Source organism: Zonotrichia leucophrys, chromosome 1 (assembly GCF_028769735.1).
Source record: "Zonotrichia leucophrys gambelii isolate GWCS_2022_RI chromosome 1, RI_Zleu_2.0, whole genome shotgun sequence".
Classification (NCBI taxonomy): Eukaryota; Metazoa; Chordata; class Aves; order Passeriformes; family Passerellidae; genus Zonotrichia; species Zonotrichia leucophrys.
Window position 1 is genome coordinate 35,451,332 of NC_088169.1, and position 261,848 is coordinate 35,713,179.

The window sequence follows — 261,848 nt, forward strand, 5'->3', positions numbered from 1 at the left end:
TCTAATGGCCATAAAGAACGTGTGGTTCTTAGCCAAGTTTGTCTGTCTGAATAGACTGTTGACATTGGCATTTTCTGGACATTCTGCCTACTGGCTGGAATTGAATTGAATTTTAGTTCTAATTATTATTCAGTAAATGAAAGAGGGAGGTTTTTGTTTGGGTCTTTTTCCCCTGCTGAGGCTTCTGTAGAAATTAAATCTGCTGTTATGCATAGACCATCATAAGGTATATTTCTTACTTTATATTCTTGACCTCTATCTCTCTCCTACCCTCTTCTGAGGATTAGCATAAAATTTCATTGATGCGTTGGCTTTCTGCTGATCTTTCCCATAGGGACAAGCTTCCTGAATAAAACTTCTGAAAATACAAGCAGAATTGGTTTCCTTTCAGGGATTAATGACAATTCTAAAAAGACCAATAATAAATTCTTTTAGGTTGCTTAGCTGCACTAGAGCATATCTGAACCACAGACTAACTCCAGGCTACCACTTTCTGCTGAATAATTTTATATGAAAGCTATTTTAAATGTGACCTACAGTATCCCAAAGTACCCCAGGCTCATCTGTTTTTATATTATAAACATCCTGTTTCTTGAAGACAACGTAGTTATGCAACTTTTGAACAAGGATGAAAAAAAAGGTTAGGCAAACAAACTACAAATGGAGCTCTTGTGTCACTGGAGGAAACCTCACACAGAAAAGGTAGACCTGATCATGTCAAATGCCAGGCACTTATTTACATGCACGTTGTAAGGACTAAAATTTGGCAGTGGTAGGAATTGGAAGTGCTGTCTTCTCTCCTCAAATCTGCCTTTAATATGCAGTATTCTCCAAATAGAATATTTTAGCATATTTCTAGCCTCAAGAAAATTTTAAAGGGGAACTTGGGTATTCACTGCAAATTATTTCCTGACACTGCAAAGGTCTAGGATGTTTTTGGCACCAAAGTACTGCTATGCTACCCTGTGATTTGCCATTTCCCCCTTGGTAATTCATAGTGACAGACTTTTAAACAGAATTACATCCCCCTAAGCAGTTTCCTGTTCTCTAGTAATGGGCAGGACAGCACAAACAATAAGGAAATATGACTGGAATACAAACATGACTGTCCTTGTTTGGCATCCATACAGAGGGAGGTGTTCAGCTGTTTTTCCATCAATGGAAGAACCCCCTGTGCCCTCCATGCATTTTATTTTTGAGTCAAAATCAGTGTGTTTGGGAGCATGCATGAAGAGGGAAAAAAGTTTAGAAAAGAAACCCTGAATAGACCACTGTTTCTCAAAGGCTGAAGGTTGTTATTCTCATGAGATCAGACCTTTAAGGCAGCTCAGCTCTTTCACAAACCTATTGTTGCTATGCCAGAATGCTCTCATTGTGGATACGTACTTTATCCAGTCTCCTCATCCCTTATGTCTGCGCTATGAGCTCATAATTGAGAGGCAATATAGCAGCACACCTTTTTAAAGAGCTTCAGAATAGAATGCATAACTGCCACACATGGCTGAAATAGAGCAAAAAGCCTTTTTGAGCATTGATCTTTCTGTGGGGAAAGAAGGAACCATTGTCTTTTATGCAAAGAATAGCTAACACATAACCTGGAACGTGCCATAGTTATCTTCCTCCAAAATCAGTATGTCTATAGGGAAGATAACTGAATATCTTTATGTCATTTACATATACAAACACTTTTAATGGCTTTTAGGAGGGAATAAAAGGATAAGTGTGCAGATATCTAGAATCCCCTGTGGGGCATTCACAGACATTTACTATTAAAGAACCAATGCTTGTTTTGTGTTATTTTGTATGTATCTTCCCCATCTTTTACCCCCATAAAAACATAAAATAGTATCACAGTGACACATTATGAACTGGTTGAGCTTCATTCACTTCCATCTACTTCCATGATAGGATTTACTGTTATTAATTGATAAAGCAGGTCTGATTCTAGCCTGAAATCTTTTTTTTCCACTTCCTCATCTAGAATGAAACAGTTTTTCCATGATGCCAGCCAACTATCTGAGACAGCAGTGAAAACTGCAAGAGAGAATTCATAATTAGCCTCTGTGGCTCTATTGCCAACAACCTTTTAATCATCAGAGATTCTTTCTGAAGAAATAGGTTTTTTCCCCTTGTTGCAGAAGAGGAAGGATCTGATTCTGCTCATAAAATTAATAAGACTCTATGTCACTTATTTTCCTTTTTCTTGCATTTTTTCCATCCTGCAGCACAAGACTCAAATGTGAACTTATGTTCAGACACACACACCCTATGGATTGCATTGCAATGTTATGGAAAGGTCACAGAGGGAAGAAAGGAACAGGATTGGATCAACTGGCACTGAAGGACCTTCCATGAGAAAAAAAAATAACAGAAATCTCTTACATAGAGCTCTGGTTTTGGATGGAAAACATGGAAGTCAGCCTCCCAGGCCCCAGTCTGATCAATGACCCTGGTGTCTCATGGTCAATTTTGAGGCTCTTGGTCCTCCAAAGCTGAACCCAGGCCTCTGAATAAGTCTCTGTTATGGTCGAAATTTGTTCCCTTACAAAGGGAATTAAAAGGGAGGGTTTTTTTTGAGTCAGGAGCTGTCTAATAGTTTGCATTAATGAACCTTTGGGCCTCATTTTCCAGGTACCTTATTCAGCTCAGGATTGGAATGACTCTACTACAGATATGCAGCCCAGAAGACTGCCATAAATATTAGATGCTGTTAACCTTCACACTGCTAGATTTCTGTGGTGGTTGAAGTGCAAGGGTAATCTTTTTTTTTTTTTGTTTTAGATCCTGGACACTACCGTCTCACCTTGACTACAGGTTAGGCAGGAGAGATCTCCTGTCATATGATTAACAAAATGTTTAAGAACCATGCACTATATTTTGATTTGGTTTAGCATACTTTTCCCCTCCTTGCTCCAGACTTATTGGCCAATTGAAGATGACTGGACCCCAAGCCATATTTTTCCTGACCCACAGGACTCCTCCCCTCCCTGGAGGAGAATCAAGGTGCTCTGCAGAGACATGTGGACCTCATAGTGTTGGTGACCCCTTCCAAGGGGAAAGGATCTCTACAAGCTACCTGGTCCAGCTCTCTGCTCAAAGCAGAGCAATTCTGGCTCAAGGAAACCTTGTTTGGCTTAGTCAGTCCCCGGCTAAGGTACCTCCAAGCCACTCTGAGCAGTCTGGTACCTCCAGAAAACCCCACACTTCCTGGCCCTGTTGTGTCACATTCATATTTTCTGAAAAATCCCTTCACTCAGGATTTTTCTCCTGGGAAGCTGAGAACCTCAGAGGAAAAGGAAAACAATAATTATCTCATTTGCTTCTCCTGTGTTTTGCTCCTTTGGAATGTGTTTGGACATTGTTTACCAGCAGGGGATTGTTTCATTGGTTTCATGTGAATTGTTTTTACTTAATGGCTAATCAGTGCCAAGCTGTGTAGGGACTCTGGAGAGAGTCATGAGTTTTTATTTAGTATCTTTTTAGCCTTCTGTCTGTATCTTTTATATATTCTTTAGCATAGTTTAGTACAGCATTTTTTAATAAAATATAGTATCATAAAATAATAAATTTGCCTTTTGAGAACATGGAATCAGATTCATCATTCCTTCTTTTGTCTGGGGGTAACACAAATACAATCCTGTTGAGTTACCCCAGTTCTGTTCTGAGCCTGTCTCCTTGGCAGGAACACCCAGAAGGAGATTCATCCAGCCTAAAAGCTGGGTATCTGACCTGGACCTCAGAAGGCTTCAGTATGCCACAAAGAAGTAGGTGCTTTTAAAAGTGAATTGTGTGCCACTTTTCTCCTCTTATTATAGAGCTTGCAGCCTATTTAACTCCTCAGAGAAAAGCTCCTTTCTCAGGCTCAGGGGTTTCAACCTAAGCCAAACGAAAAGAAAACACCAAGCTGGCTTGAGAGCACAGTGTGGGCAGAGACATAATTAAAGCTAGCTGAGGAACTTTTAAGCTATTTTGGTGAAGTAATGTGGCAGCAAATTGTGGGAGAGGATCTCAGGATTACCATTCTGAACTAGAATTGAAATTTGGGAAAAAGACCCACCTAACCCAGCACTGAGCTGTAGTTTGTTTCACTATTTTTAGTTAACTGTCTGTTAGTAACTGAAGCTTCACTTTTTCTTTCCATTTCAGAAGCACAGATTGAATGTTTGTTTCAGTTCCCTATTTCTGATTTTATGCTAAAATCGGGGCAGTAATTTAAAAGTGCATGAAGAAAACAGAATATGTGAAAATTTTCTTCCAAAACAAACAGGACATCAGGAACAATTAGAGCTTCTCATTCTCTTGCAATGAAACAGTGATAAGCAAAAGGTGTTGCTCTACAGGCAGCAATGTCTGAAGCAATCTTTCAAGACAAACAGAAAGTTTCTATTTGTTTACTCTGTTTTCTTCAAAGTGCTTAGCTGGGATTACATTCTCTTTTCTTCTTCAGCTGCCTTCTCCACAATGTCTTTTATCCCTGGCAGTTTACCTTTTCCTTCATAGATTGCATCATCCATATTTCTTTATCTCGCCCTTTCTTAGAAATTGCTGTCCAACCTCTTGTTTTGTTCCTCAGCCAGCATACTTATGTTTTGCTTTTGTTTTCTGCTCAGCCTTTTCCCACTTTCCTATTGCAATTTGCCCTTGGTGAGCTCCAGTTACCTAACACAGCCAGACAAGATCTCCCTCTGGGGAACTGCAGACTCCTCTCAGTCTCCACTGGCTCTGTGGTGAGCAATGGAGTTACTGGAGTTCAGAGGCTGGTTTCACTAAGACCCTGGAATTTAAAAGCAAACTGGATGAAGGGAAGTAATATTTCTTGTCATACAGACTTTTTGAAGTTTAATCCCTTCATTCTACTATTTTTCACTTGTATCCTCCGGCTTTCTCCAGATTTTTTCCTCCAACAGTTCCTACATCCCTTTAAAAAATGCCTGCACAGACAGCAAAGCCCTTCTCAAACTTGGATTGGTTTGAACACTTCATATCTGAACATAAAACCTTCTTTTTTTGAAACATTTCTCTTTCAGAGCTTCATCTCTGGCCCTGCAGCAATATTGGGGCACCACAGGAGAGCAAAGCCTCAGAACTCTGCTGCAGTTCCCACACTGCAAAAGTAACTTGGATGCAGTAAGAGCATCTCCTGGTCTTTCTGCATTCACATATAATTCAGATACATAAATGAAGCCTTTAAGTAAAAATCATGCTCTATTTTTCCTTCTTTTAAATGCCATCTATTTTGCCTACTGTTGGGAATGACCCAAACTCCCATGTGTTAGTCCATTTTTGAGCTGCAAATCTCTGCCCTTTATGCCAACAGAATGTCTTTTTATCCTACTCCCACTCATAGCAAAAGTTTAAAAGGGCAAGGCTCTACCAAAAAGTTAGAATCTCAGCTGAACTCATATATCTATGCTGACAAACAAGCATCACTCACTACCCTCATCCTTGCACACCTGCAGAAGATGAGCAGGGACACCAGAGCACCATGCCAGCCCCAGCTTCCCAGAGTCCCTGCTGGCAGCACAGTGTGCTCAGTGCTATCTGCACCTCATCAGTCATCTCTGAGGACATTATACCAAGACAATAACCTATGTGGGAAGTGTGGGAGGGGAAGAGGCATTTCTATATAAAATTAGCCAACAAAAAATTCTCAGAACTGTATGACTGAAGTCAGTAGGAAAGCTGAAGGAGTTTAACCACAGGAGGTTTCCCAATTTCTTGGAATAGAGAGCACCAGGCTTTCACAACATCCCATAGGGTTTCTGAGGACCTTCTAGTTCCAAAAGAATCACCTGTGATGTGATCAGTATGTGTCAAAACCTGTATTATGTAGGCATGGATTTAAAGCACTCAAATCAGGATGTGAATTCAAGAGCAGCTAAATCCAAATTTTATCAGACCCTACTCCCACCACCATTCCCTCCCTCTCCTCCTGCCATGAGAAGGCTAATTCAGACACTTACTTAACTGTTTATGTGTTGTTTACAGGTATGAGGACTACAAAGTCACCACAGAGAAAGACTAGACACTCTGGTCAAGAGCACCATGTAATGTGCTGGAGACCAAGCTCCCTTGGAAAGAGGAATCTCCAAAGTAAAAATAGGGAATTCTTCTGTTCCCTAACTGTTCTTGGATCCTGAGTTACAGCACAAGCCTCTAATGTGGTTTAAAGGCAGAGTCTTATTGCTTTCTGAATTTCTAATAGGAGCTTTGTTAATCTCTTCTTTACGTTGCAATTCTAGTCAGTGCAAGGAATCTTTGCTAGTGGAAGGCTTGCCCAGGGCTGTCATTCCTAAAAATCCTTCAACGGTTTTCACAAGTAACCAGCATTCACCAGAATGCAAATTGCTCTCCAGAAAGTGTGATGTTAAGTATGTCCAAGAATTTAGATTTGCAAGAAGCCACTCATGCTCAGGCCCGCTGCAGTGTATTTAGCCACCTCTGCTCTAATGGGGCTCCAGGTTTAAAAATACTTAAACTTCTTTAGTTCCCCTAATGCTGTTAAAACTCTTCCTGGGAAAAAACTCCAGATCATAAGAAAATTTCTACTGCTCAGGCTTATTTATCTATCACTGAATTATTGCTCTTTGTGCCAACACCCCTGTCTTTTAACTTACATATTCCTTTTCCCCAGGGTGTATACAGATGAGAGCTAGAGTTTCTCTGCAGAGAAACAGGCACTGGGCTGCTCCAAAGGGACATTCCTGTACCCAGCTGGGATATGTTTAGACACCTACCATCCAGGTCTCACCTGACACAGATGCTGTTTTTAATGACTTTTTGGAGGGAAGAGGGAAGGAGAATACACAGAGAAAGAGTGTAATGGCCATCCCTTGAAACAGTTTGGCTTTTGTATTATTTTAATATTTTTTGCCAGGGATGTTTCTTTTGGGTTTGATTGCTCCCTGCATCTCCTGCAGTCCCTTTTCATGTTCTGAACAGGATTTTGGATGCCCAGGGTAGGCAGATACCCTTCAGCCCCCTACCAGCCCTGCACTACTTTTCTCCCAGCAAGAAAAATGATATGGCTGCTCTAGCACTATGCTCCAGTGAAAACAAACCAAACAACCAAAACCTCTAAAACGACAGGGATGAACACCTTAATATCAAAATATCCCACAAAAAAAAAAAAAAAAAAATCCTGCTCAGGACTTGCCTAAATTTAGGAGCAGTCTAACTCATTAGAAGCCTTCCTGTCTCACCTGGGATTCCCTCAGGCACCCAGAAATCTGCTCATGTGCCTGACAAGGACCTTCCCCATCTTGATAGTTGAGAGCTCCTATATGAACTCTTTTACCAAGGAATTAAGCTAATCCATGCTTAAATCTTCTACAGTCTGAACTATATTCTGAGCTCTTCCAAGTTTTTCTTGGATGCCCGCAGCAAGCACTAGGACTGTTTTGCTCATAAATTACCAAGCTCAACACCTTCTCAGTGCTAGGGGAGTGAGCTCCCCCTCTTTCCTTGCTCTTCCAATTAATCTCCCTCTTTCCAGGAGCACACACAAACAGCAAAGGATTGGGTGCTCTGGGCAGGTGGGCTCCTCTTTCACAGCCAGTGCTGAAGTTCTGCCAGGCTGTGGAACAACACAAAAATGGGAGAAAAGCAATGCAAAGTCTGAAGCTCTGCAGCCTCCCAAACATGCACTCACCTGCAGCAGGGAGGTGCCAGCCCTGCTGTTTCCTGTTGTCTGGAGCATCATCTCAGCCCACATTTATTTTAAGCTTGTGTTTACTTTCATTGTTACTAAGAGAATTCGCACACTATCTCACCCACATCTCACCCCTCCAGACTCACCAATTTTTTCTAACATCTACAGAGCAGTTTTCTTAATTTTTTTTTCCTCTCCAGCAACATTCAGGCCACTTAAATCCCATAAAAACTAGTCCTGCATCTTGGTTACCTCTGCACAACTATCTCCATTCCCCAGGATTGAAAGCTCTTGTTTCCTTTTGCCAAGAAGATTTCTTCAGGCCCATAGCTGTCACTAAAGCTTTTCCACTGATTAACATAATGAAGTTAAACTAAGAGCAATTAGTCTCAAGATCAGTAATTGCATTTTTTTAGACCCATAGAAGGCTTTATGAGCTGCAAGCCTGATTGTTTCTCCCCACAGCCACACCAGCTGGTCTGGAGAACGATGTGTGCTTCATCTCACTCCTGTTTGTGATCCCGACAGCCACAGTGCAGGCTCATCTCAAACACACAATTTTTAACTGTGTTTCATGACTTGATGTGCATTCTTGGGGTGGTGGATGGAAGAGATGGCAAGAGGCAGCTATTATTTTGCCTGGCAGAGAGCAGGTGGAAAGCAGGCCAGCTGCAGGTAGTCAGGGTGGAAAGCTGCTGCTGTGCCATTTTAGAATTGGCAATTTGCAATCGGGAGAGACATTTTTCTATCCTGCCAGCTGGAGGCTCTTGGCAATGTGGTTATGTTTTTAGAAAGCAAACAAATCAATCTTTCTTAGTTTTCCCCAGAGTTTTGGATTTTACCTCCTGAGATTTGATCTAAAGCTTTTTATCACATCTGACTAACAAAAGACTTATTAAAAATGAAAGAGGACACAAGAAAAATAGGAGGAAGTACAACTGTTCATCTGTATTCAGCAAATCAATTGCTTTGAACATATGAAAACCAAGTGGTTCTGAATTTATTTTCCATTCATGAAATAAACCATTTCACGCTGGCATAATATGGTTACCACTCCAGTTTAAGTCCCTGTAAAGAAGTGCAGTGTTTGAGTTCTTTTGTAGTACTGTACATAAAAATTCTGTGCCTCTTGTCTTTAGCAAGCTTTGATGTATGGTTTGAACTTATGGTGTATGACTATTTGTTCAGCAATAGAGCACCGGTTTTGGTTTTCTATTTTTAAAATGTATTTTAATGTCTGCATTGTTTTTCTCTGGAGATTATGCAGACAATGATTTTCTGATTGAAACAGATTGACCTAAAGGGCTTAAAGTTTAAACTTATCTTTTGTTTAGCATTTTTATTTATAAAAAAACTTTCAAACATGGAGACCATTTGTCTTGCTCTTTATTTCAGAGAAAAGTCAGCCCCATAACTTGTATTGTGTATTCTACCTACTGAGGTGTGATTTTAAACCCTTTTTGTCACCTGTCCCACATTTGTAGCTCAACACACTGTAGCACCAAGTCAGTAAAGCACATGCAGAAATTTGAGCATATGCTTAAAAGGAATTGGCTTATTAGAATATGCTCAAGCACATGTTTTTTATACTAATGTGCTTTATAAGTGCAATGTCCCAAAACATCTACTCTCAGGGCAATTAGGTCATGTATGTGTATGGAACTTCATGGAAAGGAAAAAATTACAAAATCAGTCTAACCTATTTCCCAGATCTTTTCATTGGCTTTACAAGAATGAAGGATAGAAAGGTATTTGTAGGATCAAAACATTGATAAAACTGTTTTGCACATATTCAAGGTCAAAAGCTGTTGTTTGGATAACTGTGTTGCTGTCTCCAGATCTCAAAGCTTTTGAAAAAGAATTGTATAATTCTGCATGAATTTGCCACTGAATTAAGGAGTTACAAACACCCAGCGTTTGACCCTTCCAGCTGTACTGAAAACAGCAGCCACTTCATACTACCAGCTATGGTGAAACAAAGGTGAAGAAGCACAGAAGTTAAGACTCATTTTAAGAAAAGGTAAGTCATACCCTTAGCAGATGGGACCAAATTTTCTAATTCTTCTGACCCTGAGAGCTACTCTTCAAGAACATAATCAAACATGGGATATAGAATCACGGAATCACTTAGGTTGGATGAACCTAAACCACTAAACCATGTTCCTGTGTGCCACATCTACAAGTCTTTTAAATATCTCCAGCAATGAGGACACAGCCTGGGCAGCATGTTCCAATGTTTGACAATTCTTTCCAAAAAGATTTTTTTTTCTGATATCCAACCTGGAAAAATCCCAGTGAATACATCAATTATATGAAATACTTAATCTGATTAAGATTTGGATAACTGCTCTTTTATTTTTGCTCTTCTCCAGTGGAAGAAAATTGCTACTAATTTCCTTCTGTTTTCATGCAGCCTTCAAACATGAAACAACTGAAGGAAGAGAAGATGAAAAATCAAGCCTATATTTTGTGTCCTCCTTTCTGGATCTTCATGGACCCCAGCAGTTAGATGTGGAAGAAGACTTTGAATCCTCTCCTATAGTTTAAGTCATCATTGTCAAAAGGAAAATCTCTTCTAAGTACAATTGCTAAAGATACAGAATTTAATTTTCAAAGTAGAATGAAGGACGTGCCTTTCACCAAAGGCCTTTTCTCTGAGCTTTTTTAAGAAAGAGTTTCATTGCAAAATGCTGCACGATCTAAAATATGAGGAACACAGTCATATTGATCTAGGTCACTTCAAACTTGAGTAAAACTTGGAAGATTGAGTATTTTGAGATTTGAATAATACCATGGTCTTTTCAATATTATCTTCAGGAAATACCTGCATCTTGGGTTTTTATTCAGACACAGGATGAGTATTGTACTTTTCAGTATTTCAGACAATGAGCTGGTGGTAAAATGGTTTCTGCTCTGCAAGAAGATGGGTAATAAACACAGCAGCAATTGTGGATCAAGTAAATGTGGTATGAAATGTGGTTTAGAGTTCCATAAAGCAGATGGTAATGCTTCTTCTCATAATAAGCAGAGAAGCTGTGAATTTGCAGCTTGAATGCAATGTCCAGGAATAAGACCCAGCAGGGCAAGAGGGAGTTACAATACTGCAATCACAACTGCTCTGCCAAGTGACTTTTTAGAACAAAACTTGTTTCCATCAGCTCTAGGAGAAGCCCAAACCTTTACAGAGGGCCATAAGGAGAAATCACATATGAGAGGAAAACAGAGGTTAGGAAAAAAAGAAAGAGGTTAGGAAAAAAAAAAAAGAGAAAAATCTCTGAGAGCCTAATCTGCTTTTCTAAATCACTGTTAGAGCCAGTGTGTGTAGCCAAGTTGCTGAAGCTCCAGCACTGTACTGAAGTACTGTGTAATTGCTGGGGGATCTCTTTGCTTCAGAGGGGCAGAGCAATATGCATTTATCCTGCTAGTTCTGTCTGGGATGAGAGAGAAACATCTTCTGGGAGATTCTGTCAGGGTGATAAATAACAGAAATAATTTCTAAAACAAAGGAAATTACTGAAATTTGTTATGTTCCAGATGAAGCAAGTCACTGTGCACTGTTTTATCTATGACTTCAGCTGCTGAACTAGGGCATGGTTTTATGATGTCAGTGCTCTGACTCTCAGTCCCTGTTGCATCTCCTGACTCAACAGCTCCAGAATTTTCTCAAGCACTCTTCAGTGCAGATTTAGGGCTTTAATGGTAGAAATAAATCACAATAAAAGAAGCATTTAGAGTTCTATTAGATCATGCATCTTGAAACAAATCAAGTGGGCTTTATTTACAGGATAAGATTTTATGTGTCTGAAAAAAGGCTTATAGAATGTCCAAATCTGAGTTCCTTTATGATGCTTCAGGGAAGGAGGTCCATAAGGTCTTGGGGCATAGGAACAGAAAAAAATAAGCTGACTAGTGAGGCTATATTACCAGTATATATCAAAACGAGCTGCTAAAATCTCAAAAGCAGGAGGAAAGTTGAAAAATCAGATAAGATTCACAAAGAGACAAGAAGATGGTTGCAAGATGTAAAACATGACTTCCAATGAAAGATTCAAAGATCAAACTAGTTTATCAAAAATATGCCAAGAGATGCCTTCTTCACTGCCTGTCCATCTGCACCAGGATCAGAAGATGGGTTCTTCAGCCCAGCAGATAACTACATCAAATAGCTGGGAGCTGAAAAGCTACTCTGATTCAAAAGTGAAATAAAGCTCATTTTTTAAGCTGAAAAAATTCTGTGGCTGAAAAGAATATATTTAAGGTGCTCTGTTTCACTGGAAAATTTTAAACTTGGGCTGATAACTATCTAGAAGAGATGATCCAGCCATTTCAAATCAGGGTTAGATGATCTTTGTTGTGCAGAAGATTAAACTTACTGTAAATTAGCTATGGTGCATTTTGAGCTAAGAAACTGTGGGGGGGAAGATGAAGAAAGGCAAAAAAAAAATAAAAAGAAAAAAGAAAGAAGAAAGAAAAAAGAAAAAAAGAAAAACTTTATTCTCAGGTAGTTTTAGTGCATGGAGAGCTAGCTGAGTCAACAAGAGCTCACATGAGTCCTATGAGGAGTGGCTGAGGGAGCTGGAGTTGTTTAACCTGGAGGAAAGGAGGCTTAGGGGTGACTTTATCACTCCCTATAACCACCTGAAAGGAGGCTGTAGCCAGGTGAGGGTTAGTCTCTTCTCCCAGGCAACCAACAGGAGAAGAGGACACAGTCCTTGGCTGTGCCAGGGAAGGGTTAGGTTGAACACAGTGAACAAGTTCTTCACAAGAAAGGGTGATTAGATGTTGGACTGGGCTGCTCAGGGAGGAGGTGCAGTCGCTGTCCCTGGAGGTGCTGAAGAAAAGATTGGATGTGGCACTCAGTGCCATGGTCTGTTTGACAGGGTGGTGTTTGGTTATAGGTTGGATTTGATGATCTCAAAGGTCTTTCCCAACCTAATTGATTCTGTGATTCTACAATGTACAGGTACTGGACATTTACCTTAGGCTACAAGTCTGTTTTTCCTCTCTGGGCCTGGGATATGGCATCATGGCTCATTTCCCACTCCAATAGCAGACAGAGGAGTTATCCCATAGGAGTATTGTACTCACTGACCACAGATGGAGCCTAACTCATAGGCTCAGACCATCTATCCTGCTTTTGGATGACTTTAAGTGAGATAAATGCTACTCTCTCTTCTCAATACACCATAACAGTGGAATTTTTAGGTTGAACTTTTTTAGACTAATTTCTTTAAGACAAAGAGAGGGTTTTAATATATTAAAATAATATAGCAGAAACATGAATTATCCTTCACTCCAGAGATAATGTTCTGAGGCATTATCAAATTTAAATGATACAAGGTTTTTATAGCTTCTTGTGCTATTAAGTTACATTTCTTCCTACAGTGATTCTGGGATGTCTCATTAACTTCAGCAGAGCTGTGCAATGTAGTTAAGAGAAAAGTTCTGTGCAAATGTTTTACATTAACTTCCTTGAGCATGGTCTTAGTTTCCTTGTAAAGAACTGACATTGTCTTCAATGAAAGCTTTCCCTGAGGATAAAAAAGGAAGCAGGATTTGGCCCTTAGCTATCCTGTGCATCGTAAAAGGAATTTATTCTTTTCCTTCAGTGTTGTTAAAAAAGCCTGAGATCACACATCTTCAATATATGCAGATCAATGTGGACTAAATAATCAGTTCCATAAATGTGAGCAAGCTGAAATAAATTTTGTTTCTACTTTCAAAACAGGGAAGTGATAAATGAAATTGATCTGCTTGTTTGCAAACAGTGATGTTACTTGAGCTAATTTTGAGAGTTCAGGCAATGCCAAGATAGAGGGGAAGGAAATGTTTGTTGATCTCTGTTCTTTGGTAAGGACATAAGGCAGCTTATCATCTTAATGTGTCTTGCATTCTGACTGCAAAGAGGTGACCAGGTTCAATACCATTCAAAACCTGCCATAGCCTGTTTTTTTTGCTCTTTTTATTTTTTTACTTTTTCCTTTCCGAAATTAGGAAACATTGTACTTTAAAGTGACAGTTTGTCAATCTAGACAGTTTGTCTAAATAAGTGAGTCAGTGCTACATTTTGTCTCTTCTTGATTGCATGTGTGAAAGGAATTCTTGGCTAAGGTCCATTTCCAAAGGGAGAACCGCCAACAAGGGTTGGTAAGTATGGAAACCAATAACTATATGTATTTGGAAACAGCACTCTTGGCCACTGGTCTGTTTTCTTCCTGTTACTCTCCTTCAGTGTTGCCACAGTAGATTGCCAAAGCATAGTACATTTGTTTTAAAAAGGAATAAAATTACCTTCAAAGAATTGTTTGTGGCTTACCCATCTTGCCTGGCCTGATGTTGTACAATATATGTTTTGCTCTGGCTTCCGCAGTTATTGCAGATGGGTCAGTATACTCAGCTTCACCCTCTTAAAATCATGGTAGTTTTATCTTATCTATGGCAGACTTCATGCGAACTTCACTGGAATCTGATTTTTGTCTTTCCATGGTGGCAGCTGAAGCGGAAACCGTGTCATAGAACGAGCAAGGGCAGCCTGACACCGAAACTGAACAAGAGCCTGTATGTAGAAAATTTATTTAGGATGAACATTTAAATATCTCCCATGTGCTGTTATATTTAGAGTTAACACTACTGTGCATTTGGAAGAGGCAGCAGCAAACCTGATGCTAAATATCAACATCCTTTGTTTCTACAATATCAATCCTCACTGTGTACTAAAGTAACTGATAGTTGTGTAAAGAGTCAACTATGAAGTCTAAATATTTATAAAATATCATTTCAGATGTGTGGCTGGTGGCTCCATATCTAGCTCCTAAAGTCAGTATTGAACTGGAAGCAAGAATGTAGCTACTTTATTATGTGCAAATAACAGTGTATTCACACACAAATTATAGCACTTACCTTTTCAGTTTATAAATAATTTTGCCACAGTTAACAAAGTAGTTAATTATTGAGGAAATTATAATTTTTTTCTAATAACCTTAGAGCGCTTTTTTCAGCAAGTTATTTATTTCCTGTACAAGTTCATTGTTTAAAAAACATTGCCTTACCCAATTCCTGGACAACTATATTCATTCTCATAAGATCCATTCATTCCTGTAAGATCTATATGTATTTGAACTATTCTTCATAGCAGGAGTCATCTTTTTTGGTCCCTATTTAGAGATTTTTTTTTTTACTTTTAAATTTATAACCCTTTTTTAAGAGAAAAAAAATTTGTTTGACATTGTTTCACTCTGCTATCAAAGGCAGTAGGCTCAGATCACCTTGGTACTTAGTGGATGCTTCTATTTATCTCAGACTTGAACTCGTCAATAGATTTTGTGTGCCTTTTTGTGACAAGGTAGAGGGACTTTGATTTCTGAACTAAGTATTAGCCTGGGAGGAATACTGGCAAGGAAATATCCATTGTAGAAATTGTGAGCAATGGGTCACTCTCACACTAATCAAAATAAGTGCTGTCATTGTGGACGTGAGGCAGAATCTAAGTATGGCTTCCCTGTGAGTGACCTACATTTTTAGGAGCCTGCCTGGCCTATTTGCCAGGTGTCCTTTCAGAGGCATCTTTTAATTATCTTCAGATATCAGATCTACATGTTCCGATATGAAATCACTCTCAGAGAGGATCTGCTTTCATGCTGGAAGGTTAATTTGTTTACTTTCAATTTACCAAGTGTTGGGGCTTGTTTAGCCTTTCTTTGCAAGGTTAAAGAGCTCTCAGGTATTTTTTCTATACCTATGTATGTACTACTCAGCCACACATTCAGTGGTGAAACACAGCCTTGTCCAGATCTCTGGAAATCCCATGACTTTAAAATATGAAATTAAATCAGCTCTAACCATTTATCTGTGCAAAAGTAAAATCATTGTCATCTTTTTACATGTTTCATGTATTTTTTTCCCTAGATAGATATGTTAAGAACTATTTTGGATTTTTGCAGCAGTATCATGAGTGATTATTCTCATTCACCCTTGAAGTACTTTTATAACAACACTGGGTTTTGCCCCAGATAAGCTCACGTGTGACACTGCAAAGCTGACACAGTTTTCTGCTTTTAGTTCCTGAGATAACAGTTTTGCAACTAGCTCAACTGTATTTTCATGAACTGCAATGCTCTAGAAATCCCTGGCCTTAGGATGCTTTTTCTTCCCCTCACTCAGCCAGATCTGTGTTCTCGGTTCTCACAAACCATGTTTTCAGTGTTTAAACAGATTTCATTGCACTGAGGCAGTTAATAAATTAGTTCAGATTACACTGAAAGTATGAGTCTTTACTCTTTTTGTTAATTCACTAATCCCTATGCCACTTGAAACTGGTTGGGCAAATATTGTGGAGCTTCGAGAGAGTTAAAACTGATGATAATCTCATCCCATCTAGTTTGAGTAATCCTGGACACGCTGTTAGCAGCAATGATGTTCCATGGGAATGCTATGGCAACATCAAAATGTTGGCTGTCTAGCAGGCTTACTGCATCCTGTGCATGATCCATGAATAAACAGAGGAATTTAGTTCCTGGAGTGTCAGTCTGGCACATTTCACAAGCACTACATTCACTTACCAAAAAAAAGTCAGCCAGTCATACAGAGAAAGTCCTATAGTGACTGAGTGATAAATCTCCTGCTGCTAACCCTTGTATGTACCAACTCTAAGAAGCTAAAAATAGATCATCCATGGCTTAATTCAGACAGGAAATATGCTCTCCCTCAATTTTTTTATTGTTTTTGTTCCCAGATGCTCTTCTTTGGTCATACTATTTTTTTTTTCGTCAGTGCATGTTCTTCCTAGATTCTGGAGAGACAAGAATGCTTACTTTCTCTTAGATGTGATCTTTCTCTGAACCAAAGGCTGCAGATAAGGTCACTTGGAGTGAAGTACTAAGTTTGAGCTAAAAAGCCCAAAAGGGATATTAGTCCAGGGTTCAGTGCATAGGAACATGTTCCTACTGTTTTAGTCTGCTGCAAATGAGAGCACAAAACTGTGTTTGCGCTTGGTTCTGTCATGCAGTGATCTCCAGCTCCCCAAAATGAATATAAGCTTTATGCCCAGCTAATAGTCCCTTTCCCTGTGTATCTTAAAAAAAAGGAAATGCAAGGACATTTACAGGATTATGTGGCTTTTTTAGATGGCATCTAAAATCAACAAGATGGGAGTAGGGTAGACCTTACTCCATTAACAATGAGACCTCGAGCTCTCTAGACACAGATCTCATGCTTGGAAAGACTCAGTGAGAAGACATCAAAGAATCACAGAATGGTTTGGGTCAGAATGGACATTAAAGATCATCTGTTTCCAACTCCCCCGCCTTGGGCAGAGCTATCTTCCACTAGACAAAGCCCCATCCATCCTGATCTTGAAAACTTCCATGGACAGGACACCCACAGTTAGTGTGGACAACTGTTCCAGTGTTTCAGCACCCTGACAGTGAAATATTTTTTCCTAATGTCTAACCTAAATCTTCTCTCTTTCAGTTTGGAACCATTGCCCCTCATTCTATCACTACACTGCCCAAGCCCCTCCCCATCTTTCCTGTATGCCCCTGTAAGTACCCTAAGGCTGCTGTAAGGTCTGCCCAGACACTTCCAGATGGTTTTGTGCGACGTAAAATCTTGACTGAAACTGTCCAGGGAAGTTTCTCTGCAAATTATTCTCATGGTTTGCCAAACCATTCCCATTAAAATATTTCTATCTTCAATCTAGTTTTTTTTTCCTTCTAGTTGTTTGAGCTTGTATAAATTCAAACTATCTTTGTACTGCCCAATGTCTGTTTAGGTTTTTACTCCATGAATGTGAACATCATTCTTAAAGATTCTCTGTGGTAGACATAGGTGGAGTTCCCTGAACTGTACACAACTGAAGTGTGTTCAGAATTAATAGCATCTGAACCAGCTGCTATCTCACTGAGTGGGGAAACCCAAGTGTTTGCTAAAAATAGCTTCATAAAATACATCAGTTCCACACTCAGAGACAGTCAAATAAAATTTAGAATAAAACAGTTGCTAGGAAATTTCAGGAAAGACATACACAACTAATGGGAAAATACCCTCTTGCTCCTATGAAAGTCGGATGAGTAGGCAGGGGCTATTCTTAAAAATGGCAAAGACATAGTTTAGGGAAGGTGCGTTGTACATCTCCAGAGACAGGAAAAAGTGAGCTGGCATGAATTGCTGTCTCTTCCAAACCATGAACTCTAGTTCTGAAACTAATATGAGCTAGGATCAAAACCAAAAAAAGAAGGTGATCCTCCATGCAACAGTACATGAGTGACTCTCCTTGTCAAAGAAAATGAATGAAACTGCAGATGCAGCATTACAGGGGTTCAGGAGAAAAGGGGACAAGTAAATCTCAGCCCACTGACAAGACAATAGGCTGGCTGCATCCTCTACCAAAGCCAGTGTTGCCATGATGATGTTTGATCCCTTCCTCACCTTTGTAGGAGAGATGAACTTAAACTGGAAACAAGTGAATTCAGTATCCTGTTTGAAGAAGACCTTGTTTATTTACTTTTTGTTGTTGTTCTGACCTTCAGTTAATACCTTTGGATAAAAGCTGACATATAAAACTGACTTTAAGACAGAAACAACATCATGATCATGAATGCCAAATTTCTGCATTGGAACAAGCTGATGAAAGTGTCTTAAAGATTAATGAAGCTTACAGAAATAAAGCTGGAACTTTTAAAACTGATTTAAAATAGTAACTTATATGTACAAAGGTGGTTTAAGTTCAAAAAACTCCCAGCACAACATGCTCAAGCACTATTTTTGTTGAACAAAACAATGAAAACTCATCTCTGCACATGTTTAAAGATTGTATTTTAATCACGGACTGAAACAGAATGACTTACAAAACTGATGGTTAGATTTAAGACCAACCACTACACCTTTCTGTGGGAATATTCCCCCCACACCCTATCAGATTAGGGATTCAGTGAAGAACAGAGCTGTTCACGTTTGCCTTTGGGACTGAAGAGTGATTTCCAGGATGATGACTGATGCTGCAAGAATTCACCTAGAGATGCTTTTCAATGCATTTCATTTACCCAGCAGAAAGTGGCTTCTTCTACTGAAGCCTGCCGGCTTCATCAGAAATCCCAACCATCTTGCAGCTTTCTGTCCAGAGCCTTCTCTGCAGCTCCTCGTCATATGCCACGTCAGCCGATTTTGTCCTTTCCTCGTTGTAGAGGTAGCAGCCACCAGCTCCTTCCATCTCGGGTGATACTGCTGCATAGATGGTTGTAGAGGCTCCTTCCTCTGGGCTCTGCAGAAATGAAAATACCCAAATCCAAGTGAGGCAGGTACAGCAGAAAAATTATATTACCACCATAGGACCTTGTCAGTGACAAACATCTTCCCTAATTTTGCTTTACACTTCTGGTTCTTATGCAAGCCCAAAGCTTGTAATAATAAGAAAGTCATTTATTCAATTGGCAGAGTCCATTTCTTCAATAGAGATATTTTAAAATAGCTTAAAGTCAGAACAGATATATGGAAAATTCCAGTCTATTTTTTCAAGAGTTAGTCAGATGGAGCATACAAAATAATTGATTTAGCTTTCACAGTTAGAGCTAATAAACCCAAAAGCAAGCACAAATATTAAAATCCTAGTTTAATTATTCATTTTGCAAGGATGAAAGGGTCTGTGCTTTGCCTTAAGAAGATGAAGGCTATGCTGTACATGCTATGTGTTCATTGTAACAACAATTGTGACATGAGCAAAGGATCATGGAAACCATGACAGCAAATTAAGATTCTGCAGTTCAGTCCAAGCAGGCAGGTAAATGAAGGAACTGCATTTTAGACACAGCATAGTTATCAGGGTTCTGCTCTGTCATAAAGCAAAATGGTGAATGATCTATAATGTCTGATATACCATGAGTATTAAATGAAAATTAATAAGTGAACAGCTTAGAGTGATAACTCCTTTCATCCTGAGTATATGCAAAAATGTTACATTCTGCATTCAGAAGAATCACATAGCTACCACTCAAATTATTTCTGTGGCATTTTTATTCTAATTAAAGGAAATATTTAAAACATAACATTTGATATGCTTTGCCTTTATCAGTGATATAATTATGATCAATGCCTACTAGATAATAATGTATAATTTTGCAATCCTTGCAGTCATTATCTGAGGCATTAACAGTAGTGATGCTGCTCAGAGCTTTGTCTGCAGCACCTGACAGGATGCCTTTTCCTGGAGAACTCACTTGATGAATGAGACAGTAGTGAATAGGTTACTCATTGCCTTATAAAAACTAATAAATCTAAGAAAGTGGAAGCTTTTTGTTATGTTTGGTTTTTTTAAGAAAATTATTGTACTATAATATTCTGTCTAAAGTCACTTAAAAATGCTCATTTACCTTGGTTTAGTACTTTACTGCTATTTCACCCTTCTTTATTCTATGGAAAATAGTGCTTATTCATACTCACTACATTATGTAAATAACATAAAAGGCCTGCACAATTCTTTGCTCATAGTGTGGCTAATATAATGATCAACTATGAACAGCAGTATAAAATATCTTGATATTGTAAAGTAGCAGAACTATGAATATGAGCATTCCTATTTTTATATAACTTTTTCTGGATGACAGAGAATAACTGGAAGGTTTTCTACGTACTCTTGCGCTCTACTTAACAAAAGTCGTGACACAGATAAACCATTACTTCATGTGATGGTTCACTGGACTTTATGTTCCTGCATTTAACAGCTCTCCAGCACAAACAGGCATAAATGTCAATATCATGACTCCCAAATCTTAATGACAACAGCTCAACACTAAAATGTTGTAGAAAAATTGCCTGTGGGTGGAATTTGTGTGATTATGTTCTTGTGAGCAGGGCTCTCTACCATGTCAGAGACTGGTCTGTATGGATATTGTTATAGAATCAGAAATACCAGGCTGCCTCTGCTGATTCAATGGTAAGGTTCTCCCAGGATATGCAGAATTTCCCAAGATTTTTACTTTTGATGATATGGCAGTTAAGTTCCCAACCAGAGGAGATCTATACCAAGAGGGTGGTAAACATTGTTGCTGACTTCCTAGAGAGGTGGGTGGTGTATGCCAAGCCTGTCAGTGGCATTAGAACAGGCATTTCAATAATGCCTTTAAGAATGTGCTTTGTCATTTGGTCAGTCATGAACTGGTCACTGCTGTTGCAGGTCCTTTTAACTGAAACAGTCTATTCTCTTCTATTCAAAATAATATCAAATATTTTAAATAAAAGTTATGCACTGGTTGAAAGTGCTTACACAACCACACTGTGACTTATAGGCACAGCAACACTGACCATCCATTAAAGTCAGCTTGAGTAACTTTTCATATTATTTATTTTGCTCTTCCCATCCACCATATGTAATATGCTGAATTGAAAGGTCTATGCTAAATTCCTATTTAGCTTCTACCACCTGATGCTAGAAACAATTATCTAAACATACAAAGAATAAACCCAACTTCACTATATTAAGGAATTAGCCATCATTTGAAGCATTCAAGGCCAGGTTGGATGCAGCTCTGAGCAGCCTGGCCTAGTGGGAGACCTCTCTTCCTATGGCAGGAGGGTTGGAAATAGCTGGACTTTAAAGTGCCTTCCAACCCAGGCCATTCTATGATTTTAGGATTCTAGATATTATGGAAATATAATAAGGAAAACAAGTTTTTCAGTACAACAGAGAGTGAGATGCTTGTGTGTGACTAATGAATTGTCATATTCTATCTTCTGAGTGCTTAATTAATGATGAAAGTTTTATTTTCCCTTTCTCTATAATCTCTTCATTGTTTTGACATGTTTTCTGTTTTAGTGAAAGTAAAAATGAAATCCTGCATCAGGAGTGCCCTGACTTTCCTGCTGGGAGTTTGACCTTTTTGCTTTGAGAGGCTGAAGTAAAGAACATGCTGTGATTCTTTCTCTGGATCTTGTCCATGCCTACTATGACACAACTGCACATCCACACACGCAGTTGAGATTCTTTCTGGGAAAGTGTTGGGTCTACTACACACCCAAAAATCAACTGCAACAAAGAAAGACACACAGACACATGCAGACATCCTGTCTGTGCCCCAGTGCCTGAGGACCTCTCAGGAAGGATGGAGCTAGCAACAGGCTGCAACCACTGGAGCAATTAATGGGTATCTGGACAAGGATCAGGATGAATTGTTCCAGCAGTGGCAGACTTACTCCTGGTTGCCAACCTTCCTTTGAAGAGCTTTTCCATAGCTTTTCTTTTACCACATGATAGGCCATCAAAAGATGAGGAGAAACCACAAAGCCCTTGGAAAAGAAAAGGGCCACAAACAGGAGACTACTGCCAAAGCAACACATCTGACCCACCCTTTGATGCCAGTGGCTCTCTAGGAAGGAGAGCCCCTGATAAAAGACCAGAGAAATCATCAGCCAATGCACAAATATCTTGACCTATAAAACCTCAGGATATTTGTCATGATGCTCTATACAAACATACAATGAAATAAACCCAACTACACTACATTAAGGGATTAGCCGTCCCTTGAAGTGCTCAAGGCCAGGTTGGATAAAGCTCTAAGCAACCTGGACTAGTGGAAGATGTCTCTTTCCATGGCAGGGGGTTTGAACTAGGTGGACTTTAAAGTCTCTTCCATGAAATATTATACCAAGAGTTCCAGGCAGACACGAGGTAATAGCAAGTATAATTCTAATCACAGGGGAGGATTTTCTACACGTTGCCAGTGTAAAAAAGTCTTAAAAAACAATAAAAGAATGATATTTGTATGCACAGAATCAGTTACATCTTGTTCATTAATTGACTGGACTTGTCCTAAGAGAAAGGGTATGCCTATAAATTGCACAATGATTCTTCACTCTTCAGTTGCCAACTTATTGGTGTTGAATTTTTTTAAATTGGATTTTTGTTTAAAAACTATTATATTATTAGTATCCAAGGAACTGTAATTAATGCCTTTGTAATATACAAGTAAAACTGATTTCTGCTTAACTTCTTCCTAATGAAATTCTGAACCTGTACTTCCCTTTTCTTGTTATAGTATTGATCACAATTTTTACTTTCTTTTTCAATTACCTTTATGTTTGTCTTCAATAGTAAATAAAGGTCTGATTTAAGGTACATCTTTGCTTGTTAGATGTATAAGTTGTGGAAGGAGAAAAAAGAGAGCCTGTGACCAGCTTACTTAAGCAAAATGTAGCCTACATACATAAAATGACATTATTTTTACACTATCTATTCCCAAAGAAAAAGCCTTTTTCTTTTTACAGAAGCTCTGATATTTCTTTCTTTTCTTAAATATTCATCAATTATAACTCATTGACAAAGAATAATAGTCCCTCAGTATGAAATGGCATATTCTGTTCTAGAAAAAGTGGGACAAGTGCTAAGAGGGTTTGTATTTTAGTTTTGCTTTTTTTAGGACTTGCTAGTTCATGCACTTCGATTAGTCCAATTTTAGGGACCATATAATTTTGTCAATATTAAATGCTAATTCTTGCAAAATGTGCTAGCTGACAACAGTCAGTTCCTACAGCCATGTCACCATGAAAAGTTACATCCTTTCCATTTGTCTAAAAGAGGGAATAACAGCTTAACTCTTTAGAAATCATGTGTCTCCATCAGTTTTGTGTGATGGTTTTGAGTATCATGATAATCCAGGTACTCATTCACTTCCACCTTCACCTGAATTCATAGCTCAGAGTCCTGGGTAGCCAGTGTGTTATGCTTATCAGAAGCCACAGAAAACTGGACAGGACAAAGTTTAATAAGCTCCTATAATTCCTCCTCTGTAATCCCTTCATTTTCTCAGTACCACTTGCAGCAGCTACCAGCAAACAGTGACAACTGTTCTATGTGTCTTAAACAGTGACAACTTGAATGGACAGCTTGCATATTCTTGTATTTGTACTGGCTAAGAGAGTTGGCCATGTGATTGAAAGAGCAGCAGTGATACAAGCCATGGTATCAGGGGATTTATGACTTTGGGATAGCTTCTCCTCATCCCGCTCAATCAGAAAATTGTACTTGATTTGTATTTCATGAATTCAGGATTCTGCCATCTCAAGAGATTATATGAGAGAAGGTTGGGTGAAGAGGACAGAGATGCTGACAGAATTACTCACTGACATCACAGTTGAGTTTTGAGAGACCTGAACAAGGGGTCAGAGAGATGTGCACACAGGACTGCCTGGTAAGCTGAAAGATTACTTAATGCTGAGAAAAAAATTGTTAAAACACCTTTATCCCTACAATTTGTGCTGCAGAATACATCAAGTATTGATGGAATAACCCTAATCAGCAACATTAGGTAGACTGCTGCAGGAACTTTCATCAAAAGTGAGCTTATAACACACTAGCTCATGTACCATTCATTAAATCATGCACATTTCAGTTCATGTGAAAAATCTACTCATAAGCTGATGAGTTAAATGAGCTTGCTGATTTTTTTTATTTGGTTTTCTTTTTGCCACAGGTGTTTGCTCTGCGGCTTCACTTTTTTAAAAGAGTGAGTTCCATCAGGCCTTTCCTGGAGTGGGTAACAAATTCCCTGGTTCCAGCTGGGAAAACTCAGAAAGCACTGAACAGGCCATCTTCTGGGCATCAGTACTCAGACACTTTTGCCTGTGTTCCTTCACCTTTGTCGATGATCATTATTCTAGTAATATTTTTAAAATGCTGGTATATTACTGACTTACTTCTGTACTGAAAAAATCTGTATGTGGAGAGTTTCCTTCTTTTTCTGTCTTCCTTCAGGAAAGACAATATTCATCTGTGATACCGGAGGAGTCCTATGCATATACACTGTAGGGATTAGCAACAACAATGAGAACATGAAATTGCTCTTACTTGGTACAGCAAAGTCTTTCATCTACCTGGTGGCAGCTAGTGGAGGGGTGACACCCTCAATGCACTGCTTGACTCTCAACAACAAAGGCAAACACAAAACATTGAATAGTTTGAAAAATTTCAGAAACAGAGGAGCTGGGATTGTGTTCCCATGAATATTAAAGCAAACAAGCTTGTGAGAAGCATATTACCTGTGTTCTGGGATGCACTGACTACTATGATCAGTGAACCACTGAATCATTTGAAAGCCAGGTGTCTTGGGAAGACACCAGGTTACTTTCTGGTGCAAGAGTCCAAGGTGAAATAACAACAGCTGCTGTAGAGCCACAGCCTCCAGGTGAGCACAGGGGCTGTGTGTGTTCAGTGTGCATTGTGTAACTTGCACTGTCTAGACCTCCTAATGTGATTGCTGCTTTGAAAATTCCAGACAAAAAGTAATCCATTGAAATCCTGAGTACGAAAACAAAGGCTAGAAAGGAAACCATGACGCAGGTGTACGGACGTGTTCAGCCACCTTTGATCAATCAGGCTGCAGCAGCTGGCTTTATGTCCTGGTGGCACCAGGGGCCAGGACCAACTCTCAGGTCCCTAGGAAGCCAAAGCTGCCAGACAAGTGTGGCAGCACAGCTCTTCAGCAATCTCTGCCTTTACTAAAAAACCTGGTTTCCATCTGTGCTCTCTCTTTCCTTCTATTCTTTATATGTAGCTTGCTATTATGCTATTTATATCCAATTTCTGCCTTGATAATAGACTAGAAAGAGATATTTTATTGAATATAGCTCTCCCTAGATACCCAGTCAGCACAAGCAAATTAATTTCTCTTCAATCCCCAACTTGTGACAAGGAGAATTCTTTAATAAATTCACTCCATAATAAAATTCTTCAGATTTTGTCTTTGAAAGAAATAGCAGAAATGGTTCAGTTAAAGCATTAAGCATTTCTCCTGACAATGTTGTGGCCACAGAGAAATAGTTTCTCAATCAAGTTATAAATATATAATAAAAGATGAAACTCTGATGAATTAGGAACACAAAGCAATTTTCACACTAAAAATGAATCAAAATTTGGAAGGAAAGGAGCTTTTATAATCTGAATAATTCATGACTATTCAGGGAAAAAGAGAAGTTTTCCCTGAGCACAAACATACTGAAAGAGCAGAAGCAGAGACAGCTGGCAAACAGACACAGAGAATAGCAAATCCCAAATCTCCTCTTCACTTGAAAGCAAATTCTCTGGAAAGACCTTAAAAAAATTCAGGTACACGGAGAGACTGGAAAGTTTCATCTTATCTTCAGATCAGCCCCTGCATGGGTGGCTGGGATGCTTTTAGATAAGGCAAGCTATGAAAGAAAGGAACTGTCCTGGAAAGCCTGTCAGGGTCAGCCTGTTGCTCAGAGAACCCAAGGAGCAGGCACGTGCCCAGATCCAAACGCCTCGTTTCCCATTAATCTTTTGATGGAATTGGCTGCAGAAGGGTTTAATTGCTTTTGTGTCAGAGATATGCCTTCTGAGAAATCTGTTTTGTTGAAAAATGGCCAAATAGCTCTGCTCTGAAGCCAGGGGGTGAGTCTGGTTGCAGATTCAGAACATGAGCAAAGTTTCACTGGCATGACTCTGAGCCCTCTTCTTCTACAGCAGCTACTTCAGGCTAAGCAGGTATGCTGCTTTGGGCTGGGGCAGAATTAATTTTCTTCACAGTGGCTGGTATAGGGCTGTGCTTTGGATTTGTGCTGAACACAGAGTTGATAATATAGAGATATTTCTGTTATTGCTGAGCAGGGCTTACAAAGAGCCAAGGCATTTTCTGCTTTTTATTGCCATGCTGGCAAGGAACTTGAGGGTGTGTGGTTGGGAGGAGTCACAGGTGGGACAGGTGATCCCAAGTGACCATAGAGGTATTCCAAACAAGATGACATCATGTTCAGGATAAAAAGTGGAAGGAAAATGATGGGGGGATAGTTGGAGTGATAGCGTTTATCTTCCCAAGTCACCATGATGTGTGATGGGGCTCTGCTTTCCTGGAGATGGCTGTCTGCCCATGGGAAACAGAGAATCAATTCCTTGTTTTCCTTTGCCTGTGTGCACAGCTTTTGCTTTCCCTATTAAATTGTTTCTATCTCAACCCACTAAATATATACCTCTTACCCCTTCTATTCTCTCCCCAGTCCCGCTGGTTAGGATGAGTGAGCTGCTGCATGGGGCTTGGTTGCTGGCTGGTGTTAAATCACAACAACAGGACATCATGAGTCATGTCAAATAACATGAGATACTTGTGTTTTCAGGCAGCTGAGTGAAGCTCCTCTTGGCTGGCCAGCTTTCTGGCCTACACTGAAGAAATCTCTATTGTTTTCAAGGCAGCTACAACAGTGAACTCACTTGTATGTATTATAAATAATAATAAGTACAAATATTATAAATAAAAATATATTAAAATAATAAAATTATATTTGTATCTTAATTTCAAACTGAAAGTTTCTCAGGTTAGAAATGCAATATAATGTTGGTGATGTGAGCAGGATTGTTTGAGGATTCATACTTTGCATTTTCTAAGATATTGAATAGAGCACTAAAAGAACAATGTTCACTTTTAAGCAATTTTGAATAGTAACAAGAGCTCAACTTTACACGACTGAATTTGAGCAGGGACTTGAAACTTTGGGTCAGAGTCATTAATCATGACTGAGTCCTTTATTCATTTTGTCAAGTGCATTGAGGAATATTACTTTGCCTGCAGGCTGATCCCTAAGCTTGCTCTGCAGCAGACAGCAATGTCTTCAAAGCCAGAACTGAGATATCACTGCAGCCACTGAAATCACTTCACACTTGTTACCTCACTCAGCTCAGTAACTGTATGCAAAATTTGACAGATAGGAGCCTGCTGCCCCAGGCATTGCATAAACATCCAACCAGAGACATTCCCTTGCTGGAACATCCATTCTCTAGGAAATAAGGCAGGTAATAATAGGCAGAGAGAGATGAAAAAGTATGTGTACTTCACAAAATACTGAAGCCTGTTCTGTGAGTACAACACTCTGCCTGGTTAATGAGCTCTCTGGAAACCAGGTGATATCCTGCAGCTACCTATTGCTGAGGATGCCTGGGTTAAATCACTGGGAATTGTCCTGAATCCTCACATAATCTGGAATTTTCTGCAACACTTCCATTCAGAGACCCATAAGATATTTATTGAAGCAAATGCACAGGTCAGAGGAGATAAGGAAAGAATGAGTCTCTGAAATCCTCATCCTGATGCCTCGTGCACTAGGCTGTAACTCCTGTGTTTGTACAGGAAAATGCATCATTTAGTGTTTACTTCCAGCTTAAATTTTCAATGCCTTATCTTACACAATTACAGCCTTAGATTCTTGAATTCTTTTAAAGAAGATAGATCTTGGCAAGCAAAACAACACAGCAAAGCCCACAAAGAAATATTTGTGTCTGAAGTGGTAGCTGCCTTTTTAGCAGCCCTAGAGAATAGGAGACACAGCAAGGCTCAAGGTGCTGAAGATGATGCTCCTGAGTGCATTTACCTCTGAACAATTTATTGCTGCCTGCTCATGCAAAGTAAAATATCTTTGCTGGCTTTTGGTAAAACCATAAGACTTCAGGAATAATATATATGGTAACTTCTGACTTGTAGCCACCTACCATCATCTCTACTTTTTTACTTACTGTTTAATATTTGACAAGTCACATATCTTTTTTTCCCTTGTTAGGAAATAGAAACTGAAACATCTCCCACTTCACAACTTTCTCATAATGACTGTTATTTATTTTTTAATTATTATAAAAACTCAGGATGGGCATGGAACTCCTAAATATTTAAAAGAAAACCACAATATAGAAAGCCTTTAGGAACTATGATGAGATCAAAAAGCAAAAAGACTGTACAGAACACAGACAAAATGAAATAACCCAAAATTACATAAGCCAGCAGCTATTTCACAGCCTCTTTGTTTTAAATTGCTCCAACCCCCATTTGCACCCCAAACAGCAGCAGGACTGTTTCCAGCTGTGGGCTCAGCCAGGTGGAGGAGGGCTGGGAGAGGGTGGCTGCTCCGTTTTCTACCTTTCCTACTGGAAGCACCTCCTGAAAACAGACAGTGGAGATGTGACAGTGCAATCCTTTCCTGGATCACCAGGTAAGCCAAGCAGAGAACACTCCTTCCCCAGGACTCAGGCACTGCCAAAGATGAGGACCAGAACTAGTGAGGTGCACAAACTAACTCAAAATGACTACAGGGTGCTACATCTATGCATTAATAGCAAGCAAGATGAAAATGTGTCTGGGAAGATGGGAGAGATGAAAGCAAAAGTACACTTTCCCCCAAATGTATTAGCTGTACATTGCAGCGGCAAGCTAGCTGGGCTGTAATATGTCCTGCTGATGGGTCTGCTCCACACAAAGCTCCTGCATGGAAAAAGACCTTCACCTTGCAGTGCTTATCCTCACCCTGGGTCTCAGCCTTTGTCTCCTTGTCCCTGAGCTGCTGGGGAAAAAAGGAGTTTAAAGCAGGTCACCAAATACCATTGCTGCAGCTCAATCCCAGCTGGCAATTAAACCACTTACTCCCCTCCCATGCCCCAGTGGGGTGGGGAAGAGAGTCAGGAAAAGATCAAATCCATGATTGCTCACTACCAACTGACTGAAGCCCCCTGAGCAGCAATCCATGCTCCTGGCCAGCTCTCCTCAGTTAAACACTGAGCATGGTGCTCTGTGCTATGGAATATCTCTTAGGCCAGGCTGGGTCAGCTGTCCTGGCCACGCCACCCCACAGCTTCTCAGCTTCTTGTGCATCTTCTCCCTGGCAGAGCACAGCAAACTGAGAAGGCCTTGGCCTAGGGTAAGGACCACTTAGGGACAGCTACAACATCAGTGTGTTATCAACATTATTCTCATACTGAATTCAAAACTGCACCAGCTGCTAAGAAAAAAATTAATTCCATCTCAACCCAAACCAGAACAACCATTTAGCAATGTCCATGTCCCAGCTGGTCTGAGTTTCTGGTTTGTATAGAGTTATTGTGCTTAAATTATAGTTTCACAGTATTCCCCAGACTGAGAAGAGAAAGTCCAAACTGGAGGACAGATAAAAGTGGTGGTGAGGGAAGGAATCCTATTCTGGAAATTTGTTTCACATAATTCCAGTTGCTGGCAATTTCATCATTTAATCTTGAATGATAAACCAAAAAGATATAAACAAGAGGGTTAATTTACATCTGTCCCTAGTAACATAGCAAAAGATGGAAAACAAGAAGACCAGACTCATTTTCTACAGTTATTTTAGTGGAAGACTAGAATTAGGTAGAACTCCTAGAGTGGCTCAGATTTTCTGAACATATACTTTTAAAAGATAGTTTAAATAAGTAATTTCAGATTTTATATCTTCAATTTTGCCCAATAAGCTCAGGGCTTTTCTATTTAAGAAATAAAACCCTTGAAAAATTACAGTTCTCTTCATTATAATTAAACTCTCTTTTATCAGGAAGCAGTTTGTAAAAATAAATAATTTAAAACAAATATAATCTTGTAAACAGAACTACTACTTCCCATTTTCCATCACAATGTTATCAGATTGCTAAAGTTGTGAAATGATGGATAGATTCAGAAACGATACCATTATGGAGCTGTCTATATAGCTTATCCTTTGTTACCCAAGAGAAGTTCTAAGTTTAGAAGCAAAGGCAACATTCAGTTGCAAATTGACATATCTGAATGCTCATTAACCCAACAGAATCAACTTGTTTTTAACAAAACAACTAAAAATGCAAATGTAAAGGATGACTGAATCTGATTATTCAAATCAAGTTTTTCTTGTGTAGACTGAAAGTGAATTTAAGCTCTGTAACTTAAATCCTTTTGTTCAAGTCAATCAACCCCAGGGCTCTTCACTATCTGCAAAGGAATCTATTGATGCCTTAAATTCAGAAGAGACCCAAAGAACATGTATAATTTTAGACAGGCAGAGTGCCATTGATTTTAATGAGATTAGTCTCTAAAACTATTTCAGATAAGATTTGAGGCATCATGTCTTTAATTGTAGAGCTACAGAGAGAAGACATGCAGACCCTCAGCCACACAAATGATTCCCAAGGTTTGAAACGGAAGCAAAATCTTTCATCTTGAAAACAATTACTCAAGAGTTTAAGCTCATCACCTTTAATCAGCTAAATGGTCTGAAAGAAGGGCAGGCTGGTACTCATTGTGCAGAGGGGACTATAGGCCTATGGAGAGGTGATACAGCTATTCATTTGCAGAGGCTCTGAAGGAAAAAAAAAGCATCAGTTCTTGCCAGTGGAACAGATAAAGGAAAGCATGAAATGGCATGTACTTGTTACATGTAATTGTTAACTACTGGTAAGTAGGAAGACACAGATCTACTATACACTGAAGCTGTCAAGCTTAATTCCTAGGCTTATTTCTAAAGGTTTTTTGTAAATCTTCATTAAGGTAGCAGATGGAGTAAAAAAAATAAATTGTGACTCCATAGCAAAAGCCAGGATTGAATTTGGTGACAGATGTGGTCCTTGCCATGTTCTTGTTTCCTTTTCCAGATGACAGAAGTCACAGCAGAGGCACCACATGGCTGCACAGGTGAGGTGGCCTGCCCCATTCCTGTGTGAATGACTACACTGATTGTCCCAGCTTTTGTTGGAGGAAGAATTGGTTCAAATTCCAAAAATGAGATCTGTTATAAATGATCAAATCTCATTAACTGAAACAGAACAATGAAAAACTGGAAAGGAGAAAACCATTTAATCCCTTTCACACCAAACATATTTCTCCAATAAGCTATTAAAAAAAGAAGAAAAACCCTAACAAAAAAAGGGGTTGTGAGGCATGAATGTTAAAAATCCCAACAATATTTCTGAAAGTTTTCTTATTCCTTTTATTTCGTCTTTAGGTAGTTCCTGAACACAAATTTCTGAGAGTTTCTGACTGGGGTTTTGATACTGGAGTAATTCAGGGTTTACATAGCCATGGGCCAGAGGCTTGCTCTTGCAGAACTATTGGCACACAAAATAGCAAGAATTAACCTTTTCTTTTCATTAAGCTCCCCAGGAGAGCTCCTGTTGCACTGGAATTCATAGGGCTGTTTGACATAAAGTTCAGAGAAGTTGTTTAGAATGGGAAACAAATACTGTGAGGTTTTGTTGTTTGATGAATACATTTTACTGATTCATCTGGTGCTGAAATAATTCACTTTATTTATGAAGCTCAGCATTGAACTGTGCTCTTTGGTAGTGTCATTTTGCTACACACATCCTTTGGCCCTGATAGTTCAATCAATGAGCCCCCCTACCCCAGCTCGCTCTCTCACCTGAGGTGATACTCTGCAAGCAGCAAAGCTCCAGATGAATAAACTTCTGCTTCCCAGGAAAAATTCCAGCTGAATCAATGCAGAACTGTGCTAAGGTTTAAGCAACTGCTTTTAACTCATAAAAGCACAGGCTGAGGTCTGAGCAGAGCTCAAGCACCAGTGCTGGGTGCTATCCCAGCCCTCCCCTCTGCCTCTCCTGCCTGCACAGCCGCTTGTTTAAAATTCTGCTCTTCACCTGCAAGTCTGCACAGCTCTGCAGCCACCTATTGTTATTTAACATGTACTTCACAGTGGAATTGAATTGTTCCAATCAAGATTAGGTTCTGTTTCTCTATGTGGTATGCAAAGCATGTCTGCAGACAAAACTTTTATCCATTTCTCCACCTGCCTTTTCACTGTGCCCAACAATAATCACACTGACCGTCCCAGTGCTTTTTCATTCCCTTCTCTTCATGAATTCCTAAATGCCTCTTGCCAGGCCCTCACTCCAAACTCACTGACTGTGGCTGCTCCATCAGTGTGCCCCTTGCCCCACTGGCTCAGATCCCTTTCTGCAGCCCATATGCCATGTGGAGGAGGAAGGGGCTCAGGGTAGGAGGGTTTCCCAGTGCAGCACCAACACTTGCCTTCCTCACATCGCCCATCCAAGTCACTGAGCCCCTTCAGAATGCAAAAAGGGGTAAAAAGCAGACTTCAGAGCATGAGGTCTTGGGGTGAATGGTATTTGCAATCTGTGGTGCAAAAAAAGGAGCAAGCTCAAGCCTTGTTGCAGCAGAAAAAGGAGAGGAAAATACTAGGTGAAACCTTGTCAGTACATTGACCCAGCCAAATCTGACAATTCAGGAGAAATGGGTGGGTCCACAAGCAGGGCCAAAGCCCTAGAGCAGGTCAGACAGCAAGGCTCCTCTCTGAAGCAAAAGAGGGCTGTGAGAGGATGTTACCCTGCCGGATGTGTGGGGCTGCAGTAGAGAGTCAGGAGCGAGGCCAGTCCTCACCATCAGCATCGGCCACAATCCCTTCTGCTGCTTGGCCCTTGCCAGGGCATGGGCACTGCTGCAGCTGGGGTACAAGCTGCAAAGCTCTCTTTCACTCTGCAAATCTGCTGAGATGAAGCGGCCATAAGGGTGCCACAGTTAAAAAGCAAGGGTTTCCAAGCAGTGAAATTTTAATATAAAAATAATCTAAATGGCTGGGTTTTATCAATTGCATCAATTCCTTAGTGTCCAAAACATAACTGACCTTTGCTTTTAAATCTGTGTTCAATAAAAGATTGATTGTGAACTGATTGTGAACTTTGCAAAGTCTGTAACACGGTTCAGGGAAAAATACATTTAATTTCCCTAATAGCTGCTGACAGTCTGTGAAACAAATAGTTTTAATTATTTTCTCCTTGGTGAATTTCAGACCTCATCATTTAATCAAAAAGTAGCACATTACCACCAATTGAGATTAAATGGAAAGACATACAGTAGGCAAAATAGGAAATTACATTAGCACTAACCAGTGACAAATATGTCCTTCTTATTGCACTCTTGTCCTGATACAGCAGAACATTTACAATGCCCTGATAAAAAAAAAAAAAAAAACCTTTAAAAACCCAAATGAGCATTTTAGATTTTTCCCATTTATCCTGAGACTTAGGACTACTGAAAATACCCATGTGGTCTCTACAATAACAAAATATATATATTTTAAAGAGTCATTTCACTTGTTGATGAACAATATACAGATTTTACACATTGATGTAAAGTAAATGTTACTCTTTTTTTTTTTTACTGGCACTACTGATGCACTACTGAAAATAACTACAGAGCTAATCAATAGGTAATGACTGTATTTCACAAGTAATGCTCTGTTCAGAGGAAAAAAATTACTGCAATTCACAAACAATTATTGACACCATGAAGCACATGAATCAATGCCCACTAGAGATCTGCACATTATTTAAAATTTCTTCAGCAATATTTGTCTTTGTTCCTTAGTCCCAGTGTAATTTTTCCTGCCTGTTATACTGTGAATATATTAAAGGTTAGTGTGAATATATTGATGACAACTAGAATAAAATGTAAAAGCTAGACTCCTGATGGATAAATCCAACTATTAGCAGTGGTGTGACTGTTACCAGAGCACTGTAGCCATGGGATTCCATCCAGAGCTCTTTCTTGCATAAGACATTTTTTGTCACAGAATGATCAAGACCTCACCTCTTAAAGGTCCAGTATAACTCTGCTGGAACTCAATCTTTTCTAAGTCTTCCCTGTTGCTCTTTCTGCCTGCCTGCTGAGAGCAAGTGGAAGGACAGGAGGTGGCCAGAGCTGGAGATGGTGTGCCTCAGGCTTATTGAAGTGTCCCAAGGAGAAGATTTATCACTGGCTCTCACAGGGAGCCATTGAATTCCTATTGGCCTAATTCTCTAATTATAGCCATTTGCCTTGTTTTTATTGTTATCTCTGTGTAGAGCAAGGGAAAATCATGAAACAGTTCAAAGTACAAATCTGAATTCCCATTTGTTAGCACAGGGGAGAGAAGAACACATCTGTTCTTCACTTGTATAAACAAATATCTGAGATGTACAGGGCAGTGAAGAAGATGATTACCACCGGTTTTCACATTTTTCTTTTTGATTCACATGTGGCTTGAGACATGGCTGGTTTACAGCCTAATATGATACTCCTTTACTTGAGGTTTTAACTGCAAATCAATTCTGCTTAGCCCAGAACAAACATCTGGTCCTTGCTTAGGAAATGAATTGAAACAACATCATGCCTGCCATCGGAGCACAGCTACTCAAACATCTGACAACAGTTACCAGCAGCACCTGATAGGAGGGACAGATTTTCAAAAGAACAAATGCCCAGCTGTGAGTAGAAACATATCTGGGTGTTTGCTACAGTTCTGCATAAGAAAACAGCAATCATTTTTAATTACTAACATAATAAAATGAGGAAAAGCACTTTGCCTCTTGAAAAATCAGGGAGATTCCTCTCCTAGTCTAAATTAATATTAAGAAGAATTTACAGATATTTTCAGATGACCACAGCAGAAAAAAAGCACGTGAAACAACAAACATAACCACAAGGAGAAATACAGAGAGAAAATAGTGCTAAGTACACATCTTTACATAACATGTTTCTCTAAGGGAAAATAGATACCTGAGCCAAGTCTGTTCTTTAACTCCTTCTCTGAAAATATAAACTCATTTCCAAAGAGCTCACCCAGGGTGTTTTTTTCCTTTTATTTAGGCAAGTATGAGAAATCATAAAATAAGATTGAAAATTGTCTCAGCATACACCTCATTTGCAAGTAGTAGACAGCTGCTCAATCTCGTAAAGCTTACTTTTGTGTTGAAAAGGAAATAAAATCTAGACAGAACTCAGGCTGGAGCTAGCTGCTGCTACATTGAATAAGTGCAAATATAACTATTTTAAAACTATAAACGATGAAGAAGGCTCAATGAAATGGAGATGAGAGCATAGCCCAGAATATATTCACATAATTTAAAAACAAACATTAAAAATGTATTTATGGGGTGATGAGCAGGAAAGGAGCTGCTCTTCCAAAGCTCTGAGCATACAGCCCTGCTGGGGCCTGGTTTTCCAGTTTAATTTAGAGAAAAGGTTACAGTCATCGATCTGATTCCACGAGTTGTCAGAAGAGCCAGCCCCACGCATTTCATCATTAAGAAGCCCCACTGGAGAGGAGTTTGAAGCATTTGCAATGGAGGTTAACTGAGCACTTCCCAGCTGCTCTGTAGCTCTGCCCTTTATTCTAATTCCAAAAGTATATTAACTGTAGGACAATTGCAGATGTTCTCATCCATAACCTACAGTGACAATAACAAACAGCAGATCAAATTTAAAGGATCTTGCAGTCTCCCAAAATATTCAGCACTTTGCATTTTGTTAGAGTTATCACCTACCTTCCCTAAAAATTCTTGGATACTGCAGATGAGTAAGGTTAAGAGTAGAAGAATATTATTGAAAACTACTTAGTAATATCTGTTTAACTTGTAAACCTACAGTAGGTTACATTTTTGGTTAGTATATGATTAAAAAGGAAATTGCATTTTAATAACATAATTTTGTATATTAAAAAGTTCTATACTTGAAAGTAAGCAATATTTTAACATGAAAATTATCTAATCTCCACAAATTTAAGCAAAGGGACTCCAAAACATGAGAGGTACTCAGTCTCCTGAATTTTAGGTACATCTATTTTTCTGTGATAAAGGCACTAAGAAGCCATATTAATACTTGCAAAATTCTGTTAATAAATACCTACTGTCATCCAAAGTTTTACAGAAATACTAGCTGATAGTGAAAACATGTAAATACATGAAATAAAATTATATGCCCTTGCTTAACAAATTTACCTTCCATCTACCACATAAAAATAAAGATTTTTTTATTCAAGAAAGATACTTACATAAAGAAATGCCTAGTAGTACAAATGACCCAGAAATATGGTGTTTACCACAGAAACTATGGAGTGCTTAGTAATTCCTTGAAGTGGAAAAACCACATGCATCTCAGTGACATGATTCATTGACAGATATTTCCATCATAAATATAACAGAAACCCTCCAGGCCGCTGACAGCAATGAAAGGTGAGCGAGAGATTACTGAAATACAGCTAAATTGCAGGTACCTTGAGACCTATGTTTCAGTTCACCACACCATTTATTTCTTGACAGTTCAAATTTTCTGTATAATCCAAAGGATTTATTTTCAAATCTAGACAGTCATTTATATCAGGGGGAAACTTTTACTCAGTCTTTTGGAGCACTGACACATTTCAGCTCTCACAACAGATCCATGACCTGTAGTCTGCAGCAAGTCAATTGCTCTAATTTGAAAGACCCACTCAAGAAAGATCAAGCACTCAGTTTTGACCTCCCTATAATATCGCATCAGGGTTTAAATTAAAAGGGACAAAAAATGAGAAAACAAATTTAAAAAAAATATTTTTTTTTAATTTTAAAACATGTAGCTTGGCTAGGTTGGTTATCTCTACAGCTCCATTTGCAATTTATCTTGGGTCCTTTTTTTTAAGAGCATGCAGAGATATTTTGACCAGGAAAATCAAAGATCTCATTTTCACTGAAGGCTCCTCAGGCTGATCCATAGCTGTCATCTTCCCTTTTTCTTCTCTAACCAAAAGCAAGGACGAGACTGTTGGACAGTTCAACACAGCTCATGAGCAAACTGCAAGAACTACTGTCAAGAAAGGCAAGGATAGAGGTGAGTGCAAGAAATGGTGCATATTCACCAAAGGTTTTCCTAAAGATGAATTGGCTAGGTACTCAACAAGTTCAAAATCACAATGGACATTTCTTGGAAAATCTTCACTTTTGTACTTTTACACTGGATTAATATTTTCTTCTCAGCATGGGAGCAAACCAGGTAAACCTGGGGAAAAAAACCCCAGGATTCTAAATACAAAAAGGATTCAGAAGCAACAATCCAGCGTGGGACATCTCTGATCTAATTTTGCAGATAACCTATCAGCTGATCTTCTCCAAAACCAATTTGTACTCCATCATAAAAACAACACTCTTCTTATAGCTGCCACACTGAGGAAGCCATTCCCAGAGTATAATTCCAAATATTAGAAACAAGTTTCTTCTTTTTGCTTATTTCTTTCTCAGTTTCTCAAAGTAAATACTTATCCACTTTACTTTCATTCATTCTTGTCTTGAGTAAATTGTTTACCTAAAAGCTTTCTTACTCCTGTTTGATTAAAATTTGAAAAAAATTTCCAAGAGTTTCTACAGAGTCAAACTGAATCCACCTCACCAAAGGTGTGTTGTCTTTATGGTAAGAGTGACAGTGCTGGTGCCAACCTTGAGCAGGATGGTATCTGCTCACATCTATAAAGCCTAATGGCTGCAAATTCTTTCTTTCCAGCCAGGAGAGCGTGTGACAGATTGTCCATCAAGTGTACAAGAGCTGCTTCTGAGCACTGGAGGTACTTTATAATTCCCTTGCCTCCTCTGCATAAACCACTGTGTAGATGACAAATCCAGGTAACTGAGTACAAATGCATTTCATATTTTATCACTTTTTCAAAAAGCTGGAAATAATGACACCAGCAACCTGCCTTTAACCTAGAACTATAACAAATGGGTCAAAGCTCTCATGGGAGAAGTTGTACAGCCAAGATATTAGGTTTTAGATATATTTTGCAGTGAAAATAGTGCTTGAGGCTTTCCTTACAATAATGAGAAAAAACCACACTAAAATGAAAACTGAGAATTAGGTGTATATAAAATAATATTAACGGGGTAATTAAAAAAAAAAAGACAGTTGCAAAATGCCCTGCTTCCTTTCTTTCAGATCTTCTTGAATGGATTTCAAGCAACATCAGCTGAACATAGTAATATAAACATTTGAAGTACTTACTACCTCTGGAGATTTGCAGGCTCTCTAAAGAGATTAGGGTTCAGTGTATCTGTGCCAGCCTTAATCCACTTCCCGAGATAACAGGCATATAAAATAGGACACATGCGCCACAAACCTAAACCAGGCAAGAAAAATAAAAGGCCAGCCCCAGATCAAGGAGAACCTCTAAGGAGCAGGATCAGACATGTCTTACACGCTTTACAAAAGAACAGTACTCCACACAGAGGATATGAAATCAAATCAGATAATCCTTGGTAGAAGAATATGCAGTAAGATTCAGACTTGGATGCTTTTGTGTTCAGATCTTATTTACTTCTTTAGCAGGTCCTCATCAGCTACACTTGTATAAAGCCACTGATGATGCGCCACAAACTTCATGGTGATGGAAGTCATCATTTCATGCGCAAAGGAAAATGGGGACCTAAGCTCTTGTTGCTGGTTGTGATGCATGAGAGTTGTGATAACTGAACTCCTCTCTGAAAAAGCTACCAGGCTACATTCACAGCTTGGGCAGTCGTAAAAACAGCCTTTGTAACTGGACAATGTACAGCCCTGACAGAAAAAAAGCAAGTATACAGCTCCACAGTGTCCTTCCTACATAATTTTTAGAATCAAAGTTTGGGTTGGAAGGGATCTTAAAGATCACCTACTTCCAACACAACTTCCATGGGCCAGGACACCTTCCACTATCCCAGGTTGCTCAGAGCACTATTCAGCCTGGCCTTGAACACTTCCAGGAATGGGGCATCCACAGCCTCTCTGGGCAACCTGTTCCAGCACATCACCACCCTCACAGCAAAGAATTTTTTCCAAACATCCAATCTAGCTGTACTCTTTCAGCTTGAAGCCATTTCCCCTTGTCCTGTCACTACATGTGCTTGTAAAAAAAAAGTCTGTCTGTCTTTCTTGTAAGCTTGCCTCCAATACTGGAACGCCAGAGCTAGGTCACCACAAAGATTTCTCTTTTCCAGGCTGAACTATCCTAATTGTCTTTGCCTTTCCTTGTAGGTGACATGCTCCATCCATTTAATCTTCCTGGTGTCCCTCCTCTGAGCTTGCTCCAACAGCTCAATGCACTTCCTGTGCTGGGGAGCCCAGAGCTGGATGCAGCACTCCAGGTGGGAGGAACCCAAATGTACTCACAGTCTGTATAAGCTTATTTTCAACACTCTGAGCTCCAAAAACAACAAGACAGCTTTTCTCTTTCTACATTTTTAATCATCTTAGGATAGTATATGACAAGTGACAGACTGTAGAAGACTGAATTTTGCATCTTAAGCTTGGCAGGCAGCAATACTGAGTAAGTCTCTTCCTGAGACATAGCCAGCCTCAGCAAACTGCTGCTGGCTGCAGGGATGTGACATGGCTGGGCTGGGGCTCTCAGTGCCTCTTGCAGCAAAGCCCTGGGAAAACAGGCCTGCCAGGGCACCAACTCTGGCCCCTGCTATTGATTCAAAAGGTAACAGATAAACTAAATTGAGTAGAATATTGTAAGTAAGTTAAGCTTGTAAGTTGGTGGTGGCTAGCTCCAAGACTTTGATGACTAACTAGGAGACATGGGGAGCAACTCAGTTTTCCAGACTGTGCCTGAGCCTAGGACCAGCAGCAGCACCTCCTTCCCATTTCAGTGAAAGAAAAGTAGGTCAGCACAATGAGCCAAATAAATACCACTATAAATCCCATCTCTGATAAGCTGTCCAAGTTCGTTCTTGTTTTATTGCACATTGCTCTGGTTTCATCCAAATCCTCTTCTGCATATATTCTGTATTTCCTGCAGAGTGCCTGGTCTGTGGCAATGTAACTCTGTGGTTACTTCCCCTTTCCCCCACACTGGGATGGCACCACACAGATGTAGTCAATTTTCCCTGAAGAGACTCACAGACACAATTTAAACAGAACGTTTAAATATGTAATAATGTCCACAAACCACTAGCTCTTGAGAGATTGAATTAATGGTGTGTTTGTGCCACATCTAGGATCAGGTTCCTTCTAGAAAAAATGGGGACTAGAGGCACTAAACCAAAGTCCCTTCTTGTGTTTACCTATTAAAATCCACCAAATCCCAAGTATTTAGCTCAGAACATAATGAGAACAAAAAGAACCTCTACATCACATAATACCTCAGTAGTCTTTCTACAATGCAACCCAGAAGTTTGTGGCTTGCAATCATAATCATTATAGCCATTACCAAAGCCAGAGCTACTCATGTGACTTCTGAACTAAAAGTTTTCATAGCTCACAAATTGGGTGGCAGATGATCCTATTTTATTTTAAAAAAGTGTGTTTACTGTTTGCAGTTCATCCTCAAAGAGAAGATGGTACCTGCTTCCCATGGCTCTCCCTTGTTACAAACATTAGGCTACTATAAATCTCACAGGGAGTACACACAACTGCTGTATTGCATTACACATAACTACCCATGTAAATGCATGGCGATATCTGTGTGATAAACTGTGGAGGCACACCATGAATTGTAAACACTTATGAGAAATGCATTTCATAAGTAACTGGGATTTCCTCACCCAGGGCTGCTGTAGTGAAGGCACACAATAGATTATAAACATATATGAGAAATACATTTCATAAGTAACTGGAATTTCCTCATCTCTAGCTGCCCACGAGCACATTTCCCACTTATACGGAAAATGGTCTAACAGCGGAGAGCTGCCATGTGAAAACCAGATTGATAGCAGATTATTTGTGCCCCAGATCTAAGAACAAACCTTTACAGTTCCTATTCTCTCCTCTGCACATCCAAAATCCTACCACCTTCAGTTCATTAAAAAAAAAAAAACAACCTAGAAAATTAACATTATGCACTTTGGAAAATATTCATCTTAACCAGCTTTATACAGCACAGATATCTACAGGTGAACTAGTCACCAGAGGAGCCCTTTGTCATTCACAGGGATAAACTGCCACTTGACGGACTTAATTCAGCTGTCCAGCTATAGATATTTATTTTAGGATAAGGCAGGTCCTGTAGCAGTGACCACGAGGAAACCACACCTCTCATGCTGGCATTTATATTGCAGAGATTTATGAAGCATGAGACCTGTCAGAGGTGACTTCCAGTCATAAATGCCACAGACCTCTAAAAAGGGGATTTTTTCTGCTTCTTGGTAGAACATGACACTTTATGTCAACCTTTGAAAACTCAGGAAAACCACCAAAAATTGTGTCTGTGTTGTTCATGGAAGAATTTCCTTATTTCACATTGAAACTTTTTCAGTCTCCTTCAATGACTGCTAACTTACAGACTGTCATATTCAAACAGGGGGAAAGGAGGACCTGCAGATCTCCAACATCTCCTAAAATTATATTTCTGTAGTGGATAGGGTCTTTAGGTAATAGGACTCTTCAATACAAATTTATTTTTTAGGGACACATAACTCACAAATAGCAAACCAATGAGGAATTTAGATAGACCATATACATATATATGATTATGTAAATATATTAATATATATAGAAAATATACCTGAATATGCACTCCCCGCTTACTCTTCTGCATATTTTTATTTTAATTCCAAACTGCTGCTCACTCAAAAGCTAATTTGGAGGGTTCTCCAAGGGAAGCCAGTGCTCTTTCTCCTTAACACTGTTTTCCAACTCATTCACATTGAAGACAGAAACTGCCTGCAACTCCTGTTCCTACCCTTGCTGAATGGGTCATTTCACTGAGGCTGGGGTTGCATTCTCTCTCTTTTGTTCTTTCTCAGAGAGACAGACTGAAGAGAAAGAGTAGTGGCTGCCAGTGGGTTCAAGTTTCCAAGTACAGTTATACTCCATGACAATTTTAAGCACATAGTGATTGACTTAGTACTTCTCTGATGCATGAGGAAGAATTACAGTAGTGTGATATTATAACCCATAATTTAAAAGATTGTGCTAATGTTCCAGTGGAAATTTCAAGATTCTCTAATTTCCCAATCTTTCAGGCTCTTTTTTGAGACCTTTACTTCAGAGACGTCAAGGAGACTTTCTTTTAAACTGAGAGGAATTGGTCCAGAGTCCCTGATATGTGTTTGATCCACAGGAAAATTATCCTCCTTTTTTGTGTTTTTTCCATTTTCATCAAGTCTGACTGGGAATAGATTACCACACAAAGGTATTAATCAAATACTTAGGAAAGTACTGCAAGGAATAGATTGATGGATGGAAAATGTCTTTCCTAACTAACTCTGTGGTTTCTGAATATGAAACCAGTTACAGATTACAGGATGCTAGGTTCTGATGTGCTAACAGTGGTTAGGCTCATATATTTTCACAATTTCTTAACTGTTTACTTACTCTCACCCCAGTAAAGCAATGGAGGGACTATTTTTCCCACTCTCTTGGATACAAATTTAAATGCTTTCACATAAATAATCTTCCTGGGCTGTCAGGTTAAATCAGCAATCCTCTAACACACCAGAGTTAAGGATAAACCCTCTCTTACACAGTAAGACACACAGCTTCTGAAATTTCAGTTGCTTACTGAAATGTCCAAAACAATTTCACACAGTGCAAGCATGGGTTTTCACATAGTGCACAGTGTAGTTCTAACCTGTTTCCCTTTAGACCATTTCCTGGGCTAAAAAGGGTGAATCCTGTAGGCAATATTAGACATAGAGACAGTTTTCCTGAACAATTTTGAGAGAGGGAAAACAATCTTCCCATTTCACACTGTGAGAAGGAAAAAGAAAAAGAAAAGAAAAAGAAAAGAAAGGATGCTTATTTTAATTAAACAACTAAAACTGCAGGACAGGATGTGAGATGTATCTCTGTGCACACTACTTCGTTTTTGCTTGCTCCATGCCTGTGTTTCATCCTGTTACAACTGGCGCCCTTCAAGAGGAAGCTTGGGTGTGGTTTGGGCATAAATCACAGCAGCAGCTGCTCCACATAAGTTATAAACAAGAACTTCAACATCCTTGACTTCCTGTGATGAACTGTGACATAATCCCACCCATTTTGTGCTGTCCTCTACAGCAATCTATACACTCATTTGTGTGCCATGCACTGGGGCAAGCAACACAAATCCTTCATTTTCCTGCCATCAAAACAACCTGTCACAACGTGTCCCTTCAAATAAATATTTTAACCACTTAGCCCTCAGAAAACATGCAGAAAAATAGTGATATCTTGGGATGCAGTGGGGGGCACAGGTTCAGTGGAGACCAGGGTCCAATGCTATTTATGTGTGCACTGAGGGCCAGTCTGCCTTAGAGGGTCTGATCTGACTGGGAGCAGGCACACAGGGCTCTGTGTTCAGAGGGCTCTGTGCTCACAGTTGCAATAAATAAAGCAGCCAAGCTCCATCCACATATCCCATAACAGGCAGGACCTGGATACTTAATCAAGTCTAGGAGTTCACATCCAAGAAAAAAACCCAGATCATCAGGATTTGGGAATTAAACAGTGGATTATTTACTAACCTTCTCAGGATGGTTCCCTCATCTTTCCCTCTAGAATCATTCTATGGCTGTACAAATAATAAAATACTTAATAGATAGAAAAAAAATACCTATGGCTCTGAAAGCTCAAATCCCTGTACCAATGTGTAAAAATTGTATCTGCTGAAAGACCAGTGTTACTGGATTCAAGCAGACTGTTTTCTTCTCTATGTTTTTGACCAGAAAAACCTTTTGTAAAAATTAACTGCAAATTATACGTTTCTGCAAGTTTTCATTTTTGTGAGAAAGGCCCAGATTAGCTTTATGTGAGGACCACACACTCTCATGCACAGAAAATGTTGATGCTGATGAATTGCTGCTTTCAGCTGTGGGATTTAATTACTCTCATTCTCTTACAGCTGGTGTTATTGTGCGGTGATGTGTTTGTCTTCTGACACCTGGGGGGTAGGATGAAATAAATTTACTATATTCACAGTGCCAAAGGGACAGTTTGAATAAGAAATGCTGCAATAAGACCTGCATGACTATGTCCTCTGGCATGAATGATGAATCCAGGTCCTTTAGATCTTGTTTTCTAGACTTGCTTACTGACTGGAAGCATTTTTAAAAAAATGTTATAGGAAAGTCGCACTAATGTTAAGCCTATTTTGACAAGGTGAAGGGAAAGAATTAGTTTATACTGACTGATATCTATCTAGCCCATGTTCCTGAAGCCTTTCCCTTCATTTTTACAGGCTGGCAGGGTCACTAATCCTACTCATTTTCAGTTTGTCAGTCAATAATCACTTATCTGGCACTATGTCTTTGGAAATGACAGCTGAGACAGGATCTGATGCAAAGCCTTCCTTCCACAATGCCTTCCTAAATACCAATCTGAGCTGGCTGAAAGGACCAAATACTCTGTATCTGGTAATGACATGTTCACCAAGCTTGTCATAAACAAGGTTTTGGGGAATTTTACAACACTGCTATCTGTCAAATGTCTCCACTTTGATGCCATAATGAAGTCATACGAAGCAGAACAGTCCCTGTTATCGGACATTAATGAGAGTCAACTTTTTTGTTTTGCTCTAGGCATTTTAATTGTATCACAAGCAGAGACCATCTGGTTTAAGAATGAATATTCAGGATCTGCTGCAGATGCAGAAATACTTGGGAAGGAAATGGTACTTCCTGGTTTCCAGCCTGCATGGTGCCCAATGCTAAAGCCGGTGTGTTGCACACTTAGTTAAACTGCAGTTTGATGCTCAATTAATGACTTTTCAAGTTATTACTATCTCATTAATTAGTTAGTGTTTATTATTATTGGACTTTATCTCTTCAAAAAGATGATGAATTTATGTTACTAAAGGGTGACATACTTCATTGCATTCCGCAGAAGACTCTGTCAGCTCATCATGCTTTATTTACCGAAAGGTCATAGGGATAGAAATATATTTTTTTGAGTAATAAACATATTTTGTCTCTTGTGTGACAGGTCCAGTCCATGTATGAAAAATACAGAGAAAACATTTGAAAAGTGAAAATTTAGAGTACCACAGCAGACAATAACTTTTTCTGAGAAAGAATTGAGCTGAGAAAGAATGAAAATGTTACTTCTAAAGGGCAGACACCAATTTCACAAACTTTATGACTGTAACCAGAACCTTTAGTTTGTTCTATCTTATTTCTACAGCAATGCCTTTCACTGCAACCTGTGGGGGCAAAAAACACTAAACTGATTTGGCCAAGACTTTTCTGAGCCATATATAAAGTCTAGAAGATAATGCTTTGCAATTTTAAGAAAAGCAAGGTGTTAATACTTTGACTAACTTATGCATATGTATCATGGCCTATTTACAAGACTGCAAGTCTATTAATTTAAGTACCTAAATATCTTGAGGCAGCTCCAAGGCGGATACTGAGCCTTGTCTCTGCCACACTTTTGAGCTGCCTCCAACATGAGCAGCCCAGGGAAGGTGGGGGCCAGGCTGCAGTCCCTAAGAGGTATTTGACTTGAACATGACTGGCACCAGTGCTGACAGAAATGCATTGAAAAGTGGTGGGGGCTCTGGCAGTTTGTTTGGAATTAAATCAAACAAGATGTTGACTCTCTCCTGAGGGAACGCGATGTGATGCATTTCCTCACTGCAGCTCTCTGGGCTGGGCTGGCTCTCAAGAGTGCCATGTTGCAGTGAGTGAAGCAATTTCCAGCACACATTTAGAACCCACTCTGGAAAACTTCAGGGTGACAATAGTTAGTTAAGTCAATATGATTAAAGAGCTATCACCTAATTTTCACTGCATTACTTCCATAATCCTAGAAGGAAGATTCATATAAGTGCTCAGGAAAAAAATTCCAGGGGAGAATAAAATCCATACTACCAACAATCAGCTAATATTACCAGAAAACTGAATTTTCTTGTATTTTCTTTCTTACTTTTCTCAGGGGAAATTTACCCCAATGCACAAGACCAACACAAGTCTCACACAGGCTTGAATGTTGAATGCTACAGCCCTCAGTGGAGCACTGTTAAAATTGCCAGGCAGGCTTTCAATGTGAGATTGCTGTGCAGCTAAACATCTCCTTGTGATGCCAATCAGGGCGCTCCTCTGGGCTGAAGTGCTCCCAAACACACAAATATATCCTAAGCAATAAGCAAAGAGTAGATGTTGGAGCTCAGAGGTCCAAGGGAGGATGGGAAGAGAGAAAATAAGAATTTCCCTCTCCTCTGGCTTTTGGGAAAAACACATTGAGTGTTAGACAAAAAATGTGAAAATCTCAACCTCAATAACTGAAGCATTCAGATATCCAAAGCTGAGGTTATTCTGGCTCAGAAAGCAATTGATACATTTGCTTTTCAGGCAGTAAGGGCATTGCTCTTCCATACAGATCAGTATGTCTGTCTGACACCTATTTCAAGGCAGAATTTCTTTTGAGCAGTATCACATCCAAAGAAGAAAGAAATGATCAGGAACTGTCAGTGGCAGGGCTGTTAGAGTTGTAAGCATGGGAATCCCTCTTGTGATAAATCATTTTAAATGTTCAATAACATCCAATTCAGTGTCTAAACATCACCAGTATAATACAAAAGTGTCTCCTGGGCACGTAAATAAAACTGGGAGGGATTGAGAACTGCAAAAAACAAGAGACTTGAAACTCACTCTCAGATGCAAGAATTTTGTCTCTCCAGAAGAAATTCTAAGCACAACCTAAAAATCTACATGAAACTTTTATATTAGGAAGGTGAAGTAAGTCCAATGAAAAAACACTGCCACTCAAGACTGATATTTAAAATGGCAATCACAAGAGGGAAAACAGGTTTAATGGACATGGTTTGGCAAAGCTGCAGTCTGCTTCTTTAAGAATGCATTACAGATTATGAGCATTCTTATTACAATTTTATTGCAATATTCAAGGTGCACTCAGAAGAATCTATTTTTTTAAATATGGGTTTATTTGTTTGCATCTTATTTTACAGTCACTCTTTCAGCCTCCAGTTCATTTCTAAAATGAAAGCAACTGATATTTCCATATCAAAGTTTAAAATTAATTTGCTTTGTGGAACATGCTCCTTGATGTAAAATACTTCATTTTAATTAGGACATTTAATTTTCTCTAATGGAATCAGGTTCCATTTACTTAATCCAAAACTACTTTCTGAAAGAGCTATAAGCAGTACATTCGCTCAGCACAAGCCCTTCAAAGGCCTGTGTGCATGAGGAGATTTCACCTACACAGCTAAACTGATTTCAGCTTAATCTACTTACACCCCTACAAAACATTGCCCATAACTGAATCTGCCCCACTTCTGGATCCATTTTATTAAACAACTTTTTGTTTCCTAGTGCAGATCAGGATTGGATAATAAAAAATCAAGTACCATTACAAGTAGGTGTTAGAGTGAAAAAGCTAATTAAAAATTGTCCCACCTCACTGAGCACAAGTGTCTGGACCTCACATCCTGGAGCACAGCCACCTCCCACTGCCACTTTTGTACAGCTTTCTTCTTCCCTTTGCCCTCCTCTCTGTAACGTGTTGTGTACATGTAGACCATGCCAGATCATGTCTGCTTCTCTTTAAGAGAATGAACAAGTCATTTCTGAGGAACACTTTGCATATTCTGGCTCCATGTAAGGGTGATGTCCTGCCCCCGTGCACGCACAGAAGTACGTGGATAGATCAGAGCAGAGATTACCAGTGCACAGGCAAGGACTGTGAAAGGCATTTCCTTTCCCTACTGTGGCAGCTTGCTCCCTCCTTTTAAAATAAATGTTTGTTTGCTGGAAAGCCTGTCTTTATTGATTTTGTACATCTCATCAGCACAGAGAAATGAAATAAATACCATACACTATTATAAACTCTGGAACACCTTCAGCTCCAGGCCAGCTGCAGATTTCACAATGCAGGGGCACAGCAACAAAATTATTTTAAAATGGAATACCTTGAAAAATAGCCAGGCTGTCATCCATTTGACCACTTTCACAACCCAAAAGACATGCTGGTAGAGCTCAGTATTCACTACTCCGGGGTCTACTACATTAGCAGTCACATGGCTTCCATTTGCAGTCAGAAGATGCTGTAGTCGATAGGTAAATAACACGAGGGCAAGTTTGCTTTGGGCATAGGCTCCATGGGGTGAATACGAACATCTGTACACAGGAGAGAAACACAGAGGGAGATGCATGTAAAAATAACCAGAAGGAGAACAGAATTGCACAAACATCAAATATACCACATTTTGCAATATCCAGATATACAGAGTCGTCAGAAGAAACAGCTTATCACTGGCAGGCGTGTTGTTTACTCAAGTTCTGGTGATTATTCCATCAGACACAAGTCTTATTTATAGCAGGGAAAAATATTAAAATAAAATTACACAATACCTGCCAGAATCTCTCTGTCAAACTCTTTAAACAAGAAATGCTGAGGCATCAACCTCTAGGCCATCATCACCTGGAGGCCCTTAAACTTCTCTCCCCTCTTTCACTCTGCTCTTTCCAAACATACACACCCCATTCCCTGTTAAATTCATGACTGATCATACTACTTCTTGTTGCTATTATTATTTTTACTTCATCAGAACCTACTAGTTGAAGGCTCCTGTGCTGGGAGCAGTACAGATGAGTAAGGTACTCATTGCAGCTGCCCTGGTCACACACCAGATTGTGCACAGCTAAGAGATGGATAGAAAGATAGAGCAAGGAGAGCAGCTGTAACCACAGTTTACAGGCCTTATATAGCCTTTGAAGCAGAGATGGCTGACAGGGTCTGTGCCAAGGAGGTATGACAAAGGCACACAAATTCCAGGAGTTACAGCAAAACATTACCTGTTGAGACTCCTGTGCACCTCTCTCATCTGGATGTCAAATGTGCCTTTCTTTCAAGTCAGGCTTTCTAGGAACTTCTGAGCTGAGTTTCATTGCATGCACGCAATGAAAGTACTATTTTTTTCTTTTTTTTTTTTAATAAGCAGACTATTTTCAGGCAAATTAGCAGGTATGTCACTTAAAATGCTCTTCCTGACTGAGGCCTCAGCACCACTTCCACAAATTTCTATGCCATAACAATTTACTCCTGTAATTACCCCAGCCTCTCATCAAATCTTTTTGTGCTAAGCAGAACCAAAGGGAAATGGTGGCATTACAGACAGCTCAGAGGCAAAGCAGGCAGGAGCCTAAAGCAGCACGCTCCTGGGAGCAGTGGAAGCACTCCAGCCCATCCACTTTGTCTCTGCTAAAGCCTGGGGAAGTGATGCTGCAGCTGCTCCCCATGTGGAATCAGGGGTTAGGTCCATGCAGCAGCAGAACCTTAACCTGTTGGTGAAAGGTGATAGAGGAGCACCCACCCAGGAACAGAACTCTCTTTCCTCATTCCTTCCTTTCCCCCAGATGTTGTCCTATCTCTGTGGTGGCCACAGCTACAGCTCCATCCTCTACACCTTCACCCTAAATGCAAGAAATGTCCACACTAGGGATGCCCTTACTCTGCAGGAAAGCCTGCCTGTGATTTCTGTGGCTGTTACTACCTGCAAGGTTTTTTTTATTTTGAATGAATACCAAACATATGAATTCATTTTTTTATCTTATTCTTGTTGAATATCATATTTATAATATCCTGTGCACTTCATCACAGAAAGCCCTGGATGTTAAGAATCAGCCTGACTCTCTACAGAGATATAAGGATACTGAAGCAATTTTACTGTCCATGTTATCTGCAAGAACTCAGAAACTTGGAGTCACCACAGTAAATAATACAGCTTAGCCACAGGAAGGAAAAGACAACAACAGACAACAACACTGAGACTCCAGTGCATATCTTTTTTTTTTTTTTCCCGTCTCTTTTTATGTACAAGCAAATCACAAGCAGTCTACAAAACCATGGTATGAACTGAGGACCAAAAAGGACAGCTGATCACAGGTGGCCCTTGCACCAACCAACTGCCTCAGCTGTACCGTGCTGCATAACATATCTTCATTATCATATGGATTTCACCTGCACCTTTGGGCAAAATGGGCTATTTAAAGAGTAAAGAACAATCACTGCATGAATATGAAAGTGACTTGGTATTAGTCAGGAAATTGCAGTTACATTTTAAATTCAGTAACGTCCATGCTCTGATCTGAGACGCTCAAAATGTCACCTTATGCTTCATGCATATTCCAAACCCTTTAACTTGAAGGACCAGATCCTCAGCTGCTACAAGCTTCTCCTGTGCACAGCCACGTGGGGCAGAGCTCACACTACCCATGGGAAGCAGCCTTCATCCCGAGCCGCCTCCGGCAGCCAGCTGGCAGCTGCCCCTGGCACTGCTCCATCAGCGCCACCATTCCCCACTGAACGCAAGCTGGGGCACGGGACGGGCTCCCGAGCTGAACCAGAGCCATCTTGTCTGGCAGGTGGCTCACAGGGAAGCAGAGCTGGGGACTACTCTGACTTGTTCTGCCTGGGTCTAGTTGGGCCTTTGGTAATCTTCAGATGCCAGGCAGGAGGATGCTGAATGCTCCCCATGACTCCCCATTCCCACATTTTCTGTGAACGCTGTTTTGACTTACCTTGTGGCAATGAAGCATGAACTACAAGGGCTGGATCCTCCAAAGAGTTATATTTTGCACAGGTATGTATGTCAGAGAAACATGAGTGCTGAGAAGATATAAAAGCTACCCAATCAATGAAGAAGCCTGTTATATCACAGTGCAGAGATGCAAATGATCTGCAAGGCAGCCAGGAATCAGACTTCAATAAAATAATATAGATATGAAGAATATAAAATTAGATACACAGAGCAAAAACTTTTGGCAGAGGCCCTGCAACGATTAGCTTTTCTCTTCCCAATTTCTGTGTGTGTGTTTTTTGCTTTCCAGGAATCTGACACCAATGGACTGCATAAGACAGAGCAATAACACAACACAGAACTGCTGAGGATTTCTGTTGAACAACTGTTTTTTGTCAGACCCCATTTTTTTAGAATCACATTGTTTAAATGCCTCATTGAAAAAATAAATCAACACTGGTTATTTGACTTCATTACATCCAGTGCTGACTTCATGTATCAGAAAAATAGGCACCTGAACTTACACCACGATTCTGTCTCCTAAGTACACACATGTAGAATCACAGAAGGCTTTGGGTTGGAAGTTTAAAGATCACCTAATTCCTCTAACCTACCACCGGAAGAGACACCTTTCCACTAGACAAGATTTCTCAAAGTCCCGTCCAGCCTGGCTTTGAATGGATGGGGCATCCACTGTCTCTGGACAACCCATTTCTGTGCCTCACCATCCCCATCATAAAAATTTCTTTCTTTTGTCCAGTCTAAATCTACCCTGTTTTAGCTTAAAACCATAAAATGTATGCTCTTGCGCATGGAATTATCTGGCTTTAATGCCTATGCATCTAAATCTAGCCTCTCTTGGCACTTTATGGTCTGTATGCACATTTTTTACAATGAATAAAAATATAATTGCATACTAAGTAAAATAATATTGATGTCATTAATTTCCATATTTTCTGAAGGTTCACAAGTGCACAACTCACTAAATGAAAAGTACAGAAGGAGTTAAGGCAGGCAGAATTTAATTTGCTGCTTTGAAATCTCTCCAAGAGAGCACCAGTACACAAAACCTTCTTCTTCCTTTAAAAATAATCTTTTATGGATTTTATACTGATGAATAAAGGGTCAGGTTAAAGCAGGTTCTGCATTTTGTGTCCAAATACTCTTTTACAAAATTCTTACTTCTGGCTTAAGATTTTTTGCAATATAAGCTACAGGTTTGACTTGCTACTGTAATAATTCAGGAGGAGAAAAGAAAGGGATTGTTTTGAATTTTTGCAAGAAGAAAATATGTAGGTATTCCATTCTAGATGAGTGCCTTGAGGTTTGCTGATTATCTTTTTCTTCTTCTTTTTTTTTTTTTTATTTTTTTCTTTTTTTCCACCAGAAGCTGATTAGCTGATTTTTGCTACTTATCTCTATGGTGCCGTCTCCAGCAGCAGTCTCCCTATGGAATGTATTTTCAAAAAGTAATGAGAAGCCAAATTTCAAACTGGAGCCTGCAGTGGCTAATTAGGTGTTTAAATATGGACTCAGCTGCTATCCCAGTTTGAAAACTGAAATAATGTTTAGCACATCTCTTGGCAGTCTTACTTGTTTCTCCTCAGGCTGGCTTCAGTTTTCTACAGAGGTCTCCCGCTTAAATCAGATGATCCCATGTTTAGTAAAGAGCATTAAGTGAGGTCAGGGTACCCACTGAGCAACAGGGGAAGCTGTGGTGCCCAGCACAGATCACTCCCTTCACCCTCCTGTGCATGGGGCTCTCTTGCTGCTCTCAGCTTTGCCATCCTCACTGAGGGCTCCTTTTGTGTTCTGCACACACCTAACAGACAACATGGACTCACGGACAGCACTCTGTACCCCACCACAGCTTTCAGCAAAAGGCTCAGAGGACCTGTGACCATCCTGGCTGGCACACAGATCAGTTCAAGCCAGCCAGTGCCAGCCCTGATGGTTTCCTGATGTGAACCTTTCACAATTGTCTTGCACATCATTCTCCTCTCACCCATCACCGCTCTCCAATCCCTGGGTGTTAATTTACCTGCAGGGCAGAGTGCACCAGGATCAAACTGCAGAGAGCCCAGCTGCTATGTGCTCCATTAAAAGACAAGTGATGCAAAACGTGGCTGACATGCTGGGCTTTTTAATGAAAGGCCACACAAAATTTCAATATATGCCTTAGGATGAATCAGGGAATTAAGCAAAACATAGGCTGTATTAAAATGACTAAAGCTTCCTAATGATTTATGTATTAATCTTGCAATACATCATTACCATTGCTTAGTCAAGACTATAAAAGTCTATTATTAAACACTCATGAAGTTTTCACAGTCTTAAATTTTCTTTCTTCAGGGAATGCAACACAAGATTTTTCAAGTTTTGATAGATTTTGCAGCTTATTTTGAAGCAGCCAGAGAAAATATTGGAAAATAAACATGTCTTTACTTTTATATTAAACAGTTTCTTTCTCTTCTCTTATGAAAAAGCTTGAATCCTAAACATTGTTTATTAGATTAAAGCAGGCTTCCTGGCAGTACTACATATATTTATCCTGTGAACACATTTTCTGAGTCTCATTAATTGTGATTTTTCTCTCAACAAAAACCAACCAACCAAATAAACAAACAAAACACACACACACAAAAAAAAAAAAAACCCACAAAAAAACCCCCCAAAAACCTGCCAAACAGAAATCTCAAATCTAAGGTGCTAACTTATCTAGTTTTGAGATGTTGCTGCAGTTATGTTTTGCACAGCAGCTGTCCTGTTACCAACTACTACTATAGGCTATTTCACAGTCACTCACCTCATGTACGTGACTGAACATTTTGTGTGACCCTGAGCAACTCCTCATGTACTTCTTCATGTACATTTCTTCAATGTATGTGATGTATAACCTTAAAAAATCAATTTTGACAGTATACATACAACAGTTAAGGTGGCTGAAGCAGAAACCTTGAGTGAATAAGGAATGCAGTGTTAGGGACTCCTGAAGAGCCCTCACAACCCTGTGATGAACTTGCTCAAAAGGAAGGCCACCAGAACAATACATGAAATTAGTGGTTCTACATGAGGTAAAAAGCAAATCCTTCATGTCCTAATTTGTGGCATGGGGGTTACTTAAGTGGTCAAAGGCCAGTGGCAGAGCAATCCATCTTGCCTTTCATTCCTCTTCCTGCAGTGGGCTCTTCAGTTCCACATGTTGCTCACACACAACTCTGGACAAAGCCAGGATTTGGCTGGCATCTTTCAACTGTAGGAAAATAACATTTTTCTTCCTAAAATTAGAATATAAGGATAAAAGCCCAGAGCTGGGAAATGCTCTCTCTCTCTCTAACAGGTAAAATGTTGGTGATGGTCTCAATAACTGATATCTCAGAAGATCAGTGACTCCTGCCTTGTGCTTAACCCTCAATGCAGTAGAGGCCACAAGCTGGAAGCTGGGTGGTGTTTCGGTTTTTGTTTCTTTTCTAAAGCCATGTTTCCCAGCTTCCAGCACTTCACTGTATAAATACATAGCTTTCAGTGACTAGCCCCTTCTAATAGCCTTTAGGAAATGCAGAGGGAACAAAAATTAACTTACTGTCTCTTGAGGACTACATTTAGTAAAGAAACATAGAACGTCTCTATTTTAAAATCATTTATGAAAGGCAAAATAAGCCAGAGCTTATCATCCAGGGTGTTACTGTCATCCAGATGGAATCAGAGCATCATTTTTCATTTGGCTGATCCCTACTCCTAATGGCAGGAGGTGAGATGCTGAGAGCTATTCTGATCTGCTGAGATTGGCTGTGTGCAGCTCAGTAGCTGTTGCTCAGCACAGCTCTCAAATGCATATAACATGAACTCAAAGGCTGGTCTTCTCAAAGTCTCACCAGTACCTTTAAAAAGTCAAAATTTTCTGTTTGTGTACAGTTGGTGTTAATTTCAGATATTTTGGATTGTTTTAAATATCAATGTCAAATTCAAGTTATAATTACTGTAACTATTCTTCTAGGAAATATATAACTTTATTTAGAATTATATAAATTGCCACTTTTCTACAGTCAGTGCATTTGCTGCAGTGTTAAGTATGTGCTAACAGCTGAAGAATCATTTTATCGTAATAGTATCCCTTTATTCAATTAAAAATGAATAAGTAAATATATAAAAGGAAGAAAGGGTTTGCATTGCTTTACCTAAGAAAAAGATCACAGCTTCAAGACCTGCATTCTGGGTCTTCATGACCCTTTTGAGGGATGGGGAAAAAACAAGGACACCTCTCTTTTCATACTATCTCTTGTGTAATCTGAATCTCAGGTTATTGAAGATTGTCACACATCTTGTAAGATTATCTACAGGATTATAAATCCTATAGAGGTACTCTCCACCCACTTGTGGAGAGCTTCCTACCTCTTCTGCAATAGACCTTTTGAGTTGAAAAAACTAATGGGGGGTTTTAAGGTTTCTTTGATTCCGCCAGAATGAACATAGGACCACAAAATCCCCAGCAATAATTTGAACAAGCTAAGATATTCTTTAAAAGCATCTTGAAACTGGTGTGGACTTTTGCAGATGAGTTGCAAGTTCTGAGCTTCTCATTCTGGGACACAAAAGGAACTGTAGGGTCTGAACAAGCAAAATGAGGTGCTGCCATTTCAGATCCAGCACAGTGCATCTACTGTGGTTGGCAGATTTACAGTAAAATATGTTGGTGTACATGCAAAGATAATTTAAGGTTTAATTGTGGTGGGCTCAACCCACTGCATAGCCTTTGATTTAAGGAAGGGCTGAATGTGTTCTGCAAGAGAAAATATTAACCACGCTGAAGGACTGGTCTGTCTTACCAGAGGAAGTGCAAAATGATTTTTTCTTTGAGATATCTGTAACTACTGTGCAGAAAATGCTATGCCATCAATCTTTGTTTACAGAAATAACAAAAAAATTAGCAAGTTCTGGCACAACACACTTTTGAAAATCAATAAAAGTTTCTGCTTGTTGAAACAATTTAACAACTTCTGCTTTTTAGAAGTTTTCTTATGTAGTGAGAATAGGAACATCACAGCTTCAATCTGAGTGATAAAAGTGACTAACTCCCCAGTTAAGTTATGAGTTAAGACAAGGAACAAACTCATTAAAAAGTCAGTTATTTGTTAAAAGACATCACAAGAAGCCTTCTCTTCAGCTGGAAGACCTTCCTAGGTTAAAGAAGAGATACAGCTGAATGCCAGCAAGTACCAGAGGAATTAAAATGTGGAAGTATTCTGCATCCACAAAATGAGTCACAGTCCAGACACAGCATAAAAGGCTTTTGCTCTTGTGAGACTGCACATCAACAGCATCACTCATCCACTGTCAGAAATCAGGTGGGATTTAAATAAGCTTTAAATATGAAAGGGGCCTATGAAGGGGGAGGGTCTTATCTGAGGAACATAAAAATGCCAACTTGAGCAAAACACAAAAACCAAGAAAGGAGTAAGATACAAAGCAGTCTTCAGCCAGCATTGCAAAGTGGTTATTTCTAAGCACTGTAAAGGACAGTGTCAGCAACCACTTTCTGCACCATTTGGCCTTAGAGCTGAGTTTTGGGGTTCACTTTATAAATTTCACAACACTGTGTGACCCTGGAATACTGTAAACAGGGATCTGTAATAGAAAACCAAGCATTTCATAAGAAGGGGCATGGCATGGCCTGGGACCAGAATGCCTAAGACCTCTTACACTTGCAGACATGCTAGAACCTAGTGAAATCTGGCAGGTTTAGCTTTCCAGGAAATGACAAGATGCTTCATGTCCTGAAAAACCAACACAGTCACAGAGCTGCCCTGCCCCAGCCCTCACTGTAAAAAGAATGTAAAGAAACTGCTGCTTTGACAGATTGATTGATTGATTTTTTTGTGGCAATTCAGGCGCTGAACATGCCCACTGCTCCTTTAACATCACTGTTAAAAGCTCTTGAGCTTCTCCTGAAGTTTCTGTGAGCCACAGTGCTCCTCAGTCTCTGTCCCTCTTGGAAAGCTGAGATTTTGCTGTGTACAGCCCCTCTCCACCTCTCATGGCATGAAAGGCTGGGCTACCACAGAATGAGAACAGAGGAAATGCAGCAACAAAGCTACAACTGTATCAAACATTCTGGCAGTATTAAAATTCCTGGGGGCTAAAATATTTTATGTTTATAGAGGTTCATTTTACTTAGAAAGCAGAGTTTTCACAACACATTTTTTATCAAAAGCTTGATTTAATCAAAAGACCAATTTTTTTTCACAGGTGTGGGTTTCAACTGCTTGGTCTGCTTTTAAACAGATCAAGTTCTCCTTCTCTAAACAAAGAGGTTTAGGATGAGGAATAGAGAAAAGGTTAAGAGCTAAATCACAGAGGCAGAAATCTGTCTTCAGCTCCCTGCACAATACCTCCTAATCCTTAATGCTTGTGGCAAGACATGGAATGCATGGCTATGAAGAACCAGGAAGAAAGCAGGGCTGAACCTGGAGGGGGTTTCTGGAAGGTGAGCTGGTAATTTTGACCATTTCTCTTAAGACATTATTCCAGGGATTTACAGGCATGTAAATACAGCCTTCCTGCTGCTAAGCAGCCCAAAGGGCAACTCACTGACAAGATACAGGGAGGATGGTGGTAGTTAGGATGGTGGTAGTTAAGGCTTGAGAGAAATGCTTAAAACATGGGAATATTCACCGTGTTTTGGACCAGAACTCCAAACTTCTAAGGTTCATTCAGCCTTCATGAGTCTTTTTGCTGGCAGAAAGGTGTTAAACTAATCCTCCCCTATCAAGGGCAACAAGCTCTCTCTCTTGCTCCCAGTTCTCCAATCCCTTTTGCCCCCTCTATCACATGAATGCAGTACATTAACTTTAAATTACCATAGAGCTGTCTTGCCTCTCTGGAAAACAGTGCATCTGTGACAGTCACTGTCCTGAGTGCCACATAGAGCTGCCATGGTGCAGGGACAGGCTGGGCAGCAGGAGCACCCATATCTCACATACTTCCCAGAATGCTGCTGTTTTGAACCAGTGCAGAAACACCATGTCCTATTAAACCAGTAACCATTATTAACAATCCTTTGTGAAGAACTATAACTTTTAGACAAAAAGGAATTTAACATTGTGACAACAAAGTAGCTACACTTAATATCCCCAAATACATGTAAGTCTGACATTACCTTTGTGGTATCAGTGTTACACTCTGTTATTTGATTCAGAAGTCCATCAACCCTAAAAGCATTTTGATTAGACAGAATGGAAATACATTGATGAATGTAAAATGAAAGCTTTCTGAAGTTGGCATCCTGACTTAAATATTTCTTTGTCATTGGTTGCAGGAACAGATAAGAATAGATAAAACACTTGATGCATTTGAGCTAGAATTCTGTCTTTTGAATTGATAAATTGCTCTGCTGATACAGTAGCCCATTTATTTTTTAAATTAACTTATAGAATTTGAGATCTGTGCCTTCCCCAGAACACTCATTTTCCAGGCCAATCAATTTTTGCAATTAATGCTAATTGCTGCAAACACAAGGGATCATTTTGCAAAGCAGCAAATCCTTTTGCATTTATACAGAAAGTATTTGGCAAAGAAGGACTTATGTGCATGGAGTAAGCATTTAAATACTTATCATCTAACTCTATACAGGAAAACTAGATAACCTGCTGCAGGAAGGACATGTCTAAATGCATGAAGCACTGTACTGCAGTTGGCATTTGCTCCTGTGAAGGCAACATGATTTATCTTGCAAATAGAACCAGAATTTGCAACTGAAGACATCATGCAGAAGCTGCTTAAACAGCTGAACTCGAACAGAACCATATATTCCATGAGTAAAATAAAACCTATGATAATAAATATCTATCTAATGATCTAGAACAATCTTTTAGGATTACTATTTCTGTATTTTTCCCAGCATTTTATTGAACAACAGTCCAGTGATACAGCTCTTTATATGTTATTATGAAAGACTTCTGTACTGGCTAAATTTGATTTACAAAAAAGGGGTAATAATGAAAATCTCTCCTACTTCCTTTTACAAATTTTCCTTTATTATATAAAAAAATAGAAATATAACCAACAGTGCTATGCTACTACTATGAAGCTGCTACAACAGATTCATGTTTATTTTTGCTTGAATTTAAAATGGTATAATTCCAGTTCTTCCAATCAGAGAGAATTAAGAAACTTTAAGTGACAGATCAACGATGAAAAGTCACTGAAGGAACTAATTGGGTGTTTAAAAAATAGAAGCCTTTAATTGGAAAAAATTGTTGACTCATCAAACCATTCTTAGTAAAAAACCAATATATTTTACACAAATATCCAGCTTAAAAAAAAAAAAAGAGAGAGAAAAAAAGAAAAAGTAATTTGAAACTGATGGAGATACCTGAAAAGGATAGTTTAGAAATAAAAGATTGGGAGTTTCAATGTTATTGTCATACTTGAAAATATGAATATCAAAATACTCATAGGGATAATTAGGAATAATTTAAAAAATTATTTCAGAACACTAAAATCAAATGTTTTGGTTTCAAAAATGGATAAACATTTTCCAAAAGTAATTCAATATCTTAACTTTTAGTTGCTGTTCATGGAAAATATTTTCCAAAATTTCAGTAATGCTGATAGAAAAAAATCCTTAACTTTCTACCCAAACTTAATACTAAATTTTTAACCAACAAAGGTCATATACATGGAAGAAGGACATCCCTCATCCAAGAACAGGAGATCTCCAGACAATTTGCTTGGCAGATTTTCCCATCAGTACCTAACCCTTCTTGTTAGAGTTCTTTGTTCTCTGCCTAACAGAGGAGATGAACTGGAGCTGCCTGGTCTCTCCACAATCTTCCTAGGTCTAAGGCAGAGCTGTTTATCCTATTTTACACCAGCTAGGACACACATGTGGCAGCTGGGAATTCTGCAATTCTTTTCATTCAACTTCTATTGTCTCTGACATGATTCATGCACTAGGGCTACAGGGGAAAATACAGAAATTATATCTAATATATTATATTCAGCTTGGAGAGTTTCAAAAAAAATCAGCTCCTTCTGCAGTTGGAGAGCAGAGGAAAGGGAGCAGGAAAGTGTGACTAACTGTTCTTGAATATACAAGAGATGTGAACCAGAAAAGGAGCTGTGTTGCTGTGGCTGGGGAGTTCATAGAGCTGTGATTCACAGCATTACAGGGCCCATTTGGTATGCAAAAAGAGAGGATGATGAAAGGAATAGTTAGTCATGGAGAAAAAGCTAGACAGAACACACAAAGATGCTAACCCCTGGGAAAGGAGCATATTCAAGTGTGATCCACTGCCTGAGAAAGAGAATGGTCTTTTTTTCTTTATTTTCCCCAAAATACCTTCTTGTTTTGGTAGGTAGAGCACTCAAAGGAGTGTCCTACACCTCAGCCTTGAAAGAGCACTATGAACTCAAGCCTACCTCAATCCAAGTGGAAGGTACACTATTCTTCAAGCTTTTGCTAAAACCAGACAGCCGTGTTCTCTCATGACCATGCTTCTTTGCTCCTCTCAATTTACAAAGTATTATTAAAGGCAGGCAAAAGAGGAAAGAAGGCCATGCTGGCCATGCTGCTGGAGCACACAGCACACAATTCCTCTGCATGGAATTGCTGAAATCACCCCTGTGAAAATGCTTGCAGATAGGTTGTGTTTCTCTTAAACTTTCACCTCCCTGAAAACAGTCGTGTTCAAAGTAGGGATGAAGGGGAATGATTTGCCTCAGGGATCCCCTTGCCGGCTCATGTGATTGCTGTTGAAAATGGTCTGGATCTAAAAGACCACAAAGATGTTTGATGTTCCTCATATATATCCTTCAGCAAAAGAGCTGGGAGAACAGTCAGTGCTCTTGTGCGTGTGCGTTTGCATTTCCAATAACACACATGAAACAAGCTGTGCCCTGCCTGCTTGGAACAAGCTCTATCCTGCCTTGATGTGCCCATGCCACATCTCCTCCACTGCTCCGTGTGTGTGTGTGTGTGAAGAGGAGAGGCAGGAAGGGGGAGAAATGGCATTCATAGGGAAGAGATAGGAGAGGGGCTAGGGGAAAAGATGCAAGGAAGATAAATGGAGAGGAGGAGATAAATTGGTGGGTAGAAATAAGACAGCCTCAAAGAAAAAAAAAAGACATAGGGAGGGAAAAGGCAATTTAATCAAAAAATACTCAAAAGACACAGATGAATAAGCAGGCAAGCATGAAGAAAGAGACCACGAAGGAAGGAAAATAATGCAAAATGCAAAAAGACAAAATTAAATTATCCATCCTATTGAAAAGAGCTAACCAGGGCAACATGGGATAAATCAGGCTGGAAAAACAGCAGGAAAAAAACTAAAAAGGAAGCATGGGGGACAGTAACGCCAGCTTCATTTGACACTGTTCATGGGACAGGCCTTCCAACTATTATTTGTTCTGCAGTTGCCCAGTGGTCTCTGATATGGATGATGGCTGGTTTCAGATCAGGTCTCTCAGCAGCAAGTACAAGCAACGAGGAGAAATGGGTGGGAGAAGGATTCCACACAAAAGTCTGTGGTAAAGCAGAGAACTGAACCTCAGTTTAGTATCTACTTAAAGGCAAGACAATTCTTTTGCTCTTCCTTCTCTGCCATGCTTGATGGATGAATCCCTGCTCCAATACTGTCACTCACCTCTAGTCAGGACATTAGCCCTACTAGCACCTAGGAATAATGGGACAAGAGGACGATAAACATTTCAGCCTGCTGCCAGCAGTCATTTCCCCAGCACAGAGTACATCCCCTTTTCACCAATAATGACTCCAGATGGTTTTTGCTGCTTTCCTGCTAGGTTAGGACTACCAGCCAACCTGGGAACATACACCCAAATTGTAAAATTAATTATGGCCAACTGGCACAACTCAAAATAAAGAAGGAAAAAAAAAAAGTAGAGAATTTTTAGAATGATTTCCCATTCACACAAGCAGGAAAAATGAGATATGGCATCACCAGGAAACTGTTCACCGTGGGTGTCTTTACCACATGCATTAAATCTGCTGAATGTTGCTCTGAATCACACGGCATCTCCAGGGCCCCATGGAGTAGGCAATGCCTTGCTCTGATACCCCCTAGCAATGCTCCTGCTAAACCCCCCTGCTCATGCTCTAGGGACATACTCAAACACACAAGTGATCTCACTGGTTTTTGCAGCACTGATTATGATGATGTCAAACTGTTTGCCTGAGTGGGGGCTTATTGGCAATTAGGCTAAAAAAAAAAACAACCCAGGAGCATCTTTTTACACCTGAACCAAGGAAAGGTTTGGACTGAATTTACAGCCCACTCTGGGTTTCACCAGAGTGCATATGTGCAGGCACCACTGCTACCTCTGAATGATTCAGAGCATCTGTGTGGGAACAAGCAGGCAAAACCAGTCAATAGTCTGTCATCTTTTATGGCCCTCCTTACATCAATAATGTTGAAAGGTAAAGGACACAAAAGCTGCAGGTAAATCTCACTGGTATATTATTATTCTTTATGTCAGATTGGTCATGTTCTTGCTCAATCATAACTTTCCAAACTGAAACATTTCTGGTTCCTTTAAAATATGAGTTAATAATGACAAATTAAAGATAGGGATGATCCTAAATTAAAGAGGCACAGTACAAGGCCGTGCTATAATCAAGGAAACTACTGTTATCTAGAGACACAGAACAGTCATATTTAATTCTGCATTCTACACTTTAGTCCAAAGAAATACTAATCCCCTTAGCCCCCTTGCATGGTGCCATCCAGCACATGGCCATCAGAAACAATGACTACACACATCAAGTGAAGAGTAAGGGTAATTTCCTGTGGTTGTTTTACAAGCAAGAGATTAAATTCTGACTACCCTGCAGAGGTTTTAACAATGGCTTGTAATAAAACTGATGCCATAATATGTAATCAGAAGTTTGACATGCCTAATGCAGCATACATATGTAAAAGGTCTGCAGTGGAAACAGCCCAGCCCTGTAATTTCAGTCTTTGTTCAGAAATGAAACCTTGGGCAAGGTACCTCTGATCACCTGCTGAAGTCTCTGTCAAAGGATGGGGACAGATTTCCATGGAAATGACACAGACTGGCTCCATGCAGGCAGGCAGAAGCTCTCCGGAGCCCAGGAGAAGGCAGGCTCTGCTTGAGCCTGTTAGTAGGCACGTCATTGCCACGCATGACTGCATGGGGACATTTTCAAATTTATCTCAGTTATCTGCCTGTTTCTCTGCTTACTAAACCACCCCATGTGGTTCCTGTATGACATCAGAGGCATTGACCACACTATTTGATGCTAGAAATATCCCACAGACATTCATCCACAGTTTCCCTAAATGAAAGCAGGAGGTCAGAAGTCATGCATGCATTTAAGCCCATTTTACTATATTAAAAACTCAGGGTGGGTTTGGGTTAGGGTTTGGGTCTCCATGAGCTCTTGGGGAAGCACACCGTCACGAGCCAGGGTGCAGCAGTGGATGGCCAGGCTGATGTGTGACAGGGCAGGGACCGCAGGGCTGGGACAGGACAGGCAGGGTGACACAGCCTGGGGCCGTGGGTGGCTGGGGGATGATGGAGAAGGGCTGTGATGGGGCGAGACTGGGATGTCAGAGCGGAGCGGGACAAGGAGAGGCCCGGAGGCAGAGGGAGCTGCGGGCAGGGCAGGAGCAGCAGAGGGCCGGCACTGCAGCTGTGCCAGGCAGCTGGGCAGCAAGGGCGAGCTGCCCCCGCAGCCCCGGCAGCATCCCTGCTCGATGCAGCCACAGGCGGCTGTCTGAGCTCATCTGAGGGCTCCGTGCAGGCATCCTCTCGGGGACGAGCTCTGTTAGCATCCATCCAAGCCATTTCAAAACATCCCGGCTACGGAGCATCCCTCCCTGGCTAGGTAGCGGCGAGTCCAGGCACCGCACGCACCACGAGCATCACCGCAGAATAAGCATCAGAAAGCAAAGTGAGGTTTGCCAAGTCCAAAATAAAAGAGGCCATTCAGAATTTATAAATTGTTGGTACCTTTGGCTCAAGGCTGCAAGCTTTGATCAAATGTTAAATATATTAAGCAAGTGTTTGAGAAGTACCATAAATTTTGTTTCAAAAAAAAAAGGCAACAAAACCCCATCTCATAGTCAGTAACAATTCTTCATAGTCAGTAACAATTCTCTTGTATTTTAATCTGCACAGGATTACTACAGATCAATGAATACCAAAAAGGGGTAGGTACCTGCTTTGTAAGTCGCTTAGGTGCAATTTGCCTACATAATGGGTGGCTGATGAGACAGTGATGATCCTAGCGCTGTGACTGTGCGTTCCTGATTGCTTCAGCGTATCCAAGAGGAGGTTAGTCAACAGGAAGTGTCCCAAGTAGTTCAAGCCGAAGTGCTCCTCAAACCCATCCTCCGTCTTCCTTTCAGGGACCAGCATCACCCCAGCTGAAGGAAAAAGTAGAGGTAAAACCTGTTGATTTATTTCAGAGGAGAAGCAATCTAGAAGGAGCACGGGTCTCCTGCTGCAGAGGGGAAACACAGCATTCAGAGCAGTGAGTGACTGGTGATGGCATGTAAAGTCGACACTGACTGATTCGTGACAAGAAAAATGTCTGAACCCTCACTTTGGTTTCTTTATCCGGATAACATGCTGATTGACTCTCTCTCTCTCCCTCCCTGCAGGACTGAGAGTCCATTTGTGAAAAGTGTTTTCAAGAGGTGGGAGCTGGGCAATCCCAACAACATTCCCCCCATCAAAGCTCTGAGCAGTGGAGACAAGACCAGGCTAGGCAGCAGACCTGCTCTCCCAGACAGCTTTCTCCTGCTCCCGGCTGGAGTTGAAAGCTCTGGTGAGTCTACATCTGAAATCTGCAACTTCTCTTTCACTGGTGTGGCTGAGAACAGATGTAGTAAATTTACCCAATATGTCTTAATTACCATGCTTACAAGCAGCTGCATATTGAAATTAGGTTTTCAATGCTTATTTTGGCAATATTTTTGCATAAATTTCCACAAACCACAATTTTCAAACTCAGTGTCTAAAATAAGTATCCACATCCCCATCATGCAATGTTGATTTCAGCATCTTGCAGAGAATTCTGAGCTCATGCATAAATTATATCATTTACTGAGGCTGTGTGAGGGATAGTTACCCTGCTCAGTCATAACATTAAGTGGAATGCTATAAATTTTTCTTATTTTGTTAAAATTTAATTACTGTACAAGTGGACATGGCCTTTGTCATTTGAATGTAGATGGACATAACTCATGGAGGATGCTTCTGTCTAACACCCATAAATATGATACAGCAGAAAGGCCACTCCTGCACACAACACATGACAGAGCGTCAGCTTAATCCTCATGCTACTTCATGTGCCCACTAAAAAGACTTCAACATCCCATTTCCTGATGTTAGCCTGACCTGATGATAGCACACTAAATTACCATTTTAAATTGCACGTGCTGTGCATCTACATCACTTGTTTTGGGGGTTCCTGCCACCTGACATTCCTGCTTTGTTGCTGTCTCTTAGGCAGAAAGAGAGATATTTTTGGAATCTTTTTTAGTATGGCAAACAGCCATAGGGTTTTCACCTGTGGCTTCCTGCCATTTAATATAACAACTGGAGAAGCAGTGGGAGGGGAAGAAACTCAAGAAGGCCACAGAGAAAACAAAATGTTTGGATGGAACACAGCATACTTGCAAATGGAGAACTTAAGACTGGACATGAGCGATGCTGACCAGTGGCACAGTGAAAGAAACACAACACAAATTATATTATGAGGCTCCACAAAAGCTTTGATTAGCATCTCCCTATGTGATTTACTGCTGTAAACTGTGTATAATCACATCTGTAAGTGGCTGGGACTGAGAACTGCCATGAAGGTTATAGACAGATGCAAATGATAGACAAGCCCAGCTGTGACTTTTTCTTGTTTTCTGGGAAGAAGGAAAGGATGGGAATGGCTTGGGGATGAAACAAACCCCAGGCTCCCAGACTAAGTCACAGCCTGCTACAGTGCAAGTTTCAGCACAGACAGAGATCAGCATGAGCTGTATGAGGGCACATGGAAACATTGCTGCATCTCTGACACCAGGCCTAGTACAAGGAAATTGATTGCATATCTCTGAGGCCATCCTGCCCTCCAATGCTCTGACACTTGGAAAAGGTGAAAGGCAGCAATTTGCCACAGTTCTGTTTGCAGCAACATTGGTAAAATACAAACCCAAGAAAAGCAGTTGATATAAAAGAGCCCCAGCAAGCAAGGCTGATGTGCACGGCAAATGCTGCTTCTGCATCTGCTGGGATTGCTGCAGGGCTCGGTACAGGACCCCTCCATGCACAGACACACTTCTGTTGGTTGAGTCAGATGGAGGGATGGAGAAATTTGTCCTGTGTGTTGGGCAGAAGTGTGTTGGACAGCTGCTGCACCGTGAGCAGCAGGCAGGCTCAGGGAGCTGCCGTTGCTCACGTTAGCCCTGAGGATGCCTGTGCCTCTGCAACCTCACCCTCGACCTCCAGAGAGGCACAGGATTTCAACAACACAGAGAGGCTTTGCCCTCCACTCCAATTAGTCTCCACCATCTGTGCTGTGCATCCTAGAAGCAAAAAAAAAATAGATCTGAGCTCAGGTCGGGAGACAGAAAAAGTTTTCATTTACGCAATGCACAACCATAAAGATACACGCTCCCCAATATTCTTTTGCTCATTCTTCAAGAGCATCCCCTGAGTAGAAATTCTGGTCAAGTCCTTGAGCAGGCACAATCACCCCTGCCTCAATCTGATTCTATTACAATTCCCTTTCTGTCTTCTACAGCTGCTCAAATAATGTTAAGCCGAAACACCTTTGAAAGACTTTTTCTGTTTTTTAAAGGCTCCCATCTTTCAGGTAGTTCATATCAAGGCTGTCAAAAAATCTTGCCCTGAAGTCTGAGGGCAGTTTCTCTTATTTGAGGAAAAGACATTTTTAATTTACTAAAAGTGAGCATACAAAGGAATACCCAACAGGCAAGTGAACCTGTCTCCTTCCTTAACAAAAGAGAGAACCTTGTAAGTGTAGCAGCAAGCTCTCTTTCTTAAATTATTAACTACCTAACATTCAGTAGATACTAAAAGTGGCATGCTATTGATTTTCTCTTATCCAGAAACATCATCAGCTTTACTTAAGGGTCCCAAATGCTAACTCAAAAATGAAAGCTGGTTCTACTTTAATTCTTTGAATTAATCCAATACTACTTGAAACGTTAACAAATGCCTTGTCTTTTCATTGTAAACTAATAATGACTTTGTTTTTTCTTCCAATATTGAATCCAAACAACTCAGTATCTTTCTGATTTTAATTATCAACAGTCAGCCTTATAATTTTTTTCAGAGTGTATGTGAAATTTGAAGAGGCAGCACACAAATCATTAATGCCAAACACCTCAGATCTGATATAACCTTCTTATATGTTTTTCCTCTTGATTTAACTGCATTGTCTCCAGAAGATTCAGTTTTAAAATATCACTGATAACATCATGGCATAAGAAAATGAATTAATAAGTAAACTGAACATAAGCTTCTTCTTTGTAATTTATTAGCTGTTGCTGAAATATTCCAGCAAAAAGACTGATAGTATGGGAATAAAAAAAATGACTAAACAAAACATGGATGTGTGATTTTGCAGAGGTAGTAATAAATTAGAATAAGGAAAATACTTTTCTGCAAAACTATGCTGAACAACTGTTCTTATAGATAGAGCAATACATTCCAGTGTGCTGCAGTTCTGCATTTATTGTCATATGTTCAAAATATACACAATTTTAATTCACTTTAATGCATGGCAAAAAATATATTCTTTTTTAATTCTATAACTAGGGAATCAATAAACATTTCTCACTCAATGAATGAATACACTTCAAGAGAGCTGTCTTTGTAAGGAATTTATGATGAATTTCTATAAAAGTTTGTAATGAAACTCTTAGTTTCTGATCCATCTTATGTAATTTAAAGAACAAAATGGATCTGACACTGCATGCAGCATAACAAAAATTTTTATGATAGTTATAAATATTGTAGGCCAGACATACCCCATTTTTATTGAATTATACAGGAGAATTAGCACTATGCCTGCTCGTACTGCAGATGATGACAAATACTGCTCTAACTCCCATACCTCCCACTGCAAAGGCATCCTCCATCTCCATTATAAAATGTGTTTTAAGAGCTGTAAAATTACAAGTATTTCACTCATCTGGATTTTTTTACAGTGAGCTGTTTGGAGGTTTTTAAAGTCAGTTCTCTCAAACTCACTACAAAAGAAAAATTTAAAATCTCTTTTTCACATACAGAACAAAATGTCTGCTTTCCCAGCCAGGCCCACAGAAGAGGGTTTGGAGGCAAAACCCCCTCAGACAAGTTCTTTTATCTCCAGACAGCCAAAGGCTGGGCAGATAAAGCAATAGGTCAGCCACAAACATACATAACACCTTCACAGCAGGAGGGGAACCTTTATAATCACATTTACCCAATTCTTGCTATTTACTAGGAAGGGATACATACTGTAACAAACATGTTTCCAAGGGGAAAAATGAGGAGACAGTTACTTGCAGTAAAAGCACAAAGCCCTTCCTCCATACAGGCTTTGCACTGTCTTGGCTAATGCCTTTAGCAGCATTTCCAGCCCCACGAGTGCAGCCACACAGGGAAACCCACCCCCACTTCACAGAACCTCAAAACTGCTCTGTTCTGCACGCCCATGCAACAAAACACCTCTGGGTGTACCTGCATGTAAAATGCATGGCCCACCTCTCACCTGAACAGGAGAACCATACAGCAGCATGCCCTGGCCAGGCTGCCTGCAGCAGATTGCTTGCTCCACCTTGTTCCATTGGGCTGTGCAATCCCAGAGTATGCCTGCCCTGTGCATCTCTCCTGGCTAGTGAGTGCTGCCCTGGTTTTTTAAGTTTTTCTAAGCCTTCTGTTGTTTACATTCTTGTGACAAACTTTCTCACTCACTTTATGTAAATAACTTATTGGTTTGCATTCTTTTATGGAGGAGGAGAAATTTGCTGGACTGTTGGTTTGTCCAGTGTCATTGGAGAAGTGGCACTGTCATCCTCCAACCCACTGTCACTTTTGGACTATAAATGTTGGAGTCAGAAACTAAAAGCCCTCTTTTTTACCTTGGGAGAGCTGTGTGTCTGCATCCTGTTATTTCGTGTCCTACAGTAGCTAGTGAGCAACAAGAACATGCAATGCCTTTAGTGTAAGAACTGCCCCCAGAAGTGCTTACTGGAGGCACAGCTGTGCCCACATGACTGCTTCTTACAGGTGCTGCTTCTTCCTGCCTTGTCTGGGCTGAAGAGCAGTGAATTTACAGCACTGCTCTAAAAGCTGCGACATGGCTACTTATAGGGGGATAGAACATAAATAAATACAGGTAGTATGGAAAGTAATCTTACCCCTAAAGACTTGCAGCTGGGTTAATAATTAAGGATTAGGAGCCAGCCTGACTGTAACAGGCCACAGCTGTAGCCAATAAGATGAAGAGTGTTATAAAAGGATGGATTGGTTGGTTGAGAAGAACTGGAGTCAGCTGGCTGTTGTGAAGATGAGTCAGTGCTTAGAGGAGCTGCCTACAAGAATCATCAAGGAGATGTTAAACTCTAGCAGTATAGAACCCTTGCAATGCACTGATAATAGAACTTCTGCAATATAATGACAACAGAAAATTCAAATGTTTTGCAATCAAGGTTTCTGTCCATCCTGATGCTTCCCAGCCGACTGTCCTGTTCCTCCCACCCATGAACTTTTCACAGTCTATTTTTCATGGGGCAGAAACTTGTCTCAGAGTCCATGGAAGACTGAGACCACCAGTCTGGACAGTGGAGAGACTGGAGGGGCCTGAAATGAGACCTAGTGTCCATCTCCACCAAGCTCAGAGGCAGGCAGGAGGAGCAGATGGGATGCTGGTGCCCAGTCTCAGTGCTAGTGCATTTGCCTGCACACAGCATCACCCACCACAGCTCAGGGCTGTGATTTGGGCAGAAAGACCTGCTCAGGATTGACTTGGGACATGCTTGGAATAGGCAAAATATTTGGAGAGGAACTTGTAAAAGGTGGCTCACAAAGTGCAGTGCTTAGCAGGCTTCTGCCTGGATCCATCAGGGGAATATTCCATATGTAACAAAAGATGAAGCCAGCACTGAGACAAAGGCAAGATCTTGTCTGCATTCAATTCCACACTGTATGATAACACCACAGCCTTTATGAAAAGCTTTGCCATAATTTCTGACATAAAAAAAAAGCTCCTAAGATGTTTGTCTTATCATTCTTGGAAACAGATAAACTGCTTTATCTGGCATTACAAAATAAAATAAAGAAAAAAAACAAAGCCAGCCTAAGGCAAATAATTGGCATGGAAACTCGTAGCCCAAACACTAAAAGTTTGGCAAAGTAGTGAGGAATTGAAAACTGAGTAATGTCTGCTGTTGGTGCTCCCAGACCCGCCTAATGTTCACAAGGGAGACGTGCACTGTATTGGCTGTGCCAAAGACAAAGCAATGTATCTTTCCAGAAAAAATAGATTCTTAGTTTCCCACTACGTTAAAGAAAATAAAAAACTGCAGACAATCCACATTCAGGGACTGTGAGAACAACAACAAAATCTTGGTAGATTCAGAACATGACCAAACCAGCTGTAATACATCCATAAGAACGGATTCACATTCTGAATCAGGGGTCACACTGCTACAAGTGCACACAGCACAAGCTGGTTCCTTGGAAAATGTGTCAGTTTAAAAAAGTAAATACATTCCATAATCAAGGTTTTGATTTTACACAAAAATAAATAATTCCTAATCAGGTCTGGTTCAAATAACCCTGCGTTTCCTAAAAACATGCTCAGTAACTGTTTGGTTATTTGAGCTGACACAATGGTGAGTTAGCCCACTCACAATCAGAAAATAGGAAAGTCAGTCACAGCTTTCTAATTCAATAGGATATTCTCTCAGAAGTAAAATATTTCAGTTTGCATTTTGTATAAAGAATATTTTTACCTAAAATCTACAAAAAGATTAAGTAAAAATAAAACATGGCTCACTCCTGCCTTTCAGAAAAGCCAATGGCAAATGTTCCACACACTTAAGTAGAACTGGTTGGGTTTTCTAATCCATCAATAGCTGAATTTTGTATCTGTCTGCCACTGATAAAATGTTCACTTTCAAGACATAAAAGCAAATGGGTCAAAAACCTGCAGCATGCGGAGCCTCAGATATTTCACCCTTCAAAAAGTGTTTGATATCACAGACAGAAAAAAAAAAGCTTTGGAAATTATCAGAAAGAGAAAGATAATATCAAACAAAAGTCAGGATTTTCATGAATGAAATCCTTACTCTTTGAAAGCCAGAAGAGTCTAAGGTTACCCCTCTAACTTATTAGTTCTTCCAATAAATAATAAACCTTTTCTATTAAATTTGACATCTTCTTATAAGGTACATATAATTCTGGCAGACAGAAGTGCTATCCAAGTATAATAAAATCTCCAGCTGATGACTGCTGCTAAAAGTCCATATGCCAGATAAACGTGGGCATTGCACAACCCTCACTTGCTGTGGGTGAGCCAGGCTGGATACTGCCAGAGGTGTCATGGTGCTCTGACACACGTGCCCAGACAAGTTACAATACCCCAGGCATCTAATACCTGGGAAGAGCAGTGTGTGAGCAGCCAGCCAGCCTCCCCACAGCCAAAAGATCAGAGGAGATGGCATCTGTCATGCACTGAACTTCATAAAAAATATGGCTCTGGGAGCTTCTCATTTTAGAATGTGTTAATACTGTATGCTAAGGTCCTTATGAATCTTCCAGTTTTTTCCCACCACACATAGAAGATCCATTGTAGGTCAAACTCTCCACCACCGCAAATTAGGTTTTTCCAGGTAAAATATTTTTTCCAGGTAAAACCATTCCCAAAGGCCCAACTCTCCCATGATGTCTAGTACTTATCATCCATTACATACAGGTAAGGGCTATTTATTCTTCTGCTCATCCCCTTCTGTCTTTGTCCCTATCCCTCTGACCCTTTTCTATCACAGCTTTGCTTGGGTATTGCTCTAATTCGTCTTCGAGGAAGGATAAAGATGAAACATGATGTTGTCAGTAAGACACTGGAAGAACTTTATTGAGATATCATATCCTGAGTTCACCACAGCTTTCCTGTGTGGCTGCAAGAGAAGAATTAATTTCAATGAAATCCAAGTTTTACTGGAGTAACAGCAACCCTCCTCACGAACTTTCCCTCAAGGCCTTCTCCAGTGAATTTCCACATCTCTCTTTCCTTTTCATCAGAACAGCCAGTGTAGCCTGCAGCTGCTACAGGTAAGAAAGCTGGTTCTTACCTAATCCAGTGGGACAGAATCTTTCGTAGATCTCACTGTGATAATTTCAAAAAATTTAACTATTAGTAAATTCATCTTATAAATATGACCTGTGAGTAGGTAAGTATGTATAAAATTGTTTGCATTTGATACATGTCCCTGTTCCCAGCCATTGAATTTCACTTTTCTTCTGAAGATCTGATCCTGCAAATACTCAAATGCAAGATAATTTAATATGTGATCAACCATGACAGCATCTATGGGTGTATTCAAAGGACTTCATGGCTGGATTGTGTATATGTAACACAAGGAAATTACATATATTTCACATACTCCGCTACTGATACAGCTTTAATGTGCTCTAGGAACTGAAGAGGTAAGCTTATACAGACTTATCCATTCTATCAAGAGACTGATAATTTCTCAGATGATCCACAAAGTACCAAATATGATCATCTGAATTAGCTAGCAGTTCAGGAATATTGATTTTAAATTGGCCTGGATAGGCTTCAACCTGAAATACATTAACTGTAATCTGCCTGCAATAGGCTACTAATAACCTGAAATCTCTAAGTTGGCATTTCATTGTTAATGAGCTAGACAGTGCATGTTTGGCATGCAGAAGTATCCTGGTGTCCCTAAATATCTTGTGATTTTTGTGTTGGTCTGTTGGATCATTAGGTACTGTAAACAACATACAAGCAAACACATTAACTACAATGTGGTAAGAAACAGTTCTAGCACACAGAGAAAATTACTTCCTTCAAGGCTAGGGAAAACCATCTCTGGCATGAAACAGTGACTGCTGGTCATGGAATTTTACAAAGTGTTTTAATATCTGTCCCTTTTTCAACCACAAGGAGACAGAAGACTTTCTAACGCATTTTAACAGCAATGCCATTTTTAGGAATATATTAAATAATTAACACTAGTGTACATGCTGTAATTTGCTAAATGCTTTTCAGCTGTACAGAGACAGAGTTCTTTCCAAAACAAAACTAAAAATTATCACCCAAATGCTAATTAGCAGAGTAGAAGACACATTCTTCTGACCTTCTGTCAGATAAAGCTTTCTTCACTGCTTGTGCTGCATCCCTCTTTCTGTGGCTTACAGTTCAACCATTTAGCTTACTTCTTGTTTTCTACAGAAAATGAATTTGTTTTCTATGTCATAGCATTTTTCTCTTTCTAGCACAAGCACATTGTATTTAAAAAAAATTATATAATACTCTATTTGCATTTTTAATATGTTTTGTTTATTTTAAAAACCAAGAGCTGATTCTGCACATTACTGATGCAGAAAGCATAGTAATGGAAAAACAAGCCTTTATTTGTCAGCTGAAATAATGCGTGCATTCAACCAAATTTTTCCTTTTAAATTAGAAATTAGAAAGTTAAATGTACATGCTAAAATAAGCTAAAACAAAAAGAGGAGGTGACTAGTGCACTAATCTCCATTTAGTTGGATACCTAAACTTCACATGATTATTGTGGGACCTGGATGTTAAGGTCTAGGAGAATACTTTGAAACTCAGGATTTTAGTATTAATTTAATTTCCAGCTGAATCCTTGAGTTAGGTAAGGGATAGAGAGCAAGTGGTGAAGAGATATATTTTTTAAAAAAATCACCAATGATCTTACAAACTGCTGAATTTCATAACAGTCTTAGGTCAGACATGTAGTCTTGATTATTATTTAGCAATTCACATGTAAATGTGTAATTTACACATGAAATTCACATGAATTCACAGTAATTCACATGAAATCCCTTATCTTCAATAATGCTTTAATGTTAATTTCATAGCTTGCATTCTTGTAAAGTGTTGGAACTTTTATCAAGTCATCTTCAAATGTTTGGCCTTTTGACAGGTTTGCACAAGTCTTCAGTGAATATCATACACCTTCACATAGATACAGGATATATATCCATGGAGATAATAGATGGAAAGTTCACTAACATATGCACATTATTATATCAATCAGTTTAAAAGATTTTGATTTAAGCGATTAAATAATACTAGTATGTAATGCAACAATCTCAATATAACAGTTCTTGCATTTTTACACTAAATGTAACAGAAGACTGCAGCCCTGATAATAAAATGCTTGGTCCTATGAAGACAGAAATAAAAAATTTTACTAGCTTGCTGATAGTTTGATTCAGAAGACATGGGATGCATACAAAATCTGTTTTTCAAAACCCATGGGAAAGGCATTGGAACAGGCAACTGAGATGAGGCTTCTGAGAGAGTAGTGCTTCCAGCTCTGCAGCCCGTGGTGGACTGAATCGTCCTCCTTAGTGCATTGAAACAAAAAAAAGTAAAAAGATAGAAGGGAAAGGGAAAGAGAAAAGCCAACCAGATAGCCCAAAGGTCAGCACTTGTCTTGATTGTGCTCAGTGCTGGTGGTTTTTGCATCAGGCCACTTCTCCTCCATTGGGTTTGTCCATTTTCCTCTTATGTAGCAAGGAAACATTTGGGCTTTCACTATGAAACAAAAGTTACTGGTGAAACTGTACTTTCACTAGTAAAAAAACTAAATGCTACAGATTATTTACAAAAGCAAATAAAAAGGACCTTAAAAAAAAGGAAGAAAAAATATGTGGGAAGGAGCATTCAGAAGTGGAGTCATTGCCAGGCAATGGCCAGAGACTAACCTAATTCTCTGGAATTCTTTACCCGTGCTTTGGATGTGATTCTGTTAAGGCAAAAAAATGACTTGAACCATTCATTTCATTGTAGATTCTAAAAGGATTTTATCAAACAACAGATTTCTCCTGCCAACTGTATTTGGCAAAAAGGCATAAGTGAAATCAAATGGCTTTCTTGCAAATTACAAATACACAGACTGAAGCAGAATAAATTTTAGTTTCAAACTCCTTTCTTAAAAGAAATTTTGGGCCTACACTCTTTGGTCTTGTAACATATTAAGAACAATAAGAGATTAATTTTAATACAACTTCGTTTCTTGGATAAGAAGACACATTTAATTTTCATCCAAGCCAATTCAGCAGCAGCTAGGGCAGAAAAAAATCCTGTATTCCAGAGGACTGCCCAGTTTCTTCAGCCTCATCATTTCTCCCCCAACTGGCCTCCAAGCCCCAGCTAACAATGCTGGCTTTGCTCATGGTGCAGACTAGTGCAGGGCAGGGAATGCCTGATGGGTACATAGAATTAAAAACCCCTTTTCCCATAAAATGCTGTTTTTTCAAATAGTGTTGTTCCCATCTGTGTAACAGTTTTCATTCTGCGTGTTTAAAAGTAAATCTGGAAAGACTTTGTAACTAGGTTTAAATACTCACTAATTAACTACAACTAGGCTTATATATCCACCTCTAATTATTGCATGATTAAAATAATAATGGTAGGCTTTTTGGACTAATCAAAGAGAAATGAATGTTTAACTGAACATTTCACAAATGTTTCATATCAATCAGCAAATAAAAAACACTTGAATTTTTATTACAGTATTTACTTGTGTTACTGAGAGCTCTTTAAGGCACCAATGAATACAACAAACACATTTATTTACAGCACATTTGCTCTCACTAGGATGGAAGTGTGCACAGGGAAACAGAAAGTGTTCTCTGGGATGTCTTAATATAAAAATATGTAAATAATTGGGAAAACAAGAACAGCAGCATATCACAGCAGCAAACTTCTAAAAGAAACCTAAATAGTTGCTGGTGGGTTTTTCCCCTATTTAAATAGACAGGTGAAAATTCCCCTTTAGGACAGTGCATGCAGAGCATCCATGGTTTCTGGAAGAAAATTGCTTTACAGGCTGGCTTCCAAAAATACTGTGGCTATAATAAAAAATTATATAGCAAGTATGTGAATAACAAAACTGAAATCCCTAAAAATAATTAGATTCATTTGATAATTGCATGAATGCAAGATAAATATTGTCCTTCTAATTTGTGCTCTGACCACTGAAGAAGCAGTTTTATGAACAGCTTTCCAGTAGCATCTGGATCTATGCAGTGACTTCTCTGAAGTTGCTGGATAATTTGTCAGATTACATTTCAGGTGGATTAAACCCCCAGCCCAGATCACCAGTCACCCACAGTAAACAAGTGTTTATACAGGGAAAAACCTCAGGGGAGAGAAAGTAAATAAAGGTGAAAAGACAGGTTTTCTACTGGCGTAAAGTACAGCACGACTTTCCTTTCTTATTTTTCTTAGAGATGCTCAAATTCCTGTATAATTGCATTCTTTTTAATGCTAGAGAGCTAAAAAATCACAGCAAAGGAACCAGACTTGCAATAACAACATGAGCAGGTGTGGCTCAGTGTTCAGACTCCTCACCTAACAATCTCTCCAAAAAATGCAATTTAACTCTAGAAAGACATACCAGTTAATGCAGCCTCATGGTAACCTGCTGTATGGTTCAGATAATCTATTTGAAATCTGAAGTGATAGATAAAACCTCAGTTTGTCACATCTTCCCCTACAGGTGTGTGAAGAAAAAACCAGAACTCACCATTATTCACCAGGACATGGAGTGGACAATTCTTTGCTCTAAACTGCTGCACAAATCGCCGTATAGACTTCATGGAAGCCAAATCACAGTATAAAAACTCCACTAAGAGAGAAGAGGAGATAAAAACAGAGTTAAGTCACTTACAATGATATAAAAACACATAGACATCAACAAGGACTTCTGTGATAATGTCACTAGTAGAATAAAAGTTTTAAAAAGAAAACAGACTTTTCAAAATCCTGGGTGAAGCTGGTCTCAGGTTCTTTCTTTCTCCTTCTTCCCTACATTTCTATTTTTAAACTACTGATTCTTCACAGAGCAAATATGGGAAAAGTGGCTGCCAGGAGGGGAAGGAGGGCATCAAATGAAGTAAATATGCACCAGTCCTACTGTTCTTACTACTGCTAGCATTTAAGAAGAGGAGCTACAGTGCTGCAGCACTGAGATGATCAGGATATGGCAGCTGGAAATCAAACAGGGAAAGGAGAAGGCACATCAGACACTGCAAAGTTTCCCTGTGCTTCTGATACAAATATGCTGTCTTTTGTTTTTTCCCCAAGATTATCTGCTAAGTACCTGTTGTTGGAATAGTTTATAAATGCTTTATTGCCAGTAGGAGAGATGAGCAGCAGCACACCCTGAACACAGCAACTCCACTGATCACTACAAGCAAACAGAACATCATAAATAATGCTCTGGCTCCTATAGGCATCCAGGGACATTTGGTATCCTGGGAACAACAACCAGCCATGAAAATACCTTGTAAATGTGGGTAAGAGTTGTGCTGGCCCTTGGCTTTGGCAATGGCAGTGTGATTTGAGAGGAACAGAGCTCACACAAATATTTTGGGGGGCATCCTGCCTGTGCTGCTGATGTCACTCCAAGGGCAGGGTGGCAGGGGGCTGGAAATCCAACAACCAACAAGACTTCTCAAGGGGCAGGGTGTCAGTCTCAAAATACATTTGGTACCAGTATGTCTGTATTGCTAAGAAAACACGCATCAAACAGGAGTCTGTCTTTTTGTCCAAAGCATTACTCAGCCATTGACCTGCACTAAAATGCTAGAAAATTAATTAGTCAAAATAAAAAAATATTACTTAAATCCACAGCAGCTTTAAACCCATCAGGTCTTAAAATTCTTCCACTGCAATTTTTCAGTTTTCAACCCCGGGCTCTCACAGCACTGCCTCATTGATTGCCTTGCCTTGCATGAAGCCATGGCCAGTGTTATGAAGTGAAAAGAAGCACTGCCCCCTGCCAACAGCAGTAGCTGTCCCCACACAAACAATCCAAATTCTTTAGAAGCTCTGCAAAGGGAAAAAGAAAGAAAGTTATGACCTTGTCCGACTGTTTTAGCCTTTAAAAAAAGTATATTTTGCATGCCAGGCTTTTGGCTTGTTTCAGCATTAGCTGTACTTTAAGGAAGAGAATATGATGCTCTGCCACAGATATTGGTCTCTCTTCTGGTTTCCTACTTGTCACTGTGGCAGCCCAAGTCAGCCAACTGTTGTCAACTCCACCCTGCCAAGACACTGGGGCTCTGAGGTGGATTTGTTTGAACCTCCTCCATAAAGTGACTTTTCTGAGGAAGACCAAAAGGTGTTTCAAATTGAGAAAATCAAACAATACTGAGCAACCTTCCATGGCTAGGTCCATCAGAGAGAAAGGCAAAGGCAGTACAAACCATCTCCCCTAGTTCAATGTGTCCTTGCAAGGTGAGCCCTTACTGTCCTGTTTCGTTTCAGAGAGCTCCCAGATTTCCCAAGCTGTGGCAACCTCTGCACAGATGCTGTCTCCAGGATGGTTTTGGCCACCACATCAGAGGACTGGGGTTTCAGAGGCTCACCATGTTTTCCCCCTCCCTGCTGCCCTTCCTCCTCCTGGCCCCAGGGCTGCTGCCCTGTGCTCCACAGAAGGAGCAGTCACCCCCTTCCTTGCGCATGGGTTCCCCCACCTCCTCTTATGAAAGAATCAGCCTTTGAAAGAAGGGGAAATTAAAGAGATACAGTTCTTCAAAAATGCCTTTTAGATAGGAGGATTAAACTATTGGATAAATAGGCTCCAGTGCAGGCTGTAATACAAGACCTTTCTTCTTACTCTCTTCCCTGGTCAATCAGAGATGTTCATCCTCTCCCTACCAAGGCTCTGAGCTATAATGCCTCTTTACAGCATGTCACTACAGTAAGAGATTAGGAAAGCCTGCAGGCACAACAACGAGATAAATAAAAAAAGATATTCACAACTGTTATTTAATTTCTTTCCAGGAGAACAGTTTCTTTAGTTCCCTTAATACGAAGCTCCAATAATCCTTATCTATTTGGAACCTAGACAGTATTAGTCCTCTGAAATTGTTGTAGTAATGTGTATAAATTATTCAGTGGTCATTTTCACTAAACAAATAAACAAGCAAGAATTCTTTGATTCCACTTATAAGATAGTGTAAATACATTTTTTTTCAAAGTGGCTCCAAAGTAATACCATTTCAACAACACTGTCCCATGAATAGAAGTGGACAATTTCTTGATCTCTCTGTAGACTTTTAGGCGCTCAGCAATTTTCTTTAATTTCACTGAAGCCTTGCACCTGGAGATGGTAAGGAAATGTAGAAGTTTTTTAACTTCTGTCAGTGTTGCTCAGGCCATTCCTCCTGTGGCCTAGCTGCTGTATAAAACCACATGAATGGCACTGTAATTGCTCAGATATCCAAAACCTGGTCATAATAAATTATTAATAATTAGTGCAACAATGAGTGGAGTGAAGACCTAGATGAAGATTTATGCTGACTCTGCTGTTGTTCTACTTCATTATGCAGCTCATCAAGGAAAGAGATTAGCAAAATCATGACCTTCTTCTTAGGAGGCAGTCACACTGCCAATGGAGGAGTCCCTTTCAATACAACGATATTTATCCTGATAAAGGAGGCATTAGGTCTTTATCAGTCATGGTATTTTGTGGCACAGTGCAGGCTCCAACCACTTTTCCATCACCAGTATGGACTCTGACAACATTATTGACTCTATTGACACTAGATATGCAAGAAAAGCAGACCTCTGAGGACATCCACTAAGCTAAATTTTAATCTCTTTCCTTATCTGGCCTTGCACTGCCAACAAGAATGGTGGTTAGAAAATGTGTGCCAAGAGAGTGCTTTTTTGCCTGACCAATGCAGTCTGATCCTTCCTGATAATTAACTTTTTGCTGCAGCTGTCTGATCTCCCCTCCCTTAATTTTCCAGTTCTGCACAACAAATGCTGTCCTTCATTATGACTGTACAGTGCCCAGACTAATGGCACACTAGGCTAAGGCTATCATTACTAAACTTATTTACTTGCCTCCTTGGGAAGCATGTCATCATATTTGGCATTTGTAAAGCACGTGCCATCAAAAGATCAGAACATGCTTCGGAAAGGAAACAAACAAGCAAACAAACAAACCAGTCCCCAAACTTTTCTCTCTGCTCACAGGGCCAGAGTCCTTGTTGGTGCTGATCCTTTGCCAGGGAGGCGGATCCGCTGGCACGGCACCACGCGGACCGAGGCGCCGTTCCCCTCGAGAAACTGTGCCAAAATGTGCTCCCAGCCATGTGCTGACTCACAGGCAGGGCTTTGAGCAGAAATTCAAGTTTCTTCTCCATCCCATAGTGATTTTTTTCTATCAGTGTACTGGAGAATTACAAATTGAGAAGCTAAGAAAAACGGTAAGTTTTTAGACTATTTTGAAGCTTGCGCAAATATACTAAGCACAACAATTTTTTCGATGCCTTAGTTAATAAAGACCAGGGTTTTAATAATGTGAGCAAATGACCAAACTGGATTGTGAACTAGGAATTTAGCTAGAATTATTTCAGGGAAGCAAGAATGCCAATATTTATCCATATAGGATAGGTATGAGCAAAAAGATGTGCATTAACAGCGAGAAAACTGAAACATGCCAAAATTCTTGTCTTTTACCACAATAGTGGCCTTTCTGCTTTAGAATTTAATAATCTAATAACTTTTCAAAACGACCTATTATTTTAATTTTCTGTATGCTATTAAGTACAAAAATAGAGAGTAGAAGATACAAACATAATAAGCTACACACAGAATATCTGCAGCTAATGCTACTGAAATACTCAGATTTCTAACTCTACCCCATTTTATCTCTCCTTTTCCTGAATTACTTGCTTTCAGGTACTTCTGTAGTGACAGACATGCCCATATTTCTTCCTTCACACATGCTGGATGTGTCCCATGTTCTTATCTAAATAATTTTTCCAATGAAAGTAAGTACATCCATAATTGTCAGACACTGGCTAAAATTTTCACTCTTAAAAATATTTTTCTATTCTTTTATTGTAATTTGATGACTCAGTTGTCAGAGAGTTATTAGCAAATGAAATACAGAAGGAGCAAAATTTCCCAAAAGACAGCCAGAATTATTTATGCTATTAACCACATATGAATAGATATATATATGATGGTGCTACAATTGCTGCTTTCCTTAATTGCCTTCTTTCAAAAGTATCTGCCTGGTGCAGCAACTTTTCAGCCACAGGGAATCAGAACCACAATGTTTTCTGGCTGCACCTCACGAGGCACATAGAGACCCCACAAAGCCACGCTGGCTGCCACGTGTGACACTGCAAAGCACATGTGCAATGCTTGCTCCTGCATTTTACTCCCCTTGCTTGCTTGGTCATGGTCACTAAAAGGAGAGAGCTTGAATGGGTGGCATCTCCTGGAGAGCTTTGACACCCTGAGCTCCATGAAATCCAGGAGGAGGCCCAGCGTTAGGAAAGCCTGACACAGCCCCTGAGTGCTCACACTCCCTGGAGCTTCCCCTTCAGGGCCAACTTCTCCATTTCTGTCCTCCTGCTTCTTCACAGTATTACCACACCTTTCTTCACATCCAGAGTTCCCTCCTTTGCTTTCCACACCAGCACAGCTGACTGTGACTGCACATTTCCTCTGTGTCTGTATCACAGAGCATAAAAAGCATGAAATGGGAATTTCAGTCTGGTATGGAAGGAAAATTCAGAAATAACAAAGAATGGACAGATATTTCAGTGAATGACTGTAACTTCTGAAATGTTTACTGATCAGCTGAACAAAGGAAAATGCAATGTTATGATTCCCTCAATGACTACACCACTTAGGCATGGTTTAGATCAGATTAAGATGAGATCAGGCCACCTACTAACTACCATTTTTTATGTATTCAGCTCTAACTCACCATGTTGAAATTTTTATGGACAGCTACAGCTCTGCTTCAGCAGAAATAATAAGTCAAAGTCTACTTGGTTTTAGTACTTATGCCACAGCAGCTTTCTATCATGCTTTCAATGTCTTTGTGTTAAAAAAACATGCAGGGGATACATTCTAAGGAAAGTTGTGAGTCTGCCCAGAACTGCAGGGAGCTGAGTCCTTTGAAAGATTTGCTTTGCCTGTTCCTACTTGCCACCCATCTATCCGGTGTCTGAAGACAGCAGAAGGAAGAGTTACTTCTTCAGCAAGGAACAAGGAATGCTTCCTAGACAAAATAATAAAAAATGGCGTTCAGTAGTTAGGTATTCATCTTCAAAAAAAGCATCTCACAGGTACATCACATTCTGGTTTCTGTTTCTCCACAGAGGAATTATACTTTGGCATCTGCACAGCAGCAAAACAAAATGCTGTCCTGCTCATAAACAACTGAGAAGCTGAAAAAACTGAAACAACATGATTCTGAGAGTCTGGACAGTGCCATGGGGATGTTTATCAAAAAGGACCCTTGATGAGTCAAAAACCTTCCATCTGCTACCTGCTGCACTGCAGAGCTAGGGAAACTCTGTCAGCAAGGTGGCAGGTGAAAATGAAGAGGAGAAAAACTCAGGAAAGAAAGAGCATGAGCTGTGAGGAGAAGAAGACATAAAGCAGTACTGACTGGAGTCTACTTGCCTTTTTTCATCACTCTGTCTTTACTGCGAGTGGAAAGTGCAAAAGTGGTTCTACACTGCTGACACAAACTTGTGGTTTATCATTCTGCCGCTGGGCATGTGCAGCAGCACACACAGTCCCCTTCTACAAAACATAACTCCCATTAACAGAACTTTCCTACATTGTCTGGGACTCACACAAGGGCTGTGATGCAAGTTCTGCCCAGACATGCATGATGACAGAGCACTGCATGCTATTCAGGACCATAAAATGCTTACTGTAAAAGGACTTCTCAGTAAACAAAACCAAACAAAATCCTTCAGGTAAGCAAGGCATGCACCAACCAACTGCATATTGAGCACAACAAGAGGCAGCCAACGTAAATGCAGCAAGCACGGTGTCTCCTGATTATGCCATGTTCCTGCCTTCATGCACTTGATGACCTCCATGGCCTCTACACCACAAGCTCTATATAATCTCCTCCATTCTATGTTAGCAGCCAAGATTCACAAGGGTGAAACGTTAAATTGATTAGCACACAGAAAATCCTAGTATGTGCAATCCTACCCATGACATTGGTCGACGCTTAATTCCAGTTGTGGTTATGGTGACAATTTGCAGAATTTTGGCTCCTAATCCTTCAAATTACTATAAACATGTGACCTTGGACCAATGCCTGCTGGGCATTTTATAAGTTCTCCCCAGTATTATTCTCTGTATTTTATTAGCCTGAATAATTTTGTGGCCCTTTATCAGACCACTGATCTTTCACAGACTATTAACAGAAATAATAAAGCATGGGTAACTCTAGAGCAGCTTTATTGCTCAAGCTACACTTGTGATATACCACTGAAGAAGAAGACAAATTGAAGATATCCATCTGTCAAAGTGTGTGAGTGCAGTGGCACAGATCAAAATAGTGAGCATATTTAAAGATATACCATTTGGGTACTTTTTATATTAGAAGATACACTCCCAATTTAAGGCAGCCTAGTTTGTCTACAGCCTTTCAGCAGGCAAGCAAGAGCACCCAAATTCAGCTGCTTCTTCTCTGAGTCATCCATTCTAGCACCTCTAACTTTAAAGGCAGTATAAAGAGATGAACTTCCTGTGCCTAATGTCAGCCTTTGTAAACAGCCTCCCTGTGTCATCCTCCTGCCACTTCAGGCAAACAAGAGCTCTGCATCAGTCTTACAGCATAAAGAGAAATAACATTAGGCAAAAATTAGAAATTATTTCCTTTTCTTCTTCATGAAAGTTTGAACTTTTTCTGCTCAAAGAGCTACTATAAAATAAAAGCACTTTGTGTTGCCATTTCTTAACCACAGAGCTTTGCTCCATTCTACTAAGATAAACGGGAGAAAACATCTTCGTCTGGGAGCTGTTTTCTTTCTCAGAGGTGGAAGAGTAAAATAAAGAAAGGAATTTGCTTTCACAAACTGAACAGTCAGCCTTAGCTACTTCCAGCTTCCACAAGAGAGTGTGTGTCCTAGTACAGTGACCCTTTAAATTGTCACAGTCAAGAAACACCCCAGTAGCTCTTGTGGACTGGTTAATCAAAATGGACAAAATTTAAGGGAAAGAGCAATGTTCCAGTTCCATCACTACCAGCTGCTCCCATTACTGCTAAAATGCCAGCTCATCACAGGACATATCCCTGAACAGCCTCACAAAGCACATTGCCAGAGTAAAATATATCTGCTTCACGGGGACAGAAGAGCTCATAATGATGTTCTGAAGATTCACCATATATGGACAGAAGATAAGATGGTTTAGAATACCTTCTTTACTATTATTGCCCTTTGATTCTCTATACTTTTAGACATATTTTCATCTTGCTCCCTGGTGAACAGATTTTTATATTAAATTTCATTGCTGTAATTTGTGAATTGTAGATATGGGGTTTTTTTTCTTCTCAGGTGGCATTTACTTCTTGGAATGGCTTAATTCTACACTGTGACTTCTATCTCATTTAAAACCTAAAAATACATGGCACATATGTGATGCACACAGCACATTGTCCTCCATTGACTCTGTCGGGACTGAAACTCAAGTGAAGAGCTTTCTGGATGTAATACAGAGTCAAGCTGTTAATGAAGATAAAAGTCAGCAAGGCTTATACAAGATGACAAAAAGAGAATGTACTTCAGCGAAAGCTAGGAGCATGATTCTTCCTAGAGATTATGCTGAGTCCTCAACTGACTTAAACTGGTGTAGTTTTGCCAAGTATACGGAGCTGTCATTTGTTTCCAGTTTCTCAGCTCTGGGTTTGCACTTTCCCAATCTTAGGTTGCAAAGCTTTAAAGTAAAAATATCAAGTCACTTGTACAGGGATGCACACAAGTATATGAAAGAAAGATGGCAAAAAAAGGGCAGAGACATTTTGCCGGTAGTCTTTTCCTTCAGAATATTTTATTAAATGAGTATTCTGACTAAAACAAGCACCAGCACTCATCTTGAGCTGTTTCTGTCTCAACTTGCAGATTTTTTTTCTACATGAACAGCTTACTTTTCACAAGAAATTTAAATTTATTTATTTATTTATTCAAAACGTTTTCTCCAAGCTAGCCAAACCCTACCAAATTCAGTCCAGCTTCAAATTAGATACCTTGCTCATATCTGTATACCCTAAATCTTGCTTTCCTCAACCTCCCTAATTTATTTAACTTTTAGTGTTAAAGAAGCCCTCATATTCCCAATGTGAGGGAGAATTAACATGAGCTTCTATGAAAAACAGGCTGTTCAGAAAGTGAGGGGTTTACTAAAACAGGGCCTTAATTGCAGACACTCATAGAGCCATAACATTTGTAGAACTGACTTTTTGTTTTAGTTGCTACAATAACAAACCTCCAAATCCAATAAGACTGCTTTTGGACTGCATCATTAGCGCTGTTGATACCCCAGTTCCCACAGTAGGACTGAGCTGGGCCACTTGGTCATTGTTGGTTCAGGTCTGGCTTCTGTCATGGATGTAATTGTCAAGAGATGTGAAATGTCTTGTCACCTTCAGTCCTGTAAATTTTACCTGCCTTTCTAGATTTAAGTATCAAATGTTTCAGACAAAATTCAGAATGCAACCAGCATGTCCTATTCTGTCATGCAGGAGTTTCTTTCCATAAGCCAATAACAAGTAAATACTTGGAGATCTAACATAAATCACTTCTAGTAGGACATTTGTTAGTCTGTCTAGATATTTCATAGATAACATCAAATTTTGATTCCTGGCCAGACGTTAATACCAGAGAATCATTATGCGATGGCAAAACAGATCTCCCATTGGCTACATTTCCCGAAAAGAACATACATTTTCTGAGAATATTTGCTTACCTTTCCAAAACCAGGAAAATAAAAAGCTCTGGTGTGAAGAAGCATGTTTGTAATAAGCTTCGGTATTACCGCAAAAACACCTCAGCAAATATTCTGCTTCACACCTTCTGAGGTACCACTGAGAGGCTGATAATGTCTCTGCTTTGTAGTACTTCAAGGATAGAAACCTTGCAGGGTCCAAGAAAATAAAAAGAAGGGAATAATATTTCCAAGCTCCAGGCAAGAACAACTTGGAGTTGTCAAAAACACAACATCTAGACATGAGAACTATCCATAAAACATACTTTGACAAAGACTACCTTCCTTTTTCCCAGAGGTTTTCTGCTTTTCTCTCTCATGCCAGTCCTAGTGCTCATGAGGCAAGCTTGAGGGGCTCTCGGATCCAGCTTCAATCCATTTTATTTTCTTTTTTTTTTTTCTCTTTATTTGGAGATACTCTTTGCATGGATAATCAAGTCACTGCTCCCCTGTGGCAGCAGAGGAAGCAAATGTGGCAGAAAGCAAAAGGAGCAGGTAGCAGGGGTGAGGGAACGGCAGAAGGCCCTTCAGATTTAGGGTCAGGTTGATCACAGCTCGCCTGGTTGCAGCCAGTGGGGTGTCTGCTCTCCCCTCACACCCTCACCCCACCTCATCCCACCCACACAGGTCTGCTGGTGCAGCTGCCTCTCCTGGGTCATCCCAGCCTGTCCCTGGGACGGTACCTGGGCTATGGAAAGGGAATATCAATAACTTTGCAGAGCAACGCTGTCATCCTTTCCCACTCCTCCAAAAATCAAGATACACAGATTTATTTTTTCTTTTTCTTCTGATCTGACATGAGACTTTTCTCTTTCATGCTTAAGCAAGCTTAGGTCTGTAGAGGGCTTCTAAGATATGATTCATCTGACCTGTTTCACAAATCTAGCTTAAGATGAGATGAATCATGTCTTACAACTGTTTATTCCTCTCCACAGACTGCAAAAGAAGCTTGGGGACACTGACTCAGATTAAAACCTCTGCATTACAAACCTCAAAAGTTACTTGATTGCAATCCTAGTGTTCAGTTTCAACTGCTAATGAACAAACAGAAAGGAGGTGAAAAAATCAGAGAGCAGGGAATGTGTGCAAATGACTCAGTGTTATTCACCATACTCGAGCTTTGGGAAAAAAAAGAGTGAGAACTTCGAGAAGAATCTTGCCAAAGGCTCACAGATAGCTGTAACACAAAGAAAATTTGTGCTGGAAAAAGATAAGAAGTCTTGCAGGGTGTGTTTAAATTCCTCTCTTATTGTGAATGCCTCTGAAATAACTGTGACTTCACAACAGAAAATTTGAAATACTGTTGCACACTCTAATTCACAAACACATCCCAAGAGTCAAAGACAACAAAGATAATTGTAGTGGCTGGTTTTGGTGAAATTGTGTATGTACATGCATGTAACTGAGATTGAGCTTAACCAAACTGCAAGACATATAATTTTTACAATAATGACATTATAGCTATGCATCCCAGGTGGGAACTGGCAGCTTTGCTGCTACTCTATAAATCACACACCTCTCACAGCTACTAATCTGCTGCAGAGATCTTTCAGGCTAGCAAAGTGACAGGAAAAAGAAGTGCAGAAGAATAAAATGCTAAGAATAGAACCAGTCTCTTGATTGCTGCTTCACAAGCTGCCCTGTACACTGGATCCCACCTCCTTTTTCTTTTTACTTCTATACAAATAAGTATTTCTTATATTTTTTGTGAATGCATTAATATAAAAAAGGCTTTAGTTTTTGGTTTTTTTTTTTTTCTTTGAGATGGGTTCATCTTTAGGAAACTAGATCTCTAGATCTCACTCCTCACCCCATTCTGCTTTGTTGCTTTGTTATTCTTCTCATCTCACTTCCCTTGCTGATCCTCCAGAACTTTTAACATGATCACTCTAATGTGCAGTCCCTACTCAGTAATGGGGCTTTAAAGCAATTATCTTTCATAGCACTTCACTGCTAATGCTGACCTGGAATTTCAGGCAATGTCAGCCAGAGCTGCTGAGCAAGGAGCCACAGGGTTCTTCTCCTCCATCTCAATGCTCAGTGCTCCTGGTATTTTCATTCTTCTTGAAGACAAACTCACTTTTAGACATCAGTATATTTCTTTCCTTTATAAATATGCATCCTATGTATTGTTCAGTATTGGCTCATGCTGATAAGTACTTTCATTAGACAAGTTGTGAAAATTCTTCCTATTTGTTAGAAAAAATAACCCTGGGAAGGCTATGTCTGACTGGAAAAGATATACTCTTTTGGGAACTATTTAGGAAAGAAACAGATACTTTTATCTGCCTACAACCCCCTTTCTTAAAAAAAAAAAAAAAAAAAAAAAAACAATAACAAAACAAAGCAAAAAAACCCTATTTTCTAAAGGTGCATCTTGGGGGAGGTACCAGGTGAACAAAACCAGGATACTGAAGTCTTTCTCCTATTCAAAAATCCAACTTATGCATGACAGTCTTTTTCCACTGCCCTTTACACCAGCTTTAGGGAAAGAACTACCTGTACAGGTAAGTCTTGGCATTCCCATTCAGTCTCTGGACTCTATGGAGATACTTCATTAGCTAAACTATTTTTTAAAAGATGATGGTGAGACAGTTCTCCGGGTCTGAATTTCTCACCTTCGGGAAGGACACAAGGTATGGATCAACATGTCACTTGTACCACAGTGAAGGCAGCCAAGCCTGCTGAATTGGAGAAAAGAGATGTATAGCACAGTTAGACACGTAAAAAGTGCATGAATCTATTTCTATGCACACCTGCTCTCTCCTTAGTGGGGAGGAGATCAGCATCAGAATGGTCTGTCTTTGAAAAGGCAAAGTCACAGCACTGTTATTTCCCTTTGGTGCACACCCTTCAGGGAAAAGCCTTTAAGAGAGGTGAGGGATAAAATGGATTCTCATTAGTCTGCTTATTCCCAAGTATAACTCAATACAGTTAAAATGGATTTTCCCCCATTCTCTAACCTAAGAAAAATAAATGCAGAAAAACAAACCTCTTTTAAATTTTGCATCCTCTACAGGGAATTAATAATGTATGAAATTATTCTTCCTACGCTTTCTGATGTATTATTGGCATTTACTTAATGAAAAAGCTAGAAATTCTCCTCACCATAGACTACTATTCCTAATTCAGTGAAAACTGTGATCCTGACACTATGATAAATTAGAGATCTGCACCTGGCAGGATACTGGATGTGAGAACATAAAGGTTTTGGATTTCTGCATATTGATAAGCTAGCATTTTTGGGGAAGATTACCCCACACACACTTATTGGGAAAAAAATCAGGTAATAACATTTATTCGTTTGAGCATAAGATTCTAGCAGACAACCTTTAACAGCAGGTCTGGATCTGAATGGTACTGTTTGAACACATTTTGAATTGCTGCAGAGCTCCAGATTAATAGTGCTGCAAGATCAAAAGTCTGTGATGCAAAATTTTAGTGTTGCAAGTCATAACATAAAACCCACACTGCCTGCTTTTAGCAGATTCTCATCCACCAAAGTGCCTTCATCAGCCTGTGTTTATGGTTCAGCTCTACACCTGTAAAAGGCTGAATTTGGCCTCAGATGCCACAGAAAGCATCGTACAGCCCACCCTGGTGCTGGGAAGGGTGGTGGGTCTCCTTCCTGCCCTCCCTTTCCTGTCCAGGAAAGAGCAGAGCAGATGAACTGATGCCCACCTGGGAAAGCTTGTCAGCTCTTCCTGGGAAAAAAGGGAATGGGGCTGCTGTGAGACCTGGACACAGCCTGGGCATCACTTGTGCTTCCTCTGGTTACTTCATAGGAGTGACACAGATTCCCTCAGCTGTTATTTTGGGGGACCAAAGTAAATTTGGTTAGCCATGTATAAAGCTCTGGAACAGCACATTTCTAATAGGTAGGTAGAGTGCTAATTTAATGGTAAATTATATATTTGGGTTAGCAGCTTGGCTGCTTTGTTGTTTGGTTCTTTCAGACAACTTGGATGGCAGCCATCAGCTCTCTGTGATTTATCTCTATTTAATTTTTCCACTTTTTCAGACCTTTGGCTGTTGGTAATTCAATTTCTGGCAAGTGCAGACCTTCACTCCCTATTATAAGTTACACCCCAAGGCAGACATACTGCCATCTGTACTGCAACAGTGGTGGTAGCTTGTGGATGCAGGGAGGGCAAATGTCCAGATGCCACTTGGGCTCTGAAATAGCTTTAATATACAAATTGCTGTTTGTATTAGAAATATGATCTAAATCCAAATATGAGCCCCTCAAAAACATTAGAGTACTCTCCCAAGGGATCACTCCCCTCTGTACCCCACTTTTATGTTTTGTTTGTCCCAACAGCTTTCATGGATGAGGAAAACTAAGTATTTCTTTTGCTCAGCCTCCAAAACCATCAAAGGAGGAACTAATCCCCATCCAGTCATCCTTCATACACACTCACTTCACTTCTCACATCTTCACTGATCCTCTCCTCCCAATCTCCATGCTCTCCAGAAAAAAAATCTTCTTTTGGGAGATTTGAGCTTACAGCAAATTATCAGCTGCTGCTTTCCTGAGAAATATATCTTGTTCCCAGGTACTGGCAGCAGCTCTCCACAGGTGGCAGGCACAGAACAGTGCCACAAGGTGCTGATGCATTTAAGAGCAGGTGGACATCATCCCCTGTCCAGCAAGCCTGAAAACAATACTAGCCTTGGCCTGAATTAAAATGGGATAATCATATTATAGACATTAATTATCTCAAAATCTTTATAAAAGGCTCAAAATGACATCACCTTCTGGGAGGTGGGAAGACAATTCAGGAATGCCCAGATCAGCACCAGTGTGGTCCACCTTTCTGCCCTCCTGTGTGACACAGGGCCTGACCCCACACTCACTCACTCCTGAGTCAAACATATAATTTCTCAATGAGCTATGGCACAGCTTGATGAGGTACTAGCAAGAAACAAGGATGCTGCTACTTCTCCATGAGATGGTTATCCTGAGATGTAGAAAGCCCATGTGACCATGGTTACATCTTCCTGGCCTCTGAGGAAAAAGGGAGACTGCAGTGCTTATCCTGCATGATAACCAATGGGGTGGAGAGCTGCTCATGACACCAATGGAGAATTGCTTTGGTTCTTTTTATGTCTCCTTGGAAAAATATTTCGATGTACAAACTGGCATCTCCTAAGCAGAAATCCACCTGATATTATCCAGGCAGAGTTTCAGCTGTCTCTATCCAAATGCTTCTTTATATAATGATAATGCATCTTTAAACTTCCTGAACTCCACAGTGAGAATGTGAAAATTTCATTTGCTCCTTGTTGATAGGCACAGCTTTCTATAATACACATGCAAACAGCCTGTGTGGGTGACAGCCCACCATACTCAGCCTTCAGTTCTGTTTTAGGGCTACCTTCTCAAAGAGAACAGGTGAAGAGGAAAGATCTCTAACACCCATCCTCTGATAAACTGTTCTGAAAGTCATGACAAAAAAGGTATATCTATCATAAGTATTTCCTATTTAAAATGAAAACTCCATTCTTATTCTCTAAAGATGTCTTTGCTGTTGCCTCAGCAAAGTTAATGAAAAAGAAAGGGAAGCTCGAGTCAGAGAGAACTGAGAACAACTTAAAGACATTTGGGGAACGTGGAATTAAATTCTGCTGGAGGGTAATATTCACTTTCCACATAATTTTGTTTTTGTGGAATAAAAGACTTGTTACAGCTTGGCAATGCTTTTTGAGATCTAAATTTCTAATAGAAAACAAACCTTTTAAGATGCTTGACTTGTGTCGTTCCAAGTTATTACATTCTTTAGCTCTAGTCAAGATGGTTTGGATATTTTAACATCTATTTTATTAACATAAGCAGAAGTTGCATTGTGTCTGCATAAGATGTGACTCAAAGCAATGATTTTTTATTATTTTAATGTAAGAGTGTTTTCAAAAATGTATCAAGAAACCTGTGAAAGCAATTTGTACTTTAGCAAGGATTTTTTTAAAAATTAAGAAATTAAGAAGAAAAATGTTTTAAATAGATACTGTACTCAATATCACTCTACTTACACAAGCAGCAGGTAAAGCACCAATATTGTCCAAACTTATCACATTTGCACTTTAAGAAGACTTCCAAACACTCACAAAGTGAAGCATGGACTGCAGAGCCTCAAAAGACGCAGCTCTAGCAAAGCTACTAGTCATGGAAAACCTTAACCTAAGTATTCGGGTGAGCTAGCAAAGATTAATGTGCAATATGGTTTATATACTTGGAACATCACAAGATTAGAAGAACAATAGAAAAAGGTGAGATTTCTTTCTACAAATAGCGAGAATCCTGTAGACCCTTGCTGCAGTCACAGTTTAGTGGGATCCCTTTGAAGCCAAAGGATAAGCTATCCTGTGTGAGAACATCAAAGTAGTCAAATAATGACACATTGGTGTGGCAAAAGCTATGGCTTTCCCTTATCTGTTCCCAGCTCTGCATTTCTGCAGGGCAGTGTGGAGAGCATACCAATGTGCACAGGGATGGCCCAACAGATACGAGTGCTCGTCCGTGAGGATAACAAATGGTGCAATTATCAGAGTCACAACAAAGTGTGGAACTGAAAAATTACTAATTCAGCGTATATATCACATTATCCAATCTACCTGAAAAGAATGCAGTGGGAAAAACTTTTATGAATTCTGAAAAAGTGTTAAAAATTCATCAGACCATGGAAAAGACATCTCCCTAACCTATGAGCCGTTTCCTGGCCACTTACCGCATTTATTCCAGCAGTCTGTGGGGTGGATCCATTAAAATGTAACATTAGCTAGGGAAGATATTCCCTGTTTTCTGAATGTTTGAGCGTTCCTTGAACCCAAGATTTTGAGCAGCTTTGTAAGCAAAAGTGACAGTGTTTATCAGGGAGGGTAAAATATAGGAAAATAATTATATACACTTGTCGTTAATTATTTCACTGTTGAAATGCAAAAATCGATCTAAGAAAAATAATTATTAAGAACTTTTAAGAATGAAAATACAATGATGATTTTCTAAATTAATTTAACAGTTGGCTTACTTTAATTAGTGATAAATTGTTTATTGCAAGTTTCTTTAATCATCTTCTATTTACACATGGGAGCCCAAATCTTGGTTGAGTTATAGAAATCACTGTAATAATAAACAATGCAAGATATTATCTAATCCTTATGGGTTTGTGTTTGTTTGTGGAAGAGACAGCATTATTATTATTTTTGTCTTACTTTAATAAGTTATGTGTAGACCACCTATTTTAATTTAAAGGTAGGGAGCATGGAGTGAGTAGACCTTTTCTAATCATGGGCATATCCACATGTACTGTGTCATATCCCATCAAAAACTCATCAACTTCTACTTGAAATACATATTTTCTTGCAGTATTATGGGAAGCCTAAGTCATAATTTCACTTATCCAGCTGATGGGAAAATAACTTCTAACCTTCTAACCTTCATGGCTAGTTTACACCTCATTGGTTTCGTAAATTGCCTTTTGCTATGAATCTGCTTCTACTGGTTTCATTATTTGTCCTAGTGACATATCCATGGGCAGCAAGAGCATCTTCTCTCACATTTAATTATTTTTGGACAAAACCAGCCAAGTTCACTTAGTTCTCTTTTGTTACAGCAAATTGTGTTTACCTCAGAAAGTCTGCTCCATTTCTGTTTGAGTCCATTTTACTGAACTTGAAGAGCAGGACAGTACTTTCTATTTTAGATGGATTGCAATAGAAGTTGAAAATTTACTAATTTCCTTTGGGTGCACACCACCAAATACATCTTAGGATCATTTGTCTTCTCCAGAGGTCTATATGAAAGTCTAAACTGCTTCAGACAAGGCTTCTCTTTGTCACCTTTAGTCATCCTCGTAATATTGAACACACAGATGTCCTCCTTTTCCTCAGCTATTTTTAGCAAATGAGCTTCGAGTTTATAGCTAAAATCTTATTTTATGTTACAGCTCAGGGAAGACTTTTAATACCAGACAGACAAAAAAATCATCCCAGTATTAATATTTTGCAGCTTATTAGCACAGCATACTACAGCATACTTCTGCTGAATTTCATTGCACACACAGAGCTTCATTTGAGATGATTAAAATTTAATATCAAGACATTCAACTAAGCTATGCTGGAAAATCTGCTATTAAAATTCGTTTAAGTTTCATTACACCAATCCATGGAAAAATCAGCTATGACAGGCTCAGGAAAGTTCACATTTAAATAATGCTCTTTATATCCATACAGGGCACATAGAAAAAAGTCTGCACCAAATACCACAACAACTTTTTAACACACTACACCTTTGCTCAATCTTTGGGGGTGTATGGGAAGAAAAATGGGAGAGCAGAAGAAAGGACAGTGCTTCGAGGTAAAGGTTTCTGATCTCATTGAATGGAAAAACACCAGATAAAACATGTCAAGAATGCAAACAAAAATGAAGACTGTTTCCACAGCGTCTAATAATCTGTAGTAATATGAATAATAAAACCGCAGGAGTTACTTTGGCTTGAAATTTTTGTTGGAAGGAGATAAATTAAACAGCAAAGTTTTGAAGTACTTTTTTTCTCAAACATATCTGGTGACCATGAGGAACTGTTAGAAAAGATAAGCATGAAGATGGTTGGAGTTTGGGGTATTATTTTTTTTTGCCTGGACTTATGGCAATAGAGGTTTCTTTCTTTGATATTTTTGGTTTTGTTGTAATTGTTGTTGCTTTGGTTGGGTGTTTTGAGGAGGCAGATGTTTGTTTGTCGGTTTTTCTTCTATTTTTTAAATGGTAATAATTTATTTTAAAACTTTTTTCCAGTTTTATCAACAGTACTTAGTTCTTGGAGAGCTGAGTCTCCATTTTTGACTGGTATTCTAATCCGAGGAATCAAAGTCCTCTAGACACACTGTCCAATCACAATCAGCAGACCTGCAGCTGGTCTGGCTTGGGTGAGTTCCTGGCAAGCAAACTCCAGTTCTGGAACTACATGGCCATAAGAATAAACTTTACTTTCCTGGTGACAAACTTTAATATTTTTGATGATTCCCTCACTCCTGTTTGATAAACCATATTAACACAAATAATATTCCCTCACTCTTGTTTGATAAACCATATTAACACAAATAATATTGATTTTTTACATATTTTTGTACTCCCTTTTTCATTACTGTACATTGTCTTGCCAATGTGAATGTCCAATCACAATTTCCATCATATCTCTTTTGATCCATGACTTTTTTTTTCTAATATCAAATCATATCTCTCTTTACCACGTTCTTAGTTATAACAGGAGAGGGAATCGGTGATTCAAAGCTTTTTTTCATTATTCCTTCATATTTTGCACCTGCTGCAGAAGGAATTGTTTTTTCCCAGTGTGGACATAGCTCTTGCACTTGTGCTCTGTGCAGGCTGTGGTGGGTAATTGAAATCCATCTGCTCATGAGGGATCGCTACATCCAAACCAACAACTCTTTATCTTGGCTCCTGCTTCCTGCAGCTCCCTGTGGGGTCAGATCTCCCTCTTTTGGCCCAGTTCTCTGTCCTGTTATTTAAACATACACCTCACTGCCCAGGCCTTCTCCAGCACAGACCAGACCTGGGGGATCCCACAGCAATCAGCGGCACATCAAAGAGTTCATCTTCGTTCCACCAGACCTGTGATCGGGGCCAAGACAGAAAAGCTTTCTCTAACCGTACCCCCTCAAAGCTTGTGAACCCAACCCTTAAATCTCACCGGATTCACTACACACCAGTGCTGCCACTTGTGAACATATTCTTACTCTGGCCCCATGTGCATGGATTAGAAAATGCATGGCATGTTCAGGCACATGAACGCAAATAGGTTGCATGTGACCTTTGTTTTCTATTTTTCTCTTAATGAAATTCCATTATGTTGGAAAGAATTTTAATGAAATGCATGCAAGAAACAAGCAGAAATTGTTTTTAAATTAGATTTAATTATACATTAACTGCGAGTCTTGTATGCAATGACCTGATACAGTACTTAACATGTTTATCATTAGAAATTTAATGATAAAAACAACCAAGAAATGCTTTTGGTTCCTCTAACAGTTGGATAAAAGCATAATTTAATTGGCTTATTAATGGGTAGAAAGTCAGAGGGATTCAGGAATGTGACTCTCTGCCTAGAGGATTAGAATAAACAACTATGACAAGAAAACAAAAATGTTTATATTTCCACTTTCTCAGATGATAACTTTTAGCAGTTATATAGGATATGAGTACTAAGAAAGTAAATTACTTCCCCAGTGTTACATTTGTCAAAGTTATCTCAAAGAGTGGTAGCTGGAGATGTTTTGTGAAGTTCCTGTTTGCTGCAAAAGTCTCTGTCCAAATATAATAATCATCCATGAGAGACTGCATTCTTTGCACATTCTACTTCTACAGTGATGCTGAAAAATGAAACTGATTTACCTGCTTATCTATTCCAGCTTTTGTTCTTTTGCTAAGAATCCATTGACCCATGTAACTATTTTCTTATTCACCTCATAACAGCTTTCTCAGAGAGTTGGTGAGCTCATTAATTTAAAGAAAAGCTATTTTGATCTAAGACTAGACAACATGAAAAATTCATCTCTTCTGGAAATTCTTTATTTCATTTATTTTGTTTTATCAGCCTTGTTATTAAACTCGATTTCTCATTTGACCTTATCTTTCTTTAACTGAGGGACATGCATCCAATGATACTGTCCCTGCTCAAATTCTTTAATCTACTTCTAGTCTTCATAGGAACCCACACCTTACACAATCACTGTGATAACCATCCAAAATGTTGTATTACAACTAGCTGTTTTTCAGCTCTCCCTAACATATTCTTAGTTGCTTTTGTTGTGCCTTTTATTTTTCCCATTGCTGCTAACAGCCCTTTAGTTTTAGTACCTTTTGCATTTTTTCTCTTAAAATTTATGACAAGGGATTTTGCTATTCCAAGGAAAATCTACACGGTCAGGCAGAAACTCAACACAGATTTTTTGCCTGGGGTGTAAACTGGCAGGATGCAAGCTGGCTCTGATCTGGAATTTGATGTAGAGTTGTGCATAAGCAAATAAACTTGGCCAATAGTTGCCTCCAACACCTAATTTTCCCTTTAAGGCACTTTCTACAGTTCTTCAGTAATTTCCTTATGTGTGCGTATGCATACATGTATGTATGTACACACATACATACTTTGTTGCAGCAAGTCTGGTTTTTGAAGTATGATTTCAGGGACTTAAAGTGCTTCTCTTTGCTTTGATTTTGCACAGCACTTCACAGAGTAAGCATTCTTGACATCTTAATCTTAGGGTCTTATATTTGCGGTCCACTGTTGGTTTAGGAAAAAAGAGATTGATGCATACAATTATCAGGAGCACACAGAAAATTATTTAAGGCAAATTTTTGACTTGCCTACTTTTGTGTGGACTATGGGCTATCCCAATTTATTAAGGCTAACAGTGCAATTACTCTAATGCAAAGCAAGTAATTTAACAGGTATATCATTTGAGGGGTGGGATTTTATTCTTTCTTTTCCAGGCCAAACTGTAATTCTGGGCATGGGAGCCACCCCACTCTGCACCCAGAAACCAACCACTTCCAATGAAACAGCAGCAGAGAATACTTTCTAGCCAGCATTTTGCATCAACACTGCTCATGCAGCTGAGAAGCAGCTGGCCAGATCTTAATTGAGCTTTTCCAAGTAATGGACCTCAGCATGGGATCAAGCACAAAGAAGATATGAAGCAACTGAAAAGGAGAGGAGGTGACAGACATTCAAATGGTAAATGAAGCTGCAGTAGCTGCTGTGGGCAGGTGTCTCAGAGATCTGCAGCAAATTTCAGTCTGGAATGCCTGCTGGATGATGCCTCCTTCCCACCTGGCCTCCTGAGGTTACCAACAGCCCCTCTGGAATGTTTTCTCCCCGTGGCGGTTCCCGCACCTGTACCAGGGATGGCGGCTGCACGCTGGGGCTGGAGCACCCACAGCTCTGCTCCCCACTGTGCTGCCCACTGGGGCTGCATCCTGGGGTGCCCGTGGGGCAAGCACCCTCCTGCTGCTGCAAAGAACCCCTTGCTCCTTGTGCCAGCAGCTACCAAACATGTTGACAGTCTCCTTCACCCTTAGGACACCCAAACCATGGAAGACTGATGGAGGCTGCAGTGCAATTCAATCTCAACTCATTTTTAAAACACTATCCTGTGATGAAACAGTGCAAGTAACTCATCTTCCAGGAAAAAAAATCCTCATTAGATGAAAAATACATGGAAACAGCTACAAAAAATATGTCAGAGCTGTACTGCAGTGTTTCAGTATCATTTGCCTCATACTCATTACTGAAATTCCCAAGACTTGCCATGATATGCTGATAGGCTACAGCTGTAATACTTGAAGCTGTTGTTAAGAATTCAAAACATGACAATCAGAACAGTTCTCTTTATATACAATTTGAACATTCATTTGCTCATTCATTGCAAAATTAGGTAGTAGAAGCAACCAGAAGCTGGGAAAGCAGCCAAGCAATAAAATTGATTGATTGCCCAAACACATAAAAATCATATCCCCAGCTTTCAAACAATCTCTCAAAAGCAGAAGATCAGCTCTTCAACATTACCAAACAACCTGGTTAGACAGGATGGCAAAGCTGCTGTTACATGGAAGACAAAGTTTGTCTGTGAGGAGTAGCTTACACAATTACTGGTTGCTCAAAATAGTGTGCATGTCCATAAGTCTATCTCTTTTTAAATGAATTACCAGAAATTATTCAGAAATTTCATTTTTCTTTATTCCTCAATTACATAGATATACAGCTATGTGTTGAGGGAAAACATACCAGTCACATCACCTATGGGTTTTTTCTGAAAAGGTGCACTCATTTTACTTTTCAGCTGCTTCTTTCATAAGGCTACAGACCACTTCCCCACAACACATCAGTTTTCTTTTGTTCATACATTACAATCAGAGTGGATCAGTCCTTACAACCAAAGGGTCCAGATTTCAAATTATATCCATCGCTTCTGGACTGCCACATCATTCTCTTAAAGTCAACATTGTCCAAACCAAGTGTTAAACAAACATTTATAGTATGAATTGGGTATAAACTGCAGAAATGAAAGCAAGTTCGGTGTATTCACAGGCAGATTTTTCAGTGAAAGGCTGGTATATAACAACCTCTAGTTGTCATCAGAAGAATGAGAAGAACTATTTAAAACTAAGCAAATAATTCAACTAAGGGTATTTTAATTAAGCAAATTAACTGTTTTTCATAGAAAGAAATCCCAATAGGAAATCTGAATTCAGCCTTGGAGAAGGTGCTGAATACAACCCCCTGTGTTCTAGTCAAAGTCATCCCAAAAACTGTTTCTGATCCTCACTAACTGAATCAAGGCCACAGCTGTGCATTCAAAATCCACATGGGTTTTTGTTATTATGATGTGTGACAGCCTTAGTCAACATGAAGGATCAGAATTCATGGCACAGAGCATTCAGAAGGATTCAGTGTCTTGCCCTGGCAGAAGCTATTGAAAATCCAAGCCTTTTCAGGCTCTGATCAAGGGAAAAAATTACTGCTGACAGGTACAAAAACTTGTTGAAATACTTTTCATACGTGAAGTTGCTTATGAGACAAAAATCTAGCAAATATATGGCAATAAATATCTTCAAAGACTTTTGCAAATATTAACTAAGGAAAATTAATTTCACTAAAATTTCTACTTGACTCTTAAGTGGTTGGTTAAACAAAACAGCCAAACAAACCTACCTGCATGCTTAAACTAGAGCTTTGGAAACAGATTTGATTCACATTAATTACTAAAAATAATAAAGCATCATGAATTTTACCTACATATATTTAATGGACATTACTCAGCAATCTCTGAGCTGTAAGAGTTGCAATAGTCTTTTTGGTTTTTAAATTGTGGTTCAGTTTTCCATATCATTGTAATTACTGCAGCTGCACTGTTGCCAGCAAAATCCTAGACTCAAGCTCTTGTCTATGACAGCACATCTAAGTAATCACCATGGAATACTAGGCTGAACTCAAACAGGTTTCTTTTTATGAGCTATATACATGAGCAAAAGCTAGAGCATGTTTAAACAAAGCAAATCAATTCAAGTAAAGCCTCCCTACCTAATAGATTCACACAGCTTATTAAGAAGAGCAAACATTAAGAACACCCATCTTCTAAATGAGAGAAATAAGGCCTTGGTTGTCCTATCCAGGCAGGGCAGGGCATAGCCCCAGTTTCAGGATGTCTCAGTGCTCAGAGAAGCAAACCCATTATGAAATAAGTTTACTGTGGACTTTTCACTCCTTTGTTCATTGTTTGTTGCCCTACTTTGCTACCTAGCAGAGCTGTTTTGGTTAGCTGATGACTCCTGACTGGACACGTCACCTTTGCAGGACAGCAGGAGTCATGGCTAAAGTGACTTCTTATTCAGCTGGGCTTTTCAAGTGACAGGACAGCTTCTTCCACTTCCCCTTCTAGAAAATCCCCAAGTACTTCAGAAAATTGTAAGGTGTAAACAAATACTGGCTCTAAAGAAATATTTAGAGTAATATTCTTAGTCAGTGGAAACTACCAGCATCATTTCCTATAACGAAAACTCTCCCTTTCACATATTTTATTCCATCCCTAGTAAAAATTGAAGAAATTGCCAATATAAGTTGGTCAACAACTGTGTCATCCTTGGACTGTGACACCTCAGGTGCTACAAGCTTTTTCCACTGACATGTCCATTCTGGGACACCACTGTAATGGCTCTAGTTAGTCTGTGAATTAGCCATTGCCACGCTAGGGCTGTGAGCGATGAATGCCACAATACAAACATTCTTTCCAAAAGGTACTCAGACACACACATTTGGAGGCAACAGCTCCAAACCAAGAAACTCTACTCTCCTTAGATTATACCATACTTGGGTAGGAAGGTAGCCAGAGTATTACAAATTACATCTTTGAGAAGACATAGTTGGTCTGATTTTCCTTGTATTTTTCCCCACCAGTTGTATGGACAGCACAGGCAATAGAAGTGTGAAAAAAGGCTATTATTTTTATTTGTAGCACTTAGCAACTCCTTAGCCATGGTGAATTTGTCCAGATTAGTGACTAGAATGAAAAGGACTGGAGGGCTCAAAAGCTCCAGAACAGGAATTGATTAGCTGAGAATCTCTTATCAGAGGCACTGGGCATGGGTCTGTGGTTCATATACACAGACACAAATCACATTCAGAAATTGACTGCTTAGTTCATTATGTAAATTTTTACATCTAATTACAAAATACATGCTAAGGAGTGCTTCATATTCCAAGGCATTTTGATCTCTATGAAAATTATTAAATACAGAATTGGTAACTAGATTAATCATTTAATAAAAATTTTAAAAGGAAAATGTAGGAAAATGAAAATAATTACTATACAACACTGACTTCATGCAGAATTAATTCAGAATTTCAAATGGAAAATCCAGTTTGATTGGAGGTTTTCCTGTTTATCATATTTTTAAAACTGTCTATCTGACATCATCATTTACTTTGCACAGTACATCTTGCAGTCATTTCTATTCTCTCTCTGGTTGCATAGCCTCTCTGACCAAACAACCTGAAAATACATGGTTGCTTATGAAGAGAATTCAAATCGATAAAATGCTAATATAAGTGGTATTGAATGGCGTTAGAAAGCCACCAACATTACAGAGCAGATAAAATTAGCATTCTTCTACAACATTAATACTCCCTCACAGAATGCAGCTCAGAGCACACGCCTTTCCCTATCTTTTATTCAAATTAACTCCTGGCTTTTCCTTGTTTTGTGGCTTTATAGTAATGCAGAATTATGATGGAACACTCAGTTGCTGCCCATGTACTATTACTCACAGGAGTCCCAAACCCCACCAGGCAACCAAAATATACATTGAATAAATAATGTGGTATATGCCACATGAATATCGGGTTCTGTCATGAAATTAAATATTTTAATACTTTCTTTTGATTTCTTCTCCCCTCATCAGTCAGAAGTTACTCTCATGAGCTGCAGATACTCCAAGTTTTATGGTTAGAGCAGTATTTCCTCATTATCTACTACATATAATACATGGATAGGGCCTGAAAAATGAACTTTTCATACACAAGGATTGAATTCTGCAACAAGCTGCAGAGATGCCATGTATTAGCTAAGGCACAAACCCAGGTTACACTTGTTTTATTGAAACAGAGACATGTCACACCATGGCACCACAAAACTTACAATTCAAGCATTTCAATACAGCATTTAATCACAGCTGTTAACACTTGACAAGAAGAGCCCTGTTTTTCCTTGATACATGTTTTCCTCTAGACCTTCAACTTTGAGATTTGAACAGAAAAGAAGCTTTTTCCTCACTGACAGAAGTATACATGGATAAGCTCAGCGCCATCTTGACATGTTTCTTTTAGCTGGACTTATTTTTCCTATCTTGACTTACATTTCTTCTTCAGACAGAAAATTCTATGCAATTGCATTTATGATTCTATGTAATAGCAGGACCATTAAAGAAAGACAGGTTCACAGGCCAGAGGAATCCATCTGTTTCCAGATATTTCATATAAAACATCATCTTCCCTCTGGTGAAAATATGAAAGCTGCAATATCACAGTCTGTCTTAGGTGTTTCCGAGGTGGGATCTCCTCTACAATTCTATCTGTAGTGGGTTCTTTCAGAATAATTATTTCAATATGCTACAGTTAATGTATGATACCTGAAATGCAAATCCCACATCTCTGGCATACTAAAATTTCTTCCATGACATAAAATTCAAGCTCTCACTGAAAATTTATGGTGTTACAATGATGCTTTATGGTGGGAAAAAAAAAAAAAACAAACCAAACAAAAGCCCTAACTGAAAAGCTCTGCATTATAATTTTTCATTCTTTTATAAATTTTCACTGACATCAAGTGAGATGCTCTCTTTGTACTGAGCATCCATGAATAAGCTGGGAAGTAGCCTGCTTGATCACAAGTATTTACAAAGCAAATCTCAAACTGTTCCAGCAGTCCTGCAGTGATGCATGTGGAGCCTGATATTCTTTGTGCTGAAGTCAGATACATTTACATCAGTGGGAGGCTTTAGAGAAACAAACTGGAAAAAGGGAGGATAATGATCAAGACCGTTGAAGTCCTAGGGGAAGCTGAGCACATTGACCCAGACTAAGGCTAGGTAACACACCATGATGTAAGAAACTGGGGCTTATAGGAGCAGGAGATCAAGCAGGAAAATGGAAGAACAGATAAATGAAGGGAATTATCAGAAGAATGTACATCACAAAAGGTGAAAATAGAGGCATATATGACCAATAACTTGGGAAAAAATCCATCATGGTCATGGTCAGCAATTTAGATTAGCTTGAGGCAAGATAAGGCATAAGACTTGGAGATGAAATTATTGACATCTTGAGCAGGGGGAAAAAACACCAAGAGAACTTTCTGTATTGCCCTATTTCTAAGCAGAATCGAGGAGGATCAAACTCACGATCCTTCTTACTCCCTTAGGTGTCATATGAAGCTTATACAATACTTGTAAATTTTTTAGACCTGAATGTAGCCAAATCAGAAACAATCTGGTACAAAAAAAAAAAAAAAAAAAAAAAAAAAAAAAAAAAAAAAAAAGAGATAATTTGAAAGAGCTTCTGCAATAAAGCCTCCTGCTCCTGCTGAAAAACATGAAACAGAACATAGAAAAACACTTAGCAGATAATGTTTCTGCAGGTTTACAATAGTATGTTTCAGAGAAGTCAGGATACTTTGCCACTCTATCATGTCAGTCAGTCTGTGAGGCTGAGAATGAGCCATCTGACCAACTGGAAGCACAACAAAGGACCAGCAGGAAGTTTACTGGCAACAACAGAAGATTAAAGGAGATGAACAATTGCATTGAGTGTCTGCTTCAGAATTGCAACTGGAGAAGGAGTACTGCTGGGGAAAAAGAGACCAGAGGAAAAACAGAAGGATTCTATTCTGGACTAGCAAGGGCAGAAAACAAGAATGCACTCAGACTAATCTCCCATTAGGGTGTCCCAGGACAGGTCGACTGTGCATAGTTTCATCAAAAGAAGACTTCAACACTGACCAATACATAGAATTTCCTTTAGGAAGGGAGAATAAAAGTATCTTTGAGATACAGGGAAAAGCATTAATAACTTCAATGAGAATTATATATATTGACACCCTGCTTGCAATGTCCTTTGGAGAGCTGTTAATATGAGGGGTCTCTAGGAAGATGAAAATTCTGATTAGGAAGCATCAAGATGAGCTATATTTATGCAGAAGTAGCTATGAGAAGCCATATAGGTATAGGCTGTATGATGCTCCCCTCCAAAGTAAGGCACAAGATATAAATCAGTGACTATAATGAAGAAACACATACACTATCTTTAGATTTACTATAAATGACAGGGGAATCACTTCCGTTGGTACTGAAAATTCTATTGGCTCATAGCTACTTTTGCATGCCATATCTGCATTTTCCCAGAGCTCTGAGCTGGGTTCTGCATTGTGTCTGCAAGGAAAATCAATAACTTCTGAAAAGAGCAATGGGAAGGGTTCTCTGTATCTATAACAACCACCTTCATTTTAGCTGCAGGTAATGTTCAGAGGAAAAAACACAGAAGTGATTAGATCATTTAGAGAAAGTGCATTTGCCCCACTTGATGAAATCTGTTTTCTGGATTTTGCCCAAAAGGGAAAAAACGATGGCTTAGTCGATGATGTTTCTAGAACAAACTGTTTTGAGTTTATTAATATCCTTGACAGTACCGGAGAGTGAAATTATTGGAAAATTATATTTGAAACATTACCTTGAAGTTTTAAGCATATGTTCCAATAAACTGAGTTGAATTAATTCAGCTCTCTAGGTATTATTGACTCAGAGTAAGGATACTAAAGTTTAATCAGAATTGTGCTTCTTTTTAAACTATACTACTTTCACAAAACATACACTGTAGTTTAAAGGAAAACTGTACATTTGTTATGATTGCATTAATGTTAGGCAGAGTTACATCACATTACAAAAAGGATTTAGTTAAAATTAATGTACAGCAAAACTACTAAAGAAAATTCACCAGCACAGATGATCTTAAAAATATATAGTGAGGTAACTCTTCTTTGTAGATAATACAGTATATTGTATTTATACTTCTACTGAAAATTTGCTCCTGCTTCTCTCATCTGTCATTAACATTAAATCAATATACTCACATGGACTTAATGAAGAAAAAAGGACCAAAAGTACTATTCAACCAGTACGGACACTTGACAGTATGTCATTTTTAAGAGAGATCAGATTTCCTGAATTAATGTTTCTCCTCTCATCTTCTACAAGAATGTTATTGTCATAAATGCAGAGTATTGAAGGACATAGGCAACCTTAATCTAATAGAGTATTAGGAATATTGCATATTTATTAGTTGAATAATTTAGTTATGTAACAGGAATAATGCACAGATAGGCCATCCTTTGGATCCACAGACCTTGTACACAATACATGCAAGATTTCTCCAAGGCTGAATTTTGCAGGCTCTGTGTATTAACAGAATAAAAGAAGGGGGAAAAAAAGAAGCTAGAGGCATTTGAAAAGCATGACAGCTCAGAGAAATCATCTGCATACCATCTATATGACACAGCTAGAATAAGTCCAGTAGTGTTCACCCAGCTGCAGCCTAAGGGATCTGTCATGCAGCCAGCTGCTGCTGCTATTTGACATCTGGGATCTGTAACTGGCATTGAAAAGCAAAAAGGAAAAAGAAAAAAAAAATTAAAAAAGGGGGGAAAAAGAACTGAAGAGTTATGTGAGGTTAACAATAACAAAAACAAAATTCCCTATCTCTTCCAGCACTAAAGGCTTTTCTAAAGAAAGAAGTAAATTTTGTTGCCGCAGATGGAGCCTCCGTGTCCTGCATGCATACAGTGCACAAATGAAAGGTCAAACAATGCCTGGCAAATGAGTGAAATGAGTGTATCACAATGAAACTTTAGAGAAACACACTCATGCTGCAAAGAGCATCTCTGTGTGCCCATATCTGACCAGAAGTTTTGTTACTTACAGCTCCACTTGCAAAGATTACCACTGCTAATTCGTACCGTGGGGCTGAGAACTCCTGGTTAAGTCTGACTCAGTGGTCTCAAGCATTATGCCAAGGGTATCCAATTCTCCACACACAGAAAACCTTAGCCTGATTTCCCCTGCCTGCTTAATGGTGCTTACTGGGCATAGAGAGAAGCTCAGTCAGTGAAGTGAATTCCCTGAGAATCGGCAGAGCTGGGGAAGAAAAAAACCATCCTGCCAAAGAAATGCCCCTTGCAAAAAGCCTGGATCCTCCCACCACACCAGGGACCAGGTGCACAGCATCCATGGGGTACTGCAGATGTGTGTGCTCTGGGTTTCAGTGTTTTGAAAATCTCTATGAAAGACAACAAAACTGTCAGTCAGTACTTCCAGATTACTGCACAAGCTGCAGACAGCTTCCCTGTCTGTGGCCTGAGCATTTCATCAAAGGTTACTCTCTCTGTCTGAAGAGCTTCTCATCCTCATATGACCCCCTCTTCCACTCATGACTGAGAGCACTTGATATACACGTGATTCAGATATGCCTACATGAAATCCCAAAAGCTTTACTAAGTGTAATTTTACAGAAGCAAATTGCCTGCTTCTCTGAGCTGGATCAGCAATGTTCCCCCTGCCAACTCCCAGTGCTAGTCAAGCTTTGAACTGCTGCAGTGACTCTCTGAGAGAGAGACCTCACTAGCAGAGATCATGGGTGGAAGAAAAGACTTCTGTGCCCCTGCACGTGTTTCTGTGGCAGTTTCTATATTTACATCCTTAGGGAACTAACTCTGGGCCAGATTTTGTCACTCCTATTCACAGTGAAGAGTATCCTACTGCACAAATAGTCCCAAAGGGGTATACTGAGGCAATTTGGATCATGTTGAAGTGCTCTTTCCACTGTGAGAGCTTTATTTTTCTGTCTGGCTTAAAGATGGCTTCAGCTGAGCCATTCTTAGCATTCATGGTGGTGGCAGCCTGTGACCTTTATGTGGGAAGGAGCATATCTGCCAAGGGTCCTCTGCTCATGGAAGGGGCAGATGATACTGCTTTGAGCTTGGAGCATCTGCATGAAATAGGGAATGAGAAAGGTAAGGCACATCTGCATTACACTGATGCTACTCACAGGCACCTCACCAGCAAGTACAGCACTGTGCAAATCTCTGCAGAACAGACAAAACATTTCACATTACACTGAAGACTTGGCCTTTGCTCTTGGCATCACACAACTTGCAGCATCGTGCTAGCCTGGAAATTACAATTTTGTAAACTATGGAACTGACAGCTGTACCAAACATGTATAGATGTTGATACTGAGTACACGTACTAGAAGTGTGCTTCTCTGTGAGGCTTGGATGCTAGAGCTGTGGCCATCACACCAGCAGTCTTGCACAGAGGTTACAGCTTCTTCCTGAGGCAGTAAGGAAAATCCCACTGCATGAAGCAAATGCACAAACATGCATAAGGTATGACTAGGCATATTCATAGATAACAGATAGATTAATAAATCAGCCACAATAGTAACTCCTAATATTTTTGTATTTTCCTTTCAGCATACCTACATTTCTCTGAAATCTTACATAGCAAAGTATCTCATTGATGAATAGCTACTATTTGACACTATTGTAAACAAGGGAATGCCCTGACACAGGCAGGAATGATGCATCTGACTCCATGTTCTCAGAAGGCTAATTTATTACTTTATTACACTGTATTATATTAAAGAATACTACACTATATTATACTAAAGAATATAGAAAGGATACTTACTGAATGCTAAAAAGATAATAATAATGAAAACTTGTGACTCTTTCCAGAGTCCCAACACAGCCCAATTGACCAATGAGTCAAAACAACTCACCGGAGTCCAATGAGGCAATCACATGTGGGTAAACAATCTCCAAACGCATTCCAGACAAGCACAACACACGAGAAGCACATGAGATAAGAATTGTTTTCCTTTTCTTTGAGGCCTCTCAGCTTCCCAGGAGAAAAATCCTGGGTGAAGGGATTTTTTCAGAGAATGTAAATGCCACATGACACAACTAGAAGGCAGTTTGGATGCTTAGAGATTTTACTGTGTCTCTAGCTTAAACAACAAGACCCAGGCAGAGGAACTGAAATAGGGAAAAATATCAGTTGCTTATGCTTGGCCTTAACCATCAAATAAAATTTTGAAGCCCCAATGCAAATTTTAACTCACAGATCATGTACCCTGGCACATTTACACTAACCAAAATCATAAAGAAAATTTCACCACTGGCTCAATGCAGAAGACCCATGGGGACCTAGAACTGTTCACCAGAAACACAGAGAAGTATATAAAAATGCACTGTGTAATTCCAGGATACTCAGGAACAAAAATCTCTGAACACAGTGATGTATTCCTGTTACAAAGATTTATAACTGACTAAGCTATTGAAAAATTCTGATGCATCTTTATCTAAACAATTTACTCCATAAATTACACATTATTTCATGCCCTTTACTGTTTCATTCAGTGATTCAAGTTCTCCCTGGCCCCCAAAGTAAAACAAAAACTAGAGAGAGAACAAACTCTTAGCATTGCAAAGGTTAAGCCTTCCCTTCTGTGCCTGTGATCAATAATGGTTGTGCTCTGACTGTGTTTAGGTTGGCCTCAAATCCTGGCTGACACATATTGAGTCTGTACAAATTTCATCCAGGTTGAAGGATAAGGGACTGGGAGAGACCTGGCATGCAAAACACAGAAACTGTAGAAAAGGAAAACTCTGTGGGTTCAGGGGTGCAGAAAAAATCTGCTAGGTTGGTTTTGGGTGAGGGCAGGGGCTGGCTGGTAAACATAACCTTGGACCAAGTTCTGGCCTTTCCTTTGTGGGTCCTCAAACACTCCAGCCCAACAGGCTAAATGGATCACACTAGATCAATGCCTTCAGAAGAATAAGGAGGACGAGCTAAGTAGATTTTCCTTTGTCAAGGGTTACCCACGTCTAATGGCTTTGCTGGACTGAGGCCAACTGCCCCAGCCTACATCTCCTTTGAGTTTGTCTGGAAGTGGTAGGTGTATTATTTGCTAAATTACTCTTCCTTATCTCATATGAAAAAACCAGCATATAAATTTTCCTCCGAAGATACACAAACTGTTTTGTAGCAGATTGAAATACTTATATATATATATATATATATAACTACCTGGGAGCCTTTATTCTGTTCTTTCACTAATTCCAACAAACCCTTTTCCTCCCTGTAAAGGATTGAATTATGCATGGCAGCAAAGGTTCAGAAAGAAAGGAGGGGATCAGTTAAATAGAGTTGCCTGGATGTCAGCTGTCCACCTCCATCTAGCCATTTAGGCTGCTGTCCTTAGCTGTCTAAGGTGCAGGAAATCATAGTTTAGGTGTGCCAGTCTCTCTGCTGTTAGTAGTGAAGGTGTTTGGTAAAGAACTTGAAGGATTCAAGTTCTCAAATGGCTGAGGCTGGTGAGAAGTTCCGTAGGGCCAGAGAACACAGCACAGGACCACAAGAGACCAAGTTGAAGCTCCCAAAATCATCCTCACCAGCAGCACCAATTGTTGGTTTCTTTATTGCTTCATGGCCTGCCTAAGGGCACTCCAGTTCCCCAGGAGGAGTCCAGGTGAGTTTTGTGCTACAATCAACAGCAGCAAATGTGCACAATCCACAGTGACACTGCTGCTTCTTACCCAGTGGGGCTGCTGAAACTGAGCAGGAGGAGGGCTTGTCCAGCCCTTCCCACAGCACTTCCCATCAGCTCCCAGGCACTGGTGGTTTAGACACACTTACTGCCCAAGCTATGCCTCAGAGACACTTCAGCAAGTGAGAAGACCACAAGTTACTCAAGACAGTCCACAAACACTTTCTCAGACACTGAGTTTAAGCAACAGCATGGATGAGGTTAGACAGACTGACCAGAGCATGCCCAGCATTAGCTATGCCGAAGAACTGTTCCTAAAGAGGATATCATGCTGAGTAATGAAAGGCCTTGCTTCTTTTGTGGAATAAAAAGTTCATGAAGTATGCCTGAGTTCCTTCCTTACCTCTCCTGAGTTCCTTCCATCTTATCTTACAAAGGTGTCTGCTGCTACATGAATGAGGAAAGAGATACATGCTTGCTGTCTCCTGACATCTTCAGAAAAATATACCTAAAAGCCATATCTGGAAGAACTTGTTTGTACCAGATGAGGTCTTTACACTGGATGAAACTGAGGTTTTGATTCAGCAGGATGGATGAGATGCCCCATAGAAACCTCTAGGATATATATCTCCCTCTAAACCCACATTGTTAGCTCTTGAAATCTCCAACTCTTATAATACTGAAATATGATTTTATCCCTTGATCTCTTTGATCAGAAACTCAAGAATCTCAGTGTTTCATACAAGATACATTCACCATATTCTACCCTACCCCCTGTGGAATATTCAAAAAAACCCCACCAATATTCCTAATGGTTTTGACTTAATGGCCACTTCCAATTCAAGTAATTTAGTGAGAGCATGTTGTGCTGTACCCTGGTTATCCAGAAGTAAGTAGATTTCCATAGTTTCCATATTTCCTCTCTGGAAAAACAAAGGTGACAGTCAGCACTGATATGTGCCACTGTCTTACCCTGATACGGGATGCAGATGCCACTAGTCAGAAGCCCCTTTCTGGTCATTTAGTTTACACATAGCTCTTCAGGAGCAATTGGGGCCAGATTATATTTCTCAGCCTCAGAAATCCATGTGGCTATATCATCCAAAATCATGACATGGGTAGGTACTGTATAACAGGCACCTTAACTGAGCCTATTACAGTCTCAACATTCTTAAACAGGTCCAAGGCTCTTTGATCTGGGAGATGAAAGAATAACATGATTCAAAAATGTAAGTTAGGCACTTCAAAAAGCTAAAGTTAGGCCTGGCAACAGCAGGCAATTTTTTAATAACAGTAACTAATAAGCACTTCACACTGCACGTGATATATTCTTCCTAAGTTGCATCACATGTAGCCTTGGGACATATTTTTCTTCCCATAAAGATCTGAGAAAAGGTCTGCTGACCATCTTATCTTACATCTCACTGGATTCTACTTTTTTGGTACATTGCATGTTTTTTTTTTTTTTCCTTAAATAACCTTGAGACTTAATAGTTTGCTTATAGCATACATGAAAATTGAAATGAACATTTCATATCATGCATTTATTATAAAACTATTTCACTGACACAACTGCATTTTTTCTCATGCTTTGCTGGTACCCACGTTTTCCCTCCTGCACAGCAAAAATAGATAAACCCCCACTTCTATCTATTTTAACATCTCCCAGCTTCTGTGGGATCTATCACAACTGCACACTTTGAAAGACTTTACTCAGAAACTGCATTTGAGCTAAAAACCAAACCATTATTTAGGTAAGCATCTGCACTTTTCCCTCTGTTACTAGAGGGACAATACATAAGGAAATAGACGTTCTAAAGCATTCTAAGGCCTCTTATTTCCCATTTCCTCCAGACCCCTGCCCATCAAAGTCTTTCTGCAAGTCTGAAGGAAAGAAGTCAGGGAAGAATACTATGGGGCAATGTTTCTATGGGATCTCCACAAAAACATTGTATGTTTGTTCTGGAGCTCCACCACAAAGAATTGTTCAAACATGGCAAAGATGATTAATATGCTGCAACATCTTAGGCAAGGAAAGCTTATCCTACAGGTGACTCAAGGAGTCCAGGTGGAAGGCTGGCCCCTGTGTCCTCCAAGGATTCCAAAATCACATACTATTTCTGGAGCCTTTTCAAACCCCTTTGTTAAAACACCTGGGCTCTCTCAGCTCCTTCTGCTAGATATTGCCATGGGGTAGTATTACATATTACTCATGTGCACCTTGATATAACTCACAAAAATAAGTGATCAATGACAATGAGAGCCAGGCATTCTCAATTAAGATCATATCAGCTCATAAAATAGATTTTTTTTTTTTATGCCTGCCAATTCTTAATTAAAACAGGTAACATAAACACGTAAGTGATAAAATTGAATTTGGAAAGGCTTAAATTCCCAAAGAATTTAAGCCTTTCAAAGACAAGCTGTTATTGACATGTTACAGAAGAAACAAAATATTACTTCCTTTCTGAGTCTTCACTTTTGGCTTACATAAGAAAAGATTAATATCTAGACAAAATAAGTCTCAATTTATAATTTTCCCTATACTCACATAAAGTCCAAAGAACAAAGCATACTCATGAATTCAGAGGCTGACTGTAATTAAAAATTCCAACATTTGCTCACCTTTAGAAACTATTCCTGTATCTCATTCACACTACTCTGCTTTCTGAGACTCACAAAATGAGCCATGATACTGAAATGACCATTTAGTCAGCAATTTATATCACTCTTGAAACTGCATATGGATATTCAATACCAACTTCTGTTCATTTATTAAGTTAGAAAACGTGAAGGATCTTTGTGTACACAGTTAATGTGTCCAAGATATCCAGCAGCTCTCCAGTTGCAGCTGACTTCACAGTCATCCCTCAGCTATTGCTAAACCTTCCACCATTACTATTGCATCCCAAGGCTTGGATCTGTTTCTTGAACCTCTCCCTTGTGAGATAAAAATCCTCTATGCCATAAAAGAGCAACTCAAAGACTCTTACACTTATCCAGTCTTCTATCTTCATGCTAATACTTGCATCCCTTTCAGTTCAATATATCTAGGTTAAAGGCACACATTGCAGTGCTCACAAAAAACTTTACAAAGCCTTCTGATGTTTTTGCTGCTCATGTTTCCACGACTCCTTCTCTCACTCCAACAAAAGGGGAAAAAAGCCTCCACATTTATCCAGCTGTTTCCTATATATTTCCTTGCTGCATTCACTTAAAACTAGCTTCCCTTCCCAGGCAAGGTTTCTGATCAGTCAACACAGCATTCCCATTGCTCTGTGTCTGACTGCTTGCTCTTCCATCTTCTCAGTAGTCTTGACACCCACACACTGAGGTAGGGAATTTACAGGACAACTCCTGAATAAAATATCCTCTTTCCAAAGATGCTACACAGCAGCAGCTTGCTGCTGTGCATCCTGGTGTGCTATCTTCTTGGTGCCTTCAGCTCCTGCTTTTGCAACCTGCAAGCTTCACTCCTCAGTTCAACAGAGTTTAGTAAAACTGCTGTTACAAGATGGGGTTGATTTGAGGCAAAAGCACTGGCTATTTCCAAGTTATTGTTTTTTATTTGATTTATCTGAGTATTTGCTGTTCTGTGCACACATCACTGGAAAAAGAACCAACCAAAGAAAAAACTTAGCTCAGGTTTTCAGTGTCAGGTTTGTTTGGACTCTAAGGAGACCCTTTCCCTATGCCCCTGACTAAGGCTGGCTGATGGTCCTGCTCACCAGGAGCAGTCATTGCCTCTACCTGCTGCCAGCTCTGAGCAACCCCCAGAAAAACGTCGTGGTTCATTTGCTCCATACCCAAACAAGTGCTGGGTGCCAGGTGTTAGGAATTTTCTGTAGAGCAGGCTGAACAGACAGGTGGTGAAAGTTGCTGACAGCACAGAAATATTCAGCTTAACAGAGGCTTGGGAGGATCATTAGGAACTTCCTGAAAGATGGAGCAAAAGTGGGCAATTAGACAACACTTAACAGGGGAATGATTGCAGATCCGTGCATGGTGTTGCTCCCGAGCAGAGAAAAACAAACAATGTTCTGGAAGAGTGTGATCTCTTCAGAATAGGAAGCTCATTGAAGGAAGGACTGCAAAATGCCTGCAAGTGTGTGGGTATGCTGGGCAAGGGTGTACAGAATAAAGCAACTAGGATCTTTGATTTGTTGCCTGTAACTACCACGAATAAAAGAAAACAGCAGTTACAGAGACTATTTTTGGCTTGATTTCTTCCTTAATAAAAAAAGCCTGGTTCAGCCTCATTGCACTGGAACTGCAGGCTGTTGGGAATGCACAAGAATCCAGCTGCTTGTCAGGCAATGTGTAGAAAAAAGGTGACTGAAACCAGCTAATAGCCAACTTTTGCAGGCTACTCTCCCTGCAAATTAGCCCAATGCTATGCAGTGCTTTCTAAGCAGTCAGACTGATTAGCATATATGAACTCTGGCATATACAGAAATCACACCACTATTCAGCACTGTACAGGCTAAATAAGGGTTTAGAAGCCTTCAAAATAATCCTTGCAATTAACTGTAAATTCATTGGAAACAAAAATATTACAAGGCACGCATTTTAAAATATGTAGCTGAATTACAGTTCTTACTGACTGAAGAAATTGAGAAATTTAGTTTGTGGGTCTTTTAGTAGCAAGTGTGTACATGGGTGGGAATAACAGCTGCCTGCACACTTCTTAGAATTCAGATCTGAAGAGCAATGGGACTCACCTCCCAGAACAAATTTATGGCCAACTAGGATCAAAATTCTGGCCTCAGTACCTTCAGTACCTCTGAGTAACCATCCAACATGAATTGCTGGAATTGTCACTTCCCCATTAAATCTGAGGCAAGTTTCTAATTAAGGCAGTCCATTTGAAATTATGAGATAGAACCCCTGATTAGGTTAAAGTCAATTGTAAGTTTTCAAGAAGACATGAAATTCCAGCCCTAAACCCCATTATTTAGAAGGCTATAATACACCCCCCACAAGGGTTAGAAATATATGAATGCAACAATCAAGTAGCTTTGTGAGTCATGTTTATTGAATGTAATCATACAAACTGTTAGGTACAGAATGCTTGACAGTTCTTTATCTTGTATAAATGACAAGTTCTTTTCTGACCATAATATTATATCTATTTTCCTTTAATGTTCACTTTTTAAGGAGTTAAGGATTTACTTGGCCCCTAGGTGGGAAGGATACAGGTCAACTTAAAAGGAAAAACAAAACAAAAAAAAAGAGTTAATAAAGGAAAAGTAATATTAATTGGGTTGGGGTTTTTTCCCATTCTATCTTCCTAGACCTCCAGTGTGGTTTCACAGGTTTCTACCTGCTTGCTGTTCATGTCCAGAATGAACATAAAACCACTGAAACAGCTTCCCAGTTTTTAATAATGCTTCAGAATTGGGTCAATATGTGCTGATGGAAGCACTTCAATTGCACCTGCCACCAAAGAGATGGGGAGAAATGAACAGGGCTTCTAACCTCAGTCGTGGTGATTTGTAAAGCCCTTTCAGTCTCCATTGTACAAGACACATGGAGCAGTGTGAGTCTCCAGTCCCCAGATAGCAGGGGCAAGCTCTGTGCCTCCATGCCATGGATGGAGGCTTTGGATGTCCTTCCTCACAGCATCACTCAGGGGCTTTCCCTGCTAACCTAGAGAAGTGGGAAATGTTTGAATTTATCAGTTCAAGGAATGACTAAAAGCTCCCATGTCAAAGGCAAAAGAGAGCCACACTGCCAAGGAACTGGTTGGGGGCCATGATGAAAGTACATTGATGGATAAGTAGAGGTTAAGTTCCTGCCTTTAAATTTCTGTGTCTGCCCACTGATACCTATTTCTGCCTTGCCTTTGGCAGCCAAACTCAGAATTTGTAGGTCCAAGGTATAAAAAAAGGAAGTCAGAAAGGCTTAAGAAGATAGGTTTGGGAAAAGGACAGAGGGATGGTTCAGTGGGAATGGAGATGCCAGGGAGCCATTGAGATGAAGAGGGCAAGAACACAAGAGAGGAAAACCTATCAATAGCTATTTCATCCCCTTCAGAGAAAATTAGCTTAATGATTCAGGCACTCTTTTCTGCTTTTCCGTTGAATAATAATGGAAGTTATCTTTCAGGCTTTTCCCAAGGCTATCATGATACCTCTTCCTAGGACAAAAACAGCCACTGGACATAACATGTCACTCTTACTCCATGTTTTTTTAAATTTGACAGCTTTGAAACTAATTCAACAGAATAGTTTCCAGAGAAAAGATATCATGCAATCCATATAATTCATGTGTACTCTTCCAAACCAATATAAAATCAATGAAGAACCTTGTTTTTCCTGGTTGGGCAGCAGGATGTCTCCATCTCAGAAGCCAGCCAAAGAGAAACTAAAAAAAACTTAGCATAGTGGAAAAAATATGGAGAAGAGCAAATCACATTGTTCCATTTAAAAATGTGCAATTTTTCTGACTGTACAAGCACCATTAATATGGGATAATTTTTAAAAATTAAAATGAAAAAGCACAATAAAACTACATGTTGTTACCATTGATATGTAATGCTAGCTCGCAGTATGCAAAGCACAGAATGCAAAGCAGCTCCTATGAGTGCATGAGTATTATCTTAAACATAATTGAAACAGGCAGATATTTGTTACAAAGCTGTATTTTCCATTCTGGGGGTTTTTTTTGTTTTTTTTTTTTATTTTAAGAAAGATGGAAAAAGAGAGGTAGAGTAAAGAAAGGACAGAAAAAGTGAGGTAAAGAGAAAGGAAAAACAGAGATAGAGATGGAAATACAAATGTGCCAAGAATGCTGAACACTTTGGAAGATCTTCAGAGAAGACAAGGAAAGTTAAGTATACAGAATGGAAAGGAAAGCACACAATTTTCCTGGATGGAGCATTAGGGGGGAATATGCAAGCGGAGGGATAGAATAAAGCCTGTAGCCTCACACATCCTGCCTGGGGAGTTAAACAAACCTTGTGTGCACTGTGCCAACCCAGCTCATCCCTGCAAGCAGGTACAGCTGTGAAAGCTCTGTCACTGCTGACCAGGACATGACTCAAACATCTTAGTGCAGTTTCTCTAATACCTTAGTGCAGTAAATACAACTTCCAACAATAAAATCCTGAACTATGGAGCGACTCCTATTCTTTATTCAGGGACCATCTACTCAAAAGTCTGCTTAGCATAAACACTAAACAGTCAACCCCTGCACATATTTTCTGGATATGATCTTATGCTCCTTCAAGTTCCTGTGGCAGCAACCTCTTTCCAGGTTCTTCTTTCTCTCTGTTTTCACATGCTTCTTCATCCTTGCCTACTACTTGTGTTGGTTTTCTCCTTAGTCTCCCTTTCCTCTCAGCCTTTAGTATCTCTCCATTTTGTTTTGCTTATCAATATGCACATTAGTGTCTTAACTGTCTATTTTGGATTAAATTTAAAACTAAATTAAAAAATATGATCATTCAAAAAGAAAACGGAACATGAAATGTGGAATTCATGTTGTGGTTTTTTTTTTTTCTTGTATCATTCTCTTATCCGTTTTCCTTTTTTCACCCATTTTTCTCCCATTTTATATGTCTGATTCAGTTGCTCTTTGAACACATTGGTACATATTCCTTTTTATAGCATCCATTGCAGTAGAAGGCTAATTTTTATTTAACTCAAAGGCTAGGCTATATTAAAAAAATATTAACCAAAATGAATCTGCAAAATCTGAAATTAGCCTGCAAAAAAAGAGAAATTATTTTAAAAATGTTTTTTAAAATAAAAAGGTCAGTAAAAAATCTATTTTTCAAGTAAAAGAATAATTTAGTGCTGGTAGTATAAATTTATACCCTCCCTCTGAGACAGAATACTCTTTATATCATCAGTGACATACAATCCCACCTGGTGCTAAAAAGGAACTGGAGGAAAATCATCACTAATTTTTAGCACCAGAAGATGGTGTGTTTTAAAAGGTTGCTGCAATGGCAGCTTGTGGAAAAGTTCCGTGGAGCCAGACAGCAGGGAAAGCACCACCTAGGTCCTTTCCTCCTCAAGCTGCAGAGAACAGACCCAGGCTGGCACCCACAGCCACAGTTTCCTTCCAGCCCCCACCCTCTCCGTACACACCTGTCCCCCATGACAGACCCAAACTCCCCAGAGCATGATCTTCTTACTGTAGGCTGAAATAAATTAATTAAATCCCCTGTTCTGTCCTCATTTTACTGCCTTACAAATCCCTAAAACAGGCTAGCAGGTAGCACTTTTCCAGCTGAAATGAGGGATTAGCCATTTTGCATCCAGCTTCTGAAAAATAACCCCCAAGGAAACACTTTGGAAGCACAAAAGAATGGCTTTGTTTAAAAACATTATCTTTAGAAAATAAAGTAAAAATTAAATTTAAGAGACTAAGGATATAGATGCTAAATTTTCACACAGCCTAAGAATGGTATTTCTGGACTACCCTTGAAAAATTACCTTTGCCACTAGCAATTTACATTACCTGAGGAGCTCTTTGTCATCTAAAGAAAACAAAACCTACTAAGATCTCTATCTCAGTCTCCCCTGCAGACTGTGCTCCCCCTGCACAAGGCTGAGAGGCCGGGCTCTGCCTGGACAGGGAGACAGAGGCAGAGCCCAGAGCTCAGAGAGGGTGAGGGACATCTCAGCTCGGCTTGTCAGCTCCCCAGCGCTGCTGCAGCCACGGGTCCTGCCCATCTCCACAGGCACACACACCCTGGGGCCCAGGGCTCACCTATCCATGCAAACACAGCCCTAAATGCTCTGATTCTGATTGCGCTGAGATGAAGAAAAGGTTAATTGGATACAAAAAATTGTCCTCTTTTGCAAGCAAGGGCAAACATACTATTTTCTCCTGCTGGGTGGAAGCACAGAAATGGGTACTGCCGTCTGACTAGCACGTCATGTTTTCTAGAGGTATGACTCAAGCAAATTAAAAACAAACAAACAGACAAACAATATTCTGTCTGTAGGGCTGACTGAAAGGGCACCTGGAGAGGCAAATACAATATATTATATATCATTGGTAGTCAAGGGAACTACAGTATTATGATTCCAGACTAAAAAGTTGTTTCATGTATCTTCTAATATAGCAGTCTTCTTCCAGCCACTTGAGATTATCTTAACTGAAGGAAGAGCCTTAGATTCTCAGGAGAGCTGCTCAGTACATCAGCCTTGTTCTGTCCCAAATAAGCACATTTTTTGACATCTCCATCTATTATCTATAACTAGTGCTTCAAAGTATAGGTGTTCATGGCAGTGGAGATGTGCATTGTCTTCTACTTTCAGAAACAAAATCTGGAAGGAAATCCCATTTGAAGATTTCACTTGGGAAGGGACAGAACAATTAATTTTTGCATCAGCTCAAAGAAAAAAAAACAAAACAAAAAAAAACCCAGATAGACTGATGGAAAGAGGGCTCAGACTCACACAAAAGTGTTTTGCACAGGATATTTCCATTTTAAACAAAATATGTTTTTTAAACAAACTTTTGAAAAAAACTTTCTTATTAAAAAAACCCAAATCAATCATAGTGTGATTTGCAAATCAACACAAAGCATTGATAAGCTGAAGTTTATTAATTCAAGAAGATTTAAAGGTCTACATTCTAAACCAAAGATTGTCGTCTATAGTACAGCAGTCTGGGACATAAGAAACACAGTTGGGATGAAAAGCCTTTGATCTGGATCGGGCTGAACAAAAAATGCTACTTTTCAAGTTAATCCCTTCTACAGAGATTCTGCACTTTCTCTGTGTTATTTTGTAGATATGAGTGTAAAAGTGTTTCTTTCTCTCTTTTGCCAATAAATACTCCCATTCAAACAGACATATCTCTTGGAAAAATTCTGTCTTCACAAAGAATTGTTCCAACTAGGACCATGGAATTTTTGCATGGACTGACTTTCAAGTGTTGAATGTAAGCTGGAAAAAAGCCTGCAACATTTTAGGTTGGAAAATTAACTTGTTACAAACCTCCAGTTCAGAAGTCCCCAACTGCCGTGACAAAGTTTTGAAAAGGAGAAATTGCTTTTTGCCTTATATTATTTTTCCTTCCTTTCATTTCCCTCTGATATGCCATCAAATTTTTAAAGAGACAGAAGTACAGACAGTGCATCATTTAAATGAGATCCATGTTCCAGGAAGCTTAGTTTTTGTAAATTACTTCTTAAAAAAGCACAAGTGAGCATGAGTGAGATTGGAGTAAAATTAGAGGAAATGCAGAACAACAGCAAATCTTGCCCAGAGCCATGGAGATCTCTCTCCAACCACAGGCCCACGTTTTTCATGCTTGGGAGCTAAAACACTGGCAAGGATTATTTTTCAACTAGGTCAAAGTAAATGCTGGAAAGATGATTTGATTTATTTTGTCTCCTCAAGTCACATCAGTTGTGAAGAGCCACTCCTGCCAAGCAGCCTGAAGTCAACAGTAATCTTGGTAAGAGAAGTCAGTGGCAGACATAATGCTAAAATCAAATAAGGAATGAAACACAGCCAAGCATTATCTTGGGGAAACTAATCAGGTGGTGGAAACAGTTCACATCACCTTGTGCAGAAACAGTGCCTCAATATATGAAGAGAAATCCAAACTGAGACATGATTATTAGGCTTGTAATGAGTATCATGTTAGATCCTTGGCTTAATTGAAGAGCCTATAAATATCCTTAGGAATATTTACTTTTCTTCTTATAAGCAAGGATTTCTAGCACCAGGTATCAAAAAAGACCATTAAAAATGCTGGCATTAGACACTTTCTGCAAGACTTTAGGCTAAGAAGGGTTTCAAAGTGTACATGAGCATGATAATTTACAGTCAAATGATAAAAATGTGGCAGAGATGACACACATCATGTAATCTTGAACACATTAAATTTGAAAACTGTATTTTAAAACTTAAGTCTTAACAACAACAAAAAAAAATAGTCTTTGCCCTGCACTAAAATTGAAAATAAAGACAAACAAAAATCAAGAACAAAACAAAAACCAACCAAACAAAAGACACCCAATCAACAGTAACAAAAACAACAACAGCAATAACAATAAAACAAACCAAAATCCAAAAAAACAAAAGAAACAAGAAAGGAAGCTGCTTCAGAGCCATTCTTACACTAAATATCAGCATTTATTTCCTTTTTTTCCACAGAATATTTTTTTTTACTTGAATAGATGCGATTTTTTTTTTACACTGCTATGAAGTTCTTTTCAAATATCTGCTTCCCAAGGCTGCATTCTGGTCAAATTATTGCTATTCCTATCACTATATGTACTTAAATCTTAATATTGGCACTGTATGAACACTGACACAGTGTCTGGAAGGCCCTGAAGCTGTGTAGTTACAGTACCCATATTCAAGTCTGGACACACAAAGCAGACAGGGTTTCATGTGGGTTTGGCAGCTAAAAAGTGCTAGATATACAGAGTTACAGGGTGGCTGGGGCTGGAAGGAGACAGTCCCTTCTCATGCTGGGCCCTCTGGAGGTGGTTGTCCAGGACAGTGTTCAGATGGCCTTTGAGTATCTCTCAAGACAGAGAATCTACAAACTCTCTGGGCAATGTGTGCTGATAACCAAAAGCTCTTATGCTAAAAAATTATAAAAACATATAGTTTTTTCTAATTTTAAATGGAATTTCTTGCATATTAGGTTGTTCCCAGTGCCTCTGGTCTTGTCACTGGGCACTGCTAAGGAGAGCCTGGCTCATAACTCATTTTAAAACTGGGACATCTATTCAGAGCTTCAATTCTGTGCCACTGAAAAACAGTCCTTGAAGAACAAATCAAGCATGGGCAGAGTGGCATTGGTCCTTGGGAGGTGCAGAGGCTCCTCTCTAGCAGTTCTTCCCCTGGAGATTTGTCGTATTGCTGCAAGGATGGAGCAGACAAGGAAATGCTGGCACTGCCTGCGCACACAGGCTGACCAGCATCTGTTGTTTGATGTGCAGCTCATACCTGGCAGGTTGCTCACACAGCATACAGGCTCTGCTTATCCCGCATTTACTTCAGCCCACAAGTTCTCCGTGCTCTTGGCAGCTGGGCCTCCAGTACAGAAGCCAATGACATTTCCACATAAAATATTCTACTTGTTATAAGCAAATTAACTTCTAAAGCCCTACATGTAACTCACAGAAGATAGGTCTATATAATGTAGTTCTTGGAAGAGAAATGTGAAAGCATTCCAGAGAGAACACAAATTGCTTTTTTCTTGGCTTTGTCTTTCAATATATGCTGGCAAATTTCTTGAAAACAGACAAGGTCTAGAAATGGCTCACACAACCTGCCTGTAACTACTGATCTAGATGGAAAAAATAATGGCATATTAAAGGATGTGACAAACCCAGGAGCACCTTTATTCAGTCACTGCACAACATCATGACTCTACAAGTGCATACAAGAGGATCAAAATCCTGTGAAAGTCTGAAATGGGAGCTTTTTCCAGCCTTGAAGAGGCAATTTTCATTTGAAACTCCCTTTCTCCAGATTGCCTGCAGTAGGGCAGCACAATCAGCAAAATCCTAACCTCAGAGCTTTGGTGCCATTAGTCACACAAAGCTTTGGTGATTTACAGTCAGAAAATGATTTCAAGACGTCTGACGGGACTTTGTTATTCTGCCTACAGCTACACCTGTGCACTTCTTTGTCTCTAAGTTTCAATTAGAGATAATTTAAATAAGAGAAAATCACATTTCCTAGTGGCAGAGCCTGTTAATGAAATGTGTTTCACATTTCCAATGGAAATGGGAATTCAGGAAACCAACAGGCAGAGCTTGTGTCTGCATTATGAATACATTTCACATTTGAAAGACTTTATCTCCATCTCAGCATCCAGATATGCAACTCATCTTCAGCTATGTGAACCATATTCATATTGCTCTTAATTTCTGATTTGCCACACTGTTAACATGACCACTCAATTTCCAAAGTGTTTTAAGAAACACAAAAAATAGGGGGTTCTCTATTGTTTTAAGTACCTATAAGAACTGAGAGGGGAAATCTTCTATCATGTTACACTGGAAGCCAAAAGGAGAGAAAGAAAAGACATAAGCAAACAGGCTTAACAAACTTAACCATGGTTTTGCATCAAAGAATTATGTAAAACAAACAGAAAAGCAGGACAATTGATTTGAAAAGTTTTAACCTAAGTGATTTTATCAGAGGGCTCTGGAGACACCTTTCTGTGGATTAAAATCTTCCCTGCTTAATATGAAGCAAAAAGTTACCAGCTTTATTGGATAAGAGATTTAAGTGCTATGAGCACAGATAAAAAGTATCAGCTCTCATTACTTTCTTGGTCTCCAGAAGAGTCTTCCATTCTTGTGCATGGGGAGGATCCAGTCACAAATCTATATCAACACATCCAATGTTTTTCAATATCCAAATATGTTCATATGGCTTGAATATACCTAGTATAACCTCAGATGAGGAAGGAAAATAAATCTTAATGTTTAGGCAAGGTTCATCAAGTGACAAAGCAGAAAAACTCTGCAGTTCCACATAGGGTCCTGCAAAGTGCAGCACTGTCACACTGAGACTTCTCTGCTCCCATTCACATCACCACCTTGGCTTTCAAGGTGTCCCCATAAGCCTGGTGTTAGCTGTCCAACTCCAACTGAGGGCAGTCATTCACCTGCCAAAGCCAATACTGGAGATAATGCACCAGCCCGAGAACAGAAACCAGGCAGGTGGAAACTGCGCTGTCATTGTCAGAAAGCTCTTTAAACCAATCCTACAGGTCTCTCAGCATCAGCAGTGGTAGAGAAAGGATATTTCAATAGGATGTGGTAGAAGAGACAAAGTAACCACATCAGGTCCAGCCACAAGCCCAGGACATGACGCTTTTACAACTCAAAACACCACCAAAAAAAAAAAAAAAAAAAAAAAAAAAAAAAAGTGACACAAGCAAGCATAAATTCACACCTGCTTATGTACACTTGTAAAAGATATGTCTCAAACACAAATATTTTCCACTATTTTTGACTGGTTGGACAACCACTTCCATAATGATGCCTTTGGCATGCCATCCAAAAGAAATAGTCCTGGCAGACTTTTTTTGCACATATTAACAAGGCATCAGTCCTTGCTGAACTGAACTCTTTGCTGAAGACAACTCCAGATAACATGATGGGAATACCACCACCAATTTTAAAAGTTTGTGAATTTGGGAACTCAGCAGATTACTTCCTCTAACCTGCAGGGAAAGCTAACAACGAACTCTCTGGTATGGAGCAGAAAAAGCTGGACTGCTCTGTTAAAAATGGTGCCTAACACAGCAAGCATTGGTGGAGAAACCACCCACGAGTTATTCTGCAATTACACATGGTACAACTATATTAACCCATCTTCTTTCACAGCAATTCTTCAATCTCAGGTCTCTAACAAAAAGGAAAAATTCCTTTTTTATTAGCAAGTTATACTTCAAAAGGGAGCAAGAGACTTTATCATCTCCTTATTCCCTGGCTGAGCCACATGTAGCATAAACATCTCTAGAGAAAGCTCTGGGAAAAGCCAGGCTTGTTAAATGCACGCGAATTTTTTTAAGACAATTCATTCTACTATTTGGCCCACGCTGTCTTGATGTGGGTCAGACTGTAAATGACACAATTTGGCTGCCACTGTGCTAACCTCTGCATTCCTCTGGCACTGAGGGAGAAAGTCCCTTCTTCCTTTCTCACCTGACTTCAAATGGACGTTTCATGAAGGCTTTGAATTTACCTGGTAGTTTTATAATTGTGGTTTTATTTAAATTGCCGCAAAAATGTTGGGTGAGATTAAACACAGGCTTCTCCTTTTGAAGAGGTCTACGCTTAATATGACTTTTACACCCTCTTTTCTCACTCAATGATATTTTTTTTCTCCTTTGACTCTAGTTGCAACTCCAATCTCTGGATGTGAGAGCCTTCCCCTGGTACTGTAGCTATGTGATATTTATGCATAAAGTTTTGCTAATTGCTGATTCCATCGGCATTCATGAACCTTTGCTGGAATGAACGAAGCTTTCATTCATGTTTATATATGAGTTTCCAACATTTGTATGTTTGTGATTATCAGGCTAAAACCAGCTTTGATTTGCAGAGACATAAGCTGAGGGTAACTGAGTCAGGAGATATAACTCTGTTATGTAAATTGAGAGATCTTCTTCAGTACCACTGAGAGTTTACTTTATCACAGAAACTTCCCATTTCCTCAGCTCAATGAAGTTTGTTCACCACTGGTAACTGTGCTTACAGCTGCACTACCAAGCAGTTTGGATCAATATAAGTCCATTTCTGGAGCTCATTTTGTGCTGGGCACCTGACATAGGCACTTGCCTATGTCTGTGGAAGGCTCAGATAAACTCTGAAGTTTGCTCCCATGCAGAACTGCTCTGTTACTGCTGCAACTCACCTCTCAGGCTAGTTCTGTCCAGAGGGAATCCAGGACAGGACCTGCAGTGCCCCTCCTGATAGGAACCTGTGCTCAGCAAGCAGCCAGGAGCTGAGGGTTGCCTGAAAAGCACCCAACTGATCTAACTAATGAACACACTAACAGAGGCACGCCCTATGTGCAAATTACAGAGATTTATCCAATTAGAATATCTCTGTGGCAATCCCGAGCCATCAACAATTTTCCCAGCCATATAATTGCCACTATTAACAACACAAGTTCCCAATTTAACAAATGGTAGCAAGATAAATGTCCACACCATCCTGGCTTCTCCCAGCTTTGTGATTCATGCTGTAGCAATGTGTTGCCCTTGGTCTTTTGGAAATAGCGCCGGTGTGAGAATTTTAATGACAATGCAGCACTACTTCTGGCCTGTTCTGGGTATCTGAGGGCTGGGATTTCTTTATCATGGAGGAGGTTCTGACGGTTCAGCTGACTGGGTCTATCATGCCCCAAGGACTTGTAGCTTATTTACTTCCTCTCAACTGCCCATGTACATCCTCCCTCCTTACACTTTGAAATAGGTTACCCAGAACAGAGACTCAAAACCAAGGAAGACATTTGAACAGTCTGGAATCAGCAGGGAGAGGAACCAAGAAGGTTTCTGATGCAGCCCCAGGATAGGGGGTGGGTGGAAGGAAGAGATGAAGTGCTACGTTGTTCAGATTTTCTGAGTCCTTTAGCATCACTGCTTTGTAGCAAATGGCTGTAACTGCTCTCCTCTCCAGTTCTGTACTCTCTTTTGACATTGGCTCTGCTTTCCATGCCTCCAGGGTGAGAAACCAGGCTCCCTGGCTCCCTGTATTCAGAAGTTTTGTCCATCCTTTCATGTCTTGCCATGCTTTTGCAAAAAAACAAAACAATAAAAAAACAACCAAAACCCATCACCTGCATGCATAGCCCTTTTTATTACTATCCTTTATCCTCCTCTGCAATGCTAGCACATTATTGCTCCTCAGCTGCTTCATAGGAATTACTTATGTACATGCTTTGAATCTCACTTGTCCCAGAAGTAAGTACAGATTATGTCAAGTAAAACTACTTACCCTTAGATATCAGACAGAGCCCCAGACAGACAAGGCCAAGACAGAGAAGGATGACAGTGCCTTAAAAACATTGTAATTACTTGCATTCAATAAGCCTGGCATTTTCCCAGAGCTGTCTCTGGGGATGATTGTGCTATGTATGGCTCAGCCAGGCAACAAGGAGAGGACAAGGTCTTTTGCTCCCTTTTGCTGTCTAACCTGATAAAAAGCAAGGAGATTTTCTTCGTTCTAAGGAATCTGAGATCTGGATAACAAACTGATGGCATCCACTCATGTTGTTTGTCCATAAGAGCTATATTATGGGCAATCCTTGACCACACTGGCTGCCCACAAATACTACTTTGAGTAGTTCTCCTTCAAGAGTCTGATGTTCCTGATGGGAGCAGTTTCTGTAAAGCAGTGTTTTCATATGGGCCATGAAAAATGCTCAAAGGAAAAGCAGGAGGAAAGGGTCAAGACAACCAATAATGTTTTTATGCAGTGACTAAACAGATCTTGAACTGCAGCTTTTGAAAAGGTAATACCCTTGCACAGCCCTGTCTCAGTGTTTTGGTTTGGATACAAGCATCATCTAGCCAACCAAGGACACATCACAGTGTCTACACACACATCCTATTAAAAGCAAAGTGCAGATTCATTGATAAACAGTGACACAGGAGTGTCACTCAGTTCCGAACAAGTCTTTTGCACAGGACATTGCACTTTTAAATACAAATTTTCCTCAATCAGTGAGAAATTTCGAAAAGACAATACTCTTCCAATTTATTTTTAGGCCGAACCAATCGAGGCCTGAGATTACTTAAACCTCAGTTAAAATAATTACAGTGAGGAACAACTTCAATTGACTTTAAATACACTTTCAGCTTCCTCAAACTGACATCTTTTTCTTAACAGTTTATAACTGAGGGCTATAACTGACTTTACCTAGAAAAAGCAAGAAGGACTGTAGTGCTAGAAAAGCCTGTGATCACACAGAGGGAGAAAATAACACAGACCCTGGTTTATTCAGATTCATGCAAGTCACATGACATTGTTAATTCCAACTGGTTTTGGTCTCTGCACAGAAACTTCCAGCAAAGGACTTTAATGATGTAATAATTACCTTTTTCCTTTTATGATCCTTCTAACTATGCCATAATTTATGATGCTTTTAACTAGCATACATGTATCCTGAGGCTATAATGGATGCACATTTATTTAAGCCAAAAGATAAATCATAATGAAAGGGTTTTTTAAAACAATAATTAACATGTATTTTGATCATCATAACAGTAATTATGGTACAAAAACAGAATCAGATCTCAGAAGAAGCCATGAAGATCCCAAATAGTTTGGACTAGCAACACTGCTCTATAATTTTGCCAAGAAATTATGCGTCAAAGTGGCAGGAATGAATCATCATGCACCATTAGGAACTACGCCCAGTGACACCCAGGGACAAAAATGTGAGCTGCACTAACCTCCACCACAAACTGCAAATGGCAATCACAGAGCAGGTAGTGTGGAACATGCCTTTTCTCTTACTTATCAAGCTATGCTGTCCTTATACCTCTACAAACATGATAGATCATCAGGAAGGATGATCTATCTAAAGGAAATAAGAGAAGAATCACAGAAAGATAGGAATTTAGGTTTGATATGAAAGGTCTATTTATATTTAAGAAAATGGTTTTATTTGTGAAGTATTATAAGCTCTTAACATTGTCAAATGACCCAATCAAGCAGCCTTGATCTTTAAAAAACCTGTCAGCTCCTAAAACAAGCAAAGTAAAAGAGCACACACTCTTACCTGCTGTCATCCTCCCTTTAGCAAAAATTACTGGTATTCTGAATTTTTCCCATCTATTAAATCATGCACATACAAATACTCAGGCAGACTGTAAGTTGCAGGCAACCCTTTTTCAATGAAAAACAGTAAAGTCAAACCAGGCTGAAAACATTGTTTAAGAAATACCCTATGCATTTTACCCCTGAGTCAGATTTATTTCTGAAATTCAGTTCATAGAATCACATAACCATTTGGGAAAAAAGGACCTTAAAGAGCATCTAGTTCCAAACCTCCTGCCATGGGCAGGGACACCTTCCACTCCACCTTCCGCAGTTTGCTCAGAGCTCCATCCAATCTGGCCCTGAACACTTCCAGGGAGGAGGCATCTACAACTGCTCTGGGCAACCTGTTCCAGTGCCCCAAATTAAAAAAAAATAAATTTAGCTTTACACAAGGGGTCCTCATATAAAAGGAGATGACAGCAAAAAGAGAGGAAAAGTGGTTTCTTAAAGGAAATTATATCATATGGTACCTTTTCCAGTCAAAGTTTCTTCTTTTATTTTCCTCACCGCTTCTTGGCCATCACTTTCACTGTTTCCAGCTGTTAAAGGACAAAAAAATGAAAAATTAGCAATGCAATCAATTTAAGGACTGGCACCTATGAAGTGACAACCACAGTGTAGAACCAGTGTGAAGTTTTAGGTGGAAAGGTGTGCTGCAGAGGCTTTCAAAGAGGGCTGCACAAATGCACTGTGATTTCCACAAGTTCTGCCAGTTTATCTCATTTATTCATATAAAATACAACTATCTACTGGACCAGCAGACTTGAGATTTGAGTCTGTGAGACAAGTGAATTGTATCACATCCAGATTGGGCAAAAACTTCACTACAGGTTAGAGCAGATTTCCCCTTGCTCTTTTTCCAAAATGAAGACTTCCACAGCTGGAGGAAAGTCCTGACTACCCTGTCTCAAATGCTCATAAGAGGATTTATTAGTGCTAAGATAAAATGTAATTAGGCATCACATAAATGTCTTTTGTACCATTCAGCTTAGGTGGGTGGTTACTAATTGTCTGACATTTGTTTGGCAATTTTTTTATAACACGTCAAAGGAAAAAACATAAGCACAAGAGATATAGGAATTAAAACAAGTTGAATTTTTAAAATTAACATTCAATTTATCCACCAAAATATTTTCCATAGCATGGAACATCAAAATACCTACTGTTTATTATTTAAATTGGATAACAATACTGTTATCTCTTATGAATTTCACAAAGCTGCCTATTTTCTTTATTATATAAAACTCTGCCAAACTTTCTGTAAAGATTTTTTTTTGTGCCAGCCTGCAAGTATCCTGTTCTTATTTTCACAGCACCACAAAATAAAATGAAGTTGGAAGAGACTTCAGGAGGTGTCTGGTTCAGCCCCCTGTTCACATTAGCAGGTACATGCTTGTATTTACTTGTGAAAAAGGACTTGAAACACATCTTTGTTTTCATGATATGCAAGAAAACCCAACATTTACATAAATTTAGCCAAATTAATACGCTTAGCATTCCATATACTGGAGAGAAAATAATTCTCACATAAAATATAGATTCATACAGGTGTACAACTGCTGTCTATAAATTCCATTAACTATGGACTAGGAAGGAAGGAAGGAAGGAAGGAAGGAAGGAAGGAAGGAAGGAAGGAAGGAAGGAAGGAAGGAAGGAAGGAAGGAAGGAAGGAAGGAAGGAAGGAAGACCCAGAACAACAAAGCAGATATTTGCAATATTTTCCTCTTGCTGTTTTTCTGCCTTTAAAATATCCAGCCTTGTAGAAAAGAAAAACATTCAGTTTGATGCTAATTTCCAGATATAGATGCAGCACCAACAAACAAACCCTCCAGTGAAACTCTGCCATTTCTGGGGAAATTTGTGCACAGGTTTTATGGGCAACAGATTAATTTTCCTCCCTGTTTCATCTCAAGTAATGTACTAAAGTAGGATTTCAAACTCAGAGTGTTGTTGTTTATTAGGCTGGATAGTGTTATGCTAGAAATAAGAACACTTGTGTGCCAATTCTGTGAACATCTTATTTGATTCCTCTTTTATTCAGCACCTCTCGTGCAGAGATCTGGCTTATTAAAGCCTCCAGTGTCATGATATAACTCTCAGTATGTTCATTTAATTTGTTCTTTTAAAAGAGCTTGTGTTCACAACAAATTTTAATTTGCTTTATTTTGCTGTTATATAAATGGTTATTCATTAAAGCTCAGTGCCTTCCAAATGAGCTCATTTTATTTATATTTGCATATTTTTCACTCTAGACCACTGGGAAAAAAATTATTATTTTGCTAAACAGTCACTTCAGATGTCTGTTTCCAGCCTGATCCAACAGAGTTTGAAAACCAGATGCTGAAGGCTGGAGTATTGCAAAATTGAAATAGCTTCAGTGAAAACTGCCACAATATTAGAGGTTTTCAAAATCCTTCTTTCAAAGAAAATACTGCAAGAAAGAATAAAGACATTGAACAAATGACCAAAATCCTTAGAAAAAGTTCAAAGGCACTTCAATCAGAAGGATACATACCATGAAACTGGGAGGCTAATGTAGGCTTCTGAGTTAGGTTAAGGAGATCAGCACCCCTTTGCCAAAGGGAGCGAGGAAAAGGACAATGCACTTTTGCACTGCTTCCCTTCTAGCACATCCTTCTGGGATCTTCTAAGCAAAGTGAGTGGTAGGCATCAAAAAGATCAACCTCCTTTTAAGTGCTTTATTAATTATTAAAAATGTTTTTTAAAAAATGCTTTTTAAGTCACTAAGCTAACACAGTCAGCTTTGGGTTGGGAAAAATCAAAACTAATCTGCACCTTCTTGATGAAGTTGGGTCACTAAAGGGCACAACCTTCAAGTGCACTGAGCAGATGTACAGCACCCTAAATTCAGGATGGTTTACTAGACCAAGGTCAAATTCTTACTGCTGTCAGCTGGTTTAAATCCTCAGTATCATATTTGTAATGATTCTTTAAAAAAATTTTTGATACACAAACTGATCCTCTGGCTGGACATTTTTTCAATGATTCACTATAATTTCCACATGTTCCATATACTAGAATTTATCCATTTTAAGTGTTATAGTATCTGTAGCATAAGATCTGCCTACTCTGAATTCAAATGGTTTGAAGGGAAGAGTAACAAAGGGAAGAGAGATGATCATGTATTTTATGCAGTGAGGGAATCTTAGAAAAAGCTTTGAGAACAAGGGATTCATTGTCTTGGGAGCTTAGATCATCAAAGTACCCAAAACCATAATAATCTTGCTTTTCATGCTAATTTAAAATGTCTACTGGGAACTCAAAATAGATATAGTTTTCTCAAGAACTGTTTATGCAAGCAGTTCAGTGCCCTACCTGATGGGTTTTTTTCCACTTAATCCACAAATAGTGAAGAATTTTGGGTGAGGCTTATTCAATAACAACACTGACTATAATCAATTCTGAAAAATCCCTAATAATATAAAGAAATAAATTCATTGTAAACAGATGCACCCGTATAAAATCAGATATCATTTCAATGGCATAAAAATTATAGTTCTTAATACTGAAAATACTGAAAATACTGAAAAAAAGGAAAACATATTTAAATACAACTTTTAGTCAAAGAAATGTACTCATCTCTTCAACATTTACTTCCACAAACATCACAAGTCAAAGCAAGTTGATATGAAGCCACCAGAGAAGTACATACTAAAATTCTTATCAGCACCAATAGAATTTGGATCTTTTCCTAAATGTCAGGCTCTGTCATCTCAGTCACTTAAGTAGATCCTAGCTCTGGAAGCTATTTCAGAAATTTCGACAAAATTGTCACAGAGATTGCTCAGTCTGACCAAGGCTGAAAAAAAGCACAGACCTTAGAAAGCCTGTATGGGCTAAAAGCACATTACTGCTAATTAAGGGGTTCTGTTACATCTATATGTATTTTTTATACTATATTTTTAATTTCTTTGAATGCAACTATCTCTTCAAAAGAGTATTTGCCACTCACACACTGAATTTATATACAAAATTAATCCTGATAAAGAAAGTAAGAGCTTTTCCAAACGGTGTTTTGCAAAACTAAGAATTTGCAATCTTGATGTTTCAAGGAAATGTACTCCAGGACATTATAAATAAATTAAAATAGTCTTTGATCAACAATAGAGCCTGAAAAGCTTAAGGTTGCCTGGAGAGAATAAACCCACAAATCCAAAAAGCTCTTCCTTACTTCAGCATGTCAAGGGAAAAATTTCCTCACTTTCAGTAAGATAGCACAAAATGAAGACAAATAAAAAACTTTTGGAGATGAACATCAAGAAGATTCAAAACAACCAGAAAATGGTGTCAAGAGAAGGACCTGACCCCTCCAGTTTGGAGCCTGAGAGCCACCTTGTGCCCAATGCACCCCTCAGCCTGTGGTAAGCCCAGAGCAGGGAGCCCCAGGGGTAAGGCAGGAGTGAGAGCTGCCCAGGGGCAGGGCAGGCACATCGCCTCCAGCTCTCCCCACACGCCCCACACCCTGGCATGTGTGACCATCAGTCACCAGTGCCTGGGGAGCCTGAGATAATGCTCATCCCTCGACCTGTGGAGCCACAATTACAGATCAGTTACTCCCTGAAACAATGGATTGCTTTCCAGGGTGTGCAGCATGCCCCATGGCCCTTCCCTCTGCTCCCTCTGCTGACTTTGAGCCACCCAAGTTCAGAAGTGGTGCCCACAAACTCTTACGTGTCTGCCAGGAAAAGCTTGGTGGTACAGTAATCAATTCTGTATAAGTCTATACCATCTGATTAAGGAATTGCAAAGGATAATTGTTAGATGCCATTGTGCAACAGAATATAAAAGTTTCTAAATGGAAATTTGAATCAAGATGCCTCCTCAGAGTAGCATAATCCTCATTGTGATCGAAGGGGAACTGATTTCTTTGAAGCACCAGCCTGAAGACAGGGCTTATGAGGGCACCCAATGCCTCAAGAGGAAAACAAAATCCTATCAGCTGGTGTTAGGAAGATTATGATTTTATGAGTGTACACAAAAAATAGAACATGCCTAAAAGAGAGGAATAACTGCCCCCAAAATCTCCAAGGATGAGAAATTTGAACTCAATACAATATGAGCAGGTTTTTAAGGAATTTGTAAGGTTTCCTTTAAAAGAATTTGTAAAATCTTCAATAAAAATAATATTGATCTTGCATCTCATATGTAAAACATTTAAGGCATGGATTTCTATAATAGGTATAAGGATGTGACCAGCTATAAAAAATAAATTCTAAACATGATATAAACTTCCTTGTGTCTAGAGATACCACACATCTTTTGTCATTGAGTTCATCACGCAACAGTCACAATTAAATACATGCTTTCCTTACATGAAAGGTGAAAATATTGTTGTAAGTGACCCTTTGAGAAAAGAAGCAAAAAATGAGCAAGGGAGAAAATGTTGATTTGCAAAGAGAAAAGAAATCATTATTATTGACTTAGGTTTCAGCTACCCACCCATTCCAACAAGAGGTTAAGAACAACCCTGTTCACCAAACCGAAGATACATCTAGACAAGTGCCCTCTTTCCAACAATAACCTGTAGCAGATAAAGAAAAGACACGACAGCAGTAAGTCTAGGAGTGATTTTCTCTAATACACCCTCCCAGAAGCAGGAAGTTTCAGAGATTTCCTGAACCCAAGGTCACACATGGCCTCTCAATGAACATGGCAAGTGCTACTTCACCTAATTGCACTTTCAGTTCATTCAAGAGCTTGACTGCCAAAGAGTCCTGGGACAGCAGGCTCTGTGATTTAATGACACACCTAATTATGCCTAAAAGGTTGTTCTTCAGTAGCTTGTTTGTTGTTGTATTTTTTATTTTGTTGGATGTTCTCTACTTGGTGTACAATAATACTGGGAATGATCCCTTTTCCTTCACTTTCTACACCATTCATAACTGTATGATCACACCTCAGTCATCTGTTTGGAAGCAGAAGGATGTTTGTTCTGGGCCCCACCTTGTACAAAGCCATCCACTACTCCTAACCATCACTCTTTAGTTTTTTCCAGTTCAACCAGACTCCTTTTGAGTATGCCCAACAGGATGATCCAATGGTTTCTATAAAGGAAGAGAGACGCTTTCTGCCCTGTTTTCATCTTCTTTCCTGCTCAGTAATATAATTTTATTTGCCTTTATGACTGGCATGAAATATCGATGAGTTTGTACATTGAGCTTTCAACAGTAAATCACAATATTTATTTAACTCTTTGACTAGCAGTTAATTTAGGTCCTATTCTTGTAAATACATAGGTGTGGCTGTTTTTTCTCATATTCTGTATTTGCATTTACTAACACTCTGTATTTATCCATCCCTTCATAGCACAGTCATGCACTATTGGGAGATTATTTCCTATTCTTCATAGTAGTTAAGATTTCACAAGGCATCTCTGGACACCTCCCAGTCCCACCCTCTGCTACAATTGGTGGCCCAGGACTATGTCCAGTCAGATCCCAGGTGTTTCCAGGGATGGAAACTCCTCAACCTTTCTCAGCAGCCTGTGCCAGTATTTGAACACCCACAATGTAAAAAAAAAAAAAAAAAAAAAAAAAAAAAAAAAAAAAAAAAGGAGTGGTTTTTTTCCCACTAATACACTGGAAAAGATCCTCCTAACCCTTCTCTCCTTTTCAGGCTGAACCTCTCAGTCTCTCCTTACATGTCAGAAACTCAAATTCTTTAATTATCAATAGTCAAACAATTTTGAATATCCTAAATACATTTAAACAAAATGCATCATCGTATTCTGTATTTATCTTTGATAAATGTACTGAACATCTGTCTGTGGGACCACAAGCATCTTTACTCCAACTCTAAGCTCATAAATTACTTCTCAATATTGTTTTCTGTTTGCTAATCCATTACTAAACTACAAGTAATCTTTCTCTTATCTCAAGACAAGCCAGCCACTTTAAATCTCTTGGCATGAATCTCAACAAAAGCTTTTGACAACCAGGATTGAATCAATACACACAGTTGTTGAATATTTCAAAGCATTAGGCAAAAATGCTTAATGAATAAATTAAACAAGCACCTAGAAAAACTGCACTAACTCTTCCAAAGTTCCAATAACACATATTTAACTCTACATTTTTTTAAATGCCTGACTTATTTTTCAATATAAAAAACACACTTACTGGCCTATGCCCAACATTTTCCCAAAACTCCCCAGCATTGTATTTGTCACCTTATACTTCTTCTTTACCAAAGATGATTTAAGGTTTTATGCAGCAGATACTAGTCCAGAAATACTTTTACACTTCTGATGGATTTTGGTTTTAATCACAGTGGCCTGTTTTAGATTGCTTTAATTTCTTTTTGATGTCTAATACTGTGTTTATAACAATCTGTTACTGAGTTTGTAACAATCTCCATACTATTTTAAGCTCTGTATCTTTTTAGCTGCTCATTTTATATACTTCAAAGACAGTGAACAGATTGAAGACTTCAAGCCAATTTGTTTGCTCCTCATAAGGTTGCTTTTCCATCCCCCTGATAAAACCTTTTTCCTCTAAACCCTTTAGGACCATTTTGAAATAGGCAGACCAGAACACAAAGTATTTACAGTTCTGGCCCATGAAGGATTCATAGAGTTGAATCAACTCATATTGTCTGTTTAGTTTGTTCATTTTCTAATCATTTCTAATATTTGTTTTGATTTTTGCACCCAATGGAGCACCACAGAATTTCACAGAATGATCTATTTTAACCCTGAGATCTACTTGCAAAGTGATGATTGTCGACACAGAATCCATCACATCTTGTTTTGGCATTAAAATTTATCCCCCTGTCCATCACCATATTGATCTACATTGAGCTGTACATGCCTTTTAACACTCAGCTTCTTATGGTCTTCCCGAAATTCTTCACACATCCCTGGTCTTTATCACCCTGAACTCTTGTCACTTCATTATGTGCTCTTCCTATAAAATTATTCATTGTAAGCACCATATGTTAAAACAAGCACAGACGTGACAGTCTTACAACAGAAGTTAGGGACTAAAGTGTTTGACAAGATTCAAACATATTTGGAAGACTGTGTGTTGCTGTGTGCACATGTATGGTGCATAATTAACAGTAAACAGAGATTTCCATAACCCTGATTACATTGCACTGATATGATAAAACCTGAACTGAATTACAATTATAAAGGGATCTGCATGCATTTCCTTTATGCTCATACAGAAAAATGAAATCATCACCCACTTTTAATAGGCTGGTAAAATTTTGACACTTCCTGACTAACTCTAGAACTCATTCAGGCCTAAAAAACAACTGGCTGAAATTAGGAAGATAAATACTTTTTAAAAAAAATATATAACCCAAGCATCTCATAGACCCATGTATATTAAAAAAGACTATTAAAGTAACCCATAAAAATTTTCAGTAATTGAAATTAAATCAAACTGTCTTTGAAAATGAACTATTGCACCATCTTGATAGGATTTAATTATCCCTCGAAAGTCACTTTGTAGTATTATACAATATAGGAATTGTCTGATTCATGGTGCAGAGAATCCAGCTTGAAAATTGGAAACTAATGGGAATGAAAGAGGTGACAGAAATATCTCTTGCTCAGTGTTCTGCAGAGCTTACTGAGGTCACACAGAAGTGCTGAATCTGGTGATGGAAGTACATTTATTTATGCCAAATTGCAGGGCTCAAGCCAAAATTGCATAGCTCAAATAAGTCACCTGAATATATATACATATGTATAAGTATAATGAGATTGCTTCCTTCAAAGTGTGAGCCTGTCTTAGAAACCTGTGACACTGATATACTCAGACATTAAAGACTGATTACACTGCCCTGAACCTGGTGTTTTATACCAATCAAAAGTGTAACATTTTAAAGGTGCAAATATTTTGATTTTCATTTACTGCTTTCAGATAGAATTATCAAAACTTCTACATTAGATATTATCACACATTATCTCAGCCTTCTTTTATTAATATACTGAGGGCAAAAAAAAAGAAAAAATCAAATTGAGGCGTTCCTTTTTTGAGTCAACAATTTTAACATGCACACACAGAATCCTCATAAAATTGAACTGTGAACATGGATGTAAGGAATATGAATAGTTTACCCTTTTTTATCATTCTAAATTGAGAGAACTGTGGCAAACACCTTGAACCAGACCTGAACATCCTGAGTTTTATGTCCTGCACTGGGGGAGGTCATAGAATAATCCAGGATATCCTGATTTCCAATGTCCTCATTTATTTGTAAGTGCATACAAAATATCACCTTCAATATCAGTCACTGCTGAATACAGTGCGTCATTTACTTTCTGTCTCTGAAAATGAAAATGCAAGTTTATTTATCGACTAGCAAGAACTCCCTGTATAGCTGGATTGTGAAGATTCATCACAGCCATGAGTTTTCCCTACCAGGGGTTTGGTGTTTACCATGAGATTTTCCTGAAGTAAAAGCCCTGCTGACTGCGAGTGCAGCTACTGAGAGAAGCAGCCTGGAAGAAACCCTCAATGAAATCTATCAAACAAATATATAAATACACAGAAAATTACTTTCATCATTTTAACATTCACCAAAACCTCTTTCTCAAGGAGAGGCTGTGGGCAGGGTGAGCAGAGGGAAACCGTCAGTGGGGGATGGAGGCTTGTGCAACAGTGCTGGGACTGGGAAGGAAGGAGGCTTCAAAGAACTATGAAACCACCTGCTGTAAAGGCTCTGAGTGAAGATACTGCCTTTTGATACAGTGCCTACTCATGCTCCACAAGGTAACATGCTTCCTACTTATTTGCTTTCCTCCTTCCATGGGTGGATTGGGCTTAAAAGTAGGTTGTTTCAAATATTTACTCCTCTAAAATGTCAAACTGCATCAAAATCACATCCATCACAAATGGTGAATCATTTTTCACATCAGACATTCAGGCTTGACTCATTTGTCTGCTGCAGGGATATCATCCTTTATTGCTACAGTTCCTATAATGGGTAACAAGCATTCAGTGATTGAGCATGATTGACTGCAAGCTACATGTGAATCTCTCTTGCAAGCCCAAATTCACTTAACATCCACACCTTTTTCACAGAAGTTCATGTCTATATACAAACATAGGGTGAAAACAATCCTAGAGGACAAAGCTTGAGCATCCTTGCTCTCTTATTTGAGCCTTGTGTGGCCTGAAGCAGAACGTGCTAATGCATGCCCAAGTGCCAGCAGATATTTCAAACATACTCTGGACTCTTAGGCCCAACAGTTATGAGCAAGGATGGAAGGTCATTGCATTTAATGTGCTTTTGAGACTGTTATGATCTTGCAGCTGGAAAAGTGCCTGGGACTATCCATTCCTCTGACAGGGCTGCTTTGGTCTGAAGAGTTTCACAGGCAAAGAAGATGGCTGTGACTCATAGAGCTCAGTGTTTAGGTCAGAGTTTGCTCGGAAGAAATGAATCAGCTGGTTAACTTACTCATCAAATGCTTCCTATAATTAATTTCATTAATTCACATTTGTAGGGATTCGTAATGAAAACAGTAAGATTGATACAATTGTGGAGTCAATGGAAGTGTGTGTGTTTGTAGGCACCAAAAGAAAGAGCAAAGTGTTAAAAGAATGCCCTTTCTTGACAAACAAAAGACATGTTTAGAGGACACTGTTCCTGTGCTGTGCATGTCAAGGCCACAGCACAGAAAACTGGCAGCAGACGGCCATGCACTCTGCCATCAGGAGGATTACATCTCCAGGTTACAGCTCATTACCAATACCATTACTTTTCCTGCTAGCCCAGCCTAAAAATAGGCTATAGACAGAGTCTAAATATTGCAGACCAGGAAAAATGTACTGAGAGGTGCTGAGCAACATAAAAGATCACTGAATAGCAGTGGTTGGAAGGGAGCTCACTCCAATCCCCCTGCTAAGGCAGTTGCACCCAGAACAAGTAAGACAGGGCATATCCAGGTGAATTGTTAATACCTCCAGAGAAGGAGAATGCACAACTTCTATGGCAGATCTGACCATAAAATAGCCTGTCACTTTTGATCAAGAAGAACCACAGGGACAGGATAAGGACTGTCAGCTGGCATGACCTTTTCCCATACTCAGATGATGCCCGCAAGATCACACGAGCTCACACATCTGGGTGCTTATGAGACATGGGTGTGAGGCTGAGTGAAGGAGATTTACGACAGAGTGACTGTGAGTTGAAAAAAATTCAGCTTATTTAGAGATTCTGCACCTAAATCGCACCTTCCCATTCCCAAAACTCTCACACTGAATTTTCTTATATGGAATACCCTAAACTTTAAGTGATACAAAATAAATCTTGAAAAAAAAGAATGTTCTATCATTTTACGCAAAGAATGTTCATCACTCTATGCAAAGAGAAGAAAATTACCCTTTTTGTTTTCCCAGAGTACATTTTTGCAGTCCACCTTAAAGATGAAAAGCAATTTTAGTGAAATACTAATGCTGACATCATTAGCTACATCTAGCTACATTAGTAACATCTGGCATTTAGCTACATAAAGAAGCATCTACTTGCACTTTGCAGACGCTTGGGTTTGACACATCTATTAAAATATGTATGAGTAAGTGGTGTTCCACATTACACCTGTATGATTCCAGGACAATTCCATTATGTTACTGACTGCACTACACTAAAAGTACGTGGCTGCTGTGCTCTTGTCCATTGTTTGGAGTGGGTCTGATATGCGTACAGAACCTTAGAGAACAAATTCTGTATAAAAGTTGAACAAAATGGCATTATCAGCTAGTGTACAATGAAACAGCAGTATTCAGTGACTCTATGGAATAAAAGTTACAGTGGTTTAGGTAAAAATCTAGTTAAGGAAAGACGAAGTGAGAAAATGTAGCAATTTAAACATAAAAGTATTCATTATACTACATTCTGATTTAGTAGACATATTAGTAGACATATTTGTAGTAAAGGAAGTTTTAAAAAATAGGAAGTCTCCTAAATAGTGTCTGTGGTAGAAAGAAGAAATGGTGCGCACAGGACAGTTTTTGAGTTCATAGAGAAATTCACTTAACTTGAAATGTCTCACTCTAACTCAGCCACCTTATCAACTCTTTATTATCAATGGAGAGGAACAGGCACCTCCAGAAGGTGAATTGCCCAATCTGTCTCAGACTGACACGATTGAATCTCCAGGTATTTATTTTCTTGTCACTGCCTAGAGAGGTCTCTCACAGTGACAAATTGAGAAGTACATGTGCAATTTTTACATGGATAAAGTTATAAGGACTTCCTCTGTCCTTACACACATCATCCCCCACTAAACACTGTAATACTCCTTCAAGTCTTTAATTTGTTTTCCTCTTAATGAAAACATACACCCCAACGCTGATGCATGACCCATCCCCAGTAACAAGGAACTAAATAAAAAAAATACTTTTGTAATACTAATTTTTTAAGGATTTTTATTGTTTAGTACAACTCTTCCAAGTCCTACAGAAAAAATCCCATCCACTATTTTTTTCAAGATCTTGCAAAGCAAAACACAAATTAATCTTTAGCTGTGCTAAACACTAGGAAAATATTCTTCTACATTCCCCTGATGCCAGAAAGAAAATACAACTTAAAAGGAAAAAAAAAAAGACTTTATGAAACAAAAAGTATATTAAGAGAATAATGACTTTACCTATTATCACATGCATGCCAAGTCTTGCCAAATGCTTCACAGTTTGGTAACCAATTCCTTTAGTGCCTCCAGTCACTATAGCAACCTTTCCATTTTGTGTAGGGAAAACTATATGAGAAAAAAGAAATAACACAAGGTTAGTTCACAACAGTAACACAATTAAGAAGTTAAGATGTATTTTAAAGAGTGTATGTACACTTAACAGACTGCTCAAGACAGGCCAGTAAACAATCTCAGGAACAAACTCTGTATGGAAATAAAAACTTTGGAACATTCACCATTATTTACCGCACTACAATTTCCCAGTGTTAACAGTTCACAAAAGACTGAGGTTGACGACACGAAAAGCAAACAAGCACTTCAGAAATTTTCTCATTTCTATTTGCATGCATTTCATCATCCTGCAGTCATCTGACCTTTACAATTTCCACCATAATTCTCTTACTGAGCAAGGTGGCGGCACTTACGTCAGCTCAGGGGCGGCTTACTCAATGTGTACAGGGGAAAAATTCAATTGGCAGCATGATTCCCTGGAAATTTCTTGAATGACAAAAGACCAGCCTCTGTCAGTAACATGGAGGAAAGATCTCAGTCAAAGGTGAGCTGTCAAAAGTACACCAGCTGACCCAATTTCCCCGCATAACTGAGCACTTTCCCTTCTGAAATCACGAGGCCGAGCCCCAAAGAAAGGAGGAAGCAATTTTCTTCCATGAAAGCCCCCATCTGCTTTTCCCACCTACATTAGCCCTGTCCCACAGAAGCCAGCATCCCCAACACTCGCTGTCAGCCACCACTCCAAGTGCTCCTTGATCCACACACAGCCTGGCAGGCAGGGAATGCTCCCAAACTCCCTCTGCTACAGGGGTGGCTCAGACACATCCTGTGTCTCCTGCCTCCCCAGGAGCCCTCAGCCTGCCAAGTGAGCCAAGAAGCCTCTAGGACGGCCCTTGCAGAGCAGCTGCCATCCCAGCTACGAGCTCTCACACTGGGTGCAGGCTGCACAGCACATTCCCCCACCATGGAGGGAGTCATGCAGCCAAAGCAGAGCAAAGGCATTATCATTCAACTGCTTGGGAAAGGCTTGAATTAGGTCTAATATCAACTACAATTTTTGTTTTGGGGTGGAGAATGTTTCTTGTGAAGCACCATGTAGCCTTTAGGTGACCAAGGTGAATTTCTAATTTGCTTTGGAGTCAATGCCGTGAGGTATTTGCACAGGAAAAATAGTATTGAATAATTCGTTTTGCTGTGGTGCAGTGTCTATAGGCAATGCTATAGATAAAAAATGTTAAAAAGATGCCAAGTTTCATCTATCAAAGGACTTTCTATTTTGATTTCCAGGTTTTTAGGGGATTGCTTTGTTGTACAGCACCAACTCATATTTTACATAGTTATGAAACACAGGACTAGCACTGATACAAGCTTCTTTCTTCACAGCAACTTCAAAAAGGATCAACATTTCACCTTTTTTGAAATACATAGTTCTTTCCATCATGATTCAACATGAATTTCTCTTCAGTTAACAACTCAGTTCTTCCCTTCCATGAAGAAGAGAAATTGCTTGCATTTCTTTGAAGGTTAACTCCAATTGCAGTGATATGTATGCACACAGGTGTCTTGACATTTATAATTCAAGCTAAGTACGACTTCCCCAAGAGCCTTCTTAAGGGGACTTCAGTTTAGCTATATGCAGCCCTGCAATTTCCACCAAAAATACTTCTAATCATAAACTCTAAACAAAATGCCTACAGGTCCAAATCTTGTAAAGAGAAAATGCACTCTTTTGGGCCTGAGTATTAGAGTGTTTGCAGGGAACCCCGATGAGGGGAGAGAAATGATGCATCTGACTTCATCTTATCAGAAGGTTAATTAATTACTATATTATATTATATTATATTATATTATATTATATTATATTATATTATATTATATTATATTATATTATATTATATTATATTATATTATATTATATTATATTATATTATATTATATTATATTATACTATGTTACATTACATCTAAACTGAACCTGAGTGTGCACTGACACTGCACACCCTGCTCTGAATCTCATGACTGCAGTCCCAACACACACACAGCTGGCCCTGATAGGCCAAGAAACAAAACACCATCACTTTGGGTAAACAATCTCCATGCTGCATTCCACATTTGCACAAACACAGGCACAGCAAACAAGATAAGAACTGTTTTTTCTTTCTCTGATGTTCAGAGAATGTGAAACCCAGAAATACTCTTGGGAAGAATTGTGCCTTGCTTTTCTCTGTGAGAAATGTGGGGCTACAGAGTACCTTCTCTTCCTCTTCTGCCTCCCCATGCCTCCCCTGCTTCCTGGCTTCTCACCACATTGCTACCTGACATTTGGATTTCACATGTGGCATACAGGTGCTGTCACTCCTTTCCATTACTGCACCACCTATTGAATAAGAAGTGACATTTTAATGTAAAAGTCACTTAGAAGAATATTAATGAAAGAAAAGGAGAAAAAGAAGTCAGGACTGGGGAAGGGGCAATGACGTGAAGTGAAAATGGAAAGTCAGAAGAGGAAAGCAATAACAGGTATCACTGTGATAAAGTGGTTCTTAGCAGAGGACCAGATTTAGCAGATGGAAGATGTCCAGTTCTACCCTGACCATGGCGACTGCAAAGAAAAGGACAAGTTTTGGTCCTAATGGCCACTTAAAGACTTCACTGAAAAAATGCATTCTGTGCAATCTATATCACAGAGAAGTTTAAAACAGACCTTGTAGCAGCTAGCCCCAAGGACCTAAGAAAGCAGACAGGGAGGAAGAAAATGAGGGCTGCAGACACACAGATAAGTGGTCATTATCTGTTTTATTTCCAAGAGATACAGCTTCCACATAACATGGTTTTGTATAGACACAACACTGCATGGCACAAGTCAGTCTATCCACCCACTTCAGTCAAAATGGGAAATGAAAAGAGAAAAACTGAAGTACATCGGGGAGTGGGACAGGAAGAAAAGAAGCTCCTCAATTAATTCTTAACTGTTATTAATTTCAAAAATATGCACAGTTTCCATCAAGTCAGATGTCTTAATATAAAATGAATCTCCATTTAAATGAGATACAGCTAGTATTTATTTCAACAAAAGCAGTCAAGATCAAATACAGGTTCTGTGTGTATCCAGGGGCAACTCCAGTGAAAGGCAGTTTATTAGTGCCCTGTTCCCTCTAGAACTACAACCTCATGTGGAATTTGCAGTACACCCAACTTTCAGTGTTGAAACACCACTTCCATGATGAAACTCAGCATGAAATTTTCAAAGCAGACCTGGGCTCAGCCTGGTTTTCAGCAGGTACTGGTTTATTTTGTGTGAGAGGTTGAGCTGAGTGCAGCTGGAGCCTCACAGCCCCCCAGGCAGGAGGCAGTGGGGACCCACCAGCTTTGCAATGCCCAGAGAGATTCCCTCTGGCACTCCTTGCATCTCCTTTAAACCACCCCAGCTCTCTCTCTCCCTCTGCTCCTGGTAAGGAGGTAGATACTGATCTCGAGTTCAGAGGAATAATGCCAGTGATATCTCTGTGGGACATGAGAACAGTACAGCCCTGTGCTAATGAAATCCCCTGGCCAAGCAGGAGCTGTTAGTTTCCCTTGTGTTCAAAGAAACCAGCCTGCAGTCCTCAGGTGCTCCTTTATCACACCAGTGGCTGGGAGAAGCTTCTCTCAAGCTGCAGGTTCTGCCTGCATTCCAATGTATTTGGACGACATAAGCCTGTTTACTTTGCAAGTGGATTACCCTAAAACAGGAAAAAAAAAACAGATTTATTATGTTCTGATATGAGGCTATTTAAAAAGAATTTTTTTGCCTTTAAATATACTTGTCCTTAATCAGAATTAAATTGGATGTACATAGACGTCCTCACACAAATTCAATACTACAAAAAATGTAAGGCAATTCCATAATTTTAAAAAATACTAATTTTCAAGGGACTCTAAAACAGGGCCGTCAGGATGCCCCTGCAACTGCCAAAACCACACGGAAATAAGACAGTCTGCAGACCCATAGGAATGACAAATTCCATATCAATGACCAGTTCCTGCCAGAAAAATCTCAGCTCTGGAGCAGGGATGAGGGTCATTGAAGTAGCCAAATCAAAACAAAAGCACCAACGTTTCTCTTTTTTTTAAAAAATATACCAAGTGAACACAGACAATGCAAGCCTCAGAAGAAGAGCTTCCCTTGAGAGTAGCTTGCTTTGGTATTCTGAAACTTTTACAGCACTTTTGAGGCCAAGGGAAAAAAGAAGAAAAAAGTATTAGAACTTTATTTAAAGCAAATTGCATCACATTTTTACAAAGTTCCATCTCCTAATTTACTAATCCAGCATCTGCCTTGTGGCACATTATGGGTCATGTGGACATTGCAACAGAATTTCTTTCTATTAATTTCCTCATTAACCCTCCTTTTAAGACATGGAAGGCCAAGGGTAGAATTCAGATTGTCTAAATCAGTCACCTGTGTTTATCAGGCAAAACCTGAGCACAGCTGAAGGCATCCAAAATGTTGGTCAGTGTCCACCTGTGAGGTGCCACGCTGGGACCTGCCTGCACCTCCTGAGCTGGCTACCCAGTGCAGGAACTTTGGTGCTATTTGTGCTGGAGAGATCCCTACAGACAAATCTCAACAGTTTTTTGGTTTTTTTCATTCCTCCTATAACTGAATAATTTACATGCAAGTATTAGGCCTGAAGGTAACTGGCAGAAGCACAGATGGAAAAAAAATGAAAAGAACTAACAATGAATATTTAGTTTCATGACTGAATAACAAGATCCAAGTTTGGAGCAATTCCTGTATAGCAACACTGAGTGAGAAAGAAGGCAAACTGTAATTTCCAGTCCTCATCTAACACCACAGGACAAGGCACAATCAAGTTCTTCTAGATGGATTAAAGAAATCATATAGCTCAATGTACCACAGAATTATTGAGTAGTTTTTCCTATTGCAAAATATTCTGACTCTTTTCCTCTGATTTATACCGTGGCAATGTTGAGATTACAGCCATTAAGCAGATGTAGAAAAAGAATTCATTTTCCATTCTGAGAGGCAATCAGTAAACTGCTGGGGAGCCCATGCAGCTTTTAGCAACAGCCTTTTTTATGTGCCTTACAGAAACATCTCCATAAAATTCTGGTTTGGCAGAAACCAGGCCAACAGGGTCTGGATTCAAATGTCATTCCAGGACTATCCTAACAGAGGACAATTTAGGTACTCAAATCCTGACAGAGAAGCCAGACAAACTGCGTGTGCCTCAAGCCTGTCCTAAGCCTGTGCAGAGGATTTTTTCAAATGCAAATTGTCTTCCCAAATTTGCACACCAAAATCTTTTCTGCTCCCAATCACTTTCCTAATGAACATCAATATGCAATCAAGATTGAAGGCCTTTAAGGCTGGAAACCAGGTAGGTGGCAACCAGCCCGACGAGTCCTTCTGTGAGAAGGCATCCTGCTGGTTTCAGCAGCTGGGGCCATGGAGCTCAGTGCTGATGAACAACTGCCATGCACACATGCAGGTCCACAGGCACACAGCCAGCAGCTCCAACACACCTCAGATGGCTGGATGCATTGTGAAAGGGAGACTTATCTGTCCAGGGACAGCATCTGTTTCCAAGCACAGCTGGAGTTGTGCATCAGAGAGGAGACAAGGCTCCCAGCTTTTGAGAATCATGAGGAAATGGAGGTATCGGAGAGGCTGGCCCTGGAGTCACTCATGGGAAGAGAAAGGTGTTGAAGAACCAGAACAGCAGGAGAAACCAAACCATGGAAACGTGTCCCTTGCCCTACAAACTCATAGGTATCTCAAGGTGCTATTAATGGAACAGTAGCAGTCAGATGCTCTAAGAATTTCAGCAGCCAGGGGAAGACCTAATTTAACAAGGCTCCCACGCAGACACTGACAGGGAATAGGACTGGTTACAGCTGCTCAAAAAACCACAGCAAAACCCCTGGCACACAAAAGTTTCTTGTTTAACCAATGCACAAGACACACACAAAGCCTGAAATGCTGCATGCCAGTGAAACAACAAACAGCAACTCACACTTATCAATTCTGGAGACTCACAGAAGTTCCATCCCTGTATTTCAGGGGAACGCACACTCAGCCCGTGCCCCATGAAGTGGACATTTCCACAACACAGCAGAGCAATTTGTCTGGGCTGCCTGGGCTGCCAACCAGTAACTCCAGCCAAGGCACCACATATCCAGGATGCCTGGACAAATGGCCAAAGTGCAGCAAGGCAGCAAATGACACAAAAGGAGAGGAGCTGGCAGATACACCAACTAGAGAAGCAGAGTGCTCAGCCAGCTAAGGAGATAACATGTTTACTCATCCCTTCCTGACATTGTCAACACAGGAACAAGTGACATTTCTTCAGAGTTAGCAGCAAACATCTGCTGAGCCAGACTAATGATTTTTTTTTTTGAATTGCCAATGAAAACAACTTAAAAAAAACAACCAAACTTAAGGCTGCTCTAAATTTATAACATTTGTTTAGCTTTTTGATAAGCATGCCAGCTTGCTTACAGGGATGAAGTGATAACATTTGCAGGCAAGATGACAAGCCCTTCACAGAAGGCTGAGATACAAGCTCCCAAAATCCATTACAGGACTTGTTCCTAGATATCTCATTTAACACATGCAGAAATCATACCACAAATGAGCAGAACAGCTAATTTTTCTCTTGTTTTTCAACTCATGAACAAACTGTGGAGCCTTGGGGGGTATTAGAGAGTGACAGATATTGTTAGAGTCCAATAGCACAAATTTGGAGCTTGAGTATCCACAGCAAGACCTAACTATAGTTGAAAAAGCCCCCCCATATTAGAAAAGATGTAAGATAAACTGGTGCAATAGTAAGATGAAAGTTATGATGCCAGCATTACAGTCCTGAAAGAAATATTTTTTACTAAAGAGAAATAGCAATACCCTAAATAAGGGAGCTGTTCAGAGCAAGAGTTTTTGGCACTCAAAAATACAAGACCTGTGGAAAGATATCTCTCTAAGAGTGGGACAGGGAGTAGAAAGCTATGCTAAAATTTTCATTTGCATGACACACCTATCTGCATTTCTTCTAGTGATTCTTGGAAAGACAGCATAAATGCAGATAAAGGGAGAAGTATATGTGGAAAGCAGGGTGTGGAAGGGGAAGCAGAAGGAAGTGTTAGACTTTCAAATAAGACAAAGGAAAATGGTGTTTTTTTGGTCAAGATGAGGTCATTTCCAAGTGCTTCATTCCTCTTTCCCCTCTCTTCACCTTCCCCTCACATCCAGGTATTCAGATGAAAGAGATACAGCTCTAAGCAATTTAATACACCTGAATCATAAATCTCTGCATGATGATATTGTCCTCAATGCCAAAAAAGGACCCCAGTGAGGACATTGGCAGTGTTACTTACAGGTGCAAATCAACCATGGTTTGGTGGGGTAAGTCATGGCACTGATCCACAGGCTGCTAGAAAAGTAAGCTACAGCTATTGCCAAAGTAATAAAAAAGATATTTCCTCTCCACTTGCACATGAATTTTCAGTGCCCTGTTTTTCAGAGCATATGACTGGTGTGTTTGCAAGTGAAGAAGTCCTGCCTGGTTACAAGAGCCAGGGGAAGACACATTTTCATACATCTTTCCACTGGAGCCTGAGTGCTTTTGCTTTATTTGTCTAATGGGATGCTCAGTAATGTTAGTCTTGGACTCTGTGATGCTGCTGGACTTGGCAGAAGGGCTGCATGGAGAAAATGATAGTTGGAGTTTTCAAAAATTATACAGACGGTAATTTTCCAAACTGATGCATGCTGCCTTCACCCTGTCCATGAAGAACCTCCTCCTCCAGTAAACCCTATGCAGACCTTCTGCATCAGGATCATTGATCATCCACAGCAAAAAAGCTGGATGTTGCCACCTCTCCCCAAGAAAAAGGAGGGTTAGGATGGAGAAAACTAAAGAGGACTTTTAATTTGGGAATTTGTATTGACATTTCAGAATTGCCTTTCTCTCAACAATGGGAAATAAGGCTGCATTGAAAAACGGTTTGGTGAAGCATATATATGAGCTTTTTACAATACAAGTTCAGGCTGATTTTGACAGAGATATTAGGAAATTTGATCATAACAAATATGAAGCTGCCCTAAGGTAAAAGAAAGCAAAAGCAGATGAGACGGTAAGGTTCCCAAGTCCTGAATCTCACTTCTTGCCGTGTTTGCCAGAGTTCCTGAGTACTTTGTTCCTTTTGCCAAAATTCATCTGAAGATAAGATATTTGAATTTAATTTTTTTTTATGAGTGCCAAATAGATAGATTGAACACCATTATACAAATCAGTCAGATGGAAAATACCACAGTGGAGCATTAAAATCTGCTGAAATTTAATCAGGAATTCAAGTTTGCCTACAATCTGCTCTTGGGAGGAAAGTTCCCAACCGAAAGTGTAGAAAAGGAGAGCACTTGATCCCTGGGAGGGACATGGGGTGATAGAGAAAGAATCAAGAGTTGAAAAAGTTGTCTTTCAACAAGTACAAATTATATTAGTGAAATTATGGTTCTGCAAATTCCCAACAGACATCAAGCAACTCCTGCCATCACACACTAGTCCTTGTCTTACATATTCTTGCTATTCCTGGCTTAAGCCAGTGTTTGTTTGTTTGTTTTTCTGGAGAAACACTAGTCTTAAGGATTATTTCAGACAAAGGCTGATAGTACATTTGACAAACTTGTGCAAAAATATCTGGCACCTGACTACCCAGTGGCATTGCACCACACATGGCATGTTTTGCTTCACTGTGCAATCATTTTGTGCTGGGACAGATGCCAGCTGGGGACTTGGATGAGGCCATAGGCATTGCCTTTGCTTGGAAAGGGGGGCTCTGCTGCCATGAGCCTGGACTGGAGAGGTGTGGGGGACACCACTGTCACTGCAAGGCACGGCACAAACTCAGCTCAGTGACAGTGAGCAGTCCCAGCCTCAGTCATAAAAGGCAATTCACAAAAAATAACATTGGGTTTTGTGAAATAAGTGCAGAATGGTTGTTGCAATAATATGAAGAAATCCCACTAATTCCTTACACTGTACTGAACAGACACAGCCTGCATATGAAAGATTACTGGATTTGTCAAAAATATCGTGAGAAGAAACACGATGCTAGTTCCAAGAAAAAACTAATCTTCCCTACATATGCATATATTTAAAGGCTCCACTTACCCATATCATTTTTTACATGGGAAAATACTATCACAAGAATAGAGAAGGAGATTTTTCCATTTGTATTCCCTGCTCTGCTTATCTTTCATTCCTTTTATATATTTACCTATTAAGTCTTACTCTTTGGCTTTCTTCTCTTTCACTCCAGTCATACTAAAGATAGGGAAGTTATATACAGGTGTATCTTTAAATCAAGAAAAAGCATCTGATTATCTTTTGCACAGATTTAGTGATGCTTATTCCCATACTCCCTCCCTCTGGGCAAATGTAATTCTGCAATACCTTGGGCAATGTCATTTTATGTAAAACTTCCCAATGATCTTCAAGTCATGTCACCATGTAATTATACTTTTTTCCTGTTGTGAAATTAGAGATGAAAAAGAGAAGCTTATCCCAGGATATTTAAATAGGGGCAATGGAAATAGCTCTGCATAGTGTAGTAGCTGCAGTGTGCATTTTCCCATCCTGCAGAAGTTTGAGACATTAGAATTATGTTTTCATTCTCTACCAGGAACTGAAGATTGTCTAGGCTCCAAGATTTCCCGAACAGCTAACGAGTAGATGCAGCTGCATCTGACAATGCTTTACATCCCTCAGGATGTAAGAAACCATTTCAAGTCCTTGCTTTCAGACATACCCCCAAGCACACAAAAGCCTTCCCAAGTGCAATTCCCTATTTCCGAGTGCTACTTCCCTACAGAGAAAGTTTCATTTTAACCAAACATTTGACATTTAAAGACACTTTTCCCACTCACTAAAGTCCCAAATAAATGTAGAGTTTGCCAAATCATGTTCATAAATCCAGTGAAGAAGCCATAAATAACCAAAATGAAATGTGAATAATCTCAGAAAAGGTCTTCCCTTGGAAAGACCACATCCTATATATCTAAAAAAACTAGACAGTTATCTCCATGAAATGTGGCACAGAATTCTTAAGGTTTTAAAATTTCATGCCTAACTATGAAAAATTAGCATTTGGATCACAGTTTTGACCAAAAACCAGGGTAATGGCAGTGAGTTTGAAATGTTGGAGAAAATATGAATCAGCAAAGCATGATGCTGCTGTCGCTCCATTACAGACTGAGTAAATGTCATAAGTAACTGCAGAGCAGAAACCTAATTTCAGAAAACTGTAAATGATGGTTATTTCACAACAAAGAGACTTAAGAAAAGGAAAAAGGAAAAAAAAGTGGAGAAGGAGAAGGAGAAGGAGAAGGAGAAGGAGAAGGAGAAGGAGAAGGAGAAGGAGAAGGAGAAGGAGAAGGAGAAGGAGAAGGAGAAGGAGAAGGAGAAGGAGAAGGAGAAGGAGAAGGAGAAGGAGAAGGAGAAGGAGAAGGAGAAAAGAACAGCTGATATTCTTGATTTGAACCCAAATACTGTAGAAATAAAGCTAAGCAGGCAAGTCCCCACACCTTGCATGGAAGAAAGGTTCCATCATAAACCCACAAGTCTGGAGAATATTTTAAGTTCCCAAAGCTCAGAAAATGTGGAGAGTCAGGTATTCAGCTTCTGCTGAAGCTCAGAATGCTGAAACTCAGCACTCTCCTGGAGAAACTGGCTGGTTGGACAGACATACTGCTTGCTATGTAAAATTCTGGCTGGATGGCCATGGCTGGAGTGTGGGGGTGAATGGAGCTGCATCCAGCTGGTAGCCAGTAACAAATGAGGCCCCCCAGGGCTCAGGATTGGCATCAGTCCTGTTTAACATCTTTATCAATGGTCTTGATGAAGTGATTGAGTGCACTTTCAGCCAGTTTTCAGATGACACCAAGCTGGGCAGGAGTGTCAAACTGATGGAGGGCAGAAAGGCTCTACACAGGGAGAGCTGACCGGCTGGATTGATGGACCAAGGCAAAGGGTATGAGATTCAAAGAGACCAGCTTCTAGGTCCTGAGTTTGGGTCACAACAAGCCCATGCAGAGCTACAGGCTGGGGGTAGAGTGGCTGGAAAGCTGCCCAGCAGAAAAGGCCCTGGGGGTCCTGGTTGACAGCATCTGGACGTGAGCCAATGTGTGCCAGCTGGCCAAAATGCCAGTGAGCATCCTGGGCTGTATCAATATCCTAGCAAGAGTGTGGCCAGCAGGACCATTGTCCCCCTGTGCTGAGCACTGGTGAGGCCACGCCTTGGTCCTGAGCCCCGCATGACAAGAAAGACATCGAGGGGCCGGAGCACATCAGATAAGGGCAATGGAGCTGGTGAAGGGTCTGGAGCACAGGTCGGAAACAGAGCAGCTGAGGGGGCTGGGGGTGCTTAGCCTGCAGAAAAGGAGGCTCAGGGGTGACCTTATTGCTTTCCATAACTCCCTGAAAGGCATTTTAGCAAGGAGAGGGCAGATCTTTTCTCCCATGTAATAAGTGAACAAGACAAGAGGAAATGGTCTTAAGCTGCTCCAAAGGAGGTTTCGATTGGATACTAGGAAAAAATTTCTTCCCTGAAACGGTTATCAAACATTTGAACAGGCTGTCCAGGGAGGTGGCTGTGTCACCAGCCCTGGAGGTATTTAAATGACATGTAGACGTGGCACTTAGGGACATGGTTTGGTCATGGACTTGGCAGCGTGGGTTAACTGTGGAATTTTCCAACCTAAATGATTCAATGACTCTATGATTCATCAGCACTTTCATACGCAGAAACTGAAGCAGAGTGATCTCGTTACTTATGGTCAAACTGGAAAGACTGATCTACTTATGGCCAAATAAGAAATCCAAACCAAAAGCAAAATATTGCCACCTGCATTTTAGCATCTCACCAGAAGAATTAAAAAGACAACAGAAAACAATTTATACTTTGCACTATGATCTATACCTTTCAAAAGACAAAATATTTTAATTTTTATTTTTAAGACAGTATTGACTGTATCATCATATTTCTAGATAGTACAGGATATATTGTATCACAATCCCCAATATCAACGTTACAGCTCCTACTTTTACTGCTTGTGAATTCTAGCAACTCTTATTCTGACTCCATGCTATTAAAAGATTGAATTAATCATTCCATCTTGCTCACAGCACAGATGGACAGATACAGTTGGGCAACCAATACATTGGGAAAGTCGATTCTTTAAATATTCCCTTACTATATTATATTATATTATATTCTGGGAATATGAGGGGGGTGGGTGCGTGTGTGAAGGAAAAAAACATTGGAAAGATCATTAAGAGTAGTTTAAACTGCATCTCCTCACTTCCCAGAGACAGAGAATGTGATTTCCATATCCCAATCAAGCTTAAGAGCATCCAGCTGAAGGTCACATTCTGATCTGCCTCTTCCAGCTGACAAAAATGCTCTGCTGCCACTCAAGCAGTCTCCTCTGCTTCCCATGGCTTCAGGGTGACAGTATTTCCATCAAATAAGTAAGCAGAAGTCACGAGCTGGTATACAGAATTTAAAAGGTAATTGAAAGTTTCTGGAGTAGTTCACTTCAGAACACTGCAATCACTTGTGAGCTGAAGTGCTTGTTATCATATACAAAGCTCTAGTAATTAGAATCAGGAAGAGAGGTACAAGGTGATTAGAGAATATTGGGAAAAATCTAGTTAACAGGAAACATAGCACAAAAACAATCAGTACTAAAAATTTCCCTGAGATACCTGCAATTTATTAAAATACAAAATGCTAAAAAGCACATTTCCATATTATTAAAATTTTTTGAAGCAAATCAGAAGCTGTTACAGCATTGACATTAATGTGAGATTAACCTCAGATGCTACTCACTCAATAAAACCATGGAAAATAACCTCCACATCCCTTCCTCTCCCTCTCTGCCCTGCTTCCACATCCTTCAAAGCCACCCCTGGCCAGCCCATTAATGTCTTTGTCTGGCTGGCTCCTGGTGAGGAGCCGGGCAGGGGCAGAAGCTGTGTGTGGATGGTCACTCCCAGAGGTGCCGCTCGGTGAACAGCCCAAAGCCATGGCCCCAAGGAAAGCAGGGCTCATGTGGAAGCAGAGCCAGTGAGGGGCACACTCACAGCTGCACAGCCCCAGAGGTGCTGCCTTGGCAGGGCAGTGCCCCACATTGATGCTCCAGCTGCACCAGGCTGCCCAACCTCTGCTGCCAGCCTCCCAGGGCCATCACCCAACCTCCAGCAGGAAAAATCCCTGGTGGAACAGAACTTTGAGGGTTTTTTATTTTTTTAAAGATAGTTTTTTATATTTTTTAAAATATGTGTTTACATTTTTTTTATATATATATTTTTTATATTTTTTAAAAGATAGTTTTGCTGAAGCCCCAGAGCCTCTGGATGGAGCTCAATTTCGCACTCAAAACTACTTAAAAATCAGTTCTAACTTTGATTGAGAAAGTACGAAGAGCATGCACATATTTTTTCTTCAAGACAGCTACATTTGTGTTCCAAATATGGAATTTCATTCATTCGTCTCTTTGATAACACAAGCAGGTCAGGGGTTTCAAATGGAGCATGAATGTGCAAGAAAGAGTATGATGTGCAATGGAGTATGAATGTACAGAAAGGTCCAGACTATACTACATACGAAATTTCCTAACTGTGTCTCAACAGTCCTTTACTAGGAAAAATCTGATTTATTTTCAAAATCCTCTTTCTCAACACATGCTGGAGTGATCTTACACTCATGGATATTCTTTCAATTTTCATCTTTCTTGTTCCTCATAAAATATGCACTGAAGTTTTCACAGGAAAACAACTATTTTGCAATAAAGACAGCTAATTGTTTTGATTTTTTTTAAATTAGATGTTTTTATTCTTCAGTGAAAAACTTAATTTTGAATGAAATGGTATAACCCATCAATCTAGAGCAGATTCACGAGACTTAGGGAATTAGTTAACTTAGAACAACTACTGTGCATGCTCTATAATTGCTCTTCATCAAAATTGTCAAAGATTTTTAATATGCAGTTACCACACAGATTAAAAGCTGTTAAAGTATGTCTCCATTTAAGAGGCCATCATTCCACAGCGTCATTATCTGCTATTAATATTTCAATTAGAGAGCATCACATGCTCCTTTGAAGAAATGTGCAACTACTCACAAAACAAGTCCCATTATTGATCATGCTCCAGGAGTATGACACAAACATCCTATTTTTGTTCCTACATTTAATTACCTTCTATAAATAACTTGCCAAAATTTTAAGGGATTAGCTCCTTTCATATAGCAATATGCATTTGTGTTGACGAACACCTTCCAACCATTCTGCTCCTAAGAAGGGAGTGACAGCTACAGGAATTATACTGGCCCCTCTGCAGAGCCCCTTTGCAACCTCCCTCTTCAACCAGGTGGTCAAACAGGCTGATACATCATAGTGCACCATGTCAGTCCTTCTCAGGACATCAGCCAGAACTGCCAGCACTTTTCAGGCAGCATAAACAGCCTGAACATGCCAGCACTGGTAGTATAAACAGGCTTCATGCCTGCTTATTTTTTTCTACCTGACCAGAGGATTTAGCTCAAATGTTACAGCTCTGCAACAGCCAATTTGGTGTGCAATATTTTTCAAGACATGATTCCTTTCTCGTTCCCAAGAATAAAAAAAAAAAAACACTGTCTTTACTATAACAGATCTTATAGTCCCATTTTCATCATACTAACCTGATCATCAGTTTCCAGTAAAGCTGATGCAGTAAACCTGGAGCTATCTCTCAAAGCACGTCTAGCCAGGTAACAGTGACAGGACCAAATAAAATGGCCTGACATTTTGCCAGGGCAGGCTTACATTACATATTAGGAACAGTTTCTTCGCTGAAATGGTGAAGGCATTGGAACAGGATACCCAGAGAATTGGTCAAAAAACACGGGGATGTGGCACTTAGACACATGGTTTGCTGGTGAACATGGTGGTGCTGGGTTTATGTTTGGACTTGATGATCTTGTAGGTCTCTTCCAACTGAAATGACCCTATGATTTTAAGCCAATAGACAGCACTTGCATTCCACCTCACACTCAACAGCAAAAAGTTATAGCTGTGTTTAATTTCTGTTGGGTGCTAAGTAATTTTAAAAAATTGAATGAAGCATTCTTTTTAAGAAGCATAAAGGAATTCAGCAATGTAAACATATCAAGGGGAGGAAAAAAAAGAACCTGAGGAATAAAAGCCTAAGAGTTTGCACTGGCTTGTTTGGCAGCTCTCTGCTGTTTCAAATACTTTTCTCTCTAGGCCTGTTTCCATAAATTTACAAAGCATTTGAAACACATGTGTTATACTGTGCACTGACTTCTAGGTGATTTGAAGGATATGACCCTAAAATGCAATTTCTATTCCAGACTCCATCCTTACATCTCCATCAGCCCTCTGTAACACACAGTGTAAACAGCAGCCCACTCACACTCGGTTCTCTGGTGGGGCTTTGCCACCAGTTTGCACCCCTCCCAGAAAAAATCCTCCTGATACAGAAGGTAAAAGGTGAATAGTTCCTTGCACGAAGAGAAAAGTGAGCCTCTGCCAACTCTGCAAGCTGCACCAGCAGCTTCTGTAGCACTTACATCAGCATTTCTTTTGTTATTGCACTTGAAGGTTCGCAACTATCCACACAGAAAATCCAGCAGTGCTGAGGGTCACACACCTTCATTTTGGCCACAGTACCACCTCCCTCCCAAGGCATGCTAAGACACCTGGCCAACATGGCTGTGAGCAGTGCTGCTGTCCCAGCAAAGCCCAAACTCTGCTTCAGACAGTTACCAGCATTCTCTGCTTTTGCTTGGGAAAACAGAAAACATTATCTGACTGAATAATCTGTTCTGCAAGTGCTGTCCTGCCAATCTTTGTGTTAACTTTACAGGGCAGTGCTTTGCCCAGCATGGAGTACCCCAGCACAGCCAGCCCCACGCAGGTTTATCCTGGAGGAGAGAAGTGTTCAAGCTGAAAACCAGTAGTTGCAGTCAAATGTGAGGCACAGGGGAGCACTGTCAGAACAAAGAGGGACATCCAGAGCTATTCACCAGGATGGCATCACCTACACTCCTGTGACAGCAGTGACATTTCTCTAGGGAGCACAGGCACTTTGGCAGCCCTTTATTTACTCAGCCCTTTTTGTAGTTAAAAATGTCAGAGACCGGGCAGGAAGAAGAGGTCTCGGCATCTCCCCCTCCAAGCTGCCATGTGCCAGAGCAGCACACTGTGAAGCCACTTTGACACAGACCCTGACGCCTTTGCAAGGAATAGATCACACCTGCAGAGAGGCGGGTGGCAGAACAGCCAGACACATGCTGCCCAGAGAGCCACCCAGCCTCAGTCCCTGTGCCCACAGCCCTCAGCAAAACCACGTGCTAGCCATCAGCCAGACCAAACTTGCAAAGATGACTTTGTTCTTTACAGCCAAGGGTGGCAGCTTGGAAGAATCTCGACTGAAAAAACTGGACTTCATTGCTAAATTACTATAATTTTCATTTTCATTTTCATACATATGTGGGTATGTATATGTTTTTTCTTCTTTAGGGAAGGAAACAAATACTTTGATAATGGGATTAGAAGACTGGGGAAAAATCATGGTTTTCACTTATGCCTCACTAGAATACTTTATGACTAGCATTAATGAATAAATATTGAGAAAAAAAAAATCGCTCTGAAAATTGATATGGAAGAGATGGATAGAAGATACAGTGAATAGCAAAAATCCCATTAAAGGTCATTGTATTACAGCATAGATTAGTAAGTCCATATGCCACTGTGTAGTACAACCTTAACAGAGCCATGCTTAAGCTGAAGTCCAGGCCTCAACATTGCCCACCTATTTTGTTGTTTTACATCCTTTCTTGTATCTTCAAATATCCCTTTCCTCCTTGGAGTGCTGGATGACTACACATAATGTCTTCAATAGATTGACTCCAAAAAGGAACCCATGAGGACCACAGGAAGAGTACATGCCTACAACCAAGTGCAAAGAACTCTGCTAGTACCTCCTAAGCACTACTAATGGCAGTGTTTGCAGCTCTTGGCACTTGCTTCTGACTCAAATTAGTTGTTCTTCAAATATCTGTATCGTACAATTAGAAAGTACAGCATCATCAAGAGAACATGGATTTTGCATTTCTTGACCTTTTCCTACTAATTTTCAGCAGACTATTTAATGTTAAAATTATACACTGTGAAATGTGGCGATTAGATCTAAGAATGCACAAGTAAGGCTGGCATATATAGGTAGTGGTATTAATTAGCATGAAAACACTCCAGCCAGCAGGCTAGGTGATATCTGCATTCACCTGGATGACTTTATTCATTAGCACGATGTTCTTTTGGGAAAATATGTCCAAGAAAAGTCCTTTTACCTCAGCTATAAGAAGTGCTTCATAGCACAAATGTCCCATTTCTAGTTACCAGTTAGTTATCTAGTTAGTTACAGTTAACTAGTTAGTTATCTAACTAGTTACAGTTATCTAGTTAGTTGCCAGAAAGACAACAGTTACTGCTCTGCAGCACTGTGTTCACTGGGATACATTCAGTAAAAAAATTACAAGCTTCATCACTGAGTCAATCCTGGTCTGCAGAAAGTATAGTGCCAGTAAGGTTTTGTTTACAAAGTCCCTTCATTCTGTGTAATTCTTAGACTATTGCAGATTTCATAAGCAATTTGTTGTGGTACCACTGAACTTTTTTTAAAGAATGAGGTCTCACTCCAACTCCTCTGTAATTTCCTTAGTTGGGACTGGTTGACATGCTTGAGAACTATCTCTTTCTGTTTTAAAAATAACCTTCTTAAAACAGAGTACACCTTGTGGGTTGGCTTTGTAAAGAACACAACTTTGGGGCCATAACCAGCAGTTTTGGTACAAATAGCTAACATGGAGCATCACCTGCCTTCTGCTGCAGCACATTGCACCTGGGCAACCAGAGCTGGCAATCAAACCCTCGCTCACAGCATAGCAGATTAAAAACTTAATCCCAAATTCTTTGAACACTCATAAAGTTCATTAACTTCAGCCCCTGGTTTGTACACAAGAGAAGCACCAGCATGAGATGAGAGGTCAGGAGGTGGCAGAGCTTTGCTTTGATTTGGTGTGACTCTGTTTCCTCATGCCAGTGAAGTTCATGTCAGAGGGTAACTTGGTGCAGAGTTTACCAGGTGTTTAGTTATATCAACCATGTTCCCAGTGTTACCACTGTGTCAACAAAAAGAAAAAGAAAGGTTTTAACTGTTCCCTCAAGCTCCTCCTTCAGAAACAAGTTCAGTGCATTTTTTTTGGTCCAACTTTCTTTTTTTTTTCTTTACCTCTCCAGGATAATTTAAAATATTGAGCAATGTCAGCAACCATGGTTAGGCATTCCCTCAGACAGCAAAATGTCCATGACCCAGAAAGCATACTCTGGCAGAAAATAGGCACACAACAAAAAGCAGAAGTGTATCAGAGCCAAACACTCTAATTCAACTTTACACAACTTAGAGGAAGTTTTGGGTAGTATGGGGGATGTCATTTTCATGCCCAGTTAATGTACTGTGAAGTATCAAAGTTCTCCTAGCAGAGCACAAATATGATTAAATGAAAACAAACATAATTATTTTATTACAAAATGATGTCACTTTCTTTTTTCTTAAAAGCAATCCTGATGTGAAGCAAAACTTCCCTGCTTTTTTGCTTTCTGCTATGGAACCACAGCTCTCCAATATATTCTTTCCTTGCTGGCAAAATGCCCATTTGAATCATGCTTTATTCCAACACATCTGCAGCTTTAATGCAGTAATTCAGACAGCATGACAAAGCCACAAACCAAAAATCACTGTCTGTAATGACATCTGTAATTTAGAAACTTTGAGGATAGAAAGCTTGAAAGTGTCAGGCGACAGTTTCTGCAAATACCAAAAGAGGACTGTGTGTGTGGGTATATAACATTCTTTACTCTTAACTGCACAAACCTTGATCCTTGCCCAGTCTGCAAGGCAAGGCACACATAATCTTAGTGACATGGGTATCGAAGTATTTCCTAAGAATGCATTTGTTGAATGCATTAAACGTTTTACCACGACTGAGTTGTATCAAGAATCACACACGGAACTTCAACACTACTCCAGCACTGTGCAAGGGAGCTCCAAGGAAAGCATTCCTGCTGGGACAGTACCTACATGGTCTGCCTACATGGTCTGACTTATTACTTAGCTACTACAAAAATATCTCTAAAAATAACATCATGGGGTCCACTGCCCCTACTTCCACCTGCCTTCCAGCCATGCAAAATGCTAGGAGGCTGCTTCAGCACTCACATCTAAACCAAACAAGACAAGGCTGTTGCACAAGGTTGTGCAACTTGTGCTACACAGGCAGACCCACAGTGGAGTCCACCCAAGCTCCTGCATGACTCAAGACCTTAATCCACCCAACTGCTTTTACTGCTGGTAAAGCTCTTACATTCCTCAGCTGAGCTCCTACAAGCTCCAGTGCCTTCAGCTGAAGCATAGCTGAGTGGAATTTGGTTAAACAACTCTTTTTAGGATGTAGAGGAACAATTACATTTTCTAGCTCATTTTCTTGAGTTGCAGAATCTCATCATTAGCACCAGAGACGCTAAAGCTAACAGAGTTTGCTCTATCACCTAAACAAGATCTTAGGCCAAATAGCTCCCAAAACTGCAGAGATTAAAAGACTGCAGAAGCTTGAATTTGCACAACCAGACATTGCTTGGCAGAGTGCTGATTTGAAGACAAAGACCATATATCCTTTGCAAAGATACCATCTGCCCATCGTTAGACTCAAATGCACAGATGGAATCCGTCGCTTGACTCTGAAATCCATCACTGCTTCAGCTGCATGAGCAAAAAGCAAACACCCAACCTTCCACCTATAAGAGTGTACCCCATTTGCCTCCTTTCCTTTGTTCTACACTAACAAATGAGCCTAAGTTCCTGTTTACTGAGGAAGGAAGATCCACGCAATAGAAATGCTCATTCACATCTGCTGGAAGGGTTGATTTTATGCTTGTAATGACTAAATCATTGAAACTGAAACATCTCAGAAGCAGAATAATGACTAAGTAAAAGAGTGAGTTTCACTTACACCCTCACTGAAATACCATGGGTCTGGTTCTGTATTGCTATGAATATGGGTAAAGGCACAAAATGAGGTGCTCACATTTAAGCCTCTTACTCAGAATTTTACCTAAAAATGTAAATATTTGCACTTCACATTCTCCCATATTTGGGCAAAATGCAGTTACAATTGCCTCTTTCAACAACACAATAATTAAGCCATCCAACTAATTAATTGTGGGGGAGAATATTTCTCTTACTTCTGAAGCTCATCTACACTTGGGACCTGAAGTGTTCCAACAGATTTTTTAGACAGAATAATTCTATGGATACTAACCTTTGAAGCACAATGGAAGACAAAATGGACACATGTAAAATAAAAAATTGTGGTTTGCATTTCATACACAGTCCACCCCAAAATGTCATTATTTGAAAGATATTAAGAGAGACACACTTGTGATGCTGGCATTTTTAGAGGATCTGAAGGCAGAGCATGGTCCCTGAATCTGTATTAAGACACCTAAGTCAAGGACCTACACCTAGTGTGTAGACTCTGCAGACTCCTTTTAAGGCCACATTTTGTATCATTTTAATCTTAGCCTAAATATAAATATAAAATGAACAAATCCTTTTGTAGCCCTGGTGTTTGAAACTTATTACCCAGCAGTGTCACCTTCTGCACAATCTTCTTCTAAGGGTGGCCAGTCAGCTCAGCGTAGAAGCAGAATCACGGCAAAAGCTGTGGCCCATCCCCTTCCTTCAGGCATGTGCAGACCAGAAGGAAGCCCCAGCAACACAAAAACACAGGGAAAACACTCTGAAGGAATCTGTTTTTCCTTCTGTGGAGCACAGCAACTTTCCTAAACAGCCTAGAGAAAAGGCAGAAATGCAGCCAACAGATCAACTTTGCGACTGAGCTGCTGCCCTCACTGCAGGGAAGAGCTGTCTCTGGAATAAAATAAGAATGTTATCTTCCATCAGCTCTAGCATGCATTGCCAAAAAAGGCACAAAAAGCATATTGCAATGGTCTTAACAACTGGCAAATAGTTTCATGTATTATCTCTGAATTTATCTCTCTAAAAAGAACTGTGAAATCTTCCTGAACACTGATGAAGGGGAGGTGGGGTGGTGTGGGCAGAGCATGCGCAAGGAAATTTGTATACAAGACTACAGCAGAACTAGTTCATGTGAGCACTTTAAGCCCACTTGGGCATTGAGTCATACCTTCAGATACAACACACACAAGGTTGTGCTTTTCTCACTTCATTTCTCTGAGCAGGTGCACAGGAATCTCTGAGCAGCAATGCCAGTCTCGTGTTCTCAAGACCACGAGGTAAATGCTGTATTATCCCCAACCCACTGTTCATTCAACCCAGGCAGCAAATCATGAACAGTGCAGTGGTGAACTTCTGCCTGCATTCACCAAGGCTTGCAAACATGCAGGTCACACTCTCCTATTCTTACACTCGGAATACAAGAGCCACACAGCAAATAATACAGCAAAGAGCAGCACCAACATACTTGCTGCCTGCACAGGAAATAAAGTGGGGCTTAGGATGAGGGACAAAAGGGATACATGCTCCACTCATCCACAAGACTGGCTTTCTCACCACAGCGCTCACTCCCTTGGGACCAGACAGATTAATGATCAGTAGCAAGTTCTTGGACTGCATGTGAATATTTATCTATGTAGATCAATGTGTCAAAATATCATCCAGAAACAGTCCCTTCAGCCCACACTCCCACAGGCTGGAGGCCAGGTCACTGTAAGAGCTTGAATCTCCCTTCTTCCCCAGTACCTCACTAATGAGAACTCCTCCCTGGCCATTTGGGAGTGCAGGAGCTTTTTGAAGTTAACAGAGCTCATTGCCAGCAGCATGTGAACACCAAGAAGTGTGTAAAACAATTGTTTTACAGCATTCTTAAATGTCAGACTACAGGAAGGTTAGCCATTTAGCATTTTTAAATGCTATCAGGATTTTTGGACAGGAATTGGAGACTCCTGATAAAATTTCAGTGTTTACCCTAGATGGACCCACTTCCTATCTGTTCCCATAAGTAAAGCAACACCATTTTCCCCATTTGTTCCTTCTGTTCATATAAGTTCTTCTGTGTGCTCAAGAAACTTTTATTTGGTGCCAAACCACTGAGTGCATCCTAGAGCACAAACTCACACCAAACTGCACTAACACCCATAAAACAGAACTGTGCATTGCCTGCAAAAGCACTTAACTTTTCTCTCACACACACACACATCAGAAGGTTGTTTATGTGAAGATGAAGGTTTCCCTTGAAGCCCTGCATTCACAATATGGGACAGGATGTTTCTGGCATGAGCTCTCCTGATGCTGACTTGACACCTTCCTTGTTATGACTGCAAATTCCTATCACTGTAAACCTAACTAATGACTCATGAGAAAAAAAGCAAACAAAAAAAGCAAAAAGAAAGAAAAGGAGAATGAAACCCTTTCAATTGCAGTGTCTGTAGACACACCGATACACAAAATGTCTCAAATTTAAAAGCAAAGCAGTATCCACTGGAGAAATAAAAAAAAAGAGTGAGTTTTTCATTCCTAACTGCAAGTATTTGGGGACAATGAACAGACAGAATATTGTATGTAATCAAAGAAACTGCCTTTTTAAAAATAACCTTATTCTGCATAGTTTGGGGAAGCACTGTTGAACATGACATCATGCACATGCAGCTATGGAAATTACAGCCATATTTTCAGTGAACTAAGCAAAACAAAGGGATTAATTCTCTACAGATATATCTAAATTATGAGGCTATCACAAACTTTTACAGATGCATTTTAATTATCTCCTTCCTAAGAGTGTTAAAAAAGACAACATTTCCCACTTATTTCAAATGAAAGTATCCCCTCCTGTCTCTTATACTTAAAAACAGGACTGCCCTACTGCTTCTGATAGCTGAATCTTGGTGTACTTCTGACCATGGCATTTATTCCAGGAAAATCATTCTAAATGTTATCCCCAAAATATCTATCAAATAGGAATGAAAGCTTTACTGTCTATATAAAATATTTATGTAAATGTCACAGAACACTTTCTGTCAGTATTAAACACATAGCTATTTGAATAATCACAAAATTTCCCAGGCAGAGCTTCAGCCCAGAGAACAAACCAATATCATACTACATTATTTACCTTAAACCCCTATCTAAGGCAAGCAGGACAGATATTATTCCTACCCTGACATGCTTATTATGCCTTTGGCTCTGAGTGTAGTTTGCCAGCTGCGCTGAGCTCAATTCCCAGCATATTCCCCTTACACAGGCAATTTTGGTCCAATTGAGCCATGTGTCCCAGTGTACAACACTGTGGGGAGAGGAAGCACCAGCTCTGCCTTTTCACACCACGGCAAAGGCGGTGTAGCCCCCATGGACTGGAGTAAGAACCTAGTTTAAACTCTTTTTAAAGTTTATCTGCTCTCAAAGAAGTCTCTCTATAAGAGAAGAAGCTGGAGTTTGCCTCCCGACTGCTTCCACCCAGCATTCTGCCCAGGCAGGGCCAGGGAGAGGGACAGAGGATTTGGCAAACTCAAGTCACTGGAAATAAGTAATTATGATGCAAGGAAACCAGCACACATGTGCAGCAGGTAACAGTCTTTTCAAAACCTCTGAAAAAAAGTTACATCTGATCATCATTTCAAAGCACTGCAGATGGCAGCATCACTTTTGTGATCTTCTGGCAGCAAGAGAAATCAATACCACTCAGTGTGGAAATGTCAGCAGAAATGCTCAAAAATCTTAATATTTTAACAATTCCAAGTTCTGAGGACTCTTATTTGAAAATATTTCTTGCAACAGCCTTTGAATTTTTAAAAACATATAAATCCAACTGTGTTTTTAGAACACATGGTAAGTTCACAAACAGTGGTTAGTTTTTAATTTTTTCAATTTTTTTAATGCTAAACTCAGTTCCTCTGTGGCATTTTAACCCAACTACAGGGCCACTGAAGGGGCACTGCAACAACAGTAAATATATATTTAATTGATTTTTATTATTCAATCTAAAGGAAATTCTTTTGTATTTAAAATCAACAGCATTATAAACTGCAACTGCAGAGATGTTTTGAAATTAGTTTAAATAGTATCATTAAGACATGCTTTACTGATGTGCTCTTAAGGCAGACATAAAATGAAGCTGTATCTTCAACTTCTCTCTACAGCACCAAATGTTACTAAAAAAGCAAAACCAATTTCCGTAATTTCCCTATGTTCCCTAAAAATGTTTTAAATTTAGCAGAACATTAATTTGGAGGAGATAAGGCAAGACAGACCACATAGTCTGGTCCAAAGGGAAAAAAAAAAGCCACAAAACTAAAGAGACCACGAGAGTCCTTCCAGCAGAGCTAAAAAGACAGTCTAGACTAGATAATACCACCAGGGCCAGGATCACCAGATCTTCAGAAGGACACTCAGAAATGGAGACTATCAAAAGGAGGATGGTGTGCAGACACTAAAATGTAATTTTTCCAGCATGAAGTTTTCTTTACCCAGTTGTCATGGAGTATGTAAAAGACACTACTTCTGTGTTCATATACATGCATTTCCCCTCCTTCAGAAATGATGTCCTCAGGCAGCCCCTTCTTTTTAAGCTGGACAAAAATCAAGAACTACACATGACTTTTAAGTTTTCAGAAGTCCTAAAAAATATTATAAATAACCAATTTGTGTTTCTTTTGCTTTTAATATTCCTGCCTGCTTACAAATGCCCCTGTAAAGCTAATTGGACACCATGACATTGGTTAAAGAAAATGCTTGAAATTAATCTAACAGACTGCTGCAATAGAAACCTAAAACCATACACCCTTTCCATAAATAATACAGAATTTTATTACCCTCCTTTAAACCAAAGCACTTCAGACATTGTTTGCTGGAAAAATTCACCTTTTCAACTTCAGTATGGTTCAGGTTTTCTTGTCTTCTCATAATCTCTGATGGCAGAGGGAGGTGAAATTTGTGCAAGAGTTGGTCAGAAACCCCAAACTCCCTTTAGTTATACTATTACCCCAAGAAATCTCAGGTAGCCCACTGAGTTTTAATACTGAATTGGCAATATCTAGTTGGTGACTTGGCAATTCTTCTTTTGACACAGAGAAGGAACTTTGAGACCCTGTTCAAAAATTCACTTTTTTAGCATGAAAGTACTCAAAAGCTGAAGTTTGTTCCTCTATTGTCCCTCCAAAAAGATGTCTCACCTGTACTGAAAAGGAAACGTTAGGCTGTGGATCCAAAGAAGCTGTCAAGAAACACAAACATAAAGTTGACTTAAAAGTGTTATTAGGAAATTGTTATGGGCTACTGTTAGCAGCAACATGAGGGTTAACTCAATTTGTAGCAATATTTAAAACAGCTGTGGAACTTTCCTCCTCCACCCAACTAAACAACAGAAAATCTTGTCAATAAATGAAAAACACCACACATATTTAAGTGAGAGAAACCATCTAAACTTCCAATATTTTTCATCCTCATTTTTTTTAATCCAAAAGATTTGTACAGCATTTTTAAAAAATAACTTACAGGATCAAAAAGAAAATAAATGCATAGCTTTAAATCCTCAGAATACAACCTCCCCCTATTGCAGAAGAGTTCAAAGTCATAAAGTGCTGTAGATATGACCACACATCAGACAAATAATCTAGTAACTAACTTATTTTTCTGGTTTATTTAACAGTATTCCAGGTTTAGAACATTAAATAAAAAAAAAAATCTCACAGACAATGGGTAAGACTAACAATGGTTTTGCTTTTTTTTTTCCTTTTTCTTCTCCTTTTTTTCAAAGAATGCTGAGACACATCAATTGAACCAACTACAATTTTATTTTGGATACCAAAAAATAAAAAGAAGCTGGAAGGAAGAGAGTAGTGCATTGCACTGATCTCAGTAAAACTCCTTGTAAGCGTCACTGTTTATGTGCAGCCCTAGGAGGATGAAGATGGATACAATGCTGCCAACAGGGGAAGGCCAAGTGCAGACCAAGGGTGCTCTGGGCTTTGCCTTGATTGTGAGGGCACAGCTTTAAATTCTGCTCACATAAGACAAGATTCACACACTTCACACCAGCATTTGTGCAGGTCCTGGAGGGAGGGCTTGCAGTGGTGCGAACAGCTCCTGCAAGTGATGACCGCAAAAATCAAGAGCTCTTCCTGGCAGACTGCTGGGGTGTCACAGGAGCTCAGGTACCTCACTCCCTTCCATAATTTAATTTTGTTGCCCTCACAGATAGCAGATTTACTTATGGAATTTTAGGCCAAGCCTGCGTTTTTGCGCCTTGGGCAGACATATACATCTCTACAGTGGACATGGAGAGTAGCAACATTCAACAGGATGCACAGTGCATGTACTTTGTATAAGTGCAAATCAGTTTTCAGGGGGCTGGAAAGTGAAACCCCAGGTTTACTAACAGCCAAACACAGGCTGCATCACTTGCTAACTGCATTTTTCCCAGGCTTAAACGTTTTTCTATATGTAGTTGCAAGTACTTCAGTGTTCTTTAGCCTAACCTCTGTCCTTTCCCCTCACTCACCCATCCCTTCCCACCACCTACAAAGAACACAGAGGCCTCAAACTTCCAAAAATTATTAAACCAAACCATAAACAAACCATTTGGCAATAGATTCAATTCCATCACCATTCCCATTTTGGTATTTTCCTGCTGTCTGTGCTCTTTTTACAACCCAATGTCCACAGGTGTCATTGTGATGAAAAAGCCCCAACTTTCTTCCTCCAGAACAGTAACACATCGATATTGCTCAACGTAGTTGTAGACTAACACCAAAGTGGGGGGGGGGGGGGTGAGACACCAGTAACAGAAATAAAACCCCAAGCAAACCTTGATTAACTGGAATTGTAACTGGAAAATGCCAAGAGTTCTCCACTGCATCTCAGAAAAAAAAGCTGGTGCATCCTATTTTGTGTCTAGCGTGAACTCTGATCCCATTTATGACCTGCAGTATTTCATAAGAGATTTTGGGGGGGAGGGGGGGAATCTCAGGTTGGTTTCTTTTTTCTTTTTTTGTCAAGTTCTCAAAGGGGCTTAAAACACTTAAGCTCAGAGACACAAAGGGAGTAGTTACAATACACAACTAATCAGAAACAGTACTCAAACATTAGACTGGACAGGACTGAAGTCCACTCTACAAACTGAATAAAAAGAGGTGAAAAAAGTTTTTAAGTGCTAACATAACAAAAAACAAATTTAAAGATTCACTAAATACATGTGAGGAAATTCAGGGGTCCCCTTCTTTTAAATATATTTACATAACATTAAAGCTTTTTATTTTGTTTTCTTGCCAACAAAATTTTCAAGCTACCCTGGGCAAAGTCCCCATTAAATGAAGAGGTTAAGGATTTTATAACACAGATAAACCATTAGACCAGCAGCCTGTAGACGTCTCCCTGCCCTCTCCCCCTCCCTCCCTCACCAAAGAGCTGATGCCTTGCCTGCTACACACCGTGTGGTATCAGCCATGGCATCGGCACAAGGCAAAGGTAACACGACACTGCCTCGACCCCACACTTGGTTCCCACTTAGCAAAAGCACAAGAGACTACAATCAGGACTTGCTTAGACACAAAGCAAAACAACCAATTTTGCCATTTAACTGCAGTTAAATGGTAAAACTGGATTAATGCGGACACAGCAATACCAGTTTAAGTGTTCAAACCATTTACACTGCACTGGAAAGGAAAATAAATTATCCTGGTATAAATGCATCCACACTACAGCCTATGCCAGCACAGTATCAGTTAAAATAATAACACATCAGCCCCCTAACCAACAGAATTATACCAGCTGAACTCTACTAGCATAGACCAGACCTAAGACATGAGGTAGTGAAAATCAGGCTCAAGATCTTTTTCCATTCCATAGCAACAATATATTCTAAAAATATTCACTGCTCAGATCTATGGATTTTAAAAATATTTTAAAATCCAAAATTTAAAGCTAGCATCCTGAGTCACACAGAATTTACAAATGGAGGCATAAATTTTAAAAAACTTCCTCAAGGTCCTAACTCAGGAAAATAATTTTATGATAGAAAGCACATAAGCATGTGTTTGTCTCCCACTGAAACAAGTGGAAAGGAAGCACATGGATAAGTGCTTTCTGAAATCTGGGCCACAGTCAGAAATCACGGTCTTTGTAGAATTTATTTCCTCATTCATTTCAGTGCTGTTTGATCACAAGTCATTCATGTTTTAAGACAGTGGGAAAAACACAGACAATGGAAGCTAAATCAAGTTTGTTACAACTGTTCAATATTTACAGCATTCATAGCATACAACAAAAGAATTTTTGGTAACTTAAGACAAATACCTCTTTTCTTTGTCATTAAATGTACCGCAGCAGTCCTGTCAAACAAACCCACTGTCTCGAATATTAAAGAAACTGTTGTTTATGTTTACTGAGTCATTTAAATTAAAAATCTGTTCCTGTTCCAAACCCCACTCTCCTTCATCTTCATCCTCCGGTTCTGCCTCAGACCCATTGCGACTGTTTTCATACAAAAAGATCTGCTCATCCACGTGAGCCGGGGCTAACCGGTTTCTCTTTGCACTCACAACATTAGCAGAAGAGCCAAAAAGGCGTTCAGGGAAGACCCTTGTGGCCAGAATACACCAGTATTTTTGAAGAACCTTTGGTAAAACTGGAAACAGCGCTAGTCTGTCAGACCACCACTTCAATGGGTCTTCATTCAAACCAAGGACCTTTTGTGACTTGAAGTTGCTCAACTCCTCAACGATTTGAGCATGCCATTCCTCCTGGTCTTCCACGCCTCCTGTCTGGCAAAAGATCTCTGCAAGCATGTTGTTGATGACACTGGTAGGAGGAGGAGTAGAGGAGATTATGATTTTTTTCATAGGGGGCTCTTCTGAAACAGTGAAGAATTTCTCCTCAGTTCTAAAACTATTTTCTTTTACTTTCTCCAGCAGGCTTTTTGCTTCTTCCACCACTCTGTTTTCCACCTGCTGCCTCTCAAAGGCTGAAAGAAAAGGCAGTTTCTTGTAGCGGGGATCCAAGAAAGTTGCAACATTGAGAAACATGTCTATCTCAGGTGTGTGCTGGTAGGTGGTTGACAACTCTTTAGCAATCACCTCCTTTGCCATGCTGATTTCTTTCAAATCGTTCTCTTTGATGTTCAGAGTGGTATTCAGAAGCATGTGGAGAAGTGGCTTTACCATACTTATCGTCGGGTACTTTGAAGCAGACATCATCTCTGCAACCTGCTTGAAAGGCTGGAGCAGCTCCACCAGCCCTTCGATTGTATTCCACTCACTGGATTCCAGCATGAGGTGGTGGTTGTTGCTGTCCTCCACGAGAACAGCGGCAATGACAAACTGCTGCTCCTTGAGGCGCTGCAGCATAGCGAGCGTGCTTCCCCACCAGGAAACACGGTCGCTTACCAGCATGCAGTGGAGAATATTCTGCTGCTTCTGCTTTTCGCTCAGCATGTACATGGCGACCGTAGACTGCTGAAAATACTCCACCAGCTTTCGGCACCTGGCAAGAAGGTTGCAGAGTTTGGGAAGCTGAAAAGCTTGTTGTATTCCTGCGTTAAAAGTGTGCCCCAAACAAGGCATCTGTACGGGAATATCTAAGAGAGAGCAAGCTTTTACAATGTCTTTACTGTAATCTGTCGTAGCACCAAAGACTTTTGTATTGATCCCCCACTCAATGAATGTTTCATAAAGGACTCGTGTAATGGTCTCTGCAGTGTTATCCTCAGGTACTTCGAACGTTTTCAAACACCGTGAGTTCACAGCCAGGCAGTTGGCAGGACTGCTGCTGAGAAAGTGAACTGCCACAGTTACATATGACCTATTCTGGTTTTCACTCCTCCACATGTCCGTGGATATGCCACACCAGAGAACCTCAGTGAGCTCTTTCAGCACAATTTCTCTAATAGCACTGTACTTTTCAGGAATTGCTTTTGTACAGAAGTACTTCCGGCTCGGAAGTTCATACCTGGGGTCCGCTGCTCTCAAGAGGGCCTTGAAGGTAGGTTCATCAACGATGGAGGCTGGATACATGCCCTCACAAATTAAGCTGATGACTGCAGATGTCAGTTCCTGATGTTTTTTGTTTTCGTAGTTCTGGTAGGTCTTCATGATGAGGCTATCTTGAACAACCTGCTGTGATGACTCCGGCTTGATTTTTGAAAATGCTGTGGCAAAGGCTTCCCTCATTTGCTCAGTGTTGCTTTTCACAAACTCACAGAATTCATCTGGGTGGTTCTTTTCAAGGTGGTAGGAAAGGTTGGACGTGTTTCCTGAATAGGCAATCTGTGCCATGCAAATCCGGCAGTAGATCTTCTTCCACTGTAATATGCATCCTTCTGCATTGGTATCAAACCCAAAGTACTTCCACACTTTACTCTTTGCTCTTGGGTGAGCCACTAACTTTAGGTCTGATGGGGAACCTTCTAAACTTTTATTCTCCATTGCTTCTTGGCCACCGTCCCACCTTTTGATCCTTCACTCATTAATGAGTACCTGATAAAGGCAGTAAGATAAAGATACAATGAGAAAGCACAAGTTTGACCACACTCAACTATGTGAAATCAGCGTTTCTGTGAATGTATCAAGAAACCTACTCACTAATTACGTTTGCAAATTTAAAGACAAAATTTGCAGCAAGTGTGACCTATAAGAAGCCCACTGGATTGTCAAAAATTAAAAGGGGTTTTAATAGATCCTATTCTGCGTGAAACTGAGCTAGAAGACCTGAGTAAGTATTTTTTTTTGGAATTTCATAATTCTGGGTAGAGAAAGCCGAAGTACCACCACAGATTTGATAAATTACTGTCACAAGAATTGGTCATCTGCTATAGCATTTTCCTGCCTCTTAATTTAGAACTAGATCAACATCCTCTTGCCAAAGAATTACTAAACTTTGTTGTTAACATTTATTTCAACTGAAACCAGATACTGAAGGAGCAAAGGTTTTCTTATTTGTTTATTTTGAAAGAAGTTTTGTAAGCTTGATCTAACTGTTCCAGCTTTCGCTTTAAAAAAACTGTAATAAAAAATCTGTGATGCAAATTATGGCAATGATCTGCTCCTCTCAAATGCAAAGGTGTTTTCTGACTGAAATAAAAGGAAAAGGAGCTTGAACCTACATGCAGATCAACAATACATGTCTGACACCTTTCCTGTCCTTTTCTTTCTGAAATCAAAGTCATGTCCTGAAGTACTAGCTCACATTTGTGGTTCCTGGAATAACAGTACATAATAATTACAGGAAAAGCAGACAGAAAAGCACTAATAAAATGTTATTATCCACATCAGCTGGAAAATAATTTTGCAGCATTTTCTTCAAAAGGCTACAGAAGTTGAGAGGAGATGACACTAGAGATGAGTGTGGTGATAAGGCAAGACTTGGCAATCTGTACCTTGATATCTGCACAGGAAAACACTTCTTGAGCAGTCACATGCAAGTGCTACTTGAGGCCTACAGTGCCCCTGTGAACAGTGCTGGCAGCTGGCACCCACCCGAGCTGATCTCACTTCACCAAAAAGCCAAGTCACAGCACAGCACAATTGGACTGACACTTCTCTATTTCTTCCACTCCACTGTGACAGCAACAAGCCTTTTTCCAGGGCCTTGGCCAGCATTGAGAAGAAGAAGGAAGACATGAGTTAGACACAGATGCAGCTTCCTTCACAAAAATCCAGAGAAAGAGAACAGGAGAGAAACATAAGGAGCATCAGACTGAAAAGAACAGCACTGCTACTTCTCTGCTGCTCGGGAGCTGCACCTGTGCCCAAGCCCAGAAATCCTCAGGTGGTAAGACTGGCTGGTTAGGGCAGGAAGAAACAATCCAACTTTTTCATATTACTGCGAGGGAATATTTAAAAAAAAAAAAAAAAAAAAGCATGTGTGCAAGCTTCTCTGGGGTGCTTTCTGCTGTTGGAGAACATTCACAAGAAAAGATAGTTTTCTCTCTGAACTACAGCTGGTATTTTGCAACATTTTCTGAATGCCTTGAATAGAAAACCAAAGACAGGTTAACCGATACTTTATCTAAACACAGCTGTTTGTTTAGAAGCAGAATGAGAGATGCAGGGCAAGCATTTTATTGGATTTGTTCTGAAGATTTACTTCTGGGTGTAGACACTTTGCATTTTTTCCTGAGGGAGGGGCAAAGTTCTGCCTACTAGCATGCCTTCTACTGTGATTCATTCAGTGCCTTTAAGTTGCCAGGATAAACTATTGATTCAACATGGTAATGCTGCTTAATTCCAAACATGTGCATATCAACAGCACCAAGGTATGCAATCCCACAAAAACGGATGATTTTGAAAGACCAAGTGGTGTAATGTGTAATGAGGAAACCCTGCCATGCCATCAGATAGTGCACTGACATATCATATTGATACATACTATCACGGCTTTCAGACTCCTCCATTTCAATCCATGACATGCTGTCTTGAGGAAGCACAGAGGCTCATGGCATTTCACTAAATCTTACAGTTTCCCCTGCAGTTTATCTGGCAATTCCTGAAAGTAAGGAGGAAGGCACTGAAATAAAAGAGTTGATGCATCTTTAATGTTCAAAATTAGTATGACACACCTTGGATCATAAAAAGTTTGTCACCAACTGACAAAGTAGAAGTTATTTCAGAGTATGGGAGTGTTACAGACTCACCCCACTCTTCATTCTTATGTATGTCACAGCTGTGCCTTCATTTTGTGATGTATTAGGCACTTGGCAATAGTGGCCCAGAGTAGCACTGCCACAGCTAAGGATGTGCCACTATAATACAGCCTTCAGTAACAGCTCAGATATAAGCTGCTCATCATGCCTGCCTCTCATCGAGTGTTATACAGCATAACTAGCATTATGAACACAAACCCAAACCCCATACCTCTCCTTTTATTCCAGGAGGAGATAAACTTCACTTGCAGAAAAAGCGTTCATAGTCTACTCCTGGCAAAAACAAGAGCAACCCTGAATTCCCACCCAGAGGAGAGCACCTTTGGAGAGGCTGCTGTTTCATACCCTTGCCTCCTCCACACAGCTGGCCAACACCACCAGCCAGTATCAGGACAGAGGTTTCCAAGAGCCTGCAGAGAGGATCCTCTGCTGGCTTTGCAGCGAACTCTGCTGCCACAGGATGAGAAGAGCCCTGACTTTCTGGCCCTAGCACCTCATCTGGGCTGTTCGGGGCAGGCTGTGCTGTCTCCTCACACCTCTCAGGCCCCCTGTCTCATTCTCCTAACACAAACACAAGACCTCCCTCTCCAGAGCAGGCCTTGGGCCAAAATATCAATGCTAGTGGTGGCTTGTGTCCTGAAAGGCAGCTGTGCTACCCTTGCAGGTAGGGCTCAGTTTCCCCGCTGGCAAAGAAAATTGGTTCAAAACCCGCACGACGGTCACTTGGATTGTGAAACGAAGCACGGGGATGTGAGGAAATGTGGGGTGTACAGACACCCTGCAACCTTAGCTCTGCCTCCCTGTGCATGCACAGCAATGGCACCCTGTGGGTATCCCTGTCCCACAACCTTTGCCTCAGTCACCAGAGCGGCAACCATAAAGCAAGTGATTCCTCATTCTGAAAATAACTTAATGACTCTTTTAGGGGCATGCGTGGGGAGAGGGTTTAACTGCTTGATGTAACTGCATTTTTGCCTGCCATCAATCCTTCCTACCTGGTCATTTCCTTACCCACCTCTGGATGATTTACTACCTGGAGCTCACACAGCTTTGAGCAGGCAGTGCTCAGGCTCCCACTACGCGTTAGTCATATAAAGTAAGAGACCTCAAAATATGAATCAAAATTAAGAGATGCATGATCCTAAATCAACATTTCACAATTAACTCTAAAGAAACTTGGTACAAATGTGGATGCTGAGTAACTAAAAACTGAGGAAATTTTAAAAAAAGTATGAAATTTCAACACGTTTTAAGAAGAACAGGAGTCACATTTAAGACCTCTTTAACTTGTTCCACATAACCACCTTCTTCAGATTGGTTTTCCTTTTCTACACATTACAGGTTCCAAATTTAACTACAAAGACTTCAAAACTACTATGTAATACTCAGGATTTAGGTTTCCCCTACTAAATTTCAATTAAATATGTACAGAAGAAAAAATGCAGGAGAAAGATGCCAAAAAAAATTCCTTGAGAAGCTTTTAATTATATGAACCATTTTTCTTATCAGTAGGATGACTTTTGGTGATCACATTTCCACTGGTGTAATATCCTGGTGTCACAATTAATATTGGTTTATCTTTTATCAATCCACTGATTAGATTTGTGTTTTTAAAAAGCTGTTTTAATCAGGAAGCTTAGTCATGAAGGACTTTTTTCCTCCCTCCAATTAATGAAGATTAAGCACTGTATAGAAGTCCAAACAGTAATTTCTAAGAAAACTATTCATAGTTTAAATCACTGAACACTAAAACTAGGTATTAGCAGTTATACTGTTTATGCAATTAGTACTTGGAGAAGTATTTTTAAGTTTAACTTAAGTTCCCCTTTATTTCTGCACTTTCCTCTATGCTGATTTTAGTTAGCGAAGCAATCACTGACTACAAACTATGCTGTTTGTAGTCTCAGCTCTGTATTTTCCTTCCCTGAGCTTCAAGATCAGAGTTTCAGGTTAACTTTCTTACTCTGTGTTGAGGTGGGGGACATTGACTTGAATAGAGAATGTTATTATTTTTTCAGTTTGCAACTCAAAACAATTACCAGGTTTTTGCAGTGAACCTAGATTTCAGAGCTGAAACTCTTTCCCCAAAAAAATGTCTTGAATTCCATCTATAAAAATCAGATGAACTCCAGCAGGATGTGAAAGAACACATGGGTCAGTTTTAAAAGCACATGTGCCAAGAGCACACAACTCTTAAGTTAGGGTAAGGAAAAATAAAAGTGAAACTAGTTTTGTTTACTTGGATTAAAATCTTGAGACCTTCTTCACAACAAGAATAAGAAAGCAAGCTTTTCTCGGAAAATTCAGAGGCAGAAGGGCTGCATTGAGACCAGAACCTTTCACTCGTCCACAGAGCTAAAGGACAACCCAGCAGACATCTCTCTCTTTTAAATCTTCCAAGTGAGATCTGCAGTGCTGTTGCACAGAGAGTGGGAACTCTGATATGGAAGCTGGGGCCAAGGAAGAAAGGATCAGAGGAATGGCTATCTCTGCCTCCCAGTCCTGCTCCCAGCTCCCCTTTGCCACTCCAAGCTCTCCTGAGGAAAGGACCCTGACAATAAAATGCCCGTACTTGTGAGAGTTACGGACACCCCTTAGAAAAGATACAGAAAATTTTAAACATATACACCTTTCTAGATTACGGCCTGAAAAAGGCACTCGGGGTTTTCTTACAGGAACTGTAGTTTACTGACCCAAGCTTGTTCTAACAACACTTTTCTTTCTGTTACACTGACATCACTATTTTGAAGTTATTATGGAAACATGGTTCATCTGGGTAAAAAGGTCGCAGATGTTAAGGTGAAGCAGTTCTTCAAGCAATGGTTGGACACAGCGAGTGAAAGCAAGGCAGCAGGTAACTGCCAAGAGGGAACTGCGTGCAAACAACAAGCTGAGGACGAAACCACTTGTCCTTGGAAAAAAAAGATCACAAGTTAAGGCTCAAAGAAAACTTTTCACATCTGTCAAATCTGCCTTGGTCCCACTTAGCTAAGTGGCATTTCCTGGGTTGGATCTTCATTGCCTTCCTCTGGCACTTCCAAATTCAATGTTTTTTTTTCACTAGCAGCAAAGAGCTGCGTGCAACAAAACACTGGGTCACATTTTCATCATGCTGTTTCTCTGTGGTTCAAAAAAAGATTTGGAAAGTGTTACACACCCTAGGCAAAATACCCAAATTTCCTCTGCCAAGAAACGCTAATGCTAGAAAAATGCTCAGATGACTTCAAACCATATGCACATCTGCTTTTTTTGTCACCGGGGTCCTCTCGTTTGTTTGAGGATTTCATTGCTGCCTTCTGAGAATGAGGAAGGGAACCCCAGCAGAAGAATCAGGAATGAATAAAAAGCACACAAAACACTACCCAAGGATGCGAGGTGTGATAAGATGAACAAATAAGCTCCTATTGTGCAGCGTACTTGTTCCATCCCCTTCCCAGTACTTCAGATATTGTCTTTACCAATATCCTCATCTGCCTGAATTCCTTACTGAAACACTAGGCCCTCTCAATATTACTTTTTTACTATTCCTCTGGTTAAAACTATGGACAGGGCCACAAAGGCTCACTTGCTGTTAAAGAGAGAAAGTTAAAGGACTTCAACGCAGCTGTATGGTCAGCTCTGATGATAACCTACACATCTGCCTGAACTCAGTTTGCTCTAAGTTTATAAAGTCAGAAATGTTTTAGCCTTCAAGAGTAATGCAAGTAGATAATTGGTTTTTTCTGATAAACTCAAAGTTTCCCCTAAGTCAGCATTTAACACACTGTTGATCCAAATCAGAAAAGTGCAAAAACCTAACTTCTTAAACTAACGACTAATCAGAAGTCCCTTAGAAAAAAAACTGCAAGTGTCACTCACTTGGCAGCTTAAAGGCTGTCAGCGAGGGTCAGCCGGTATCAAATACTAAGCTTTTGGAGCACGGGTACGTTCGCCTCCTGGAGCAGCCGGGACAGGGAAGCCGAAAGCGGCGCTCCCGGAGGCCCCGGTGGGGTGGGGGCACAGGGGGCAGCAGGAGCGCCCGGGCCGGGGGAGCTGCCCGCCGCTACCCGCCTTCCAAGCACCTACCTGGGCTGAGGGAGGGAGCGCCCGCGCGGCTCTGAGCCGAGGTCTCGGGAGACACTGTCAGAGAGCCAAAGAGAGGAAGAAGAGAAGCAGGGACCCCCTGACCACGGAACCCCCACACCGCCTCCCGAGGCCACAAGTCAGGCCGGCGTGCAGCCAGGCGCCCGTCCCGGGCCCGGCCCCCCGCCCCGCCCCGCGTCCGGGGCGGCCGCGGCCCGGGGGCCGGACGGGGCGGTGGGGCCGGGGCCTGGCGCCGGCAGCGAGGGCGGGGTGCAGCGGGGGCGGGGAGGGCGTCCCGCCAGTCGCAGCCCCCCGGGGCCGCTGCCCTCGGGCAGCTCGGCGGGTCTTGCTCGCCCGGCGAAGGGGAGCGGGGGAGGAGTCCGGCGGCGGCGCCCGTGCCGGGGCCGCCGCGGTGCCTCAGCCCCTGCCCCGCTTCGGGGGATGCGGCACGGCCCGAGCGCCCCTCGCTATAGCCAAGGTCGCGGCTGCCCTGCCCCGTTCTCCCCTTCCCTGTCCGGCCGCTCCCGGCTGGGCCGCGCGGTCTCGGCCCCAGGGCCCCGAACTGCCGCCTGCCCGTGGTGGATGGGGGGAGGCGCGGCAAACTTTCCCCTCTCCGCGGCGGGGGCTGCCGCCCCCCGGCCCGGAGCCGCCCCGCCCCGCGGCGCCGGCTGCGGTGCTCACCTGAGGCCGGGGCGCACCGCGGCTGGAAGCGGCGGCGCAGCTGGTGCAGGATGACGCGGAGGCCGATGCAGTACACCCGGAGCAAGGGCACCAGCGCAGACAATAGCGACATGGCCGCCTCCCGCCCCGCGGCGGCAGTGGGCTCGGGGCGCGGCGGGGAAGGCACTGGGTCAGCCGGCGGCCGGCGCAGTGTTTCCGCCGGGCCGGGCCGAGCCGGGCCGGGGGGCGCGGCGCGGCCCCCACCCACCCACGGAAGGGAAAGCGCCGCCGCTGTCACAGCAGCGCCCGGGCTCGCCGCGGCTCCCGCCCTTCTGGGCATGTGCGGTGGCGGGGGAAGGGAAGGGGCGGCGGCAGGCGGACCGGCCTCGGCGGCGGCAGCGGCGACAAGGCGGCGGCTCAGCCCCCGCCGGGACGCCCGAGCGGCTGGGCAGGGGGGAGACGGAGAGGGGCGGCAGCTGCAGGCAGGGGGGAGGCGGTAGCAGCGTGACAGCCCGCCCGGTGAGGCCGCGGGGTTGGGGCGCAGGGACTCATGCTGCCACATCCGTGACAGCTACAAGCCTGTCAGTGCCTAGGCGGAGTGAGCACACGGCGTTGCTTCAGGATGCCGTGGCTGAAAGCGCTCATCGGGTTGTCTCACCATTTCCCTTCACTTTGGCACAAATGAGGGGCTACTGCCGACTCCCACGGCCTCTCTCACCTCGGGCATCCCTCAGGCTCACTCCTCTCGAGGTCTCAGTTGCAGGTACCGATTCCTCCAAATGTAGCTCGGTGTACGGAGCTTTCCTACCTTAGGAGCCGGAATTTTACACCTGTCTGACGAATACGTTCTTTACAACGATAACTGGTGTATCGCATGCTATATCGCGTTTTCAGTTTTAGCCTTAGCCTGAGTACTCGTGACAGAGAAGCGGGTCCTATCTGCCAGCTCTTGCGGTAGGTGGCTGGTTTCGGCTACAGGAAATAGAGCGCCTAGTCCTGATGCCGTGGCTTTCATTTACAGAACCGGTGGGTTTTCAAAAATGCAGATGAGCCTCAGTATCGATACAAACCAAACTTAGTCATTGCACAATAGAAGACGTTGGCCCATATATTCAATTTCAAATCTTTAGGTAACTTTTTGTCTCTGAGAAGGATGGGAAGCCATACAAAGTTCTGAAAGTGTATTTGAAATGCAGTCTCCTAACCTTTAAAAAAAACCCCACTCCATACTTTCTAAAAAACAATACGATTAACAAGATACTTTTTCAGTATCAGATTGCTCAGCAGAGCTGACTTCATGTCTTCTGTCAGAAACACACTCAAAGTAAAAGCATATGTGTAGTTGCTCCAGGACAAAACCAACCATTTAATTTTATGGATCTCTGGTAATTTTTTTTTATTAACACAGAGAATTAGGCAAACATAAATTATAGACATCATTAAGTCACATCAATGAGAGATTCATTCTTAATGTATATTTTTTGCAACCATGCATGGAGTACTAGAAAGAGCAACACATAAAACAACATGAAAGAAGAAACACATTTACTAAAGGTGAATTATTCTTTCAAGTTATCTCAGTAAAAATCAAATCCTGACTCTTTTATGTTGCTTTACATCCTTTTCTCAGAACTAAACCATTAATGAAAGCCCTTTCAACATTAAACTGTGAAACTTGCCTACAGTGTATTTACACAATCTGTATATAAATAAACCATACTTTCTCAGGTTTTCTAGTATAATAAAATCAATTGATGCATATTCAAGCTACTGCAATAAATACTCCTCTGTCTTTTTTCAGGCAATGCTGTCCAAGGAATTAGACTAACTGAGGGAAAACTGATGGGTTAACATTACAGTCTTATTGGACCTACTACTTTTTCTCAGTGTATTACAAATGATTTTCAGCCCTCCATGGTTCATGAGTACAGCGTCACAGAAAAGATAAGAAATTTTTTTTCCAACAAGATATTAAATTATTTTTTTTCTAAAGGCTAATGGGGCATGGAGGAGGAATGAAAATAATTACAAAAGGCTGTAGTCTTTGATTCTTTTCAAATAGTCCTCTAATACATCCTTATTTTAATCAATACTTTCTTTTCTTTGGTTTTCAACAGCTTGCATCTTATTATTGACACTTTGGTTTGTCTTGCAGTCATTTACTCCAAAGCCCCAAATATTCAGGCTGTAATCTCATCCAACTATTTTAGATCGCTTACTGAGTCGTTATTACCTCAATGAAATTTTAGGTGTCTTAGCCCTGGAAGGGACAAGAGGAGCAATCTATTTCCTCAGCTCTGCTGTATGGGCAGAGGACACAAGGAGAGGCACTTCTGAGGACCTGCAGAAAATGACAGCTTTCTTTGAGGCACTTAGAGTGCCTCCTTCTTTCCACGGGCTGGAACTGAGCTCCCAGTGCCAGTGGGTAAAGCCAGCCTGCAGCTAGAGCACTGATGTCCTCTTGGAAACTCATCTGAGACACTCCTAACACTCCATCAACACAGGATCCAGCCTCTATCCCCCCTGCAGGACTGACGTTAATGAGATCACAGTGCTTCCACCCACATTTTGCGTAAAGATGCAAAAACTTGTAGGAAAGGAAGTGGGTGATGTTTTTAGACTCTAATTAAGCCCTGAGTCCCAACTTCCCAGCAGAATGGCAGAACCAGCAGCCGTGGGGTAGTGTGGATGGTGGGTGTTGCAGCTGAGCGCCTGTGCAGCCTGGAACACATGAGGCACAGGGCCACATCACAGAGGACACAAGCAAACCCAAGGTTGGCCTAGCAGCCCAGATGCTCTCTGGCACAGGGTGGAGAGCTACAAGTTATGCTTTGCTTTTCTTGTCTGTTGTATGACACATGTTTTCCACATGTAAGTTTCCTGCCCTTGTTTTTTCTTCTCTTGAGGTGAGAACTGGAGCCAACAACTCCTCATATCCACACACAGTAGCAGAGGTTGATGCTTTCTGCCCAAGTGTGGTGTAATAGTTGGGGTAGTCTTGTAAGATGTCAGTGACACATCAGTCCCTCTCTAATAGTAAAATGCACACTTGCATTCCTGTGCTTAGCTCAAGTCATGCTCTCAGCCTTTTGCACCCATGTGGGAGCTGATGGCCCATGTCCGAAAAAGCCAGACATAATTCTGACTGCTGCTAATTTTTCAGGCTTCTAAAAGGGATTTAAATGCCTGTCTTCCTAAGCTGGATTGTATTGGGACTTGAGGCAAGAGATAAGTGCCTATCTCCCCAGAACAGGATCTCCTTAACATGTGTGGGTGAATATAGTTAAATGCCTGAGGAGCTTTCAGGTTCAGTAGGGAGTTGCTCACAGTAATAGGCAATGCTGGGAAACAGTCACTTGGGATTACATGTGGAATTCATGGTAGGGGTTTTTTCACCTGCAGACAATTTTGACAGGCTGCCTTTTTTGTTTTGGTTTGGTTTGGGTTTTTTGGTTTTTTTTGGCATATGCCTTTCTTTCCCTTCCTCTATGCAAGAAGAGTAATTTTAGGTTCCCTCAAACTAGACATCATCATGCATAATATTGGGCATTTAAGCATAGCATAGCAGGCCTGTACAGAGCAGTAAGTTTTTAGGCAGCCTATGTTACTTAGAAAGAATATTTGCCAGAGGGAGAGGTGTCTGCAAGCTACACAGTCCTGGGGACTGAGAGCAGGCTCCTCTGCTGTGGGCAATCTGAAGGGACATACTTACTGTTCTTCAGTTACACTGGGCAAGATAGACAATAGATTGTTCTAAGATCAACTCTAAGATCAACCTTCTGTGTAACAGAACCATGCTACAGCATTTCCCCATGAATAGGGATGGCTTTTGGTCCCTATCAGCCTTTTTCAGGTATTTCACTTTTCAAGAAAATGGTCTCATTGGGAAAAGAATTACCTTTGCCAGTGTGGCTATTAGGAGGTGACACCCAGGAACACAGTAAAGGAAAGAAATCTGAGGGTTTTTTAGCCTAGCATCTAAGTTCACGGGAAAGAGGCAACAGTGCTCAAATCCACATTCCCTGAAGAATCTACACCTTTTAGACTAGAGAAGAACAGGACGAAATAGGGACTAATAAATGCAGTGGAGTCTTGGAATAGGAACAGCTTCTCCTCATCCACAAAATGCTCAAACCACTCAGCTATTATGCAAAAAGTATAGTGCGCATATTGTTCCTGCTGAGTTGTTTTGGTTTTTTTTTAATCAATCATGTCTGCAACAACTTTTGTATTTGTACATCTAAGTATTCAGTGTATTTCACACTTTCAGGATCTATCTGGTCTGAAAAGCCTGAAGCATGAGTGGTTTAGTCTGGTTGACATTCCCCTTCCCTCATATGCCTTCTCCATATCAGGTAAGTTCTGAGCATCCCCCCTGCCTCTCAGTCAAGATTCTGAGATCAGAGTTAGAAGAAGGTATGCAGAAAAAAAGCAATTACAGAAATACAATTTTTTTTTTAAATCTCCAAACATATCTACCCACAAAACTTGCATGGAGACATAAGGCAGGTGAGGTGCTAACAAAAATACACAAGCTTTTGTTAAAAACTTTTATCATAAAACACTTTAAAATACTACATATATTTAGAACTGAGCAAGGGTGTTAATAGGCTTCACACTGTACAGGACAACTTGACTTGGCTGAAAGAACAACAAGTTATATGGAAATTCTAGATGTAACCAGCCTTATTTCAGCAGTGGAAATCAGTTCTTATGTAATTCCTGGATTTATTGGAAAATATTTGTAAGTAGATTAACTGATTGATTAACATACATGAAGTTTCAAAAGCACTTTGACAAAATCCTGTGCACAAGGGATGATAAGCACTCAGGGGATAAGAACTAGCATATATGTGAAAGAGAAGAATAGAAACAAAACCCACAGAGAGTGAAACAGAGGAATTGATTTTCATCAGAAAATCACAGCAAAAGAAGAACAGGGTGTCAAGGTTCCATTGAACATCCAACTCTGGCTAATACATTCCTTAATGCCTCAGATGGGGTAAGGGAAAAGCTGTTGCATTATAATGGCTTGGTGTTTCTGTTAGTCAGGACAGGAGACGAGCAGAGGAATTTCAGACATTTAAACAAGCAGGGTGTACTGGCAATATTCTAACACCAAGAAAATAATGCTATTAAATAAAAAAAGATTATTTATGCCCACTGTAGAAATGGCTTTGTTGACAGTTAGTTCATTTGTGTTAAAAGATATCTAGTGTCAACAACTGCCATGTGATTATTTCAGTGTTTGTATAGGGATGTCTGCAAGCACCTGTGGCGTTCCCTATGCAGCACTGCCCAGCCCATAGCTAAGGGTATTTTGTTAGGGTTCAGTAAATGGATAGAAAGATTATTATGGTGCAGAGCAAGAGTTTTCCATGACACCCAGGTCCATGACACCTGTCTTTGATCTCTTCCTTAGCAATACTGTAAGACAAACACATCTTTCATCAGTGTGGCTAGCACTATTCTATTAAGAAGGAAATAATAAAGCAGAATCACCCCTCAAAAACTGGGCATCGTGAGTTGATCTGCACCTGTATTTTTGTTGCATCTGCTTGCAAGAATACTTGAGTGCCACATAAAATAAAATTGCTCAAGGCAAGGTTTGTGGGGGGAACGCAGCAGACCAGCTTTCAGGTGCACGTAATCCTGCCCATCCCCTTACCCAAATGGGACTGTGACAGCACTGCTATTGTTGGTATTGAAGGTTTGAAAGCAGAGTGCCCCGGTCTCATCTGTGCTGTTTGTGGACACTTCCTGAATATTGCACTCACTGCTGTTGCAGCTGGCCAGTCAGCTTCAGGAAGCAGTGGGACTGAATCCTTGAAGACATGAGAGTCTTGGTTTTGGGCATATCAGCTATAGACAAGCAGGTGACTCCACGCCACAAGCAGGGTGTCCTCACACTGATGGTAGATGGGTGACCAGGTCAAGGAAGCTGAGAGATGGAGTTTGAATGTCAAGATCTTCAGAGCTGGACAGAATTGGCCAAAATGGCAACGATTGTGCCCCATGCACATGCATGTGAGTTTGGGACTGTGACTGATGATTTAGACAGTCAGTGGAGGCACCTGCTGCTGCCAGAAAAGCAGGTGTTTTTTCTTACCTGTTATGAGCTTTTCATACAGCTTGAAGTGACCCCAGTCTGTCTGTGTGTACCTCACAGCAGTATGAAGATACTTTTCCAGATGTATTCTTGCTTCAACAATTGACTTCAACAACTGACAATTGGCTTGTTAGATTGGATTCCTACATGTTGTCTTTAGGACCCACACTGCTTTTACACTTGGCTCCCTGGGGGCAGTTCTGACCTCAGTGCTCCCCCAAGGATGGGAAGAGCATCTCTTATTTCTGTTAATGTTTCTAAAGACTGACTGGGTGTTTCCAGCTGTCTGTCTCTAAGACTGTGGCATATGAGAGAGCAAATGCAGTGATGGGTAAAGAGATGTGTAAAACAAGCTGGAGGGAAGATCAGGCCAAACATGATGCAAAGGAAGACATGCAGGTGACAGAAGATTAGAACTGTGAGAAAGCCTAGAGGTTGGTTCACTTTGGTTTAACTTTTTGTTAAAAAATGTTCCAGCTCACTGTTAACCTTGATCATGTCATGCAGTGGGAAGGATGAAGATGGGCAGCCTTCTGGTCTGTAGGGTGAGGATGTTTGAAAGCAAGTGGAGCTGAAAAGCCTGGTGCAGTAAAATCACCTATCTTGTGGCAGTGCTGGGGCGAGGGGCAGCTGCCCCTCCCTGACCCCAGGCAGACATGTGCTGAGAGGTGAAATCACAGACAGGGGGATGCAGCAGTGACCTGAGCTGGACATGTGCAGGGCCCGATGTTCTCTTTCTCCCTTCTATATCAAATACACTGGGGGATTATTGAGAGTAGGAAATGGTCTGGGAGTTCTTTAAACCCACTTTACCCTTCTTTTTATCCCTTGCCTCTGGAACAGATGCTTTGCACTACTCTTTGTCAATAGGTCCTGTCTCCCTAATCTCCCTAGACACTTAATACTGCTGCAGCTTGTTCCTCTAACCCTTTCAGCAATCTCTGCACTGTTACTTCTCCTTGTCCTGGGACAGCCAATGCTCTCTCCCATTTTTCCCAATTCCATCTCACTTTACTTTCTAATCACCCAGACAAACCTGTCTCTCTATCTGCCTACAATCACTGGATTCTCTGTTCTCTTGATCACACCTGCCTGTCAGTTGTCCAAAAAGATTACGTATGCCTTGAATTTTCCACTTTAATAAATGAATGATTGCAGTGTTATATAACTTGTTTATGTTTGGCTTGTGCACTGCTTGTTTGGACTTCGGCTATTCTATAGCATTACATTAATTCACCAAACACAAAGGAACTGTGTGAAAAACTCACATGGCCAAGAAATTAACAGACTCAACATTTTAAATTTGAAGGGAAAAGTTAAACAAAAGAGTAAGTATCTCCTGCTATTTTTGAGGACGAATTCACATGTGGCATAGACAAGGTAAGAGGAGACATCTGATGGCTGAGGAGACATTTCTCATTCCTTGTCCTTGGGATGATCCAAGTCTCAGTAAACACTGAGCTTTATTTTTCATTCTTCATCTCATTTTTCTCAGCGTAAAAGCAAATCAAAGTGTGATCAATGCCAAATTGCCTTAAGAACAACTGCAGAGAAGATTCAGCAGGGTTTACACCTTGCACTTTCTCCAATATTCGTCTCTGAGGAAGTGCCAAATGTTTCAGAATTGTAGTTTGACCCCCTAGAATGTATGCCCTAGAAATTATCAAAGAAATTTCATTCTGCTTATAAAAATAATTTAAAGGATGGAAAAAGCCAAAGGCTCATCCTGACAGCTGTTAAGAACACACTTTCAGTTTTGATTGATCCCTGGAACATGCTCCCCAGGGAAGTAGTCATGGCACCAAGCCTGCCAGAGTTCAGGGAGCATCTGGACAATGCTCTTAGTCACATGGTTTATTTTTGGACAGTCCTGCAAGGAGCAGGGACCTGCAATCAATAATACTTTCAGGCCCTTCCAACTTGAAATATTCTATGATTCTATGTCTGATTCCAATTTTATATATGATATTAGTCTTCATATTTTTTAGAGGTCATAAACTATTTTGATTATATGTAATCCATTACTTATGATAATTTAATTTGAAAGTCTATTAAGATGGTAGTTTAATTCAACATCATCATCACATCCCACTCTGCTGAGACAGTACAGAATGAAACATTGGCCATTTTTAAAAATCTCTCGCTAGATATTCTCAAATATGTAACAAAGTGGGTAATTCTTAGTCCTCTGGCTTCTCTGAGAGATGAAATTGCTTGAGCCTGATAGATGAAATTCAGATTCCCATGAGGTGCAGTGGTTAGAAATGATGCATTTCAGATTCTGGATTAGTCTTGGCTTCATATTACTTTCTAATCTGCTGCTGCTGTTTCAGTAATATCAGCCATTTACATTCAGTATTTAATGACAATAAGCCTAACCTAAAGGACTCAGCTATAGTATACTCAGCTTGTATATATGTTAAATTCTTAGTCTCTGAGTTCGGGGATTTTTTGTGTGTGTTTGTATGTCTAAGAGCATGTGTTTAAGTACCAGCATTATATTATAAAATGGCATAGGTATTTTACATGCATAAGAAGCTTTTAAAACAGTTTTATAACAAGTATTTTTTCATCAAGGAAAAGGCCTAAATCCAAACCAACCAACAATTAAAGAGATGACTTGCAATCTTTAAACCTACTTCTTAAAACTAGCCTATTTGTTTTCCAGAAACTTGCAAAAATACCATCACCCAGTCAGAACTGTCACTCTAACTGTTAATTGATAAGTATAGAATAAGCTGCTTTAGCAATACAGAACATTTTATTCCATAATCCCAGCTAGAAGATGTTTTCCTACCCCCTGACTTCACTTCAAAGCGGATTTATCTAAAGTCTAGATTACTAAAGTGAGTTTAGACTACTTTAGTAACAAAAAAAAGTATATATTTATATATATATACATTGTAAATGTATGTGCACATTTATGTGTACAGGGAGTAAAATAACATTTTCAAATTGTATTAAGCATGTGGAAGGCAAATGGCATTTTCTGCACCCAGGAGTGAATAGAGAAGTGTTTAAAGGTATTGGTTTATGCTGTAACTTCCTTACTCAAAAGAGTAGGGATTTTTGTATATAAATCACATTACAGTGTTGTTACTACTTTGAATAAAGGAGTTATATTGGTTGTAACACGGACTAGCTACAAAAACACTAGTGATGGAGTCCAAATTCTCCTGATAACCATGTATTGGAGTTGCAAGCCCTAGCAAACAAGTTTTTACCCATCAAAAGTGTAACTCCAGAAGCCTTTACTACTGTTTCAGATGAAAGCAGAATAAGCAACAAAAACCATAAGTTACGTACAGGATGAGTGGCTTTATGCTCATAGTTTCACTAGCTGGGTTTCTAATTGCAAAACCAAGGGGGTTTCCTGCAACTTGCATGTTGGGTCTTGCACCCATTTCACTTCTGGCCAGCCTGCCTTTTATTGGGGTTTTGCTTCTTAATTATGAGACTATTAACAGCCAATTCACTGTGTTTTTGTTGGTTTATTAGTTTGTTTTTGATTTTTTTCTCAAGGAGAAGCCAAGATTTCATATCTGTCTTCCCTTGGTTTTTGTTTGTCATGATATCAATTATGCCCTTGTTTTGCATTGTCTTGCAACCAATGCTTACAATATGCCATTAATAGCAATCAAGGATCTGGTTCTGTCTTTCTTGTTGTTGAATAAATAGGGAGAGTATGAAATGAAAGAGAACTTTACTGCTTCATCAAAATACAGTTTGTTTACAGAAAAGTGTACAAATTTGCCCATAATCAAAGAAATGGCCTCTTTTCTACCTGCAGTTTGATTTTTTTCTCTATTTAATTATTAACTGATCCTGCTGCTAATCAAAAAAATTAGTTTAAATCATGATATTATGAAAAAAAAATTTACTCAGCTTCTGAAATGCATATGGAAGAATGCATAATCTGTAGTTCAGGCACAGGATCAAGCACTGAAGGGCCGCACTGGATGAGATGGAAAATCAGCACAGATTTGTATATATCTGTTAGAGCAGCCAGGATCAGGTATCTCAGAGGAAGTTTAAAATCTTCTCAGCAAACAACCTCCTGCCTGGTAATCTCTACTTTCCTTCTCTACCTATTATTCTGCTATTTAGTAATGCTTGTTATGCTAGGATTCTGAAGATTTTATATCCTTTTTTTCATCCTATTGCCATTAATTGTCTCTTTATATGTATTTGATATGTAGATGATACTCAAAAATATTTTTTAAGTTTATTGTCTCTTCTAGGTCTGCTGCATTTTATTTATATGATTATATATATCATGTCACAAAATATTTTTATACAATATTTTATAATTTACCACCTTCTGATTTCATTTCATAGTCCTTTACTTTTGTATGAGGCAGGAAAGAAAAATTCTCAGTCTATCTTTAAACAATTTATTTCATAAGCTGCTTTTTTGTCTTACTCATTTCCTGTTTACTGTAAAAGGTCTTCTATGTCTCTTCAGAGGGAATTCACAATTCAACACAATCTGTCAACTTTTATTTAGACATCCCCTGTTCAAACTGTACAATGGAGTGTATACTGTAACTGAGACTTCAACACAGAAAGAGGTGTTGATATAAAGAGTATTTCATATATTTATAGAGCAAAACTGCAAGTGTAAACTAGGCAGAGACTAAGGGATGAGTAATAAGTGAACCACCAACAAAGGATGTTCCTGTTAAGGCCTGCACAGAATCAGCTAGTCATGCCAGGCTGCTGTCTACCCTATTTTGAACTGCAAGGTCATATGAAAATACAGATGACAACTGCTCTGGATGTTTTCCTAAAATTCTGCTTCTGGGCTCTCATGCTGTCTCCAGCACTGGTGCATCTCATTACAGCCATGCAGCCCTGGCATTAGAGGGTGAAATCTCTTCACATGCTGGGAGTGATGAGATTGGTGCCGCCGATGGAGATGAGCCAGGATATCTAATGCTGCAAAATGCCTTTGAGAGCATCTGCCCTCTCATCAGCACACACAACTGCTCTCCATCTGTGCCATTCTCCATACTCTGGGACTGCATCACCCCTTCACCAATTAGGCCATTATGCTGCTAAGGACAATTTGTAAGTAATATTTTTGGTGCACTTTGTTTTTCCAATTACATTTGTTTTCCACTTAAAGAGAGAGTGAGAAAAGAAAGAAAAGAAAGGGATTTGCAATGAGTTCTTGAAACAGTTTAAATTGAAGGCTTGGTCTCAACTTTTCCTCTTTAATTATCTGCTTCTGCTACTTGGAATTTTCAGGGCTGTTTGAGCCCTGTAATAACTTGTGTGATTTATAGTTATAATGATTTATTCCTGCTGGGGGGGGGAAACCATGCTGATTGCTTCTCTCTTGTTTTTGCTGTGTCATTCCCTATGCTCACAGTATGTATTGCAATGGTTTTTCTAAAAAGACAAAAAAGCCCCAATCAATATAATTTTCTAAAAGCAAACACTTGATGTACACATTGATACACAAGCTGCTAACTATATCATATGTGAAAATAAACACACCTGTTGAGTGCATGTATGGATGCTTCAGGTTTTTTCCCAGAAAACAAAAGTGATTTTCCATATATCAAGAATCTGATGTGTTCCCTGCTATTTTCTTGCTTACTCAGACCAATCTACTGCAATCTATTATATTTGAGCTTTTCACTATGCACTAGACTGACAGCTTCAAAGATTTTCCTCAATAACTTCAAGCCATTTTCTGATCATTGCACTGGATGGTGGGCCCACTTAGTACAGATACTTAATTAAGCTTGATTGTTGGTTGGGTGTTTTCTGCTCCCAGACTAACCAGTTTACATTTATACAAACTGCAATGATTCCAGTAGAAAATAAAAAGAACTGAATGTGGTTTTATGTGGTTGATTTGTGTCCTTTGACTGAAATTCACTCACATCTTTAGAGAAGGACAAGAAGTACATAATATTGAGTGCTCAGGAGGTGATTTTTGGTGCATTCAGGCCCCCTGCACAAAGGGAAACTTTGCTCTTCTTTCAGTATTAGCATTGTGCCTGCAAATAGAAATCATATTATCTTCAATTGCATTTACTATGCATCAGTTGCACACTACTCAGGTTTGTCCTCTCTCAGGTTTGTTCTGCATTTAGGAGAGGGGAGCAGGTTTCACTACCCAGATGATACATTTCTTGATAACTCGTAGCCACCAGTAAAAAACTAACATAAATTATTGGTGACTAAAAACCACATGTATTTGAAATGTGGAGTGATTTTATCACCTCTGTCCAGTGTCTCCAGAAATGATCATTGGTGATGATAGGAAATATTTGTGTCAGGGGAAAACAAACAAACAGGTAGAGATGGTGCCCACCAGCTCTACAGTCTGCTGCACATTAACTCATTTTCTTGTCTAGGAATCACTGCACAGATTGACTAGTTTTATTTACCAGTCCTCCTTGACAGAGTTTGGAAATGAGAAAAAAATGTTTTACATTTATTTGTTATATTGTTTCCTTGCATCAGTCCATTCTCTGCAAAGCTTCTGTTTATTTTTCTTTGTTGCCTTGTACCTGCACTTGCAGCTGGAGGCTGCTGCCTCTGACCTTTCTGCAGAGAAACCCAAGCCCACGCTCTCGTGTCTCAATGCTGTGACTCTTCTGAGGATCTGGCTCTTAAGGGAGGAGGGTCACTACCAGAATACCAAGCACTCCCAATTGCCACCCAGCTCCAGCAGCCTTGGAAGCAGAAGAAATCCTCCTGTATTTTGTGATACTTAGTGGATTTGCAAAATCTTAGGCTTTGCCTATTTTTCAGTGTCCTTTTTTATTTATTTATGGAATAAACTAATTGAAAATATTCAAACTGAGAAATAAGACCTGTTGTGTGTCTCGAAAGAAATATATCTGTTAAGATCAGTACCAATTACATGACAAAACCCCTATGAACTAACAGAGTCAGCAAAAAAAACCCACTGGTTTTCTAACTGAGATTTCTTTTTTTTTGGATTTTTTTCCCCCTCTGATAATCTGCCAGCTCCTCAAGCATATTTCTTCACCTCCTAATATTTTGAAAGGCACAGTCACTGTCTCTTGCATCTTTAGCACCCACCAATTCCAATCAAAATATCAGCAATGAAGATGGATATCCCTGTCAGGCATCACTTCATCTCCTAGTAGAGCAAGGAAGGCAAAGCCAGTATCATAAATCACTTTCCTTCAAGGGTATAGTCAAGTGACATGGGAAGTTAAAGGTTTAAAATAAAGTTTCAATTTCACCTGTCACTTTCTCTGGCACAGAATGACAAAATCCCAGTGGATACAGTCCAGCTCCAGGAATGAGAGAGAGGCTGCATGGTCTTATGGTCCATATTGCCAACTATCTCCAGGACTAGTGCTAATTGTGATCCTTGGAATTGTTCAATCTGATTCTATGTTTCTATGGCCAGGAAAAGTCAATTTGCAGCTGTTAGTATCTTTTCAACAGTTATATAAATTCCTCAGGCTGAGAATTTTCTCTGATAATGCATGAAGGGCAAGAATCAAAGCCCGGCAAGTCCATGGATTGCATCTCAGTAGGCTTTGATTCTCTTTGGACATGACACCCAGCTGCAAAATGAAAGGGCAGAGCTGCACAGAATATTCAAGAATACTGTAGAAAGGAGGATAGGGAGGGAGGGCTGGCTGGAAATGCCCAGCCCTTTTTCAGGTCTGTAAAAACAGATGACAAACAGAAAATAAAGCAGCAGCCAGAATGACCTTCCAACACAAAATGTTCCCCTCCATCAATCCTAACTAAAAGGCCTTGTAGTAGGGCTCCAGTAGTCTCTTTGAGCAAGCCAAAAACCAATCCTTCATCTTCTAAATCCATGGGGGCTTTTTCAGCTTTAATAGTGGCCAGTCTGCTTTTGGGCTGGTTTCCCAAGAGTGAAAAAAACCCAGTGATAACTGAAATGTAAATACTGTAGAAAATCTATTATCCAAACTGTGACTCTTCTGCTTTATCACTAGTCACTGCAACACTGCCTTTGAGTCTTAAATTTATTTACTGACCATAAGGCCCCTGTAATTAAACCATTAATTTGCTCCAGAAAGTGACCCTAGGTTAAAAAAAAAAAAAAAAAAAAAAAAGGAAATAAAGGCATTACATGATTCCACATAACTGCAAATGGTATCCTCAACTAACCTCATACAACATCATGAATTGTCAGTGAGATTGCAGGGATCTGGAAGGTGGATTTGGACTGCAGAACCATAAATCCTATGGGACAGCAGTTAGAAAAACACCAGTCAACTTGCACAGCCCAAGCCAAGCTGCAGAGCTGATGGGTACAGCTAAATCATGTTGTAAATGCAGAAAGTGAAAAATGTTCCAGATGGTGTGTTCTTCCCCTTAAATCCTCTCAGGTCTCACCTGGGGATATGAGTATCTCTAGACATAGTCATAAAAAAAGAGACAATACCTAAGAAAAGAAGTATAAAAGAAAAACAAATTGAGCTCATACTTGAGTGGCTTACTGGAAAAATCTTAAACTTTCCATACATATTTTTCTTTGGTTATCAATAGCTATTCTTCTCTAATTTCATAACCTAAGCAAGAAGGGAACAGATCAAACAAATGTTGTCATAAAAAGTCAAAGACATTTTATGCTTTGCTAAGATGCCATTATTGAAATGTCTGGTGTTAGAAACAATAGAGCAAAAGATTTAAATGACTAACAGCTATTTTAGAATAAATAAGTCTTGCATAAGTTGCATACACAGTAAGAAAATAAAAATTAGGGAAAATTGCTCAAATAAAAAGCATAAGATGTGAATTTCAATAGATTACAACATGTAGGCCAGCATATTCTAGCTGCTATTGCTCTATTTGGCTTAAGAAACAAAAGTATTTAGGATAATTATAATTACAACCAGTAAGAATTTCCACGCTTGGGGAAACATTAATATTTCAACATTTCAACATGCTGAATCAGAAAAAAAAAATCCTAAAAAAAAATCCTAAAAAAAAATCAAATTTTTCTCAGAAAAAAATTCTTAAAATTTATGGGTTTTAGGTATTCCATATAGATACTGTCAAAACAGTACCTATATGGAATACAAATATCCATATAGATACTACCCTATGTAATATCTGCAGCATTTAGTAGAAACATAGCATTTAATTCATTATTCCAATACAAGTACAAAATCAACTTGAAAGGAATAGGAAAATTTAACTCTTTCAACTCACAAAACAGAGTATTTTGATGCTGAACACAGATGTTGTGGAGGAGATTCTAAGCACTGTGGAAATGTCTGCATACTCGCTAAGTTTGGACACCTTCCAGCTCCACTTCTCTTTGACAATATCCTGATCATGAAGTCTGTGTTTCCTTCTTGTTTCTTTCCTTCCTCTCCTTTTTTTTTCTTTATATGATAATAAAACAATAAATGTGATAATGATAAAGCAATTTTACTTGTATATGTGAATTTTTTTTTTCAACTTATTTTTCTTTCAATGCCTATATGGAAGCCTGCACATCTCAGGACTAATGTGCAAAACTGAATCCTCAGAAAACCCAGGCAAGGAAAATAAGCAGATAAAATGATGGACAAAGAGAGATGTGCATTTCAGAGGAGAGCTAGGATTAGAAGCAGCATAGCCCTGGGTTTCAGACTGGGCTTCAGAATGTCATGCTTCTGGAAAAACAGCTCAGTGCATCCTTTCACAGAAGAGATTGGCCAGCTAAAGTGCTGTGCATAACCTCAACTTTTATGTCTATTTTTGACCACAAAATGGATGCCTGTGGGAGTGCAGGTACACCTGCAGGAGTCTGTTAGTTCAGATCAAGGCACACTCTTCTTGAGGCAGCTCCTGCCTCTCCCAGCAGCCTGCCTGGCTTGCACCCTGGAGGCATCTGGGCTACAGAAGGAGGGGCTCTTCATGAGACACTCCTGGGTGTGCAGGTGTTCAGGCCATGCCATGGACTTGGTCCAAAGTAAAAACCCCTGGAGCACCAGATCACTTTTCCTCCAGTCTGCTTCTGCTGAGCTAGTGCAGACATAGCCAAAAAATTCCACATACCATTCACCAAATTTAGAATATTCCTGCAACTCCTTAGTTGAGATTGGACCTTTTGAAAGTATTTGTGAAGCACGATCCTTAAGAAACATGGTAAAGATGCTATGGAAACATATAGGTCTTATGGCAAACCACAGCACGGGGGCACCTGTGTTACCTACCCATGAAGGTGATGCTTGTTAGAAGGTGGAGAAGTTCTCCTGCACTCCTGACCTGTCTCTGCAGCTCCTTAGTCTGCTTCTCCATGTCTGGAAACTGGGTGATCAGGCAGGATGTCTCCTGTGACACCCTCACAGTAGATGTGTCTGCTGCACTGGGAGGGGACCAGCTCTCCTGACCTCACTCACAAATGCCTAGTCCATTGAAAACCCAGGCTGCAGCCCACAATAACCTGCTGCTCTCCCTCTGACAGGCACCTGCACCAAAAGCTTTGCTGGAAGTAGGGGAAAACAACGCTTGGTGATGATGTGTGTCTCACCCCACAGCAAGAGCTGCAGTTCCGCAACCCAGCTCATCCTGTCCCTGCCCTTCCCATGCTGGGCTCCCAAGCCTGACCTGCATGGTGCCCAGAGGGAATGCTGCAGTGCCTCCTTGTGCAGCTCTGGGACACCTCTGCCACCGCTGCAAGTGGGTGTGGGACAAGCAAAGGGTTTGCACAGAGCAGCCTCCAACCCAGGCACCTGCACGTGGTGCCTAAAACGGGCACTGCAGGGATTTGCTCTTCACTTTTCAATAAACTCTCTGATAATTGCCTTGGCTTTAGAGCTGAAGGCCTCTGGAGTAATGAACAACTGTTATTTCTAGTACAATGGGATCGTTGCCTGTAATGTTATCCCTTAATTGCTGCTGCGGTGCAAATTATGAAAAGCAAGAATATCCAAATATAGACACTTGGCCCTTGTGACAGGAAATTAAGGTCTCCTCTGGCACTGCTGCATGCCCTGAACTCCCACTCAAGTCAAAATGAATTACATACATTCAATATTTTGAAAAACAAGCTCTTAACCTCTACAAACGAGCTTATAGAGTTCATATCATGTGTGTTCTGGCTATCCCTATACATGTCCAATTCTTTTTCAGATCCTACTAATCTTCTGGGCATCCTAGTCCCTTCAGAGTTAATGGCAAAACTTGGCTGAAAAGGATGTAGTGGGGGTTTTTTTAAATAAAGAGTAAATCTGTAAGTGCATTATCTTTTGAACTTTTAGTGGTTTGGATTGACTAATTGGGGCTTTTTATGGCAAAAAAAACCCAAGCAAATATTTCTATATCATCCACAATATAAAATCTCCTATCTTCCTTCCTATTTTTGACACCTTGAGAGTCTACCATTTTCCGCATCCTGGATAGAAGCTTTTCCATACCTGTTCATGCCTTGCTTTGGTGCTGTACTCTTAAAAGCAATAATGACCAGAACAAATTTAGACTTCTGAGAATAAGTGTGTTATCTCTACAGAGGCTTTTTAATATTTCAGGAATTAAGAGTCTAAATGCTTAATCTCCACTGTGAAGTGTCTGAAAAGCATGGTATTGTCAAACAAAAGCTGTAAACTGCTGAGGAAAGTTCCAATCCTTCTCTTACTCATGTCAGTGGGAATTTTGCCAGGAAGCTCAGCATGATAAGGGTATAGACCAAAGTAATCAGTTCTACAGATGATTACATGAAAAGCCCTTCATTATAGCATGATGATTGAGTATTATTACAGTCATGAGACACAGACATCTTCTGGAACCAAAACCAAGAAAAAAAAATGTATTAAGGCTATTCCTCCTCTGAGTTGGGCCTGTTTGGTAGTGGCCTTTCATCAGATGACTTTTGTCATGTTAGCACAGCTACTTTGGTTCTGGCCACAGCCTGATATGCAAAGCAAAATGAGCCCAGATTTCCTGCTGCACAGTTCCTCTCTGCTAAAGGTCTCTCAGCCCATGAAAGCTGTGTCGTTTGGCAAGTAAAATATTTTTGGCAAACTCAGGAACCTTACACTTTGCTGTCCATCTTCTCACTTCAGTTCAAGTTCAGTCTTGCTCCACGGGTGCCTCTTCCAGGCTGGAGAAGGCCAGGCAGTTACCGCTCCTGAGTGGTGGCCAATGTCTTGACAAAGGGACACTGTGGCACAGACCCCCAGAGGCAGACAGCGCTTCTGCAGCCTCACGTAGCCTGCCCAGGGCTCGAGCTGAGAGCAGGGGAGCAGGAGGTTATGGCCATGGATTGGGCACTGAGGGCACGGATGGTGTGTGCAAGCTAACGGGGCGCCCTTGCAAACACCTTCGGGATCTTCGCGTTCTTCAGGGAGCATTTGTTAGGCAGATACACTGATGGTGCTTTGCACAGCTCATCCAAGAAAGTGAAGTTGCACAGTACCCTGCAAAAGCAAAGTCTGTATGAAGATGGGAATATGACTAGAGTTTGTATTAACTTTGGATTAAAGTGTTTTATTACTACTTATGTGTAAGGAGGTTAATTTTCTCTCTATTACTTGGGGGACTAACAGAAGCCTGTGTTCCCTACTGAAATCAGTCCTTCGTCAGCTTAGCAAAATCTGTATTAATAAAGACAAAATGAAAATATTTATAAAACATGCACAGTCCCATCATTCAGAGTTACTAAAATCATTAATAGTGTCTGGCTCTGGTTTGTATTGTCACAGTCACAGGAAGCTGCAGTGATGACAGTAGGAAAATACACATCCACAGCAAGTGGATACACTCCCACTTTGGGGAGGATTTTCTTCACTACCTTACTTAGGAGAGGAGTTCTAATGGTGCATTTTAATCTATTTTCCACATGTGCATGTTGGTTACATTTCTTATCTGAAAGGAACTGTGAAACTCTCCCACTGCTTCTTGCCTGAAACTGCTCTCTGGATTGCAGTTCTGATTGTCTCCTCTTGAAATTATCATTAAAATGGTACACTGGCAAAAAAACATTTGTCATGGTTGGGGGTTCTGAAATATTTTCAGTTATTTTTATAGTAGCAGTTAATAATTCCCTGAAGCTATCCATTCGACTAAATACCTCTTCTTTCTGCAGTCCTCTGAAACAGTGGTAAAAAGTCACTGCTATTTCATTTGAACCTCTCAAGTGATGGGCAAAAATCAGTTGCCTAGCAAGCAGAAGTACTATTGTTTGTGCTAAAAGGTCAAGACAAAAATGTGCTGAAAACTTTCTGGATACTTATATAAAGAGATGAGTTATGACTTGGGAGTTATTTATTGCACAAAAGAGTCTTTATTTGACCCTCTGCATCCTGCTCTCACATACTTTAAGGAAAGGAATGACTATTTCTCAAACAAACATTCTGATATTACAGAAAGATAACAGCTAGCTCTCTCAGTTTAGATGAACTCAGAAATGTGCCTAGAAAATAATTTTTCATCTGCTATAGAAATGTCAGAGTTCCAGCTTAAGCAATAGCAGTATGAAATCCTTTTCTCTCTTTGACCACGTACTAAAGGAGCCAGCAAATGTAAAGCTATTGTGTTTATTTTCTATGGGCAGTTACCACATAATAATGTGGTAATACTTTTCATGGAAATCCATCACAAAATACATATTACAGTTCAGAATATACCATCTACTCTAACCTATACTGTGCTTCAGTTTTTGAGATCTTTGTACTGAGCAGCTCACCTGTGATATGGTGCAAATGTGCTGCACTTCTCAGCTGGGTGGGTGTGTTTCTGGGGTGCTACAAGGTCAATTAGAGTGCAACACTAATTTCGTACAGAAAACTTTGGAAGTGAGATCTCAGTCTAGGTTTAGGCTTTGTGCAGATCATAGTGGGAGGGTATAAAGAGAATCTATGTGTTTTATACAAACAGATTGGGCACACCAATAGCTCCTATGGTCTGGAAGTGCAATTAAACTGCCTGTCTGCAACCAGCAGTAAAACCAGCAGATTTAAGAGGGAGGTGGGTGGGTGTAAATGGAACCTCAGCTATCTTTCTTGTGGTTTTTAAGACACAGGAAAGATTTCTAGGTAAAAAAGGAGAAAGCACAGCACCTCTGTCACATATTGTGCAAAGCTGTCCTGTTCAGCCACACAGTACACTAGAAGGCATCAATGCATCCTGTGTCTCCTAGGGTATAACAAGAAAGTCTGACAGACAAAGCATTCACTTTACTCTCACACCAAGTAAGAGATCTGTCTGGAGTAGGCAACCAATGTGAAGCAAAATAGTTTCCCTCTCCTTACCTACTGCTGTGGATGCATAGAAAGTGGATTGCACATGAAAACATGACAAGAGAGAAAAAGCTTCTTATCTTTATTAAACTCTCAAACTTTGCCACCAAGTTTCCAAATTCAAAATACCTTATTTTTCTGCCTCATGTGTCTCAACCCAGACCACCAGCTAACTCATCTCTGCTCCTGCAGTGAGCTCAGCTGGGCTGGCACAGCCTCTGGCAGCAGCTGAAGTTCAGGCAGGTTCAGCATCCCACCCACAGGGACTCTGGCAGGGTCAGGACTCTGGCAACTGATCCAGAAATCTAAATGGCTAAGAAAACGTTTACAGAAGCATTAAAATAAAATTTTATTTGTGTTATTAATTATTCTTTCCCTCCAACTGTATTTTTTGTATCAACCATTTCTGAAATTACTGTTCTGGAAGCAAATGCACTTGCATTCTCACAGACTGTTTTTTAACTGATGATCTTTCTCAAAATCATAGAATCACAGAATCTTAGAATGGTTTGAGTTGGAAGGACCTTAAAGATCATCTAGTTCCAACCCTCCTGGGGGGTGGAAGTGGCCAGGAAGACCTTCCACTATAACAGGTTGTTCAGGGCCACCATCCAATGTGGCCTTGGACACTTCTAGGGATGAGACATTCACAACTTCACTAGGCAACCTGTTTTAGTGTCTGTTATAGCAAAAAATTTATTCTGGATATCTAATCTAACCCTGCCCTCCTTCAGTCTAAAGCCATCCCTCCTTGTTCTATCACTACAAGCCCTTGTAGAAAGTCCCTTCCCAGCTCTTTTGTAGGCCTTCTTTAGGTACTGGAAAGTGCTATAAGGTTTCCCCAGAGCTTTCTCTTCCCCAGGCTGAACAACCCAAACATTCTCATCCTGTCTTCATAGGAGAAGTACTTTTCAACACCTTTAAAAAAAAAAAAAAAAGGAAGAAGAAGTGGAGAGGTGTTTATGATCTAATATCCTTCCTAATAACCACAGTAACCTGAATCTTCTAGAGAAAATTAGCATTTATCTCTTCCCTGGTGTAAATCATTCTAGCCCACTTTCCCAATTTGCCTGATGGTGAAGTATTGCTAAGCAACACCACACTTGCAGGTCAGCTGTCACTTCATAACTATGCCAATGTCAATTCTTTTAAGGCCCACACTATATATTTTTCAAAGATTATGTTGCCATTTAAGAGCATTTAAAAGTACTTAGCTAATCTTCCTACTGTAATACTAGCTCTTGCTTAGTCTAAAGCTGCATTGCTATGGATGAATATTGCTTGCAGTGTCTAAATATTTGGAAGTAAAACCAGCCATTTTCTTCAGTGGTATAATGAAGTGTGGTATAAGATCAAGCCTGATTTTAATTATAAGTTGTCCTTTCTCTTACTCTGCCTGCCTTCCCTGTTTTTCATGCCAACAGCAACTGTTTAATTTGACTTGAAGGAAGCAAAACAGTTAGCCTCAAGTAGCAGATGAATCATTCTAATATCTGATAACTTTTCCAAATAAAGGCCTCTCTCTCCAGGAGCAAATGTCAGTCTCCATCACTTAACAAGCTTATCTGAGCCCATGAAGTGAGCAGGGACATGCTCACACTGCAAAGCTAATGGTGGGGTTTTCAGTGTGTTGCCAAACTGCTGAGCAGTACAGTGACATTGCCGACTTCCAGACAAAGTTCAGCACTCAGCCTGTGCCTGAGCAAGCGCTGAAAAGTAACAGGTATAGGACAAATTGCAAAAGTTCCAAACCACACAACCCCCAAAAGTGTAAGGTGCTCCTCAGTGGGCCTCCACTGGTGCTGGGGCATCTCCTGCTCCTGCTCTGCTCAGGTGCTCCAGGGGTGCCCTATCCCTGGGAAGCCCTAGCACGGCCCTTACAGTTTGATCCAGGCACTCACTGACTTCAGAGTGCCAGCTAAACACAGGCTTTCATAGAACTAAGCACTTGGATACAGCACAGAGACCTTTTTAATGCCAAGTATCTCATTAAATTGTCACCTTCCTTGCAAGCAGCACTCAGAGTAGCAAGAACAAGCATGGGAGATGAAATTCTCCGGCGACCTGTGCTGGTAAACCAGGACTTCCAGAGCCAAGTGCTCAGGGCTGTGAGTTGAAGCAGGGCTTGGCTTGCACCCAAGCCCCAGGAGCCCAGGGGAGCCAAGCAGAGCCATGGAGCAGGCTCCCTTTATGCCCTGGTGGCAGGTTTGCTGGGCAGCATCTCCCTCTGGAGGCTCTCCCCAGATCCTGCTCCCATCAGCAGCCCCAGCTGGGCAGGAGGGTCTACCCCAAAGCACCATCTCAATGTGAGGCCTGGGTGAACCTGACTTCTCTTGGTGCATTTTAGCAGGTGTCTGGCTCAAAATAGCCTCTTCAGACTAAAAGAGCATTCTGTAAAATTAGCATTTCAGGAATTGTTTTTCTAATCTGTTACTGAGTCTGGGAACCTTTCAGGATGGTAAAATGCTACTTTTTTTCTCCAATCCTGATCATTAGACACACACTTTTCCTAAAAGTATGGGGAGGCTAATGGGATCAGATGAAATTATAAAGTCAAAGTTGATGATTCTAAGAACAGAATCTAATCAAACACAAACATGACAGTTGTCATCACTGTCATAGTATTTACCACAATTTTCTGTTAAATTATCCATGTGTTTTCACCAACACAGAGGTTAGTCATTCAAGTCATTTTAATTATATGTTTGTATTGCTGTCTCATTTTTTATTTGTTTGGATTTCTTGTTTATTGGATCTTTGATGGGATCCATACATACTGAGGTTTCTCTGCTCTGAAGCTACATTTGGATTATCAACACCTTCAAAAACTCAAAGATGATCCTAAGAAAATTGAAAAGATGGAACCAGAGTTTTCAGAGAGATCCAGTGACTCCAGTAAACCTCTTCAGAGCCCCAGGATCTCCCTCATCAGAGGGACAGCAATATGCTGCCTGATTTTTTTGATGGAAAAGACAGAACACTCACATGCATTCAGCATGATAAAGACTGAAAGTGAAAAATTTCTATCCAGCTTCTAAAATGTCAAGCAAAATGTCAGGTAGCACTGTAATAAAAAAGGAACATCTAACATAAAACAGGAGTGCTCTGATTAGCACATTGCTTTCTAATGAATGTCACACATTCAGCAAAACCACTGGGCTTCAGAAGTAATGAAGTAGTGATTGGATAAAAAAATCACAGAGGCTCACCAGTAACTCCCAGAAAAGCTCCTTTATGAAGTGAATCTTTATTTGGCTACTTTGTAATTGGACACATCTTAGGATCAAATTCTCTCATCAAAGGGTAGATATTAAGACCTCACTAAGGCAGTGGATCTTTATGGATCTAAGAAGAAAAGTTGGCATTCATTGGTATTCCTCTAGGGAGAAGGGAGAGTAAAAAAAAAAAAGTTTTAATTCATGGTGTTCAGCTGATGGAGAATGGCAGACCTTTGCAGAGATGGTGATCCAAGGTAATTAAATTAGATGATGGAGACTTCTCTTGCTGCCACTCAAGATAGAAAATCCAAGAAAGAATGGCTATCCTAAAAATAATCATTTATGAATCCCACAAAATATGTCCAGTGGAATAGACCCCTATACATTATAAGAAATGAACCTGAAGTAAATCCTGCACAGCAAAATTTGTCTTGCAAATGGGGAAAGTGAAATTTGCAGAACACATCCTTGATTTTTTTAATCAACTATTATTACCACCCTGCAACCCGAGGGAAGTCTACTATCATGTTAACACAAGACCAAGGATGCTTCTGGCCAAAGGAATCTGTAGTGAAGGCAGACCACTCATGAGATGTGAAATAAACTACGCCTTGCAATTTTTTTTTTCACCCATCTCACTGCAAATGGTCCCAACTCCTGCCACCTGCCACCTTTAACGCAGTGCTCCAGTAAGCTGCTTGTCAATGTTAGTACAAGTGTTTACTGTACCAAAATCAGTCTTCTCTTTTTCAACACAGTGCTTTGAGAGACACAATCCAGAATGTTTTATTGCCCTCTAGACATTTTACAATATCTAGCAATTTTTTTTTTCTCCCCAGAGAGATGTGGCATTATCTGCTTTGATTTTGTACTTTTAAATTCATGTGTGCTGCTCCTCATTTGCTCATACTTCAGAAATTCAAAGATATCTTTTTCTACCATTTTTATCAGTAATTAACCATAGCTAAACAGGCAATTTACTGAATGGCAATGGTGGGATTCCTAGCTTCAATATATTAAAGAATTGCATCCTTTGTCCCCTACACATTTATTGTTATTTACTGATTTATTGTCTCTTTAGCTAGCTACACAGGTGTTTTTCTTCAGCTGTTTCTCAACTGGTTACAAATATCCAAAATTCTTTACAGAGGATCAGACCATAATTCTGACCTAAGGATCATGTGTAGGTCTTTTTACATGTGTTTTTAATAATTGATAGGATTTGTATGCAGTTCTGTTGATACATGATTATCCCACTTCCTTTTGACAGCCTCTGTAAACATCCCATTTGAATTCTCAATAATTTGGTGTATATTGCTATCCTTTTACTGTCCATTTTATTGGAATGCCTAAAAATCCTGACATTTTTTGGAATCAGCTTCCTTTGAAGTTCAACAGGATGTAAACACCTACTGTCTTTTGCATCTTTTCACAGTTGCACCCACAAAATACTGTGCATTTATAATACAAAAATAATCACCTGGCAGAATAACAGCAACCCAGAGGGCCAAGTATATAACTGCTTAATAGATCAGAGCTATGGACTGATAAAGAACAGAACTGTAGAATTATCTATATCTAAAATGACACAAATTCTCAAATTATAAAACCACAACATTTGAACAGTTTAGTATTTTCCTTATACTAGCCATAATTAAACTAGATTTTACAGCTATTGCTATGCACTTCTAGAATTAAAAAATATTATCAAGTTGTTGCTAAAAAATATTATCTGGATGTTGCTAGATAAAGAAGAGTCATCAAATTCAAAATACCCACGATGGAGAGCTTCAGTTGCTGGTACACAAGCTGCCCAAATGTCATGAGACTGAGTTTACAGATGCAGTTTCTGGACTCCACCAATGATTGCTTCATACAGGTGAAAATCCTACAAAACACAGGGAAAATCACTTTTGTGGATTCAATCCTAACCAACATTGTGGAGAAAGCTTGGAGGTAGATAGAGGCTGAAGCACTTAAAGTTGGAGCTTCTGGAAAGATCTGCAGCTTCCAAAAGACATCCATATTTTTCTGGCAGCTGTGTGTGACCGGTATCACTGCTAAACAACAGCTGGAGCACATCAGGAGAGCTTCTAGACTGCACTCTGTGCTGCTTAAAGAGAAGACCTCTCACACTCACTGGGAGATCTGTGTGTGATGTGATCCAAGATCTGCAAAATGGCAATAACCAGCAGTCTCATTTTAAACACATGCTCTTGATCCAAATCAAAACACTAATGTAAACGCTTTCCATTAATCCCATGCCCTGGTAGTTAAGTCCTTCTATTACAAGTTTGCAATGCTGTTGCTGTGTCATGGTGCTGGTTCATGACACATTTTATCTTCAGTAAATAAAATAAAATTAAGACTTAGAAAAAATATTGCTTGATAGTGGGTCAGATGAGTACCCTGAAAGTGCAATTTAGCTTTCTGGGATTTTGGTTTAAAATAAGTTTTTTTCCTAAAATAAGAAAAGCAGGAACCTTTGCAACTGAACTCAAATATTTCAAAGACCCTGAGAAGGCTGTGTCAGTAAGGAATTGACACCTGTAGATAAACAGAGATGGGGAAGGCGAGAGAAAGGAAGCCAAACCCAGCCAAGCCAAGCTAAGCCAACCCAAGAAATGGAAGGCAAAGCAAGGCAAAGCAAGGCCAGAGAAAGCATATCATAGATTGTTGTGAATTCGGTGAGGTTTATTATCTCAACACGTTTGGTATCACAAAGCTGCCAGTGCAAGATAACTTTCAGATCTGTCAGGCAGCTCTGTTACAAGCCTTGCCTGCTCATGTCCAGGACTCAGCTGGGCTGCAGCCAGAGCTCCTACTTCAGTGTCCTTAGAGGAAGAAGGTAGGCATGTTGCTAAAGCCATATAATCTCAAATTTCACTGGGGCCAAATGTAGATCTGATCAGGAAGAGAAAGGGGCTCAGGAGTGTCCATTTCCATATGTCCTGTTGTCACCCCATTTCTCCTCACAGAGAAAAGCAAGGCAATCTTCCCAAGAATATTTCTGGGATTCACATTCTCTGAAAATCAGAGAATGATCAAAACAATTCTTATCTCATTTGCTGTGCCTGTGTTTGTGCAAAAGTAGAATACAATACAGAAATTGTTTACCCAAAGTGATGTTGTTTTGTTTCCTTGGCCTATCAGGGCCAAGCGTGTGTGTGTGCTGGGACTGTCAGCTGACAATCATGAAAGGCTGTGCAGTGGAGTGCAGTTGAGTGTTTAGCAGATTCAGTTTAGATGTAATGTAATAGAATGTAATATAGTATAGAATAATATAGTATAACAAAGTAATACTAACTAACCTCCTGATAAGATGGAGTCCTCCTCATCATTCCTCCTTTGTCAGGGGCAAAAATATCCACTGTATCCTAGCACTCCTGCATGCCCTTAAGGTGCACTCTGAATCTCTAGATTTGCTGCCTCCTTGAAACAGCTCTCTCTGTGCAATGTTCTTTTGCCTCCCAACAGTCTTCTCCCTTTCTTCCATGCATCTCCCCTGCTCCCAGACTTCAATACTGCAGTGGATATCCTACTGCATCACTTTTTCACTGGTGGAAATATCAATTAAAAATATTTGAGTAGTTATTTTCAACAGCAACAAATGAGTTGTCATAGAAAAGTATAGAAATAAAAGCTAAAAATCCTCAGAGTATTTATTAACTCTTCACATTAAAAGCAAACCTTGGTTAGATGCTATAAGCCAGATTTTGCAATTCAGAGTCTAATAATCTCCAAAAAACTGATGTTAGAGAATGTACACGCAACGTACAAGCATGAAGATTTTTCATGTCATATGCTTCTGTATGTTTCCACCTATATTTTTGTACAAATAATGAATGTATAAGAGGCTGATTTCCCCACAAAACAAAAAAATTAAAATGCTTGCTGTAAAAATGCAGACAAACAAGTTTAGCCAGGAGATAGCTCTAGTTTAGGATGTATTAATTTGTTCATCATTATTCTTTATAAACTTTGCAGGAAGCCTGACAGATAAAAACTGGTCCAAGGTCTGTATTTTTATTGTCAGTGATGCTTGTGCAAAATCAAAAAATATATATGTCTTGGCATGACAGTAATGCACCAATAGCCCAAGGCTGTTCCTTTTCTACACAGATTTCAGTGTGAAAATTGTAGGAAAACCAAAATAATTTTCAAGCTGCTAGAGGGTACTGTCAACTGTGAAAAACAGAAAGACAACTATAAACATAATTATTCAAGTGCACCCTCTGAACTAACAGGGAGAGTTTGAAAGGCTAGCAGAGAATTTTTAAAAGTGCTGAGCAAGACAGATAGATAGTAAATTATTATGGTGGTTTCCTCCTTTGCAAATACTTTCACAAAAGAGATATTAAGCAGATTGATTTGGTTCTCAGCAGAATGCATGTGGAGGGCAAGACCTGATGGCAGTTTTTAACTCCATTTCTTCAGCATCTCTGTTAGATGTTTTGCATATCAGTACCTTCTAAACAAATTTGCTTGGGATCAAACTCTAACTATAGATTAAGACTTAATTGGAAAATCTAGAGGACTGAAGAATGAATATTTAGTCCTTATGCATGTAAATGAAGAGGTCCTATTCAGAGTATTTTTCCTTTTGTAACTTGAAAGAGAAGATTCCCAAAGGATCACTTGAGTGCTGTCCCTGGTCTGTGAGCCCTTTCAAAAAGCACATGCCCTGGAAGGAAAAGGCTCCCTTTGCTGTGGTGGCACCTGTTACTGCAGCTGCTGCTGCTCTTCCAGGTGCATGGCAAAAGAGGGCAGTGGAGCACTGCACATTTCAACAGATTAAACTAATGATCCCTGCAGGTCTTTTCTCTACATTTCTTTGCTGCAAAGATTATTACAATACCTAGAAAAGCAATCATGTTGTATTAATAACATCTGGACAATTTAAACAGAACATCTCTTTTGTTTCCACTGAAAATGGCATTTCTCTCCTAGGGAGACTTATAATCGATTGACTGAAATTTCATTACTTCCAAATCTCCAGTCACAGGAGGTATTGCATTTTCACCCACTAACAGGATTCTCCAGGTTGGTTTCTTTTGCATTATCTCTTTCACATGCTTTCCAGGGAAGTTTGCCTGTAACACATCTCTCCAAGTTTAAAACAGCCAAGTCATCTCATGAAATGGGTTTGGTTTCTGTTTCTGTGTCCCTAACAAGACACCATGTTTGTTTTAGCCAATGTACCATGGACAGTCATTGCTTATGCTGGGTTCTTTCTTAATTTATTAGGCAGTTCTACCTTCTGAATCTTTCCTAAGTGTTTCTAGATTTTGTCTGCACCACATCCATTTCAAAATGTGTTCGTTCATGCAACTTTAAACATTTAGCAATTCACTTCAAAATGTGATTGTTCATGCAACTTTAAACATTTAGCAACGTCATTTGCTGTTCCCATATTTAACAAAAGAGCTTGAAGGTCAAAGGTATCTTCAAACATTTCTAGTTTTATGCTGTAATATAACCAAATCTGCAGTTTGGGGTTGCTTTGGTTTTTCTGTTGGAGTCTAGGATGATGCTTCCTTTTGTTGAAAGTGGCAGTTCCCACTTCAGTGTAAGTTGACATATATTATATGTTGTTAAAAATAATGACATATTATTTAAGGGGAATGGTCACAGTAAAGAACCCTGCCCTCTCTACCAAACAACCCTCTCTCATCTTGTCAAAAACAGCCTTTAGTCTTCCTTTAAAATGACAAAGGTTTACAGTGTCAATATACTCCTTGGGATGGCAGTGCTCTAACCAGATTTATTAGCAAAGCTCTTTACCATTATAAGCCAAACTGGTACTCAAATATCATTCATTACAAAATCTCACTTTTTATTTAATGGCTATAACATGTCACCACTGTCTTCAATGTTCCTTTGATGCAAAAAGGGGATATGGCAAGATAAACTTTGATGTGCCACATCCAACCTGAAGTTTGAATTATTTATAAATGTTTGGAAAATTACATAAAATTATAGTGTATGATATGCAATCCATTACCACTACATTCTCAGATCAAAACACAGTAATCACCAACATTATTATCTTGTTTCAGAGCAGTGTCAAGGGCAGCTCACTGGACTGGGATTTGCTACTGGTCCAAGTAGCAAATTAAGGAAGTGCCCCAGCGTCCTCAGCCTCAGTTTCCTCTCCTTTAGCAGTGGCACCAACACCCATCTTTTCTGTAAAGTGTTTGGACATCATGGAGTATGTAGTTTTTGTATTTACAGTATAGAGGCCAGATATTATTTCTGTTATTACAGTTTTTGTTCTATTTTTACAGGGATATTGTATTATTGCTACTGCTACAGTCTTCTGCCTCCAGGGTGCTGGGTCTTGAGCAAACTCAAATGCAGGCTGGTCAAAGTCGACTGCTGTTTACATTTGAAAAATATTTCAGAAGTGTGAGACCATCCTTTCCACACCAGTGCACTTAAACATACAGAAAAATCAATAATTTTCTCTACGACTGACTAGGCTTTTTCCAGTAGGTCTTGCACAGTTAAAAAGGCATAAACCACCCTCAAATATAAACAGAAAAAACTTGCAATAGTGCTAACTGTGCAAAAGTAAAATATTTTTGTGAGATGTTTACAGAAATACTTTCATGCTTTGGTTAACTCCCTGAGACAGAAAACCTTTCTTAAAAAAGGAAGAAATACTGTTTAGTCTCTAGTTTTATTTATTATTTTTGTCCTTAACTAAGTAATAAAGCAATATTTTAGGATGGATTAATTTGTTCATCATTATTCTTATAAACTTTGCAGGAAGCCTGACAGATAAAAATTGTATTTTATTTATTGTATTTTAGATTTCAAGGATTCTAAAACTAACACTTCCTTTCTCCTCTCCTTAATCATTCCTGATTTCCTGATATAGGTTTCTGTACACATATGTCTTTAGATAGCTTTTTAATATAAAAACTATAGATTAAGATTTTATTGTTTGCATTTTATATCAGATTATAAAATTTATATAAAGATAGATAGATAGATAGATAGATAGATAGATAGATAGATAGATAGATAGATAGACAGACAGATAGATAGATAGATAGGTAGATACACATACAAAAACCTAAGAGCTGAGCCGTTCAAGTCAAGTGAAAATCAAGTGACTTTACAAATCTCAGTGTTGGTTATAACACCATAGAGCTTCTATGGTGCTACAGCACCAAAATAAGGGCATTTCACACATGAAAGCTGAGGATTCCCTAGAAAGAGAGAATCCTTTACCCAAGGTGCTGAGTAGAAAAGGAGACACCATCTTGACCAGAGATAAAGCCCACCCAGAAAGTTAAATCAGAAGTGCAATTTGCAAAGGGGTTTATTTCCATTCTCTCTCCTGTTGGTATAAGTGTAATGAAAGACCAGAGAAACCTCACACTGTCAAGAGTTCCAGGAGCTGCTTTTGCAAGCCAAACCAAGTGGTTTCACCCTTCATTTCTAGGGCACTGACCCAGCTCATAAACTGCATAACAAATTGTAATAAACCGCGACCTAAAGTTAAGCAAAACAAGGAAATCAAAATGAGTTTGGTGGTAATAGGCAAATGAAGTGACCACTTGCAATTCAAGCATCACTGGTAATAAATGTTTGCACATATGTGTGTTTGTGTAGCATCTCTTTTAATTCCTGATAATAAATCCTCCTGGTGCAAACTTTAATGTAACAGATATTACACAGAACGCTTTGAAAACCAGAACCATTATAATTGGTAAAAAAGAAACCAGCAAAATGCAGATAAGAAGGATTTACAAGTGGGTTTAAATTTTTAAAAAATTGACTTTTTACACATAGGAAAAAACAAAATTAAGCTTTCCTTAGCAAGGACCATTATTCAAAGGACAAATTATTCTGGTCCACAAGTACCATCTGCTACTATTACAGCAAGGGAATGAAAAATGTAGTCACTTTCTGCTTTGGAAGTGCTTATTCTCCTCTCTCGTGACACTCAGAGGTGATGATAATTTTGCATTTTTCAGTCTGTCCCCTATCAGGGCACAAAACCTGCTGCCTACACAGGAGCAAGGAAATCCAGCACAGGTTTCTAGCAGAACACCTCTGGTGGGAGGAGGATGAGTCTGATAGGTGGCTATAGGGCTGCATGTTAGGATAAAAAAGCATGAGGAGATTGTGTTGGAACTGAAATCAAGCAGTAGAACCATCCAGCCAGTTATAAAAGCAACATTACACTCTTACAACAAAAGAGCTCTGCAACTACCTACTAACTGAAATGGTAAGAGAAAAATAAACGTATTTCATAGTCTATGCAACTGCTCTACTCATACAAATGTAGGTCAAAAAGAAATGAAGTTACAGTTCTAGTGCAGAAATCACGGGACTATAAAAGAAAGGTTATTCACAAGCTTAACTCAAACAACAGCTATCTTAAAAATGGGAAATGAAGAAATGCATTTTACGACACAGACCAAAATGTTATTTAATTGAGTATCCAATAACAGATAGCTACACGCCCATGCTGGGTCACAACATCATGTTGCTTGGTAAGGCACATCGCACTAAACGTTGTATTGTGCATCTGAGCTTGTTTTCCAGACTGCACCAGAGTGACTGCCACAATACAGCATGGCCTGAGGTCACAGCTCTGCAGTCCCACTCCTCGCCAGATGCTGGAGAGCCTCTGTCAGGGTCGACTCTTCTGTCTTCAAAGTGCCTCTCCACATGTGAAATGTACCTGGGAAATGCCATTCCCCAGAGGATTTGACTGACATCCATCCATCCATCCATCCATCCATCCATCCATCCATCCATCCATCCATTTATACTAATCTTTTTCAACTAAATTAATCTTTTCTTCCAGCTACTAGCAAGCCATCCCGCAGAACTTTTCCCACCCCACACGGCACAGCTATCACTGGTACATCCTATCCAGGATGCTGCCTTTCAGTGAAACCCCTCCTTGCTGAATTTCAGGAGGCTTTAAGTTATTTTTACAGTTATCACAACAGCCTTTTCATCTTTTTAGTCATCCAGATGACCACAGTGTCTACAAGAAATCTAGATACCCAGCTGACATTCATAAATTAGTAGCAGAATATCCATAAGCTTCTCCAAGAGTGACTCCATTTTGGTTCATACAGAGGCTCTCAGGAGTGCTGATTCTTTCACTTTCTTTCATGAACTCTGCTGAACCAAAGGCACACATTACACAGCTATGTTTTCCAACCGACTATCATGAACATTTATATTTCCTGAGATAACAGTTTGCCTTTTAATTTAGCAGCATTTTGTATAGAAGACACATTACACATTAATAGATGTTACTAGTTTTAAGTTTTGTGTATTATATCAATCATTGCCAAATCAACTCAAAAAAGGTACCTGGCTACACAGGCTGAAGAGTGACAAAGGTGGCTGGATGTCATCCTAGCTGCATGCCTTACTTGGTTGCTACTTTCTGCAGCCTGAAGAAGGACTCCAATTGTTTATTAATGCCTATATGTATCCTCAGAACCAACGCCTGTGCTAACAGAAATTGGCACCACTCCACTGAAGTCAGCTGAATGTTTGTAACAAATGAACAGCTCCTCCACAGCAAGCAAAATTCTGCTTTCCTTTATGTATCATCCCACATGCCCATAGCGTTTTGCCTTGGTGATTAAAAGAGAATGACTCACAATAGTGGCTGCAGTGTCTTCCAAGCCAGTCCCCGCTTCTGTTGTGCTCTACCCTCCTTCCAGCTGACCTTGTTTATGTGGCCAAAAGTAAGAGAAGAACCCCTTGGCTCATAATAAAGATAATACTATTTCATAAAACCATTACATGTTTATCCTTGGAATTCACAGCACTTCCAACATGCAGACTCCAAACTAAAGGAATTTGGTGTCAATATCTTTTTCCTGGGACAAGAACAGTCAAAACATTTCATTCCTAAAGTCAGCAGCAGGTTCACAGAAGTCTGGAATAAATAGATTACATATTCTATCTATTCACCTGAATACTGTATAAAATTTTAAAAAGGGAATTGTCATGTGAATTTAATATACGATACAGAACCTTACTGCTTCATACATAATTTTGTTTTAGAACTAAGAGAGCTTTCCTGAACTCAAGTAAAAAGCAAGTTTTCTCTTCCACTTTCAATTTAAAATCTCTCCAGGCTTGTAAGCCCACATGAGAGAAAAAATTAACGTCACTTCAGAATTCTCAAAAATAGCAGTTTATGCATTCAAATATGTAAGTTTTTTTCCTAGGCTCAAAATGTTTTCATCATTTTTTGATACATCTCCAAGCAAAAAAATAACAACTGAGGTATAGAAATGTGGCTTTTCGTGTGTTTAATAAGGTGGGGGATAGCAGTGAGCCTGTATACTAACAGGAGAATCACTGTTTAAACCCCTGACAACAGATGCACTGCAGCTCTCATTTATCTTGGATTTGCACTGAAAATAATTACTCTTGATAGCTCCGTCTTGTAAATTTGGAGTACATTTCACCATACACTTAGGTGTATGATGAAATGTCAGAATAAAGGGGACCCACTCTCACCTTGTGCAGCTTCCCTGAGTCTGCCCACCACCCAGACAGGCAGGCAGGTACCGCAGCACAGCTCCGAGCGCTGAGGAAAAGGCTTTTCTGCCTGGGAAGAAAAGGTTCAATGGCCTTTTGCATTAAGTGCCTTTTTCTCTAGTTAGCAATCTGCTTTCCACCTAAATATAAGCTGTGAGTAGCCTAGGTATGAGATGACAGGTTTGATGTTGAAGCATGCCATTCCCATGAGATTGCTTTTTTCGTCAAAGCCACAGTTCACATTTTAGCCAGGCAGTATCTGAAAATCCTACAGTACCAACTACCTGTATAGCCATGACAGCTAATGTGACAGGCTTTGTACAGCTGAAGATAAACATAAAGATAAAAACTGGACGAGATTACAGAAAAAATTACACTACACAAGGGTATGACCAGCATGATTATACTATAGTCAGAGCGATGTAACTGAATTAATTTCTAGCTCCTAGAAATGTGCTGGAGTCCCCACAGAGGTGTAAGAATTAAGCAGGCTATAAGTATATTGCAATTTTTGTCTTCAACCTTCAGGCCACTGTGATCTGTGAAGGCTTCACCCTCCACATATGAGCACAGTGATCATCCTGCTCTAGTGGCGCACTGCCAGGTTCCACTTCAGCTCCACATCTCACCATATCCAGGAGTATAGTATAGGATAGGAACTGTAGATGTAAAATGTAAGGATGATTAAGATTACTGGGAACTCTCTTCTGGAGAGGAGCCACATTTTCCTTAGTCTTCCTTTTATAACCCAGGTATGTAGGTATGTACCTATAGAAGGGGTTTTTGTTGCCCTCAATGTCCCCATCCAGATTTAATTCTCTCAGGGCTTTACCTTACCTAACCCTATCCCCAGTTGCTTGGGCAATCTCACTATATTCCTCTCAAGCTGTCTATCCTTGCTTCCATCCTCTGTAGGCTTCCTTTTTGTGTCTGAGTTTGTCCAGAGGCTCCTTGTTCATCCACATAGGCCACGTGGCATTTTTGCCAGCCGTCTTTTTTGGGATACATTATTCTTGGCCTTGGAAGAGGCAATCCTTGGGTATCAACCAGTTGTATTGGGCCCCTCTTCCCCACAGGGCTTCATCCCACAGGACCCTACCCAGCAGATCCCTGAGGAGGCCAAGGTCAGCTCTCCTGACAGGCAGGGTAGAGAGCTTGCCGTGCTCCCTCCTCACTGACCTAAGGATCCTAAACTTCACTGTTTCATGGTCACTGCAGCCAAGCTGAATTATGCTGTATCAGTCACTAGAAACACATACTGATGTCCTTCTGTGTGCTCAGTGTCTCCCTTTTATCTTCACTGATACCAAGGCTTCATTAAACTCCCACTCAGTTATTCTACCTCTTAAGCCAGAATGGTGTTGCAGTGGAAAATAAAAACAGGTCATTAGAATGGAGATTAGTGGCAAAAGCCCATTTATATACACATATCTCACAAGGGAGGTGATGATAGCATGTTCAGGAGTGCATTAATCATAAGAGCTATATAAGAAACCTGCACTGCAGGTTACCTAACTATGTCACATACAGTGTCCATGAAGAAGACAACTTAATGAAGATCTTGTTTCGTTTTTGATGTAGGTAGCACGATGACTTTACTGGGTATCTATTTAATAGGGTTCACAGCAGTCACAACTCAACACTGAAATGGATACTGAATAGGAAATAAAATTTTCTCCATGAGTTCAGCTTTACTCCAATATGCAATCAATACAGAAGAGGCTATTCATACAAAATGCACTTTTTTCCCCCTAGCCCTTGGTAATTCATTGCTGTATTTCATGCAAACCGAAACATTTTCTTACTCAGGTGTTACATAAAATATCATAATACCCAAAAAGCATCATAATCTTGCATTGGGTTTCTCTGTGAATAAGTTTTAACACTCATAACTTCAGGAGGATTCTTTCATCGTTTGCACTCAAAACATAAAAACAGAAGTTTGATTACATCAAGGAGTTGTACATTTGTACTTTTGCAAGAAGATATCGGCTATTACTGGTTTGAGCCAAAATATTAGAGTTCTGCTATCTTTTCTCTGAGATATTCTTTTCTCACATATATTTCTTGGTCATAACAGGTTAATTACCTAATAGGATTTTTCCCTGTTAAGTAGCGACTTTGTCTCTTTGAGGTCAATGGAAAACACAAGACATAAAATCTATTTGTTATTAATGTAGTTCTTCCAGCCCACGTAGCCAGAATTTTTTTTCCAAAGTGAATGGAGCAGTAGCAATTTCTTTATAAAATGATTAATTTATAACCCCAATATTCAACATCATTCATCTTTGATCATTGAGTCCTCAAGAAAGCACCTGAAACACTATCTCGTTTTGAAGTAAATTCCAACTGGGCATTAACAGAGTCAAGTTTCAAGGAAAAAGGAAAAAAAAAATCATGTAAAGAATCTCAGCTTGCTCTAGAGTTGCAAATTTCTAATTTCATCACACATATTGTGCAAATGTATATACATATATACAGGCATATGTATGCATGTATATTTATATGTACATACAGTTTCTGTACATGAAAGTGGCAATTTTTGTGCTCTAAGCTTCTCATTTTCCATTCCATTAGCACCACTTCTTAAAATTTAAACACACTGGAGTCTCTCTTCTATTGCCTTGATACAACACTTCTTTCTTTTCCCAAACCTTTGTCTTTCTTAATCAGTCACAAGCAATTTTTTCCACATTTTTTCTCAAATGTAATCCACATTCAAACTATGCTCTACAATGAAATATAGAATGTCTGAATGTCATCTTATTGGTATCCTTTACATATGATTTAATGACTTGTAAAAACACCAGTAAATATCTTTAGCATTCCAAAGTAATATATCAAAACATTCAAAATAAGAATGCAATTCTGAACAGCAGAGAGTTTTATGACCTTCTCCAAGCTAAAACTCACATTTTCTCACTTGGGTAAAATTTTAAAAGTTATCAGAATGCCTCTAAGAAGAGCAGATGCTGCTATGCAACTACATATACCATACCAGCAATGCATATTAAAAGTAACCAGTAATTTTTTAAAGTTATTTTAATAGACATTAGGATATTTCAACAAAAAAACTAGCTTAATGTAGAACAGCAAATAAGCAAGTGTGTGCTGCTTTCCAATACACTCATCATTTGGTCAGCCCACTTCAGGAAAATCAATCCGTGCAGTTTGTCTACAAACCGCATTACGCACAAAGTCACAGCTCTGAGGATTAATGCTTAGAAGGAAAGGAGAAAACACTCATGCATCAAAGAAAAACTGGGGGAAAAGTCACCCATTGAGAAACAGCAGTGGAACTTTCCCGTATGTTTGAATGCCCAGCTGCAGCCCTGACGTGCCATGCAGCAGGGACGGAGCAGCCAGGCTCATGTACCCAGAGCAGAGATGGATCTTTAGGTGAGGAGCAAACACGCCTGCTTTTCACGACTCCCTTAGACCACCTTTTCAATAACTCCTCACACAGAGTTTGTATGAACACCAGCAATGCAAGACTGTTATTCCAGCCAAGCAAGAAGCAAGATATGGCGTGCTCATGCTGCAGGTTTAATACACTTAGAGTGACACTGTATTCCCTGATACTGCCCCCAAATTTGTCATTTAAAGGGCCCTGCCAGTTTCAAGTGTTAGAATGGTGGCATCAGCTGTAAAATTAATCCCAACCATCCCACCTCTGAGCTGTTTAAAAACAAACTGGGCCAAGTTCTTGTCACATTACCAATAACCTAAGGCTCACAGATTTTAAGACTGCGAGGAACAACTACCAAATCATCGCCTTGCATAGAACAGACAGTAGAAAATCTGTCCTAGACTGGGCCCTCCAACAAATGGGGCTGGAGCTGCATAGGGCAGATCTACACGTCCTGCCTTACAGCAGCTTGAAGGCTCCCTGCTTTACACTCACCTGGAGGGGAAAAAGTCCATCTGAGCACTTGTTTGACACAAGGACATCTCGAGGATGCATCACTGTCCATCCCTGGACCTCAGCTAACCTTTCATCTCTGCAGAGACCCTCCTGTGCAGGAATCATCTTCAATGCTCATTTTAAGCCTGTTTTAGGGAAATGGTGTAAGATGCACAGAGGGCACACCATGAAGACACTGATTCTTATTAACCCATCTCACAGGGAAGAAAATGGAAAATGAGAAAATCTGTGATTTTTATTGCCCGGTTACTCTTTTTACATGCCACGCACAGAAAATATTTAATAAATTTGCAGGGAATTTGCCTGACTAGGAATTGGGTAAAGAATGACTTATCCAGAAACATACTGCATGTTTAAGTCTGATGTGACAAGACTGCTAGGACCATGACAAGCACGCTACCCTGCAGTAGGAATTAATCCATAAAATTCATTACACTTCTGCTGATGAAGCATTGGTAACTTCACAGTCTTTTTCCACACAAAAAAAGGCAAAGATTTGAAATATCATTTAACACAGTTTTTGAGCAGCCTATTAAATAGACCAAAAACATACTTTCAGACCATGAAATTACTAATTTTTGCAGTAGGGTAAAAAATGTCTCTTGGCTTAAGTAGAAACACAATAACAAGTTATCTTTGCTTTAAACAAAAGTGCTACTCATTATGTTACAACCTACCTTACTGCAAAAACCACTTACAGGTGATCTATATCTACCTGATGCACTGCATCTCAGTCACAGGGGATATTTCAGAGTTGACCTTTTAAATACTCTCATACATTAAAAGAGAGCAAGATGGTGAAAATTGTTGAGTTGAGGCATGAGCACAAACCCGAAAGAGAAATAAAATCATCACCAAACTTCTGAGCAAACAAGTAACCAATAACAAAAATAAGGTCTCTACGTATTCCACGATAATCAATTCTACCCTTTTTACTGTTTTAATATCTCTCTCAACTTGGGAAACATCATGCTGTTACAAATTCACATGCTAATCTGACAATATATTTCTGACTCTGTCAAAACCAACTGCAAAATTCCACACACAGCTGAGCAATGCCAGGATATCATTCCCTTCTATGGGGCATTGCAGCAATAGGAAAAGGTGTGTTTCAGATCTTTAGGGTTTTACATTTGCTAGTACACAATAATGAACACATAGAATATTGAACTAAAACCAACACATCTGTGACTACAAGTACAAATCAAATTCAATACTGCTACTCATTCCTCTGCTTATTTTTCAGTTCTGTGAGGCTGAAAAATACCCATTTGATTGTATGCAAACCTTATATGCATATTTATATATAAGTACATATATATTCACCTTATTTAGGATAAAATCAGGCATTAAAAAAATTCTACATCTTGTCTCCTAAAAACAATATGCTTAAAAGAATAATGAGCCAGCTGGGAACGCTAATGATCAGACAATAACTGAAGGGACTGTTTCATGGTTTCTACAATTATTAAGTTGATTAATGTCAGTCATGATAGGTAGTACAAAATATGTTTGGTCATATCAACACTTCTATTTAATCACCCGCACACATATCTCTTGATATTTAAAAATTTCTGAAAACCACATTAATTTGCCACACTTCATCCAGTTCTATAAATAACAGTTTGGTTTACTGTGAAATAATTAACACTAAATGGCAAAGCCTCTATAACTGTCTCACCCGCTAGCTCCTGCCAGCTGGGAGAGGGGCAGAAGGTGTGCACTGCTGTTAAGTCGGAAGGGAACATGTGACACAACCTGACATGTCAAAGTGTGAAGAGATTTTTGCCACTTTGGTAAAAAAAAAAAAGTGTACTGACTGGAGGAAGAAAAAAAAAAAGAAAGATGAAGAGGACTTGGAGGTTGTTTTATTTCCACATCATTACATGGATAAGGGAAACAGAGCTATAGCCATTTTTAAATGTCTGTAAGTTTCCCCCTCCTCCTCCCTGTTCTCTTGCTGCTCAGAGCTGTTGAGTAACAGACATTTCAGAGCGTGCATGGGGGAAGTAAACAAATGCATTGCTACTGTAGTTGCAGGGCAAGGAAACATTGATGTCACTGCTGTTATAATCACATTAGTAGCGTGTGTTAACGGTAATGTCATGTTTGATCAACTAGTCAGGTCAAAAGCCCTTCAAAATACAGTCTGAACAGAAGCACAAACCAAAATGGCAAGAGAATCGCCTTCCGACAGTTTCCTCCACGTACAGACCCCAGTTGCAAAGGTGAGCTTTCAGTCACCAATACTCAGTGTCAAATCACCCCGAATCACACAATTACACTTCACAGTTGGCTGAGTCCCTGTTCCCCTGCTTGAAACGTGAATTTGATGTTTCTCCTCCTCCCCACGATGTACATGCACCCACACCCTGCGGCACCCGAACACATCCCGCCAGGGATAACGCACGCAGCTGGAGTTTGTTCCTATCCCTGACAGCTTGTCTGCCAAGGACAGAAACAGTTACAGCCCAAGTGTTTGGGACCATTTTCCTTTCAGCAGGTCTTCTCCACTTCAAACACAATGTGTTGCTGTCTCTGCTTCAGCCCAGGGTATTCAATACAACCAAACAGTAAGAGCAGAAATCGTCAACAACAAATTCTCTCAGGTGGGAAAAACGCTGGGCAGGATACATCCCCTCTTGTGTCCCAACAAGTCAGCATGTACATGTTCACCAATTGTGTACTTTTGATCAACATTTTCTGAAATTGTCCAGCTTGTGGTAAACCCTTTTGAGTGTTAACCCTTTTACAGAGAGTAGCACGTAGGAAATGCAGCGTCAGTGACACCAGACACGGAGCGCTACCATCCAGAACTTCCCATGCACATTTTTCCATCATCTCCCCCACTTCTTTCCATCAACCTGGCCCTAGAAAGGAGAAACTCATCCTGCTTCACATCGCCTCCCCGAAGTCTGCCTGCTGGCACTAGCCGGGTACCTGACATCTTCCCTTCATTTTCTGTAACTTCCCGATTTGCCCCTGGACTGATGAAGCATTGACTTTTCCCATCCCCTGGGCTCACCTTTTAGGTCTGCCTGGCGGCGCAGCCACCGCCTGCATACCAATGTGGGGCCGCAAAGGCAGCGCGGCGGCCGCGCTCCGGCACCCGCGCCCCGCCGCTCCCGTGGGCGCGCTGCCTTTGGCGCGTTGGCACCTCGAAAAATTTAAAGCGGGGGGACACGGACACGGGGGCAGGCACAATTTACCCCGGCCAGCACGACGGGTCCTGCTTGTCCCCAAGGGACACGCATGCCTGCGTGCAGCGGGCGCTCAGGCACGCACATCCACGGGTGTGTGTGTAAGCGGCGTGTGTACGGGGCGCCTGTGCCACATCCATGTGCGTGCGTGTGCGAGTGTGTTTGTGTGTGTGTGAGGGGAGGGGAGCGGAGCGGGAGGGAGAGAGGGAGGCAGCCCCGCCGCACCCGCGCATCCCCCGCGCCGCGGAGAGCGGAGACTCACCGGGTCACCCTGGTCTCTGAAGGTCAAGCTCAGGTTGGTTTCTTGATCGCAGTTGTCCTCCGGGCTCTTTCGGCTCGGTCCCTCGCTCGCTTTCTTTTTTTCTTCTTTTTTTTTTCCTTTTTTTCTTCTTTTCTTTCCTTCCCCTTCTCTTCCCCTGCTCGGCCGCGGTGGCGGCGGCTGCCGCCCGGAGGGGCTCCCGCTGCCGCTCCCGGCCCCGCGGGGTGAATCCCGGCTCCTAAGCCCTGGCCCCGCGGCGCCGCTCAGATCCCATGGTCGCAATCCACATCGCGGCAGATGTACCACAGAATCACGTAGAGGATCAGCAGGATGGCGAAGATGAACAAAGCCACCAGGATAGCCTTGGTCACCGGAGAGATGAGGGACTGCATGTCACCCGCGGACCGCCGCCGAGGACAGACGACTCGAGAACTACACGGGGGCAGCGAGCGCGGACGGATCCCGCGGCCCCGCCGCCACCCCCGCCGCCGCCGCCGCCAGCGACCCGGCGGGCAGCGGCGGCTGGCGCCGAGCCGGTGGCGGAGTGCCGGGGGCTGCCTCGCTCAGCGCCCCCGCTGCGGCGCTCGGGCGGGCGCGGCGGCTCCCGGGCGGGCGGGACGGGGCGGCGCGCACGGACAGCTCGGCGCGGCGGGGCGCCCGGCCATGGGCACCGCGGCCCCCTTCAAGCCCGCCCTGCGGCGGCGGCGGAGCGCGGCCGGGCGCCGGCAAACTTAGGCGCGGGGGCGGCCCATGGGGGACAGATGTCAAGCGCCCGGTTGCCCTGCAGGTCTCCGAAGAGAGCCATCCACGGGGGAGGGAAAGTTGCGGGCGGGACGCGGCGGGCGCCGCCGCCCCCGGCCCCAGAGGGAGCGCGCGGGGGCAGAGGGAGCCGCGGGCAGCGCGGGCAGCCCGGCCGCGGCAGCCTGGGACCGCGCCGGCCGGCGTGTTCCGCCCAGCCGAGGTGTTCCCTCCCCTCCCCGCCGCTCGCCCCCTCCTCCTCCTCCTCCTCCTCCTCCACCGCCTCCTGCGGTCCCCCCGCCTCCCGCAGCCGCCGCGTCGCCGGGGAGCCCCGGGTCTGTGCTGTGGTTCCAACTGTAACGGGGTGCGAAGGAACGGGATTTCCTTTCCCTGTCCATCCCCTCCGCCTGCACTTAGCATCTTCATCCCCCATATTCCCCATCAGAGACCGACGTGGAGCGGGGGCCGGCAGCGGGGAGGAAGGCTGAGGCTTGTCTCCGTTTTCTAAGCAAAAAGGTCACTCCTGCCCACCTCCGAAAAAAATAAAGGTTTTTTGTTTTTTTTTTTAATTCATGCAGGTCGGCATGGGTCACAGCCTGCCAACCTTCCCTCTGCGGTTCTGTGGCCTTTGGCACATGCACCAAAGGTGCACCAGGACAGATAGCACGAAAATAGGACAGGAAGATGGAAATTGTACGAAAGAACATCGCTTGCAAATTCACCCCCAGCAGCAGGTCTGGTTTAGCTTTCAACTCACCCCCGAATTCTGCAGCGCCAGAAGTGCCCATGTAGCGGCACATCACGTGCGCACCAACCTTGGCACTCAGCACCTGAAGTGTGTCCAGACACCTGCCTGCCTGCCCGGCACAGTTGATCAGGACCGGGCTTCCAGGCGAGGAGCCAGGTGCCCCAAACCAGCCCTGCGCTGTGAGGCAACCAGAGATGCAGGCACCCCTCCCTCAGGTCACCCAAGCAGGTGAGGGCACCCTGGGCGGGACACGGGCTGCTCCTGTGCGGTCAGCTGCTTCTGGTACGATGCAAGGAGTTGCCACCCTTGATCTCCAGTGGGGACTGACAAGGTGCATCTTCACAGAAGATTCTTGCTGGATTTCACTTCTGAGTGCAGTTGTATCAAAAATACAGAAATGCAGAAGAACATCATTGAACCGTGTAAGAAAGGGCTGAAAGAAAACATGAGACATCAACCCCCAGGAAGGACAAGAGCAACTTTATCAACAGGCAGACAGAAAGACGTAAACTTCAATATACAAAAAGTGGATAAATGAAGGATAATCAAATTTGAGGGAGAAAAGGTAAGCTATTGCTATATAAGTATTCCAGGCAAAATACTCTAGAGGGAAAATACTCTTGTTATTAATGCCAAGCATGGAAGTTTAAGATGGAGTGGAAAGAAAATATTAGGAAATATTAAGAAAGACAAATATTAGGCCCTTAAATAAGAAGACCTTCAATGCAGTGAAATGTTTCAAGGGTATGAGATAATATCTCAAGAGAATGTGTTGCAGGACACATTACACAGCTTTTCAAAAAAACTCAGCTTTTTTGTGCAGAAGGGATGGTTAGCACCACACCACCCCTGTCTCTAGTGCTTTAGTTCCCCATCTGCAGTATGCAGATGGCCGTTTTTCCACCTTTTTCCTTTGGTATGACCACCTTGCCCTGCAAAATTTTCACTGAACTTTTCTTGTCCTTTGAAATGATTGCATCTTGTGTAGAGCTGTCTTGCCGCCAGGGTGCAAGTATCAAGTTCATACAACGCAGCTTGGACTCCAAACAGCAACTCTGCTCATTAGTTTATAATTTCTAATTCAAAGATGCGCTAGGTTCTGGAGGCAGATGGCTGGGTGCTCATGTGCTATTCTTTGAGACAAATGTTTTCTAATCCACTTGCTGGACATTAGTATTTCCTTTGTAGGAAGGTGCCATTCCACATAGAGTAGTTGTTCAGCTCACACTCAATGGTTTGTGCATTGCCACCAGCCTTCCTTGGCTTGGCTGCTCTCAATAAAGTGGTACCAAACCTGGCAGGGCCAGGCACAGCAGTGGGAATGGCAAGGCATGGCTGATAACCTCCGTATTGTCAGCAGGAGAAGCAAAATAATGCACCATCATTTCTGAGACCAAAATGTGATTGTGTAACGTGCAATCTGTTCTGAACCGGTTTTGAAATCCGTTTGTTTAATTTGCATGTACTTATGCATGAGGGCATTCCTGAGTAATTAAAAATATATAGTCTCTCTGAGTTTGATGTTCTGTCACTGGTGGAGCCTGAGCCAACACAAAAATCACAAGTTAAGCAACAGATATATTGCCAAAGCTGTCCTTAGTTAAGAAAGCTGATTTAAACAAGGAAGTAAACATAAAAACCATCTTAGTTTTCAGATGTCTTATTAGTAAGCAGCAGGGAAGAAGGAAATCGATCTTTGCCAAGTGAAGAGAGATAACAGTGACAGAAAAATCATTTTAATTTCCACCTAGTAAACTGATATTAAATTAAATGGAAATACTAATACATGTAGCTTTTAGTTTTCTTTTTCTTGATTCCCTTTGAAAATGTGCTGCTTCAAATATACATTTGCAAGGAGGAGCATGCGGGAAAGACGGGTAAAAAGACCCAGAGTCACAAGATAATGCAGGCAGCTTTAAATGCCCAAATTAAATCCCATGCTAATGTGAGGGATGCTTGTGCGACGTAGATGGCGCAAGGAGCCTGGGCTGTTTCTCGTTAATTTCACCAGCAATCTTAGCCAAAATGAAGTTATCCTTGCTCCAGTTGGCTTTCAAGTCCTCCTGCCAGGATGTTTATTCAGACCTGCTCAAATCTATTGGAAAGACAGGGTCAGTTTTAAATTCCCCAGGCTTGGACAGTCTATGTCATCCTGGATTCCACTAATGGGAGCAAATCCCGAGGACTCATGGTGCGTCCTTGGCTTGGGAGGAGATCCGAAACCATTGGATCCTTGGGACTTGGCTGCTGTGTTTGACAAGGAAATAGCCAGTGGTGTGTGCTGGTGAATAAGGCTTGTACAGACAGAGATTGCTGCTCAGAGAAGTTTAACTGTTTATATTCTCTCACCATAACCCCAAAATTTGCAGCAATGCAAAACTAATGTGTTTCCCTCTTTCAGTAAGGACAGCAGCAAATTGGGCAGGACACTGATGAGTTGAGGTTGAAATAAATCACATTTTTGAATTCCTTTATCGATGAAAACATCTAACCAGCCTAATACCCTTATTTTCATAGGGCAGTTGCTTTTGCATATAATTTCAGGGGTGTCAGTGAAAGGCTTGTGATTTACACTGGTGTTAGCTAGAGGCAATTCTGGTGAAGGTAGTCAAACACAGACTGATCATTTCTAAATACGTTCTCTCATTGCATGCCCAGTTTCTAATGGCTTAGTGGGAGTTTTAAGTCCAAGAAAAATACAAGAAGACATTTTCTGGTTTATTAGAATGATTTTCAGATTTACAGAACAATTCCTTGGAGAATGAGTGTCAGAAACATGTCTAAGTTGCCCAGTGAGTGCACATGGCCAACAGTTCCTGGAATGTGTCTGCATTGAAGAGGATCACACATGTTAGAAACACTAAAGGCAATTGTGAACAAACAAGCTCGAGTGCAGCAGTTTGTCTGGGTTTGCTGCACAGTGCTCAATGCATGTTAATTTACCCCAACTCTCAGTCTACTATCTTAAAAATTGATATAGTCAGTAGTTTTTTGCTGTAGAAAGTTTTATTACTCACTGACTTCAACAAAACCAGTATTTTACCTAACTACCAGAAAGTACAGTTAATTAGTGAAAAATTGAGTCTAATCTACTAAAATAATACTTGAATGTGAGCAGAAAGAATGGAAAACACATTTTTTAAGGGACTGATGGTGCTTATCAGAGCCCTCCAACTCTATAGCATCTTTCAAATAATTTCCAAGCCAAAAGTGATGGAATGACTGCCTGGCAGCTACCTCTGTAGCTTTAGTGATTTTTCTGAGTGGATGCATGTCCATATCACAAAAACACTGATGGAAGTGGCAGTAATTAGATTGGACAAATCCACGGATTACAAGTCAGGCTTCAGGTAACTGCTTTTTGGGCCAAAATGCACTGTTGCTGAGACAGTATTTGTTCTGTAAATCAGAAGAAAATTATCAACCATCTCACATTTCATGATGATGGACACAACACAAAAGCCTGGGTAGACATGAACACGCAGCATGAAGAGCAATCTAACAAACAGAACATATCTCCCTCTCAAAGAGTGAGCCAGAAAACAAGATCTGAGTTATCAGATACGCTAATTAATGGACCTCCCTTTGGGAAGCTATTTGGATGAACAAAAGTAATGAGAAAAACCATAGGAGTTTATAATCCATATGCAATATTCAGAAGATGCAGTTTAATGTAAGGGGGTGTAAGAGTTTACATTTTTGAGAAATTCACAGCAAGGAGAGGTATAACATAATGGTCATTTAAGGGGAGAAGAAAAAGCTCCTATTGGCCAGAGCAAAGAACAGATTAACTGAGTTTTAGGCACAATGCAGCTTGGAAAAAACTGTTCTTTATGGAATACTTGAGAGTAGAAATGCAGGAGGGAGACAGGAGTTACATATTGTCAGGCTGCATCACATCAGTAATACCCTCCTGGGGTACTGGAGTTCCACTTACAGGTTAGAGTGTTTGGGAAAAGAAAGGCAAGAAAAAGTAACTAAAATTACTCAAGGCTGTAAGAATTGAATCTTTATCAACTCAAAGCTTCAAATTGGGGCAGAAAATCAGGTATGTCTACTTTCCCAGACTCTCCTGAAGCTACAGATATAAGCCCTCCTATGTTTTCAGGGCAGATAACAGCAGAGGATGGACAGATCTGTTTGCCTTTGGGTTTACTTAGAGGCCCTCTCAGCCTCTCTCTACTCATCTGGCTTATGGCACAGGCAATTACATTTGGGGTAGTCTTTGTGCTATTGCCTCACACACTGCTGGGCCTGTCCTTGTGCGGCTCCTGATCCAAACCTGACACCTCATCCAAGAAAAAGAGGGAAGACGGTTTGTGTGATGATGCAGGAACTGGTATGGCCTGGCCATAGGGACCATATTCACTGTATTCCCCAGGCTGAATTTCATTCTGTACCTAGCTGAGGCTGTGTTTGATACCAGCTGGATTTATTCTTGATGTCATTGTCAGCTAGAGCAACTTGGGGTTTCTAAGATACCACGAGAGCAAGTTATATGTCCCTTGGTTTTACAGTGGGGTTGGGGCTTGGGAAAGCTCAGTCATACTCCTGCCTGTGGCAGTGCTTCACTAACCAGGTTTGGGTGATTTACTTATTTCTTCTGTCCAGGATGAGTAGAAAGGGGATGTGATTGCATTGCTGTATTGTTGTGAATGTAGCTGTGAAATACTGCAAGTTCTTGAATATCATCCTTTTTCAGATATCAGCCAACTGTTACTGGCTCTTAGGGAGAAGAACATGTGATTTGACAGATACGTTTCCCTGACGAGAAGAGTCAAGCTGTTTAGAGAATGAAGGTACTCCTAAAATTGCTACTTGCATAAACCCCAGATGCACTTTTGTTGTTCAATTTTATCAACAGGAATTTGAAAACCTGGAATAAACTCAGCAGGCAAGTTAAGAAAAAGGAGGTTCAAAGAAGTTATCTCTGACCTAATTGTCTGTGGACACTTTTGATACATGTCTTTTGGATTAGAGAGCAGAAGAGAGCTTATGTTAGGTACATGTTCATCCTAACTGATAGCTAATATGGCTCAGCTGTGTTTCCATCAGATTTCAAAAGAGAAATTCCATGAAATTTTAATGCCTTCTCCTTTCTACCTGGTACAATGGTGGAGAAGTCTATAATTTTTTTTGTTTGACTCTTTAAATATGCTAATCTAGTCTTTTTTTAAGTTAATGCAGGGAGAGAGAAGTATACAAATTAATTAGACCCTTCCCTTTCCTTTCCCTTCCCTTCCCTTCCCTTCCCTTCCCTTCCCCTTCCCTTCCCTTCCCTTCCCTTCCCTTCCCTTCCCTTCCCTTCCCTTCCCTTCCCTTCCCTTCCCTTCCTCCCTTCCCTTCCCTTCCCTTCCCTTCCCTTCCCTTCCCTTCCCTTCCCTTCCCTTCCCTTCCCTTCCCTTCCCTTCCCTTCCCTTCCCTTCCCTTCCCTTCCCTTCCCTTCCCTTCCCTTCCCTTCCCTTCCCTTCCCTTCCCTTCCCTTCTCCTTTCCCTTCCCTCTTCCCTTCCCTTCCCTTCCCTTCCTTCCCTTCCCTTCCCTTCCTTCCCTTCCTTCCCTTCCTTCCCTTCCCTTCCCTTCCCTTCCTTCCCTTCCCTTCCTTCCCTTCCCTTTCCTTCCCTTCCCTTCCCTTCCCTTCCCTTCCCTTCCCTTCCCTTCCCTTCCCTTCCCTTCCCTTCCCTTCCCTTCCCTTCCTCCCTTCCTCCTCCTCCCTTCCCTTCCCTTCCTTCCTTCCTTCCTTTCCCTTCCCTTACGCCTTTCCCTATACACTTCCGACATTCCTTTCACTCCTTCATTCTTCCTTCTTAGCTCATTACAATCTGCACGAACATTTTACAAATACCTTAGGTTATAGATTTGTTTGCTCTTAAAATCTGCCCTATATGATAACATTTGAATGACTATGAAAACAAGCAGGTATCTTCTCTGACATCATATTGAGTTCAGTGGCAGAAGAGCTGGTGGAGAAGTTTTCATTTGTTTTTGCATGCCTCTTTAGAGAATCCCTAATGAGTTAAAGATTTGAATATTGAACATCAAAACAGAATTCTTTCAACTTTCAATCATTTTCTCTAGCCAGTGACCACAGAACTGTACTTTGAGACTAATGGCTCCATTCCACCACTAGATACACAGTTTTGCTGTGATGGAGGTTTGCTCCAACAATCAAGCTATCATTTAAAGAGCAGAAAGATGTCCTGAAAAAAAATGATAGCCCATGTGCAGTGTGAAAGAGATCAATATAACTAACAAAAGGCCCCATCCTGGGTCTGTTTGAAAGATGAGGAACAATGTATTCTGCAGGGAGTGAACTGGTTTTGTCTTCTATCTGTCTCTTGGTAGTAGTAAAGAGAGGTTAGACATGGTCACTGTTAAATGCTGTTATCCTTTAAAGGCATTTGTATTTTCTTCTATAGATTTTTTCTTTTTGCAGGAGTCACATGTTTATGTTCAACTTGCTCCTCTGTTTCCGTGCCGTAAGTCAAACTGGCCAGCTAAGAGAAATGAATGCCAAGCTTGCTTGAGGAGCAGGTTAATACCTCTGGCGTGATGGGTGCTGGCAATATGTTGTACTTTCTTCTCTGTGTAGCAGAGTGGGGTTGGTGTCCCCTCATCAGAGCCCACTTTGCTTTGAGCAATTTTTCTAAGGGATAGCAAAAGGCAGCCTGTGTTTGGAGTATAGTCAGTGGAAAGGCGAAACGTGTGTGCAGCAAATAAGGCACTGGGAAAAGTAGGTCAGGGCTGGTCATGACAAAAACACTTGTTTAAAAAAATGTGCAGGATTACCAGGTTTTGAACAGATCAGTCCTGAGTGAAACATGTAACTCAGCTGGGAAGCTTTGTTTATCACAGATCTCAGGAGCCTCTCAAAGCACCCGTGTTTACTAGCAGATGCCCAACCACTGACAGGATGAGGCTTTAATGAAGTTTAGGAGGAGGAGACCGCTGCTAAATAGGAGACTGAATTTATTCAGAGCAAATAAAAACTTGGTTTAAGAAGTATAATGAGTTCAGCTAATTCAACTTATTCACACTAGCAGAAATTTCTAACATTTCAATACCCTATTGTGATACTAGGAAAAAATATTTTTTAGTGGTCCCAAGAAGCCTTTCAGGTTCAAGTTTGACCCAAGTATAGCACTCAGAATGCCAGATTTGTCTTTAAGGATTTTATTATTTTTCCCTTCATTGCTATAGGCTGCACTGTGCTGCAGTAGGGGTGTGTTTTCTGAAACAGATATTCAAAAAGAAACCATATTGGGATACACAGTACAAGCACTGAACACTTTTCCAAAAAGATAGGCAAAGAAGTCAAGAAAAGTGGATTTATGCTCACTTCAAAGCATCATGCCTGATTATCGGGTAAAGAAAAGAAAGATAACTGCAGCATGATCAGTAACAGATGAGGATTTTGGCTGTGTAAATGTTATTTTCCTGTCAGGATCACACTGTCTCCATTCTGAGCCCAGAGCACGTGCACTGGCTGTCTTCTCAGACCCTCCTTTTCAAAGGGGCAGCTCAGCTCCGGGTGCATGGGTCAGATGCAAGCTGAGGAGATCCATCTAAAGGTTCGTGTGCCTGCAGCCTCCTGAGAAGTAACAACCTGCTATTCCTTACCAGTGTCTTGTGAAAAAAGCATGATTTGCTGCACAGCAGAGCTTATCACCCAGATTTTGACAAAGCTAGTCACAATAGCTTGGCACTTTTAATTGAGCTTTATGGAAATCCTGGCAGTTAAGTTTTCCTGTCTGTCTTTTAACCGTGCTGTACTTAGGGAAATACTGAATAATGGAAAAGCAAACATTCTTTCCCCTTCAAGGACATGGACACTGGAAAGCAGGAGGGGAATTAAGAGGACATATAGTGGATTGTTGAGAATTTTCTGCTGGAAAAATTTCCAAGGGAAAATATTCATCTCCTAAGAACAGGCACTTGGTAGAAAAATTTCAGGTTTGGAAAGAGCATTTTGGTTTACACTGGGAAAATGGGCATGTTGGTTCTGCCATTCCTAGCCAGATGAATCTTACCAGCTGTGCTCTCTGCCTGCAGAACTTTATCAGAGGCTCATTGTGGAGCACCAAAATAGTTCAGTTCTGCACCATCTTGGCCCTTCTCCTGCTCAATTCTCTCTGGAATCTAGGCAAGTGGGGTAAGACTTCTATAACCTACATTCCCACACTTTAAATCAGACCTACACTCACCTGTTTGTGCAACATCACCTTATCTTGCAGTGCATTTCAATGGGCAGAGCTGGAATGCATCAGAATTCGGTTCAGTTTCCTACTCTGACCTGGGCTCCACAGAAAATGCTAAAGAAATCAAGTAGCCTGAAGACATAAAATAGGGATAATAATAATTCCCTCCATTACAGGTAAGGGTCTCAGGATAATTTATGGTAGAGACTATGAATAACCATATATGACCAAAAATGGAGCACATGGAAGCACAGATATGTATTGTCATCAGACAGGGGAACAGATTCAGAGACAAGAGCTTGAAAACTGCCTACCCATGCTGTAGTCATTAAAGCCATCCTGAAGGCAGGCAAGGGCAAAATTACATGTGCTCCTGATGCTTTGGCTTTTTGTGCCTCTTGAATTTGAAACAAGTTGTGGAAGCTACAAGGCACCAGAAGCAGTGTCCTTTGCCCAGTATGACCAGAACAATCCTGGCCCATGTTGTCTGTGCCAAGAAGGAAAGGTCAGGTCTGACATGTGACCCTTTTCTAATGTCAGTGGCAGGGGCCCATGGGAAAAATTAACAGCTTAAAAGATATTCCTTGTCAAAAAACATTCCTCTGAGGAGAGGAATATGGAAGTGCAGAGCAGAATATGGAAGTGAGGGAGAAAGCTTCAGTGTTGGGGAAAGACACCCTTCCTACATTGAGCAGACTGTAATATTAAAAGATTTCTTTTTACATTAGTGAAAAAATATAGAGTAATGTGTAAAAGTAAAGCCTGCCAAATATTGAGGCCAACTGATTTCAATATAGAAACGAAGTAGCAAGTTCTCATGTCTCACAGGCATTGTATATTTTTTATTTTAGCACAATGTGTTAAGAGGTGGCTTTGGTACAATAGAGTACAGGTTTTAAAAAGTCTGAAAATGGAATGGACTTGTAGACTGTTCAAGTGTCCTCAAAATATTTTACTGCAAAATCTGGAACCAGACATGATATTCAAACACAAAATACCAACCACCTTCCAGCATCATACCTCAGAAGTCATTAAAGGATCGTATTTTTGTATCAAGGATAAATTTAAGAGATAGGCTAAGCTTTACTGAAATTGTTGGTTACGAATGTGTCCTGTTTGCCTTCATAAAAGATAAAACTAGCAAGATTTGATTACAGTTAAATTGATTAAATTAAGTTAATAATTTCTCTTAACTAAGGTGTAGAATCTAATAGAAAACAGTTTGGACTCTGTCCTTCCGTATATCTCTGGACAATCTCTGTCCAAATTAATTTCTATTAATTCAGATAATATTCTTTATAATATTGTTTGCTTTTTTCCAATTTAGTCAAAAGCAGGAATTTATTTGGCAAAAGTATTGACATTTCTAACTTACCACACCTAAAAAGCAAGTAGTATAAGAGCCAAAAATCTTGAAAATATGCATCCAGCATTCTGTCCTCTGCTCATACAGTGCTTTAAACAGGATTATTTTCATCCTTCCTCTTGTGTAGGAACTGGGAGAGCTTGTCCAAAACATTTCAAAAATGTATATGTTAAGTATGAGATAAAAAAAAAAAGTAGAAACTAGAATGGGAAAGTGGCAGAAAATCATGTAGCAAACACTTTGCCATTTTTGTTTGATTTATGCCCTTGCATTTGCATGACAATATTTTCAGCTGAATCCTGCACCATTAATGTCAGTGAACTTCTATCATTAGTGGTCAATAACTTGCTCAAATGATCTGATTTTTATAAATTGCTCTTCAGTTCTGTATCTGCTCTTCTTCCCTGTTCCATAGCTATTTCTTTGTCAGTCTGTTTATTTACATTGAGACCTGCAGCTACAGATCAAAGTTTGCAACTTGATCTCAGTAATGTCTTGAGCTAATTAAAACCTAGTTGTAGAGGCAGGTTGATGAATAATAGTTTTGAAAGCATGTAATAAGAGTTCTAGTTGGATAAAAATTAATTCTATCAAGAAGAGAGAGCTCTCAGCAGGGAAAAATACCTGCATAGTACAGTACTAATAATTCCTAAGAGTGCTTCTGCTGGGTTGTTTTTTCGTTCATTTCTTCTTGTCTGAGAGCTCCACCTAATGGAATCAAAAGGAAGGTATCAACCTTTCAGATTTTCCACTAAAATCCTTTTTACTTCCATGCTGGTGTCTGCATGTCGCCAGGGAGTGTGGGAAGAGGTGCATCTTTTGACTTTTGGAGTAAAGGACAATTAGTGAACAGGAATTTTGTATCATGAAATCTCCTTTTAGTAGCACAGGATTTCAACTTACTTCAGTTTCTGTAAAGGCAAATTTAATATAGATAAACTAAATGCCTCTGAATTTTTGCAATCAGTTTTCTTAGCTGCAAGATCTGTCATCTTGCACAGTCAGGGCTTCTTACCTGTGCACACCACTACTGCATATCACTGCAGCACTTTCCAGGGGTAGCTTTCAAGATCAAGGTCTGAATCTGCAGAAACAATAAAATGAGACAGTAGGACTACTCTTATTTACACAAACTCAGGAGAGAATGCTATTGTTACTGCTCTAAAGTCTTTGGTGTCAAAGCATTCCCAAAGATGAAATTTCCGCCATCAGTATTACTCCTGCAAACATTCAGAAATAGTGAATGATTGTGCCTTCCCTCTGCCCTCACCAAAGTCATGTGTAATCATAAAAATCATAAACCTACCTTTTATATTACATTTTTTCCAGATTTTTTTATTGTTGCTGCAATAGTATTTTCAAGGTTTTCTTTGCAATAGGGAGGGGTAGATATTTCTGCAGTGAAATCTGAGATCCTCACAGTAGGCAAGATCCTTTACTATCCAAGACCTGAGGGACATGATGTAGAACATCATTAAACCTGCAGCCTATAAAAATCAAGACAATTGTTTGTAATATTTTTAATAGCTTAACCCCATTACTGACAAGGTGTTATTTTGCTTCAGTACAGAGAGTCAAACTCAACAGATGTAACAAGGCCAGCAAGAAAAGCAAAGCAACATGAATACTTGAAAATGCAATAAGGATGCTGTTTGTTGGGGAATATGGCTTCCTGATATCTGTCAGACTAAAATAATTTTACTCTTCAAAGTCTAATTATAAACCAATGGATGCTAGATTAGAAAGAGGGCTGTAGGTGCTGACAGGTGTCTAAGGAAATAGAGAGAAAAGGCCATCAGCAGACAGGCAGTTTCTACGGGGGTAGAATGAGAGCAGCTGACTCAGATGCTCTTTATTCAAGGTTGCAATGAATGGCTGGAGGTCAGGTAAAGGGAAATATATCCAGACAATTGTGATGCTTTAAGTACCATATCAGTATGCCAGAACTCATACAGTAGTGTTATTATTGTATTGATATTGTTACAAATATTGTATTATAAGCCATGTAAACTGCTTCAATTCAAAAAGGAAAGAACTCAAATAAAATCCCTGCGTTACTTGGTGGAAAAGGTAAGGAGGTCACACTATTGCAAATTTCAACTTATGAATGAAATTACTGAGGATTCTGAGGATGTACGGAGGGAATAGAGTATGGCAAATGGTAAACTCACTGTAGGAAGATGACTGGGCTGAAATTAGGGAAAACTGGGAAGTTGTATTTGAATTCTGATGAAAGTTACAACAGTCCTGAAGTTATAGGGTGAAATGCAATTGCTGCTTCCTGGATGGAATGTGGTTTGGCATGTATGAAACCTATTCCACAGTGACTCCCCACATATTCAACCTGCAACCTTAAGCACAACCTTAAGGTAGAGCATAGTGGAGACATCTCAGCCAGGCTCTGTTGAAATCCTTGCAGGGAGGGGAACTCGATGGTATCATGCAGCCAATGAAGTGCACAGCACCTGCCAGCCAGGGGAGATGGGAGCAGATGTGCTGCTGCTGAACCAGCCACTGTGGCAAAATCCCTCCCCTTGGGTGAACTTGGTTCATTACAACCTAATTGTAATATTAACACACAGCTCCCAGGTGTGCCTGCCTCCAAGGTGCAACCACCCCTCACTGGGCACGTGCTGAATATTTTCCTGACCACAGAGTGTAGTGCTAATAACACCAAGGCTGTGGGTTTGAGCCCTGTGTGTGTAAGAGCTGGCCTTGATGATCTGTCTGGGTTAATTCCAACTCAGAATATTCTGTGATTCTGGGATTTAAGAGCAAAGCGAGAAAATTTTACAAAAGTATGTATGACTGGAGTCACTTAAGGTCCACCCAAAATTTAAAGAAATAGTGTGAAAATTAAGAATGGGAAGAAGTTATGGAAGACTCCATCATAACTTTTGAGATCAGCTGACAAGGCTGAACCTGTCTTCTCCTCCACAGAAATGCCTATTGGATGAGAAGAAACTTACCCTGTGTGCTGAACCATTATCTCAAAATAGCTTTCATTGTGATTACAGCTTGTCTATTGCTTTAAATTTGGCTTTTGCTATTAACTGCAATCTTCTAAACTTAATTTCCACAATTTTTTATTATCAGACTACTTATTGATAGTGTGTTATTCCATAAACTATTTACTGTGTATCCTTCAAGGGTGCTAGCAGTCATACTTCATAAAAGTGGGGAGATCCAGGAGGAGGTTCATATTCCTAAATTTTTATAAAGTATTCAGCTCTGATATATTGTGCTGATTGCTCAGCACAAGCTCCTGAGCAAGTCAGCCAAACTGCCCTCCAATACAGCACACTGATCAGTGGAGTCCCTGTAATAGGACACTGGCACACTGGGCAGGCACGAGGGTCTCAGATTTCCTGGGGCACTCACAGACCAAACAAATATAAATGGTTCAAGGAAACCCCCCTTTTATGTGACATTCACATGCTTGCTCCACAGAATATATCAGGCTGCCATTGCTGAAGTCAGAATAATGGTTCCAGGGACCACTGGGGTGATCCATATGGGTATTCCTACATCCCTGTTAAACCTTGTGGTTTGTACCTGTGGATAAGTGCAGAAATAAGGCTTTGTTCCGAAGGCCTTCCTTACATGTCACTGTAAATTTGTTCTGCTCTGGGAAGCTCAGAAATGACACATATGGCCATGCTTACACTTTAAACGTGGTGAAGAAAAAACATGAGGGTGTGAGTCTCCCAGAACACCACTGCTCATGACTGCTTCTTGCCTCAGGCTGGAGCTAGGAAAGGCTGCTCCCAGAAAGCTGTGAGGGAGCAAAAGGCTACAGGTACCATAAGCTTTCTTCTTGGCAAGGAGGCTTAGCTGATTCCTAGAAATGAGCAAGCTGGCACCTACTTCCAGCAACAGACAAATTTTAAGTAATCCTGTGTCTAAAGTCTACATACATCTCCTGTTCTGGTTGTGGTATATCCTGATTCATCAAGTGGACACTCAAGAGAAATACTACAAATAATAATATTTCATTTAACAGTGTTTTCTATATTAAATAGAAACTGAAACATGCTGTGGGAAATGGAATTTTTTTTAAATGAAACTTTGATTTTATTAATTCAACTACAAGGCATCTTAGAATGTGACAGTCTGTTTTCTGGATTATTTTATTCCTTATATACAGCAACAATGAATGATCTTCACCTCATTAACTTTATGTGTCTACAGTCTTGTGATCATGTCTGAAGCACATCTGAACTTCCTTTGCTATCAATGGAGGGAAACAAGCACTTTCTAGTCTACCATTCATTTCAGAAAGCAACTTTAGCATGAAGTGTGTCACTTTGTAGAAACAGCCTTTTCATTATATGATAAATGGACTCTAGACAGCTAATTCAGATATATATGTCCAGCCTTGGTCTTATGAATCATGCTCCTGATGCCTGCACTAGACTGCCATACACATTTGGAAGAACAGCATGACTGTTCCAGGTGCCTGACTTTCAGCTGGGTATTACTGAGAAGCCATGGGTTAAAGCAGTCTCTGATTAGGAGGAAAAAAGCAGTGAGAAGTCTGGAAATAAGGGATGGTGAATAAAATTTGCTGAGATTTACTTCTCAGTTGTTCCACTGGCCAACCCCGTGACTTCTACTGTAAACAACAGCTGCTTCATGAGGCATCAGAATCAGGCTGCTCCTTTTGCTCTGGTCTACAAGTTCCCCAAAATGCTGTGAAGCTTTTATCCTGTCAGCTCTCTGGGGCTTCCCCTCAAGTGGAATGTGGAGGGAAGTTTTTATGGGAAAGAGTTTGACTGCAGTATGAATGATGCTGATTCAGTGCTCCAGCTGAAGTCCCATAGGACATATGTTAAAATTGGCAGATGATGCAGAACTCATTTCATGTGATTCCTGTCATAGCTAATACTTCAAAGTAGCTGATTTCTGCTATGTTGTATGCCATGCTTTTTGTGCATTTCCTGCTTCCCTCCTTTTCCCTGCCCCAACTCCTCCTTGCTTCAACATCTGCTTTTGCTTACTATACTGTATCACTGCCTGGCCTATGCATCATTTATGTGGTGGCTGTGTCTTTTGGGGTAGTGCTGCAGTAGAGAGACAGCATCTGAAAAATGAGAATCAGCAGCAGGGGAAAGATACAGTTTTATGGATCTCAAAGAAAAAATTGTAGAAGATGCACTGATCTTTTTACCTGCTTTTATTTTTCTAAGGATCTAAAATCAGTAAATGCTGCAACCATTACTTATGAAAGAGGAAATTGATACAAGTGTGAAGTCAGCTGAGTTGTAAAGATCAGGCTCATTCTTTCATCTTAACAGAAATTGTTCATCCACTGCTGATGGACATGAAAATTAGTTTAGCTGCCCCTAAAGCTTCAGCTGTGCTAGTAAGTTAAATATGCAGAGGATTGTTCTCTGGCAGGGGCCAACTGACCCCAAAAACCTGCACCCTTTGAGCCGACAGCAGCATGGTTACTTGCACACTGTATTTAAACCTGTCAATGGCCCGTGCTGACCCCTGAGCCATGCCTGAAAATTCCCTGGGCATCTGGTCAGGCTAAAACCATCACCTGAAACATTTTTTAAGTTTAGCAACATATTTCCAAGGTGTGTTTGGTGTGAACAGCCTGCACGTGGCCTCAATGTCCAACCTAGTGTGACTGCAGGGTCAGGTGGTAAAGAGATGCTTGTCATAAGCAGTCATGGGGAAAATAAAACTGTGTATAAACTATGCTGAATCCTGAAAGTGACTGTTATTGCTACTATTTTCTTCTTGTTATTCAGCTCATTAGTTACCATGAATTCAAAATTTATGAAGGTTGAAACTTTATAAAAAACACCTTGAACTGGAGAACAAATTAAGAACATTTCTTTAGTAGTGATCAATTTTATAAAATCTTTAATCTTAAAAATCTATTAAAGTAATAAAATTTATAAAGATATGGGAATATCTGCAACAGACTATGAACACTTGGTAGATTGTTCTGCCAATTATTTATGGAAATATGTATTCCATAAATATGGAAGTATGTTTGGTATTATAAGTCTGCCCTGATGAGTATTTTTACATAAACTTAGAATTGGAAAAATTTTGTGATTAAACTCATTAAAAGTAATATTACTGCAACACACTTTATTAAAATAATTTCTTTTTTCTAAGTCAATAGCTCATAGGCTGATCTTTTTATTTCTTTAGGGAGTATCAGCTGTGCCAAAGACAAAAATTGTCTGCTCTGAGAAGCTAAATTATTTCCCTGGCTAAAATCCAGAGACAATATTGTTCTGTTTGAAATATGCAGGCAAGTTGGCAAGATCTATGCACCACCCCTCTTTAACTGCACACTGTGAACACCTCTGTGGAGAGATCCAAAGGTTTTTTCATGTGAAAACAGGAGAGGATAGTCCTACATACTATCCCATGAGGACTGAATAAGTGATTTTGGAGCTATATGCTGTCTCTAACTGTCAAAATGGACTTACAATGCATTTCAGAAAGTCATCTGTGAAACAGCTCAAAGAAGGAAAATGCAAACAAACCACAGTCAAAACCAAATAAATATGGATAAAATTGAGGATTCTCCTGCTTCCTGCCAAATTGAAAGTTGAAAACAAAATTCCTCTGTCTGGTCAAATAAAACATCTTTCATTTAGAAGAAAAGGTTTCATTTGTTTCTGTGACATTTCTGGGAGAAACAAAGGGGTTTCGGTTAAAACCAGAAGTAAACTTCAAAATCATCAATTTAAGGTGCTATATTGCATGCAACTTGACATTAACTGGAGCACAAAAGTCATTGAGTGAATGAGTTGATTTGTCCTTGTGGAGATTATTAAAATTCATAAGGTCTAACATTCTTTCCATGCTGCAGTGCATGTTACTTTGAAGTTTCTTAAATTTCAGACCCACGCCCATGAAGTTCTTAACCAGAAGCAAGCCTGTTCTTTGAGATAAACCTCCATGATTCTATGAAATCGATGTTTCTTTTCCTGCCAGTGCAGCACATTAGGAAACACCATTGAAGATGCCACTTTACTACCATCACCTTCAGAAGCATGTCTTCCACTGACTTTGCTGATAGCAAGTGGGCTGTTGCTACAGAATACAATATTTTCCTCTGAAACCAAGATCTGTGCTGACTTCAATGGAAAATTTCCTGCTAATGGAGCATAGGATTAAGTAAGATGATTTTATTTTTCACCTCAGTGAAAACATAAATGATGCAGTTGCTTTCCTTACCTCATCTTTTGTAAATTATTAGCTATACTGCAGTGATATTTACTTTGGAAGTATAATTTAGTAGGCCAGAAATTGTGAAATGTAAATATTAGTGCCTAACAGTGATTTAGTTTGAATATATGACAGCAATTGGCTAAGTTCTTCCAACCCCTCTGGACACACCAGCAGTGCTTTTACTTAAACTTAGTCTTTAAAATAAAAAAGTCTTTAAAAATAAAAAAATAGTCTTTAAAATAAAAAAAACCAAGTCTATCTAGTTTTGTAGGGATATGATTTGAGTAGCAAGGCAATTATTAGATATTATTCATACCATCATTTGAATCATTCTTAGCTTGAGGATAAGATTATGAGTTCATATTCTGTATTTGTGCTTGAAAGTTTTTTTATATTTATTATTAGACCAATATGAAATTTTGTACTAGGCACTTGTGGTGTGGTGTCCTTAGAAGAGGTTTCAGATTAGACATGGTGCAAATAATTTACTGTTTCTGCCTGAACATTAAAGTGAACAGCAGAATTTGGGGCAAAAAACCCCAACAAAACACTGATAATGGGTCAACCCTGCATGGTATGTGGTCCTCTGCTGTGAAAGCCTTCAATAAGAGAATTTCCCAGAGAAACTAGTGAGATTTCTGTAGTGGTTTTAATAGATTTAGAGAAAAGCCAGCAGCAAATTCTGGTAGAAGACACAGAGAGGGGAGCCCAGGCAGCTCCATCTGAGTGTGCCATCATGTGTCCCCTGCTCCCATCCCCTGCTGGAGGGAGAACTTTTGAGGTGCTGGTCAATCATAAACAGCATCTCAAGTCACACAGAGAAGGTGGAGCTCCAGAGTGCAGCTCCCCAGTGTGATGCTGACCTGGGTGGCACATTTCCCAGCAGAAACAGGGCCCCTTTCTGTCCCAGGGGGACACTTTGGTCAGAGCAGCTCCTGCAGCAGAGCCCCTCTGGCTGCAGCAACATCACTGCATAGAGCAGCTGCTGCACGTGTTGGTGGTAATCCAGTTCTGCAGAAGAGTCTGGTCTTAACCAAACTATTTTTGCAATCTATGCACTGGGTCTAAATGGAAGATGGCTGTGGCTTTGCTGCAGTGGATGGCACCTGCCAACACAGAGGAGGGTTTCTGTGTTTCTGGGACTGTGTTTCAGGGTCACAGATTTTCAGCTTCAGCCAGCTGGGCATTCTAGTTTTAATGCAAAAGCACTTAGATTCAATTAGGCCAAACTATAGGAAATCATTAAGAGCTCAAAGATTTCTAAATTAGATCTAGCTGAAGGGTGAAATGTACATTTTCACATAGCAGGCACAGTCTCTGCCAGGGGAGGTCTGTCAGGGCCGTTCCAGCTCCCTGCTAGGAACTCCCTCCTGACAGAAGGAAAAGAACTTTAGCCTGCTTGAGGCATTATATAAAACCAAAAATAGGGTTAGAATGAAATTAAAATTACAAAGTGCTAATTGAATCATGGGCATGGTAACTGCTGGAGCTAATTAGAAAGGGACAGGGATGTCTGTGTACCAGTCCCTCACTCAGGAACAGATTTGCCCCAGTTCAGGTTCTTCATATCACTTGATTTCCACTCAAAGCAGCTACCAGCAGACAGAGAGGTGTTTGGCTAATACAATTTCCCATCTTGGCATTTTAACATAGAACACTACAAAGAGACGAGGGCTGAACCACATGCAGTATTCTCCCATGACAGATTATTCCATTTAAAACTCTGATTTAGTGCAATTTAGTGCCAGGTGAATGAGAATTGTCCTGCAATTGTATATAGGCATGTCAAAGCTGGAATGCTTCTAAGAAAAACAAAACACAAAGCAAAAACTTGTTGGTCAACAAAATTAAACAATGTTATCAGTTACATCCAGTATGAAGTATTAAGCTTCCCTTTTTTATTTTATACACTTATTAGTTATTAATTCCATTCCACATAGTGTAGTATACCTTGAACAACAAAATAAAAAGCACTGCAAAACTCATTTTTACCTTTCTGAAGCTTATTGTGTTTTTAATGCTTCTTATAATGTAGATACTATACAAGATAATAATATGCTATTATGGATGATTTATTCATACATTGTCCTTTAAAAAGGAAAAAAATGGCTGTGTTATCATTGCAATTTTTGGCTTTTTTCACTATTCTACATTTGTCATTTCATCGTGAAGTAGAGCAGACAAAGCCACGTGCTAAATAACAGCACCTCTCTCACATAAAAGCTGGAAATGGGAGGAAGGAGAGCTTGCATTAGAGGGCTGGCTACTAAGGAAAGAAAAATCACAGCACAACTTCACCCACTGTTACTCAGTGGGAAATAAAATTTAGATTTTTTACCGTTCCCTGGCTTCAGAAATATGCATACCTCCTTAAGTATTAGGTGCACTCAGGTATGTGTTATGTCCCACTGTCTGAGACCTACAGAAATCAATGGATACTGACACTGACTTGGAAGGGGATGAAAGTGGGAGGAATTTTGCCCACTGGTACTATTAACTCTCTGAGTTTTCTAGGTTAGTAATGTGAAAAATGTTAGAGCAGGAAAGTTTACATATTTATTAACCATTTATACAATTTCTACCATTAATTTGCTTCCAACTGTCACAACTCAAGTAGGTTTTTTTAGTGTGTTAGCCATAATTATAATTGATTTTCATCACCCCTTCTGTAAGTTATGCTCACAAAAATAAAGGAACTTACTGTTATCTTCATGTTGAAGTTATGTGAGTGGGGATTGCTGCTAAAATGGGTGCTAGGAATTCATGAGAGGGACAACAGAATGACATTTATATGTTTGCAAACTCAGTTTTTACTTCCATTGGTACTTGTAAATATCAAATATGTATAAATTGTTAAGTTAATATTGTAGAGAAAAAACACTGCTGCTCAAGAAAAAAATGAGAACTACTTCTATCATTGTCTAATTTAACGTAGAACCAGTCTATGGCAGCTCGTCCCAGGAAGAGAATGTCATATCATGATGCATAAGAGATGTAAACAGAATGAAGTCTTCCAAGTCTGTATCTTTAACAGCACTGAGGAGCCAAGCCACAGACTGAACTGTGACTTAGGAGCTGAACAGAGTTTGAAGATTGTTCCTCACCCAAAGAATTTAGGAAATGTATGTGGCAGAGGAGATACAGTAGGGCTATTGGACTCAAACAGACTTTTTAAGCAATGCCTTGTGAGGCGGGTATGTGTAAGACACAGATTTTTGACCATGTTAAGCCAAAAAGAGATGACAAAGGAACATGCAAGCCTGAGAAGATAGGGATGGTGTAAGGAACAGATGCTGCTTCCTGCAGGAGAAAGGAACCTGGTCTGCATATGGCTCCATGCCTGGAGACTGAAGAGCTCTTCTGAAATGCACAGGCCATTCTGAGTGTTTCTTACAAGAATTTTAGGAGTCTTTCTAAAAGGATAAAAATAAAGCACATTTTCTTTAGCAAGTTTATCTTGGGAAATTAAATAATGGTAGAAATTCAAGCGTCATCAAAGTAGCTCAGCATGATTAGCTGCCTTGAGACCTTCAGGATTTATTTGATGCCTATCACAATTTCCAGAAAGATAGGAGAAAAAACAGACTTCTCTAGGCTGACTCAAGCAATCCTCAAGGAAATGTTAGGCAGAAGTGCAATTATGGACCTGATCATATTACTCCAAATATATATTGATTAAAAATATATAAAGTTAGAACAGGAAATCAAACCAGGTCAATAAAATTAAACAAAAATTTGCTAATTTCCTTACATGTTTGTAACAGTTAAAGATTTCTTTTCTGTCCTATCAGAGAAAAAAAGAAAATTAATTTTCTTCATTGATTTAATCACTGCATTTACATGTTAGGAATTTAAAACTCTAATTTTTCTCACAAGCTGAACAAGCAATTGTTGATTTTATGGACCTAGTCAGTTTGTATCCTGTCATAATCTCTTGCCAATTTATTTCACTATAATTTTAATGGCACCCTATGTACTTCAAGCAGTGTGCTCAATAGCTGTAGCCAGATCCTGGAACATTATCCTACAGATGAAGAATTTTCCAGTTGGATTTTTAAGGACAGATGAGGTTATCAATCTTGGATGAGGTTTTACTGAGCTCCCCTAGATGGCACTCTGTATGGATACAACTAAAACTGCTGCAGTAAATCTTTCTCCACCTCAGCTTTATGTATTTTGTTAACCAATTACTCCAAAGTCATTGTAAAGTGAGGGTGAAAATTCGATTTCCATCTTCTGAAGCAATAAGAGATAAAGCCAAAGGGGGAAAAAGTAATATTCACAGTGCTTTGCACAGCAAATGGGGTTGGAAAGTTCTGCTTCTAAGATCATAATCACATAATCACTCATTATTCTTTTATGTTCTTTTTATCTTTGTTTATTTACAGATGATCCCTTCTATATAATATCTTGCCACTGGCATAACTACAACGTGTATGACTCTGGTTTTTTGCACCTCACAAGCTGGAAGAAAGCAACTCACTAACAGAAATTTCATGCCACTTGAAGACAGATTCATGTGTCTTCTTTTGTGTGGAATGATAATATTAACAGAGAAGGATGCTTGATTTCCTGTTTCTGACACTTCACCAGCTCCAGGAGGGATTTTTTTTATCGATGGTGAAGGTGCTAGATTTCTAAAAATCCCCTCTTCTTAATTTTTCTACCATCCTCTGAGTGCCTAGCTTGCAAGTGGCATGCCAGAGCAGCATACTTCCAGCCTAAAGGATTAAAAGGGGAAGTGTATTTTTGTGCTCAGCCTGAATTTTGAGCATAACCTGTTGTGGTGTTGATGTGAGGGTCCCCGGGACAAGGTGAGAGATAAGAATTGACTCCAAGTTCTCAGAAGGCTGATTTATTATATTATGGTATTATATTGTATTAAAAGAAAATAATATACTAAAACTATACTAAAGAAAGAGAAAGGTTACAGGCAGAAGGCTAGAAAGGAATGATAAAAACCCATGACTGACCAGAGAGTCTGACACAGCTGGACTCCAATTGGCCATTAAGTAAAAACAATTCACATGGAACCAATCAAAGATGGACCTGTTGGTAAACAATCTCTAGACCACATTCCAAGGAATCAGATAATTATGGTTACATTTCTTTTCTTAGGCTTCTCAGCTTCTCAAGAGAAAAATCCTGGCAAAGGGATTTTTCATAAAATATCATGGTGACACATAACCTAGAGGAATATGTTTGGGACTGCAGATGCATCTTCTGGGATGTCCACTTGGCTGTACCTCCTGGTGCCTGAGTATGTACCCTGAATATACTGACTATTGGGGGACAGGTAAGCTGCAGGATGAAGTGCTACCCTCAAAACCCTTGCTCATAAAAGTGTAGTCTGCAAAATCCTTTAGTAGCTTATAAAACACAGCTAAATTTCTGGGCTTACTTTCATTAGCATGTTCAGTGAAAACAAAATTGAATGGTTATGCCCAGTGGCTGCTTTGTCTTTTATTCAAAATACGACACACCAGTCGATGAGATAAGGAAGGAAACAGAGCTACCATTTCTGGGAAAAATCTAAACAAATCCTAATTGGCAAATAACTTTCACCCAATGCCATGCTGTGAACCAGAAAGAAACACAACAGAAGGGAAAGAAACGATATACAGTCACAGAATCATCAGTGCTGGAAGACACCTTTAGGATCATCAGGCCTAACTATCAAGCTGGCCCTACCACTGCAGCCCCTAAACCTCTAAACCATCCCCAGCACCAGCCCCAGGCACCTCTTAAACACCTCCAGGGATGGTGACTGCACCACGTGCCTGGGCAGCCCATTGCCTGTCTCAGCCCAATGCCATTTCCCCTGCTCCTCTCACTGCAGGCTCAGCAGAACAGACACATTCTCTCATCCTGTCGTGAGCCTTGTTGCGCTTTGCTGGACACGCTCAATGTCCTCTTTCACAGTGAGAAGCCCAGAACTGAATGCTGTATTTCAGGTGTGGCTTCACCAGTGGTAGAACAGGGAGATGATCCCTTTCTTAGTCCTGCTGGCTACACTCTTGGTAAAAATGTGAGTTTTTATCAGCAACAATTATTTGCTATAATCTTGAAAATAAAGGCGCTAGAAGGACAATCCCGTTATGAAAGAGTGAACGGTGTAAGACACTTTGAATTTTTAAGTCACTGTCAACAATTTCACCAAAACAAGAAAAATATTGCTGCCTCAAGGCCTGAGCAGAATCTCTAGGAGTCCAGAGAGCTGACACACGTGTCTGAGATTGGGTCCATGATGGCAAGGTGCCTGACTCCTGGTCCTCTGACCAGAACTTTTCATTGTCCAGGGGACTGTTATCTATCGTAGGCTATTCTGGAATGGATTTTTTTATAGTTGTTTTTATACAAAAAGGACAAGTCTTTCTAATTTCCCAAGGAATTACTGAATGTCTTTTAAAAACTTTTCCACTTGCAGCTCTTGACACTTAGAGCCACTAGGAATCATCAAAGGCTTTTGCCAGAATGGGGAAGGAATACAGCAATAGGGTTTGAGGTACACATAGTTACACAAGCAAGGCCCTTGAAGTCAAAGAAATGAAAAAAAAAAGCCCACCATGGATAATGCTGTCATTCTATAATCCCTCCCAGATATAAAGGTTTGCCCTCAGCTGTTTGAGTCAGTAAACAGGCTCTCAGCATCAAGCCACTGAAAACAAAGCCTAGTGCAGTGATGTGCTTAAAAGCAGCTTGTGCATTGCACTTGATCAGCACATTTTTCCTCTTTATCACTTGCAGAAAGCCTGACTGCTGTCTCTTGAGAGGCAAATCATTTAGACTGTGTCTAGGAGAGCTGTGATCTAAGATAAATAGCTATCATCAGAGTGATAGAGGGGCACATACGAGTCATGGAGCCTCATGGTGGCAGTCTGATTGCTAGTTTGGAATCTTGTTTTATCTGTGCTAGCATAAGAACAAATTTCTATAAATATGTGGTAGAAAGGGTGCAATTTGTTCTTCATATAATACTTGTTTTATGCTCTAGTGGAGCCAACTGAGTCACTGAGGTATCAGCACACTGTTACAGTGCTTTTTTAAAGAAATATTCTCACAGAATCTTAAATTGTGTATGTCACTAATTATGTTATCATCAAAATTTGTAAGCGAGTATTAGCACCCTGCTTTTTGCAAACTGCAGCTTAAACCCAAGTGCCAATATAAGGTGGTCTCAAAAAAACAGGCTGCAGAGGATTGAAGCTGGACTTTGCAAAACAGTGGGAAGATTTTCCCTGGGTTCTCCTGCATCTCAGTTGCTTCTTGCTTAAATGTGAAGGGTACAATCTTCCTCTCCCACGGGAACAATGTGATGGTGAATTCATTCAGTTTCTTGAAGCACCTATATCATGGAACACAGAAAGAGTCATGGAAAACAGATACACCACACAAGCTGGGCTGAAATAATGACCAGTGAACAAGGCAAGAGACTTTCCTCAGAACAGCATGCTGACAAAGGAAATAGCTGCTCAGGAAATTATTCCTTCCCACCTGGGCACAGAGTGATATACCACAACCAGTGGGAAAAACCCCAATCTTTTTAAGATTTACATCACGCTAAAGATTCCCAAATGGTGTAATACAGCATCTAGCAGCTGCAAAATGTCTTACCCCCCCCATATATCTTAACTTTTGAGACAGTAATTTTGTAATTTTCCCAAAGTACCATTTACAATTTGATTAATGTTACTAAACACCTCTGTTCACACAGCCTTGAAAGAGTAAAAGCTGGAGTCTTCTACAAAGATCACCCTGACTAAAATGAACTTCTCAGCTGTGCTTACCCTGCAAGTCCAAAACTGTGCATTTTCCCCTGTTGGAAGGATGCTCACAGCTTTGCACTGGAAAAGCTGAGCAGTATGTGTTGCTCTATCAGTACTAATATAAGGTTATGAAGACTTGGGCTGCTTCTATAGGAAAATTTGATAAACACATTGAAAATTTATTTAGCCAGCTCCCAACCTTTATCATGTGCTTTCCCACAGTGAGTAACTAAGGGTCCCTTTTTTGTTTTGTAGCAAGGACCAATGGGAATTACATTTCACAAAGGATAAAAGAACCTAAACTGTTGGTGTCACTGCAACAGGAGATGTGTGTTATATACAGCTCTGTCCTGGTAATTGTGACATTAGAGATCCCAAACACCTTTGTCACATTTTCATTGGCAAAGGACTCAAAAACACACCATCTCCTTATTGCTTTTGCTGACTAATAGTGTACAAAGAAGTATCCTGCTTTGATATTCTTACAAATGGCTCTATTGAACAGCAGGGAGGGAAACATTCCCATGGAGAACTTAGCATAATGCTCAGTGCTGCCTGTGCTGCTCTCCCAACAAGTCCCAACAAGCTGCAGAGAGAATAAGGCACTTTGTGGTGCCACAGATGCCAGTGTTCAAAGTACAAACATAAAATGAGCTTTGTCTACAGGGAGATGCAGGCAACTTCCTAAGTCTGTGTGGAATCTGCAGATATTGTTTTCCTTTAGCTAGAAAGGCCTTAGCTGGTTTTCAAAGAAGAGTGAATATATAAGCTGACGCCCCTTCTTCATGTCTTCTGTATCAAGTCCCTTGGCAAAGAGACAGCCCAAACCCAAATGTCCTCCTCACAGCACTTATGTCCCAGGAGTACCTCATGGCCTGTGAGATATGCTACTGTGAGGTTCTCTAAAGCTCTTTTGCTAAAGTTTATTTAAAACTTCACTGGATAAAATGAAGAATCAGAGGTAGAGTAATGCAGAAGGCTGCACACTGCACCTGTAGGAGGCATGCCTTCTTTTCTGAAGACAAGGAACTTTAATAATTTCATATGAGGTAAAAACCACACCAACATTTAAAATATGGCAATGAGAGGGTTACTATGGAAAGACGTCCTGCATACTGATGAGAGTTTTGCAATGCAGGTTTTAAATGTTGGTTCAGTTTCCTTTGGTCTTCTTTAGACTCACTCATATGTAAAGTTAGAGAAGGAACTAATGGCCAGTGGGGTTTTTTTTTGTGTTTATTTAGGTTTTCAGCATATGACAAATGCTCTGTTTCTGGTAGAAAGCATTTTTTTTCTTCTCCTTTTTGTTTGGCCCATACTTTGTTTTCTTTCCTGGCATAGGCTGAAAGGACGGAACAGCTCTTCTACTTCAGTTGCTGGATCTGTGTCTGATTTCATTAAACATCTGCAGATTTACCATGCCCCAGCTTCTCCATGTAAACACTGTCTTGAGATATCATTAGCTGAAAAGTGTGAAGAAAAGAATGAGGATACAGGAAGTGTGGAGAGCTGGCAGGGTTGTATTTCTGGAAATTTTATTTTAAATCATTATTAAAAAAACTTGTCAGTTTGTACAACGTATTGGTTGCCCAAAGGCATATTCAGGAAGAGGGAGATTTTATTTATATGCAATATAAACTGTGAGGCCAGGGAGAGAGGCATCATAGTGTATTCTTAACAATGACAAAGAAGGGGTGGAGAAAGAAAGCACTGCTGATATGACACATAGAGTATTAAGTTATATTGTTTGCACTGGCCTAGGTATACTTTCTTCTCTCTGCTGTAACTAAAATAATTCTTCAAAATTAACCAGTATTCCTATTGGAAGGGGGTGGAATTTATAACACTGGAAAAATTAATTCTGGAAGAAAGAACTCTGAGTCTTTGGTGTGAAGCCAGTTACAGTTTGGAAAGCAGAGGCTGAATTATGGAGGAAGTGGTTTTTCTGCTGGTTTTGGCTAGTTTTTGGGGCTTTTTTTGGTTTGTTTTTATTTGTTTGTTTGTTTTTATTTGTTTGTTTGTTTTTGTTTGTTTGTTTGTTTTTAATTTAATCTCCAATGCATAGAGCTGGATCAGAGCAGCTACCTCTCAAAAATCTTCCTTGAAAGATGAACAGGACTGTATATACTCCTTTGGATGTTGACATCAGCTCCCCCTGCTAAGTTTCTACTTTGCAACCTCATCATGAAATTTCACACTGGGTTAAATTCTGGCATGATTCAGACAAAGATGAGCCAGGAATTAATGAAGAGGAAGATTCAACAGCATGATAACCAGAAGTTAATGCTACTACTGCTTGAAAAACTGGGGTAGGGGAAAAAGAAGAAAGGGAAATGTTATGAGCAGAAGATATTTGCTATTCTTCATTTCTTTATAATCTATTCCTTTTAACTTCAGTTCTCCAAAGAGATATTTTTATCAGTCCTTATTGTTAGCAACATCAGTTGTTTCTGTGATTTTCTTACAGTCTAGTTATGAAAAAAATTGTGAAGTTGTTGAATATCAACTGCTACCTAGAGCCAAATTTTGCTTATAAAGCCAGATAGATGAAAATGCCAGATTCAAAGGCTGAATACAGAAGAATTTGTTTAATTGTAAGTTGAGCTCATCCAAAACAAATGTTAGTAGAGCAGATCTTATGTTTCCTCAAACAACATAGGCATTCTCCTCTGTTAAGCTGTCTTGCTACATCTCTTCTACCACTGCATAGTTAAAAAAAAAAAAAAATCTTATAAAAAAATCCAGCAATTATTTCCTTGGGAATATGCATTCATTACAGTGATTGCATAGTACTCTGACTGTGTGTCCTTTTGCTCTTTACTTGCTCTCCAAGGAGCTGGGATTAGTGTTAACATGACATCCCAGCTAGCTCAGCAGCTAGTCCTTTATTACAGGTTCTGCCCTGCATCTGAGATGAGACTGCATGTCTTATTAAGCACTGGCCTTGTGATGCATGCTAGTAAAGTCATAATTTTTCTATTTATAAAAGAAAGAACAAATTATCTTGTCCTGGAGTTCTCTCATAACAAGATTTTGCTGTACAAAATCTAACTAGTTTTCTCCCTCCATCACTCTTCTTAAGTCTCACCTAAAAGGCCACTAAAGTGATTTGTTAAAGGCTTGTTAACAGCTGTTCCCTTCCTGTGACTTTCCCCTCGTGGCTGTTGTGTGAAATAACTTTCTGTAAGAGAAAAGGAAATTAATCATGATTATTTTTCAATGCATCTCACTCATCATAGGAGCCATCAGTGTTTATCATGTAGGCCCTACAATCACCAGTGATGACAAATGCAAACTAAGCCATCACCTAATTTTGAGGCTCATTTATCTCTTTATCTCTAGGAAAAATTACCTGTCTGGAAATAGAGGGATTTTTCATTTTATACATAAGACAGGCAATTGTAGCTGAAGTACAACAGAGCCTTGGGAAGCATATAAACATGGGTTATTTGCTCCTCCTCAAGATGTTCTAGCACTTATATACATAAGTAATACAAGGTAACAAGTGAACATTTCTGCATACCCGGTGCTGAAGCAAAAGTGTGTGCAGAACTGGTGGTTTTCATCAGGATCCTAAATACTCAGTCTCTGCCTGTTCAGGTTGTAACAAACTGCTCTGTGAATGGTTGGGCTATGTGACCTCTGTACCTTGGCTGGGTGCTTTTTTCCCCCAACAGATTGTCTGTGTTATCTTCAACATTCTTAAGAGTGTTTTCTGATTAGAGATCTAACATTGCCAGCTGTATCTTCCTGATAACCTCAACATGCTCTGAGGTCACTGAACAGGTCACATGCACGTTTTACGTGTCCAAAGCTTACTAATAAAATTCATGTCTGTACTGCTTTTGGCAGCACCTTTTATTAATACATATTCATATATATTACATACATACAAAAATATATTTTTATTAAAAATATGGTAGTAGTGATCTCTTCAGGTTATAGTTCAGAGGTAGCCATAAGTAGATAGTGTGACCACAAAGGTAGGGGCTTTTTAAGACATTCCTTGAGGAGATGTAGGAGAGAAGGAGTGAGCAGCAGTCTCCTACTCTGCCCCTCCACTGCCTGCTCTCTGAGAAATGGTGTTCTGGAAAGGAAACTGAAGCCACCCCTCCTGCCAGTGGCTTGCCATGTCCCACCACCATGTCAAAAGTCACCATCTGCATCTTCACCTCTAGCTCAGACACATCACATGGCCCCACAAATGCCAGCCTCTACAGTGACCAGAGGCCCCTTCCTTCCTCCCCTGAGGCCCAGGAGCTGTGCATTCATTTAAAAGGGAGATCAGTGAGTGGTTTGTGTGCAGGTGGCTCTCGTGTGAGGGTTACTTTGCTTGGGACAGGGTGTTGTGCCATAGCCAGCTGTCATCCCATTGCTACAGCAGAGATCTGGAGTGCTGGTAGGTCAGCTCCTGAACAGCTGCAATTTGCAGCATGGATTTTTTCTGCTTTATAACAAAGATCTGTCACAGTTTTCAGGTTTGGAAAGGACAAGATGGGTTCAATGCACCAACTATATCCAATTTCAAGCTGTCTGATGAGAGAAAAGACACAAGCAGCTCACTAATCCTTCTCTCAGGCTTCTGCATCCGTTATGTTCCTTCCAGTCAGATGGAAAAAGATGAAATTTTGGAAGACTCAAGTGGTATTGAAAAGAGAAGCAGTGCAGGAGCACTGCCCAGAGGAAAAAAGACGGAAGCACCCCTAAAACAGGGAGATGAAGAAAAGGAACTTTGCTTAGCTTTCTTTCTCCTGTCTGAGAGGCCTCAAGAACCTTCCTCAAGATTCACATCTATTGGACAAGCTATTCTTAACAGGAAAATTGAAGGACCTGCTCCAGGAATTAGGTATACGTTCCAGCTTCCTGGCAATAAATAATAGAAAAGGATCTGAGTGAAGGTATCACTCAACACATAGGGTGTTTTCTTCCTTAAAGCCAGGAAGCCCAGTCTATATTTTCTGCTGCACTGCAGTCATGGTGTAACCACAGTCACTAAAAAATTACTACACAGCCACTGGCTCTGTTCCCACCCCCAGTGGGATGGGGAGAAGGATCAGAAAAAGATTAAACCCATCAGTTTAAACAAGAACAGTTTAATAATTTCATTAGAATATAATTAATAATAATAATCATCACCGTAGTTGTAATGGAGAGAAAAGGAGAGAGAGAGAGGGAAAAATAAAAACAAAGAAAGACAAATGATGCACAATACAATTGTCAGCACTTTCTGACTGATGCCCAGCCCATCCCCAAGAAGTGATCAGCCCTCTTGACCAACTCCCCCAGTTTATATATTGATATTCTGTGGTATGGAATGTCCCTTTGGCCAGTTTGGATCAGTTGTCCTTGTCATGCTCCCTCTTTGCTGTTCTGTACCTGCACACTGGCAGAGAGGATGGGAGCCTGAAAAGTCCTTCACTTAGTCTAAGCACTACTGAGCAACAAAAATCCAAAACACAGCACTGTAATTTAAATTAATTTTGTCCCAGCCAAACCCAGGATGCCCACTATTGTGATTTGAAGTATCGTTACTCCTTCAGAAACATTGGGAGGCTGTCTTTTAATTTCACTTGGCAGATCACAAACTTTATTATAAAATTTGTCTATTAAAATTGATGATTTCTTTATTTTTTTAGTAAGTGTTTATTGATTATAATTTCTAATTTTCTCCTGTTCATTCAACTCTGTCACAGCTGTGTTTTTTGGTCAATATCCACTTTCTAGTAGCTAATCAACTTCTACTTGCAAAGTTCAGATTTTATTGATTGGCTTTTTAATGGCTGTTTTCAAGGAAAAAAAAAAGACTGTAAACATTTCAACAAATATTTTTAATACAAAACTAAACACTCCAAAACTAAATCCAAATAAACCTCAGCAATCCTGATCACCATGTAATTGTTTGGTGGGCATTATTCTTATTTTTATTTGAACTCTGCCCCCCTGCCCCTTGTGCTTTTGCCCAGCCTAGAAGCCTCTTGAGGTTGTGCAGCTCTACAGTTCAGGTATGGATGGGACGGCTGCAGTACCACTGCAAAGACAACACTCAGCAGTGCAGTAGTTCTGTAACAGAGCTACAGAGAAAATAAGAATATTAGCAGATCTCTCACAACTCTCTCAGTATTGTGGGGTTATGCATTAGACCAGTGTTCATCTGCAGGGGTTCTATTTGAAAAAACTGAAGTCAGAAGAAAATCAGATTTTAAAAGAAGCAGCTTGTAGAAGAAGATGTATTTCCCTAAACAAAGCCCAAGATAAGATGCCCTGTATCTGAAAATAAATAGGAATAGAAAATAACCTACCAGAAGTAGACCCATTTTTGGTAAAAAAACCTCCTCTAGGTCATCTTGTAAAGTCAGATCAGGTTTACTTCAATAAGAGATAAAAAGTCATTTTCAAGGTCAATAGCATCTTGTTGAATAGAACCCTTGATTGATGCCTACTGGTAGCTGGCAATATGATGTGAGATGAAGGAATTCATAGTACCCATGGGAAGTTTTAAAACAGTGTCAGCTTTCTCAGAAATGACATAGTATGCTTGTAGAAAAGTTAGAGGAGCAAAAAAATCAATTACCACTACTGACCCCTGCAGCCAAACCAAGCCCATCAGAGGATCTTTGAAAAAAACCAACCACCAACCAGCCAAAGAATCTTCTGGCTCTACCTGTTCATTAATCTTAATAAACCAACCTGTCTGGATCCTTTGAAAATCCTAGATACCTCATGCCTGTGACATTACTCACATGAGTAGGAAAAAATCTCCTGTGTCCAGGATCTTTATGGAGTACTTAAATGAGTAAGAACACGTTATTTTATAAACAAACAAACAATTTCAGAGTGGGGTAGATATAAACAAGGTGGGTGAAAGGAGAGTTATGACAAACAGGAGGTGGGTATGAATCACTGAAAGTCATGTGATGGAAACGCAAGTGACATAAGAAAGAATTTGAAGCTTCCAGAAGAAGAAAGCAGAGAATGGTTATGACTATTTGCAGATTTCAAAGTAATTCATCAACATTTCCCTCTCCTCTTCTGTTTTTGAAGCAATCAGTCCTTGCCAAGAACAAGTGGAGTGGCCCTTTCGTTAAAAAGTCATGAAGGAAGCTGAGATCAGCTGTGGTTTGCTGAAAAAGTTGCTAGTTTTCACCCCTGAGATGAGCAAAGCCTTAGGGAAAAAAAGCAAGTTCTTGATTATAAAATACATTATTTTCACAGTACAGGGACTTAATTCATATCAACTGCTCTGCTCAAGGGCTGGATGTTAGATCTAGATTCTATAAGCTTTGTGTGGAGCCTAGAATAGTGGTGACATGCTGTTTGCATAATTAAAAAACCTCTGCTATTTTTTTGTCCTAAAATTTCAGCTCTTGAAATAATGCGATTAAGAACAGACCTTTTTGTTTTCTCAACAAAACAACTCTTCACTGTTACGGTTTCAGAGAAATAGTTAAAAACAGGAACCATGAATGTTAAGTACAGAATCTGGTAAGACAAAGTACATGATTTTAATAAACTACTGTAGTTTTTTTAATAATCTAGTATAATTTGATGATCAGTATGAGGTTTGTCCAGAGCAGCTTGCTCTGGCTGACCTTGCTTCAGCTGGGGTGTTGACTAGCTGATTTCGAGAGGCCGTCTGACTTCAATGATTCCGTGATTCTGTGTTTGCAATGTCAGAGTCTTCATTATAATTGTAGAAGGGTTCATCTTTTAAATAGCAAAAAATTCCTATTGTTTTCTGTTGCTATGTGCCAGTCATTTCCCAAATGTTTCTCCCTGTAGTAGTGTGTGAATGGAATGCCCTCACATACAAACACAAAAACAGACAGTCCTTGCTCTTATCTACTCTGTATGAATAATGACTTAGGTATGATAAAAAGTAGAATTGGAATTTATTTTAAATACCTGTGTCAGAATGATAATTTGAGCCAATATGAAGATGACATTTCATTAATTAAGTCAGGGACAAGTTGAAAAGTATGCAGGTGCCCATCTCGTAATTCTCTCAAAAGAATGCACCTCTGATGTGTCACATCTCCACCCAGGAGGTAGGGAAATCTGAGAAATAAGCCTTCGTATGCAGTCCCCATTTCCCACTGTGACCAAGCCAGTGTGTGGATGTGTGAGCGTTGTGGTATTTCAGAGGACTCTTAGGATGCTGGCACCATTCCTAAGCAGCCATGTGTGAACATGCCTTGAGTACATCACCTACAGAGCCTGAGCATTGTAAACCTGAAACACAGTAAGAGATCAGTAGAATCAATTGCACTTTCATTCTGTGGAAAAGAAAAATCATAGAGTATTACTTGCATTGAGACAAGCAATCACACTTTGCCATTTGTTTCAAAAGATATCTTTCATGGTGTCTCTTAAATTGCTGAAGCCAGTGTCTTCCAGAGCTATAGTGAAACTGTAAACAATAGTCCAACACGTATCACTAGTTTTAGAGCAGCTCTTTCCAGCCTTTACTTTCTGGTCTGAGCACTGCAGGACTGAGAGTAGTCTACTTACCTTTTATTAGTCAGATTTCATGTATTTTACCAGGAAGACTCAAAATATTTTTTTTTTTTAAGATAACAGCATGGAGAATTGTTTTGAATGCAAACCCCTCTATGAAGGACACTTGAGACTGTAATGTCCTCCTCTTTTGGAGGACAGTGGAAAGAAATCTTATTAATACACTTTTTTTTTTTTAAGTTTTCCTTCATTAGGAGTGGTTACAATATGTTCAATATACTGACTGTACAGCAAAGAAATCCTGCAGGAGAGAGAACAAGAAATCCAATTACGAAAGACTTGGAGTTCAGAATCCATAGGTATCATACCGAAACTCAAGTTCCTACACAATACTGTGAGAGAATAGAATACATTAATTGAAGTTGCTTCCACCCTCTTTTTTATGGAAATCCTAGGCTATTACAAAACTAGTCCTATTTGTAAAACAACTGAGTGTCAAGGGCACACCAATGAATCATCACTCTGCCAGAACTGATGCCAAGAGAAGCTAATCTGGAACAGAGAATAGATGCAGTTAAAGGAATGAAGTAGGTATTTATTAAAAGCATCAGAACCACAAACCTCAGGAATGGATGGCTTGCAGGGAGGGGGAAGCATTATTCACAAAGCTGTGAAGATTATTTTGCACTTGCTGATCATCTTTAATGGATGTATTTTACCCCTTCACTCATTCAAAATGAAGGATGTTATTTCAAATTCTCAAGTTCAACTAAATAACATCACAGAAGGAAAGGTGACAAGCTGAGAAAAAATGTCAGTCTCTATCAGCATTCTCACTAGCAGTTCTCCTTATCTGAAAAGCTACCCAAACTGTATCACACAACTGATTGCACTAATAATTAGTTATGTCCTTGCTGTGTTAGTTTAAATGCTTATTGAAGTTGGCCACAAAAAACCTTACATCTAAACAAAACAGTCCTTAGCTTATGGACTGTTTGCAAATGAATGTGTGTCTGGGACATCAAGACTAACATTTCCTTCATGTAGTACTCTGTGCATTGCTGTGCTTCAACATGGAGATTATATAAAACTGACTTAGCTGGTACCTCAGTAGCAAGTCTGTGGCTGGAAATGCTACTTCTCTGAGCCTTCCAATAAAATTTTCATATGCAGCATGTGGAACAGCATCAACTTCATCTGGCTCTTCCAACACAAATCCAGCAAGGTGAATGCAATGATCTCTTTGAAAACCATTGTCTATCAAACAATAGGTTGTTTTTCTTGACACATTCAATCTATCTGTATGGAAAGTTTTGCACAATGACATCTTCCTAATTTTCCACTCATCTAGTGGGAATGTTAATGCATTATCATTTTACTGAAAAACAGAGCAGATATTCTAGCTGCAAGGATAACCTTGTTCTCTAAACTGCTTAAACTCTTTCTGTGTGTCCTTTTGCCTTCAGAAAACAAAGCAGCGTAAATGAACAAGGACCACAACATTAAACAGAACGTTTGTCTCTTGTTCTGTCATATTAATCAAGTGCTAACAATGCACTCATAGTAAATATTTACAAAATGCTTTCTCTTGTATTTTGGGAACACATTCTAATTGCTGATACAAGCCAGGAAGGATGTCACTGATCTTCTTACCCATCCAGGCACACTGCTGGCTCATGTCCAGCCAGCGGTCAACACAAATACACAGCTCCTTTTCTGCTGGACAGCTTTCCAGCCACTCTGCCCCCAGCCTGTAGCTCTGCCTGGGCTTGTTGTGATCCAGGTGAAGCACCCAGCACTCTGCCTTGTTGAACCTCACACCACGCATCAACCCAGATCCCTCTGCAGAGCCTTCATACACTCCAGCCGATTCAACACTCCAGCCCACTCCACTTGGTGCCATCTGCAAACTGGCTGAGGGCACACTTGATCCCCTCATTCAGATCCCTGGTGAAGACATGAAACACGACTGGCCCCAACACTGAGCTCTGGCGAGCACCACTGGTCACCAACTGCCAGCTGGATGGAACTCCAGCCACCACCACTCTCTGGGCCCAGCCATCCAGCCAGGTTTTATGAAGTGAACAGTGCACATGTCCAAGACATGGACTACTAGTTTCTCCAGGAGAATTATGTGGGAAATGATGAGAAAAGTTTTGCTAAATTCCAGGCAGACAACATCTACAGTGTTTCCTTCATCCACTAAATGAGTCACTCTGTCATAGAAGGAGATCAGGTTGGTCAAATGGGACATGCCTTTCCTAAACCCATTCCGGCTGGGCCTGATCCCTCATTGTCCTGTGTGTGCTCACAATGACACTCAAAACGATCTGCTCCATGCTTACAATGACACTCAAAATTATCTGCTCCAGCATCCAGGTCTGGCTGATAGGTCTGTAGCTTCCTGAATCCTCCTTCTGACCCTTCTTGTGTAAATGGGGGTCACATAAGGCCCAGTCAACAGAGACCTCCCTAGTGTGTCAGGACTGCTGGGAAATGATGGAAAGTTGCTCCATGAGCTCTTTCACCAGCTCCCTAACCTGTATCCTGCTGGTGACCACACAGACAATGAGGAACAGCAGATATATCAGGTCTTACTATTCCAGAATGATTTTGAAAGTATCACAGAGGCGACGTACAGAAAAAGATAAAAGATAAGAAAGTAAGTATACTTTTTGACTTTGCTTTCTCCTTTAACTAGTTGGCAAATTACATCCATTTTATTTTCTCTAGAATGAATTTTCTGTGCAGGAATCAAAATTAACTCTAAAAGAAGGTAGCTACACTTTAATTGTAAAAACTTCTTTTTCAGGGCAGGCAGGAAGCGGGATGATTTCTGGGCATCTGTGAGTCATAGCATGCAAACAGAAGACAGATGGGCCTGCTTACTCAGCAGAACTTTTTTATAATTCAGTGTAAATATTCTTTTAGGTTTTTCCTTAATTACATTTACATGAGGTGAAAAGAATAACAGGTCCTAGGATGTTTGACTTGGATTTGCCTGATTTGCACAACTATAACAGACAAATATTTCAGAATTCCAGAGGCCAGGACCAGATAAAGCCAGAGATTTAAATAGGCCCATGCTTAGTACTCCGTTTCTATGAATCACATTTAAAAAATTACATTAAAAAGAGGACTAGAAAAGCTTGGACTCAGTGCTGTTTGTACTAAAAATCTGCTAAAACCCTGTCTGTCACTGTAGCTTTAAATATATATTTTTAGTAGTATGTTTTACTAGCCTCAACAGTATCAACACACCAGAAAGCCATGCATGCACAGAAGAGCTGGAAGCCCAGGAATAAGGTTTAAATGTTATGATTTTCCATGAGCTGAAAGGACCTGACCAGTTCAACTGCAGTGGAAATGGATTGCTACTGCCTAGCCCTGCCCCAAGGCCCAAGTTTTTGGCTTGCAAATGCTTCCAAGAACCTAGGCTGTTACTTAATATCCTATTATCTAAGAGCAGTATTTTTGTATTCTGCTCAATGTGCTGCATGCTCCTCCCAGAAACACAAAACTAGCTTAGCTCCAGTTTGAGGGAAGAAAGGCTGGAACATGCAATAAAAAGTCCACTGGGCAACAGATCCCCTTCCTCTCTTTGCAAGTCCACACCTAGACACAGACATTTTGATTTTCTTCTAAACCCAATACCTAAGATAAAAAAAAAAAAAAACCCAAACAAACAACAAAGCCGAACTACCTATGATTTTTTTCCATGCTATCAGGGGGTAATAAATTCATTTTGTTATCTGGATGATGTCTAGGAACAATGAAAATAGGAAGCCTCTGGACTGCAGCTGTGCTGATCTTCAGCTCTCTTCAGAGACCATCTATGGCAGCAGGGCTAGAGACTTAAATAGTAAAGATTCTTCACAAACCACAGGTGCTGTAGCAGTGAGAGTTTTGACATACATAAATACTGCAGAAAAGAAAGAAATAGTACCTACAACTTGGCAAACTTTCTGGGCTAGGCTTATTTGGAGTTTGTTGAGTATGCAGTCTTAAATGGATGGCCCATGAATTCCTGTTATCTGTTTTTTTAGCTTCTATGAATAAATAAACCACAAACCATGAAAAGATTAGCAGTGTTTTCTCACTGTTGATAAGCCAGAATCCAGTCAACCAGCGTAGTACTCCAGGTTTCTGATTAAAAGACTCTCAAAGACTTAACTGACAGAAATTTAAAGTCCCTTCGTTTCACAATGGACCAAATCTCCTTCTGAGGGGATGATAAGATAAACTGTAGTGCTTGGCATAGTGCCATTCAGCAGACATTTAGTCAGTACCAGCTAGGACTCAGCAAACAGTCAGTCTTGACTGAGGTTTTGAGGTTTTGCTCTGTATTTTATCAAATCCAGAGTGTGCGGAACTCCTGCGAGAAGTCAGATCCTCCAACTTGTCAGCAGAACAAATACTCCACAGTTGCTCTATTGCTGAGTGAAGCTCTCTGGAGGAAGGGAAGAAAGTTCAATCTTTGTTCAGGCAGAAAGTTTGGACCCCTCCACAGATGCAGCTGGGGCTGTACACTGCCCTGCACAGCTGCATCTGGCCTAGGCAGGCAGCTGGGATCTGCCAGTGTAGGACCACAGAAAATACCGATGACTAATACTTGCCACTCACACCCTTGCATTACTTCCAGCTTGACTTAGACAAGACTGCCCTTTTCTGATATTTTGTCTTGCCATATTCTCAGTCACTTCCAGAGGGAAACATATCTGACATTATTTTTGTTATTTAGCATTTGATCTTTTGACAAAAGCCAGCATTTGGTCCCCAGCAGGCAGTTTTAGGACAGCTGAACTGCTGTCTAAGCAGTCACAGAGGAGCTGGTTATATCACATAAAAGCCTTTTTGTGTCATGACTAATTTCAGATCCTCCCTGTTTCTTATGCAGATTCCAGCCTTGTTTCCTCATGCACAGAGAATTAAATTCTATGCCTGCATCTCCTTCTGGCTTCTCCTCTGGGACACAAACTTATTCAGTCAAGCTCAGGAGGCAATAGAAAGACATCACCAACAGCACTGGCTACCCACCCTGCAGGACTCCTTTGCATTTCAGTGCATGACTGCCCATGGCACTGTAGGGCTCCAGGAGCCAACCTTCTTCCTATAACTGTACTCTAGGTCAGTGGCCCTCTTTTTCCTTACCATTTCCCAAGAAAACTGTCCTGCTGGGTCAAACTCTAGGTTGCACTCTCCTGCTCACTGAGATTTTAGCTTTCTGTGTTTCCTGACTTTGGTAGGAGAAGAGACACCTATGTCAGGTGTGTGAGTATCTCTAAGTCCTGTTAACTACAGCACTCCTGACTAACATCTGCTGAAGGATATTCGTCTTCAGAAGTGTAGCAGGGGTTGTTACATAATTTTATCTGGCCTTTGCACCTCTGTAGCCTCATACATGCAAATGCCTGATACTGGTAAGAAAAATCTGAGATGAGGTAAAGGGACAGTATGATTGGCCTGCCCTATTTTAGGTTTATTTATTCCCTAAATGAAATTAATGCACACAAAGGTGTTCTGTTCCTAGAAACCATACTCATTATGAAACAAAATTCAAATATGAATAATTAACTTACTTTATTGTGTCAGATTTGGGGCAAAACAAGGCTACAAAGAGGAAACAAAAGACAAACAAACACATAGACCTTACTGAAAAAAGACTTCACTTCTGTTTTAATTCTGATGAGACAGCTGGCTTGCAGCTTCTGCTGCTCTGAGTAAATCTGGCCATTTTCTTCACTCACAGACTACTGCTTTCAGAAGTAAAACTTATTTTGGTTACAGCTCATTACTCACATGTTTCTGTAAATATTTTATGAAAGTGACATCAGGTGTGTCAAAAGGCACTCCTTATGACTGCTTCTGCAATTACAAAGCAAGTCTCCTAGATACTATTTTCTCTTTATTTGGGTAGATGAACTCCTTATGTAATAAACATGCCTTCAATTTCTGAGCATCTGTACTATATTTACCTCAAAGGACAGACATACTCCCCAGAAGGAGCATAACATATTGTGATTCCCAGTCACCCTGATTATGGGATCTCCTGAAAAATCCTGCAACTTTATCCCATGCTTAACTTTTCAGGAGATATGTATATCCGGTCTTCACCTTACTCAATACAGAAAGGGTGCAGAGAGGTACATCTGAAGCCAAGGGGTGGGAATCACTCCCAGGTTCCCCTGGTTGAAATGCAGCTTGTGCAACTGTTGATGGAATTTTCCCATCTATTTGAGAAGAAAGTGCATGTTTCCAAGATAATTTAGCTATCTTTCTGTTGTGCATATCTTTCTATCTGCCTGCTTTCCCAAAGACAGACAGGAAGAATAACAACATATAGCCCTTGGAGTTTGAAGAAATTGGTACTGCTTTTTTAGGAACACTGGAATAAAATTCTTTGCACTCCATCCATTACATATTTAATAGTAAGCAAAAAAAATGCTGAAGAACCCAAATGTTTTCTGCCAGTGTCTTCCCTGGACTATTTTCCTTTTCATCCTGTTGCCTTTGCTCTAAGTTTTCTCAGATTGCAGCTCCATAACACAGCACCACTGCCAGTGATCTCTTCAGAATCCCCATTTCTGAAGAAGAACAAAAGGTCTTGGCTGTGCAGGTGACATGTCATCTTTTCTTCTCAATACAACACAAGTTTCTGGTTCCTTCCCCAGAACCTCGAGGACCAAGCACCAAGCCCAAATCTCTCTGAGCCTTCTTGTAGAGCTCTGAAATCCAAACAAAAGCTGAGGTTGAATTCTTCATCCTGATTTTCCCCTAGACAGCAGAGGCTAACTTCACTCAGCCAAGAGCAGAAACACTCCCTCAGCCCTATCCTCATCTGAAATACATTTGAGCAACCAGTCCGCTGCTTTGAGCAAAACAATGTTAAAAGCAAAGAAAATATTTTAAATTATATGCAAAGCCTATAGAAATAATTAGTAAAGTATAAACAACATAAAAAAATCACACTGAATATGACTGTTTGAGTATGCACCAGAGAAAACAAAATCAAAATTATAGATATTCTAGCACAGAATTTATAAGAGACATGCAGAAATAATCTAGCCAAGCACTGTGGAAGTTGCCTTCGAGCTAAAGATCTGAAAATGTTTGGTCTTTAAACTAAATATTTTGTGACCAACTGTTATTTGGGACCAGCTTTGTTAGTAAGATTCACAACAATTTAAGAAGAAAGGTGCAATAGCCTGAGGCTAGAATTCAGTAATTTTCCCCTGCAGTTCCTTTTTCATACTGCATTTAGTCAAAATATTACAAGTCCAGTGCAGGGGAAAAAAAAAAAAGAAAAAAAGAAGCACAGAAATTTTCAGCTTCAATTGCTCACAGCACAAACTATGCTGACCTTTTCCAGACAATTACATAAACCAGCAATGATAAGCAGTAGGGATCCCTATTAAAATACAACCCACAGCTTTTGTGTGTGTGCCACACACTGTTTTTGACCCACTGTTGCTGGCTACACAAAAGAAGATCTTATGAAGAAAAACAACAGATATGACAAATTCCAACAGAAATCAACTTCCAAATACGAGCAGCAAGCATAATCACAGCTGAACCCAGCATTTGCTTAATTCACCAGGGATGGTCTGAGGCATTTTTTATCCTTCATATTCAACTCAAACTAGGCATGCCAGTAAAACCCCATTCATCTGTTTCATGAGTCATAAGCATCTTTGTTCTGCACGCTTCGCTGACTGTTTCCTCTATCTGAGGGTGGAGAATGTGCTTTGTGTAAAATTTCTAATTGCGTGTAAGTTCTCTCTGGCAGAGTGCATGTGCCCTACCCAAACGACCACCTTCCTTTACCACATACTTCTGCAGCTGAAATTAGCTGAAAACTCTCAGGCAGGAAATCCCTCAACGTGAACTACAGAGTTGTGCTTCCTATAGCTCCTATTGCTCATTCATTGTGCCTGCTGGAACTCCCAGTTCCTCTTTGCCCAGAATGGGTAAGAAATGGAAATAACTGAGAAGGTCATTGGTTGCTTTGGTTTGGTTATTTTAACAAAAGGTGTAGGCACTTGCATGTAACGAAGAAAGTAACTAAATCTAGCATCGGACATCAATGTTGCCTTGTTGGATCACCA

At 40.2% G+C, this 261,848-nt stretch overlaps 2 protein-coding genes across 7 annotated transcripts; both read right to left on the minus strand.

The window, feature by feature from the left end:
- Positions 1–18,446: 18,446 nt before the first annotated feature.
- DHRSX (dehydrogenase/reductase X-linked) lies at positions 18,447–219,405 on the minus strand. 3 transcript variants are annotated; one of them, XM_064711755.1, is made up of 8 exons: positions 219,273–219,405; positions 140,251–140,358; positions 128,096–128,164; positions 76,438–76,539; positions 63,837–64,044; positions 48,029–48,236; positions 33,306–33,368; positions 18,447–18,908 (listed from the first exon to the last, which is right to left on the minus strand). In XM_064711755.1, exons 2-8 carry the CDS (start codon positions 140,264–140,266, stop codon positions 18,711–18,713), a joined length of 864 nt encoding a protein of 287 aa, XP_064567825.1. In that variant the 5' UTR covers positions 140,267–140,358; positions 219,273–219,405; the 3' UTR covers positions 18,447–18,710. The 3 variants fall into 3 exon arrangements, with proteins under 3 accessions (XP_064567825.1, XP_064567805.1, XP_064567814.1); XM_064711735.1 differs by lacking the exon at positions 219,273–219,405 and adding an exon at positions 177,843–177,976; XM_064711744.1 differs by lacking the exons at positions 33,306–33,368; positions 219,273–219,405 and adding an exon at positions 177,843–177,976.
- On the minus strand, positions 167,239–219,382 carry ZBED1 (zinc finger BED-type containing 1). 4 transcript variants are annotated; one of them, XM_064711706.1, is made up of 2 exons: positions 219,273–219,382; positions 167,239–170,934 (listed from the first exon to the last, which is right to left on the minus strand). In XM_064711706.1, exon 2 carries the CDS (start codon positions 170,881–170,883, stop codon positions 168,796–168,798), a length of 2,088 nt encoding a protein of 695 aa, XP_064567776.1. In that variant the 5' UTR covers positions 170,884–170,934; positions 219,273–219,382; the 3' UTR covers positions 167,239–168,795. The 4 variants fall into 4 exon arrangements, with proteins under 4 accessions (XP_064567776.1, XP_064567765.1, XP_064567781.1 ...); XM_064711695.1 differs by lacking the exon at positions 219,273–219,382 and adding an exon at positions 177,843–177,973; XM_064711711.1 differs by lacking the exon at positions 219,273–219,382 and adding an exon at positions 177,165–177,283.
- Positions 219,406–261,848: the final 42,443 nt, after the last annotated feature.

Excerpts from the sequence above, each read along its gene's own strand:
- ZBED1 (XM_064711706.1), bottom strand. The coding sequence starts at position 170,883 with ATGGAGAATAAAAGTTTAGAAGGTTCCCCATCAGACCTAAAGTTAGTG.
- DHRSX (XM_064711735.1), bottom strand. The coding sequence starts at position 177,954 with ATGTCGCTATTGTCTGCGCTGGTGCCCTTGCTCCGGGTGTACTGCATC. Across the intron at positions 128,165-140,250 it reads TGGCATGCATGTGATAATAG|CTGGAAACAGTGAAAGTGAT; the intron begins GTAAAGTCATTA and ends GTCCTTTAACAG. Across the intron at positions 76,540-128,095 it reads AGAAACTTTGACTGGAAAAG|TGGAGTTTTTATACTGTGAT; the intron begins GTACCATATGAT and ends CTTCTCTCTTAG.